Here is a 215,531-nt window from a genome sequence, read left to right on the forward strand (position 1 = left end):
GTTGGGAGCTGTGCTGGAGCACAGTGGATCTGGGGGCAAATGTTGGGTAGCCTGGCAAAGTGATGGCACAAGGCAGCTCTTGCCCACACCTTTACCCTATCTATACTAGGTGCATGGCACAGGGCAGTGTCAAGCAGACATGGTGCCACATTAGTCAAGCCTGGTGCCCATGACCATCTGTGAGTTGCTTTCAGAGGAAGCACTTTTGGAGGTGGTTTTATCTGTAGAGGGGATTGCAGAAGAGGTAAAACCAGGGAACACTTTGTTGCGTCACTGCTAGCTTAGCCTTATTTCATCTGCTTGGGGGGGCTGAAGGCACCCTAAGAGGAAAGTACTGTGCTTCTCCCAAAGTACTGGGTACTGCACTGTCAGGCACTGTAGGCAGCAAGAGCACGGATGTGGGTCCCAATTGCCACATACTGCAGTGGGAAAACAACAGGGCAAGGGCACCCCAGAGGTGGAAAGTGGCCCAGACATCTTATATTTTTGGTTTGGTTTCTTTTCCCTCAGAATAACTCCTAGAAATAAAAACAGCCCAGCACTCCAGCAGCTAGAGCCATGAATTCAATTCACTCAACTAAGCGGGTGTTCTGCTTGCCCTGCCAAGCACAATACCAACTTGCAAGATAATCTATACCTTGGCTGCAGAGATCTGAGCAAGAAAGTAGCTTTCTGTCAAGGCAGGCAGGGCACCGCACGTCAGGATCCCCAGGACAAAATGAATCTGCTCTTGGAACTGCAAGGAATAATCTCATTATTTATGTGGCTTTGGGAACATCTGGAAAAAAAAAAAAAAAAGATTAATTTAGGTTTCGATTTAGGTTTCGGCATCTATTACTCGCCTTTGCTCCAAATGGGCCTATGCCAGCATCACCAAGGACCAACTGCCAGATCACCTGGAACTGCAGGATTGTCATTTAACTGGAATTAACATTAGCTAAAAAAGTCTTGTCTTTGAATGGGACTCACTTAAAACACTCACTGCAGTTTGTGTCCTGCTTAGTTTATTGAGTGCCAGAAAGGGGCAGGATGACTGTCACAAAAGCCAGCTGTTTGAAAAGAGCCAGGGAATTGCCCTCTGGGATTTGACATGTCCTTCAGCCTCAGCCCTTGCATAGGAACTATACGGCTCTGCAGGTGAGCTTGCTGGACACAGCACCACAGAGGACGTTTTGCAGTGGCATGTTTGCTGTTCCAAAGAAGATAGTATTCCAGCACCGCATTTGTCAGTTAAATCTGTGTCAGAGCTTAAAGCACATCTCTCTCTTTTGGACGTGCTTGGGCTCAGCAGCACCAATGAGTATTGCAGCTACTTGCTTTTCTTGTATGAGCTGTAGTCAGTGGGAGGGTGTCTGTGTCATGGTTACATTATCCATGTGCTTTGGCTTTAGAAAGACTTTCCTTTTCCCCATTTACTGCTATTTTCCTTTGAGTTAAAGGGGTGCGCATGGATTCCAGGGAACTTTACTGCATTGACTTTTACCTGTTGCTCTCAGGGTAGCATCCTGAGGAGCCCCTGCTAGCAGGAAACAACTAATCAGCTAACATACCCTCTCCTGGTCTGCATCTGGGCTGACGTAGTTGCTGAGGATATGGGTTGAGTGACATTCAGAGCATCAGCTAGAACGACCCCAAGTGGACAGTGCCACTTTGGACTGTCACAAGCTCTGATGGTCCCTCATGTCTAAGAAATGACTCAAAACTTGATGCCAAGTCATTTTTAGCAGGTTGTATTTTCACAGAATCACACAGAATCACAGAACAACTGAGGTTGGAAGGCACCTCTGGAGATCATTGACTCCAAGCCCTCTGCTCAAGCAGGGTCCTCTAGAGCACATTGCCCAGGATCTTATCCAGATGGCTTTGGAATATCTCCAAAGATGGAGACTCCGTAATCTCATCGGGCAACCTGTTCCAGTGCTCAGTCACCCTCACAGGAAAGAAGTTTTTCCTCACATTCAGATGGAACTTCCTGTGATTCAGTTTGTGCCTGTGGCCGCTTGTCCTAGTGCTGTGCCCCATCCTCTTGACATCTTCCCTTCAGATATTTATACATATTGACCAGATCCCCCCCTCAGTCTTCTCTGCTCCAAGCTGAACAGTCTCAGTGCCAGTCCCCTCATCATCTTAGTAGCTCTTTGCTGCACTCACTCCAGTAGCTCCAAGTCTCTCTTGCACTGGGGAGCCCAGAACTGCACACACTACTCCAGATAGGAGTGGTGGCCTCACCAGGGCTGAGTAGAGGGGAAGGATCACCTCCTTCCACCTGCTGACAAAGCTCTTCCTAATGCAGCCCTGAGGGCCTTCTGTTGTCACAAGGGCACATTCCTGGCCCATGTTCAACCAGCTGTCCACCAGGAGGACCTCCAGGTTCTTCTCTGCAGGGCTGCTCTCCAGCTAGCTGGTCAGCCCCCCAGCCTGTACTGGTGCATGGCGTTATTTCTCCCTATGTGCAGCACTCTGCATTTCCCTTTTGTTGAACTTCCGGAGGTTCCTCTCTGCCCATGTCTCCAGCCTGTCCAGGCCCCTCTGAACGGCACCACAACCATCTCGTGTATCAGCCACGTCTCCCAATTCTGTGACATCTGCAACCTTGCTGAGGGTGCATTTGCTCCCATCATCCAGGTCATTGATGAAGATATTAAACAGCACTGGACCCTGGATGGACTCCAAGTGACCACTAGGGACTAACCTCCAGCTGGACTTTGTGCCACTCTGAGCCTAGCAGTTCAGCCAGTTATCAGTTCACCTCACTGACCACTTATCTAGCCTGCACTTCATCAGCTCGTCTGGGAGGATGTTATGGGAGACAGTGTCAAAAGCCTTAGTAAAATTGAGATAAACAACATTGACTACTCTCCTCTCATCCGCTAAGCCAGCCATCTCATTGTAGAAGGCTATCAGGTTGGTTGGGAATGATTTCCCCTTTGTAAATCCTTGCTGACTACTTCCAGTCACCTTCCAGTCCTTCACATGTCTGGAAGCAGTATCCAGGATTAGTTGCTTCATCACCTTCTGAGGGATCGAGGTGAGGCTGACTGCCCTGTAGTTCCCTGGATCCTCCTTCTTGCCCTTCTTGATGATAGACATGACATTTGCTCTCTTCCAGTCCTCAGGAACCTCTTCTGATCACCATGACACTTTAAAGATAATCAAGAGTGGTTTTGCAATGGCATCAGCCAGCTCCCTCAGCACTCACAGGTGCATCCCATCCTGGCCTGTTGACATATGTCCAGTTGGTTTCAGTGTTCCCTAACCTGATCCTCCTCCACCCAGATTAAGTCTGAGGTAAAGGCATTCAGTACCTCTGCCTTTTCAGTGTCCTTTGTCACCAAGTCCCTGCCTTGTTTTGCAGCAGACCCACATTTTCCCAGCCTTTCTTTTGTTGCTTATGTATTTATAGAAGCCTTTTTTGTTTCACTTTCCTGTTTCACTGCAGGGCATTCACCATTACACTTCAGAACCACGTAGGATGTAAAAATTAAGACCCATCCCAATGTACAACCCACAGGCCACTTCCAGGAAGGAACAGTACACCACATCGATGTATGCTATATAGTATAAATTCGTACATCTCACTACTGGTGAGATTCATACATCTCACTACTAACGCAGTGGCTGTTTTGGAAGAGCAGAGCAGAGCAAAGCAGGCTGTAGGCAGAGACAGTTTTGTCTAAGTTTTGATGGGCAGGGATCAAACTTACCAATACATTTTCTAGAAGCTCCCTATTGGGAGCTAACTGGCACATTTACCATCTTCCATTCCTCCTGTATTGAAGCTAATTTGAGCAGTAAGTTATACTCCACTTGACTGCTAGTTTGGCAAGTCCAAGTTCCTTTACAAGCACCAGAGTAACATATAATTCCCGTAACTTGCTATTTATGAAGCTGTCCTATAACTTTCCTAGTGACACTCTAATTTGAAACAGTATTAACTCCCCTCCCAGCACGTGAAAAGCTTTGGTCTTTCAGCTTGTTGAGTCTTCCACTGTGCAGACCACTGCAGTAATTTCAGTCTGGTCTTTTGCTATGGCCTTATCTTCCTCAAGTGCTCCTTTTCCAATCACTTTAATGGTCTCAGGAACTCTAGCATGTTTCCTGGTCTGACAGGCCTGGAAATTTCAGTACAGGTTAAAAGACGTGTACAGAGCCACAGGCGGGCATGGTTAAGGTTTTAGGGTTGCAGCTAAGGGCAACATGCCAAAGATCCTGTGTAACTGGGGTGCAGAGTGCTGGTGGCAAGGCCCAGCAGGATGCAGGCAGCAAAGGAGAAGGGGGCCGCAGCCCTCCAGTTCCCACAGGGCTACAACAGGGCCCGCCAGCTCGGCCCAGGCAGGCCCACGCGGGCCGCCCACAACTCCACACAGTGAGATCATGCCACAACACCGCCCAGCTGTCTACCAACCCGGACCGGTCGAGCACCACCGGGGGGAACCGCCGCAGGGGAACAGCCCGCAGCGAGTCCGAGTCCAGCGCAGCCTCCTGCCACCCCACCTAACAGCCCGCCCTCAGCGGCGCGTGACGGACGGACGCACGCACGCACGCACGCACGCACGCACGCACGCAGTGCTCGCGCGCGGCGGGGTGACGCTGCGGCCACGGCCCCGCGTTTGAAGTTGGCGCGCGATTCGCGCCCTTTTCTCCCCTCCCACTCGCCCTCCCAGCCTGCCCCGCGCGGCCGCTTCCCCGCGAGGCCGACCCGCCTCCCCCTCCCACCCCTCCCCGCTCCGGCCGGCGGCCGCGGCAGCCGCGCTGGCGCAGGCGCACTCCCTCCGCCCGCCGCCATTTTGTGTCCGAAGCGACTGTGGAGCGATTAAACCGCGAGCTGGTGCTGGGCGCTAGCAGCGGCCGCGGCGGGGCGTGCGGGGCGCGGCGGCTCCGCGGGGCCCGGGGCGGCGCGGGGCGGCGGCGGGGCCCGGCGGCCGGAGCGAGCTCGGCGGGGTGCGGGCGCAGGTAAGCGGTGGCGGGGGGTTTGCAGTCGCTTTCTCCGGCCTCTAGGTGTCACGATGGGGCTCCGGTTCGGCTGGGGCCCCGCAGCGGCCGCCGCCGGGGAAGCAGGGGGCTTTGTCTCCCTCTATCGTCCCCAGCGCGGCCGGCGCCTGCCTGCCACCGCCGCCATTCCCCACAGCGCGGCGCTGGGCTGCGGCCTGCCCGGGCCTCCCTTCCCGCCGCCCCCGCCCGGGCAGGCCGCCGCCGAGCCGCCGGCTCCGACTCCATTTTCTTTCCTTTGTCTCCTCCACCGAGCCACCGGGGCTAATTACCGCCCCCTCCCCGCCACGCGAGCCGCCGGCACCCCCCCCCCTTCCCTTCCCTTCCCTTCCTTTCCCCTCCCCCGCCTTCCCCGCCCCGCCGAGCCGGGCCTGGCCCGTTCCCCACCCGCCCGAGCGCGGCCGCTTCCCCTCCCGCCTTCCCCGCGCGAACCTCTGCGGGGCTCGGCCTGGCGGTCTCCGCCCGGTGCCTGTGGCCTCGCTCGATGTCCGGCCGGCGCCTGGCCGCAGGGTGGACGCGGTGGTGGCGGCTGCGTGTCCCGCTCCTGCCGGCCGCCGCCTTGCTGCGCTGGCGTGTGCTGCGGAGTGAGAGGCGCTGCGAGGCGCAGAGCGGGACTCGAGCTCCCTCTGCAAGGCAGGCTGAGCAGCGCCATGCAGCACCGGGACGCGGGCACGGCTGGGGGGCGCCCGCTCTCGCCGCGCTGCCCCGCCGCCGCCCTCCCGTCGCTCCCGGCGAGCGAGTGACCCGCCGTAGGGCCGTCGTGTCGTGTCCCCCCCCCCACCCCCCCCAGCGCGGCTCCCGCGCCTCGGCCCCGGGGCGCCCGTGGGGCTTCAGCCCGCCCCAGCGGGGTCCTCACGTTGCCCCAGGGGAACGGCAGGCGTGGGGCTTGGCCGGGACCAGCAGCACGCGGTGGCGAGGTGCACCTGGGCTACTGCCGGCCTCGCATCAAGTTTTTCACTCGCTTAAACTTGGCCCGAGCTACAGGCCTGCAAAGATGCGTTTCTGAGCCGTTTCCCCTCCGGAGTTTGCTTTTTGCTTGCGTGCCTTTTTAAGGAACTGCATTTGTGGAGATGAAGACCTAATGCTCACTGCTAAATACGTTTTCATTGCATATCTTAACACGGGCTTGTTCGGGGCTGGTGGGGGGAGCTAGCACACAACCTAACTCTTTTTGTGATGCAAAGGAGTGGATCACACGTTTTGTGTACAAACCATTTGCTTTTTGCAACAAATTTAAATTTCTTTGATGAATATATTCATACAGTGTCTGATTTACCCTTAGCTCTGCTAAATCACTTTGATACAAGGTTTTGCCATATTGTATGCATCTTTTTCTATTTAATGTAATCCTTCCTTAGGACTTGCTTGCTGGTGAAAACCAGCTGGCTTTCCTGTTTGTGACTTCCTCTTTTTCCCCAGTCTTTTTCGTGCATGGCTGTTCTCATGCCATGGTTATCATATTCTGGTAATAAACTCCAGAGATGTTACTAAAAATATCTCAGATACTGTATGTACCACTTCCAATATATGTATGTTTTGTTTCAGTGCAGGAACTGTAAACATTTTCTCGAATTCTGCAATTTATTCTGCTTGTGCAGAGCCTGTTCAACTCGCGGAAGTACTTTGGGTGTACAAAATAGCTCCAAATTGTGTTCAAGCTGAAGTTCTTATTTAAAACATCCCTAACCTTTTACTTACCTACAGAAGGAATCATTAGGAGTGAAGAAAGGAACAATTTGAGCAGAAGGGCAAAACAGTGCTTTTTCTGAAAGGTGATTCAGATTTTTTTTTTTTACTTTTGCTTTGCTTTTTTTTTCTGGATATATAGAACTAACACAATTTTATTATACCCTGTACTTTAAAGATACCTGAGAAAGGTTGTTAGGATGCACGGAATGGTTTCATTAACACTTGCAGAACTTTGTGGGATGTTTTTGAGGAATAATATCTGAGTAAAAGGCACAGAAAGCAAGTTCCTCACCCTCAAGTGACCCTTCAACAGAATTGGACAAAACTAACTGTAGTATTTCAGAGAGAGCCTGGACAGTTGTCATTGCAGTGTGAAGTTCACTGGCAACTCATGCCTACAGTGTTTCTGAGGGAAAGGGTTATTTCAAGAACTGCTTTTAGTAGTAGCAGGCTGTGTCTTGAATGTGAACTGTGGCTAACTTGTGTGTATGGTTACCGGTTTCTGTGGCCGCAGCTTAATATCTGCCTGGTGGTACCGTTACAGTTTTCTTGGAAATGCCAGAAGCTGACCCATTTTGTTTTTGTATTTATTTTGTATTTGCCTAAAATATAGTTGTAGATGGTTTTTCTTCTGTATAGAGTCTATGCCAGAACTTAACTTTACTTTCTTCTCTTTAGTACTTCATATCCAAGAACTCCTGCTTGTCGAGTAAGAATTTTTTGAAGTCTGGAAGTCTGGTTGAACGTTGTTAAGTTTATCTGCTCTTTGACCAGAGCCAGAATACTCCTTGCCCTTAAGCTTCGTGCTTAGGCAGGTCATTCGTCAGTTGTAACAGCAAGCTTTCTTGAGCTCTGATTTTCTTTTTTCTTTTTTCTTTTTTTTTTTTTTGGTAGTGCTTCCTACTCTGTCTGAACAGTTTTCTGTACACTAGCTATTTCAGATAATTTTGTAAGTGTGTGTATTGTTTCTACAGGCTTACTTTCCAGAAAGATCTACTGATAGTTCAGACTGCAGGCTGTTCTCTGTGTTTTAATCCGTGCACATCCTATATATAGCATCTTTTGACATTTCATCAGGTTGATCTTGTGAAGAAAATCTGGTTCGTGTGTGTCAGGAACCCCAATGTAGATGACCTGCTGCTGCTTGCCATCATTTTCCTGTGTTCATTTCCTCTGAACATATAACGCTGAAAAGTTGGACTGATCCCTTTTGGACCATACATGCTGGTACACCCTAGCTAGAAAAAGCTGCTGCTGTTCACAACTGTGGTGGGTGGAATTGGGAGTCAGAGCAAACAGGACAAGACCTAGACCTACACAGAGAATTATGTAAAAGGTTTTGTTTGATTTTGTTGTTGTTTATGTAGGTTTCTGGGTGTCTTATTTAAGGTGTTTTTTTTTTTCCTAAAAATATGTGTCCGTAGATCCCCTCTGGCTCTAGAAAGAACCTTTTCTGACTCCCCTCTTTCAGTTGCAGGCAGGCATGTAGATGCTTTAGCCTAAAGGGTCTACACAACATCCATTTTGTAAGCCTACCTTATAACTATTTGAGGCCTAGAAATGCTTTTGAGTGACTTATAAGCAAGGTGAAAACTATAAGTAAAAAAATAGAAGCTGTAATTTGTTCAGGGAGAGAACAAGTAAGACCAAAGTTGTTGTTGTTGCAGGGGCATAGGACATCACAAATAGGCATCTCAAAGTGAGCCCTTTCCCCTTCTGTAAAGGAATGAAAAACAAATACCTTGCCTGCTGCCACAGTTCCCATCTGTGTGCTACTGTGCAAATTCTTCCCTGTGGCCTTGGATCTGGCACCTTGGATCTGGAGCCTGCTGACAAGTGAGAACACAGGTATATATTTTGTAGCTGGCTACAACTGGGGATTGGCTATAGTTAAGAGACAGGATGTTGGGTATGATGCAGTCTCCAGCCTTTAAGGGAAGGACATCTCACTGGCATCTCAGAAGTCAAATTTGCAGAGGATAAAGAAGTCAGAGTTGCAGAGGGTAAAACTCTCTTTGATGCCATCCCACTGTGAAGTTCAGGATTTCTTTCTTCCACCTATTAATGTAAAGGTTCCGCAAATACAATCAAAACTCCTTTTCCTGGCAACTCCTCCTATTAGCTCCTCTCCATCAGAGAGGGAATATTTGAGAGAGTAGTAGAGCTTTAGATCATAATGCTGCTCTTCCAATGGTTGTATGTGTTTTAGGAATATGTTTAATAAAGAACAGCCGCCACTGCTATCTGCACACATGAATTCACACACTGACTGAATTGCTGCTTAGTCTTCAGCTTCCACAGTGGAGCTAAAAGAAACTAAAGCTTTGACTTGGTGGTTATTTTGTTTGTATTAACTTACTGAACTGTACTGACTTGTTTGCTTAACTTTAAAGCTCTGTTCATCCATTTGGCTCTAGTTCAGATGCCCTGTTCAGCCTTTTTGAACTAAACCTTGAAAGTTCAATGAAGTTTCAAACTGTCCTGCTCCACAGTGCTACATGATCCTGGAGAGACACATAGAACCATGAAATTCCTTTTTTTTGTTTATTCAAAGATTATATTTAGTGTTCATAAATGTTTTGGAATGTTGCCTTGTTTTTCAGACTTCTTGCTGTAGAGAGAAACTTTTTCCCGTACTTTGACTGTAACTGTAAATGTTGCTTTTTTGTACTGAAGGAATTTTGAATTTCATTTGAAAAACTATTATGTTTCTTCTCCCACTTCTCTCCCATAATCCATTACTTTTCAGAAATTAAATGTGACACTTATTCTAGACAGATATTTAATATGGAAAACTAAATAGCTGCTCAGCTGATTGATTTCAGTATTCTTGGATTAACAAAACAAAACTCCAAAAGAAGAGTAGAAGACCCACAAGTTAGGATAAGGATTTTTATTTTTCAGGTTGTGTTAATATTCAAGTAATTATACGCAGAAACAACTAAGTTTCAGTGTCTAACACAAAGCAAAGTTGATGTTTCCTTCATTTTATATTATAAAAGCTTGGAAACTGCCAAGTTTTGGAATGTTTTTCCAGTAGGGTCCTTAACTGAGTGGAAATACAGAAATAATAAAATGGCTGTTCTTGAACAGTGCAGTAAACCTGTGTCACATCAACGAGACCTGTAATAGAATGGATTCCTGAAGAGTTGTTCTGTTCTTTCCCTACAGATGAACACGTGATTTAGAAGTTGTGCTCCATAGGTTTTTACAATCACACTTCTTTAAGTTATATTTTTATGAACCCTTCAGTTTCGGCCATCCTAATTCTCACTGTCAAACAACTTAGGATTTCAGCGTGCTGTGTGCTGTATGTTGTTAATATTAAAGGGTCAGGTGTTTTTAGAAGCACAAGAGGTGCTGCGATCAGGTAGGATATCCTGACTGGGTAATGCAGTCAAAGGCTGCTGTACTGGTAGCAGTTCAACCCGCTGTTGCGGGGGGTTTTTCCTTGCAGCCTGTAGTGCAGGTAGTATGCCCAGATACCTGTTGTTTTGTCTGTCAGCTATCTGCATTTGCTTCTTACAACATAACCTTGTTTCTCTGCCATAAAAACACACTCGTGAAGTTTATAACTCTGCTCAAATGTAGAGGCAGAGTAGAGAGACTGTGAACTGAGTTCTGTTTATACAGAAAATCTTATTTTACCTCTTTTCTTTTTTTCCCTAGAATCTAAAAATTTATGTTGACCTCCCTGAACTTGTCAAATTCCAGCAAAACTGGACCCAAAACACATGGTATTTGGAGCATGAAATATACCTTTGTCTGTATTAATATAAATCATCCTTAGAAGCTTGTATGTCTCTCAAACATCAACAGGTAACCATCCATAAACTAGAGCAGGAAAAAGTAGCCTTTTCCAATTATATAAATAATGTTGTTTACCTTAATTGGATATTATATTAATCCTTACTCCCTCTGCAGTTATTTAGAAGTAGGCTGTAGTACTGAAAGCCTCTGAAATTCCTGTTTCTGTAAAAAGTACTCCTTCATTTACATTGGGAAGGAGGGGAGATGTTTGTCTTGGCTATTTTTTTTTCTTTTTTTTCTTTTTCCCACTTCTTACACTGGAACATCCCTAGCCATGGTGAAGGAAGAAATAGTGTATATTTAATAGGAATATACTTTGGAATGCTAGAGAAATTCTAGGAAATGGGAGAAGTGCTGTTGTATCAATATTAAAGAGCTGGGTGAACATGGCAATCTGTAATGTAGTGCTGTGCAGAGAGAAAGACACCTAAGCTACCTTGGGTATTTGGCTAGCACTATATGGATGTGTGCTGAATGGATGCACATGTAGTTTAGGTTGATACCAGCTCTCCTATTATGCTTAGTATAGGATTTAGTTAACAAGAACAGAATAGTGTATAATTAATCCTACTCCGTGTGGCTTTAAGGAAGCTAGATCTGGTTAACTTTATATTGAAGACTTTATCAAACTCAAATTATAAAGAGAGATACTTTTACAGCAATAAAAATTAGTGCACAAAATCAGCAAACGCCATCCAGTTGATTGATGGTTTGTGAATAGTCCATGAAAGTACAACACTGAGTTTCCAGGGGTGTTAAGCAAAAACTAGTACTTGCTTGTCCTAATTTGTTTTCGTTAGTGATTTGTTAGTGCAAAATCTTTATTGCTTTAAAACTTCTGGATGATAAAATTGTGGTTAATGGAATGGGAAATAAGGCAGCTATCATGATTGTGAGGTAAACTACATCAGCTCAAAATGTGTGTTAAGGCTGCCAAATGTAAAGCTCTACACCTGGGAACAAGGAACAAGTAAATCATGGTAAATGGTATCCTAGAAGGCAGTGACTGAAAAGCATTATGGTGTCAAAGTGGATAAACAGTTTAAACCTGAGTTTCCAAGGTGATGCTGTGATAAAGAAGCTAATGTGATTTTCAGACTCATTAATGGAATGAGATAGCGTTCTTACCTCTGTGGTATGGGGTGAAGTCATTACCAAAATTCTGTGCAAGTTCTGGTGTCAGCACTTAAAAGGGTGGGGAGGCAAAGAGAGAAATACTGGCAGCAAGATGGAATAACCTCCAAAACGATCAAAGAGCTAGACCTGATGCCATGCATTGAGCAATGCAATGTTAAGTTTGCTATGCAGTTTAGCAGCAAAACTGAGGGGTGATTTGATGAGCATCCTTTGGTATCTCCTTGGCAAGTTAATACTGGATATTAGAGCGGTTTTAATTTTGGTGACAGACACAACAAGAATTTATAGCCAAACAAATTTAAGACCTCAGTTTTTCCACGGTGAAGGTGATTAGCCATTGGAACATGATATGAAGAGCAGTGGTGGATTTTTCCATTTCTTAATATCTTTGAATCAAGAGTGTGGAAACATTTCTGAAAAATTACTTCAGGCAATTGGGAGGTACTGGACTTCTTATGCTTTGTATACATTTTCAGAGCTATAATTCACAAGAGGTCAGACTAGGTGATCCAATGGAGGGTGATCATGCTAAAGGAAAAAAAAAAAACAGGGAGGAGCTCCTCATGTCCTTCTACCACCTCCCATCATTTTTTGGGCAGAGAGAGGTTTAGGACTTTTCATTGGAAATCTAGAAGAAGATCAAGCCAGTCAAATCTCGTGAAAGTAAGGAAGTAAGCAGCTACTGATATGTGCTAGAGATGTATCAAAATAGCGTTCCATATGTTCGGTCCAAGCTTGTGACTGTAAAATCTTTAGTTTGGTCTATAGTATTAGTGAGCTATCAGCAAGATAAACGTTACTTTGCTGTCAGGGCACACTGCTGGCTCACATCCAGCTTGCTGTCTACCAATAACCCTGGGGCCTTGTCAGCAGAGCTGCTCTCTGGCCAGTCAGTCTCAAGGCTGTATCATTGAAGGGGTGGTTCTCCCCAGGTTGTATTGTTGTAAATGCTCAGAGAAGGTGAAGGAAGGTGGGTTTTTTTTTTTTTTTTTTATTCAATGTACTTCAGAAAATGCAGCTTTGTTAAAATCTCTGTCCTGATTTTTGTATTAAAGTGCATATTCAGTAGAATATTGAATTAATCAAGAATGAAACTAGGGAGAGTAAATCTATGAAATAAAGAACAAACAACATTTATTAATTTCAGGTTGTGATAATGTATCGTGCTTAGAGGTCTGACTGGGTGTTTGACACTTCTGAGCTTTCCAGAACGTTACAGTGAAACTAACAGCCTGACAGTGAACTAAGCAGCTCTAGGTGGAGATTGCTGAAATCTGAAAGTACTTTTCAAGTATTGCATATGTCAAAAAGATGGGAAGAGGAGAGCCTAAACTTAAGACTTGTCTCAGCTGCAGAGATAACTTCATTGTAACCCAAATGCTCTTGTGTTGAAAGAACTCAACTCAAAAGTGTCTTTGAGTTTGGCAATTCTAGTTTCCCTGGCTGTTTGTAAGAGGGCTATTAAGGTAGCTCTGTTGCTCCTACTTGTGTTCTTTGGAAAAAATTTAGTCTGTGTTCAGCCTGACTGCTATTTTACAGTGTAGTTCCTAGCACTCATACCAGGCCAGCTTTTTAGATAGATATAGTGAATTCTGTGGTGAACCTGTAGCCCATAGGAGGAAGAAATGGAGAAATAAACCACAATTGATGGAAAACCACTTTTTGCAAGAGATTGTGGAGCTATAGACGGTCCAGAGAGACTAAGGGGAATAGGCAGATATATCCTCTCTAACATCCCATGACCGTGGATGCTGGGATGAGGGCAGTAGACCGCAGACCTGACTAGGCCTGATTGCTCTCCCTATGTAGCGTTTCCTACTCCTGCTGTCGGAGACAGACTATTGGACTGTATGGACTGCTAGTCCAGCCTTTTAGAGCATTTTCTTGTTCTTGTTGGAGAATGGATTTTGCAACCTATTGATAAAGGCTATGGAATAAATTTACAGCTCTTGCTTTATCAGGAATAATACTGAAGCATTTGGGGAAGTAAAAGTCCTGGTTTCCATGGTAAATTGGTTGACTTACTTTGGGACTGTTGTGACCCCCACCTCCTTCCACTGCTGACACTGAGCAGGGTCAAAAACAAATGGTGCAAGTGGGGAGTGGAAATACAGCAACTCTGAGTTTGTGGTTGAATCCTTTGTGGAGCCATCCCTCAAATTATTTTGGAGAAGATAGAGATTCTCTGAAAAGGTAGTTATACTGCAAATGCTGTATATATTTGAATATTTGCATGTGTTTTGACTTAGTCAAATTCACTGCTGTATTTCAAATATATTTAAAATCTTCAAATGAATTCAGTTCTTCCATTGTTCAGTTTGTAATTTTTACTTTCTTGAAAGAAACATCTTTGTTCTCTGGATGATGTTAGGTCCAATAAAAAGGGCCCTGGACTGGACCCTGTAAGTGATTTGTACTGCCATGGAGCCTTCGGTGATTTGGGGCAAATTACTTAACCTGTTTTTCTAGTTTCCCTATCTTGTTGTGTTCAGTTTGCAAAGCTGACTTCTTGTAACCACCTCTAACATCCAGGGATTTAAAATGAAAACAGGAAATGCTACTGTATTAAAATGGCCACTCTTTTGCATTCTGTACTGAAGTGTGATAATTCTGCACTTTGAAACAGTAGCTTTCAACTTCTTTTTGCTAAATTATTTGTAGTGGAGGTACAAATGTGAATATGAACTTTAGATTTACCCTCCCTATTTATTATGCGAGAACCTATTAGAGTCACTCAAGGAGTTTTCTGATTACAGGTTGTAAAAGGATCAGTTTTTTGAAGGTTGTAGTTTGAGTCTAAGTTTATCAGATCATTAAAACATTCTTTTTGGAGGATGAAAGAAGTTAGTGTTATTCAACGTTATAACTTACTGCCCTTATTGATCTCTGAAGAGAGATCTCAGTACTGCCCCAGGAAGCCATAATACTCAAAAGATACTCCTTGATTATTTGATCCTTCGCTACCTTCCATGTTAATGTTCTCCCCTCCTTCTTGCTCAGGAATGACTAATATTGACTTCTTTCTGCTCTGTTAGCTCTTTGAGCTACTAGAGCGTATATGAGCCCAGAGTAGTTTATTCTCGGCTGCCTTTTGTGTGTGTGGAAATAATTGTTTGTCCTCTTGAAGCAGTTGTGTTCTCTGCCTGCTCTACCAGTGTTTTGACCTATGTGAAAGAGAATTTGGCAGCTTCTGTGGAGGTGTGATGGAGCAAATATTCTGATGGCTGACTTGCCTGAGATGACGTTTGTAATGTTTTTGGATGCACCTGTCCCGAGTGGCTCATGCAAGCAAATCCTTGCAGAACATGTTTTCTTCTCCAACTCCCCTGGATTAAAAGAAGGGAGATAGCCTTGAATGTTTATCCTGCTGTGATATTAGTGAGATTCTCCTTCGTTAGAGGTACTTGATCCTGTGAAGTTGTTGGTCGGCATGATGTGTTACCGTTTGTTCTTGTCCCAGAGCTGCTTCTCCAAACAGGCTGCCTCTTGCTGACAGCTAAGGGGTCTTTTCAGCCACCCGCTGGCATTCAAGATGTAAGCTCTTGATGTGATTCTGGAGAAAAGAGCACACCTTAGTCCTTGGTTCTCCAAAGACAGATTTTTCTTTTTAATAATGTGGAATTACTGGTCATAGTCATTGGTTTTCTCCATGTCTAAACAAAGTGAGGTCACTAGTCAGTATTGCTTCTGCCTCTTCTATCTTAACTTCATATAGGAGCTCTTGTCTGATGCTGGTCTTTGGACAGCCCTTCTTTGACTTCATATCACACATGTTTTTGTATCTCATAAACAGTGATGTACTAAGCCTCTGCTCTTGTAATGCTGCTCTCTCACATTAAATGCCAGAAGGCTTATATTCATCTCTCTGAAAGTGTAGGTCACTAGGTAAATTGCCAAGGGTGACTGTCCTTATATACATTAACAACACACAGTAAAGAACTGATCATTGTTTGAGATCTTGCAAAAGTATTCCAGGTCCTCTAGAACTTGCTTGGGAGTAAGAAATCCCTCTGCCCCAAGAGCTTTGTAGGTATAATTGTATAAATGAAATCTGTTGCTCTGTGTTTGAATGTTAAGTATATCCTTAATTTTTTGTAAAGTCTCATGCCAGAGATCATAACATAATTTGGGTTGGGAGGGTCCTCTTGCGGTATTTTGGTTTCAGCCCCCAGTTCAAAGCAGGGCCAACTTTGAAATTGGATAAGGTTTTTAGGGTTGTATGTAGCAGCCTCTTTTTTTTTTTTTTTTTTTTTAAAACATCTGCAAGGTTGGAGTTCCTGCTCTAAGCAACCTGTTCCAATGTTTGACCACTCTCATTGTGGAAAAGTGTTTTTCCTAGTATCGAATCAGAATTTTCCTTGATGTAACTAGCCTGTTGCATCTTTTCCTTTCACTGTGTGTCTCCAAGAGTTTGGTTTCATCTTCTCCGTACCCTCTCTTTAGCTAGCTGAAGGCAGTAGTAAGAAATTCCCCTCAGCCTTCTCAAAGCTAACTATGCCAATTCACAACAAGTGCTCTAGCCCCCGTCATCTTGGTGGCCCTCTACTGGGCTCTGTCCAGTGTGTGTCAATGTCTGTCTTGTACTAAGGAACTCCAAAGTGGGCATGTGGAGCAATTTTATTTCCAACCTAGTGCTGTTTCATTCAGGCTTATCATACACGTGAAAAATCTGAATGGGAAAACTAAATTTAATGGGAGGTATTTTATGGGGAAAAAATCCTGGTTGCTGTAATGGAAGTAGGCTTACCTTTCAAATAAAGAAGAGTAAGAATGAGGTTCGCCCCCCCCCCCCCCCTCCTTGGATAGTACTATGGAGTAGGTGAAAGCAGGTATGACTTGCCCTTCTGAAACGTGTACCTTAATCTGAGGACCAAAGTTTCCCAGAAGTATAGCATATTAGTAATTTGAGGTTCTGAGAGTGGTGTCTGAGCTGCTTAGAGCAAACAATTCTCTTCAGAATTCCAGTGATGCATTTCCTTAAGGAGAATCGATACCTTGTGGAGAGAGAAGGATGATTGTGCTTTGCATCTACCATACAGTCAAAATGTGCAAACGTCCCTGTAAAATGCTGTTCCACGTTTGCGATATCTACAGTGTAGAAAATAACTACAATTACTATTGTTCAGTTATTCTTTTCTCCTACTTAAGAGGCTATGGTGGATACACCATTTATTCAAAATGGAGATCTCCCCACTGTTAAGTCATTTGCCAAGCTGAAGGTTTGGTTTTGAAAAAACTGAAGAAAAGATTTTTTTAATTGAATTTCAAGAAAAACAAAATTTAGGATGAAAGAATAACAATAGATGTAAGGATGCTTATATTGAATTAAATGTGTCCTATTTAAGAGTCCTGGCAATAAACCCAATGATGAAAATTTTAAGACAACACAGTTTATATAGGAGTTGGCAGCTTTTTCTCAAGTGTCTTCTGAATGTAGAAGTTGCTCACTATGAGCCTTTCCTGTGTTAATTTTCAAGTTTTTAAGTTTTAGGAAGTAGTCTTTTGCTGGGGTAAGGCTCAGGAATAAAAACTCAGCTAGTAATAGTAACTATTTTATATGCCTGTCACTGTGTGCAGGCTCTCATGAGCGCAGGACCTGGCAAGGATGCACTTCTTCATAGCATTTATACTGTGCCGATAGCAGTTGAGCTCCCTATGTATCCTCCAAGTGTCCCCTTTCCTGGTTGCTGAATGCATATAGCACATGTGATTTTATTGCATATATGTAGACTACAGAGAGATCAATTCCAAAAAATTTTTTTAATCCTATTACTTCACTAGTGCTCAGCATCCACAGCTCTACCAAGTTTGACATCTTTGCTGAACGATTAAATCTTTGCTGCTCTTTGAACAATTAAAAATAGATTTGTCGATGAAAAATTGCTGTCAGAACCAAGACTTAAGCACTTTGTAGTAAATAAAATTAAATAAATAAATGACAGAAGAACCAGGGAAAAAGTAGTATCTAAATTGAAAGGGCATAGAACCAGTATGAAATTCAACACTGTTTGGCCAGCTTTGCTGAGTGGAGCAAGAATACGTGCCTCGCTCCAGAATTAATCCTGTGGAGTTGCTTACTGTTCTCAGGATTTTTGGCATGTATGCACACTGAGGCCTGAGCAGGATTAATGATGAGAAATAATGGGCTGTTTTGTAAATAATTTAGTTCTGTAAATCTGCATATTTTAAGTCTTTGGTTGCTTACAGTAATGAAGTTAACTTAGCAATTCTTCAGTTAGCTGAGGTGGTTCCTCCTCACGGTAACAAAGTTAGAAGTGTGTTAGAGATGACTTTGTTACTTCATTGATAGTGTTATTACTTGCTACCTTGGCAGTATGTGACAGGTTGTACTTGCTCTAATTTACACTCCTTTGACAATAAAAATTGCTTCTTTATTGTGATTTGGTATTTCCCAGCATAGGAGGGAAATAGGCATAACCAGTTCTAAAAAGTCACGTTGCAGCCTTAATTTGACATTAAACATACAGAATTTCAGGTTCCGAGAACTATATGTGCTGAAGAGTCTGAGAAAAAAGTAGAGAGGAGTTTGTAACACCTGAGTTCACTCTTCCTGGTAAAAATCATGAAAGCGGATTTAAAATACTCATACAAGTTTTGGTTTTGTTTAAGGCTTATTTGATAAGTGAAGGAGCCCTCAAGCAATTACCATGCTACTCATCATAGAGCTGTAGAACTAGGCACTTTCGATTAAACGTTCAAACGTGTTTTTTCCCCCCTCTTTCCTTTCTTTTTGTATATAGTTTTACTAGTACTACTAACCTGTTTTGTTCCAGAGTGTGTGTTCTGACATCAAGAGCTGTATGAAGAATAGCCAGAATGAAGAGAACAAATCAGTCCAGGCAGAAGTGCAGAAGCTTCAGGAACGCAAATGTAAATTAAGGGGTTTCAAAGTGTGGTAAGCATTCCATGCTGAGGCAGTAGTTTCACAGACACTTAAGGCTAGCCCTGTGCTGGAAGAAGCTGTCCTGTCTTGCCGCTCCTTTGGCTGGCCTGAGCAGCCACACTGGAGAACTGGTCTGGATGGAAATAAGTATCTTTTGGCTGGGTGAGTTCTGGTCTGAATTAGTTTCCTGCAGTCTTAGACATGATTGTGCCAACATGAAAAATAGTTGGAGGGATGCAGGTGGGAACAAACGAGCAGTGCAAAGGCAGAGGATGGTTTCTTTGCCAGACTTAGGCTTTACTTTCAAACACACTGAACTAACTGCTGGTAGAAAGGCTTCCCCCCCCCCCCCCCAAGATGAGTGTCTTTGTGTAACTTTTGCTTCATAGATTTTGATGGTTGATTGTAATGGCACTCCTGCGGCTTGGTTGTAGAAGAATATTTGGAACATGAGTCCAAATGGATATGTGCATAAAATGGATTATACTACCTAAAACTGCAGCATGAGTGCTACTGTTCAGGATTGATGTGGGTTTGATTTTGTTTATTTCAGTTCCAGGGTTTATTAATTCAGATGAACTTCCCTAAGGTCTATGACTCAAGAGCAAGCATGACTTGCTTTAGGCTTGAGGAGTTTCTACCTTGTCCACCACCCTCCTCCCATAGGTGTTTCCAAAACTATCCTGGAATTTCCTGCCCCCGTTGCAAGGGCGGCAAACTCTATCTTTACAGTTGACATCCTGACATTAAGCCAACTGACACTGACTTTGGTTTCCCTTACCGCATCAATTTGTGGAGCGATTAGTAGTTACTGCATGAGCAGCTATGCTGTTCATACAGGAGCAGGAACCATGCTACCATCCCAGGGGTTAACGCTTCCTGCCCTGTGATTTGAAGCCTGAAATCCCTTGGAAAGGCAAAGTATCACTACTTAATAAGTGTCTATGTAAAGGTAAAAGGAATAGCTTTTCCCCAGCAGTTTATACTAGGGTATTTGTTCATCTAGATGAAGCCTTAGAGGAAAAAATTCCACATACTTTTACCCTGTTACAGAGTTTACAGAATGCCATGAAACTTGCTGCACTGACCTTTTTCCAAGTGTGGTAATATCTGGTGCCATTTTGACATCATGCATCAGTTGGCCAATGAATCCTACTATATCAGATTTATTTTGAAGATAGGGATGTTTTTATTTGCTTTTAAGTGTGCTAATGTTCTAAATGTAAGTCTGAGTTAACGTGCAAGGAAGAATGAGCACAAATTCTTGTTCATAAAACTATTAACCTTTTTCGAAATCTGTCTGCAATATTAGGCTTTGCCTCTTGCGGCAATGGCTTTCACAGGCCACATTTCCAGTGGTGGTCTGTGAGCTTCCTCCATCTCTCTTATATTATGGAGTACTATAAGAGGAAGGCTTTGAGCAAGTTTATGGTCTAGCTTTGACTATTAATCATCTGAAAATGAATTCTTCTCTGCCTGCTACTTTTAAAATTTAACGTGTAAAATATAGAAGGCTTTTAAAGTCCCATATTTGTCTTTCAGAAATGAACTGTAGGGTTAGGAAAACATTCTTAATACATTAAAAAGGGGAAAAAATCCTAGAAATAGGTGATATGGGAATGTTTAGCTCACATTTCCCCATTTTCATTGGAGAAGTGTGCGTATGACTGAAGAACTAATTTGGTCTAAGGAGACTGCAGTATCAGTTGTTGAAAGAAATAGAGTTTTCATGCTTATTCAGTTCCTCCTTAATTTCTCCTTCCTTCTCTGTCTACTTAACATTCTTATGTAACTTAGTTGTACATTTTTTTTATACGTCTTTTACATAACAGCTCAGATCTCTAAATCTTCAGGAAAAACAAGGAAAACTTAGTATTTCTGAAGCTAAAATATATTGAACTTCCAGAAATAAAAAATGCTGAAATGCTTCCATCAGACTGCTTTCTTTAAGGCTTGCCATTTGAAGTTAGGAGTTACAGCCCAAGGGACTTGAAAGTGTGAGATTTGTTATCAGTAACTGCAGCAGTTTTTAACAACACAGATCTCAAGCGATTCACCTTAATTGTATTATGTTTTCATGTCCATTACATGCTACTGCTTATTACAGCAGAATTACCCGTACCTTTTCTGGAAGGTCTGTGATTCTGGGGTCTCTTGCCACTGCTGGTTGAAAGGAATAAAAAAAGGCTTGTTCTACAAACTGCTGAGGAAAGACATGGAGTTAAAATTCCTCTGTCTTGCTTGTAGACCCAATATATACTCTAATTTCATGTCTTGCAAAGCCTTTCCTCTGTGTTCTTGGTCCAAATGAGCAGGTCAACTTTTTCTAAGTAATTGCAAAAAATAACTGGTTTGTGCTACTCTCTGACTGAAAAATGGGTATCAGTGTTGGCTGAAGTTTCTCATCACTTTATCTCATGAGGCATGGTGAATTCAATGTTTGAAAGAGAACTGGCAAGATCCCTGGGCAGGGGCAGCAGCTAGAGAGATTTTGTGTGTTAACGATCGTTTGGAGATGTCTTCTTGCAAAGTATAGGCATTTGAAGTGTCATTGGGATGCACTGGAATTCTGCTTCAACACCAAGGCAGTTGTGGGTAAGGAATGCCTTGAAGCCCGGGAGATGAATTGACTGTGTTCTTGGGGAGTTCATAATGAAGGGGAAGGGGTAAATAGATTTGGACGTGGTTCTGACCAGATTAATTTTGATAACACCTGGCCCAAAATGTAAGCATAAGTAACAGGTAACCTTGTTTCTCAATTAAAGACTAACTGAATAGCACAGTGTGTGTTTCTGATTACAATTAAGTTACATCTGTCTTAAACAGGAAGGTGACCACAGACGGGTGGGTACTGTGACCGAAAGGGTTGCATGATGCTTGAGTGAAATTGATTTCACTGAAGTGTGTCCTCTGTAGATGGTAGGATGGGACAATCTGGAGGATGGGACAATCTGAGGGGGCTCCAGCCCCCTCATCATCTCAATGTAGTCACTCAACTTTTTTGCAAAAAAGATGTGGATATCACTTTTTATTCTCTGAGTCCATCTGAGATGGAAAAGTATTTCTCAAATTAATTTCCTGTAAGATAGCACTTCCTGTATAGGGGATTGGTTCTGGGCGAATTACTTGCTCTTAAGTGGATTGGCAGCAACAGAACAGAGGGTGACTTATCTGGTGGCTGAGTTGCCTTTGTGTGAAATAGCAGTGCATAGATGGCTACTTTTAACTTCCATATGCTGCTCTCCCATTAGATGTTAGCTCTGGACGAGTCCCTGGAAGACAGATTTGGTTTGACGAGGCAGTGTGCAGATACAGAGAGACCAAGCAGCGCTGCATCTTCCATTAATGCAGCTGTGCGAAGTATATACTACCTTCATAAGCTAATAACATGCAGTTGCAGGATGAAACAAGTCAAATCAAAACACTAATGGTACTATCAGTTTCTCGATACCTGCTGATTAGCGTTAAGTATATATTTTTGAATAGTTACATGTTAACTATTTACCTACTTAAGTAACTGTCAGCTAAATAGTCGAATGTTGATTGATTTAAAACTGAGAGGGTTTAAATGTTTGCCCTAGCTTGATCCACTTAGCTCTTGAAATCTTTTAATAGTCAGTGAATTAATGAGACTGCCTTTAGAGTGTGCGTGTATATAAAGCTATGATAGATGTGCTTGTCAAGCAGTATATTTGATTTTATGTGTGTGTGTGTGTGCGCGTGCGTGGTTTCAGTGCCAGTGTTGTAAGTGAAGGAGAAAGCAAGAAACAAGTAACAAGAAAGCAGCTGGAGAAGGGAGATGGGAGTAGCAGTCCTAACCAGTGGATATGGAATTGAATCCCAGAATGGTTGAGGTTGGAAGGGACCTCTGGAGATCATCTAGTCCAACTCCCCTGCTCAAGCAGGGTCCTTTACAGAGCACGTTGCCCAGGATCACATCCAGGCAGGTTTTGAATATCTCCAGGGAAGGAGACTCCACTACCTCCCTGGGCAGCCTGTTCCAGTGCTCTGTCACCCTCACAGTGAAGAAGTTTTTCCTCATGCTCAGATGGAACTTCCTGTGGTTCAGTTTCTGCCCGCTGCCTCTTGTCCTGTCGCTGGGCACCACGGAGAAGAGTGTGGCCCCATCCTCTTGACATCCCCCCACCCCCTTCAGATACTTGTACATATTGATGAGTCCCCTCTCAGTCTTCTCTTCTGCAGGCTCCACAGGCCCAGCTCTCGCAGCCTTTCCTTATAGGAGAGATGCGCCAGTCCCCTCCTCATCTTTGTAGCCCTCCGCTGGACTCTCTCCAGTAGTGCCATGTCTCTCTTGTCCTGGGGAGAACAGAACTGGGCACAGTATTCCAGCTGAGGCCTCCCCAGGGCTGAGGAGAGGGGCAGGATCACCTCCCTCCACCTGCTGGCAACGCTCTGTCTAACGCACCCCAGGATACCCTGGGCCTTCTTGGCCACAAGGCCACACTCCTGGCTCATGGTTAACTTGTTGTCCACCAGGACTCCCAGGTCCTTCTCGGCAGAGCTGCTTTCCAGCAGGTCAACCCCCAGCCTGTCCTGGTGCATGGGGTTCTTCCTGCCTAGGTGCAGGACCCTGCGCTTGCCTTTGTTGGACTTCCAGAGGTTCCTCTCCACCCAATTCTCCAGCCTGTCCAGGTCCCTCTGAATGGCAGCACAGCCTTCTGGTGTGTCAGCCACTCCTCCCGGTTTAGTATCATCAGCAAACTTGCTGACAGTGCACTCTGTGCCTTATTCCAGGCCATTGATGGATACATTGAGCAAGACTGGATGCAGTACTGACCCCTAGGGGGAACACTGCTAGCTACAGGCCTCCAACTAGACTCTGCGCCACTGACGACAACCCTCTGAGCTCTGCCATCCAGCCAGTTCTCAATCCACCTCACCGTCCACTCATCCAACCCACACTTCCTGAGCTTACCTAGGAGGATGTGATGGCAGACAGTGTCAAAAGCCTTGCTGAAGTCCAGGGAGACAACATCCGCTGCTCTCCCCTCATCTCCCCAGCCAGTCATTCCATCAGAGAAGGCTATCTGATTGGTCAAGCATGATTTCCCTTTGGTGAATCCGTGCTGACTACTCCTGATCACCTTCTTGTCCTCCACATGCTTAGTGATGACCTCCAGGAGGAGCTGTTCCATCACCTTTCCAAGGATGGAGGTGAGGCTGACAGGCCTGTAGTTTCCTGGCTCCTCTTTCTTGCCCTTTTGGAAGACTGGCTTTCTTCCAGTCCTCAGGCACCTCTCCTGTTCTCCAGGACCTATCAAAGAGGATGGAGAGTGGCCTAGCGATAACATCCGCCAGCTCCCTCAGCCCTCGTGGGTGCATCCCATCGGGGCCCATGGTTCTGTGGATGTCAGGTTTGCCCGAATGATCTCTAACCCGCTCCTCCTCGCCTAAGGGAGAGTCTTCCCTTCTCCAGACTTTCTGTCTTTCCTCCCGGGTCTGGAATTCCTGAGGGCTGGCCTTAGCAGTGAAGACTGAAGCAAAGGCAGCATTCAGCAACTCTGCCTTCTCTGTATCCTTCGTCACCAGGGCACCCACCCCATTCAGCAGCGGGCCCAGCATTTTCCCTAGTCTTCCTTTTGCTAGTGATGTATCTGAAGAACCCCTTCTTCTTGTCCTTGACATCCCCTGCCAGATTTAATTCCAAATGGGCCTTAGCCTTCCTTGTCACATCCCTGCACACTCTGACAATGTCCCTATAGTCCTCCCAAGTGGCCTGTCCCCTTCTCCACATTCTGTAGACTTCCTTCTTCTGTTGGTGTTTTGCCCGGAGCTCCTTGCTCATCCATGGAGGTCTCCTGCCCACTTTGCTGGACTTCTTCCTCAGAGGGATGCACCCGTCTTGAGCCTGGAGGAAGTGATACTTGAATATTAACCAGCTCTCTCGGACCTCCCCCTTCCTTCAAGGGCCCTACCCCATGAGATTCCTCCAAGCAGGTCCCTGAAGAGGCCCAAGTTAGCTCTCCTGAAGACCAGGGTTGCGATCCTACTTACTGCCCTGCTTCCTCCTCGCAGGATCCTGAACTCCACCGTTTCATGGTCACTGCAGCCAAGGCTGCCCCCAACCTTCACTCTCCAACCAGACCTTCTTTGTTTGTTAGTACAAGGTCTAGCAGCTCACCTCTCCTCGTTGGCACCTCCACCACCTGGGTCAAGAAGTTATCCACAATGCTCTGCAGGAACCTCTTTGACTGTGTCTAGCTGTGCTCTCTTCCCAGCAGAATGCAGTAGGCATTCTACAAGCAAAAGCTTCAAGTTTCCAATGTGAAACAATTACCTTTTAAAAAAAAAAAAAAAAAGACTTGTTTTTTCTTTTAAAAAAAAAAAAAAAAGGCATCTTAGCTTCTAGTTGCCTGTTACTACAGTACAGTCTTAGAGCTTTTGCAGCATATTCAGACTCTGGATTTCTCAGGTTGCAGGATAGGCTTCATCACTCAGGGAGACTGCAGCTGGACAGTACTCCCTTTTCTGTATACAGCCTTACCTTGCGAAGCGTTTGATTTTGATTGTGACAGCTATCTTTTGTTGATACTCATATATTGACAAATACTGCTCTACAAATACGAATACCCTACAAATAACAGGCTAGTTATGGTCACATTGCAAATGTTGATGCTTTCTTTAAGACTTCTCTCTTAAGTTGGCCTTATGAGTGCTCTTTTTTTGGACATGTCTTTGCAAAAAAAGACTGCAGAAATGTGTTTCTGCTTTTTAAGTGTCTGGTAACAAACAGTTGAAGCCTACAGTCACTAGGCCTTACGTTGTACCAGGATATTCTACTGAATGTTATTCTCATGTAATATTTTGTTTGAAATTTTGTCCGTTATAGTAAGAAAATACCATTAGTTGGAAGAAATTTTATTAATTTGCTTTTCTAGTTTGATATATCTCAAGTTGTGTGATGCTTTTTGCTTAAAGCTTTGTGAGCTGTCAAGCAGGGCAGGCCTACCTTAAAAGAAAAAAGAAGAAAAAGTTGGTTCCATTTTTCTCCGTTTTCATGAGTTGAACACAGTGCTTCTAAGTATTTGTACAGCTTATGTTTATAATTGGATGCGTGAGAAACTCCACCCTTGTTAATTTATTTCTGTGAGCAACATGGACAAGATTCTACTATCAAATTTCAGTCTTTACATGTACAATCCAAGTTCTGGATAAGTTCTCAGTGTTTGGTTTTATGCACATCCTGTTCAGATCGAGCTGAGCCACTCAGGTTGAGTGTAGTACCATGCAGATGTGGCAGAACTACTTCTACATCCGTCCTGCATTGAAAAGTTTTATAGCCATGTTTGTGAAGTGCTGAGCCCAAGCTAACAAGCTTTGCTTAGATGTGTGTGGCCTTGTACACGGCTCTTCAGGTGTCTTGTATACCGCTTTCCCAATTGTATGAGGATTTCTTGGTTCTAGTGTAGCACTACGTGGAGAAAAAGAATTTTTGCGTCTCTAAGTTGACAGAGTGCAACTTTGAGAAAATGTTGTGCAGACATCAAGTTTGTATTTTAGATTTGCTGTCCGCTTAAAGATACTACTGATATGTTCCAGATACTAAGACCTATTGTAGTGACCAGTGGTTGATAAAAGCACAGTTAACGTCAGCTTAAACATCTTAATGTAAGAGTGGCACTAGAAAGGCCTAAACTTAACACTTTTTTTGTGTTCTACAAATTTGCTTTAAAAAAAGTTATGTTCATGTCTTGCTCATCTCTTGTTATCAGGAAAGCCCTGTTGAAGCAAATGCAAAGGCTTCCTTCCTATTTAACTGTTTTATCTTTGACTATGCTTAGTGGGAGTTTTTCAGAAGATAGAGGAGAGCCATGGAGACTTCGTGGTGGGAAAGGAGAGTGGCCAAGTACTCCTACAGTTATTTTGCCTCTGTTAATGTCTTTAAATAGTTACAAAGATATGTTTATTGACTAAAGGCATAAATAAGAGTGGGAAAAAAATCCTAGGTTTGACCATAAACCCCTTTGGATACAGACACTTAAAAATAATTTTTTTTCTTGTTTTAGATAGCAGAAATATGATGTAACTGTGGGATATTGGGTGTAGTTTTTGCTTACTGTTTATGCTTTCAAAAGTTTACAGGATATATAGGAGAAGCTCACTAAATCATATTTTGTTAACTTATGGTTTTGTTCTGCTTTTTAAGTGTGGTCATTCTTGAGCTATATTACTGGTACCTAAGGTACAGTAACGGATAGGAAGAGAACTGAGGATAAAAGCCAGAAATGATAAGAAAAATACATTTGCTAGTGTTTGTTCCTTTTATTTCCCCGTAGTGGACTCATTTGTAGCATATTACACATGTTCTCTGAACTATTTGAAACATTATTTCTTCCCCAGAACTTGGGGGTGGGGAGCAAACAGTATTTTTAGGAGAGTGAATGTGTAAAAAGTTGAAGAAAATCAATTTCTATTAAAATTAGTAGAAATGGAAAAACTTTAGGAAGTTGCAGGATCCTGTCCCAATGAACTGGTATTTTCTAGTAACTCTTTCAGTAAGTACCAAACTTTCATCCAAAATGCCCTTTGTGAAAAAGGAGAACTCATTTGAAAATAAATCTCAATCTCACACTCGCTGTCCAGCAAACACTTGAATAAACGAAACGATTGAAAAGTGAAACTGGACAGGCGATGCAAAGCTCACCACAGCGAAGACCTCAGAGACAGGGTCTCTCCAGACAGTTGGATAGGAGAGGTCTCCTACGTTTTGCCTAGCTCCCTCTTCTCTCTTAAATTTAGTGGTAATCCTTCCCTCTACCTTCCCCAAACTGGAGAAGTTTTTAAATTTTAAAATTCACCCCTTCTTGAAAACAAATCTTGGCAACTTCCAACTGATATTATTTCTGTGCAATTCTGTATTTTGCAGTATATAACCTGCAATAAATATATATATATCACCTGCAGTAGTTCATAGTTTTCTTTAAAATACTGTGGTATTTTGTATTGTATAGTATATACAATATTGTATACTGTTTTTTCTTAAGGCTATTTTTCCCTGACAGTAACAGCCTTGCTTAGAAACAGTCGTTTTCAGACTAATTTATTTTAACTGAAGGTAATAGACCATATTTTACAGCACGGAATTGGCAGAAGTAAGTGTTCAATTGTGTGCTGAATTTTGAAGTATGAGAGGTACAAGGTAACAGTGAGGTGAGGGGGTGGCAAGAAGAGATCTTCCCGGCTGTGCTGTTGCAGTGCATGTGGCTCACCGCTGGAGGACAGCCGTGCTTTGTGGTTCCCTGCCTGCCCTGTTAGGCATGCTGCTTCAGGGTCCGGCTTTTGCAGAAGATGCTGTAGGTAGTCAGGTAACTTTAGTGTCCCTATGGTAAGAGAAGGAGCTAGGGGAAAAGAAAAAAAAAAAAAAAAACCCCAAAAACCCAGGAGTCTTGTAACCATTTGGTAAAGAAACTAAGAAGAGTTCTTCCACTTGTATTTACTGTTCTTCCCACTGTAAGGTGCTTTTGAGCAGTATATTGCTTGCATACATTTACCTGATCTTAGCGCAAGTCTCTGTTCCTATGCTGGCTAACCTTCTTGACCCCATAAGCCGCATGCCAGATATAAGAGTTTCCTAGTGTGCAAGTCTGAGAGATGGTGCCTTCCTACCACTCCACTGGGTGACCTGGTTCTGCAGTGTAGCAGAGCACCCTGGCAAATCTTGCCTGTTGGCCTGCTTAGCAGGCTTGTTATCGTGGTTGATGTTGACAACTAAGGTGAAGGCCCTTATGAGAGCACCACCTGAACTGTTTGGAGCTGTGTGTAATTGAATCAAGGTTGCTAATCGTTTCCCTGTCCCATTACAGGGCACAAAAATGAGATGGTGTTAGCCCTGCAGTTGGATTCTTACCATTCTTTTTCCTGTGTCTTAAATTTTTGTTGTTTGATTTCTAGTCATTTACCGTGCTGTTATATTTTGTTTACATCTGTCCTTTCTTTCCTTACTCATAGGCTTCTGGTCACCTAAAAAGGCTTCTCCTTCTCTTTCCCTACAAATATTTTAAGATAATCGAAAGACAATTTGCTCTGTTTCACAGTTGCTGCAGGATAAAGGCCAAAGCTCCATTCTGATCGCCTGCTGGCTAGTATAAAGTACTCGCATCATCTTGTGTTCTTCAGCTGTTTGTCCATATGGATTTGCTGTGACTTGAAAAGCTGATGGGTGTTAAGAAAAAGGAGAAGCAGGATCCCTACAGGGAGTGCACGTGAAGCCATATGTCAGTATTTCTGGGTATCTGGTGCCCCCTGGAGACCGCTGCTGCCCACAAGAAACATAGCGAATATCAAGGCTACACGTTAGTAAATGACCCTAATCTGAGCAGACTGAAGAAAGATAAGAACACATCTTCTTCTCACGGAAGAAGTGCAGGATACTAGACAATGCCAAACAGTAAAAGCAAGTGCTCTCTAAAATAGTAATAATTAAATGTCTTGTATTTCTTAAAGCTAGTAAAGACTGATAGCTATGTTTCATGCTTATGTATATATGCCCATGTATTTCAAAAATGAATATGTAAGGCTACGCTGAGACACCCGATATTAGTATGATATGAGATGCATTGAGTTTAAAAGATAGCTTGGAGAGGTTCTGTTGGTTAGTCTGAGAGGTCAGTAGATATAACAAGAAAATGTAGAAGTCTCCTATCAAACCTGGAATTGGAATTAGAATTTTATGACAAGCTTCATAAGGAGGGGGGTGGGTGGGTGTGGTTTTTTTGAACACCTTGATACTTTGTTTCAGTGATGAAATTGGCCTGAGTACCTTCTCAGCACTTAGATGAGAGATATAAGAATTGTATCACAATGCAGGAAATTATTTGACCTGATTCTGGTATCTGCTTTCATTTTTCCTAATGTAAACCAGCTGTACCAGAGGTAGATTTATGAACTACTCTTTCACTCTGATTTAAATATGATTTTCATTTAGGAAAAGATAGCTTCCAAATGATGATTTCTCTAAGTGTATTTTGGGATTTTTTTGTATGCATGTGGGGTTGTTTTTTGTTTGGGGGTGTCTTTGGGGGGTGGGTGTTCTGGGGGGTTTTGAAACAATCATCATGCAAAATCAGAACACAGGGGTTTCATATTTTCATCCTGAGTGCAGAGAAGAATGCTGGATTGTTGAGGCAGGGGAGATTAATCAAAAAGGAGATATACTTTTATATAAAAATTTTGAGAGTTATAATTAAGGCCTAGCTGCTAAAATGCTGAGCTTTAAAATTATTGCATGCTGCTGACTGTGTGGCTAGATTTAACCCAGTTTTCATGAGAAATCACTAGAGTCCAGCAGCTCTGAGTCCAGATCGTTTAAGTTGAAATAATATTCTAACTGAGCTTTGCTTGCATGCTGGGGCTCATTCGACCCGAAGAGGGCACTGTGCTCAAGTTCATCCTGTGCTCTGCCTTCAGAGGCAAGGCAGTGCCCATAAATGGGAACAGGAATGAACCACAGAATACTCACAAGAAATATACTTATGTCCTTTTTTTGTCTTATCTTTACACAACGATGCCAACCAAGTGTTGTTCAGAGAAATCTAAACATAGAAGTAGTAGTAGTTGTTTGGAGCTGTAGTTTGACATGAAACAAGTGAGAACTTAATTTAGAGTAACTGAAGACTTGAATTCTTTCTTTGCATTCTCAAAACTTTTCTTCAGGGGACAAAAAATCACAGTTGTCAGACTAAGCTGTGTGATGGTTCTTTTTTTTTTTTTTTTTTTTTTTTTTTTGAAGTCCAGATCTATATTGTGCTCCCTAAAATTGGCTTTTTTGCATGTAACATTACCGTATTTTTGTGTCATTAAAAATTATAGCCCAGGACTGCGACTGCCTCAGATATTGCTACGCTATGTAAAATAAATAAATAAGCTGAATAAGGAATAATGCTGCCATATCTTTTGCCTTAGGGATTTGCAGTCTTTGAGAAATAGGAACATGCATATCCCTTAATCTCTCCTCCTTGCTTTTCTTCCTTTCCAAGAAACTAGCACAGCTGTTGTCTCACTCCAGGCAGGAGTCTGTGATTGCTTTGGTTTACAGTGACAGTATGCTAGCAGAGACTAATGCTTACAGTTCTTGATTTATTTTCTTGAATATGGCTGCAATAGCTTGCTGCTGTTGAGCTGGTGGTTTTCAGTTAGGGCACTTGCCCCTTTGTGGGGTTTGTGCCATTGTTAAATTACATTGGGTGATGTGCATCATTCCCTCTTTTGTTTTTTACAGCAGGAAGGTGAAATGGAAGGCGAGGCAGTTGAAGCTATTGTGGAAGAATCGGAAACTTTTATTAAGGGAAAAGAGAGAAAAACCTATCAAAGACGCCGTGAAGGTGGGCAGGAGGATGATGCTTGTCATATACCACCAAACCAAGCAGATGGGGGTGAAGTAGTTCAGGATGTCAACAGTGGTGTGCAGATGGTGATGATGGAACAGCTAGATCCGACACTTCTTCAAATGAAGACTGAAGTAATGGAAGGTGCAGTGCCCCAAGAAACAGAGGCCACGGTGGATGACACACAGATCATAACGCTTCAGGTTGTTAATATGGAAGAGCAGCCTATAAATCTTGGTGAGCTTCAGCTAGTCCAAGTACCTGTTCCAGTGACTGTACCTGTTGCTACCACTTCTGTGGAAGAACTTCAGGGAGCATATGAAAATGAGGTTTCCAAAGGAGGCCTGCAAGAGGGAGAGCCCATGATCTGTCACACCCTTCCTTTACCAGAAGGCTTCCAGGTAGTAAAAGTAGGTGCAAATGGTGAGGTGGAGACACTGGAACAAGGTGAACTTCAGCCACAAGAAGATCCTAATTGGCAAAAAGATCCAGACTATCAGCCACCAGCCAAAAAAACAAAGAAAAACAAAAAGAGTAAGCTCCGCTACACTGAGGAAGGCAAAGATGTGGATGTCTCTGTGTATGACTTTGAAGAGGAGCAGCAGGAAGGTTTGTTGTCTGAGGTCAATGCAGAAAAGGTAGTGGGCAACATGAAGCCACCTAAACCAACAAAAATTAAAAAGAAAGGTAAGTCTGTTAGGGGATTTCTAAATTGCACCTGTTAGGGGATTTCTAAATTGCACCTGTTATGACTGCACCTTGCAATATGGTTGAAGTGACTGAGTAGATGCAAATGGGAGTAAAGCAGTCATGCCCAGTGTCTCTTACTCTTTTATATAAGAGCTCTTAGCTCTATTGTTTTCTGGGCAAACCTGCTCTCCTGCATATAGGCTTACAAAGGAGCTCGTTCTTGAGCGATGCTGTCATATTAGTATTCCTATATCACTGCAGTTGAAAAGATTCTGCTTTTTGCTGTAATGCATATTCAAGAGAATATTGTATAGATAAGCTTTACATCAGGAACCAACTATATAATTAGCTTTGTGGGAGGTTTTCCCTAGCCAGGTACTGGGTAGAGTGGATGGCACAAAATCCAGCAGTCTGTTTGACTTTTGCTTTTTGGAAACTTTAAAAAGGGTTTCTTAATTTACAGTTTTGAGTAGAGTGGAGCAAGAACACTAATTGCTGGCATACTAATGAAAATTCAAGAGAAGCTAATCATTGCCTGTATTCCTAATAGGAAATACAGTTGGATTTAATGGTACAAACTGAGTTCCTTGTAGTGGTTAAACCTCCAGGAATTTTTCTTTTTCCCTCCTGACCTCTAATGTAATGTGGTAGACCATGGTGCTGCCAAGAATAAATGTGACTTCCTTCATGGTTAGGTGTAAAGAAGACATTCCAGTGCGAACTGTGCAGTTACACTTGTCCACGTCGTTCTAACTTGGACCGCCACATGAAAAGCCACACTGATGAAAGACCTCATAAGTGCCATCTCTGTGGCAGGGCTTTTCGGACAGTCACGTTACTGAGGAACCACCTCAACACTCACACAGGTACTCTTGCTGTTACGTACGTTCCTTTAGTAGAATCTGCTCTGTCCTTAAAATAAAGGCAGATTGGGTCTAGGCTGAATCTGTCCAGTTCCTCTTATGGGATGAGTTAAAATGTAGGAAACTATGCAGTGCTGCTCTTTCTCATGTGAGAGCAGTTTTTCACCTGTCTGTGTTAGGTGCAAAGCTCGTTCTGTACATAGATATAAAACTGACCCTGGCTGGGATTGATCTGAAATTACTTGAAGCTCTAGAAAATGTTCTATTTGTCTTGGGTGTTGGTAGGGCCCTCAGTTTGCTGTGTTCTGAGCTTTGTGCCGCTATTGCTCCATGTGGAAAAGTAAGGTGAGGCTGGAGCTAAACAGAAAAGAGTTAAAAAAACAAAACAAAAACCAAACAGAAAAACCCACCACAGAGAATAGATTATAAACTGCGCAAGTGAAATGTTTAGGAATGATAGCACATTTCTAGTATTCCTTACTCGGGTCAAGTTTCTGTTATAAAACTTGAGCTAGGAGAAGTTTGGGAACTGTAATCAAATTTAAACAACTTTCTTGTGACTCTTCTGCCAAAAAAAAAAAAAAAATGTAATTCATATCCTTAGCTTTCTTTTCATACCCCTACTTTATCTAACTGAGTAGTTTGAAATTTACAAATAACCAAGTGATAAGAAAAGAAGGGAGTTTGTTTCCTCACTGAAGGGATGTTAAGTCTCTAGCAATATCTTCAGTCCACTGGTTATTTATACAAAAGCTATGACTCTTGTGTACCATTTGCTGCTGTAATCTAATCTTTCAGAACACAAAGGGAATTTTGCTAATTCATTTTAAAAAAAATAAAAAAAATTTTTTAATCACTAAATCTGAATGTCACCGTCTTCCTGTTTTGCTGTAAATAATTAGGTACTCGCCCTCACAAGTGCCCAGACTGCGACATGGCCTTTGTGACCAGTGGAGAGTTGGTTCGGCATCGCCGTTACAAACACACCCATGAGAAACCATTCAAATGTTCAATGTGTGATTATGCTAGTGTGGAGGTATGATAGTTAATTGTTACAGTACCAAATACTTGCTTAAGTGCTTCAGGACTTATTCACCATCTCTTATAAATTTTGTTCTTAGGCATTTCCTCCTTGACCATTTTTAAAAAAGGTTCTGAATGAAAAGGTTATAAATTAGCTCTGTTCTTGGAAGCAAGTGATGGGGTTTCCTCAGTTAATGAGAAACCAGTTTGAGGGCACTTGTGCACAGAGGCCCTAGATGATTTCCATCTCCTCTTTGGAGACAATAGTTGTTTTCATCACTTTTAAAATCAGCAGTCCTTTAAGATGGAAAAGGAATTGAAAGAGGCAGCTATTTGCGGAGTAGGATGTGCTTTTAGACTAGAGGTGTTCTCCAGTTTTAAAATGCGCACTTTACATCTTATATATCTGCTGATAAAGTGACTGTTGCCAAAATTAATGACATTTTTTCCTTCAAATTAGTGAAAAACACAACTTTGCTAATTCTAAAGGATTATCTAATATGCTCGAGTAAATTAACCTTGCTTGAATGTGCTCCCCTATTCCCTAAGCAGCCCTGTTGCTTATGCTGCAGGGCAGCTTTTAAAATTTAATAAAAATTACACTGTAAGATGGGGATAGGAAATCTGAGCAAGATGATGAGCAAGATGATTAAAAACTGGGACCTGTGCAGTGGAGGAAAGTGACAGTGGAGATGATGAATTGGGTGTTCAGTCTTGTTTGGGTGTTTTGGGGGGAGCGGTTTGTGGTTTAGGGGGTGCTTTTTGTTTTGGGATGTTTTTTCCTTTGCTGAGCTGTGATTGCAGTGCTGTAATTCCAGGCCTTGTGGTTTGAGTGCTGAATGCATTGTGTCACAGTGCATGAATCAGGAAAGAATAAGCAAGTTGGTCCTATATGAGCTGTTGCTGAGTTTTGTAGACAGAGGTTGGTGATTATGCAGCTTGCTCATAGTTAAGCAGAAAATGCCTTCCGTTCATGTCAGTGCTAATTCTTAAGCTGGGTTCATGCCTCCTAGGTAACAGCCAGAGAGTAAAGGGATTAAGTCACCCTGTTGACTGTAGGGCTATGGCTTTTTTGTTCCCTTTGGTGAGTTATTGTCTCCCTCAAAGTAACTGGAGAGGGCCCCAGGAAGCACCCTGTAGAAGAAATATGCTCTGCAGGAGGCACTGCCCCTCCTGCAGTGTTCCTTTGGTGCATGCTTTCCTGGAACAGTTTTTTCTGAGTATGTCTCCAGGATACTCTCAATGTTTAGGGTATCCTCTGACGTTGAGATGGTCAATATCAGTAAGGTGAGCGCAAGAGACAAAATCGGGCTGTGCTGAGTGTGGGAACAAGCATGAAGCAAGACTGGGAATAAGATTGAGATGTGGAGTTGAGTGGGAAGGAGGTATGAGCGGTTACATGCAGTGTAAGATTGGCGTTAAAAGGGGTTTGTTGTTTTTTATTTTATCTAGGTACCAAAACAAAATAGGTTGCCTTAATGAAATTCTTGACTGATTTCTTGTACTTTTGGAAATCTGACGCGTTCATCCTTGCTAACTCTAGTCTTGCTCTTGGCTTTCAGGTTAGCAAATTGAAACGCCACATTCGCTCTCACACTGGAGAGCGTCCGTTCCAGTGCAGCTTGTGCAGCTATGCCAGCAGGGATACTTACAAACTGAAGAGGCACATGAGGACCCACTCTGGTATTGATACTACCTCTTTAGTGTGCTGCGTGAACCAGTGTCTGAGTGTTGGGACTGTGCGTAATGATGCTAATGCCCTTAGTCAGCAAAATGCAGTCTTCAAGTTTAATAGAAAATCTTCATAAATTCTGTCAGTGAAGAGAATGCACAGTTTATCAGCATTAGTAAATTCATTCAATTGACAGTAGTGACTGCACTGAGAAATGGATTCTGATTTTTAATTTCACTGTGAGGTGACAAAATACAGATGCTTTTTTAGTAGGAAGATAAGAATTTTCTTCTTTGTCGTTGGTGTTCTACCTTCCACTGAAGGTTATAGCCGTTTTTAATTTCGTGCTTGAATGTAGTTGCAAAAGCGTCTGGATGCAGTTTGTGAAGATTCTCATTTTTTTTCTGTGATAGAAATAGGATTTTTTTCTAACATGGAACATTACTAAGTTCTAAGCTAAGCTAATGATGTTGCTAAAATATAATGACAGACATGTACTTGAATGTATGAGCATTCAAAATAAAATCTTAAACTGATGATGCTTGCAGGGTTCCAGCAGTCTGCATGTAGGTCTTGTATGCATTACTCATTGTAAGGACTAATAATTAACTCATTTGCTTAAGAGTGATTTTGTTTTGTCTCTGTGTTGTAGAAAGATATTTATGGGAAATAAAATTTCTAGAGAAAGAAACATTATTGAGCTGTTTGCTGCAAGTTTCTGGGAGGTGGTTTTATTCTGGGGCTTTTTGATTAGATTTCTTGTTAATAAAAGTACTCGTGCTACTTTTTTCCTTCCGTTACTGTAGGAGAGAAGCCATATGAATGTTACATCTGCCATGCTCGCTTCACTCAGAGCGGTACTATGAAGATGCATATTTTACAAAAGCATACGGAGAACGTGGCCAAATTTCACTGTCCTCACTGTGATACTGTTATAGCAAGAAAGAGTGACTTGGGTATGTATCTCAGCAGCTTGGTCGTTAGTGAAGTTAGTGCAGAAGATTGCACAAAACATACCTTCCCGGAATTAGAGTTCACGTTACCCAACAGCTGTCTTTTTTTCTTTAACTTAGTAATTGTGTAACTGCACAAAATGAAGCACAGGCTCAGATGTGTGGCTGGCAATACACACTTTTAGCTTACAGTAACTGCTGCATGCTATGAGAGTTTTCAGTTTCTTTTCATTATTTGAAAATGCAGCATGTTTTCCAAGCATACAAAGGCATGTTATTGTCATGCCTATAGATGCTAGGCATTTATTGAACTTAGACTAATATTTTAACTCTGTATGATTTAAGATGTGAGAAATCAGAAGGTCGTTTGGCTTGGCCTCCTACGTATTGGAGGCTATTAATTATCACCCAGATACATTTTCATCAAGCTAAAAGGCTTGAATTAGCCAAAACAATTTCATTTTTCAGGAAGTGGAGCTGTGTGCCACAGACAGAATAGGAGAGACTGAGTTGTCACAAAAGCCATGAGTCCTTGCAGTAGGAGAGTGTTGACCTGGTGAGCAGTACCCCATGATTCCAGCAGGCAAGCTCTCTTTTATGATATACAAGAAGGTGAAAAATAGTATCACTCCCAGAGCAACTGAAGATAGTATTTCTCGGTGAAGAAAAAGCTGAGATTTGCCATAACTTTGTCTGTAAGCAAAATATCAACCAAGTAATGGGAAGGCAGGGTCTCTTCCATAGAAGACAAATGTAAAGCACTACAATAAAGGACATTTTGAGAGGATGACAGTCAGTTGACACCACGTGTCTGCTGAAGCAAACAAGACCTGATCTACAACAGGAAGAAACTGAGATTAGCTGTGAAGAATTTTTTTCTTCTAATAATGATTGTTTAATCTACAGTAGGCTACCTTGTGCAGCTCATAGTCGGAGGTTTTTAGTGATTAAAACCTCTGCTAGGGATTAACTGTTAGTACCCCTGTTGCCTTCTAGTCCTGTCACTCTGACTTCTAATCCTGCAGAAAATCCTATTTCCCAATGTATTACCTGGTTTCTGGCTGTATTCAGGCAATTCAGAGTAGTCTTAAGTGTCTTGTGGACAGTGCTATATTTTACCTTGACTTTACTTTGTGTGTTGCGTAAGCTTTGCTAGCAAAAATGTGTGTCGTCCTATCTTCCAAGAGAATGCTTACAGATTACCTGAAGCAGTCCTGGTCACCGATGATCCATCTGCTATGTTTTTGAGATGGATTTTTGAAACTATCTGCACACTAACAGTCCAAGAAGCCTGCTGTATTTTGCAGATAATGAGTTTTTAATATAAGTTACATGGTATAACATCAAGTGCTTTATCAAATACAACCGTAGCTTTTGATTAGACCTTTCTGTCAAGAAATTATGCTGGTTGCTCTTAATTAGAAGCCTCTTAATTTTTTGATAGAACCTCAAATTAACAGTTCACTCTTCTCGCTTGAGCTCAAGAGTATACAGAGGGAAAGATGCTGAGAGATTGTATGCCAGGCTCTTTCATGCTTGGATAGCCATGGTGTGATTAAAGGCTCTACTTCTTGCACTCCTAGGTGTCCATTTGCGAAAGCAGCATTCCTACATTGAGCAGGGCAAGAAGTGCCGCTACTGTGACGCTGTGTTTCACGAGCGGTATGCCCTCATACAGCATCAAAAGTCTCACAAGAATGAGAAGCGCTTCAAGTGTGACCAATGTGATTATGCATGCAGGCAGGTAAGCTGGTGGGACTGGCACCCCTTAAGAGCATTAGGACAGGAGCTAGACGTGTAAGCTAAAAAAAATCGTATCTGTTAAGTTTGAACAGCTGTCAAAATCGGCGTTAGCTCCCTAATCCTTTTTAAGGGAATGGGAAAGTTCAGTGGCATTTGCTTCCTAATGCAGTGCTCCCCTGTAGAGAGTACCTTTTAAGGGAGATAAGTCACAACCTTGGCATGTTTGTTGACAAAAGGCTAAGAGTTCCATGTAGGATGGAAGCAGCTAGGACTGAACATGCCAACTATCAAGATGTTCTTGCGCTCAGGCAGGTACCATCTTCTCCTGGATGTTGCTCTTAGACTAAAGTGTTTGGCCTTGTCTTGGCAGTGAAAATAAGTTTTTTCTGTCTACATCTATGTCTACATCTGTGAGTTTTCAAGTTATTCTTCCTCTTTTGTTTGTCCCTACCAGGAGCGGCACATGATCATGCATAAACGGACCCATACTGGAGAAAAGCCTTACGCCTGCAGCCATTGTGATAAAACCTTTCGTCAAAAACAGCTCCTTGATATGCACTTCAAACGATACCACGATCCCAACTTTGTCCCTGCTGCATTTGTCTGTTCCAAGTGTGGTAAAACATTCACTCGCAGGGTAAAGGCATATACTGTTCTGAGGGATAGGGTTTGGGAGGCGAGGGCAGTGTTACCCAAAGGGAAAAGTGGCTGGGGCACAGGACACAACACTGACCTTTTTAAAGATAGCACTTGCTTCTTTCTGAAAGGCAGCTCTGGTACAACTCAGGAACGATACTAGCGTGTACTAGCAATGGCATCATGGGCAGCATGAAAACTCAAACTTTTTTGAGTAAAAGTTAGTGAAACAAGTCTACCCATATTTGTTAAATATTCTTCCTTTGCAAAGAGGAAAGAGACAAGCTGTCAGAAATGTCTGTGTAAATACAGAGCCAGAATATCTGATCTTGATTTCAATGCATGTTGGGTTTTTGGGTTTTTTTCCACCCTGAACAGAACACGATGGCCAGACATGCTGATAACTGTTCTGGCCCAGATGGTGGGGAAGGAGAGAATGGAGGAGAGACAAAGAAGGGCAAACGTGGCAGAAAGAGAAAGATGCGCTCTAAGAAAGAAGATTCCTCTGATAGTGGTAAGAAACAACTCGGTATATTCTGAGAGTTACAGGCTTGTGAGACACTGTTTCTTTCTTAGATGTTAGTTTGCAAGTTCTGCAGGTTTGTTCTGGTACCTGAAAGGCTTTTATCTACTTGGTAGGGAAAAAAATGATAGCATATGGCCCAGTGCATAGAGGACTGTACGTATTTGGGAGGGATGGCATGGATTCTGCTGTCCTGGGCCTCTTCCAAGACTGAGTAGTTGGAAACAATGCTTGCCTAGTCTGTGCAGTTGTCCGTCCTGCATGATCTTCTGCGTGCTAATGGAAAAAATACCAGATGATGTACTCTTAAAGTCACGTTGTCCCCTGTTTTGGCCTGTGAGCTGCTGAAGTAGACAGACTATTAGTTGATAAAAGTTGAGATCAGAGGCAAATGTGAAGAAGTTGTAAAAGGGTAGGACTTGAAAAATTCAATAAAGGAAAGAAATTTGGCTTTGAATGACCGCATACAGTAGCGCAGCACATAGATACATACCTCCGTGTACATAAGGGTATATGTGCTTACAGACATGAGGAAACATCTGGAAAACAGTAGTGTCCTGAGCTAATGTGTGGTCTCATGGCAATTAAATCACTCCTTTCGGCATAATCTAACTGAGGGGGATGAAAGCGCAGCATGTTCAGAATACTCGCAGGCTTTCTGGGATGTTGAACTGAATTTTCCAAGCCCAAAATACACCTATAAAATGGCAGTGTATGTTGAACCTTGGTATGTTTGACTGCCTTCTGTTTTCTCTCTTTATTTACATGTGAGATTTGAAGTTGAGGCATGGCATGTGTTATGACAGCCCGTATTTGTGGAATCCTAAAGACCCAACGGCCACCTTTTTGAGGGTATTTTTCCCTCAGTGGTAATCATTTTATCACACCCTGGTCAATAGTTGTGCAGTTACAGTACTGTTTGGGTATCCCTCCCAACTGGAAAGAATTAGAGTCATTATTGCAACTTCTAAGAAAATTAAATTTCTACAGTTCGTTCTTCCCCCTCAAATAAATGGAAGCATGCCTTCTGCAATGGCTCTCCTCTTTATGAGGAAAGTAAGCCTTTCTTCTGTGCAGTGAACATGCTTAGACGTTTTGGGGCAATCATTTTGCACTCCAAACAGGCTCATCCCCTTGACATCTTTGACAGCTTTTTGTTTGCTTTGGTTTTGCATGGAGTATTCTGGGCATGTTGATGGTGCGAACCCTGGTAATTTCAGAGATGTCCTGAAGTGTAAAACTTGAAGCCATTAGCTTAATAAGCCACGAAAAAAAATTGCAAAAAGTTGCAGCTTGCCGTGAGCACCATTGGACTGGAATCAGCTTTTAAGAGATGCAGTGAGTCGGAATGGAGGGGAGGTGCTGTCATAAATCATCTGGGGGTGGACAAGGCCTCAAAGTATTTGGCTGTACTACCTCAGAAGAGAGAGGTCTTGGGGAAGATGCTCTTGGTCACTGATTGGTGATCTGTGGTATGTTGGTGGTCCTAGAAAGCATGGCAAGTGGTCTGCAAAGCCTATGTTCAACTGTGATGCTTAAGAACTCCTCAGTTCCATGTGGCTTTGCTAATTTCAACTTGATGTTTTGGGGCCCTGGATACTAGTCCCAGGGTTTAGGAACTGCTATCTCAGTTGCTGATCTACTTTACAGAAAAAGGTAAGTGTGGTGCTGCTATTTCTTGAGGGCTAGGAGACTTGCTCTTGGATCACTCTTCACTTCTGGAGTGTTTCATAGAGATAGCGAAGTCACTGCCACCAGGTAAAAATCATGTTTTCTTTCCCTTTCTGAACAGCAATTTGTTCTCTTTAATGTGAGAATAGCAGACTGACAATCTGTGCCACCATCTTCTCAGCGCAGACCACATTCGCCTTCTCTCTCATCAGTCATCTAACTCCCTTCTGTTGAGGACTAAGTAGTAATGGTTCTTTGTAGGTGGATGTGTTTGTCCACCTGTTTAAACTAAAGACTTACATGATGCTCTTTTTGAGGTTTTTTGTTTGTTTTTCTTCTCTAGAGGAAAATGCTGAACCAGATTTGGATGATAATGAAGATGAAGAGGAGACAGCAGTAGAAATTGAGGCGGAACCAGAAGTCGAGCCAGAGGCTCCTGCACCACCTCCTAGTAAGAAACGAAGAGGAAGACCACCAGGCAAAGCTGCCACCCAACCAAAACAATCCCAGCGTAAGTCACTACTTGAAGTTTGTTACAATTTTGTTTGAGCTGCTTATTCCTTGGATTTGGCAGTTCTTATAAGAGAACTCCTCCCCTTAAGTGAGCTTATTTAAAAAAAATAAATAGCTGTACTTGTCTTTACTTCGCTATGATCTCACCTTCTGCCTGACGCTTGTTGCAAGCGTTTCCTGGTCATTAGGGAACATACGTGTTTCAGACCATGCAAAAAGGAGAGGACATGACTTGTTTTTTTTCTTTGATAACATTCTAGTTCGTAGGTGTGCAAACTTCTCATTTCTTTTTGCCCCAGTTACTGGGTGTCTGCTAATGCTCCACTTGCTGTTAGAGCAACTGTTACGAGAATCACCATAGTAATTTTTTTACCTAGTTGCTAGACTTTTACAGGTATGCCACGAGCAAACCTGCTTCAGGCCTGTATTTTGGGGAACAACATAAATGTAGAATAGTTGCAACTCCACAGAGGTTTCTCCTTACACGTAGAAATCGATAGCTATGCAAAGTCTTAAGTAAAATAATTCTAGAAACAGCAGGAAAGGCACGTTTGTTCCTTCAAGGGGTGAACGTTCCCCGTTGGCTTAGCTGTCTGATCGGTGCTCCAAGTACAGCCCATGTCCTTCCTAGGCTTACAGTCTGCAGAAGCGTTTTACACAGCATCACTGTGGACTCTCCTGAATTTGACTGAAGCTTTGCCATATATATATGGCACCCATATGTTGATTCAGTCTTGTTTGATTACTCTGCGAAAATTGTTTAAGGACTGTCTCATATATTCCTGTATGCCGTTTGATATTTTTACTGTTGCACATCTTCATACAGGAGCCAGGGAGGTAGGGGCATGATACTTGGATGAATGAGAGGCAGGTTGAGTTATTCTGCACTGAGGTGGGAATGTGTCCCCCTTGGGGGGCCCCCCTCACCTTTTTATGCAAAAGTCTAAGTATCTACTGAAAAGTCATCTGATGAGGTGCAGGCCAGCCCTGGAACAGGTAAAAAAGAACCTGTCACTTCCCTCCCCACTCCTACGCCCTTTCCTGTTTTCTGCCCTTCTAGCTGCAGCAATCATTCAGGTTGAAGACCAGAACACTGGTGAAATTGAAAATATTATAGTTGAAGTAAAGAAAGAACCTGATGCAGAAACAGTAGAGGAAGAGGAAGAAGCTCAGCCTGCTGTAGTGGAAGCTCCCAATGGAGACCTCACTCCTGAGATGATTCTCAGCATGATGGACCGGTGATGGAAGACGACCACGCTGGCTGACTGAACTGGCCTGGGCTGTGTTTAAGCGGCTCAAATCTACTTTTCCTTTTACCTTTTTTCTTGGCTTTGGGAAATGCATCATTTTAGACCATTTTACCAAACATACTGGGAAATAAAACTTCAAAATGATGTTAGAATGTGATTTAACTAGAACTTGCTGTTTTATGTTAGCATTTACAGGATCATGGAACATTAGGAAACGTTTTGGAGTCCTTGAGGGTTTCCTGTGAGATGCTTGATTAGTTTTGCTCTGAACTGCATTGTAAAGCTGCTCCAAGGACGGTGTTTACGTGCAACAAGTTTTAATATACAAAAGTGGAAGCCTTGACTAGAGTATGTGGTAAACCACTCCGGACTTGCCCTTCCAGTTCCCAGAGTCCTTGAGCCTTCTTCTCTTTCAGTAGTGTTTTTAACTGTAAATGCAGACTTGGGAGGGTTCTAGACTTTTAAAATGTTTTTGCTTTTCCCCACCGACTAGTTCCGGTTCTCCAAGTCAGCTGCACACGGTAGTTTTGGCATGCTCCAACTGGTTTCTGTCCTTAATATGCTTTGCTTTCTGCAAAGCATTTCTGTAATGGTCAAGCTTGTAAATAACTTTTTTTTACATTTTAATCTTTTTCCATTAATTAAGAGGTATGCAAAAATGCAGTTTAAATAAACCCCAGTATTTTAATTCCCTTCAAACTAAGAGACAAGAGAATTGATAGAGTGTAAATGTTGGAAAAGCTGTTGATAACCAATCACGTAGAGAGAGGTACCCAGACTACTTGCAGAACAACAGAAACCCACACGTGAAATCTGGTTTTGAAGCACACAGAACTGGCATTTGAAACATGTATAATTAACCTTCTTTTTGAGTTATAATTTCACGACTACATTTTCTTTGCTCTATCTTGTAGTTGTATTTTGTGTTTATGAATCCTATGTTAAGGCAGAAGTGGTGATTTATAAGTGGGTCACTGCAGCCCTCAAAACCTGGGCCAGGAAATATTAATAGGTCAGTAATTATACAATTTTGGATCTCTAATAAAGACAAAAAAGGAATAATGTGAAATACAAATGATGCCTGTATATGAAATGTCACATGTTAAAATATGTAAGCTTTTTATAGAGCCTCAGTCTTGCTGATTTCAAACAAATTTTTCTTCTATGTATCGCTTTTAAGAGAGCTATCAGTTTAGCTATCAGACCCTAGGTTGATGCATTTTTGTACTTAGCTGTACTGTGTGATATTTTTCATTATTTTAGGAAGCCAACATGGGAAAAAAACTGTTATAAAATATGTAATGGGGTTTGAAAGCTGGGAAGGAGAATATACTGCTGTACAGCTAATAAATAATAATGGATTAACATGTGTGCTCACTGGCTGCTTTCTTTGTATTTAATAACCGTTTGTCCTGGCAGTGATCTCCAGGCTGTAGTCTCTCCTCCTCCTAGAAAGATGCTTCAGGCCTGCCTACGTAAACAAGGAATATCTGTTTACAATGCGTTTGCGCGCCTCATGATGGGTGTTCCCCCTACCCTGTGCTGAATGCAATGTAGCTAACGGTGACATTAAATTATGGTGTGCTGCTTTTTGCCAGCCACAGGTGAATGTGTACACGTAATCAAATGTGGTTACTGTGGTCAAGCTAATACACTGCTAGTGTACAGTCTGACTTGCCTTGTAGCAGCTGCTTTGTGTACTGTGGGTCTAAGCTGCTTGCTCAGCTGGGGCTGAACAAAGGAACATGCCAGGGTGAGATAATAACAATGTGCTGGACTGGCCACTCGCTAATTTAAACAGCATTTACTGCTTGAGCCAGAAGTAGTGTGGGATTATCAGTTGCTTTTGTTCATGTTGTCTGTGACTTCAAAGATTCCTGCCAGTCATCTAAACAATGGGAATATTAGTTTCATTTCTCAGAATGAAATGGAAATAAAACTTAGACTTGCCATGGTGTATGTTCCTCTACATAGAATTAATTCTAAAAGTAGCTTAAAGAGCTGGCTGAGAGTGAGCAGTTGAATAACTGCAAGCTGTGTAAGTTCTGGATAGTACCTTTCGCACAACTGACTTCAGAATGAGAGTCACTACAAATGACATACTACTACTTCTTAAAAAGAAGTTATTTAAAAGCGCAAAAAGGAGTTAGTTGCTAGGCATAATTTTCAGTAGATGTTGGGTGACTAGGTGTCTCTGGTCCTATAAGATAGTCCTTTTTAAACTTGGAAAGAAAAGTTATCCAGAGGTTGGTGCATGAAATCTTGAGCAGGATGGAAGCTTGCTTCAGCAGGTGGGAAGTGTAAATGCAAGGCTTTTTTGGGAACGAGGAGCCAGATCTGGCTGCAGAGGAGGATAAATCTGAAGTGGATTCTCAGCTGGATAAGGAGCTTGTATCATCAGGAGCCCAAAGCGATGCTTCAGACGGAGGCAGTGCTCTGAAGAAAGCACCATTTGCATGAGCCTAGAGCAAGGGAGGCTGTGTAGTAAGCAGGGGAACTAAGCTGTCTTCAGGGCCTGTGCTTTTCTGCAATATGCTTCAGGACTGATGGAATAAAAAGATGTGCTGCTAACAGAGGTGCTGTTGCAGATGGCTGTGTCTCAGCCCCTTCCTGTCTGTGCCCAGACCAGGACTTGTGCTGTAGCTCCACCATGTGCCAGGCAGGTTGCAGTGAGTGTGCTATCTCTCCTCCTGTAAAGCTGATTGGAAAAGAGGAGTACCATAATCTCCTAAACCCTATGGTTTAACCCGCTACTGAAAAGGGGAGCATGAAAAACATTAGTGTTGCTTTGTTTTAACTTTGTGATGGTCACTAGTTAAAACAAAGCCCCAAGGAGGACTTGCGTTTGCTCTAGCAGAGGCCTGCCTTGCTCTGCACAAGCGCTGCTGTACAAGCTCCCACAAGCTTTTTGTGCTTGTTTTTTTGTGCTTGTTTGTGCTGCTGTTCCTAGGTGACACCAAAGCTCAAGGCATGTGTTGCCAGCTGCCCTGGAGTTCAGAGAAACTGGGGGAAATTGCTTGCTATATATGAATAGCTTGATGGCAGGCTGGAAGACAAGAGGCCAGATGTATCTGTCTAAAAAGTACAGGAATAACTGCTTCCAAATTGTCTTTTGTCTGCTGGCAGACTGTCATGTTTCTTGGCAGTTCCTGCCCTGCTACCTGCTAGTCACAGCCCACTGCAACAGCAGATGTGGGAAGATGAAGCTGATTTACCAGGGACCTCTGGCAACTCCTATTGTGCTTTTCTGAGGGAATGATTTCTAAGCAACATTACTTAACACAATAGATACGCATAGAATTCTTAAATTATCAGATCCACCCTATATGTATCGTAGGCTGCTTTGTGATTTTCCCTTGAAGCCCAAACAAGGGTTTAATAGGGATGGGAGCAGTCACACTGTGGCCATTTTCTTTTTTTCCTTGGACAGGTCTGTCACTGCTCTTTCACTTGATAGCTCAGTTGACCTGGTTTCTGCATGCTTGCTCAGTGAATAGTACTGTTTTGCAGCCTTTTTCTGGTGTGACTTGAGCTCAGGCTTCTGCCTTGGGCAAGTATCTCCATTTATGTTCCTCTCTCACAGGTTTCTGGTTTGCCCTTGATTGAGCCGCTCTGGAGAGATCCAGTGCGACTTTCAAACAAGCTCACGAAGATATGGGTCCAGGGTGGTGAGTGCCAGCATCTCCAAGTGGTGTGGCCAAGTCTGAAAGCAGGCAGCACATCTCTGCCGTAGGAAAGTACAAAAGCCCCACCACTGTTACCCTCACTGGAAAAGCTGTGTCCTGGACCATGTGTGAAAAGGCATGGCTAGCTTGCATCATTGTAGCACCCACCAGCCTGGCCATGCTGAATTAATAAGCTCTTCGGTGGATGGAGGTGTAGGATTAGTTCAAATGGTTTCCAGACTGCTGCCAGCATCTCTCCTTTAGTGCACTAACTGCAAAGACTGATGCAGAATGAGAGGAAAAAAGCCCTGCTGAGGAAGGGAGGTGGTGCAGCTGCAAAGAGTGCTGTTGCAGGTCTGTTTGCTCTTTCTCCTGGCATCCAGCTTTAACTGATTTGCCCGGCTGCCACCTCTGGTGCTCTGGGCTGCTCTCCTGAGGGCATGCTGAAGAATGGCATTAGCACTATTGGACAACATGGAGAGGGGCTGGTATTGTCTCTGAGTGATTCCTGCAACCTGCCAAAAGCACGTTTGACTTCCAGCACTTGAGAGCTTCCACAGGTTAGAGGTACTAATTCTTTTTATATTACTAACCAGGTACTAAGCCCACATCTTTAGCAGAGAGTATCAGACTGAGGTTTCGTTGGTACAAACCGTGGCTTTCCCTCTTTTGCCTCAATGGAGAAAAAAACTAATGACCTCTTCTACTCTTTTGTCTTCAGATCTTTGGAACAGTCTTCATGTAAGTGGTTCTCCAGATGAGAAGGCGGCAAGCGCAGATCAGAGGACAGTTCAGGGATGCAACTGTGGCAGAGCCCCTGAGAGCTAGAGGAGCAGGAGCCACCCTGGGTGGAGCAGTTAGCATTTTCAGAGCTGCCGGACTCCTGCAAGGCTTATGGAGGGTGGGCAGTGCCCCCTGTGGGCACAGTGAATCTAAGCTAGCATCAACACAACCAGGCATGTGGACATGCTGTCCTAAGCTATGCTGGTGGGAGCAAGGCAAGAGCTGCAGTAGATTTGCTGGTCTGAGTGTGTATTTAAGAACAGCCTCTGAAACTTCAGCCAGAGCTGTGCAAGCTCCAAGGGAGTCTTCAGCTGGAAGTCAGGCAAGTGTGGCAGAAAGCCAGCATGAATGAATAGGAAGAAAAAAGGAAGCATACAGATGGTAGAAGGGGTCTCACACTACCCAAGAGCAGACTTTGCCTGAGCATGCAAGGATGGAGTTGGGAAAGCCAAAGCTCAGCTGGAGCTGGACCTAGAGGATGTGAAGGGCAATAAGAAAGGCTTCATTATCAAGAAGGGTGTCTTCATCAGCAGCAACAGGAGGGGTGAGGAAAATGTGGATCCAATCCTTAATAGAGCAGAGGGATTGGTGACAAAGGACATGGCTGAGGTACTCAGTGCTGCTTTTGCCATGATTTTTATTGGTGAGGTCTGGCCTCAGACCTGCCAGGTCCCAAGCCTCATGGCAGTCTGAGGATTACATCTGAAGGTACTGAGAAAGGTGGCCTATGTCATCGCGAGGCCATGCTCTAAAATCTTGGGAAGGTTCCTGCTGACTAGAGGAAATAATATATTCCACCCATCTTCAAGAAGGGCACCAAGGAAGATCTAGGGAACTGCAGGCCAGTCAGATATACTTAAGTCCCTGGGAGCGAATCGTCCTGGAAGCTGTTTTTCAGGCACATCAGATGTTGACTGGGAATAGCCACCATGTCAGGGGCAAATCCTGCCTGACCAACTCCATTGCGTTCTCTGAGGACATGGCTGGCTGTGTGGACAAGGGGAGGACTGTGGATGCTGTTTGTCTTGACTTTAGCAAGGTCTTTGATACTGTCTTCCACAGACTCCTTATAGCCAAGGTGGAGACACACGCTCTGGAGGACTACAGGGTGGGTGGAAATTTGGCTGGACTACGAGGTTCAGAGCGCTCAGCAGTACAAAGTCCAACTAGTTATAAAAGGTGTTCCTCAGGGATCAATTGTAGGGCCAGTACTGTTTAACACCTTTCTTAATGACCTGGCTGATTGCCCAGTGCGTGCTCTCATCAAGTTTGTGCCTGGTACCATACCGAGGGGAGTGGCTGATATAGTGGAGGACAGCACTGTTGCTCAGAGGGACCTCGACAAGCCAGAGGATTGAGCTGACAGGAACCTCATGAAGTTAAGCAAAGGCAAACACAATGTACTCCCCTGGGAGGGAGCAGCCCATGCAGCAGACCAGGTTGACTTGACTGCCAGTGGAGCAAGGCTGCAGAAAAAGCACTGAGGGTGCTGAGAGACAAGCTGCTGGCCAGAAATCAGCAGGGTGCCCCTGCGCCAATGCACCAGGGCTGGCTTAGCAATAGTGCAGCCAGTGGGGCAAGGGGAGGGCTACTGCCCTCCATTTGGCTCTGGTGAGACCACAGCTGGACACTGACACTGTTTGGGCTCCCCAGTGCAGGACAGACAGTAACAGACTGGTATGAGTTCAGCAGAAGCCCCTGAGACCTGGGAAGGTCCTTGTACTCCAGAACGGCACTGGAAATGCCTAGCCCCGATACACTCCATATGCTCAGGAGGAAGAAAGAAGAGATGGGTTCCTCTGGGCATCCTGACAAGGGTGTGCTTGCACAACAGATGGGGAACACTTGGGCACATATTTTCCTCTGCCCTGCTCTTGGGGAAGATGTTCTGGTGCATTGATGCTCAACATGTCCTGGCACATGGGACTCAGTGTTTTGGAAGATAAGCCTGGGGATGGGGCTTGCCAGGAGCTCCTTTGTGCTTCTAAGCTTCAATAGGAGCCATCACCTAACGGGTGCAAGGGGACAGTTGCTCTTTCCATGTCCTGAATATCCTTGCTAAAGCCATGACAAAGCTGGGACCTCGTGCCCCTTCTGAGATGTTCAGAAACCAATAGCATGGTCTTCTGTAATCCTGGAAGAGCCATAGATCCAGAGACGGCTGTCCCTGGGGGAACTCTGCAAGCGCTGGGCAGTGAACATCCTGCCTCTTACTGGTGCTCATCTGCCTATTGACATGGCTCTCAATGCTCAGAGGAAGGCTGCTTCCACTGCTCTGCTCTTACCCCACAAGGAGGTGCCAGAGCTGAAGGTGGTCCCTGTCCTGAGCTATGCTCTCCATGGCTGCCTTCCCTGAGCTGGCAAGTCGAGGCCACTGCATATTGTGGTTGGGCTCTATGGAGACAGCAGCCTCTGCAGGGAGATCACTTCCTGCCTTACTTTTGCATTTAAGGAAGATTTGAAAATGCCATGTTTTCTGCTTGGCCCTGGCTACCAACAGTACTGTCACCCAGCCCTGTCAGGGATCAGCCCATCCTGGGCTATTCCATCCCTGGAAATGCTTCTTTGAGAGCCCTTGGTTGGCAGATTCCGGCTCAGGGCAGCCTGGAATTTGATGTTTATAATTATAATTTAGGAGGATGAGGCATCTGGTACCCTCCATTCCAGCTAGTTGTGGGTACTCAGGGGGCCTGCTGAGAGCAGCTCTTCTGGCTCCGTCAGCACATGCCCCTGAGACTCTGGTAGGGTTTGCTGAGCCAATGCTGAGAGGTTTTGGGTCTCATGGAGTTCTACAGCACTGCAAGAGTCACAGAACAGCCTTCTGCTGCATCCCAGACACCTCTGGCTTTTTACCCGGGCCAGAGTTTTTGCTGGGAGAGGAGAGCAGTCAGTGTACCTGCACTATGCTCACCCACATTGCTCCAGAGAGGCCAACCTGTCTCTGCCTCTCCTCCTTGCTTTAGGCCAGTGGTTGTGCCACAGTGGCACTCACTAAGGGGCACTTTGGCATGACACCCAGTGCCTTTCTGCTCACAAGCAGCCACATCTGCAGTGCCCTGTCATTGACACTGGAGCCCTTCAGCTGCCCAATGCAATGTTAAGGGCTTGGGGCAACCCCTTCATCCAGCGTCCTGCACAGGGACAGAGCTGTTCCCTTCATGCTTCCCAACCATCTTCGGGCACTGAGGCAGAAATGTGCACCCATAAACTGCCCTAGAGGGGTGCAGGGCAAGAATAATTCAGGAGCCTCAAAGCTTGAAGGCTGGAGCCAAGGAGAGAAGACACTATTCTCAGCAAGGAGGAGGTGGCTGCACACACCCTGCTTGCCTATGAGAAATGACAGCTTTATCCCATGTGGGAGAAGAAAGGCTGAAGGGGACACTCAGAAGCAAAGCATTCTCCTCCCAGGTGTATTTACGGCCTTGCTTGTGGCTGGGCCTGGCTGAGTGAGCCAGCGGGGGGCCTGGTAGCTTGGGCGCAGGTTTTAACGGGCCTGCGTGGGCTGCTGGCTCTGTCGCTTTCATTTCACTTCTCTTACTCGCTCGGTAAATCTTGCCTGACGGGGCAGGAAGAGGCACTGAGCACTGGAAGGGGGAGGAGGTGCTGAGGCAGCGGCACTGCCGGTTGGTAACCTCAGCACTTCCTCCAAGCAGGGTGCCTTTTGCTCCAAGTAGGGGCTGTGCTGAAGGATGCTGCCCTGATATCTCTGTGCCCTTTCCTGGGTGGTCACCGTGGTCCCAGCAATGGCTGTGTCTCCTGGAGGGATCCCTGCTGAGCTGCAAGGTAAGCATCATCCACCTCAATGCTTCTTGGGTGTCACATGGAACCTGCTGATCTGGGGCCTGCTCGGCTGCCCTCATGGCGGTACTGAGGGTGGTGGGTCTGCTCTTGGGTTCCTCATCAACCCCAGCCCAAGCGGATCTGAGCAGGGCCAAGAACACAGGGTCTGCTCTTGGCTGCAACACCTGCTCACTTGAGGATGCTGCTTAGACTGAAAGCGTCCCCTAAGAACAGTCTGGCTCCTCGGGGATGTGGTTTTCTGAGGCTTCCGCTGACCAGAAGGGTTTGCAGGTGCAGCATGATGCAATGGACAGCTGCGGGCTTGGGATCCCCACGCCAGCCGAGGGATCTCCAACACTTCCCAGGGGCAGCCTGACTGGCACCATGCTTGGCAGGGAGGCATGGCCTGCAGCCCTGCCATGGCTCTCAGGTAGCAGAGGGATGTGTGAAATTCCGTGGCTAGCTACTGCTGAGGCTTCAGGGAAGGTTCCCAGACTTCCAAGATCTCACTGAAAAACTAAATGACTGCAGGAGAACTAGGGGCCCTAGCTTCACCAGCCCCATTGTTGCTTGCAGTAGGGTGGGAAGGCTTACACTGTTGTCACAGACCCGATTCCCAGCTCTACCAAGTTGCATCTCCAGGGACACGGTGGCTTAGGCCACAGGACCTACATGCTCTGCTCTTGACTAAGGCAGCAGAGCCTCCAGGGGCATAAACCTGCATAGAAAATCCTCCCATATTGGACAGATGTGCAGAGAACAGGCTGGATAAAACCATTTGTGGTCTCAGGATGCAGAAAGCCAGATGAGAGTTTTGACAAGAAAACTCCTAGCACAAGAGGGATATGAGCTAACAAGTCCTCGCGGCCAGGAGAGGAGCTAACAGGGCTACCTGCCGCTTCAGCGATGGCCAGAGTGAGCAGTGTCATTGTGAAAATGACACTTAGTCTTCTTTGCAAGGAGACAGACAGTTGCAGTTCTAGTCACAACAGCTTGTTCTGAGCAAAAGGTCTGAATCATGAGAAAAAGAAGGGCAGCTAAGCAGAGAGGTGAAGCAAAGCTTGAGATGAGAGAAAGCAAACAGGAGTGGAGCTTGGGCTTGCCTACAACAACCATGGAAGTGACAGGATTGCAAACATGGGGAAGCTGGCACACATGACAAACAGTGCACATCATGGCCAAGACAATTTCCAAAAAAATGCAAAGGCATAATACATCCCTGGATGCATCATGGAGAGGTCAGGACTCAGCTGCGGCACTGAGGAGCTTGTGGTGGGAGAGCACATGTAGAACTCCCCACCAGCCCTGTGGCTAAGTGCAGGAAGGAAGGAAGAGAAACAGGGACTCAGCTGGAGCACAGTACCAGATCCCGATGAGCAAGGCTGTGCCAAAGCATGCGCAGTGTAATCCTAGCATGAGTAGGCAAATCCACATTATGTTGAAGTCAAATGCCAGGTATCCTAATAAAACCCTAAGTTGTGCTCCAGGAAAAGCCCTGAAGGATCCCACGTAAGGAGGCCAAGCAGCATGTCTGTGGAGGACAAACTGGTGGTGCTGAACGACTGTGCTTGGTCTCAGGTGTAGCCAAGGCTGAACATGCCAATGAGCTCCACGTATCACTGAGCTCTGCATGCCACCTGAGCAGCAAACCAGATTCAGACCAGGTTTGTGAGGAAGTGCATAGCTTGGATGAGAAGCTGTTAAGCGCCGACAGCTCAATCTGATGCAGCCTCCAGCTTTGCTGCACAATCACAGAGAGCAGGTGGTGTCATCAGTGTCTACCTTCAGATGTGGGTAGAGAAGGATTAATTCCTGGAGGTGAATGGGATGTGTGGCTAAATTGGTTCATGTCTGTTTGGGAGAGTGCAATACCAAAATCAACTACTTCCTTTCTGCAAGACCACAAAGTAAAGAGGGTCTCCATAAAGAGGGGCAAATGGTCAGTTTGGAATTCATTGCAAAGGACCTGTGCCTGGAGACAGGAGTGTTCCACTGGCCTTGCACATGGGATGCCACTGTGAGCACAGGATGGAGCTGGGGGGGAGTCAGAGCATGTAGCTTGTACCATGTGGAAGCGCCTGGCACTGGCACATCATGGGGGAAATCCATTCTTGGCTCAGATGTGATGAGGACCATGTGTATGACTCCAAATAGAGAAAGGCTGGCAGAGTGCTTTCTGCCTTCAATCTGAGACAACTTGATGTCCGATCACTGCTGCCTGGGGATGCCCACTCTTGGCAAGCAGGAGGTTTGTGTTGTGCAATAGGACTGCTGAGACCGCCACTGTGATGTAGGGGAGTTGGAACCATGCTCAGACCTTCTCCCCAGAGAGACATGCATGCCCAGATCCCATCCCCCTCCCCTGACCCCTAAGCGCTCCCTTTTGGTGTGGGAGTGGGGAACTCAGTCTGTGCTTGAGGCCACAGGGGGATCATCTTTGGGCATGCTGTGCCATGCACCTTCCTGGGCAGGAGGTCACAGGCACATGGTAAAGGAACAAGTCCAACCCCTAGCTTCAGCCAGATGATTTACACTGGACATCGATCTTTTCAGAGGGTATCGCTGCCTTCCTGGGGATGAAGGAGATCCTCCTGGTCAAGAGAGTCCAGCTGCAGGTGAAATCCAAGTACGACAATTACATCTTGGTACGTGCAGGGTCTGGCACTCCGTCCCTTTGCTGTTAGCCTGAGCCTGACGGGGTCCCAAACCCACAGTGTGCAGAGGGAGCAGTGCCCACCCCACTGAACTGTGCAATAGGATGGTAGGGACACACAGTAGGGATGGGGGGGGGGGGGTTAAACCCCACAGATAGGGCAAATGGCATCACCAGAGGCATGAAAGACCTTCAGGGCTGTCTGGGTCTTCCCTGTCTGCACAGGGCTTGCAGAGCAGCATACAGGGCCAGGCATATATCTACCTCTCCTCCCAGCATAGGGATGCTGTGCTCAGCCAGTGAGCCATCAGTCACACAACTGGAGGCCTTGCAGGGCAAGAACAGGATGGACCCTGCTGCAGGTTACAGACTGCATTATCTGAATTATCAACTAAGTTTTCCTGGCTCATGCTTTCCTCAGTTTCTCCAGGCAGCAGCTTAATGGCTTCAGTGGGGGGAGGGGGGGGCAGACTATTGACTTGGGGGTGGGAGGGCGCTGATCTGAACAGAATGGCAGCTCCTGTGTCACCCCAGTCCCTTGTCACCTGGTTTTCCCTGCCTAGGTGCTGACCTCCTGGCGAGCCTACATGCTGCTGGTGATGCTGCCAGTGAGGGTAAGTGCTGGGGGTTCCTCTGCTCTATGGCAGACCACTGCTGCCCCCAAGAGGACCTCCCTCACTGCCTTGGGGTGCCAGCACCAGCACAGGGCCAGGTGTCCTGTACGGTGGCCATAGGTAGCCTGGATCAGGGGGTCTGGAGAGCCCCGGGAGCAGGATTAGTCTGTGGGACTTGCTCCCAGGATGCAGCAGCATCAGGGGCTGCATGTGGCAAATGGGATAGGGTGGAACGGGCAGGAAAATGGGAGAGGGGGCTCGGATTGGGGCACTGACAGGCTGAAGCTGAGGACTCTGGCCAAGCGCCTGGGAAGCTGTGGCCGGGCACTGGCCTGGGTCATGGGGCAGAGCTTAGAGTCCGGCGCTTGGAGTCCAGCTTTGAAGCATCTCCATCAGCACCACAGCTGATCCAGGTCTTCTCTCCCACCAGGTGCACGGCAGTTTCAGCTTTCTGGAGGTGCGGGAGATCACAGTGCAAGAGCCCAGCCTGGTGAGTGGCACTCATTGGGAAAGCCTCCCTGGGCAATCCCCACGTGGGGCATGTCAGCACCTGGATTGCCAAGGCATGTTCCGCCCATCTCTCCCCATTGGAAACCCCAGCCTGGAGCCCCCCTGCAGGGTCTGAGGGGAGTCATTGCCCACTGTTTTACATTGTGGGTCACCATTGCTGAGCTTTGGGAGCTTCCTAGCATATTTATCCTTTTGCCACCTCTAAATAAATCCTCTTACGGCTTCACCTATGGTATCACCCTCCTGAGTCAGAAGTAAGGGGAGGCACTCAGGGGTGCTGAGGTGGGGGGATATTGGTGTCTGCACTCACTCTCCTCCAGCAGACCGGGGTGTGTACCCTGCAAAACCACTACTGAGAGCTGGAGGCAGCTTCCTTGGCATTTGGGTGACACCTCCTGCTCAGCAGGGGCAAGGTGATAAACTGCAACTGGCTTACCCAGGCAAAGCCAAATATAGCAGGAAGGTGTTCTAAACCCTATTAATCCTCTTAGCAGCAAGGTGTGCATGCATGGTAGACGTAGCAGTAGCAAACCATGAAGGAGAAGAATAGGGTGTCCCAAATCGGACATGTCAGCTGAAGCCAAGGCTGCAGTCCCGGTTAACCTCTTGTCTTGCTTTTGCTCATTAAAGCACCATCATCAATGATAGCCCTGACTTGTAAATAGGGCTTCTGCTGCTTGACATTAGAGAGAAAAACCTCTTAGGAGTAGTCTGCGTATTTGAGCTGCACTTTACTTTGAGAGCTCAAGCAGGAGTGCAGAGTTAAAGAGGAGCTAGGCAAGAGCAGAAGAGGAAGACATGAGCCCTCAGACAGCATAGCATCGGGAGCTAGAAATGCCTGGTATGGCCTGGAAACTTGCACACAGGCTATGGGGTATAGGGAGGAAAACTGAGGGGTGATCCAGGGTCTCACATATCCTGGGAGGGAGTGTCAGGAGGAGAGGTGCATCCTGAGCAAGTGTGCTGTGAAGGTGCAAGCAGGGCTGAGTGATGTCATGGACAGGACAGTGTCACCTGGGCACTTACAAGAAGCTGGAAAATCAGCTAACTTCAGACCATTGGCTTGTCTTTGAGATCATCTGACTGGTCACAGAGCCCTGAGGATATAAGACAACTCTAGTGGTTATTCACCTGCCAGTCTGAGCACTTGGCTAGAGTAGGCAGAGACTGGCCCCACTGTCACATAGGGAGCCCTGGCTCGGAAAAGAAGCTCCATCCTTTATGCTGCCCAAGCAGATAATTGTCATCCTCCTCCTACCTCTCAATCAGTGTGTAATTGAATTAGGGAATGTGTTGCCATGGGATTTGGTAGGAGCCAAAAGTTAAAAAAGCATCAAAAACCAATGAGACAAATTCAGGGATGAAACCTCCATCAAAGGCTCTTTAACACAGCAAGCTGGCTGTGGCTTACCTGGGGATGGGCAGATGCAGTGAGTCAGCTGCTCCTGTACTGTCGTACCTGTCCACCATCTGTACTGTTCCTGTCCACCACTTGTGCCCTAGAGATGGGACCCCAGGCATTTCTGCTCTGGAAACCCTGACATCTCCTCTGTTGCATCCAGGTTTTCCAGTTTTGCGGGAGTTCGCTGCAGGGGTGCAGGCAGAGAGGTTTGCTCTGCCAGGACAGCAAGGGGCAGAGCTGGTCTGGAGGCAGCTCTGAGGGTGGAAGGAGGTTTTGTTGTGGATGAGTGAGTTCAGGCACTGAAATCAATGCCAAACGGGGTCTATCATCTTGGTCCTCTCAATCCCTAAAGCTCTTGGCAAGAAAAGGGCAGACCACTAGTGATGTTACTGTGTCTCTGAAAGCAAATCACTGTGAGACCATGAGCTTTAAACTGGTGTCATCCTACAGTTATGGCTGGGGCTGCTGCAGGCAGAGGTTATTCTCACCCTGACGGATTGGGGCTGCTTTTGCATTACCTTATCTTTAATTCTGCGGGGGCAGGGGGAGGGGAGGAGGATGCTAATGCCTTATTCTGGCACATGACAATGTCTTTACTATGTTTCATCCTGAATTCCTGTTGCTCTCAGCCTCACCTCCTCTTACAGCACTCTGGCTAGAATTATAACTGCAGAAGTTGGATGCTTGCAGTAAGAGTGCAGCCCTTGCAGTGTTTGGCCAGTTGCTGTCAGTGTCATGTATGCAGGTTTGCTGTATGTTGCCAGTTTTCTCAGATATCTCCCATCCTTTGGCCTCTGCAGGTTGTCATAGAAACAGATACATCTTCTTATGCCTTCCGGCTTAAGTCATTTGATGATTTGGAGCAAGTTGTCATCCATGTCACCATGTCACTTAAGAAGGTCTTTCCAGACTCATCCCCAGGGTAAGGGTCCCCTAGTCCTCGGGGATTGTCATGTAAGAACTGGAGGGATCATGTCACCTTGGAGGAAACATCCTTTGCTCAGATAGAGCCAAAAAACAGGCTGGGTGTCCAGTAAGGCCTTTTACTAGGAAGAAACCATGCTGATGGAGGCCAAATGTTCCTTGTTCCCTGATCACATCAGGAGGAATATTTCTGGTCACTCTCTGGGCCTGGCATATGGGTCATAGCTAGGTGTATATTGGGATGGGGATTGTTTTCTTCCACCCTACTCCCTGGTCCTTTCCCCAGAACATTGCTCAAGAACTCCCCCCCTAACCTGTACGAGAGGATTCGGAGGATCATAGACTCCCTGGAGGAAATGTTGCAGAGCAACCAAGGGCCCTGCGGTAAGTGCCGTTCTCCCCGCATGCATACCAGACAGGGGCAGGAGTGTTGGAGCACCTCAGAGATCTGTTACAGCCCAATACCCACCAATGCTAGCCACACAGTCATCGCCAGTGGCCCCCCTATGTCTGGCGGTGCGGCAGCTCCTGCACCAGCTTATGTCTGTAGGAGCCCTGCTAGCAGGGTACGCTCTCCATCAGGGTGTCCCATCTCACAAAGCAGGAATGAAGTGCATAGTGTGTGAATGAGGAGCCCATTTGGCAGGCTGGAGGGGTTACAGCTTCCCAGAAAGGAGCATGACAGCTGTATGGCAAGGATGCACAATCACAGATGCATCTACCCTTGAGAGTGTGCAGCCATAGATGCTTCTGCATACCGAATGTGGTGTTGCTGCAGCACCAAGCACTACAGCACCAAGCCTGGATTCTAGCTGTTTGGAGTAGGAACATTCAAAGCTCCAGAGGTTTTAGTAGGAGAAAGGTTAGGCTAACATAAGCTGGATAGAGGGATGGTTACTAAAAAAACTTCTGCATGACCACAACACTGTCATTCCTCTGCTTTCACCATAGCAACACAACCTGCCTGGCATCTTATGTCTGAATTAGGGGCGTTGTTATAACATAGAAATTGGATCCCAGGTAGGTCCCTGGGGTTGTGGCACAGGTTTGGAGCTGAGCTGCCCATGGGCACAGTGGAAAAGCAGAATGTGCCCCAGCACCACAAATTAGGAAGAATGCAGGGACCCATAATAAGGAGGCCACAGTGATGTGCTGGGGAGGGCTGGCATTGGAGCTGTGATGTTTGCAGATGCAATACATTGGGGCCAGGCATAGAGCAGGCATATGGGAAAAGCAGCGCATGGTCCAGCAGTAAGAGCCATGTCCAGGCAGGCTGGCGTGGCCTGGCAATGGTTTCCAGGGCGGGCCAAGCTCCACCTCCGCCATCTAGGAGCTTAGCTTTACAATCCATGGCCATAACCACTGTGTTTGTATGGAAACAAAACCTCTCAATAAAAGCGTATAGAGAGAAAACAGGCAATATGGCGCTAGGATTTCCTGCATGGATCAGGTGAAGGGAGCAGAACTGTGTTAGCCCCCTGAATTGTGTAGTCCCTTTTGGGATGGCAGTAGACCAAGCAGGACACTGCAGCCCCTTTGAGGAGGGCAGGGAGAGCTCCTGCCTTCCCTTTTCTGCTTTCTGACCACCCCAAAGGTCTCCTCTGCGTCCCCTTGGGGAGGTCTGCTCACAGTGCCATCAATACTGCCTTCTCTTTGCAGGTGGGTTTTCAGAGACATATGCTGCTTTATGTGATTACAATGGCTTTACCTTCCGCGAGGAGATCCAGTGGGTAAGCTGGCCCACCCTGCAGAAAGGAGACAATCACAGCAGGTTGTTGGGAGGGCAGGGCAGCAGAATGCTGCCTGCACTCCGCACTCCAGCCGCACAGCCATCCCAGGAAGAAGAGGTGTCCTAGGTGCTGGGAGTATCTTGGGGGCCAGAGACATCCCAGGGCTGGGAAGCATCCTGGGGCTGGGAACTAAAGTTTTACACTGCTGGAGTGCTCCCTTCTCTTTAATGGGGTGGAATGAAGTGCAGAGGGGGATGAGATGCCTTGAACCAGGAAGTTTCACAGGCTGATGTAGAAGAAGAGCCCCTGGAAATCCATGGTCTTGCTGGGTGTGTCCAGTGGAGACGAGCTGATGACAGCACATCTGGCCATGCTAGGACACAGCCACAGCAGGATGGAATGACCCCCTCCTCCTGTGGGACACCAGCTGACTCAAACTCACATCTTTCCAGGCCCTCGTCCCCACCACAGAGCAGGTTCATTGGCTTCTCCTGGCCAATCCCTGTGAAAGGGGTCAGGGAGCCACCGCACCGTGGGGAAGAGTCGCACCAGTCTGGGACATGTGCTCTTGCTGCCTCTGGCCCTAGGGAGGTTTTGGGCTATGGATTTAGGCTTGAGGCTCCCAGCATATGGCTAGGCTCTTGGAGGCTGTGGGAAATGGGTTCCCAGGTGATGGTCCCCAAGAAATCAGCCTCTGGGCAAAACATAGATCCCATTGATGGCACAGCTTGCCAGGCATGCCAGCAGGTGCCGAAGCCCTTCCCTGGACCTGGCACTGAGCCCTGCCTGAGTGTCTTATCTGTCTGGCAGGATGTGGACAACATCTACCACAGCCAAGACTGCCGGGAGTTCAACCTCCTGGATTTCAGCCACCTGGAGAGCCGGTGAGTCATTCAGCCTCACCATGTGTGTCATGAAGGCAGGAGCCTGCCACTCCTCAAGCACCTTGGCCATGCTGCCCTGCACCCACCAGCACTTGTCCCCTTCCTTGCTATCTATGGCAGGAGCTGGTGTGTGGCATGATGCTTTTGTGTTCTCTTGTTGGAGGTTTTTATCTCTTCGTCTGCTCCAAGGGTGGTAGGTTTATGTCCTGCTGGCTGCAGGGAGAAGTTTCCCCAGAGAAATTTCCCAGTTAGAAGGGAAATCCCCTCTCAGAGCCACCTCTGTCCCTCACGGTGCCTGTCCCAAGAGGCCAGGAAAACTTTCCTATCCTTTTTTAACATTTAAATAACCCTGAGAATCAGTTAAGGAGATGAAAACTGAAGGCCATATCGGCCTTTCACAGCTTGTGTCAGTCAGGTGTTTCCTTATGCAAAGCAGCCGACTCTGCTAACAGTTGCAAAAATTTGCATTGCTCTGTCTCCTCTCTGGGTTGCAGCTGTGACAGTGCCCCAGACAGCTGTTACAGGGATTTAACCTTCCAATGGGGCTATGAGCTCAGGTTGTGCCTTACACTCAGGCTGCCCTGGCAGCTCTTCCCATCAGCAGGGGCCTCCAACCCCATCCATACCTAGACATATCTATGTCTAGATATATGTCTGTATCTAGAATGATATATCTAGATAGATCTAGACATATCCAGAGATGTGGCCTTAGAAAGGAGTGAAGGCTTAACTCCAGAAGAAAGTGGCTGGCCAGGCTCTCATCTGCCAGCTGGAAAATAGTAAATTGAAGGTCTGGGTTTTCTGTTTTGGGGAACAGAGAAGCTGTGCTAGGTCAACCTGAATGGGGACATTTTTGGATATTTCTTTGGACCAGAAAGTCAAAAAGAAACTTTGTATTCACTCAAGCACAACACGTGCTGTTCTTTAAACACAAGTGAGTTCAAAACAAAAATGGACATACTAACAGGGACATCCAAATTTTTGATTGATTTTCTTTTCCCTGGAGGGAACAATCTGGTAAAACTGAGCTCTATTTTTGAGGTGCTTTAAACTCACAGGCCTTCTCCAAAAATGCCTGGCCCTGACTGCTCAGTCCTGCTCTGGTGAATGCTGTGTTTGTGCACCTTGGGCTGTTTGTGGAGGTATGCCCTGGGGCAGTTTTGGCTGTGCATCCCAAAGCTGTTGTGGCTGTGCACCAGGAGGCAGTTATGTTTGTGTGCTTCAGGGTGACTGTGTTTCTGCACTCTGTGGTGGCTGTGACTGTGCATCCCAGGGTGGTTGTGACTGTGCACCATGAAGCAGTTGTGTTTCTGCACCACAGGGTGATTGGGGCCCAGTTGGCTGCTTTGCCAGGCAGCCACCCTCAGCCTGGACCCTGACTGCCTTGTTCTTGTCACCCTGCAGAGACATAGCACTGAGTGTTGCTGCCTTGTCCTTCAACCTGTGGTTCACGAAGCTCTACTGCAAGGACTTCAGACTGGTGAGTGCCCATCATGTGGCACAGAATGTGACACATGTGGCTCCAGTACTGGTGGAGCTGTGTCCCCTGCAGACGGCCTGACTTTCAAAAAGGCTTTCTTTATCTGCAGAACCTGGAGATTTCAGAGCAGCTCCTGTATATGCTCAGCAAATCAGTGACGCTGGAAGAGCTGGTGCTGGAAAACAGTGGGCTAAAATTGTAAGGAAATGTAATGCTTTTCTGAGGGTATTCTGTAACATTGATGCCTCCTGGGCAGCACTGGATAATTGCCTCTGGTCAGCCCAGGGAGCTTCCTCCAGCTATTTTGCTGATTATGTCCCCAAAGTGTTAAAACAGCAAAAGTGTTGGTTAAATTTGAATCTATAGGGTGAAATACTTGAGTGATGCCAACCTGCATCTAACATGACAAACTCCTGCCTTGAAAATCAGAGGCTGGAGGAGGGGGAATGCTCATCCCTCCCAGGTGCTGGAGCACTGTTTTTTCCTGGAGGCAGGGCTCACACCTTCATTAATGTGGCTGAGGGATCTAAGGATGTCAGAGCGGTTCACAGTTTAGGACTGTGGGGCTCCTTGGTAAGGTCACTGAAACATTAACCTGCATATTGGCCCTGCAGCCTGCCCTGCATGGGTAGAAGACCGCAGAGCTGCACTGTTGGGGCTGCCAGGAGGGTGCAGCACCCTGGCCAGCTCACTCATATGCCCGGGTTGGGTGTCCCTGCAACTGGGATGTTGATGCCACATAGCCTAGACAGTGCGAGAGCCCACTGAGGAGCAGCCCCCGCTCCACCTCCCCACAGCCTGGAGGCCAGCAGGCCTGCTGCAGCCTTGGCGAGACTCTGCTTTTGGATGAAGCCTGGCTCTGGCACTCTAGCAGGAGCCAGCACTGCATCCCCGCAAGGCTGCAGGGTAGGCGGCCATGTCTCTCAGTGGTGTCTGTACCTTTGTCAGACACACATCCCTTCTCTCTGCAGTGACTTTGCTCAGCGGATGGCCCAGGCACTCAGCAGACATCCTGACTCTGTGCTACACACCATCAATCTTGCTGGCAACCAGCTGGAAGACAGAGGTACTCTACAGCCCGCTGTGCCAGAATGCATTTAAGCTCATGTGAACTGTTTTTTTCCTCCTGCCCTGGGATTGCCCTTCATCTCTTTCCCCAACTCTGCATCCCATTGGCAGCTGGGAAAAGGCAGCTCCCTGCCTGGAAGTGCCTGCGGAAAGCAGCAACAGGAGTGGGCTGGCTCTGTTCTCAACCCCTAATCCCCTGTGCAGCCTGATGGCGAGTGTGGAGCAACTCATGGCCTCCTTCTGCAGCTCCTGGCCCTCGACCTTTCCAGCATTTGCAAGGCAGCCCAAGCCACTCACCAGTCTGGCTGTGCCTGCAGCAAGCAGCTCAGAGAGCTGCCTTGCTGCCCTGCACTGTGGGGACAATACTTGAGGGTGGTGCGGACACCTGTTTGCGCTCTCATGGCTGCTCAGGGCTTTCTACTCTTCCATTAGGGATAATTGCCTTCAGCCAGCACTTTGAGAAGAGGCCCAAGGGCCTGCAGAGCCTCAACTTGTCCAGGACATCACTCACTGCTAAAGGTACAGCCCTGAGACCACATCCTCCCTGTGGGTGCCAGCTGGGAGGCTGGGCACACCAACACCCTCCACAGCATTCACGGCTCAGAGGGGCCAGGCTGGCAGCAAAAAAAACTCCCAGAGGGGATAGCATAGGTGGGCTGGCGGCTGCATGCCTGTGACAAGCCATTTCAGAGGATGGCACACGCTGCCAGAAACAGCCTCACCACTGGCTGCAAACGAGATGTCTCCAAAATGATGTTGCAAGGCCTGGCTGGGCATGGCACACCTGGGTGTAGAGGGTGATGGTGGGGGGTGAGCAGAAATGGTCCCTCAGGGTTGCCATGGACAGGATGCATTCGAGGACATGATGTCCTGCTGTTCTGGACATAGGAAATCACCCCTTCCTCTGCTCTGTGGCTCTCCACAGTGCGGGGACAGGCTCTGTCCAAGATCTGTGGACATCTGTCTCTTTGGCCTCCCCTCAAGCAGGAATGAGCACATTATGCCAGGCCCTAGCAGCTAATGAAACCATCGGCTCTTCCCTCCGGCACTTGGACCTCTCCGGCAACCCCAGCACCTTGGCCATGGATGACACCAGTGTGAGTGCCGTGGGCTGAGAAGGGTCAATGCTGTGACAGTGTAGGACAGACTGTCACCTGCACACATGGGCGCGCACTCATTCCTCTGGTGGCCTTGCTGCTTGTATCAGAGGATTGGCAGGGCTGGCCTTGGTCCATTCAGGGGCTGAGACCCGCGTCATAGTTGCACAGGCACTCACAAGTGTCTCTTGCTCGAGGGCCTGAAACCAAGGTGCTCAGCATCCCCAGCTGCATTTGGGTGAGGATGCTTGGCACACCGGAAAGCCGTGGCCGTGACATTTCCCTGCCTACCTGAGAGCAACTGTGGTGCTCTGCTGGGGAGACACCTCCCTGTCCTCACATAAGGATCAGAGGTGACATCTTGAGCAAGGAGACAAGCCAGGGACCAAATGGCCTGTGCATGGGATGTGGGTCACTGTGTGATTCATCACCATCTTCGCTTCTCCTTCCTAATTAGAAGGAAGGAGGTTGGCCAAGTTGGAGGCTGGGATTCTTGGGGAGTGGGGATCCAGAGGGTACCCAGGGTGGATACCAGGGGTCCTGGGCAAGATGCTGAGCCCTCTCTCCCCACAGAGTTTGCAGAGCCTCCTCTGCCGGTGCAGCTCGCTCTCCCACCTCAGCCTGTCTGGCACTGACTGCTCTTTAGACACTGTGAGTATTCAAGCAGGGGGACTCCAGAGCCCAGACAGTGACCAATGACCAGCTCCAGAAACTGTTCTGCACCCCTACAGGTGTTCCTAGATCCCCCTACTTGCATCCTGTGCGGTATGGGGCTGCAGAGGCCCAGGGACAGGGGACTTGTGGGTGCAGAGGACTATGATGGCAGCCAGCTCAGCAATGCGCTGTTCTTCATCTCATGGCCTAGGTGGGCTGGGAGGCACCAGCGTCAGCAGGAGGGATAAGGGAGCTGGGAGCAATGGTGGTAGCCAGCAGCCCCAGCACGGGCTGACCCCCTGCCTTAGGGCCTCCCACAGTTTATCCCACACCATCATCACTGTCCCTTTTCTTATCTGGCTTGGGTCGGGGCTGCGTGAGGGGCTATGGTGCTGGCTGGGTCCTTCTTGACATTTCTCAACTTGTCCCCTCCTGCAGCTCTTTGGAGTACTGGCCCATGGATGCTGCACCAGCCTTGTCCATCTGGATCTCTCTAAAAATGTGTACTCACACAAGTAAGCCCAGTGGGTGAAAGGAAGGGAAGCTCAGCCATTGCTCAACATGGCCCAGCAGGCAGCGACTGCCTGGCATCTCCTGAGGCAGTGGGCAGCCAGTGCCAACTACAGGCATGCACAGAAGATGATGCCCTTTTGTGTTTTCCTTTCAGAAAGGTGAAAGATGTCTCTCCTGCCATCAAGCAATTTTTCAGCAAGGCCTGTGCCCTCAAGCATGTCTCACTGGCAGGTACCAAGCTGCCTCCAGACGCTGTAAGGTAAGTGGGAACAGCAGTTTGGCAAGAGGTCCAACCACATGGAGTCCAGCTCTAGGGCCTGAGCCACCCCTGTTATCCCAGGAGAGGCTCATCAGGGCAATGGAGAGGCTCTGGGTCTGCCAAGGGCAGCAGATTATGGCTGAGCTTTGTCCAGAGGCACCTGGCTTAGGGCTTTGCAGCTAGAGGGGGCTGGTGAGGATATTGGATGAGGGTGGCAAGAAACAGAGCTCTGCCTGCTGGGAAATTACCCTTTCCCTATCCCCCTGGTCCCACTCTGCAGCCCATGGAGGGTGCCCTGTGGCAGGCGGCTGGTGCCCACATTGCTCTTGCCAATGGCTCTGGTGACTTTTCCAGGGCTTTGCTGCAAGGACTGGCATACAACAGTTGCATCAGTGACCTGCACCTGGATCTTAGCAGCTGTGAGGTGAGGGAGTATCCTTTGCATGGTGAACACCCATGAGTGGCAGGGTGCTGGAGGCATAGGTTCAAGCCAGGGCACCATATTGCACCCCTAGAGGTGGGCATCTCTGAAGCAGAGAGGCCATGACAGAGGAGGCAAGGGCTCACTCCCACATGGGAAAGTCCATCCTCTGTCCACTGTGGGGCTGAGGTGACCTTCCTGATAGAATGGCTCCCATTTGCAGGGCTCTGTGCCTCCCCTTGTACTGACATGTTTCTGTTCATTCCAAGCTGAGATCAGCGGGGGCCCAAGTCATACAGGATCTCATCTCTGATGCTAATTCCATCAGTGACCTGGATTTGTCCGACAACGGTAAGTCATTTCTTCCCCACCTGGGAGTGCAGTCTCCTCCATCTATGGGCATGACTGCCTCAGGCTGTTCAGCAGAGGCTGACTCAGACCCAACATCTCTTGAGCTTGTAGGAGTCCCCCAGGGAGATGAAGCAGCTTTGGAGAGATGAGTAAGGTCACACCAGGTTGTCAGAGATACTCTAGGCACTCTTGCGCCATCACTAACCTGTTCCCCTTGCCTGACTGTGACTGCACAACTATACTGGGCTGAGTGCACCCACCTTGGGGTGCCCACCTGGTGTCCAGAGCTTTGGCTCAACGGAGCGCTCTGAAATCCCCCACCTTGAACTAAGGCTGTGCCTGCTGTGCTTGCCTGCCTCTTGACCACTCCCTAACACAAAAATAGACTGTGCTTATCAGCTGTGAAAGTACTTCATTAACAGCAGCCACAGCATTGCAGGCTGCGCACGCATCAAAGCAAAAAGTTTGGTGGACAAAGTACGAAAGGACAGCCAAATCATGCCAGTGTTTCACAAGGATGGGGGTACCCAGACACCTAGAGTGGATTCCTCCCAGACAAATTATCACTCCATTGGGCTTTTTGGTTTTCTACCCAAAAAACCAAACCTGCATGCCTTCCCCAAGACAGGAAAGCCTTACATGAGCTCTTCTCCTTGACAATGATCTCCATCCTGCTGTCCAGCAATCTAAATGTGCCAGACTCTTCCATCATCACATCCAATTCTAGCCAGCAATGGTGGCCCTCACCTCTCATATTCACAGCATTCTTCCACAGGCAGGGTTGGCCACTTGTAATTTCAGATGTGTTGGTATCAGCAACTTTGGCCCCATGTTAAAAATAAGTATGAGTGCTCATTTTCCATCTACCCACTGCAGTTTAATTCTGTACTTTATCAGGATCAGTGAGTTAAATGGCAAAATTTTGGGGGAAATGTGTTATTGGGGCTTCAAAAATGGCAATTGGGTTAGCTGGACACTTGGTGGAGCCAAGGCAGCGTTGGGCCTATGTGGTGCTGTGCTCTCTGCCAGACCTACAAAGAGTTGAGTGGGGTTTCTCCAGTGTTTCTTTAAGCGTTCTGGGAGATCAAGCATGTCTCAGCTCCATAGTTAACCTTGCCACATGGTTTGGGGGCATCTCACCAAATGTGGACATACATAAGTCCGTGGTCCCTGATGGGATACACTCACAAGTGCTGAGCAAGCTGGATAATGTCACTGCAAGGCCACTCTTAATCAGCTATGAAAGGTCATGGTGATCAGGAGAGGTATCTGAGGACTGGAAGATAGGAAATGTCATTCCAGTCTTCAAAAAGGGCCAGAAGGAGGAACCTAGGGAACTACAGGCCAGTCAGCCTCACCTCCAGCTAATCTTGAATGACATTTCCAAGCATGTGAAAGACAGGTGATCAGGAGTAGTCAGAATGGATTCGCAAAGGGGAAATCATGCTTAACCAGCCTGATCGCTTTCTGTGATGGAGTGACTGGCTGGGTAGATGAGGGGAGAGCAGTGGCTGTTGTCTACCTTGACTTCAGTAAAGCTTTTGACATTCTCTCCCATATATCCTCATAGGCAAGCTGATGAAGTGCAGGCTAGAGGAGCGGACAGTGAGGTGGATTGAGAACTGGCAGAACGGCAGAGCTCAGAGGGTTGTGGTCAGTGGTGCAGAGTCTAGTTGGAGGCCTGTAGCTAGTGGTGCTCCCCAGGGATCGATACTGGGGCCAATGTTGTTCAACTTATTCATCAATGACCTGGATGATGGGAGCAAATGCACCCTCAGCAAGGTTGCAGATGTCACAGAATTGGGAGATGTGGCTGATACACGAGATGGTTGTGGTGCCGTTCAGAGGGGCCTGGACAGGCTGGAGACATGGGCAGAGAGGAACCTCCGGAAGTTCAACAAAAGGGAAATGCAGAGTGCTGCACATAGGGAGAAATAACGCCATGCACCAGTACAGGCTGGGGGGCTGACCAGCTAGCTGGAGAGCAGCCCTGCAGAGAAGAACCTGGAGGTCCTCCTGGTGGACAGCTGGTTGAACATGGGCCAGGAATGTGCCCTTGTGACAACAGAAGGCCCTCAGGGCTGCATTAGGAAGAGCTTTGTCAGCAGGTGGAAGGAGGTGATCCTTCCCCTCTACTCAGCCCTGGTGAGGCCACCACTCCTATCTGGAGTAGTGTGTGCAGTTCTGGGCTCCCCAGTGCAAGAGAGACTTGGAGCTACTGGAGTGAGTGCAGCAAAGAGCTACTAAGATGATGAGGGGACTGGCACTGAGACTGTTCAGCTTGGAGCAGAGAAGACTGAGGGGGGGATCTGGTCAATATGTATAAATATCTGAAGGGAAGATGTCAAGAGGATGGGGCACAGCACTAGGACAAGCGGCCACAGGCACAAACTGAATCACAGGAAGTTCCATCTGAATGTGAGGAAAAACTTCTTTCCTGTGAGGGTGACTGAGCACTGGAACAGGTTGCCCGATGAGATTACGGAGTCTCCATCTTTGGAGATATTCCAAAGCCATCTGGATAAGATCCTGGGCAATGTGCTCTAGAGGACCCTGCTTGAGCAGAGGGCTTGGAGTCAATGATCTCCAGAGGTGCCTTCCAACCTTAACTGTTCTGTGAGTCTGTGGGGGCACTGACTGGGTTCGCAGCACCACAACTGCTTCACCTGGCACAGGGGATGAGTCTGGAGGTGATGCCCATGAAGGAACTGCAACTTCTGGGAGCCCAGATGTAGGGCAGGTACCCTGAGCTTTCCTTTAAGCATAGGGGGTAACCATGACCCAGGTTCTATGCCAGCACTGACCAGGGCTTATGTGTGCCTCAGTATCACTACGAGAGGGACAATCCTTCCCCATCTGTGCTGGGGAACTGGATGGACCTGGTCAAGCCTCAATCGAATAGAGTGTCTTCATCACAGGACATGGGATAACTTCTTTGGCCACAGTCCTCTCCTACCTTAGGATCTGTGTAATTCTCATTTTACATCTCTCTTGGTACAAACTTCTTCAGTTCACTTAATTCAAAGTAATCTAGCATTGCCTGCTCAGATCTTGAAGTTAGGCAAAATGCTTAAAAGCCCTGTAAGGGGTAAAACTCTTTCAATCCCTCCACAGGAGTTCTCTGCCCCTAGCTAATGCCATCCTGCTGCAGCCTCTGAAGTCACAGGGCTTCAGGAGAGCAATTCCACTTATTGCAAATATCAGTTCTGCCGCCTTTTTGATTCCACCTGAAAGTCCTTATAAAATCTTAAACTGGCCTTACAAAGATCTCATAGTAGATCATGCAATACATCTCTACAGCTGGATCACTCTAGGAAAGCTGGTGTGTTCTGCAGTCATTCAAAAACTTATGCAAAATCAGCTCATGGTTTCTCTGACTCATAAATGCTCCAAAAGCTTGCTGCCTTCCAAAAAAAAAAAATCTCTGGCCAAACTTTTCCAAAATGTAGTTGTATTTTGTCTTTACCCAAACAGCAACTCTGTGCTGGAGGGACAGTGAACATGTAAAAGCTGCACACAGTCCAGTTGTCCTGTGGCTAATACCTCAGCACTGCAGACTCTGTAGCATTCGCTTAGTAATAGTAGTCATTTACTCCCTTGTGCTCCAGTTAAAAGTTAGAAAAAGGCGTGGGGAAAGACATATGCCCCTAAAACATTGGCCATGGCCAGTGCAGTACCAGCTTTGCAAAGATCAAGCAGCTCTTCCAACGTTTTTGCGTACCACCCATTTCTCTGCTGTGTTGGAGGCTGCTGGCTGCATGGAGGATGATGATGCCAGGGAGAGTCCTCCCCTGGTCACAGCTTCATGACTTTGTGTGCAGAGGCAGTCATGGACAAATCTGTGGTAGTGGGCTGAAAGAAAACTCCTCTTAGGCTTTGCCTGGCAGATCTTGGGTGCCTCTTGCCCTGAGACAGTGGAGCAATGGGGTGAGAGGTCCCTGCCCAGGTCTATGTACAGCAGCAGGGCCGTAAGACATGCTCCAGCCCCTTGGGGCCCTGCTGACCTCCTCCGCAGGCTCTGGGGCTCACCAGAGTGTGAGCACAGAAGTGCTCTGTGTTTTGCTGTGGGAAGGACAAAACCTTTGCTTGCTAAATGTCGCTGGGGAAGCTACAGCCATGAGGATAGGGGTGCAGGCATGCACTGCAGTAAAGGTGTCTGGGTACCTCCTGAGGCAGGGCTTGGGGGGAAGGTAGGAGAAAGCAAGCACCTCTCGAGCCCTGTAAGTGCTCCCTGCAGCTCTGCACCGCAGTTCCAAATAGCTGGACTCTCAGAGAGGATGCTTGTTTGCTGGGTGGGACTTCTCACAGTCCCTGGCTCTACCTGCACCACTAGGGGCAGATGCGTAGGTCTTTGCCCTCCATGAGGGAGCCGTGAAGAGGAGGAAGAGGTTCAGGATCTGCCTGGGGTGCCCCTCTGCCATCCTGCTGTGGCAGCATGGCAGCTCTTTGGGTCATCCTTGGTGGGCCACACACAATCACCTTGGTCCAGCCTCTGTGGTCTGGATCGCTCAGAGCATCCCACTGGGTGTCTCATCACTGTGCTCATCTCTCACAGGTTTTGACTCTGATATGGTGACACTGGTGTTATCCATTGGCAGAAGCAAGTCCATTAGGCATGTCTCTTTGGGGAAAAACTTCAACATCAAATCCAAGTAAGTGCAACCCGTGGCACTTTGTCACCAGGCCAGGAGCTGCCCTAGCACTATGAACCCACCTCACTTCTTTCTCTCCATCTGAGCCCTGGGCTAGTCGGAAATGCCAGGGATTGCCTCATCTGCCCCCAGAGGCTGGCCTGCTTTATTGTACCAGGGACTTGTGGGGGGACTGTCATCTGCTCCTGACCCAGTCCTTGCTGGAGTGCAGGCATCACAGACACAGGTCACAGCCTTTTGAAATGTGGGTAGGAGGCAGGCAGGAGGCTGACAGGTGTCTAGTGGCTTCTGGCAAAGGCAGGAGGATTGAGCTTTGCCAGGTGTCCATGCTGCCCTGGGGGGAAGTGATGCTGAGATGCACGTGTAACTACCTGCCTCTCCTGCAGAGAAGGGCTGGTGGATGTCCTGCACCGCATTGTCCAGATCACCCAAGAAGATGACTGCGTAAGTACCTCCTGCTGTATCAGGGCCTTTACGTGCCCCAGCCATCCCATCTGTGCCCTGCCTCCCATCAACTGCCATGACTCCAGGGCTCTGCTCAGCCTCTGCTCCAGGGATGCTATCCAGCTTGATATGAAAGACACGTCTCTCCCTCCTTTTTCCTCTTCCAGACTCTCCAGTCCCTGTCAGTGGCTGAGTCACGCCTCAAGTTGGGAACCAACGTCCTGCTCAGTGCCTTGGGCAGTAACACTAGCCTCATTGCTCTGGACATCAGTGGCAATGCCATGGGAGACACTGGTGCCAAGATGCTAGCCAAGGCCCTGCAAATCAACACAAAGCTCAGGTAGCACTGGGGCCTATGCCCCTCTCTCCCTGTGGGCATCCTTCCCACATTGTGCCAGGCGATCTTGATATGACAGTCCTAGTCATGATGCTGATGCCAGTGAAGGAGGTCTATTGCAGTTCCTTGTGATCACAGATGCAACCCCGGACTCCCAGTGAGCAGTGGATGCTGTGACTGTATTTCGCTCTCATGCCAGGCAGTTGCTGGTGCTGACATCCGACATGCAAAGGGCAGGAGAGTAGTTAAATCTCTTCCCTTGCAGCTCCACACCAGCACTTACCAGCTCTTTTCCAAGCTCCCATGTAGCCTAGGATGCTGGAGCTGGAGCCTTACGGTCACTGCTCATCCATGCTTTGTCATTGGTGCCCTGGGCAGAGATGGTAGGGGGCTGTTTCCGGTTGCTAAAATGTCACTTTTTAAACCAAATTCTACTTGAAAAGGAAAGGCAGGGGTTTCTGCAGGGGACAGGGAGTGGGGAAAGGTCTCTCAGCTGGGGACATTCCTCTGTAGGACCTCTGCCCCTGCCAGCAGGGTGATGCCTGTCTGAGTAAGGCCATCCTGCCCTGCACTCTCTCCAGATGTCCAGGTACTTTGCAGCCCTCTGCAGAGGACAAATTTAGTTTTTGAATCATGAAGTTAAGATTTTTAGCCCCATTTCCCTGCCTGCTGGTGTGGGGGTCAGCTTGGCTGAGGTTCCCTGGCAGCCAGCAGGACAGGCACAGCTCAGCATGGCGCCATCAGTGCCTGGCAGCCAGGTGCCTGCCCTCCATGCCTGCTATCAGTCCCTGCCAGTCCAGGCTGGTGTCCCACTTGGTAAGCTGACATGGGCTGCTGTGTTGATTGGGAGGGGGCTCACTCTTGTCCTCTTTGCAGGACCGTGATTTGGGACAGGAACAACACAACTGGCTATGGACTCCTGGAGGTGGCTCAAGCCTTGGAGAGGTAGAGAAGGGGCAGCTTCCTGCCCCGCTACCACAATGCACAAGAGACTTCAGCATCAGGATATCACCGTCCCCAGGCCCTCTTCCCACCAAATGCAGCAAGTGCATCTCACACAGAGCCAAAGGGTTGGAAAGAGGGCCTGAGGGAGTTTCCACACAGCGGGAATTGCTACATTGCAGGCAACAAAGCAACCCACAACCCACTTGTTGACATCATCTTCATTAGTGATCTCTGTTGCTGCAGGGCCTCAGGGCTGGCTATGGCTCATATTTCTCCCTTCCAGCACTGTGCATCACTTAAAAGGATGGAGGGACAAGTTTTACAGCCAGAGGGAAAAGCGTTGCTCCTGAGCTCTGCTACCCACAAGGGCTGGGAGACTGCATCAGGAGTGCTGGGGCTCAGTATCCCAACCCAACAGCAAGTTTCATCACTCTGAACCATACCAAAGTCAGCCCGCAGTGAGCACTGTGTGATCTGCTCAGGTATAGGTTGCTTTTTGTGGGGATCCAGCACTCTGCTCCCTCCTACTCAAAAAAGATGGAAAAAAATTATTCGTCTACTGAGACTATGGGGGGGTCAGATACATGGCCATGCAGATGCACAGGAAGGCCACCACAGTATGGGCTCCAATGGTTTGAGCCAAGAGGGCTTCAGTCAGAGTGGCCAGAGAGTGCAGGCAGGTGGCTGCTGTGACCCTGTGGGGGTTTGCCCATCTGCTCCAGCTCAACCATCCCCACAAGCCCTGGAAGCTACATTGTGTCAACAGGGAAATGCTTTCCCCACACACACGTTTCGTGGTGGCGTTAAAACCATGAGACTGATGTGCCATGGTGTCTGCCACTGCAAGGTAGGAGATGCAATGTAGATGCTTGCCTGCAGCAAAGGGGCTGGCAGTGCCGCTATCCTGCTGCTCACCTGTGCCATTGCCTTGCAGGAATTACACCCTCAAGTCCATGCCCCTGCCAATGAATGATGTGGTGCAGGCATATCGGAGCAACCCTGAGAAAACAGAGGAGGCAGTGCACAAGGTGGGTCTAGGGGCTGGGGGAGCTGGCTTGGGGTGCCAAAGATGCCTAATCACAGGGCTATTTACACGCTGCAGATCCAGTCCTGCCTGACAAGGAACCAAATGCGGCGCACGCTGCCCACACAAACCTTCCGGCTGCAGCAGGGGATACTGACCACCTCTTCTGAACAGGTGAGTACATAAAATCACCATGTCCAGCTGCACAGCCAGTTGCTCTGCTCCAGCATGAATAATCTTGGCTAGTGCTGGACATCAAAGTAGGCCTCTGGCTTGCTCATGATGACTCTTGCAAGCAGCACAGATCCTTTTTCACTTTTCCTGAGCCCAGGACAGAGAGGGCCATGGAGAAGAGAGCAGGGCTGGGCAGGAGAGAATGGGGCTGAGATACCCAGAGAGCCATCCTGGCTTCATCCCTGTGCTTCATGCAAATTCAGTGCTGAGATATCTCACTGCTCATCCCCCCTGCACAGCATGCTGCCATCTTCATGTGCTCAACACATGCTTGCAAGCAAATCCCTGCTGTCCAGCATCCTTGGTCACTAGGCAGGGAAGCGCTTGCAGGGAGTCACCTGCCTGTGCTCCCACTGGCCAGTTGGGCAGCACCCGTGTATTCTTCTCCTGGAAATCACAGCAAGGACAGGAACTTGCAGCGCTGCTCAGGCATCAGTGCATGACAGCATCTTCTCTGTACTCCAGATGGTGAACGAAATCTGCCTCAGCGTGCAGAAGCATGTTGACATCCTGAGCTCCTGCCTGGGCAGGGAGGTGGAGGCCGACATCCTCTTTGCAGAGGAAGCCATCAGGAATGCCAACCTGTCTGTCAGTGTAAGTCTGCTGCACTCCAGGACAGATGGAGTCTCCTTTCTCTTGCCCTGCTTTCCTGTCACGGGGTAAAAACACTCAACTCATGAGGCTTAAATCCAAGATCAAAGCAGTTTATTGATTTATTAATTAACTGACAAACAGTGAATTTTCAAGATCAATAGCATCAGTGCAATAGATACATCACATTACTAAACACTTGCAAAATGTTAAAAAAATGGCTGAAAATTTCTGATCCCCCTTCTATAACAAATCCCAAAATGTTCTAATCTACACACACAGATGCACACAGTTGTGTGCACAAGCTCCTAGGAACTGTGGTTTACAAATCCACCCCCTTCTTCAGGAAGGAGGTTCCCCTGCTTGCACCACCCTCCTTTGGGAGTTGCGGATGGTCCAGCTTTGGGCGCACCCATGCTGCTCCCTACAATCTGCTGATAAAACCCCCCATGTGCCCCCAGAGTGTCCCTCCTTGGGGATCCCCATACCCTCAGCCCCACTGGCTGGATGCAACCTCCCACAGCATGGCAGGGAGAATGTTCCACCAGGTCACAGTGTTGGTGGGGCACCTCCTGGCAGTGTCAGACTCCATTGGACTGTTGCTGTTCCCACTTCTCTCTACCCATTACACGTTTTCCTCCTTCTTCTATGCTTCTTTTCAAGTTGCCACCTTTTTTTTTTCCCTCAAGTCTCTTGGCAACCACTTGGTTACCGCTTAATCCAGCTGATGGTCATCTTCTTCCTTAGTGTTCCTCACTTCCCATCTCATCAGCTGCTGTTGCCGGGGGGGGGGGGGGGGGGGGATGTGAATCCCACCACACACCCAAGTCCATGCCCCTATCTCAAACCTGGCACTACGCCCTTGCCCCTGTGTGGCAATTGTCTCTACATGAGCTGTTGAGGGCAAGAGCCATGATGCCTCCCTAGCCACACTGGGCTATCCTGAGAGATGCACTGCATCTTTTCATCCCAGTATGAGGGAAAATTTGCACAAACCTGTGAGCAGCTTGTGAGAGATTGGAGGTGCATGGGGCTGCTGGAGGCCAGAATGTCCTTGAGGCTGTACCAGAAAGGATTTTCACTGGGTGTTTTTAGAACAGAACTGCTTCAGCTACAGACTATCACAACAGCTTGCTTGCAAGGGGCTGGCACTGACTTTACAACCTACAGAAAGTGGGACCTACAGGGTGGGGGATGCTACTGCAGACAGGGAGAGGAGGGGCTCTCACCACTCACTGCCCTGTCTCCTGGTAGCACCTGGAGACTACACCGTAGTGGGGATGCTCTGCAGGGACCTGGTGCTGTTGTCCAAATCGCGGGGACCAACAGTTGTGCACTGTGAGCACGCATCCCAGCAACAGGGTGAGAAAGAGGCTGCTCGTCAGCTTCCTGGGTTAGGGAAGGGTTCTAGTGAGATTTAATTTAATAGGACAGTGCTGATGCTGTAGAGGTGCCAGAAGGGCTAGGAAAGGATAAGCAGTGAGAGAGCAGATGGGCTGGGTACAACAAGAGAAGGAGGCCCAATGGACTCTGAGGGCAGTGGGGTAGAGGAGTGCAGAGGGGCTGGGGAGCCTGACCCCAGCCCAGTGGGGCTGAAAGACCACTGGGTGCCCCTGACTGATGCAAGGAGTTCTTTGCTATGGGGCAGCCATGGACTAGGACTGTGCTTGCCATACATGGCTCAGCAGAGTAAAGATATGCTGCCATAGGATGAGCCACACTTTCTCTCCTCCCCTCGCAGATTTTGCCTCTATTGTATGAAGCAGGAAACACCCCATACCAGAATGGCAAGCTGCAGCATAATATGGAATGTCTCACGGAGGAAGCGTCACAGGCCTGTGGCCGGGAAATCCAGGTGGGTGCCTACTGGGAGCCGCTGCAGCAAGCAGGGAGCTGTCAGTGGCATGGGACACTTGTCAGCCTCAGCCCAAGATGTGATGAAGCCCCAGATGCAGGGACTGCCCTGACCAAGGGACGCCAGCTGCTCTGAGCCTAGCATACAGTGTGCTCCAGCAGTGCATATACTGCACCTCTTCCATCACCTCCATCACCCAGGTCCCCCCTTGTACATAACTTCTCCTGGGACAAATAGCAAAATATTTGAATGCTGATAAGAAAAGAGGCAGAAAATGTCCTCTTCCTTCCCCTAACTTCTGGGTCTGCCACAGGCGATCATGCAGGCAGTGCTGGACACAGTCCACAACCTGTGCCCGGCCATGCTACAGAAGAGAGGAGTCAGGGACCAGCTGGTCAATGCCATGTCAGAGCGGATATACCTCCAGGACCACCTCAACCTCAGTTCTGTCCTGGACCAGATGGTGACTGATGTCTTCAGCAAGCTGAAGTGAGTGACATGATTTTTTTTCCCTTTTTGCTCAGCTGCACATCTGAGGGTCTGCTGCACAGCTGGCTCTCTCCCACGGGGCAGCTCAAGGTCATAGCCACCCCATGTGGCTGTGCTGCCAGGAAGAGTGTGGAGCAGAGGGACCCAGCTGCTTCATTTTCCCAGCTTTGGCTTCACTTGCCACCTTGATCCAGCTCAGACCCACCGCCATGAGTCCCTGAGGAGATGGGAAGTCCTTGGGGTTGGGGGGGGAGGGGGGGTATGAGGGGTGATGTTCCTGCAGGCACATCCTCACTGCTGAGAAAGTGAAGCCCTAAGCATTGAAGGGGAGGTACTCAGCATCCTCTGTCCCTGCCAGGGCATGGCCAGTAGCTGCTCCGGGTCCTACTCCCTGTGTGGGAAGCAGGAATGGGTGCACATGTCTGGCCAGCAAAGTCACCTGGGCATGTCCTCCTGGACATGTCTCCAGTAGCATGACCATCCCCTGGCTGACCATCCAGTTCCCCAGTAGACCGCTGCAAAGAAGCTGTGCTCCAGGGTCACTTGTGCCCACTCAGCTCCTGGGGGAGCCAAGCCCAAGGCTTGGGGGGGCTGTGGCCACCCAGCTTGGTTTCTCCTTACCCACTTGACTCTCACTGAAAATGAAGACCCCTATGCTGGCCAACCTACTTGCTGGGCTGAGGCGGGACTGCATCATCCTGTGCTACCTCTGACATCCCTCTCTTCGGTCCCAGTGAAATCAAGCTGTCTGTCACAGCGGCTGTGGCTGACTGCATTGTGGATGCTGTGCTGGGAGACCTGACAGTTGCCCAGTGCAGGCTGGTGAGTGCTGGCAGGGCCAGCCCTTGTAGGTCATGATGGGGATGTGGGGTGGGTGTCTGAGTATTCTGGCATTGCCCAGGCACCGGCCAACATAGTGACTGCAGCTTTGCTGTCCAGAAAGCAGGACAATTTCCTCTCAGGCTGGTTTTCCTCCCAGGTAGTCCTCTCCCACGGCTGTCACAGCAGAATTAACTCTGTACAGCTCCTTACCACCTGTACCCACCAGAGTGAGGTCCAGGAGCTGCCCCACGGCAGGGAATGTTGGGGGGGCACCAGGAGGAAACTGGGCAGCAGCCGTCCGTGCACCAGGGCTCTCTGCACAAGGCAGAAGCAGGGCAGCTGCACCAGGGCACAGCCAGGGCTGGCAGCTGGCTAATCAGGCCTAAATCCGCTCACAAATCCCAGGCACAGGAAGGGAGTGGAGCAGCACAACGTACACGGGGCAGCCGAGCACACTTCGACCAAGGGAATGATTTAAGCGCTTCCTCATGATTTTAGGCAGAGAGCCTCTCCAAGCACGGGCTGGACCTCCCATCACTGCAGCTGGAGCCCATTGAAGATGATGCCGCCGTGCCAATGAGGGGCAGAAATCCTCTGGATATCACTGAGAAAGGCTTTGCTACGGAAGAGGTAGGGCTCGGCTCCCTGTCCGGCTGTGCTGCACTGGTGTCTGGGCTACCAGAGGGGTCAGTGACATCAGGAGCCATCAGGCCTGACAGCGGGCAGTAGCTGGAAGACCCAGGCCTGCCGCTACATGATACCCACATAAAAGGCCTTCTATCCGCCTTGCTGGCTGAAACTAGTTAGAGCGCTGTACTTAAGAGACCAGCCTCTCTGGGCTCTAGCAGGTCTGCACAGCATGCACAGCTCCCCCGGACACCTGTGCTAGCTTAAGGCCAGGTCAGCACTAAGGCAATTAGCCCACCGGTCCGTGCTGCCAGCCTGCTTGCTTAGAGCTTCCACCAGCTCTACCTATCCTGCCGGCACTCCCAACCATGGTAGTTGCGCTCCACTGTGCCCTGGTGCTGCTCCAGGGCCACATACAGGCCCTCCAATCAGCTTTTTGCCTCCAGATCTAGAATCTCACACATAGCACTGGGGAAATGGCTGGAAAACCCTCTAATTCAGCAGGGTTGGCACCTCAGATGGTTTAGTTAGGTGCTGGAGACGAACTAGACCAAGAAGAGGGGGGGGTGCACCCCTGGGGTTTTAGGGGTGTCAGAGGGTTTGCAACAGGCACAGGACCAAGGGTGGTTGGGTCCAGCTGCCACAGGGAAGGCAGGAGGACCCTGCTCACTGTGGCCAGCTTTCCAAAGAAAATGTAGCCAAAGCCTGGGCTGTGGGCAGCTCCCAGATAGTGCTCACCCGTGGTGGCATCTGTCTGCCTCCATCCTGTTGGTGGCCGGGCAGCGAGAGCATCACTGGATTTGTGAGCAGACTCTTTCCCCTCCTCTCCCTGCAGTACAAGATGGCTCTGCGGAGGAAGAACAAGCATTTCAGGAGCATTCGGCCCACGCCAACCATGAGAAGTAAGGCTGTCGCATAGCTGTCCCTGCTTCTGTGCCCTGGCTTGGTGTGCATCCATTATGGTCTGGAACAGTGAGCCACGTGTGCCATTTCCTTACTGTCAGGGTGCCACAATGGCAGGGGGCTCACAACTTTAATTCAGGGACCCATACTGTTCATTCGGGGGCCACTGCACAGGGCCTCTGCAACAGTGCTACAGACCCCGGGGAGCCAAGAGCAGACTTCCAGTGCCAGCAGGCCCAGCGTCGGGCACTCTGCTGACAGTGATGTGGGGAAGAACTGGCCTTTTGTTGCCCTGGGTGTTGAGCTGGATGGGATCCAAATATGCTGCTGCTTTAGGAGAGGATGGAAAGTTTGTGGATGACTCTGGAGGCTTCAAACCAGCATGTCTCTAGTAGGGACATCTCCCTGCACTGTGTTGGAGACCAGTCCTGGGGACTGAGCATTGCTGAGCTACCCAAAACATCCAGGGGCTGTGATTTAAGTCCTTGAGATCCCAAAAGGGCAGAGGAGGGTTTGCCTGATGATGCTCCTGGGGCTGCAGACAAAGGTTTGGCAGGGAGGCTGCCAAGAGAGAGCAGTGCTGAGTTGTCCCAGGCTTTTCTGTGGCCAGTTTTATCCCACAAAGCCCTGCGTGCATGGGCTGGCTGGAGACGATGGGAACAGGATCTGGGGAGGCCCGAGGAAAATGGCCAGCATTTTGGTGACTTTTCTTTTTCGAGACTTTGGCAGCGATGATCGTTTGGCAATGGGATCCCAGGCTTCAACAGAAGCAGAGCTCACACCATGCCTGAGTGCCTTACATCCAGATATCCCTGTGCCTGCCATGGATGCAGGGAATCCGTGACAGCCGCTAAGCCTGGCCATGTCCTCATCCCCCTGCCCAGGCTACGTGTAACCAAACAGCCTGAGAAGCCACCTGCCAGGCAGGTGCCAGCTCAGGTGATCCATGCAAGGTGGGAACAGTCCCAAACCAAATCCCTGGCTGCACACTGATTTGTCTTACCAAAATGCTGACGATTGCCCTCAGTCCTATGTGTTGGGGCTCTGCTGTGCTATGTGTGGTACAAAACCAAGCACATCTTCAGTAGCTCACAATCCTTCCTGCAAGCCGGGCCAGGGCTGGCAGAGCCCATGCTGCTCTCCCACTGCTTTGGTATAGGCCTGTGAGGGGTTTGATGTGCGTCTTTGGACCTGTCTGCAGGGAACAACTTGCATCACTCCCCCACAGTATCCCACATGCTCAGCCCTGCCAGCTGTGTGCAGAAACCTCCTGGGGACCTTGCTATGTTGTGAGAATAGCAGGAGCTGGCCCCAAATGAGCTGCAAGCTGTTGCCCAAGGCTGACGTGCAAGCTCTCCCCACCATTAGCAGCATTCGCATGAACCGTGGAGCAGCCGCCTGGCTCCACTCCCCTCCCCTTCGCATGGTGCAGCGAGCGCGCCGCGCAGCGCCACTAAACCTCCGCATCGCTGCAAGTGGGCTAAGGCTGCTGCGGTGGGGAGGTCTGCGCAGGGGCTCCGCCGGGGCTTAGCCAAGGCACCGGCCCGGGGCCCATTCACAGCCTGGGCTTCTCGCCCTCGCAGGTCTCTCGGAGCTGGAGTTGCAGGCAAGCAGGGACGCAAGCGGGCTCCAAACGCACCGGGCGCCGCTGTCACTCAGCCCTGCCGCGCCGAAGGCACGCCCTGCCTCCACAAAGGATGCTGAGCCTGCGAGCAGCTTGCTCCCTTGCACGCAGCCTGCATCCACCGAATCCCTTATGGACCTACCGACTGAAGGGGAGAAACTGGAGCATTGCACCAAAGCTAGGCCCAGGCCCAACCGCAGGCACAAGCAGCCTCCAAGCAAGCCGAATGTAAGACTTGTTTTGTTTTTCCAACTAAGCAGGTTGCGGGGTGGGGGGAGGGCTGGTTTGTGGTTCCCTCCCCCCCCAACAGGATGAATTATCTTAGTCAGCATTTATTGCAAGGCAGGAATATGAGACGTGCAGCGTGCAGCTGGTTTATGATACTGCACTCCAGCTGCTGCTGTGTGCACCTTCGAGGAGGGGGTTGCTGGGAGGATAGTTAGTGATTTTGGGAGGCCAGGGAAGTCTTTCCTTTTCTTCTTGATGAATTTGACATGCTGCAGAACTGTGGGATCTGAGATACAGGCAGGAAAAAAACACAGTTTGCTTGCAGAGGGCTGATCTGTTTGTGGATGTCTCCGTCTCCCTCTGTCCATCGGAGCTGAATTTTCTCCCAAGATACAAAAAGCCTTTTCCAGACCTACCTCAAAGCACCAGAGGCAAAATGTGAATGCAGCTATCGTGGCTCCTGGCAGAACTGTGCAAATCGCTGCTGTTAGTGGAGGACTGGCTCCACGGCTCTGCTGGCCTTGGCATGGCTGGATTTAACCCTAGAGCTTTCCCACACCTAAAATATGAATGTACAGGGAGTGATGCTCATAACTTGCTGGATGTGTTTACAGTGCCTCAGGCTGCTTTGGCAACAAAAAGTAACTTTTGGATGCAGCTGGACCAGACTCCACAGAGGAAACCAGGCCTGGGAGAGATGGGTGGTGCTGGGGCAGGGGCTGGAGAGGCCAATGCATGCTGTGGTGGGGTGCTTTGAAAAGGCTGGAAGCATTTTGGCTGCTATCTAAGCAGTCTCTGCTCCTTCACCCGCCATTGGAAGGGCCTGGAGGGGCAGTCTTCCCCATGCCCAAAGCAGGTTGTGAAGGGTAGGGGTGCTCTCGAGACCCAAACTGCCGGGGGCACTGTGTCAGGAGGCCCAGCTTGTCCCTCGTCTCCCTGCCACCACAACACAGCTGGGTCCTACCACCCACCGGAAGGCCCTGGCATGCATAGCCACTGTTATGCTCACCCTGGCTAGGCCCTGCAGTCAGAGCCCTGCTGCCTCAGGAGGAGAGGCAGCAAGGGCTATTTTACCCTGGCACAGGCTCGCAAGAGCTGGGCAGAGCCTCAGGGCATCACCTTGGCACACTCCTCTGCACCTGGGAGACTGCGTGCCAGCCAGCTCAAGAATCCCACCAGGGCATGGCACTGCTGCTGTTGTCAAAGGAGAAATGAGAGGCTGAGACAGGCCCCTGCCTGCCTGCTCCATCATGTGCTCTGGATAGGCACACTCTGCCAAATCGTGGCCGCGTGTTTGGTGAGGGCAGGCTTTGATGGATGCAATGTGACAGGTAAAGCAGATATTGTAGTGTTGGAATGGATCCTGAGAGGCATAAATCCAGCTGTAATGAAAAGTCATTATGGATTGAAATGCCACCTACAGAGAAGTGCCTTCCTCTTGTCAATTGGAAGCCACCGATCCTGTGCCCTGTGCCAGGTCTAGGTGGGTGCCACAGCTCTAGAGAAAGGCCTGGCCATGGCATGGAGTGTTTTGCTGCCTGGACTCAGAGTGAATGACCTTGGTCTGGACCACAGCAGTACTTCAAGTTGGATGGAGTTGGACTCAACATGGGAAAATCAGTGAGGATGAGCGCCAGGCTCTATGTGCAGATGTCAGGACATGAAATAAGCCCTGAGTGCCTGGCTGCGTGGCTCACGGGCAGGTGTAGACTGTGCAGGACACCCCATAGGGTGCTGCCTTGCCTCTTGTTCATGGGCTGTTGAGCATAGGCTCCACTGTGTGGGGGGCCTGCCAGACCTGGAAGTGCAGCACTTTGATGCCTGCAGTCAGCATCCATGGCTCCTATTCCATGGAAGAGTGGGTTACCCCATGACACACAGGAGAGGAGCCCATCTTCTCTCCCAAAGCCTGGCCACACCTTCTGAGGTGCCCTATGTCCTGGCCTTCACCCCTGCCTCCTGGTGGTGCGGCTGGACAGATGGGCCGACAGGTGGATGGATGCCACCTGCACTGCCCCGAGGGCTGACTGCAGAGCAGTTCCCTCCCAGGCCTGCAGCTGCCTGCTCCATCAGGAGCAGGGAGAGCGGGTGTCCATTCCTTGGTTCTCAAAGCAAGGAAATGTTCCTGCCAAAGTCTTCCTCTCCACATCGCCCAAGAGTGTGGGAGAGCAGGATCAGAGGTTTGACCCACTTGTAGGAGAGCATTTGCAAGAATTGGTTGTGACATGAGGCCAGGGCTGTCCTTGGTGATGCTCAGTGCCCACAAGGTGGGCAAAGGCAAGATTTACCACAGTATGTCCCAAGGAGGGTTGGAGACATACTATGGAGCCACATGGGTGTCATGCAACACAGGCACTTATGGGTAGAGAGACAGAGCATATGGGCACCAGACCTTTGTCACAGTGCTGAGCAGGAGCATGAGTGCCCAGCACCTGACAGTGTCCACAGCAGGGGGTCCTGGCATGATGTAGCTGAAGAGGACAATTCTGAGCCAAGCAGGCCACAGCAGGGGAATCACAGTGGCTGTTCAGGCAGGGTGAAGGGCTGGCAGGAAGCTGGGGAGATCTTGGGGGTCCTGACAAAACGGAGACGTGCCAAGTCATCAGGGGATCCTGGCTGGATCACAGTCTGATAACACCCTGATTTGGCTTTAAGGCTGGATGCTTGGAAGGCGTGCTAGCCCCTCCAGCCCAAAGGGTTTCCAGCCCTCTCCTGAGCTGGCACCCACAAGCCTCCTCCCGGCATAGCAGATAGCTCTGCATGCGCATGCAAATGGGACAGGACATTTTTGCCCACCTGTGTGGCCTCTGGAGGTGTGGGGAGGTGGCCGGCAGGGGAGATGTACCCACTGTTGCCTGCCCTGCTGCTCAGGCCTGGGCCCAGATGATGGCTGTGCTTGCTTGTAGGTGCAGCCTGTGGCCTGTGAGAACAGTGAGGACAGGAGCATCACCCGCGTGGATGAGGGCCTTGAGGACTTCTTCGCCAAGAGGCTCATCACAGAGGAGCTGCCGTAAGTGAAGAGGGGTGCCTGCAGCCCCCACAGCCACAGCAGTTCTGACCCAGCAGCTGGTACCCCCAGCAGGCTCCTGTCCCATGGTACACCATGTTTCTGCAGAGCACCACCACCTGCAACCCAGACCTGCCATGCAAACATTGCTGGCTCAAGGTCAGGGCAAAGTGCTAAAGGGATGCTTGAGAAAATAATACCACAGCCCCTCTCACCCCAGGCACCTGGCAGGGCAGATCTCTGGCTGCCCTCAGAGAGCATTTCCAAGGGCAAACTGGCAAGAGGACATCGTGAGGGCACTTATAGGGTGTGGGATGCTGGCAGGGCCCTGTTTCCACAAGCTTTGGCCAGGGGGAAGGGAGATGGGTGTTGTGGGAAGGGCTATGGGGGTCTGTCCCATAGCAGGGAGGGACTGGTCCACCAGGGTCTGGATGGAACGTGCTGTGGGAGCCTCCCTAGGTCCACACAGGGCTGAGGATGCTGGCTGAGCCCAGCATCTGGGGCTGGCACTGGGTCCCTGGGTCAAACAGCCCCTCGACAGCCCTGGCCTAACATTTCCCAATGCCTCATCTCTCCCTAGCCCCACAGCACTGGAGACCTGTCCTGGATCAACCCTTCTGGCATCCTCCAGCTCCCGCACCCTCAAGAAGAAAATTGGGAACTTTTTTGCATTCAAGAAGCCCAAGTCCAGTCGGGGCTCAAGGTGCGAGAAGGAGCCTGAGGGCAGCGTCACAGCCCCCAAAAGCAGACGGTCGGTGCTCAGTGACATTTTACGCCCCCCCAGCAAGGCAGGAGAGCCACTGAGCAAGTCTGAGGAGGGGGGCCTCGCTGCTGAGCCCCAGGCAGATCCCGAGCACAGCCAGACCCCTGACTCTGCCCGCAGGATCAGGCCCAAGTACTCGCGGGAGGGCAAGTCCCAGTCACTCATACTTCTGTCTGGGGAGGAGGAGGACACGCTCGGGGTCAGACACGACAAGGTAAGCACTGCCATGGCACCAACAAGCCACTCCAGCTGACTCTTGTCTCTGGCTTGGCCCCTGGGTGCTGCTGCTCCCGAGGACGCTGGCAGTGCCAGGGCTGCATACTGTCAGGGCCTGTGGCACAGAGCCATGGCACAGGGCTGCAGCCCACCCACGGCTGAGAAGGAGAAGAGAGCAGGCTGGACATAGCAGGGATGTGGGGATCCTTGAGCAATGACTGGGGAGCCCGACATTGACACAGATCCTGCTGGGTTGTGTCCTTGCCTCAGTAACCACAAGGCACATCTGAGGCTGAGGGACTGTGCACTCAGCAGGCAATCAGGTTGGTGCTGCTGGTCCCGTGAGGGGTGCTGCCTCCCACACCACACGTCCTGGCATGGCTGTGTCTTTCCTGCAGAAGAAGCACCTGGAGAAGAGTGAAGGGGAGCTGCCCAACTCCTTTGAGCAACGCGTGCACGTCATGCTCCACCGCATGGGTGTCACAAAGAGCCTGGCCGCTGAGGGCAAGAAGGAGCAGGTGGGATCGGCTCTTCTTTAGGGACACATCCTGCACCCAGGGAGGTGGAGATGGTGGCCCATGGGACAAGGTGACCCAGGCCCCAGCCTCACTCCCCTGGCTGGGTCAGACCTGATAGCATACAGGCCTGTACCACCACTGCCCGCAGCCTCTGTCCTGTGACCTAACCCTCTGCAAGGGGAACAGTGCATGCGCAGTGCAGGCTGTCTGGCCATCTGTACCTTCTTCACCAGCATGGACCCACCCCATGCACACGCAGCCCCTCAAGCCCTGCCAGCACACTCCTGGTCACAGGTCCATGTGCCCTGCCGCTGCCACCCCAGCTCCACCTCACCAGATTTCTTTTTCTTGCAGAACAAAGACAGTGAGATCAAGAAAGCCGGTTCAGACGGTGAGGTGCTGCGTCCTCCCCCATCCTTCCCTCAGCCCTGGCCCTGACCCAAGGGTAGCACAGCTGGGCATCCTTAGAACCCCTTGGGCTCCCAGATGCATGTCCCACAGCAGGGCCAGCCCCCATGTCCCACAGCACACAGCTAGCAGGAATTGGGCCAAGCATCACCAGTTCTACTCAGGGCTGCTTCACCCTGTGGTTTAATCACCTCGCTGGGTGCTGGCGGTGTGGGGGGTGACCTGCTCAGCTCACTGATGCTGACTGATGGCCTGTGCTTGCAGGGGACATTGTGGACAGCTCTGTGGACTCACCACCCCCCTCCCTGAAGGTGCGCATACACTCCATGTCCACAGGTAAGTCAGCTGTGGGCACAGTGGGAAGTGCACCGGTTCCCAGGGGTAGAGGACCGGCCGAGGGGGGAGTTAAGTCCTTCCCCACCATCAGCACACAGCAATGCTATATGGGCACCAGAGTCTGGGAGCCAACATGTGCCACGGCACCAGCCAGTGGGCACAGACACCTTGCTCAGGGTTCCACCACTGGGAGGGTGCCTTGCACCCATGGATGCCCAACACTGATCTGGTCATAGCAGAAGGAAATCCAGCCATTCTCCCTTGATCAGGGAGGGAGACATCAGCCCAAGCTGTCTGCCTTGCTGCTGGCCCTGGGCACCAAAGCTCACCCATGCCCTGTATCCCTTCGGTGGGTGCAGGCTGAGTCCCAGCACCTTCTTAAGCTGCCCAGCCTTCCTAAGAGTCAGACTTGGGGGAAAACCCTACATGTGGGATATCCATGGCTTTGACCTGCTTTTCCCACAGATACGTCCTTACGAAGCAGCATAGCCAACACGGTAGAGCCCAGCACAGGCCCGGCCACTACCAGGCCAGCCTGGAAAGCCCTGGGGAAGCAACCGAACGCAGAGCTGAAAGGGAAGAGCTCAGATCTGCCCCGGCACTCCCTTCCCATCCCCGAACAGAGCGGGCAGCCGGACCCAACAGGCCAGGAGGGTTGGAGCAGCAGCCTGCCGCAGCGCGGGAGGAGCACGCCGACAGCGCTGCTGCGGAGGGTCAGCCATTGTGGGGAGCCGGGCACCAGCACCACCCCACCAAGCCTGCCAGCACCCCCTGATGCTGAAGGTACAGGTGCACAAGCTACAGAAAGGGCCCTAAAGAGGGGCTAGCCCATTCGTGGTAAGGGCAGCCAGCACTGTTTGGGAACGGAGGCCAGCCAAGAATTGAGCCTTGAGCCATCCTCCCCTAGGGAGGAAAGGGGCTACAAAAGCTAAAAACACTGGTTCCCTTCTCTGCCCAGCCCCGATTTGCCCCTTAGGCTCTCACAGCTTGGGCACACAGGGCACAATGGCAGGGCTGCCGGGGAGGCTGAGGCATCGCAGGACATCCCTGCCGCAGGGACCGTCTCCCCAGCCAGCAGCTCCCCCCGGCTTTTCCAGACATTCGCCTGACGCCACGGCTGGCTGCGTTGAGTGGGACCAGCCGCAGAGCTGTCTCCATCCACGAGGACCAGCTCAGGGAACCAGACTGCCTGACGGAGCTGGAGAGTAAGTGGGGGCCAGAGCAAGAGCTCCAGGTGCTGGGGGACACAAGCACCCAGCCCTGAAGGGCACAGGCAGTGCAGCTGGGGTATGTCTCGGGGCAGGGCCTGTCTCGTCGCTCCTGTTCAATACAGTGCTCAGCAGCTGAGGATTGCTCAGCCAGATGGCCACAGCAAGTGACAAAGGCCTAGCAAAAGTCCTACTGCCCTGGCTCACAGTAGGATGGACAGAAAGACAACGGGAGTAAGGGGATTGCTTCACCCCGGCAGCACAAGCCCTTGCCCCCGGTGCAGCCCCAAGGGGTTGAACATGCATTGGGATGCAAGCGATACAACAGCAACGCAGTGCCTGCTCAGCCCCCCAGCATCTTCCCTGAACAAATGAACAGAGGGGGCGAAACCCACCAAAGTCCATCCATCACCTTTTCCCTTTCACACTGCTTCCTACAGCATGCTGGCGGAGACACATTCATTGTGGTCACATCCAGACCACTGCTCCTGTAATGCTAGTGCTCTCAGTTCCTCACCTATCCTCTCCTTGCTTCACCTTCAAGCTCAAGCCAGGCTGCCCCGACCACATAGCCATCTTATGTAATGCTCCGCCGTGTTTCGTTTCCTCCAGATTTAATGATCCCCCTTCGCCTGCGGCGCTCACCTGTGCTGAAACGGAGGAACAAACGCAACTCCCTTGCAGACCCAGAGGTGACCAGTGAGCCCGGCCCATCCTTGGACACCACGGGTAAGGCTGGGCGACAAGAGACTCAGCACTCCCCTGCCCCTTCCTAAAGCAAGCATGGTGAAAGCAATGGCCTGCTCCACACTAACACCAGTATTTGTGGCCTTTCCAGATGCTGTGATGCAGGACCGGCCCAGCACTGGGGACATCCCAGAGGAGCTGCAGCCTGGAGCAGAAGCAAAAGGGGATCAGCCACAAGCCACGGCACAGACTGTTGCCAACGCACAAGATCCAACCCTAGACCAAAGAAGTCCAGTGCCAGGCCAGGGGGAGCGAGCCCTGGGACAGTGAGCCCCTGCATGCTGCCGCACTGTTTCCAATAAAACCCTGCAAGCAAGCGCACAGCGACAGGGTGATTAGCAACACAGCTTGGGCACAGAGCACAGGGAAAGGGCCCAGAGCACCCCAGACCTGCTCCGCACCTCACTGCCATGCCAGGTTTGCACGGACACAGCCAAGGGGCCAGCCAGCCTCATCTTTTCCTCCAGCAGCTGTTACGAAGGCAACACAGCCACCTTTTGCTGCAGGGACAGTCTGTTTGGGGCCTCATCACAGAGGGGCTGGGGCTGCCAGCCAAGCTGAACCAAGGGCCAAGCCATGAGCAGTTCCCAGAAGGGCACGGACTTGCAGCTGCTTCTCCTGCCTGCTGCCTGGGGCAGAATGCAGCCTAAGCAGGGCAGTTTCCCCAGCAGTGGGCCAGGCTTCAGCCCATCCAAAGGGCAGATGAACGACACAGCAGGGACATGCCAAGCAGCATCACCTTCCCTGGATTGCCTCTGCTGACACACTCATGGGCTGTGGATGGTAACAGGGAAAGCTGACAATTTTAGAAATGGATCGGGGGGTAGAGTAGGCAGCAGAGGTGCACATAACCCAGCTGTGCAAATCAGGTGAGACACTGTTAACAGGGTTACTAGGGTCCTGTCATCAGGTGTACCAGCCTGCCAGCTCCCAGCCTACCTTCCACTCCTCAGCTCACAGGGGTTAACATTTTCTCCATCACCTCAAAATCCAGATATGTATCAGAATGAACAGGAACCATCGCATTTCAAAATGCAGCTCTATAGCCACTACTATGAGCGACCCAGCCTTTTGGAGCACACAGCTATGTCTGCCTCTCCATCCCTGCAGCTCTCCAGCTGTCACCAGCATTACCCCCAAAAGCATGTGGCTTTCTCCTGTGCCAACTGCGAGCAGATCACTCCATTCCACCTCTGGACCAAACGCATTACTTGCACTGATGTTTACGACAAAGAAGGAAGATGCTTGCTTCTCTCCCTCCCCTCCCCCCTTTTTTTTTTATACAAGAGCTGTGTGTTTAAAAAATATATGCTTTTTATTTTTAATTTCCACAGCATCACCCTGAAGGATATTTTGTAACAGCATGGGACCCTACCCAAACCAATGAATAAACTTCCAAACTACCACACTGACTTCAAAACAGGGATCAGGTTGCAGGGCCTCTAGGCTGCATCTCTGCTACCACTGTTGCCTATGCTACAGTGGGATTAGAACAAGTCCCCTTCCTGCTGGCCAGGCCAGGTCATTTGCACTAGGCTATGATGCCTCCACAAAGGAACAGTGTGCCAAGGAGGTGGAAAAAGGAGGCTAGCTCATACACAGGCTACGCACTGGGTCACTCACCAGAAGCATCCCCGCACAGCTCCCTTCCCCCTCTCAACGTGACAGTGCTAGCCTCTAACAGGTCATGTCCCCAGCTTCTCTGGAGCCAGGGTCTCTGAAGCCAGGCCAACACCATTCAGCTGTCCCCTTAGGGACACGGTCTCTGGTCATCTCCCCCCTCCCCCCACAACTGCTCTTCCCAATGCAGCTCTAAACAGAGTTTGTTCTGATGAACCAGTAAACAACTAAGATAAGAGGCCCCTCATAGCACGCTCAGGCTCCACAAGGTCTTGGCTCAGGACTCCACCTCCCTGTCCATGAGAATCCAGCAGGCCCACTTCAGCATTGCCTTCGAGATCCTGCAAAACCAAAATGCAAGCCAGGGTGAGAAGAGACCCAGGTGGCAACACTGTGCCAGAAAAGGGAGACTGGGGCCACATCAAGTTATCTGCCCAGGCACACTCCCTTAGCCCAGGAAGGGGCTACGGTGGGTCTCTGCTGAGCTATGAGGGCTAAGTCAGAGTTCAGGGCCCAGCAAAGATGTGGGGACCCAACTCAGGGGTCACCAAGGAGACTGCACCCTGGGATGCAAGTAGCAGCGTCCAGGTGCCACAGGACCAACAGCCCTAGGGCTAGCACAGCAATAGCTAGCTGTGCCTGGAGAACAGGCGCGGCCGGCTCCTCCCAGGGCTGGGATAAGACATGGCCGAACAAGACCATCATTGCACTGACCTGACAGATCTTATTCGCTCGCAGAGCTCGGGTGATGGGGCCTCATATCTGTACTGGACCGGCCTCTCTTTCACATACTGCAGAAGGGAAGGGAACAGTGAACCTGGGAGCCGCAGTTTGGCTTGCCTTCCCATGGGTGATCAGCCACAAAAGTGACACCACACCTCCACGCATCTCAAGATCTTGACAAGCAGAGAGAAAGTCAGTCAGGGGTCTCTGCCTCACTCAGTCCCTGCTCTTCCAATCTTACTTTACCTGGAGATGTGGCAGAGGATCCAAGTGAGTGCCGATTTCCACCCAGCTAGGGCACCTGCTCCCTCCCCAGCATGAGCATATCCTCGTCCAGCACCCCAATGCCACGGACCCTCCCTTTGACCCTGCACATAGTAGCTCCGCTATGCTTCTTTGGGAGACACGGAGGGCCGGCTCTGCGTGGCCACCCAGTCTCCATTGACGCCTGCTTTCAACTGCAAAACCCCACCAGAGCCAGCCACCGTTACACAGAGACAAGGAGAGGCCCTCCAGTAGATAAGCAGTGTGGGGGCACAGAAAGCCTCACTGGGGACCATGTGAGCCCCAAGAGATCCCACTAGCCACTTCATCTTTACCGGCTGCAGAGCTCCGCGCTGTTCTAGCCTGGAGTCCAGACCACTCGCCAAGGATGCTTGCTCATCCTCCCCCTTGGGAGGTTCCTCTCCATGCTGCAGCCTGGTCTCCTCTCTTCTGCTCTTCTTTGCTCCCTGGGTACTCACAAACTCCAGCTTCCTGCTCGTGTCTCTCTCGCTGCCCTGGGGGACACCACTGGAACGTTGCTTGTGCTGCAGTCCCCGGAGGGACCTACGCAGGTCAGGCAGCGCTTGGCTGTCTCTGACCAACAGCTTCCTCTTGGCACCCACAGACTTTCTGCTGCCACATGGGGCTTCTCCCCTCTGGGTCCTAGTATGAGCCAGGCCAACCTTTGTCATATCTGTAGGAAAAGCCGTGCCACTAGAGTCCGCCTGCTCTCTGTGAGGTGCCCCTTCAGTTAGGGATGCCAAGCGGCTACTGGGCAGGACAGGAAACGTTGGAGAGAGAGACAGCTGGTTGGCCGGAGAGCACCCCGATACTTGTGGGCTTTGAGCAGCAGAGGGGGCTCTGCAGGCTGGCTCTGCAGCTGACGTTGCCTGAGATGTGCCAGCCTCCACAGCGCTGGTATTGCCGTACGAGTGGAGCAGCGAGGGGGATGAAGTCTCCACTGGAGCGTCCTGCAGCAAGCTCTGGGGAGAGCCCTGGCTAGATGATTCCAGCAAGTCAGGGGTGTTGCTGTCGGCAGCCACGTTCAGCTGGGCCTCTGGCGCATGTGGAGAACTACGCTGAAAGGACTTCTCTGGTAAGAGAGAACACACTGTCACACCATGGTACCACAGGGGAGCACAACCTGTCCTAACATGTGAGACTGAGGAGGTGGGCATCAGAGCTGACATAAGGCAGGCACAGAGAATCTAACATTGGAGATCTAAGGCCATCATAGCACTATTTCCTGGCCAGAGGAAAGAAGTCCAGCATCAAAGAGGAGCTGTGTGTTCATCCAATGAGAGGAGGGGGGCTGTCTGTTCCTGGTGAGACACACTGCACCCCACACAGCAGAGGGACTCACCTTCTGAGGAAGTCAGAGTCAAGGACATTGGAGGAAGCCTGTCCCAGGGGTTGTCCAGAGATGCCTCTGAGCTCTGTGACAATGCTGCTGATTCCACAGCTGCAAAAACAAGTCAGGGAGCTCATTCCGGTGAGCTGCAGAGCCAAGAAACATGCTGTGCACTCCCAACCTTGCTGCCCACTTCCAACCTTGCAATGGCTACAGAGAACTGCGTACAGACAGAGAGATAGTGCTCGAGGGAGCTCAGAAACCCCTTTCCAGCCAAAACTGGGGTGCTGAAGCTTCCCACTGCCCTGGGCTGCCCATTCCCACCAATCTCACTTCAGCCAGGCTCCTTCTAAGACTTCAGCCAGCCTGGATCAGACCTTGCACTGTCCAGGGCAGCAGTTCCTCCCTTGGGCTCCTCCTGTGCATAGAACTCTTGCAGGTGCTTCTGCAGCAAAGCTTGCACACAACCAGAATGGGGTGACACAGGCCTACCCTGGGGCAGAACTATAGACAGCCAAAGCTGTGTCAGTCCAGAGCCCACGCTCTGACAGGTGACTCTGGCTCCACAATGGGATCAAAGGCCAAACATCGCAGGAATGAGCACTCCCCTTGGGCGACAGCAGTCAGGCCATTCCAGCCTCTCCACCAACAAGCAGCATGCTACCTCCTCTCCAAGCCACTTGGCATTTGCTGTAGGTGACTGCAGGAAAGTGCTCCCAGCACAGCAAATAGATGCTGCTCAGCAAGAAGACAGCAGGAACAGGCCTGCTGCCTGCCTGCTCAATGCACAGCTACAAGTCCTAGTCTCCCAGAGACCCTTCTCTGCCGGTACTTCCTCCTCTGCCCGGTGCAAGAAGAAAATGGGCTGAGTAACTTCAGAGAAAAATACTAAGAGCACAGAGGACTGGTGCTGCAGGTCCTGCTACTCACGGCTGACTTGGGATATGGCACTCTGGTCACCTGGCACCATCCTGTCATCACTGCTCTTCCCAGGAGTTATTTCACATGCATCTGCAATGACAGGGGCACTGCTAGTCACATCCCAGCACACTGCACTGCAAGAGCAAATGAAGCCCTCTCCCCATCCCAGAGAGGCCCAGGCAGCCAGGAGGAATTCCAGCACCTCAGAAGGAAAGGGACTAAGATGCCAAGAAAGGCAATGTGCCAAGCAGGCTCATGACCTACACATCCTGCAGAACAAACAAACCTCTCAGGATGCTTGCAACCTGAGGGCCTGCAGCTGCTAACATTTCAGCTTGTAGGCGTCCAAGTGTTGCGTTCAGTCCATAACCATGTTAAAGTCTCCTATTTCACATGCTTGGGCTCTGAACCGCTCACCTGCGACCTTTCAGGTGAAGCCCTAGCACTGACCTGCCTTGGAGGCATCGCCAACTGCCTCCTCTTCAGGAGGGATCACCAGGATGTTGGCTGGGACCAGGAAGACATCCTCGCTTGGCTGAAATGAGAAGCATTACTTGGCTTCTGCTGCATAGTCCCACTCTAGCAGCAGAAGCTCACCCAAAGCCGGCAGCTGAACATGCATCTCTCTCCCCAACAAACCTCCAGCTCTGCCCACTGCTCTTCCCCTTCCTTCTCCCACCTGCTCAGAGCAGCATACCTCCATGAGGTGGCACAGCCCTGTCTCAGACAGTCGCAGAGACAGCTCCAGGTCAGGCACGTTCAGAGCAGCCCAGACTGACCTCTTTCTTGCGCTCTGCCTCCCACTGGGTCACAAGAAGCTCAACCTTCTCTGCTGCAGGCAGCTCTTTGGGCATCTGTAAATCCAAGCATTCCTCAGCATTTTGCTTCAAAACCTCAAGCTGGTTCTGCCCTATTGCATCAATCAGCTGAGAGATGGATGGCTCTGGAGCAAGAAGAACACAACGTATGTCAGCATGAAAGACACCTTAATTCAGGCATGTGCCCTGAGCAGCCCCATTTGCAGATGCTTTTACTTTCCAGTGCATGACTCTCACATGCATTGAAACCCAGGGAAACACACAAAACTGAGCATTTCCTCTGCATCCAGGAACTATCTTCTCCTTTTTCTTCCCAGCCATGCAGCATCCTCGCACATTTTCCAGACACATTACAAGGATTATTCTGTTGCAAACGTACAGCCACTTCAGAAGGGCATGCAATAAGATGGGGAAAAAGGAACATCACTACTGCAGCAGAGACAACTCCACCAGAACCAGGGGATAAAAAGGGTGTGTTCAGAGCTCAAGACACACACAGTCAGCATCCTGAACAGGACAAGGGTCAGCGGGGAACCCAAGAAGCCCTTCAAACTGCAGGCCAAGAGCAGACCCTGCAGCAGAGCTCTGACAGAGGGGTTTCTCCAGTCTCTCATCATCTGGAGCAGCACTACAAGCATGGGTCTGCCTTAGGCTTAGCAATACTGCCTTTTGACACTGCTCTGAGCCTCTTTCTCTCCTTTCTCTTTTTTATACAGCCAGAGAGCAAAGCACCCCCTGAGGTAACTAACGTTCCCAGATGCTGGGACAGATGGGACTTAGCCTAGCTCCTGACAGGCAACAGACACACTGCTGCTCCTCACTATCCCGGTGACCGAGGGCAGATCCACCCTGGTCTTTGCAGCGAGAGCATGCTTGTGGCTTCTCAGAGAACCAGGGTTGGCCAGACTGGGTCAGGTAAGGCACCCTGTCCAACTCTGGGACCCTGTCACTCAACTCATCTGCGAAAGGGGCCACTCGGCAATGTCTGTGTTGCATTCGCCTAACAGGCCACGCTCAGAAGAGCCATGAGTCCTCCACTCTGTTCACTCCCAGAGAGCCACAGCGTTACATGCCCCCCCACAGCCCTTTACCTGAGCTGGGGCCGCTCTTCAGAGAGAGACTCCTCCTGCAATGATCAAAGAGGAGAGAAAGCCAGGTTAGGGCCAAGGCACATGCTGGCCAGCAGCCCTCCGCAGCTCTCAGTATGGAGCTTTACAGAAGGAGTACCCTGTCCTGGAAGCAGCAGCTTATTGAACTAGGATATTCCCCACTGGGGTCCAGATAAAGCCACCTGGTTCCTCTCAGCATCCCAGTATTATCTGTCAGGAAGCCTCATTCCTGGAGACAGGCCTATGGGGAGCCTTCCAGGTCTCCAGAGCTGGAAATCCTTGGGAGACGTGGGAGTGAAGAAGCTATGCAGGGTTTTGCTCAGCTGGACAGGCTGCCTCAAGCCAATAGGAATGAGCTCCCCACAGGAGATTCCTTCTAGCTCTCCCAGTTAAGAGGAGGACACTAGGGTTGGAGAGCCCTCTGTGTCAGCAAGATCTGATCCAGTGAAGTGCCTTGCTCTGCCCTTTCTACTCAGCTCTGTTGCATCCTGGGCCAGGGAGTCCCACAGATTAACCTGCAACTGCCATAATATGTTGCTGCCCTCCCTAGCCACGTACAGAGCCTACATGCATCTCATCAAGGATGGTGTCTGACATATTTCCCAGCAATCACCAGCCCTGTACTTACAGCCACAGCTCCTTTATCTTCTGTAGCACCGAGGGCTCCTGGTTCCTGGAATGACAGAGGGACCAGATACTGATCCAGCATTTCCTCCAGTGCACACACTCCTTCAAAGCTTGCCACACAGATAAACCCTCTTCCAAAGAGCTGAAGATCTCCACCACAAGCAGGTCATACTGGAGAGCTTCCAGCCTGGTACCGTCAGTGCACCCCATTGTGCTGAGGACTCCCAGCTTAAGCACTGTGGGTCAGTTGTTGCCAGCACAGCTCCAGAAAGAGCAAGGAGCCCCACAATCCAGAGTCCCTCAGCCCACACCTGGAGACATACCCATCTGACGACTCCAATCTCTGCCTTTCCATGGGCAGCACAATGAACCGCTGGGCAGTGAGAAAAAACTCGCAGTCCTCCTGCAGGGCAAACGGAGCCCATCAGGCACAGGTAAGTGGTTCCCCCCTGCCCTTCTTCAGCACTAGTGAGCACCCATGATCCCATCCAAGCACCACTAGCAACCTTCCAGCCTCAGTGAGGGACACCCACAAGAAATAGGTCATCCCCTCCCCTTCCAGAGGGGGTTTCGTATCCTCCAGAGTCAGTTCACAGCCCTTTCAGTGTCAAGGTGGTTTAATCTGCTACTTTGGCTCCCCAAAGACCCCAGGAGTAGAAAGTCTAAACACAGTAATCATGGTCACCAAGCAGCAGCAGCCCAGGGACGAGCACCCAGCTCCAAAAGGCAGCAGCAGACCCTCCAAAAGCCACCAGCCAGGCTGGGCCAGCCTGAGGCCAGAAGGGCACCCTGAAACTGTGCAAGGGGAGATCAGGGAGCTCTCTGCCATGAGCAAGTGGCACAGGCCTCCTCTGGGCACGGAGCTGGCAGCTGCAGAACAGCAAGAGGCAGCAGCAGGGTGGCCAGGTAGATGAGGCTTATGCTGTCCCCTCTACGTCCCCAGGAAAAGCTCATGCCACCCCCTGCCCTGTTATCCAGCACCCAGGACAAGCCTTTTTCACTGCCACAGACACTGCCAGGTGAAGACCAAAGGCCTGAGAGTGTGAAAGGGTTTCCAGCAGCATGAGAGGACCTAAGCCAACCCTCATTTGACTCTGGCCCCATTAGTGCCTCAAAGCATAAAAGCATGCAGGAAGCCAGGCAAGTTCAGGGAACAAGTCACCTTCACTCATCACAACAGGATAGAGCCTTACCAGTCTGGCCTCCTCCCGGAAACACACTGTGTACTTCTGCAAGACGATAATTCTGCAAATAAGGCTAGAAAGCCTGAGCTGCACATGGGAACTAGGAAAAGAGCAGAGCAGGATTGTCTTCGAGAGACAAAGAGAGGAGTCACCCAGACACAGTGCACAGCTCCCCTTTCAGCTACACCAACCACACAGGGGCGCACTGGAACATGTCTCAGAACAAGTGTCAGGGACTGAACATGGCACAATGCTGAGAGCTGCTTTTTATCCCTGGCACTGCCATCAGCAACCAGCCAGTCACTGCTGCCTGCTGGAAAGCAGGGAAGTTATGTCCAAATGAGGAAACTCAGGCAAGCTGCTAGCACTGAAGGAGCAGGTGGCTAAGTCTCTACCAGGCTTTGATACCTGTTTGTGCACCTCTAGACTTAGCCCCAAACACACAATATGGCATGTAGAAACAGCAGCAAGGCATCCACATTGCACTCCACAGCTAGCAAGAGCCAGAATCAGCCACTGCTCCAAGCAGTAATACCAGAGGCAAAACGCAAAATCCTGCAACAGGGGAAACGGCCAAGTAATGCACGTTTCCTAGTTCAGGACAGTATATCCCCTCTTGTCCCTGGGACCCTGGCTACTGCTTTTCCTCCTCCACCACCAAACAACCACCTTTTAGCAGAGAGCCATTTAATTGTGAGTATGGAAATATTATAGGCGTATCCAACGCATTTTCCTCCTCCTGTTTTTCCTACTGGGTCAATTTGTAAATTTTCCCTTTTCCTCCAAGCAAACATACAAACAATTCTTTTTATGAAAGGGTGACGAGGAAGAAACGTCCACCACAGACTAGGCAAGCAAAGCGTGCAGATATCCACTAAAATTGGCTAGCTTCTGCCTCTCTAAGTTAAAGCCTGCCAGACCACCATGGTTATTGCTCTAACTCCTTTCACAAAGGCCATAGGCTCTTTAGTCATTCTAACAATGTCTGCACGGCACCACAATTTCTGCCATCACACCCCTATGCATCCTAGTTGGCCATAACTGGAGTACTGCGCGCCAGTGTTCCTGCCTGCTTCTTCTAGCAGCAGCTGGCTCTTCCGCACAGACTTCCCTCTCTGCCACTGATTTAGCTTAACACAACCTGAAACAAGGAGAGCCAGGAGCCCCACTAGCAGGTGTGGTGAGTGGCTGTCCCAGCCACAGCCAAGTCAGGATGGAACCCACTTTTCTTCAGCCTGCAGAGCTTCTGATGTAATGACCACACGGATGTAGTAGGACCCATCCGAAACCTGCAGGACAGCATCTCGGAGCACGCCGGCTTGGCCTGGAGCACTTGGGTCACTCAAAACCTATCAAGAGATTGGGGAGAAAAGAACAACAAAGAAAAGTCTCATTCGCAGTGTTCCCAGTGAACAAAGAGAGCATACCATGCTTAGTCAGCAGCCTAGACTCTTAGAAGAGGAGGTCACCATTCACCATTAAGCCAGAGGGTAAAGCTCACTCAAAGGCCCAGGGGTCTTGTATGTGCCCATGCCTCCTGGCTGGATCAAGCAGATTCAGCACTGCAATGCAACTGGGGACACACACACCACATTTGTGGTAGCACTGCTGGGGAGAGCAATCAAAAATAAGGTGGAGAGAAGCCACAACAAAGCATTTTTTGTCCAAGCCACCTCCAGAAACAAAGGGAAAGTGGGTCTGGGTAGGCTTAGGATGCATGCCCTAATGAAGGGAGAGGGAGATACAGAACTGTACTAAATAGTAGAGTTATTAAAGCCGTTCTCTTCTCTTGAACAAAGTTCCTGGTGTACCAACCCTGAGCCTGTACTAAGCCAAGTTCACACTATGATAAAGCGACCCTTGGGGGAAACAGCAACCTGCCCTGCCAAGTCCTACATCTACGTGCTAAGCAGGCCAGGAGATGTGGGTCAGCCCTGGTCTGTCCTAATCCATGCTCCCAAATGGGAGTGGGGACTGTGCCAAGAAGTGGGGAACCACCTTCAGACAGGGTTGCAATCAGAACCTCAGCGTCTTCTCTCACTGTCATTTTTTCTCCCCACCTCATCTCTCCTTCTGTTTAAATAACAATTCTTTCTCTTTTTTCCTCCTGTTAGTAAGGAGCCATCTAAGCTGCCTCAAATACCTTTTTCCCCACAACAGACAGTAGAAGACTGACCTGAAAAAACAGCTGAAAACAATGGTTTCCACAGCAGGATGTCACTACAAGTTTCTCAGGTCTCACAGAGACCAATAACACAGAGCACTGGAACTGGGTCTCTCCAGTAAACAGGTCAAAAGTACAACCATGCACAAGATAGAAACTGCACATCCTACCCTTGCTGGCTCTTACATCCATTTTTGCACCCAATTGTCTCACAGCATCTTCATCCGACCATACCTCAAAAGGGACCATGAAGCATTCAAAGGCGCCAGTTAATAATTCAGTTATATATACAGTAATATAACTGAGTTATTCAGTTACATATTTTACACTTATGTAATTATCTTAATAATTAGCCCATAGCTAAGAATAATTCGGCCCACCTTCCTCCACAGTGCTTGCTCCGAGACAGAGAAGCTGCTAGTGGGTTGCAAAGAGACAAAGGAGCTAGAAGAGAGCATCACACCTCCAAACACTACGTGAAAGGAATCTGCAAGCACAGCAGCACTGTCTCAGCTCAGTTGTTTTTCTCCTTCTTCTTTTATGCCATCCATTGGGCAGATTCAGTCTGCACTGCACATTGCTAAAGCTTTCCAGGAGCTAAGCAGGAGCGGGTTTTATGACCTAGAGCCCCACACCCTGAATTACAAAGCAAGAGGATCACAGAATCACAGAATTGTTTAGGTTGGAAGGGACCTCTGGAGAGCATCTAGTCCAACCTCCCTGCTCAAGCAGGGTCACCTAGAGCATATTGCCCAGGATCACATCCAGACGGGTTTGGAATATCTCCAGCGAAGGAGACTCCACCACCTCTCTGGGCAACCTGTTCCAATGCTCTGTCACCCTCCCAGGGAAGAAGTTTTTCCTCAGGTTCAGATGGAACTTCCTGTGGTTCAGTTTGTGCCCATTGCCTCTTGTCCTGTTGCTGGGCACCACACGGAGAAGAGGCTGGCCTCATCCTCTTGACACTCCCCCTTCAGATACTTGTACACGTTGATGAGATCGCCTCTCAATCTTCTCTTCTCCAGGCTCAACAGGCCCAGCTCTTGCAGTCTTTCTTCATAGGAGAGGTGCTCCAGCCCTCTAATCATCTTGGTAGCCCTCCACTGGACTCTCTCCAGTAGTGCCATGTCTCTCTTGTCCTGGGGAGCCCAGAACTGGACACAGTACTCCAGGGGAGGCCTCCCCAGGGCTGAGGAGAGGGGCAGGATCACCTCCCTCCACCTGCTGGCAACGCTCTGTCTAACGCACCCCAGGATACCCTGGGCCTTCTTGGCCACAAGGGCACACTGCTGGCTCATGGTTAACTTGTCCACCAGGACTCCCAGGTCCTTCTCGGCAGAGCTGCTTTCCAGCAGGTCAACCCCCAGCCTGTACTGGTGCATGGGATTATTCCTGCCTAGGTGCAGGACCCTGCGCTTGCCTTTGTTGAACTTCATGAGGTTCCTCTCCGCCCAGCTCTCCAGCTTGTCCAGGTCCCTCTGAATGGCAGCACAGCCTTCTGGTGTGTCAGCCTCTCCCCCCAGTTTAGTATCATCAGCAAACTTGCTGAAGGTGCACTCTGTCCCTTCCTCCAGGTCATTGATGAATATATTGAACAAGACTGGACCCAGGACTGACCCCTGGGGGACACCACTAGCCACAGGCCTCCAACTTGACTCTGCGCCATTCACCACAACCCTCTGAGCTCGGCCATCCAGCCAGTTCTCAAGCCACCTCACTGTCCACTCGTCTCGCCCACACTTCCTGAGTTTACCTAGGAGGATGTGATGGGAGACAGATCTATCTGGGCTGATCTTTCAGATCTGACAGGGCTGATCTTTCAGAACAGCCAGCATGCATGAGAGGACTACCCATTTTGGTCCCAGCAGGCCCCAGGCTCACTGTCAGGCAGGAGAGAGACTGTGACTCCAGATACCCTCAAAACATCCTCTTCCTCAGCAGGTCCTGCTTCTGTCTTTTGCTACCCACTATCAGGCCCAATCATCCTAAATAATGTAGCAAAAGAAAAGATAGGACACAGAGAAGAGGAAGGCAGATTGCAAGCGGGAGGCTTGGAGGGAAGACAGGCTTTAGAGACTGCAAACCCTTTGCACAAGAGCATATCACACATACCAGAGGCACAAAAGCTAGCCAAAGCCATGACAGCTGGGCAAAGCACAGTTACTTCATCAAAAAAAAAAAAAAAAGAACAAAAAACAAAAAACACAGAGACTTCGAGAAGGAGGAGTTACCCATCCAGAACCACTGAAATGGGAATTGCTGAATATTTTCAGGAATTCAGATTTCAAATGCTGTTTGTGAAGTTTGGACAGTTCCCTTGGTACCTACCCGCAGGACCTGCCCTGCCAGGAGATTCTCATTGGTATCCAGCTGCTCGTAATTCACCAAGAGATTTGCAATCCAAGGCTGCAAGACGTAGACTTTAGAAGAAGACATGTCCTTGTTTTCATACACAAACCTGCAAAAGAAGAAACGAGGCACATCTGAACAGCAAGATACGGCGAGTCTCCAAGTCCAAGCAATAGTTTCACACCAAGCAATGACACAACCCTGGGAGCTGGCTCAAGTCCCCACTGACAGCAAAATGCACCCACTTCTCGGGGATGGCACCCCAAGCTGGGTCTGACTCATTAACCCTCGGGCCACTGGCACCAGTAGGAAGCCCTGCCCAGGAAGATGCATCACTGGAGGTACACAGATCCTATGGCATCCACACACGCTGCAGAAGAGCAACATCCTGTCTGGCAGAAAATGAGCTGCAGGACCTCAGCAGGAAGAGCTTTGTGCTAGCTGTATCAGACCTTCCGCAAGTCAACGACCAAGTTCAGAACGCTTTTTCTCCCCTTCAGGTAGGCTTTATTATCCTCCATCATCTCCTGCGCCCAGGACTCAACCATGACTCTTTCAGTCCCAGAGGGGAGAAGGGGTCTCTCTTCACTGTGCAGCTGTGCAACGGGAGCCAGCTGGACCCGGTCACTGCGCCAAAAGAGCACCTCTTGCCGCAGGGCGCCAGGGACAGGCTGGATTCCAGGTGACACCTCAGAGAAGAGCCTGCCTGGCCCAGAGCTCGCGGGGGTCCCGCTCCCAGGCGGGGACGTCGCCCGCGGCCGCTCGGCCGCTCTCAGGCGGGGGACGCCGCGGCCCAGCCCGGCGCGGGGACGGCCCCGAGCCCCGCCTGGCAGCAGGGCCGGGGCGCAGCTCGCACGGACGCGGCGAAGCACCGAGCGCTGCGGGGCCCGGCCGGGCCGGGCCGGGCCTTGAGGCCGACGGGGCGGGACGGGACGGGGCGGGACGGCACCCGCCGCCCGGGGCAGCCCCCCGCGGCCGCCCTTCCTTCCCCTTCCTCGGCCCCGGCCGCCGCCCCCTGCCCAGCCCCACCTGGGCTCCGGAGCCTGGCGGGCCGCCGAGGCGGCGCCCAGCCACTGCCGGCCGCCCTGCTCCTCCGCGCCGGGCGCCGCCATGGCCCTAACCCGGAGCAGCAAAAGGAGCGGCGGCGGCGACCGGGAAGCGGAAGCGGGGCCGGGCGGGCGGGGCGGAGCGGCCGCGAGGGTTGCGCGGCCTCGGCCGGGGGCGGCGCAGGTCCGGCAGCGCCTCCCGCCGTCCTGGGGGTTTCGGGCCGCCGCAGCCCCTGGGGGCTCCCGGCTTGGCCCTCGCAGGCTCCCTGCCCTCTAGCCCGCGGGCAGGTTTTTGGCAGGCCTGCAGGCTTGCTTGCTGTTTTGTTATTTTTCTTGTCGCTTGGCTTTCTGTCTTCAGTTCCCATGTGTTTCTTCTTCTCTGTCTGACAATTTGCACAACCTTATTTTGGTGTGAAGAGGCCACTTCCATTTGTCTCTCGTGGCTTTTTGGCTCTAATAGCACAAAACAATTACATGGTCTCCCTATGCTTTCATCCGCTGGAAAGTACATCCTGCCGGCACTGGCTTTTGCACAGTTCGCCTTCTTTTGGTGCATTAAATCCATTTATCTGCTCAAAACCTGCAGTCAGAAAGCAAAACCCTCCTGACTGGAAATGCTCAGGGTGAGACACGTGCTGAAGGGATGGCAAAACACTTTCCTCAGTGCAGGACTTTGCAAACCTTATTTAATGAAGCACTAAAAAAAAAGATGAGCTCCTTTTTTTGGCCTAGCACTGACCTTTGGCTATTCTTTCACAGCCAAAAGACAAACTTAAGAGTCCTTCATGGCACAGAAGGTTGGCAGGGGACTCACAAGATCTCCAGTCCAACCTCTTGCTCAGTGCAGGGTCAGCGCTGAATTCAGACCATGTAACTCAGGGCTTGGTCTGCTTGGCATCTTTTAATCCCTAACCTGGAGGCTGTACAGCATGCATGAGCAACCGGAGCAACCCCATTTGACATCTTCCATGTGAAATTAAGATTTGTCCTTTCCAGAGGCAAGAGAAGAAGAGATTATTGATACAAACTCCATTACCACACAGGCTTTTGTTTTCCAGGAGTCATTATTCTAAAACTAGAGGATGCAGAGTAGAAAACAGTGTTTGGTTAAAAAAAAAAAAATTACTGATATCTTTGCATAAGGTAACACTCACCTGAAGGATCAAATCTCTTGAACAGGACAATTAGTTACTGTCCAGATGGTGACAGAAGTATCCATTGCAAGGGTCTGTGCAGCAGCATCTCCAGCTGAATCAGGTGAGACTACCCATACTTAAAACCCATCTAGTCTTACATGAGCACTCCAGCACATGCACAATCTGCTGCTATCGATTATTTTAACTATGTACAAAACAACTCATAACTATCTTAACTATGTACAGAAGACTGTCCTTCCTGACCATTTCTATATCTCCAGGAACTGTTTCTACTATTACAAAGTATCTGCATAGTTTGGTCAGTTCTGCAGTGGGAACCACCTGGGTGGCCTCTGGGATGCCCAGATCCTCTCCCCAGGCTGTTAGTCTGCACATGAAGACATGCAGGTGGTGCCTATCTGTTGGGTTAGGCACAGCAGTATCTTCTAGGGGATCTTCAGGCCTGTCCTGAAGCTCCTGTAATAACTAGTCAAATGTTTTCTTCTGAGGGTGGCTGGAAGATCTGTCTGCCATCTCCACTCTAATTGGTCCATTGCCTCACAACTGCAGAAGTGAGCTGGGGAGTACCTGGACCACCATGGGAATGAGAGATTACAGTGTGCTGGCTGTGCACATGGACACAGCCCCAATGGCCAGCCACAGCACAAATATAGTTGTGGGGCAAACTTGAATTTCATCCTTCTATCACAATTATAACTTAAATTTCATAGTTCTTGTCTTAGCAGACCCTTAGGAAGGATTTTCTTCTGGGCAGCTATGGAGGGTTTCCAAGCAGTTCTGGAGGGTTTCTAGGTTTTCCAGCCTATTACGGTTGCTAAGGGCCACTTTCTTGTGCCAGCTGCTCTGTCCTGGCCTGTGGCCTTGATATTGCACAAGTTAAGGCCAGCAACTTGTGCTGCATAGGGTCAGAGAGCCCATCATCACCTCTTTGACCTCGAGCAAGGAGATGGACAGAGGTGGGAGGGTGGAGGTGGGAAGGCATATCTCCACACAGGAGCAGAGGTAGTTCTGGCCCCCAAAATAAGTTGCTCGGTTTTGGTGAACTGGAGAAGGGGAAGGTATGAAGGGATGGGAACAGCAGGGTGACACCAGCCCAGTGTCGGCAGTGTCACTGAGTTAACGCTTGCCATGATGTGTCTCCAGGAAGAGAGGCTGCTTTCCCGCTGACAGTCTGGCAGGGACAAGGGCAGAGGACAGCGTGGGTCAGAGGGGCCCATGCAAAGGGTTTAGTAGTGGGCACCAGCCATGCAAACTTCCAGCCCATGGCATTCCTGCCTGGGCAGGACACTCAGGTCCCTTTGCTTCACTCCTTGGCTTCAGAGAAAGTTGGATCCTGCACATGGACCATAGCCAAGAAACTGGAGAGAATTTCCTAGAACCAAGGGCTGATGCAAGCCCTCGCGAGAAAATATGAGATATTCTGAGTTGCAAAGGGCACCTGCACAGTTAATGTGATACCAGCACAGAGCAGCATGGCAGGGCTTCGTATCTGCTCCGCTCTGGTTACTGGAGCCAATCGGGGAATTGGCCTGGGCCTTGTCAGGCACCTCCTGCGGGTGTCAAACCCTCCCAAGTGGGTCTTTGCAGCCTGCCGGGACCCCAAGGGAGAGCGAGCACAGGTGAGGCTGGGACAGGCTGAGATGGAGCTGGCTTTGCTGGGGGACAGAAGCGCAGGCCAGCACAGGTGCCTGTCAGTGCAGCGTGTCAGGGCCAGCAGGGGATTTGTAAGGGCTCGGACGGAGAGCTGCAACCCTGCACCCCAGTTGCCAGGGCACAGGGCAGCCTGGCTGGCACAGCCGTGGGACGAGCTGTGCATGGGGTGTGCAGAGGGGCCAGGGCTCCTGGAGGACAGGCAGGGGGCTCTTAGCACAGCCTAGCACCTATCTCCTCAAGGGCTAGAGGCAAAGGGCTTGTGTCTGCAACAGGAGGGCAGGGAGTGAAGCAGTGGCACATGGTGTGTGCAGGAGGCACGGAGCCCCATCTGACTGGAGCAGGGTATCCAGGGTAGGGTGCTGGGCACGGGGCAGTGCAGGGGCAGAGCAGGAATGACAGTGGCTGTGCCTGGGAGAGGCTGAGAGCTGCCCTCTGTCCAGCCGTCCCTGACTCTCTGTGCCCATGTTGTCCCCTCTCTTGCAGGAGTTACAGCATTTGGCCTCCAAGTACCCCAACCTGGTCATCATGCCGCTTGGTAGGTGCTCCTGGCTGTGCCCTAGGGGTGAGGGTCCCTTGCCCAGGTTCCCCTCCTTGACCGGCACTGCCTTCTCCCGCACACCTCAGCAGCTCAGCATGAGGAGGGAGCCATGCTGACAGCCCCAGCATCTGGGGGGACACAGGCTCGCTGCTGTCACTCCTGCCCACGGCCTGTCTCCAGCCATGCTGGGACCCTGCCTCCCTGCCTGGCAGTGGCCCTGTGGCCCTGGGCTCCTCTCTCCTCTGGGACCATTTCCCCCAGTTGCCCTGATTCCTGCCCTAGCACTTCCCTGAGGCAGTGGGGATTCCTGTCCCCCGTTATCAATCGCGATGGGAGCCACAAAGGGGAAGCGGGCGCTTACCTCCCCCTGTGTTGGCTCTGCAGAAGTCACCAACCCCGCCAGCATCCAGGCAGCTGCAGCCAGAGTCGGGGAGCACCTGAAGGGCTCTGGGCTGAACCTCCTCATCAACAATGCTGCAATACTGTTGAACAGGACATTGGATACTGAGACGCTGGAGGGCATGTCTCAGATTTACACCACCAACACGATTGGGCCCCTGCTGGTGAGCCAGGTGAGGACCCCCACCTGTGGCACTGCAGCTCAGCTCCAGGGAACATCCCTTCCTCTCGGCCCCAGCTCCCCAAGCCGGGACATCCCAGGCGGGCTGAAGGGCAGGGCCTGGTCTCTGCTCTGGGGCCCAGCGGGATCTCGGCCTGGCAAAGGGCCTGGAATTGTCCAGTTCACATGGGGAGTGTACAGAGCCATGGGCCAGTGCCAAGGAGGAGGAACCTGGTGGTCTGAGGCCACGAGAGCAGGAATCTGCTCACTGACTTGGTGCTGACGTGGCGCACTGTGGAAGGAGCAGGTCCTCTCTCCTGAACCACATCTGCGTGGGCCCTTCTTTCCTCTCCTCACAGGCATTCCTGCCCTTGCTGAAGAAGGCTGCCCAGGGGAGCCCGGGTTCTGAGTTGAGCTGCAGCAAGGCAGCCATCATCAACATATCCAGCAATGGGGGCTCCATTGATTCGATCTATGGTTGGGATCTTCTGCAAGTTGTCTCGTACCGCTGCAGCAAGGTACTGCCACAGTGTGCTGGGCACAAGCTCTCCTGCGCTCCCTTACCCCTGCCTTGGGGTCTGCATGTGTTCCCTGCAGGAGGGGACCTTTTTCCTCCCCACCATGATCTCTACGGTGTCTCCCCACAGGCTGCTCTGAACATGCTCACCAAGTGCCAGTCCTTGGGGTACCGGGAGCATGGCATCCTCTGTGCTGCTCTCCACCCTGGCTGGGTGCAAACAGACATGGGATCCTCAGCCGGACACGCGGTAGGAGTTTCACTGGGGCAAGTCCATCAGGGCCCCTGTGCTGGTTTCCCAGGGGAGGCAGTTGTTACCCCGGGTCCTTCTTATCCCTCCTGACCTACCTACTGACAGGCAAGACCTCCTTGCCGGCTCCATCACTGCTGTGGGCAGCTCTCCCTACCCCAGGACCCTGCAGTGACTGCCAGCCTGGGGTGCCTGGTGTCCCCTATCACCTTAGTTCCCTGCTCAGTCCTTCTTCCTAAGGCTCTCTGCTTTCCATTTCCTGTTGAGCTGCTTCCTTCCTTTGGCCCAGTGCAGGGTAGGCCTTTGCCAGGCCCTAGGCTCACAGCTGTGTTCCTCCCTCTGTCCCTGCAGCCCCCAGTGACAGTGGATATGAGCGTACAGGGGATGCTGAATGTTCTCTCTACACTTTCTGAGAAGGACATCGGGACTTTCCTCGACTGGGAAGGGAAAGTAGTGTCCTGGTGAGACACCAGCCCAGCGTCGTGCTAGGATTCTGGCAGCAGGTCCCTTTGCTGCTGCACCGAGCTGTGCCCATGTCCTCAATAAACCTGTGTCCATAAACAGCAGCGCTGCTGGGTCTGCCTGTGACAGCAACGGACTGTGTGTGGGGTGTGAGCTCGTGGAGAGCAGGCCCCTTCCTGGCATGGACCCAGTCCTTATCCTTGCATGTAGCAGTGCCTGCAAGCCAGCTCTCCTGATTCAGGGCTGTACCTGGAGAACCCAAAAGTGACAGCCTATGGGTCCTATAGGAGCATAACTGGGCTCTGGAAACATCCCCTCCAGGAAGCAAAGGAGCCAGGGGCAGATGTCACGGGCTGGTGCCTGTCGCTGAGGAGGTCGGACGCCCCAGGGGCTATGGGACCCAAACAGTTGCTCAGGAAAGGCTGGTGAACACCTCTGGTTCACAGGGCTGGTGAACACCCTGAGCAGCTGTAGGGCTCGCTTTCCCCCAGCTAGCTGTGCTTGGGTGCCACGTACACACCACTCCGGCCTTAGATAGCTCAGTGGGGCTGGGGAGTCATGGGAACTCATGGGCCCTCTCCCCACGTGGGGCTGTAAAAGGGCTGTCCTACGGCGACCTTTCTCCCCTCTCCTGCATCCTCTCCCATGGGGCTGGACCCCCTAGGGAACTCTTGGTCTTAGGTGGGATGCGTGGTACTCACACAGCCAAGGGGCAGAGCATGGGGAGCTGGGCTCCGGGTTCAGTCAGATGCTGTCATCCCATCAGGGAGCTTGGGGTGGTGTGTCCTGTCCCTGCCTGGTCCCTCTGTGGATGCAGCTCTCTCAGGACGTGGAGGCTGCTAGCTGAGGCGAGGGCTGGGGAACAGCGCCCAGGGCATGGCCAGCTGGACAAGGCCTCTCCAAGGAGCCATGGCCTAGGTACAGTGGCACCCAGCCCCTGGGAGGGCAGGAAGGAGGCTCAGTGTGCGTGAGGCAGCCCGCTTTGGAGAGGAGCTGAGCGCATGCCCCAGGCATTGCTGGTGCCATACATGCCGAGAGAGGGGAAGGGCTCCTGGCATGTCCCTGGGTGGAGGGGGGCCCCAGCCAATTGGGCTGCAGATGTGTGGGGACATGACAGCTCAGCTGGGTCCTCACACTTCCCCTGGGGCCAGTGGGCCTGGCTCCACGGTGACAGCCCAGGGCCAGCTGGGCCTGGCCCCATGGTGATAGCACACAGTCAACATGGCCTGGCCCACGGTGAAAGCCCAGGGCTGACAAGGCCTGTCCCCATGGTGACAGCCCAGGGCCAACTGGGTCTGGCCCCACAGTGACAGCATGGGGCTGTGAGGGCCTTGCAACAGCCAGACCTCATGATGACAGCCCAGGTCCAGCTGGGGCCTGGCCCGCTCTCCTGCCTGCTGGCCCCATTGCTCTCCAGAGATGCCTGAGCAGAGAGACACTTCCAGCTGCCATTTCTGGCTCCCAGCCTCCACTAGGAGGGCAGCAAGAGGCACCCAGGTCCCAGATGGGCCAGGGAGGACTGAGGGGCCACGCACCTGCCCCAAAGAGTGCTGCAAAGGGCTGTGGGCAGCAAGCTGGCATGGGAGCATGGGCAAGTGAGGGGGTGGCTGGGTACAGGCCCCTTCACAGGTGTCACTGCAGGGACAGGGCCTGGAGCGAGGGGTGACAGAGGGGATGGCCTGCCCCATGGCTGGGAGGGCCACTGCAATGGGCCTTATGGTGGGGGCAGGCATCTGCTGCTGACAAACAGCAACCAGGATGGCAGAGCAGGAGCACACTGGCATTGGGTGCCTGCTCTCAGGCAGCCACTGAGGCAGACAGGAGCAAGGAGCTGGGTCATCACGGCCACGTGCCACCTGGCACAAGCCCTGTATTGGTAAGAGGCTGTGGATGCAGAGGCGGAGGACAGAGGTGTCAGCTCCCACCGTTTACAGAGGCAAGGGTACAGGGGCACTGCAAGACTCCACACATGGGGTGGGAAAAAAGGGAGAGAAAAGCTGACTCCCATGTCCTTCCTGTCTCCCTGGCAGCCCAGGGCCAGTAGAAGACGAGTGGCGGAGCGTGAGCGCTGCAGCAGATAGGTGAGCTGGCAAGAGGGAGGCTGGCAGAGACAGCGGACATGAGGCTCCGGTGCTACTGCAGCTCCTGGCTGGCAGTCTATCACCAGGGCACGCTGTTTCCTTCCCAGTCGAGGAAGGCGCCGGTGGTGTCCTGCGAGAGGCTGGCCAACACAGTTAGGATGCCCCGTACACTGTGCTCCACCGTCAGAGGGGCCTGCAGAAGGGGACAAGGGTCAACATCACTGCTGTGGACCAAGACTGACACAGAAAGCAGCAGGGTCTGACCAGACTGAAGGATGCATGCCTGGAGCACTGCTGCCCCATTTTCCCCTAGCTGCAGCAGGGCAGGTTGGTCATGGGAACCTTTTTCCAACCTTTCTTATCACTCTGCTAGGTGGGACAGAGGCTGGTTATCCATGCACCTGGCACACCACAGCTTGTTGCCTGCTTGCTGCTGGCTCTGCCCCAGGATATTGTCCTGGCAGCTCATGGCATCACACAACATCCTCTCTTGTGATACTCTTTCATCATGGCACTGCATCTGCTGCTGAAGAACAGCTACTGCCCTGTAATCCTGCCTGCAACTCTTTGGCCAAGGGCAGCATGGTATCTTCTCTGTCATGGTATCTTCTCTGTTATCAAACACTTCTATCAGGGTAGCATGTACACTGCAATAGCAGATACAGCATGGTACCTCATCTGTCATTGGACTTTCTACAGTGGCGGCATATCCATTACAATGGCATATTTGCCACAATTCCCCACGTCTCATAGCAGAGCTCTGCTGGAGGCTGCAAACCTCTTGCAATAGCACATCTTCCCTAGTGTTGCATCATCATGAATCTTGTCCCTTCAGCCAGCACACCTATCTTCCTGGCACATCCCCAGGCTATCCTGATGCTCTTCTCCTGAGATGTATCACAAATGGCATGTGTTCTGCAACTTCGCATCTGTCATGGTATGTGCAGGAGGCACACTTGGTATGGCCTTGGCAACAGCTGGAAGCTCTTGTGCTGGATGCCCTGAGATGATCCGACTGACCTTGGGTCTCTGGGTGCCCTTTGTCATTTTCCCCACTACCCTCCCCGCCATCCAGTGTTGGAAGGACTGCCATGGCCTGTGGTCTCCCTCCTTGCCCCAGCTGAGTGGCTCCAGACCCTCCGCCTCTGCATGCACAGAGATGCAGACTTCAGAGCCATCCCTAGGGCTTCAGGACCTAAGTGCCACTGCCCTCCCCAAGAGGTGGGGGCACGATGGCACATAGAGCAATGGGGGGACCCAGGCCTGCTGCCCCTTCCCTGCACGGCACAGTACCTTCTCTGTCCCCATGTCAGTCTTCACCCAGCCAGGATGGATCGCTGTGCACAAGATCCCCTTGTCTTTGAGTTCTGCAGCCATGCACCTTGTCATCATGTTCTGTGCAGCCTGGAAGAGGCATCGCCATGCCAGCACAACGCAGGGGAATGGGCAGGTGTTGGGGTGAACGTGGGCAGGAGCAAGGGGATTTGCTAGCCAGGAGGTGTGTGTGGCCAGGAAATGGGACTTTACCCTGCAGGAAAGCATTGGCACAGCCAGCCCAAAAGGCTCTGTCCCAGATGCTGCCAATCCCAGGGCTGACAGTCTCTGTGCTTTCACTGGGAGAGCAGACAGAGGCTGGATGTCCTGGGGCAGGTGTGTAGAGGGGTCCCATGGGCTCCCCTCCGTGGGCACTGTGCACAGGGCCAGCAGAGCAGCCCCTGCACAACCTCTGGCACCTCATCTTGTTGCTGGCATGGCACAGTACATGGGGGCCTCCTACGCCCTGAGGTGCAGTCCCAGGACATCCCCTGGCACCTCACCTTGCTGGCACGGTATGGGTACATGGGCGCCTCCAGCATCCCAAGGCACAGCCCGATGGAGCCCACTTTGGTGGACACGTTGATGATCGCGGCCCTGCTGCAGCTCAGCCCCTCCTTTCCCAGGCCCTTTGCCGCCTTCTCCAAGAGGGGCAGAAATTCCTGACACAAAGACACCGGTGCTCTGTTAATACACGACAAACCCTAAGTCTGAGGATTTCCCTGAAGGTCCCTGACCCAGACCACTGACGTGGAGATGGACAGACACCCTAGGCAGGAGGGCAGTGGATGGGGAGGACGCTCCAAGGATGGGCCAGGTCCCCTTGGCTCTGGCATTTCCCAGGAAAGGATACTGGCAGCACAGCCAGTCCAGGCTGGCAAACAGGAGCTCCAGCTGGGGAGGAGTGAAGCGTGGCTGCGGCTGGGGCTGGGCCGCGCTGCCTGTCAGCCTTCCTGCTCCTTAGGACGGGCAGAGGAGCCCTGCGGCCCACGATCTTGCTCCCCTTTGTTCTGGCTCAATCCAGAGAGTGAGGACCTTTCCTGCTGAGGGTCTTTCATTTTCTGAGGGTCTTGCATTCCACCTGGAAACAGCAATGGAAACAACCCCCCCTTGCCATGGAGAGCATATTCCCAGGCAGGAGAAACCCAAAAAGGCCACATATACCTTGGTGACCTGGAGAGGCCCGATCACATTGGTGGTGAACGCAGAGAGCATCTCCTGTGAATCCACGGACTGCAACGTGGCATGCGAGCTGACGCCTGCGTTGTTGATGAGCAGGTTCAGGCCCTGACCCTTCAGATGGGACTCCACAGCCTGCACCGCCCCTTGGATGCTGGGCAAGCTCACTGTGTCTGCCAGAGTGAAAAAGGATGTGGAGGAGAGCTCTGATAGCTTCCACAACTGTGGGAGCTGGGTACTGCCTGGCATCCTGCCCCGTTGTGGGGCAGCAGTCCCTACCTCCCCGCTGGTGTCACACTCCTCGTTGGCTGCCCAACATAACTCACTTCTTCCTACCTTCAATTTGGAGTACCAGAATAACCCTGAATACCCCATCACCCCCTTGCGTGCCCTCAGAAAAAATGGCTGTGGTTGGAATGGCTCTTTTTAAACAAGTATGATCCAAAAAGGAAGGACTGGTTTGAACAGATCAGGGTGCTAAACACATCAAAAGGAGCAGAGGCTTGTCCTCACTTATTGGTTTCACCCAGAAGCCTTGTCTTCACAGAATTAGCTGGATTAAAGTTTACAGTGCATCCCTTGGGAGGAATCCCTTGGGAGGATGCCTAGCTGAGTTTATCGGTATATCCTTACTGCTTGGATGCTTTAACAAGACATATTTTCACTTCAAGTGGGACGAATTTTTTACTGTAAAGCAACACATTTTTTATGAATGTTCATTCTTTCATATCCAACGTTTCAAACTGCTATCCAGCTCTTTTTTAATGACACAGGCGACTACTCTTAAGAGGAGCTTAACTACATTTGCTTTATATATTCAAGGAATTTACTACTGCACAGGGTTTATTTTACAGCAGATTCTTGGTCCTTACACATTGAGGCTGCCAGATTTATTTCTGCCACTAGAAACCAACCCCAGTTGGATGTACATATTTCAATGGTAGATATCATCTTTCAGAAAGTGATATAACTGTGCTCTAGAGTCCTTCTGTACTGCGCAGCAGCTATAGGGGCTGCTAATGTCTGATAGATAGATTCATTTTATCTTTGAATTACACGAAGATACAGATACAGATCTGGCTGACATCTTTTTTCCTTTCTAGCAATCTGTGCTTAAACTGATCTTCCACAACACAATTTCCCATAGTTTTGCAGCTGTTTCACTGGCAGTGAAGTAGTGTGTGCTCTTAAAATGCTTGGGAAATCCTTCATTTCTTGCTTTCCTTTTTTGTTTCACTGTTTTTGTTTCACATTGTTACCAGTAAGGATTTTGAGCTGGCAGGTAAGCAAAAAAGTGAGCACAAGTAATAAAAAATGTGGGGTATAATTCAGTATTTGTTTACAGACTCTGATCTGGACCTCCTCCATTTTGCAGATGCTCTAGCCCAGGGGTGTGGGGATAAACCTTTCCAAGGATCTAGGAACTACTGACTTTTCTGAAATCCTGGTAATGGGTGTAAGCAATTCCAGTTTCTTTTTCTTTGCTTACCTGCTTGGATCTCCTTGGAAAGCTGTTAGGCTTTAATTGGCATTTTTGGCTAAACCAATAGGTGCAGTATTTTTTAGGTTTGTGTTCAGCTTTTGCTTGTTAAAAACTGCATCACTTAACTGGTGGTTGCCCCATTGAACTGTCCATTGTTCATTTGCCTTGCAGATCTGCCTTGCAGATCTAAAAGGGGCCAGTTAGGCTAATATCAAACTTTTTATACTGTCTTTTTTGTATCAAAAGGATACCACCAAGCCCAAAAGACACAGGAATATTCATTTGTATGGGGATGTTAGTGTGCCTTTGCTCTCTGATCACAATTCACTGTGCACACATTTCTGCATACATTTTCACAAGTGTTTATTTGATGAGCCTGCTTTGGGAGGATTTAGGGAGCTTTTTTTGCAACATTTTGGCCCCCAAGTTGTGTTACTGGTCTCATGCTTTACACAAGATTGAGTTAACAAAGGCTGGAAAAGTTAAAGGCAACCTGCTGTTCCCCTGCTGGACTATTTTTTACACCAATGAACAGCAGGACAATCCTTTTTCCTGCTATTTTTAACGAGCCCAGTGGCTTTATGGTGGTAGGCAAAACTCAAGTCTTCCTTTAAAGCATTTGAGTGGCCTGGGACTTGTATCACCTTGCCTCATGCAGCACAGGACTTCATAAAGCTGTGATGAAAACAATTAGGGAGAATTTGATGAGGGAATTTGTTGTGGGCCTGACCTATGTGAATTAAGTACCCATAGGGCAGCACAGGTCTTTATAAGACTACTGTTGCTGTTGCCTTCTAAAATCAGTGGCTATTTCTCAACACCTGGCTGATTGTGAAATGTGAGCAAGGCTTTCCTTTATGCTAAGGCGCTTGGACCCAGCACGAGAGCGTGGGCACGCTGAGGTGCTGCTCAGCTTGGGAATGACTTTGCTAGAAGTCCAAATCCTTTCCCCAGCTGACTCATCCACACACCCAAAACACATTATCAGTGGCTTTGGAGAGTGCAGCCTGTCAGGCATGTAGCTTCACCTCAGGATTCAAGAAGGCACGTTTGACTGGGTACAGCACATTTCACAGTGTGCACTTTTGTGACCTTTTTTTGGATAATGAATTAACTGAGTTCCAGGCTTTGTCACTCCACCATACATGAGGGAACTTTCACCAGCTTTGGTAAATGATTAATTTCTTTGGACTAGCTGAGTCATTGCAACAAGGAGAAGTCATAGCATGCTTATTGGTAGTACTTTGAGACCCAAAGCAGTTGCATAGCAGAGCGCACACTTGCCTTCCCACGTGCCAGCAGTCTCGCGTGCTGGCTGGGCATGGGATGAGAGCCAAGTATGTGGGATGAGCTCATTTATTTTGCTACAATTTTTCATCAAAAATTTTCATTTTTGCTTACTTTGGGTCTTGGCTCTCTTTTGGAGTGTATGTGTTTTAGTAAAGGCTTCACTGGTCAGTGTATTCAGTGTATTCAGTGGTCAGCCCCTTGAGATGTCCCTTTTATGCCGGTTGTGCTTTGGAGAGCAGAGTAAGTTTGCTCTTCTCATCACATACTACCAGTTGGGGATCTCAGGTAATTTTAAAGATGCTATCACTAACTACAAAGAAGGCGCTCTAGTATTCTGAGAGAGAGATTCACTGCCTCTTTTTAGTAAAGATTGACTTCACGAATGTTTTCTTTGCTAAGAAATGCTAAACATTTACTTGAACTTTTCAGATGATTTTTAACAAATAAATAGGTAGGTAGAAACTGATATGGTATTTGCATTTCTTTGATTCAGTGTCCTTATTATTCATGCTAAGGAAATACTTTGGGAACGAGCTCTGGCTGGTTCATATTTCAGTTATTACAGTAGTGACAATTTCATTGTAAATGTTCCCTTAGCTACCTGTTTTTTAGGTTTGCTTTCGTTTTTTACCAACTCTTTTTAAAAACTCACACTCTGGGCAGATTTCGCTCTCTTAAGACAACACTGTCTGCCTCCGCAAGACTCATCTGCAGGAAACTACACTCCTCACTCCGGCACTCTCTGCATATTTAAAGCTCCACCCCGACTCCAACCTTCTCCAGACACCTTACATCCTTGCTCAGCACCCTGCGAGGTAAGTGCACATAAATACCCTATCTTTGAGCACATAAAGTGCTGCCCTGTCTTCTCTCCCTTTTCCACCCTAAGCCCTTGTGCTGTCCAGGTCTATTTGCTATCTTCTCCTGCTGCTCCCCACTGCTGCTGACAAAGGTCACCAAATCTAGCCAGCTTCCAAAGGGACAGGAAAACTCTCCAGTCTGGGCTGCAAACATCCCAAACCAGAGTGTGCCTCTGGGCCTGAGCATCAGCCTGCAATGCCAGCACCAACAGAGGGCCACATGCATCCTTTTAGCCTATTTCTTTTCCCTCTTTTTGCCCGTAGCAAAGGAAACAATGAACTTCCAAAAGAGGCCCCAAAACAATCCTTCTGCTTAGGAACCATCCAGTAAATTTGAATGCTGTGCCCTGCCTTGCTTTGGTTTGTGAACCTATGTGTCACAGCCCAAAAAGCCAGGCAGACTCAGGCACTGCATTCAGCGCTTTTGGGAACTGAGGTCGTACCTTTCCCATAAAACTCGCTTGCTCGAGCTGTTGGGACCCACCTCCACCTGTCTCTGAAGCTGGTTTGACTGCTTTCAGACTGAGGACAGGGCTACAGGGGGGGGGGGGGGGGGGGGGAGGGAGCAGTAGGCCCAGACATTCACGGATTCCTCCCTGCCTGGTAGGGTTGGAGCCGTCTGGCTGCCAGCATTAAGGCAGGGTGTCTAACAAAGCTGTCCCCAGGCCCCAAGGAAAGCAGAGGGCTAGAGACAGCGCCCAGTGCAGGGAGAAAGATTGCTCCATACCTAGCTGGACCAGTTTGATGCTGGGGTGCCGGGCAGCTAATTTTCTCAGGGCCTGGAAACAAAGTGGTGAAGTGCGGGTTAGACGTCGCTGGTGACTGACAGCACAGCCACGTCTCCCCTATGCAGGGCTGTGCATCCGTCCCGTCCCAGCCCTCAGGTCACCCCCAGCCAGCGCCTGGCCAGGGTGGATTTGCATGGGCCAGGGAAGGTTTTTGGAGCATTCCTAGCAGACAGGGCAGTGCAGTGTTGCCCCAGCTGGCAGTGCCAGGGATGGAGGAATTTTGTTGTCCAGCCGAGAGGCTGGCAGGAGAAAGGGCCCCCGCTGGACTCAGGCTCTCTTCTCTTCCCCAGCCACAGTGAGGTAACGACCAGCTGGGCAGGGAAGGGGTTTCCATTGGCAAGGCCAGGAGTGAGCACTAAGGACATGGGCGCCTTGTGGGCGCAGCCTGGCACTCCAGCCTCGTCACATGTAGCTGGGTCAAGCACAGCCATAATCATGAGGCTGGCCTGAGCCCTGACTGCTGGCCAGGGGGCTGGCAGCTCTGCGGAGACACTGTGGGACTGTCATGTGCGAATGACCCGGCTAGCCTGCTTCCGAGCTGGGAGCCAGACTCTGTAGAGAACTGGCAGGGCCATAGGGTCCGCGAATTCCCCCTCGTTCACCCTGCTCGGGGCCCTGCTCTCGCACTGACCTTCCCACTCAGTCCATCAGGATCACGGCAGGTGGCAAAGATGTGCTGGGGAGCCTGAGGGCTCGCGGCAAGCTGCCTCACCAGCTCCAGCCCGATGCCCCGGTTGGACCCCGTCACCAGAATGCTCTGAGCCAGCGCAGCCATCCTTCTGCGCGCTGGGTGGTGACAAACAAGCTGCACCCAGCAGAATTTCTGTCTGCTCTGCGCGAACAGGAGACTGGGAACAGCCCAGGGTGTGGCTCCAGGCTCCCATGGGGATGGTGACAGTGCTGGCAGCAGCCCTGGCCCCTCGCCTACCCCAGGCAGAGCTAGGGGCCCAGGTTGAGCCAGGAGCCCCCTCACCATGGTGAACACGGGGCCGCATGTCCCCTGCCTGGCAGCATTACCCAGTTTCCCAAGACTTGATTCCTCCCTAAAGCCCCAGCTCCCATAGTCCCTGTAATTATGGGAAAAGGGTCACCTCCATTCAGCAGTTGGAAGAATGCTTGAAACACAACCAGAAACCAGAAGAGACCTAAACAGGACGAAAATCTGGCTGGCATTTAGCATACAAGCTGGCAAGCTCAACTTGTACAAATGATCTCCCTCAGAGCTCCCTCAGAGCTCCCTCAGAGCTCCTCAGAGCCAGGAGAGGAGGCCCTCAGCTCTCGGCAGGCTCATCTTCCAGCTGTCAGGGCACCAAGCCTGCAGCCCTCACCCTTCTCCCTGCTGGAGGACAATGCAGGGAGGCTTTTCAGACCAACGTACCTCTGCTAAGCCAAGGCTCCTGCAGCCAAAACCAGCCCAGAGGCATGGATTTTGAGAAGAGAGAAGTGAGTAACATGCTGAAAGAAACAAGGAACTGCCATGTAAAAGTCTCAGCCGAACTGGCTGCGTTTAGCCCAGTATTTGGGACAACCGGAGCTTAAGATGAGGGAGGAAATAAGAGGAAAATAGCAGAGATAGGTCTGTGACATCTGGAGTGTCCAAGAGTGCATCTGCTGCCCAGCCTTGCTCGGCCTGTCAGAGGAGACAGAGCTGGCTATTTCTTGTGGATCTCAGTAGTTTCAGACCTGGCACTCACCAGAGAAATATTCTAGCTTCAGCCAGCAGCTGCTAAATGGTGGAGGGGCAGCAAAATTTGGGAAATGTGCTTTCAGCTGACACAGAAGCAATGTTTCTTTCCATTATGGTGGGTACACTATGGCCTCCATGAGAGAAGTAGGTGTGCTGGGTGTGGGTTTGGAAGAGTCGCTGGCATTAGACTCTGATCCACTGTAGAAGGCATTTATTGAGGGCGTAATCTCCCATGCAAGTGATTGCACTGTACAGACTTGCCTGTTCCTGCTGCTATCTGCAAAGCAGCACCCAAAGCGGAGTTCCCATTAAGAACCAACGAGACTGGAGTTTCCTCTTTTTCTTTCCAGGCTCCTTAGGAAGGAGAAAACAGATAGGAGGAAAAGAAGGCTGAAGGACCAGAGCTGGTGGGAATCGCTGCTGGCCAGCCAAGCGCAGAGCTGAAGAAGCCAAGCAGCAAGCAACCTTTGGAAATGGCCAACTGTTGGCCAAGGCCATGGCAACCAAGGCCAAACCAGACAGCAGTGCAGACATGCCAGGGCACAGATCCTGGCTCAGGAAACACAACTTGAGGGCAGAGAGGTTCCAAAAGGGGCCAGAAGGGACGCTGTGGAGAAGAAACGAGACAAATCCATCCAAGATCCTATTGAAGCACCCCACAACCATTCAGATCAGAGAGGACATCAGGAGGGCTCAAATCCAAGCCCCACTCAGAGCTGGCACAGCACTGACTTCAGACTAGGTTGCCCAGGGCTTGACGCAGTCAGGTCTCAAAAACCTCCAAGGAAAGAGATCCCACAGCCTCTCTGGCCCTTCTTTCAATGCCTGATGATCCTCACAGTGAATTTTTTCCTCTGTGTCAAACCTCTCCAGGCCTAGCTTATCAACACTGCCTCTGCCTCAGGCTGTGCACCTCCATTACCTGCAGCTCCCTGACCGCGTGAACTGAGCGTGATTGCTGAACAACCGCAGTGTGTCTTATTCATGAACTGGTCCCCGCAGTGTGTCTTATTCATGAACTGGTCCCCTCAGGCCGATGCGGAGGTTTTGCAACCACTTAGTCACATGCAGGGAGCCCTGCCGCGTTAACCCACAGAGGCAGTCAAGGAGGGCCTTGATCACTGCTGGCAGCCACCCAGTCCACTCTTCCTGGACCGGCTCTTTTTCTCCCTTATCCCCTTCGTGGCTCCAGCCTTTCTAGCAGCCTGTCGCCCTCCAGAGGCCAGGGGGCAACACCTCAGGCCTGCACATGACAGCGGGCCGGGGCTGGGCTCGCCAAGGCCTTGCCATAAGGCAGGATCACAGCGCCCACACAGAGGAAGGGCGGCGGCGGGCCAGGGGCCAGCGACCTCGGCCTCTGCGGTCCCTGCGGTCCCTGCCCACCGCCCCGTGACGGGCTGGGCAGCCCGCAGCCTCCTGCCTAGCGCCTACGGCCCGCAACGCTCCGCGGCAACGTCGTCACGCCTCAAATGGCGACGCCCCGCCCAGCTTCATGCCGGCCGCGTCACGTGGCCACACGTCCCGCCATTGCATCAGCCAGCGGGCGCCCCTCCTCTAGCTCGGGCAAGAGGAGGGGGCGGGGCTGCTTCTGAGCGGCGGCTCCGGCAGCCAATCGGGGAGGGGAGCACAGCGCTGTCGCCGGGGGCGGGGTGGCTGTTGCGGCGAGGCCGGTGGTGCAGAGCGAGGGGCCGCGGCGGCCGCGGAGGTAGAGCCGGGGGGCCGTGCCGGATGGGGGGGCTGGCGGCAGAGCGCTCCCGGCCTGGGCGGCCCTGCTGGGGCGTGAGCCGGACTCTCCGCGTGCTTGGGGGCCGCCGCAAGGCGTGCTGGGAGCCTGCCTCTGTCTGGGGCTCCCGGCCCGGCCATGGCGGCCGGCGGCTGCCGGGGCCCGGGCGCTGGGCCTGCTGACGGCGGTCTGCGGGACTTCAGCGGGGCTCTCGGCGGCTCTGGCGGTCGCCGGCGTTTGGGGCTTGCCCCCACGGCCAGCCTTTGCTGTCGCCGGGTCGAGACGACGTTCCCGGGAGGCGGGCGGTGGCGAGGGGGTGGATGGCGGCGGTGCCGCCGGTGCCGGCTCCTCAGCCAGAGCCCCTGGGGGAGGCTTTTCTTCCCGCTTCTCTCGGAGGCAGAGGACAGTCTTAAGTACCAGTTACAGCGTCCAGGAGCTGGTCATCTCCAAACTATCTCCTGTCACTGGTGTGGGTAACATAATGTGATTGCTCCTAGGGGAGATTTCCAGGCATCCCTATAGTTGACCCAGCTTCGAGTGAGGGAGTTGGAGAAGATGATCTCCAGAGGTCACTCCCAACTTCAGCCATTGTATGAGTCTGTGATTTATTCACCTTGAACGGTTTTAGGGCTTAGCAGTTCTCCCCAGAGACAGAGCGAGGCAGACACAGTCTCTGCCTAACAGTTCAGTATCCAGGTGAACTGGATATCTTCGAATACATGGTTTCAAAAAACAGGTAACTTGAGCTGGTACTGTAGAACTGGGAAGTTGGGGAGGTCGGTTTGGGATCAGCACCATTTGGGGCAGACTGATGGTTCACTGACTCCCCAGTTTAGAGCAGTTGTTAACATGGGGAAACCCTTTTAGGAGGTGAAGGCAGTGACCCTGATGTTACTGCTTGAGTTGACAACTTGATGTCTTCATGTAAGAGCCTTGTTAATTGCTGTCCCCTCAGATTGCACCAAGGCCTGGCTGCTTTCCCTTCCACTTGCTTTTGACAGCTGTGACTTACAGCTTTAAGATGGAAGCTACACTAACAGCTAGCCAGATCAGGCAACGATTTATTGACTTCTTCAAGGACAACAAGCACACGTATGTGCACTCTTCTTCTACAATCCCCCTGGATGACCCCACGCTGCTTTTTGCCAATGCTGGCATGAATCAGGTAGGCTCTCCACTCTGGTACTGCGGTTCTTATGAACATTGCCTCTAGCAGTTGAAATCTGTGAAGCTGTCTGCAGAGCTTTTGGAAAGCCCGCTCCTTTGTAATAAGCTCCTCCTGGATGTCTGAATTTACCAATAGTTTCTTAAGCTCTAGGTGGAGTCTAAAGCCTCTTGCAGCCTCTTGGATGGCAATGCATTTGCCTTTCTCCTCTTGGGTAACCCCTTTCCAGGTGTGATTGGCTCTGTAAACACTTCAATTTGCAGGGAATTCAATTCTCTCTCCACCTTTCGGTGGCTGGTCTCTGGGCCGAGCTTCCTCGCCCTGCTCTGATCTCACTTTAGTGAGGTTAAGATTTGGTCCTTTGTATCCTGAAGGCAGAGTTTTCAAACAAACTAGCAAACTCTTCTCTGGATTGTTGGAAAGTCATTGCTGTTTTCATAATCCTCTTTCTCGTCACAAAGAGGTGGCTGGGGCATCTGCTGGAGTCCCCTGCTCTGTTGCAAAGTTGGCAGAAACACTGGGAGAGGTTCCTGTGTCCATTGGGTTGACTGTGCAGCCATGGGAGCACTGCTGGTATCCCTTCCTTGACCCTTGGCACCACAGCTGGTGCTGCAAATAGTTGCATGAAGAATCCTAGCATGAAGAATCCTAGCACAAATGACTAATAACTTACTTCTTTGATGAGTGGTTGAGGCTGGGCTGCTGAAAGTGCTCCACAGGAAGTCAGCACAGTTTTCGCTGACTTTATTGCCAGCTGGGAATCGGACTACTTTCAGTCCCTATGGAAGTCCTGGGGCTTGGTATGCTCCAGGAACATGTGTATGTCCTGAGTTACAGACAGTTTTGCACCTTCTTCCGCAAGGGAGACAGCAGGCTTGGTGATTCTGAATGCTAGTTCACGTATGTCCAGGCTGGTGACATACCATGAGGTGGATGACGTTCACTGTCTTGCTGTTGCTTGCAACATTTGAAAATGAGCTTATGATGCTTTTCTTGGTTTAGATTTCTCTCCTCTTTCTCCTCACAGTTCAAACCCATCTTCCTCAATACTATTGACCCCTCACACCCGCTGGCTAAACTGAACAGAGCTACTAACACTCAGAAGTGCATCCGAGCTGGGGGCAAGCACAATGACCTGGATGATGTGGGAAAAGATGTCTACCACCACACCTTCTTCGAGATGTTGGGGTCCTGGTCCTTTGGGGATTATTTCAAGGTAAAATTGGCAGACCTGAATCTTTTGCACAAAGTTACATGTCTCCACGAACTCACCAGAGTGTTTGTCCTACAAATGTACCAAGAGGAAAAAAAAAACCTCGACTCAGAGTGGTTCCCAAGGCATGCTGGGCTCCTTTGGAATAAATGAGCTTAGAGGAAAAACCGCACCCTGCAGGATGTTTTGAGATTAATTTCTTATCGTTTACAAAGCTGTTTATGTTATTGCTGCTGGTTTGGAGTCTTCAGGTAGAGGTGTTAGTCACTGCCCTGGAGCCATGGGAAGCTGCGTCCGCTGTGACTATGATGGACCTCAAACAGGAGTGATCATAAGGGGATCACAGAGGGGATTGCTTCACAAAGGGAATGCTAAGAATACAGCATAGTAGCAGATTTCAAAGGGTTTTTTTAGGCAGAAAACCTGCTAGGGGCTAAGTTGGCTGCATCTGGAAAGCCACGTGCGTGTTCCTTGAGCCCTGTGCGCTGCATATATTAGTTTATGTATTTCTTACAACAAAAGTCTGTAAGTTCTTGGCTGTTTCCTTTGTAGAGAGCTGCTCTGGTCCATCTCCTGTCTGGTAGACCTGATAGCACAGGGAGGCCTCTGGAGAGACTTGGCTGAAATGTTGTGCAGAGGCTAGCTTCCTGATCTTCTGAATGGCCTTAAGTCAGGCGTGGAAGGTTTCTGCATGTTTGAGAGACTTTCTGGTTAGATTGCACTCACCTAGTGAGTACAGCAGCCAGTACTCTGCATAGGCAGGCATTGCATGTTGAGGAGAAGCTCTTTGCTTTCACTTGCTCACGTCATCTTTCCTTCTCTAGGAACTTGCTTGTAAGCTGGCACTGGACCTTCTCACCAAGGAGTTTGGCATCCCTGTTGAAAGACTCTATGTCACTTACTTTGGTGGAAATGAAGCTGCAGGACTGCAGCCAGACCTGGAGTGCAAGCAGATCTGGCTGGATTTGGGGTAAGGTCCTTCAAGCAAGGAAGCCGCATGTTTTGATGCGTCATAGGGAAGGTATCAGCTGGGCAGTGCTGGAGGCTTCTTCTGTGGCTTGAGGAGGCCATATGTCTCTGGGTCTACTCGTCCCCAGCTTTGGTGCGCTTCTGGGTGTTGGTAGCTCTGCCCGGTTTAGCCAGCAGGTGCAAGAGGTCAGTAGTATTGAGGAAGGTGGGTTTGAACTGAGAGGAAATCTAAACCAAGGAAAACATCTGGGACCTATGGTCATACACTCAAATTGCCAGCTTTATCTTGACAGGCATTTCCTCACGTCAGGAAATCTCTCATTTTTCACAACTTATTCAACCATCTGCCTTTGTTCAGAGAAGGGTGGCATGCCTTATGTGGCAGAGTACTTGTAACAGGAAGTTTTAGCAAAATTGGCATGTCACAAAAAATGTTTGCAGAGTGGTGGAGCTGCAAAGCCAAAGGGAAGCATTGGTATTATGTGGAAGAGGCTAAGGCCTGTGCCTTTGGTCTTGCGTTTCAAAATCTCTTGTATAAGCTTAAGATCGTAAGAAGTGCCCTGCTAGGTCAGACCAACAATCTATTCAGTCCAGAGTGCTGCCTCTGACAGCAGGAGGAGGAGATGCTGTTCAAAGCAAGCAGGCAGGCCTGGCTGTGATCTGCACTCTGTTCCCCTCCTTCTTCCCTTCCCCCCCCCCCCCCCCGAATCTGCTCTTATTGGATTAAGGATGTTAGAGGGATGCCCTTCTATTCCCTTTATCCTCTAGGGACGTGCTCCTCTAGAGTGTGTCTGATCCTGTTTTGAGCCTGTTGGATTTTTGTAACTCTCAATCATAGTGTACCCTCAGTCTTCTCCCCTCGAAACTGAAGAGTTTTACTGTTTCTAGCTTCTCTTTGTCAAGCAGATGTTCCACCCCTAGGTAGTTTTAGTTGCCCTCTGTTCTTTCTCTGCTTCCGCCTCACCCTTCTTGAGATGTGGAAACCAGAACTGTGCTTAGTAGTCCAGCTGTGGGTGCGCCAAAGTTATGTTGCTGTTATGGGCCCAGTGGCACAGATCTAGACTGTGGGGCCAAACCTGCCTAGCATGCATTACAGTTGGAGATCCACTTTTGTTCCTGATTGGGGCTTCACTGAAAAGTTCTGTAGGCCTCTGCCTCCACTGGAGGCAGATGCCGGGTGCTGGTGCTTGCCTGATCCTGCTCAGCAAGGAATCTGGGTAGTGGGATCCTGGGCGTTAGACTCTTGGACTGGTCTATCTCAGGACCCTGACAACTCTTCTGCCCATTCAGAGAACTGCTGAACTGAGATTTCTTTGATCTAGTCCTCAGTTTAGGGGATTCCTACCTTGCCATGAGTCTCTTGTTTAACAGGAGCTTCTCGTTACAGGCTGGCTGAGGGTAGGATTCTGCCCGGCAATATGAAGGATAACTTCTGGGAAATGGGAGACACGGGCCCCTGTGGCCCTTGCAGCGAGATCCACTACGACCGGATTGGGGACAGAGATGCCTCACACCTGGTCAATCAGGATGACCCCAATGTCCTGGAGATCTGGAACCTGGTGTTCATACAGTTCAACAGGTGGGTGAGACCTGCCTTTCCACGTGGCTCTGGTTTTGTATGGGAGGTTGCTCAGGCTGTGCAGTTAGTGACAGCTAGCACAAGACCACGTTTTTGACAGTTCTGCATGTTTTTCTTCTGAGGTGCTGAACGGGGAGTGCGTTTATCCGTGCTGCTCCTCGTTAGACATGAAGAGTCCCATTAACCACGAACGTTCTCTCCTGTCAGCCTTCACCACAACTTAGCAGCTTGGCTACTCTCTCAGCCTTCTAACCCAGGTGCCTCTTTACTGCTTTGCTGTTTGCTACAGCCTCATTCCTGTACCTACAAGCACCTTCAGCAATTTAGGAATTGTAGTAAGCTACTGAACTTTAGTATTGCGCTACTGGGAAGTGAGAGCAGTTGGGGCACTTGGAGACCGGGCTTGACGCTGTCCTTGACCTAGGGAGCACTCTTAGGAACCTTGCTCTTCATTCAGTCCTTCAGAGTCACCCTTCAGTGTCTCCGTATCTCCCATCAGGCTTTCGAGGCCAACAGGATTGGGATTACTAGCTGTTCCTTTTTGTCCAGGAGCCGTGCGCTTTGCGATGTTCTGTTCCCCATCCAACCTGAACAGAAGAGATTGGTCACACCTGACTTGGGGGACAAATAAGGAATGTTCCTCAGCTCACCAGTCAGGGATTAAGTAGGAAAGAGAAGCCCTCTTGCTCTGGATCTAGGTGGTTGTTGAAGATCTTGTTAATTATATTTTATCACAGTTCCCTTGTGTGTGATTTGTATATGTGCCCATCTCTTAAATCTTACGGAACAAAATCTCACAGAGATGAGAGGAGAGATGGACGTATCTCTGCAGTGCCTCCATCCATAATGGCTTGTCTTCCTTTTTGGGTTTTGGCAGGGAAGCTGATGGGAGTCTGAAACCTCTTCCCAAGAAGAGCATTGATACGGGGATGGGTCTGGAGAGGCTGGTTTCTGTGCTGCAGAACAAGATGTCCAACTACGACACTGACCTTTTCATTCCTTACTTTGAAGCCATCCAAAAGGTATGAACAGGGGTGCTGTCCTGATCATGCACTCCTTGGTCATCTCTGACAGTGGGAGATGCTCTGGCCAAGAGACATCCTTTTGCCATATGGTAGGTAGCACATGGTGCCACTGAGCACCGGATCCAGAGGCAGAATTTGTCCTTCAGAGTTCTACCTGGAACATAGTGTTGTGCTGATCTGCAGAAATCCTCTGCAGAGAGGTCTGTAGCGTAAACCATGAAATGTCACTTCCAGAACCAGCATACAATTGCTCTGTCTTCCTGGATGGGGAGAGGTGTTACCAGTGCCAGGAACTCTCTGCTTGCAAGTGCTGTGAGCCCTCTGTGCATGTGCAAACCTTTGTATTCCTATGGAAGTGTCAGAGCTTTCCAGCTGCAGATTGTACTGGAGAAAACACAGAGAGAAGAGCTCAGATACTTCCTGTCCCTCAGAGGGATCGTGGGCAGAGCTTTAGCGTTAGAGGGCCAGGATTCTCATATGTTAAAGCCACTGGCTAGGCAGAGCAAGTGTGTTCTTGCTGTTTTCCTGCTGAGTGTGGTTATGCTGGAAGCCTGACTGTGAGGACCTTGGTGCGAGGCTTGCACCATGTGCAGGCACTCCATTATGGCAGGGCCTTTCTCATGGGTAGAGATAGAGACAGCCCGGAAAAGGGAAGCTGGGACCCTCTCCCACGTAACAGAATTGGAAAGGCTTCTTGCCTGGGCAGGTTAACACCAGGCCAGGGTCTATGAGCCAATATGCCAAACATGTTTTCCCCTTTGGATCCGCATTCGCTCTGTCCCTCTCCCTAGCTCTGCTGACTTGGGCTCTTAATGCTGTGGTAAATTGACTCTACCTCCCTCTGGCCCTGGACATCCTTTGGCCCTGCGAATGCAGGCTCTGGCACCATGCAGAGCCCAGCAGCTTTCAGTCTTCCCTGGGTATGTCGGCTCACCTTCTTCCAAGAGGAGTGTGCCATCCCCCTGTGGCCCTGGGCAGGGGGATGAGCCTGGCCTGTAAGGGACTTCCCTGCAGTTCTGCCACGTTGCTGATCCTTGCTATGCCCTTTACCTTCTCTCTGCACAGGGCACTGGCGCCAGGCCATACAAGGGACAGGTCGGTGCTGATGATGCAGATGGTATAGATATGGCCTACCGTGTGCTGGCTGACCATGCACGGACCATCACGCTGGCCCTTTCTGATGGGGGCAGACCTGACAACACTGGCAGAGGGTAAGAAGGGAGCTGCCTTGGTGCTGCTGCTTCTGTTCTGTTCAGCACAGCTTTCCTGAGGGGAACGGGGTCTCAGGTGTCTTTGAAATGTCTTTGAAAACATCGCTGAAGCAGTAGATAGAAGAGTGTTTGCCGCAGTGTCTTTGACACTTTAAAAAACCCTGCAGCAAAGTCCCCCAAAAGATGAAGACACTTCATTCCGAGTGCTCTAGTGAGTACCAGTCCCACTATATCAAACCCCAGAAAGGATCATTATGGACAGGTAGGCACAAAACTCGGCTTGCAGTAATGCTGCTGTCAAAAAAGCAATGAAGTTTAGGCTGGGACACTGTGCAGTGGGCACCACTCGTAGGACTGATTCTAGGCACCCAGTGAGTCTGAGGAACGGGGCTGAGGCTGATCACTTCACCTCTGGCTTGCCGCTGGTGCAAGCAGTTATTTGAGAGGAAATGTGAAGAGAAGGGAAAGAACCCTGCGTTCTTGATCCTGGGAGGGCGTGCTGGTAGGTGGATGCTGATGGATCTGGTAGGAATGAATCAGAGGTGTAATGTTTGCGTGAGAGGCTGTGCTATCCCCTAGGTACGTGCTGAGACGGATTCTCCGACGGGCTGTGCGCTACTCCCATGAGAAGCTCAACGCCCCCAAGGGCTTCTTTGCTACACTGGTTGATGTTGTGGTGCAGTCGCTGGTAAGTTCCCTTCCCACTCCACTGTATTTGCTAGCGTGCACAGATCACCATGCTGAAGGACTAATCCTCTTGGATCTGCAGGGGGATGCCTTCCCTGAGCTGAAGAAGGACCCAGATATGGTAAAAGACATCATCAATGAAGAAGAGGATCAGTTCCTGAAAACGCTCAGCAGAGGACGTCGCATCCTGGACAGGAAGATCCAGAGCCTGGGAGACAGTAAAAGCATCCCTGGTAAGGCTGTGACTTCTCCTTTCCAGATGGTTGTTGTCTGGGACTGAGGCAGGGCTTAGCTGGGCTGGGAGCTGAGAGCTGGTGGAAGATGTGGAAGGAGAGAGCTGGAGTCAAAAGCCTGTTGCTCTGAGCAGGGCACCCCATTTTTCTCCCATCTGCGTTCACTTGCTCAAGTCTGCAACTGACCGGACGCAACATGTGATCTCTCTGCCTCTGAGACCTCTGGTGAAGAGCCTGTTAGGTGTTCTTGTTCACCAGAGACGTGTTTTCTACCCTGCCAACTACTGACTGCCATAGCACAGAGCCAGCTGGGTGGGACAGCCAGTGGAAGAGCAGGGAGAGGAGCGATGGCTCATGGAGCAGGTGTGCTGACTGCTCTGTTTTTTCTCTGCAGGTGACACTGCCTGGCTGCTGTATGACACCTATGGTTTTCCTGTGGATCTCACTGGGCTGATCGCAGAGGAGAAGGGCCTTGCTGTGGATATGGAGGGCTTTGAAGAAGAACGGAAAAATGCGCAGGTAGACAACAGCTCCAGGGGGAGCTGGTCTGAGAGGAGGCAAGGAGGCTTCCCCTCTAAGTTTGTGGTCACGAGTCTGCTGCTTTCTTATATGGTACACTCACACCCTGAGTGCCCTGTGCCCTATGGGAGAATCCAGAGCACAACGCGGGACTCACTATGGGACATGCTTTTTCTGCAGTTGTGCACTAACCTTATGAGGCCTGTGGCCCAGAGCTCAGCCTTCAGACAGAATTAGTAAGTCCTGGGAGCGCTTTTCCTCGTCCACATAGAAGTCCTGCTCCTGCCTATCTGAGGAGCAGAGTGTCCAGTCAGGCCTGTAGCTTGGGTGTGTCTCCTGACGCATGCATTGCAGCAACACAGAATGGCAGATGAGCAGGCCAAGTACTTGCCCTGCCTGTACTGGACTCAGACTTGCTTTGGCTACCAGCTTGCTTTGAAGCCAGAAGAGGTGGAAGCACTCCAGCTGCTGGTGTGTGTTTGTCCAAGCATAGCTCTGATCCAGGCAACCTTCAGGAATGAGAGAGTGAGAGGTGTGTGTCCAGGCAGGTGCGTGCAAGCCAGCACTGAAGTGGGTTTTCTCAAACTTTTGTGCTTGTCATTTGCAGCTTAAATCCCAAGGCAAGGGTGCTGGAGGGGAGGACCTCCTCATGCTGGACATTTATGCCATTGAAGAGCTAAGGGCCCGAGGGCTGGAGGTGACTGACGACTCACCAAAATACAGCTATGCTTCAGATCCAAGCGGTGTCTATGGTATGGGAAAACCTTCTCAGAACTATCCTTTGCTGCCAAACCTGTCCTCGCACATCTCACAGGCAGGAGCTGTTTTGTCAGGTCTTCCTGGCATGTACCTCAACAAGGGCCCCTCTGGGTTCGCCTTCCTTGGGTCACGGAGGTGGGAGAAGTGCACGCACGTGAATAGCATGTTTGTAATAAATTGAGCAGAGAAAGAGAAATGCAGACTGTTCAAGGGCTGCTCTAGGAACCATTTACATCAGTTGCTACTGACCTGATCAGAGAGACTTAAGGGGACTCCTCTTCCCTGCAAATTCTTGTCTCCACACTCTAGTGTCTGCATTTCCCAGCTGCCCCTTGCCAGCGCCACAGAACTTTGCAGATGCTCCTTGGTCTGTTAGAGAGTCCTTGGTGCACTTGCTGGTTTTGTCTCTTGCTGCTAATTCTTTGATTTGCTGGATAGCCAGGAAGCCCCAGGCTCTTAGCCATGTGTGCTGCTGGCCTACATTGCGGAAGTGTGGAAAGAAGTGTTGTTCCCTGCCTTGGACAGTACTGAATCAGATTCCCTGTTCCCCAGCTAAATGTTGCCCTAGTTCTTCCTCTTTGCCCCGTTATGTAAATAGCTGCCATGAGCTTGTGCAATAGCTGGGAGCCTTTGCTGTGAAGTTCTGCTTCTACAAGGTTTCTGCAAGGTTTTCCTATTCTGCTGATACTGCCTGTCCTCCTGGTGACAGATTTTGGGAGCCTCGTGGCCACAGTGAAAGCCATCCGCAGGGAGAAGAAGTTTGTGGAGGAAGTGTCCACTGGCCAGGAGTGTGGGATAATACTGGACTGCACTTGCTTCTACGCTGAGCAGGGTGGGCAGATCTATGACGAGGGCTACATGGTCAAGGACGACGCCGGCAGGGAGGATGTGAGTGGGCTTGAGAGCCTGTCACTAGGCTTGATCTGAGCTGGGGCCTGGGTGGGTGTGTGCAGAGAGGAAAGTGGCATCAAACAAGCTCTAGCAATTCCATGTCCATGGCAGGCATCGGACGTTGCACAGGTTTCCTTTTTGGGGGTGCAGCATGGCACAGGTGTGCTGGGGTTTGTTCCCCTGCTTCTTGGGAAGCTGCACTAAACTTTGTGCTGCGGTGTTAGGCTGTCACTAGGATGTCGGTGCCTGCAGTGGTGCTGCTGCTGGGATGGCTATGCGGCTATGCTGAATGATGGTGCTTTTCAGCCATGAGGTGGGGAGCTCATTCAGCTCTGCCATGTTCCATAACTGTGCCCCGCCTTGTCCTTCATTCAGTTCTCTGTTTTGCAGCCCTGCATGCTATGCCTGGGTGTGCTTAGCTTGCTCCTATCTCACACACCAGTCCAGCTCTCTCTCAGCTGAGGCTTTTCCAGTTGCAGTCAAGGCCTCTGGCTGGACTGTCACCCCCCTTGGCCTGTCTCACTGCTCACTGAGTGCGTTTCTCTCTTTGTACAGAAAACAGAGTTCACTGTGAAGAATGTGCAAGTTCGAGGGGGCTATGTGCTTCACATAGGAACTCTCTATGGGAGCTTGAAAGTAGGAGATCAGGTCCATCTATCTATTGATGAGGTGAGTTAAGACACGGTATAATAGATAGCTTCGTCTCTCATCCCTGAAAAGTTTTTTCTCTTTTTGTTCTGTTGGTGCTGCTCTGAGATGAGGGTCTGCTCTCCCTGCAGCACATGGTGCAGGCAAGCAGCATGGCTATTCCAGTTGAGCTGGGGTGGTGGCCCTCCTGCCTGGGATCTGGCTTCCTCCTTCTGCAAGGTGGATGACACCCCACTCGCTCAGAGCTACAGACACTGGTCCATAGCAGAATCATGTTTGGGGCACGCCTGGGAGCTGAGACATGTAGGCTACCCCACTGGGTGGGGGGTGACAGCTGAGAGAGTAGGTGGGCTGCCCTAGTCCAGACATTGCTCCAGCAGGCTCAGCCTGCTGCGGGGAGGGCTGGGTTGAGCCCAAGTCTGCAAAATGCGTTTCCCTTCCCTGAAGGGGCTCCTCTGGAGTAAGAGGGAAGGCTCCCATCTTGCAGTGCTTTTACCTGTTGAGGAGGGGAGATCAGTGTCTATGACCTGGTCTGTCCTTGGCCTCCCTCCAGACAGGCCCAGCAAGGGGACATCCAGGGAAATGCTGTGTGCAAATTGGATGAGGAATGTCATGCTTTCTTAAGCCAAGGCTCCAGGGCAGCAGCTGTGACAAGTTATTTCTAGCCACCTTGAGCTGGTTCAGGTTTCTCTTGAAGCTGTACAGAAAACTCCGCTTCCCCTGCTAGAGGCTCTGCAGTGCAAGGCCCCATTTAACAGTGGTTTCCTCCCTCAGACCAGGCGGAGGTCGGTCATGAGCAACCACACGGCCACCCACATCCTCAACTTTGCCCTGCGCTCAGTGCTGGGAGAGGCTGACCAGAGAGGGTCGCTGGTTGCGCCGGACAAGCTGCGGTTTGACTTCACGGCCAAGGGAGCCTTGTCTACCCAGGAGATCAAGAAAGTTGAAGGGATTGCCAACCAGATAATTGAGGAAGCGAAGGTGGGTATGGCTGTCAGGTTCAGAAGGGCCTTGTGGGCTGGGATGCTACTCAGTCAGTTCACTGCCCGAGTCCTAGGAAGGATCCTGTCCTTTTCCTGGCAGGCCCATGCCCAGGCTTGCCACAGCATCTGAATTAGCCTCAGTGGACAGCTGAGGCACTGGTTTTCAGAAGGAATCTGGTGTGAACCCCATTCGTTCAGTGCCTTCCCCTCCCTGTGACTGAACTGTGCAGTGTAACATGGATCTACATTTGTTGCAGTGTCATTCCCCACAATTTTTCAGGGCAAAGATAAGTTTCGTCTTGGTCACCGTTTTCCACTGATCCTTCCCACATGGACTGGCTCTCTGTGTTCAGTCTTTGTGTTTGGCTGGGTATGGATGTACATCAGGAAAAAAATGCCTTGGGTCAAGTTTTTGGATGATCTGGGATGCTGGAAGTTTGGCCCAGCCGGAGTCTGCTGAGCTGCTGATGCAGTACTGTGCATAGATCTGCATCACCTCAGAGGATTTGAGTGGTACCTTGCTCTATTTACTAGTTCTGAGGCCTCTCCAGGGCTGGAGCGATTCCTTGCCTGCTCTAGTGTCGTGTTAGCTATGAGAGCCAAGCAGAACTTGGCAGAGTAGTTTTGCAGGCCTGGCTGGCCTCACAGTGATGTGATCAGACCCACCGCGATGCGAGAGATTTGCTCGGCTCAGCCCAGCACCAGCCCTGTCTCGGCAAGGAACCCTGGAAGGAACCCTCCGCTCTGCTCAGGAGTTTGTGGTTAGAAACCACTGAATGTGGTATCAGGAAGTTTGAAGGTGGGGCACCTGTTATCAGTCTGGGATCCCTGCAGCTCAACAAACTGCACCTCCTGTGAGGCACGTAACTTTCCTTTCAGGACCTTTCAGGGGAAGCCAGGATTCCTTGGAAATGCAGGCCTTTGGTCACAGTTGGCAGGACCAGCTCTTATCTGCACCCCTTTCCTGTCCTCTGCAGACTGTGTACGCCAAGGACTGCATTCTCGCAGCAGCCAAAGCTATCCAAGGCTTGCGGGCTGTTTTTGATGAGACCTACCCCGATCCTGTCCGTGTGGTCTCAATCGGCATCCCTGTGGAGGAGCTGCTGGCTGACCCCTCTGGTCCCGCAGGCTCCATCACTTCTATTGAGTTCTGCGGAGGGACGTGAGTATCTGGAGAGGCAGCGGAAGGCAATGGGGTGGGTGAAAAGGAGTCCCTGTGGAACCTGAGCTCCTGAGGTCTGCTGTAACGTATGCTGGGTACAGAAGGGGCAGAGCTTGGAGGTGGTGATTATGAGCCTTTGCATTCCCAGTGCACTGTCCTGAGTAAAGCCATGTTTTAAATCAGCCCTTGCAGGCAGGGAAACTGCCTGTACGCTGTCCCTGCTCAAACGTATGGTCTCTGACAGCACTAGGAGCGTAGCCTTTGCCACTTTTTTTTTTTTTTTTTTTTAAGCTCTTACACTTTTGGTGACTGAGTTGAGTCCTGTCTCCACCCTTGCTGCCTCTCCTTGCAGGGTAGTTTTTTTGTTCCCATGCTGATCCCTGCTGAGATAAGAAGTGATTTTTAAGTCTCTCCTGTGTATTTGTGTCTGGGTTCTTTCCAAAGGCATTTGCAGAATTCTAGCCATGCTGGCCCCTTCGTGATTGTGTCAGAAGAAGCAATTGCTAAAGGCATCCGGAGGATAGTTGCAGTCAGTGGTGCCGAAGCTCGAAAGGTAAGGGATGATCCCCTGTGAAGTCCATGCACTGCAGGAAACCATTGGTGCGTGCACACCCATATGGTAACCCTGTGCCAAGGTTCCTTTCGATCAAATTTGACCAGTATTTCTACTGAGATAACTCAGTCACAGAAAAGGATGCTGCTGTCAGTGAATGCTATGCTGGAAGTCCCTGTCTGTGACAGCTGGAGGAGGGAGCTGGGGGAGCCTCAGCTGTAGCTGTCGTGTTAGTGTGGCGGAAGGGCATGGAGTAGGTCCCAGAGGTGGCTGCGGGGTAAGCTCATGTTGATTTTCAGGACGGGCTGCACATACAGAGTCCTCTGGGAGTCACATGTGTCAGAATTTATTCAGGCCCCTGGCACTGCACTCCCCATTGAGCGGGGAAATGGATAGGAGCCCCCATGCCTGGGGCTGCAGCATTCCTGATGCCTTCTTATAGCCAGAGCTCAGCTCAGTAACTCTCCCCGCAAAACATAACTTGAATTTTATTCTACTAGGCCCTCAGGAAAGTAGACAGCCTCAAGAAATTGCTGTCTGACTTGGACGCCAAAGTAAAGGTCCAGACAGCTCCCAACAAGGATGTACAGAAGGAGATTGCAGATCTCAGTGAGGTGAGGATGAGGGCACTAATCTACTTTCCTAGAGTGAGTGGGGTCCTTGATTGCCAGCAGTGGGTGATGTTAACAAGGCCCAAGTTCAGTTTCCTGCTCCTGTATCTCCCTGGATAGTGTCTGGAGTCACCTGGTCTCAATTATCCCCATGGGTGTAGTTGCCTGCGAACTGTAGTCTTGTCCTGTAGAGTACAAGCAAAGCAGAAGCGTTGCGTCCTGTGGATGCTGCAGCCAGCACCTCATTCCTGAAGTCATTGGGTATTGGGAGGGGTAGCTTACTGGGCTCTACCAGTCAAGGCGCTTGGGGCTCATGAGAGTGGTGCAGCAGCCCCTGCCTTGTGCTGTGGTCACCTAACCCTTTCCTGTTTTGCAGACACTGGCCACTGCCATTATTCCACAGTGGCAGAAAGATGAGCTGAGAGAGGCTGTTAAAGCACTGAAGAAGGTTATGGATGACTTGGACCGGGCAAGCAAAGCCAACATCCAGAAAAGAGTGAGCCCTATGCAGGAATCAAAGGCAGTTTGGGAGAACCTGTGGGGGCTCCCTTGGGAGCTTCCCTTTGGCCCAGCACAGAAGGGAGCTGAGTAATGGGGATGCCCTGCTCTCTCCTCAAGACCTGGTGGCTGCACTATGGCTCTTGCCTCCCTGGCATGGAGGTTGGCTCACCCTCTGCAACTGTGTTAAATGATGGGGGCGCTCTGTAGTAAAGAGCTTCCACTGCCCTTAGCACAGCTGCCTCTGCTGCTGGTCCCCAGCATGAAGGGCCTGCGGCACCTCCTGGGAGATGGGAGGCTCCTGCCCTCATGGTGGAGCCCCTGTGCCTGAGTGGCATGCGATATGGGGTTCTTTCTGAATCTCATTGGATTTTCCTGGAGGGGCCACCACTCACAGCAGTATTGCTACTTTGCAGATCAGACATGCACCTGCCAGCACATTTTGCTTTTGGCTCTGCAGTGTGGGGCTGCTCCAGGCTGGGCCATGGGTGTGTTGGGAGAACCTTGGGGGGCCTCTGTAGCTGCAGAGAGGTTTTACCCAGGTCTTCTTTGTGTCCGTATGCAATGTGCATGCTTCAGCTTCTGAATGCTGCTGTTCTCAGGTGCTGGAGAAGACAAAGCAAGTCATTGAGAGTCACCCTAACCAGCCACTGGTCATCATGGAAATGGAAAACGGAGCCTCAGCAAAGGTATGGGAAGGTCTGGTCTCTCCCCGACAACTCTGGTTGTGCTTAAGAAGTAGCTAGATAGTCCCTGTTCGCTTGAGAAGACAGTGCTGTGTTACAGAGCCAGCTTGCAACCTGCCAGCAGTGCTAGTGAAGAGGGGGAAGGACCACTGTGATGATCTCTACGTCCTACCTCCTGGGTTAACAAACATGTTGGAGGGGGTCTTGGCTATATGCTGAATCTCTAGACCTGGTGGAAGATGGGGAGCCATGCAGAAATTGCACTGGGTCCCAGATAAGAAGGATCTCAAAGGAGTCATGAAATGCAGGCTGCAAGAACTCTTAAAAGCAGGTCTGCTGATCCACAGAAGTTGTATTGCCTGTGACTCTTGCAAATCAGCTCTGGAAACACAGTGTCCTGGACTAAGTGTATGGATAGGACAATACTGCAGAGCTGTTCCCCAGCTCCTGGGCACTGCATCTGCTGCAGTAAGGTTCAAGTTCTTCTTTGGTCAGGGATGAAACTGCTCTGTCCCTCCTCCTCCTCCACACAGAAGTTAAGTTTCTTTCCTAGCAGTTGCTGTTGTGAATAAATGCTCTCTTGTGTGCGCTGCACTGCTTAGCCTAGCAAGTGACAGGTGGCGGGGGCCGATGTTGTTGTGATGTTGGAACCATCAAGTTTTAATGTCCCATTTAAATTTCTGCTTCAGCAGTCTCTGAGCTGATCCTGCTTATAGATTCCCACCCACTCTCTTTGGCTGTCCCCATCTCCATGGTGCCTGCGCTCCTGCTCACAGCTGTGTGGGAGTTGAAACTGTTGCTTTGTTTGCAGGGTTGTTGCCACAGAGGGTGCCAATGCGGCATTCTCCCTGGTGATGGGAATGCTCCACGGAGCGTGCGGCTGTGAGCCCATCTCTGGCAGATGGGTGAATCCTGGGGGATGGCAGTGCAGGCAGCCTAGGGGAGCAGCCATGTGTTTAGTAGCCAACTGCTGCAGCAACGCTTTGCTCACTAGAGAGCCTGCTCCAGGAGCTCTGTGCTGTACCGTGCTGTCCCCAAGAGCAAAGGATGACTGTCTTAGAAATAATAGGATGCCTGGCAGTCTCCCTAGTCTCTCCAGTGTGGCTGCATTGTCCGATACCCCTGTAGCTTCTTCACGTTCCAGGCAAGTCCTCCTGACTTGTTGCTCTCCACAGAACAGCCGCCCCCTCCCTTGAATACAGCAGAGCATATTCCGCTCTGTCTGTTACACTTATAGCCAAACCACAGGTTCATTCACTTTGTGGGTGCAGAGCCATGAATTTTGCAAGTCTCCAGATAGCTGAACGTAGGGAAATAAAAGCATATCCTCAGTCCCCTCTCCCTGCAGCTGTGAGGGGGCACAGTCAGGTAGCTGTGTGCAGCTTTCAGCAGCTGCCTGCAGCCAGAAAAGCAGGTTGTCTCTGCCACGACTTCACCACAGCCAGGGACATGAAGAGGCCCTGTGCTTGGGAGAACGAGCGCCACAGGGTGCTGCTAGCTGTTTTAATACAAGTCCGGATTCCCTACTGGCTGGTGGGTTGTACTCTGGTCTCTGAAGAGACCTGCAGACCATCCTCGTCATGGCTGCATAGTGCTGTGTGGGGACTGGAACAGGGCTGTTTGCAAGCTAGGTGGAAGATGTGCTGACGTGACTGTTGTCCCACAGGCGCTGAATGAATCTCTGAAGCTCTTCAAGACTCAGTCCCCCCAGACTGCCACCATGCTTTTTGCTGTAGATAACGAAGCCGGCAGAATCACCTGCCTGTGTCAAGTACCCCAGGTAACACAGAGTGTGCGCATGTGTGTGTGTGTGTGCGTGTGTGTGTGCGTGCCTTTCTCTGAGCCTTGGGGTACCCACCAGCTGGAGGAGCGGCATCTAACATTGCAAGGCCAAAGATGCAGGTTTGCAGCAGCTGTGGTCTCTCGCCTTTGCATTATTATCATGCTGCAGGGTCAGAGGAGGGGTGAGGTATTGAATCTTTTTGGTAAGAAGCAGGAAGAGCCAGCATTCAGTGTGCTCATGCAAACACCGAGGCAGGATGTTTGCCACTGGACTGCTGGCATAGCTTCTCCCCACCCCTGGGAGCTGCAAAGGAAAGAGGTTTGTCCTATCCCACCGTGCTCTTAGCCTCTCTTCTGAGGTTTGAGCTCCTCTTTTTTTTCTTTTTCCCCCTCTGTGCAGGAGACAGTGAAGAAGGGCCTGAAGGCCAGTCAGTGGGTGCAGGAGGTGTCTGCGTTGATGGATGGTAAAGGCGGCGGTAAAGACGTCTCTGCACAGGCTACAGGCAAGAACGTTGGCTGCCTGGAGCAGGCTCTGAAACTGGCCACGGACTTTGCCAAGCTCCACTTGGGGGAGCTGAAGAACTGAAGGGCGCCGTGTGCTGGCCCTGGGGGAGCAGCCAGAGGCCAGCGTCTGCTGCTAGCCCGGGGGCGGCGGGGCCCAGCGAGAGCGGGTCGGGGTGCTCCGGCGGCCGCGCGGTAGGCGCGGGCGGGAGCGCGGCGCCTCTCGCCCTGCCCGGCGCGGGCAGTTTCAGCTGAGCAATGGCTGAGTACTAATAAAGGGCCCGTGCCCTGCGCGCCGCTGGCTCTCCTTGCGGGGCGGGCTGGCTCCTCCCTCCCTCCGCCCCTCCCTCCCTCCCTCCCTCCCTCGTTGCCTGCCTCGTTGCTGCGGACGGCCGGAGGATGCCGCTGGATCACCGCCGCCTGCGCGGCCCTGAGGAGTCGCAGCCGCCGGAGGTGTGGGCGGCGGCGGCCGCCGGGCCGGGGGGGGCGGCGGCGGCGGCGGACGAGGAGGAGGAGGAGGGGGGGCGGGACCCGTGCGCCTTGCGGCCGCTGTTCGCCCGCGCGGGGCTGCTGAGCCAGGCGGAGGGCTCGGCCTACGTGGAGCTGGGCTCCGGCACCAAGGTGCTGTGCGCCGCCTGGGGCCCGCGCGAGGCGGCGGCGGAGCCGGGCGGCGGCGGCGCGGCGGCAGCGGGGGGGCGGCTGGTGTGCGAGTTCCGGCGCGCGCCCTTCGCGGGCCGCGGGCCGCGGGCGGCGGCGGCGCGCGAGGCGGAGCGCGAGGCGGCGGCGGCGCTGCGCGAGGCGCTGGAGCCGGCGGTGCGGCTGGCGCGCTACCCCCGGGCGCGCCTGGCCGTCAGCGCGCTGCTGCTGCAGGACGGCGGCTCCGCCCTGGCCGCCGCCGTCAGCGCCGCCGCGCTGGCGCTCGCCGACGCCGGCGTGGAGATGTACGACCTGGCGGTGGGCTGCGCCCTGTGCCGGCCGCCCGGCGCCGCCGCCGGCTGGCTGCTGCAGCCCAGCGAGCCCGAGGAGCGCCGCGCTGCCGCCTGCCTCACCGTGGCCCTGCTGCCCTCCCTCAACCAGGTGTCGGGGCTGCTGGGCGGTGGGCAAGGCGGGCCCCCCGACAGCTGGGCCCAGGCCCTGCGCCTCGGCCTCGATGGCTGCCACCGCCTCTACCCCGTGCTGCGGCAGAGCCTCCTGCGCGCTGCCCGACGCCGGGCCACCCCATCGACTGCCTGAGCCTGCCTGAACTGCCCCCTGCACTGCTGGAGACCCCGAAGTCCAGCTGAGTGGCCCCTGTACTGCTGGAGCCCTCCGGATTTGTACCCGTGCACTGCCAGAGACCCCCAGAGCCTGCCCCAGCAGTCTCCTGCACTGCCAGCGACCTCTCTAGAGCAGCTCCCAAAACTGCCTGAGGCCACTGGAGCCCACCTGAGCAGCCGCCTACACTGCCGGAGACCTCCAGAGCCTTCCTGAGGAACCCCGTGCATCACTGGAGACCTCCCAGTCCCCAGGTCATGCCTGAGCAGCCCATCCATATTGCTCAAGCCCCCCCCCCCCCCCCGAGTGGCATCCATACCACCTGAGCCTCCTACATTTCTTCAGTGGCCCCCACACAGCCTGAGCCCCCCAAAGCAGCCCCTACCCTGCCTCAGCTGCCAGAGCCTGCCTGTGCCACCCTCTACACTGCTGGAGCCCACCTGGGCCACCCAAGGGACTGCCTACACTAGCAAGATCAGCTGCCTGAACCACTGGATTCCCCCAAGACCCCCCACCCCACCTGCTGGAGCCCCGCAGTTGGCCACTCACACCACTGGGGCCTACTGGAGTCTACCAGGCTGCCCCTAAGCTCATCAAGGCCCAGAGTCTGAAGGTGGCCCCAGTGCTGAGGATGAGACTGCTGTGTCCAGCCAGCCCACCACCAACACCCCACCACAACCATCCACAAAACGGCTCAAACAGCCCCTGGCAGGAACTGTGTACCAGTACGGCCTGTGTGTTGCTTGGACTTCACAGTGACTTGCCGGGACAGTGCTTCAGGGAGGTGGAGAGACATGGTTTGGTTTGGGTGGTTGGTTGGTTTTTACAATAAATCAGGCTTTTCTGGTGAGTCTTCTGCCTGCCTGGGTCTGCTAGCAGCAGTCAGCTGTTGACAGTTATGTTCGTTTGCCCTGGTGCCCTGCACTGCCAGCCCATGGCTACTTGTCCAGCCAACTGCCAGGCAGCAGGCTCAGCCTTTCACAGGGAGGGGGCTCCATGCACACTTAGCCATTCCTCTGTTGGCTCCTGGTTATGTACAAGTTTGCATTAGGAGTGGCAGCAGCAAACCTCACCCTGCGTCGTCTGCCTGTGGATGTATTTGGGATGGGGTTTCCCTGCCCTAAAGGGGAAAGGTGCAGGTGTCCAGCACAAGAGAGCATTAACTCAGTCCTCTCTGTGCTGATCTCTGTGGTGGTGGTGGTGAAGCCCTCCCAAGCGCTGTCCCTCTCCTTGAATAGGCAGTGCCTGGTCCCTCCATGACAGAAAAGCTGCTCTCGTGCTCCACCAAGGGCCCTGGCAATAAGGAGTACTGTCTAAGGGGAAGGTTGATGGATAACAGTCATGTAGACAGAGCCCAAGAGAAACCAGGCTGGTACCAGCCTGGGATTACAGGGGACAGCCACAGCCCAAGGTAGCCTGACACCATGCTTGGTCCTGGGGACGATAAATATTGCAGCTACTTTTAATCAGACTGTTTGTAGCCCAGGAGGGTGCCTCATTCCTCTTCCTTCTAAAACTGTGAAGCCACAGGAGCTCCTGCTGAGCTGCAGGGCCGCCACACTGCTCTTCTTGCTGTCAGTGCCTCCTTCCCGCAGGTCCGTGGGAGGCCTGGGCTTGACTGGAGAGCTGGTGGCGGAAGCCACACAAAGTGCAGTGTTCAGACACTCTTGCACCAGTTGCACAGCTAGGCCAGTCCATCCAAGGCTGCCACATTCCTGTCGCTGGCTGCACACCTGCAGAAAGTGTTAAGATTTCAGCTTTAACTAAATGCACTCAGGAGCTGCAATGGTACCTCTCACACCCTCCACCTGCCTGTGGATCCAGCTCAAGAAACCGTCACTTCCTTGAGCAGACCCCATTGCACACATGCATCCATAGAGGACGCCGAGAGGCCTGCTCTCATTAAACCTGTGGATTTAATGCCAGTTCTGCTACATGGCCACAGGGGGGAGGCAGCTAGCACATTTCAAAGGGAGGTCGTCTGTAAATCCTGCAGGGCTGACCTAGGCCTGTGTCCAGCAGCTGCCTGGCAAAGCCACTCCCTCATGGATATAAAAAATAAAGGTGCATTTCAGATGGTTAAAAAGTGCATCATACTCAAATAACCAGAGAAAAGAAATACAAATTTTATTTTTTTCTTTCTAACACAATACACTCTTTTACCAGGGCAAATTAGAAATACAGAACAATTTCCTACCAGCGAGAGAAGGACAACCTAGAAACGAAGGACACTGAAACAAGATACTACTCTGCAGAACACGAAGAATGAAGGGGACCGTGAGTTCCTTGGCTGAAGATGAGGCCTAAAGCACTCCCCTGCCACTGTCTACACAGCAGAAACGTGCCTGAGAGCAAGGCAAACACCTCCCATTATTGATGGCAAAGCTGCTCATAGGAGTCCTGGTGACTGCAAATGCTATCAAGTAGTGTGGCAGAGAACAGCCCACGAGTGACCAGCGAAGAAAACACATTTGTGAGTGCAGGTGACTGGCAGTGAGTGAGTTTGCACCACACTGCACTGGGCTGGTGGCATCTGGCTTCGGTGAGCTGCCAGGCCAAACAGGACAGGGTGCAAAGGCCCTTTCTGTGTGCAGCTCCTGATGGCTGGGTCTCTCCTAAGCAGTGAGGGGTATTTCTAACCTGTTGCCTCCCAGGAGAGACAAAGCTGCAGCTTTGCCCTGATTTAAGATCAGCTCTCTATTCCCTGCTCCATCAGACCCAAACTCCTCATCACCCTCCCCTCTCTCCCTCCACCAAGCCCATGGCACCATGTGGCAATCGGAGAACCGCTGTGCTTGTCGTGCTGCTCCGTTTGCCAGGGCACTGCTGTGCTGGTCACTTGGTCTACACTGCGGTCTTGTTGCTCTTTGGGAGGGCTGCCTGGCTTGGCTGCAGGCAGGGAGTGCACCCAGGCTCTGAGCCCTGGCCAGATGTACATGATGCCAATGACATGGGTGAAAACTGAAGCTTGCACCAACCTTCTGCATTTGTCTGCCAGTGTTGGAGCTGAGCTTAGCACGCCGGCCCTGCTCCCTGTCCTGAAACGCTCAGCCCTTGCTGTGAAAGCCCTCTGGAGCCATGTCAGGGTGGTACTCATCCCCACAGCCTCTGATGGCACAGCAGAGGGATGGCTGCACAGGGGCTGTTCTCTACATGATGCCATACAGCTCTGAGAGTCTTGGCCTGCTGTACTGGCACACGATGAACTTTTTGAGAGGCCACACAGTGCCATGGCTGGCACAAGTTCCCTGTGGGGGCTCAAAGCGTGCAGACAAGGGCTGTGGGGAGGGCAGGCTGGTGGGCATGCTTTCAGGGCAGAGGAGGTTGGCATGTGAACTGGGCAGCGCACAGAGAGGTCAGGACAGCGCCTGGCACAGGGAGAGCTAATGGTGCTGGGTCCTTCCTCTGCAATACAGAGCATGCTGCACCAGGCTCCAGGGCTTCCTTGCTCCCCTGGAAGCACAGTACAGGAAGAGGAAAGACTCTCGCACACAAGGCAACCTGGATTTCTACTCAACGCTCAGGTTCCTTTGGGACATGGTTCTTTTTGCTTCTACCCTCTGACCCCGCCTCCCTCCAGACACATTTATTTATCCCTAGTCTAAAAACAGGAGCGGGGGGGGGGGGGGGGGAAGCACAAACACAAAGGCTTCTCTCACCACAGCAGGCCGAAGTCTCGCAGGGGTGGGACATGGGGCTGCTGGCGACAGTGGCAGGGGATGCCCATGCTGGGCATGAGTGCTGAAAGTGGGTACCTCGCATCACATGTGGCACTAGCTGGAAGCCGCAAAAGAAATACGAACACAAGACAGGAACTGCTGGCCCACCAGGAAGGCCATGGTATCCCAGTCCATCTACTGACTCCCCTCGGGGTCCGATGTGTGATTTTTCATCTGCAAGGACAAACACACAACATAGCCTTTCCATGAGGTGCCCTCTGGCCCTGGCAGCAGGACCAGATGCATCACCCTGCCCAGCAGAGTGCCCAGCAGCACCACGGCCTGTGCATATGTGCCTGCTGTGCCTCAGAGCCAAGAGAGGGAGCCTGGGGACGCCCCTAACAGTCCCAGGGCCAAAGCAGTGTCAGGCTGTTCTGGTGCTGCATGGGGTGCAAGAACTGCAGAGCATCACTGTGCCTAGCTGACAGTCAGGCTGGGCTCTGCCAGCAGCACAATTGCAGCCAGAGGGGGCTCAGCAGTGAGATGCCCAGGGGACAGCCCCTGCTGCTCTGTGCCCTTGGGGGTGACGGGGGGCATAGGTGCCTGCACTCACATACAGGGGCAGAGCAGAGAGCTGCCCAAGGCAGCCCATCCTGGGGAAATGGATGGCTGTGCCACAGTACCCCAGAGACCAGTGGCACCCCTCAACTCATCAGCCCATTTCTGCCTCAGGTGGGTCGGGACAAGCCTGCCCATTCAGGCATGGCTGGCATGAGGCAGTCAGACAGCTAGGGGTATTTTTAGATGAAGGCCATGGCTCCAGTTTGCTAGGTTTAGCATGGGCTGACTCACACCAGCCTCCTCGTCACAGCTGGCCACAGGCCACCACTGTTCTCTGTGGCCACCCCTTCCACTCCTCATGACAGGGAGCCACCAGAAGTGTCCCAACAGAGCTGGGCAGCTCCCTAGCCTTAGCCTGGCCACAGCCCCTGCTTCCCCATCCCCATTCTGGCTGCAGTTTCCCTGCAAGCACTGAGAGAGGGAGATGTCCACTAGCCAGCCACAGATGGTTATCTCCCCTCCCACTATCACCAGCCTGCGGGTCGCACCAGGCTCCTGCACTGCTGGGGCAAAGGGAACTGAAGGTGCTGAGTCCAAAGGACACAGAGTAGATGCTGCCAACCCTGCAAATCATCACGGGAGCTGGGGTCCCACAGCCCCACAGGGCTGTATGATTAGATGGGAAAGTGCAGCCCCCCCCACTCAGCAGATGGCTTCCTCTGACTCAAAGCTCAAGGGAAGCACGTGTGAGAAGCAGTGGCAGGTGCTTGTTGCTGTGAACAGCTTTGATAAAGGACACTTCCACTCTGATGGGTTTTTTTGCACCTTGGGTTAACCCCTGCACTGCAGGAGTAAGACACTCATAGCTGCTGGCTGCACGGTGCACAGGTCTGGGGCAGGGGGTTGTCTGCTCATCTCCCCTGCCTGGCTCTCTTGGTCACCTTGGAATTTGGCAGGGGTGGGCTGCCACCAGCCTCCCATCCCAGTGGCATTTTGTGTGCAGGACCCGTTGCCATGGGGCAGGAGTTCCCCGTGGCCACGCTGGCTCAGGGCTCCGGAAAGGGGCCAGCTCTGTCTCCATGTTCCTGGGGCCTGGGCACACACACGTCCCAGCATGATCCAGTGCCACCGAGCACAGCCCCTGGGAGCCAGAGCTGTGTCCTGGACCAGGTGTGCTGGCAAGAGCCAGCCTGGGCTGAGCAGGAGGGGTCCCAGTAGCAGCCAGCATGGGGAGGGCTGGCCACAGGCCTGGTAAAGGGCCATAAACTGAACTGGCAGAAATTGCCGCCTTCCTTGGGCCTTTCCCAAAGGCACAGGTGGCTGTAGCCCTAACATGCTGTCTGGCCAGCTCAGGTGCCTTCAAACTCTGGGGAGGAGACAGCCATCCTGATGGGGCAGCTCTTCCACCATGGGCATACCCCAGCAGGACCCATACAGGCAGTGGCAGGGCCACAGTCAAGAAGTCCCTTCTCAGGGCTCCTCCAGCATCCAGGCACTGGTTACAGATGCCCATCAGCACAATGTGGCACCTTCTCCTACACCCTGTAGTGCAGGGTGGTGCGGTAGGTCAGCTCTGAATCCAGCTCCAAGCCCACCAAGCCCTCAAAACCCCAGGGCAGAGGTATCTGGCATCAAACAGAGATGAGTTTTGGTAAAGCAGATAGCTAGGGCCACACTGCACCCTGCCTCCCAGTGCAGCAGCTGGCCCTGGCCTTACCGTCTCCTCGGTGTCTGTGCTCTCCTCTGCACTGTCGATGTTGCGCAGGTCACTGTGCCCATCAGCTCCTGACCCCTCCTTCCCCTGGGGCTCCCGTGGCCCCTCTCCTGCTGGGGATGGCGACTCTGCACCAACCTCAACCCTTTTCTTCTCGCTTTCCTTGGACCCTGCAGGGACAGAGACTGCAGAAACTTGGGGTGCCCGAGCAGAACATTAGTCCTGTCCTCGCAGGGCAGGAGCTAAAGTCCCATCATGCCAAAAGACTTGTCAGCCCTGCCATCCCTGGGAAGGGGTGAGGCCCAGGGAATTTTCCAGCAGGCTCTGGAGGCCAAGCTCACTCCTTGCACGGAGGGATGGTGCCCACAGCTCAACCTCACACTGCCTGGCATCTCCTACTTGGGACTTAGTATGGTGTCCAGGCTTGCTTGTACCTGCAGGCTGGTCCTGCACGAGCTCTGTATGGATGCATGCATTTTGGAGCAAGCTGGGATTCTCCCCATCATGGTCAGGTATAACATGTATAACATCCCCTCACCTGAGAGACGGTCTCTCCGCTGGTCCATGCGGTCCAGGCTCTCCAGCAGACTGTCCACCTGTGCCTTGATCTGACTCAGCTCCCCTTTGATTGAGTGCAACTCTTCGGCCCGTACTGCAGGCAGCGTGGACAAAGGAGCTGTTAGGGTCCCACCTTGATCTGTAGCTTGCCCAGAGCCAGGGAAAAAGCAGAGCCAGGGGAATCCACAGTCCTGGGGCAGCACGCTCCAGAGCATCCTCCCCACCAGGCTCCTCCAGCCTTCCCAGGGCAGTCACATCCTTGGGCAATGGCAATAGGTTCAGGAGACAGCCCCCAGACAGGCAGCCAGCCCAGTATGGGCTGTTTCTCTGCTGGAGCAGGGGACTCATAGCTGCAAGGTTAGCACTGAGCGATTTGCTCAGGCACAGGCACTGCTGTCACACACCAAGAACACACAGCCCAGGCCTCTGTGGCTCACTGACTTCCAGAGGAACTGACAGTTGTGAGTCTGAGTTACTCTGTGTTTCTCCCCTCAGCACAACCCTGCCGCCATGAACAAACCCCTGACCTCTGTGATCACCAAGACACTTCCAGCACCCTCAAGAGCTTAATGGAGCCATGACCCCGCTCCTTCCCTTCTACCCACGCCACATAACACTTACGCTTTGTCCGTCCTGTCGTGGAGCTGGTGCTGTTCCTCGTCCCAGACTGGGGGCTTAGACTGCTTTTGCCTCCTGCCCCAACATGAGTTCGTCTGGCCTTGACAGGGATGCGGTTAATGAGGGGTGGGATCTTCTGGTACTCATATACCCTGCAAGGGCACAAAACCATATCAGTGTGAGCAGGGCCCCACAGGCACAGCAGCAGGTCCTGCCAGACAGGTGAGCATCTCTTGCTCTGTTCCTCCAGGCAAAGCAGAAGGGTGAGGGACTGTGCTGGGCAACGGAACACCTGCATTACAGGGGGTCACAGCCCCCTACCTTGGCCTTGCCTCTTGTTGGAGCAGGCCAACACACTGCTGCTGCCCCAGTAACACCATCCCCGAGGTGTACAGGCCCAGGAGGCTCGGGTACAGCTGCTCCTTTAAGAGGACAGCCCTGCTGAACCTCTCCCAGAAGCGGGGAACAGATGCCTGGAGCTGCCAGCCTGGGACACCCTGCTCACTGCTATCAGCCAGCAGAGTCGTGATCATGCACCAGTCCACATGCAATCAGCACATCCCAGGTCTGGAAGGCAACACTCACCGGTATGGGAAGTCATCCCTGTAGAGATCATAGTCCAGATCGCAGTTACTGCTGCAGAAGGCAAGAAGAGAGTCACTCACAGTGCAGTGACCACTGACGTGCCACGGCATGGTACAGCACTGCTGTGGGGACAGCCACACTGAGCAACAGGTGGGCACAGCAGGTCAGGGACACCCACCCATCACACACAACCTCCTCCTTTCCCTGGGGAGGAGGGGGTATCTATCTTAGACAGACACACAGGCTGCCCTGGACTGCAGGACAGCACTTGGGAAGATGGCTCTGTGCTGGCAGGGGTTTGCCCCAGAGCCAAGCAGGGTATTTGGGTGCCTGTGGTGGAAAGAGCCCCCTGTGCAGCATCAGCTGGAGCAAGCCTTGCTATCTGGAAATCTACATTTAGAGCTCTCCGATGTTAAATTTCACGGTCCCTGGCTCCATGCACACGCTGTCTGCTCACTCAGCTCCAAATTAAGAAGCGATCTGTCAGCAAATCACCTCCAATGCAGGAAGCGAACATGCTTGTAATAAATCATGTGCTGTGAACCAGGAGGGGACTGGGGGAAGAAAGATGCTGAAGCTCATTTTGCCATTTCAGCTCTTGCAGAGTTGGTCAGTGTTAGACTACACCTAACACAAGGTGAGACAAAGCTCTGCTTGGAGCATCACTGCGTAGCTGGGAGCGGGAAGCCTTCTCCAGCCACAGTGCCCGGAATGGGAGTTGAGGACAAGGTCCCCTAGGGCCAAGGATGTTGCTGCAGGCAGCAGGAGCAGCTGCACCTGCCCATGGAAGGAGCAGTGCTGGAGCTTGGTGATCTCTGGGAGAGCCTTAGGGAATGTCTGCTGGAGGGTTTAAAGAGCTTCCTTCGCTTTTCTGCCTGTGCCATTAAGCCGTAGCCATGCTTGCCCAGCCTGGGAGGCAGCTCCAAGCCAACCACGGGGCAGCCAGGGCACGGAGGGGCTGGTGATGCGTGGAGTGGCTGGCAGCACTTGGATCACCAGCTCTGCCCCACCGCCAGCCCCCTTCCAGCAGACAGCTCTGCCCAGGGATGCTCCATCCTGCTGTCCACCAGCAGTGACCAAAGAAGGTGCTTCAGTGAGGGGGAGAATTTCTGGAGAGCTGCTCTTCAGGTCAGTACAGCACAGATCATTCACCCCATTTCCACACTGCCCCGTGGCCAGCAGCCCCAGCACAACCCTGAGCAATGGAGACAGGCACAGAGGCACACTGCCCAGGCACCCCTAGGCCCTGCTGTCACTCTAGCTGCTGCCTTGCCTTTGGGTTTCAGAGAAAGGCTGAGGTTGCACCTCAGGCGCTTGCTGGCTCCTGCCAGGCAGACCAGCTCCTGGCATTGTGTCCAACATGCTGCTCTGCCCTGCCTATTAAATCCCACGCGTGGCATGGGAGCAGGCTGGGAGCCCCATCCTCACACTCCCGTGAAGGATGGCTGCGTATGATGATATCTCGCCTTCCCTCTCTCAGCAACATGGCCAGAGGGAAAAGCCATTCAAGGAGCCCAGCCAGAACTGGAAAGGCTCCAGGGGCCCCGCTGCTCCTGAGGACTGCAAAGCACCTACAACCTTGGAGGAGGCACCAGCCAAGCAGACATGCCAAGTGCTGGGGTTACAGCCTTGCAGGGCCAGACCTAGTCCTGCAGCTCTGGATTCAGGAGACCTGGGCTCATTCTGCTAAGCCACAGCATACCTCGGTGACCTCTGGCTTGTCATGCATTGCCACAGTGCCTCTGCTCTGACTGCAGGGCAGGGAGTCACCCTCCCTTTGACTTCGCCCTTACACGGCCAGGTTATGGGCTCTGCCACAGGCTGGACTGGAAAGGAAAAAGGCAGGTCCCAGTGCTCAGGGGTACCTTACCCATCAGGAGCAGCAGCAAGGTCCTTACTCCAGCCTGCTGGGCATAACCTCCCCCAATGCAGGGGAAAACTGCACCCCGCACTCCCCAGATTGCTTCCTCTAACACTAGTGGGAGCCCACAGGTGCTGGTGTGGCATTCGCGTGCCCCTGGCTGCCGGTGCTATTTCTGTGCCTGTGCCGCAGGCGCACAGCCCGGCTAGCTGGGATTCCTGGAAGGGGGAAGCAAACAGTCTAAAATAAACAGGAGAGGTCAGGACACCTGGCCAGCAAGCTGAAGGCTCTGCAAAGCCTCACATCCCAGGACCAAGCCAAGGGCAGACTGTCCCTGTCCCCCTCCCCAGTGGTGATTATAGGCTTCTTGCTGCTTGGCTTCACCCCTAGGCTAGACTGCCATCGCTTCTGTTCAGCATCACCAAGCCAGCTCTGCCCCCGACCCCGTCCCCTGCCTCCTGTCCCATCCAGTCCTCGAGCACCCACTCCCATGCTCCCCGCCATCTCCAGGTAGGGCAAGAGCAGCCCATGCACCCAGGCTCCCCAATCTGCCTTAGGGAAGGGAGCCTCCACTTGAGCTCTACCAACCCGCCATGGTACAGCACAGCTCTGTATCCAAAAACCCCTTCCTGTAACACCACCATCCACAGGGTGTGGCTGCCTGGCCCAGGTAGGGGTGAATGGTACATCCCAAGAGGAGGAGATGGAGCAGTGATCACTCTCTATCCTTCGCCTCGTGCTGTTCTCCGGCCACGCCAGCACAAAGGGCCAGCCCCACGGCTGCCTAGCATCTGGGCACAGCCCAGGCTATGGCCAGATGCTCTGCAACCAAGGACAGTTTGTTCCCCAGAAGACAGGGCTGGGAGCCCACCCTGAGTCCATCCCGCAACCCCCTCCAAGCTGGCTCTGGGGACAAAGCCGGCTCCAGGAACAAAGCTGGCTCTGGAGGTCATGCCATTTTTGAGGGGTTCAGGAATGATTCACATGGGGCACAGCCAGCACTAGTGCCAGCCCTCCTTTTAAGGCACAGCTGGCAGGGTGAATGGGTGCCAGGAACGGCCTGCTCCTATTGTTTGCACCTGGAGTTATTTTGAGAGCTTTTGTTCCAGCCTCACTATCTTCCAAGTTTCCATCAGTCTGATCTGCTGCTCCCATCTCATCGTTACAGGGAGAGTCAGTAGGCCTGGCAGCTGAACCAAGCAAACATCCATCAGTCTAGCCAGAGCATGGACATGCGCTCAATGCGATGCTCAGTCCAGAACAGAGCCGCTCTGCCTTGTCAGGGCACAGCACACATACTATACTGTATATACATACCCTCAGAGCTGCGATGCACATATGTTATTTCTACATGGGACGTCCTGCCAGAAGGTCAGCAGTGCTTGGTCAGACAACCTGACAGGCAAACCTCATGCTCACCATGTGCTACTGACACTCTGCAGTAAGGCCCAGCCAGTCCTGTCCTCAGAACTGGGCTTCGACACAGACAGGCCAGCAGCAGCATCTCCCAGCCTGAGAGCTAACAGCTGAAGGAGAAAGGAAGAAAGCACTAACAAATCTGCGGCAAGATCCCAGCTCATTAAAAAAACAGGTCTGGTGCTGCCTGGTTGTTCCACCCAGTAAAGCCCTAGAAGCCAAATCATTTTATTACACTTTTAAAAAAAAAGTCAAGACACCTCCCAATATGTCAATTTTGTAGGATCCAACCTGCTCTCCAGACCATAGAGCTCTTTGTAATCCCAGCATTGTGCTCCCTGGGCACGGGACAGCTTCTGTCTTTCCTCCCACAGCCTCCAGCTCTTCCAGCTGCTGCTCCCCAGGGCTGGGGCCATGGGGGAGAAGCACAGTTGGGGAAAGAGAAGAGAGCAGGCTGCTTGAGGATGGCTCAGACTCCCCCACCTGGCCCAGGCAGCTGCATCCCAGGCTCAGCCCACCCCAATGCTCAGCCACCACCTCAGCAGCACTGAGCATTACCATGGAGGGAAAACATGGGGATCCCGAGGCATAAGAGCAGCAGATGCCACAGGAGCATTGGTGGTTCAGTGGAAGGATTCTCACCTGCCATGTGGGAGGCCCCGGTTTGATTCCCGGCCAATGCAGCCTTGTTGTTTTGTCTCTCCTCCTCCCTCTTCCTAAACTCACTGTTTCGAAGCCTAGAAACGTTGGCTGCATTTTGCTCCGGCACAAAGAGAAGATGAGAAAGGGCTCCTGGGGCCTCAGAGCTGTGAGACCAAAGAGGTCCCGAGCCCAAGAGGCAAAGGAAAACCTGCAGAAAGGCAGAGATGCCCCCAACCCGCAGGAGGCAAAGGGACGCTAGGCCGCAGCAGCACATGGACTTGCAGCAGATCCCCAGCCCAAACCAGAGGTATACAACAAGCATTGCACTATGCTTTGCACTCTCCTGGCACTGACCCCCTCCCCAGGTTCCTCCATGCCCTGCAATGGCATGGGACCTTCCCCAAAATGAGAGGGCAGACAGGTACCTCCTCCATGGAGGAAGCAGTTCCTAGGCAGTAGGATGGAGGCAAACACATTCCATGAGAGGCATGGGTGCTAGTTGGAGGCTGCACGAATGGCTAGGGGAGGTGTTTCACAGGTCCAGCTCCCAGCCACGGATAGAGCGAGGACTTTCCTGGCTCGACTCCTTGCTCTTCAGAACAACTTGTGGGAACAGCGAAAACAGCAGCTGCCATGCTCCAGCAGGTACAACTGGGCCAGCGGGCCTCTGCAAACGCTGCATCCCTCCGCATGGAGGAGGGTCCGCAGTCCCACAGCTCTCTTGTGGCCTCAACTCTCCGCTCCAGCAGGGTGCCTCCTCCTGGTGCACGCCACACTGTCCCCACGACAACGGTCAGAGCAATTAGTTCAATCAGGGTGTTCGCAAAAGCTCTCCAACAAAATGGAGCACGGTGCTGGCTCCGGCCCCCTCCCCTGCACACACTGCTCACTGGCACAGCACCCAGCAAGACAACGCTCCCCACAGGCCAGGCTCCAGCCAACCCTGCTGGGCTCCTCACAGGCAGTCCCGTTGCCCTGTGTTGCTTAGAGATGAAGCAGGCACAGGAAGGGCTCCGAGAGGCTGCTCCCCACCCACTGCACACCCTGCACCCACCCTGAGGGGCCTGCGCCCCCCACAAGCTGCCAAGCCAGGGATGGTCAGACTGTCAGCCTGCCTCCACCGCAGCCAAGGGGAAGGAGAGCCCTTGGAAACATATCCAGTTTCCCAAGCTCAGGCCTCGTGAGCCAGGAGCTAAGAGGAGCCATGGCAGCATGCTCCAGGCTCTGCATCCTCCTGCCAACGGGCAGTGCAGGGAGCACTGTGCCAGAGTGAGCCTGCCCCAGCTTCTGCTCAAGCAGAAAGTACTCCCATGCCAAAGACAACAAAGCCACCATAGCTTTTGTCCTCCAGGAAGGACTCCGGTCTCCTTCCAATCCTGGTTAGGCTTCCAGCTGCCATAACACCCTGTGCGCTTGTGCTCCTCAGGCTGGCTACGCACTGCTTCCTTCAGTTCATTTTCAGCCTGCTAACAGATGGCTCCTGGGATACCCTCAGCTCAGTGTGGGAGGTTCATTGCAGACCAAAAGGCTCATGATCAGGAGGAAAGCTCTCACCTGAGATGGTCTCAGGACTGCCACTTGCCTTGGGACTGCTTGGCATTTGTTCTGTGCCAGCAGGACCCACAAAGGGACTGCAGCTGGGTCCCTGCAGAGCCAGGGAGCTGCAAGCGCAGAGAGATGAGATCTGCTTTTCTGGACCTATTGGCCACCTTCCCAATGTCTTCCCCCAGGCTGTTTTCTCAGGGGACAAACAGGCCTGCAATGTAATTTGAAGGCCAGGACCGAAAGCATAAGTCTACATTTATAACAGGTGTGGAGCTCTCCGGGACTTTCTCTTCATCCAGAGATGAAAGAGACCTTCCATATACCTTTGGATGGGAAGGGAGATACATTATATGTTGCCCACCTTAGTGGATCCCACCAGTAACAAACAACTAGGCCACACAAAGCACTGCAGGAGGTGAAGGGTTACAATAATATTTTTTACATAGCTGACAAAACATCTGAGCTATGTAACAGTGGGCCTTCTGCCACACCGAGAGCCCTGGTAATGTGTCCACGGGCTTGAAAATCAGCAAGGACTCCAGTCACTACCTCTCCACTGCCATGGTGGGAACATGAGGTGTTCCAAGAATCCCATAGGGATGGGGCAGAGGCATCCCACGAACCCAGATGAATGCCCAAGGATGGGCAGCCAGAAGAGTCTGAGAGGCAAGAGGTGAAGAGCAGGGAAAGGAAGAGGAGCACAACACCTCAAGCCTCCTGCAATGTGCTCAGCACCACTTGTGACAGTCCCCAGCCCAAGAAGGGCATCCTGGTACAGCCCTCCATCCCACATTACGGCACTCACTGGTACAGGGCGCTGCTGTGCTGCCTCTTCTGGCCCAGTCTGGCCCGGCTTGGCTTGGGTTCTCTGGCCATGTCCAAATCTGAGGGAAGAGAGAGCAGGGGAAATGAGTGGTAAAGAAAAAAGAGAATCCCAACAAGCTACCACACGCAGAAGGGTGTCAGACAGCAGCTTCCCAGGGGCACAACAAGGGCACTGGGGGCCCTTGGACACTCTCCTTTCACTGATGGAGGCTCCCAGCCCCTCTTTAAAGGCATCCAACTCTAAAGCATCAGCAGTAAGAGCCCAAGGCAACAGCAGGCATGGAACCCACAAGGTCGCCAGCCTTTGTGTAGCATGCATACTTTACATACATACACTTTACAAACATGGAGACAGTGTTTCCCAGAAGGTAGAGCACTTCACCAGAGCAGAGGAGACCTGGGCAGTCACTCCTGACTGCCCAGGACCGTGGTGAGAACACCAAGGCATTTCAGCACTCTGGGCCTCCATTTTCTGTCCTGAGTCTGGTTATCAAGGATCAGACTGAAGGTTTAAACATCTGCATTGCAACTTTCAGCTTTCTCTAAACTACAGTTGGCTTTCAGAAAAAGATAGCAACAGCTCAGGCAGACCCTGTATTGCCCCAACATACAAACCTGCTTTGACTGTCCCCTGCAGCAGCCCTGCCACACCCACCAGCCCAAGCACAGCTGAGGCCAAGGCCAGGCATATTCAGATTAGGGACACAAAAAGCACTTTTGATGATGAAAGTAATTAAGCACCAGAGCCACCTCCCATGGCTGTGGTGAATCCTCTTTCACTAGCACTTTGAACATCCAGCTTGTGTATTTTTGTAAGAGCTCTGTACCCAGCTAGACACAAGCGAACACTGCCCACTGTGAACGGGTGCTGGTGGGGTGGAAGCAGGAGAGAAGCTCAGCATCTGGGTCAGTTTCTGCTCCAGAAGCATTGCAGACTGCTGAAGAGATGTTTGCAAGTCTACATCATCAAAAAGTGTACTCTACAGCTGCCCCTGAATGGTGCCTGCTTTTGCAATAGCTGAACTGTCTCCCTGCCCTGCCATTGCCACCACGCTGCATGCTGCCACCCAGGCTCTCCAGCCCAGTCACCCCCTGGCCCCAGCACCTCCTGGGCAGACAGCATGGCCAGAAAGCTGCTGCAACACTGCCCCCACCAAGCCCCTCGGCCCCCTCCAATAGCGGACCCATAGCTTGCAGACACGCTGCTGTAGCGAGGGTCATGGTAGGCACAGGCCCCGGGGTCATGGTAGGCACAGGCCCCGGGTGAGGTGCCTGGAAGGAGGAGCAATGCATATCTAAAAGCAACCGACCGCTGAAGGAGCCTTGCTGTGCCACAGCACAGCCGACAGGGACACCAGTACAGAGGAAACGCACTACCCACTCTGTCAGGAAATGGGGAATTGTCCACCTGGCACCACCCTGGCTCAGAGAGATGTTTGGTATTAGGCCTCGTGGCTTTGGGATCATGTCTTCTTATTCCCTTCTAAAGCTCCTGGCTCTATCTCTGTCCTTAAGGACTCATCAGGAGGTTTTCCTGCCATCTTAGCATTGCCACCTTGCAGAGCACGGGGCTCACAATGAAAGGCTTTTAACCAGGAAGGCAGAAGTTTTCTCCCCCCAGAGCAAGGCAAAAGCAGGAGTTTCATGCAGCTGCAAGAGCACATCTGACCTGAAGCCTCTGCTGAAACTTGCAGCTCAGCAAGCTGGCTCACTGTACAGGGCTGCTCCTGGCCATCAGCGTGCTGCAAATACCCTGTGCCAGCGGGAAGCTCTTTGCCTCCCCAGGACCTGGCTGCTTGCATATGTAGCTGCACAGATGGGAAGGTTGAGAGCGCTGCCCCATGCATGGCTCTAACCAGCCTGGAAAATTGTACATTTCCCCTGCTGCAGCCCTGCCCAGAGCGCCAGCCCGTGTGGCCAGGGGACTGGGTAGTCTCCTCTAGGCTGCAGAAACCCAGAAAATAACGTAGGTATCAGGGAAGGGGCAAAAATGAGAGAAGGTGCAATTTTCATGTCCCTTTCAGGTTGCCAGACAGTTGGTAAGCGGACCCAGGCTCTAATTTGATATATCTCCAAGAAACATGTTCCTCCTGCTGCTCCCCTAAGACTTCTTCCACAGCCGCCTTCTTCACCTGGAGCTTTCCTTGCCCTGCACTGTCTCTGCTCAGCACCTCTTCCCTCTGCCTGCACAGCATCATCCAAACTGGTCCTGCCCATCTTCATTTCTGGGCTCTGCCCTTCAACCCCACGTCCCATACTGATCTGCAGAGCCCAGCCCACCTCCTCACCACACAATCTCTCCCAAGGTCCCTCCAGTTTGCCATGTGCAGCACAGCCCAGACATGTCCAGAATGACTGTACCACCCCAGAGGGATTTAACAAGGGCACCGCAGGACCCTTCACTCCGATACCAGGGCTGAGATGTCTCCAGACATGCACCTCACCAGCAGTTCCACTTCTTGGCTGCCGCACGCCCTGGCAGATCTCCTCTGCAATAGCCTTTTTTAGTACAGTTTCACTTGCTCCTTGACAATCTGCATCTGAATGGCAATGCCCACAAATCAGCAGATGCTTGTAAAAGATAAAGCCCATTGATCCCTCTGCCTGCCTTTCCCAGCTTGCCAGCTTTTTGGGAATCCTCTGCCCTGCAATTCCAGCTGTATTATTTCTGTCCTCCCACTTATAGGCAATTCCACATCTACTAATTTCTGGCAGATTCCACACGAATTACATTGAATTACATCTCCCTGGTGGGGCTGGCTGACAGGCTCTGCCCCTCATTCACATAATGCTCATCCTCTCCAGATGCCTCTCCTCCAAACTCCAGTGCTCTACTCCCAGCTCCAGAGATGACTTCTTCACCCTTTGTTTACGTTTTCACAGATAGTTATCGGGGCATGAAATGTCAAAAAAAACAGCTTGAATCTATTTCAAGAGTACAAGTTTGAGAGCCATTGCTGCAATTATTCACTAACATCTAGATATATTTAATTTTGCAATTTTTCCCCAAAAAACAATGTAAACTCTCCTGGCAGAGCCCTTCTCATTAAAACCGTTCTCCATATTACTCATGGCACATTTACTCTCCAAATGCTCACTGCTTTCTTCCCAATGGCTTTATTCAGGTTGGAGTTGGACTCATGAGGCAGTAAGTAATTACCAGAATCAGTTTTGCTTCCTCTTCTGGAGGATTAGAGCTACATTCACTTTCCCACACCATGACAGATAAGTTCAGGTCTAATAGGATGGGTGGAGGGGGGAGGGAAAGCATCCTGGAGCGCAGCACTGGCTGATCTCCAAAACTTCTTTTGGGCTGGGCTCCAAAACCTCTCTGACCCTTGGGATGGGAGCTGGTGGCAGAAATGTTGAGTTCTCTCTCTTTTACGCTCCCCCTTAACCTTCATAACTGTGATCAGCTCAAGTGGGAGCGGGAGACAGGAACTAATAGGGCTGCAGCCCCAATAGTGGGGGGTTGAGAATATCTTTGCTAGTCTGCCTCTGCGCCTTTCTTGGCCTAAAGGAAAGCCCCTTTCATCTATTACCACACCTGACCTCACCCAATTTCTCTCACAAGCACAGGGTACCAAGGATCATGCAACCTCAGGTCAAGTCTGATGGGCTCAGTTCCTTCTCTTCCCTGGTATCACCTCCAGGCACAGCTCAGCTGCCTGGTTACAGCAAAGAAAGCTAGATCCCCTGAGAAATGCCATTCCCACAGGTGACACTGGAGATGCCACTGCACTGGGCAACACAGAGCTGAAGCTTTTCAAGTCTTTTGACATCAAAATATATCGGCTCCTCTTGGCACAGCTCATTGGAGAGGTCCACACCTTCGCAGGCATGTAGGACCATGCCAGATAGGCATCCTGATGCCTATACCTGGAAATCCTCTCAGCCAGACCTTGGAGCTCATGCCATGCTTGTCATGGCCCTGTCTGCCCTCACCCCTTGATGGCTTTACTATGGGCAATGGAGTGATGCAGTGGGAAGGATTAGCATTAACCCTTCTCTACAGGCACATGGCTGCAAGGGCCAGGCATTGGCCCAGCACAACCCCACCAAGGTAGCCACCCCAGCCAGGTCTGGCAGAAATCATGGACACGGATAGGAGCATCTACCCAGGCACTCTGTGCCCCTGTGTGCAGGCAGGAGAAGCAGCTCTCCCCTCGCAGCTGGGCATCCCCTCCACTACAAAAGGGATCTGGGTCCTGCTGATTTCTTGCCAGTCCACTAGTTTTCCCCAATTTGCCTGTGGAAGAGAGAAACAAGCCCAGGGTTTGGCTCAGCAAACTAGGGCCAAACAGCATCCCTGGAGGCATGGCACTTGGACAGCTGGGACACCTATTCCTGTAGGATGCCAGATGCCAGTGATGGCTGTGTCTCTCTTGTGTTTTTGTAGCACATGAGAGAGCACAACCCAGAGCTGCTCAGAGGAGTCAGCCCATAGAAACCCATGCCAGGACTGGAGCTTTGCCCTACTTAGCAATAAGCCACAGAACAGAAAGACACCCTACCCTGCGGCCATGGCAGTCATCCCAGCTCCGACACAGGGCGAACCATGCCTGCTGCAGGGAAGATGTGGTAGCCGACATCTGGCTGACCAGCCATAGCCTCCACTGATTCCTTTCCAGGCTGGCTGGAAGCCATGAACCCTGCCGCTCCATGTGGCCTGCTCATTTCTCTCCTAGTGCAAGGCACAGCCTTGCTGCTAGTTGCACAAGGTGCTGCAGAAGAGGACTCCAACAGATGCCCCAGGATGCACTGGCACAGCCACACTTGCTGCACAAGGTAGATACAAAATGGAAGCATCAAGCACAACCTACCTGCACATCAAGTCAGAAAAGCTGCGTACCACGCTGCTACCTACAGACCTCCCTGCAGCACTCGTGATGCCCCCATTCTCCCCTGCACCTGGTCAAGGCTGTTATCATCTCTCCATCCAGGCTCACCACCAGAAGTAGGGAGCAAAAGACCATCTCCCCAGTGGCCATGCTTCCTGCAGGGCTGGGGAGGTAGGCCACATGGAGAACAGCACTGTCACAAACACATGCCATGGTGAGGACAGGCAACACCCTCTAGCCAGGGAAGCTCTGGTGCAGCAGATATAAGCACGGAGGATCTAGGTTTTAGACATGGCTTTACAGATAGGATCTAGCTGGTGCTCACACCTCCACAGCCTCTGAGTCCGGATTTTCAGGCTGTATGGGACCACTGCTGTCATTGCAACACTAGCACCCTCTTATAACAGCAGCTGGGTGCAACAGAGGCAACATGTCATAATCAAAGGGCATACCAAGGTCATCGCCAATGGCAGTCTTTACCTTGTGGGCCTCTCCCAGAGGAGGAGACAAACGGCAGCACATTCCTCTGAGAGGAGCAAAGGGCTGAGCTGCATGTTTGGTGCCACACTCCCCAGGTGTCCAAGCCTGTGTGGCCTCCCTGAGCACCTCACCTTGGCCTCCTAACAGGCCTAGGAGAGTCCTGGGTGCCCCTGAGCACATATATAAAGGAGACTCCAGAGCCACAGCAACCGGAACGTGCAGTGCTGCCTGGGATCAGACCTGGAGCCACAAGTACCCTGAAGTTCTGCTCATGGTTACCATGAGGCATCTGCCAGAGCTAGGTCCCTTGATCTCTGCAGAGAAGGGATTTTGAGCAAGATCTAAGCAGAATGAAAAGGCACTTATTTGCTTTCCAGGCTGTTACCTTGTCTGATAAACTTTGCAGGTTGGGTCTGATCTCTGCAGTGATATGAGGAAGGTGCTCTATTTACCCTGTAGCTCTGGCAGCAAGCACAATTGCCAGGTAAAGCTGATTCACGCAAGGTATCCCATTTTATTTGGGGACAGCCAGCATCCGCAGCAGACAGACTAGCTCACCAGCCAGGACCAGAGCGCACCTTTCACATTCCTCTGACTAGCTCACCAAGCCAGACCATCACAGCAACCATCTCATTTCTCCACCTGCACAACAGGGACAAGAGCATCCCAATGGGGACCAGAGCACCCAAGCCAGCGACTCCAGCACCCCACACACAACGTGTGTCCAAGCTGGAGCAGACCTTTGAAGTAAACAGTCCTATGTAGACACAGGTCTCCCAGAGATGCAGAGGTATGCTGCCCCCTAAGACTTGCTCCACCAATGCACTGCTCTTGCCTGCTTGTTCTTAGCATGCATTTGTCTAGCTCCCTTTTCCAGGCCCATTCGTTTCCATTCCAGCATGTTCCGATGGGATTGCCAAATCAGCTGTGCAAGCAGTAGCATGGCCACAGCTTCCTGCTAGCACGAAGAGGGTTTCAGCCCAGGCCGCAGCCTGCATTGGGCCACCTCTCCAGGGCAGAGATGCCATGTGGTGACCCATGATGCCAGCCCCCCAGGGCTGGGGAGGGCACACTGCAGCAGGGAGCTCTGAGCTGAGCTTTGCCCTGAAATCCCTTAATCTCCTCGTCACAGGTACCACCTTTCCAGACTTCCTCAGCTACCCCATTGCCCTCTTTTTGCTAGGACATCACCCTCCACATGCTGCAGGCATGGCTTACACTCATGGTTTCTAGCCTCCCAAAGCTAGCAGCTGGGACTGCTCAGGCCTGGGACTCTTCCCATGTGGTGGGCCCAGCCTTCTTCTGAGGCAAGACCATGAGCATGGCCCATTATGCCAGCCCACCAGCTGGCACAGCAGCATCCAAGCATTGCCAGCAGGCCTCCAAGCCCCCCCAGCTTCCCCACGATCCCCCCTCTGGGGCAGCCCCTCGCATCCTGCCTCCTGGCACCGACAGCAGATTGTGCAGCCTCACATGGAGCCGCATGCACGTGGTGCGGTGTAAGCCAGCAGGTGGCTGAACAGCACAGCACTGGCATGATGGCTCCACTCCCCACGGCAGCCGGTGAGCCCAGCCCCAGCCAGACATCCTGCTGCAGGCCACGTGTGCCCACCCGGCCCTCACAGAGCAGGGGGACTGTCCTGCTGGGGCAGGGACACCAGGGCCACCAGTAATGCACCAGGCCTCCCTTCCCTACATGGTGGTGGTGGTGGGGTACAGGGCACCTGTCCCAGGTGGGGCATCCCTCTACTGGGAGGGCATCCCTGTCCTGGCAGGGGGCATCCTAGAAATCGGGGGGGGGGAAGGGTGAACTGGTACTGGGGGGACATACCAGCACTGGGAGGGCATCTCTGTCCTGGAGGGCACTTGTACTGAGGAGAGCATCGCTGTCCTGGGGGGACTGGTAGTGAGGAGGACATCCTGGTAGCAGGAGGGCATCCCTGTCCGGGGAGGAGGGGAAGGGGGGAGGATCATATCCGTACTGGGAAGGCTTCCCTGCCCTGAGGAGCGCTGGCACTGGGGAGGGCATCCTCGTCCGGGGGTGGGGGGGGGAGGGAAAGAACAGGTACTGGGGGGACATCCCAGTAGTGGGAGGGGAGCAGTACTGAGGAGGGCATCCCTCCCTGTCCGGGAAAGGGGGAGGGGGGGCTTTACTGGGAGGGGAGCACCCGTTTACCGGGGGGCACACCTGTACCAGAAGGGTCACCCCTATGGGGGGCACCCCTGTCCCGGGGAGGGCATCCCGGTCCCCAGGGGGGGCACCTACCTGAGGGGGGCCCGGTCCGGGGGGGGCACCTGTCCCCGCAGGGGGCACCTGCCCCCGGGGCAGCAAAGCGGGCGGCGGCTGGCAGACCGGGACCGGGACCGGTATCGGGGCCGGGGCCGAGCGGGGCGCGGGCAGCCGCCGGCCCGCAGCGAACAAAGGCCGGCCGCGGCGGTACTCACATCTCCAGCACGCGTCCTCGCTACCGAAGAGAGTCATGCCCCCGCGGAACCCACCGGCGCCGAGGCACCCCCACCAGCACCCCACCGGCACCGAGGCGGCCCAACGGCTCCGGGCTGAGCGCGCCGCCACCAGGCCCTACCACCGGCGGGCGGGGGGGGGGGGCGCGGGCGGCACCATCGCGGCGCGCCGCGGGGGGAGCATCCGACCCCCGCCCCTCGCCGCGCGCGGGCGCCGGGCGGCAGGGGGCGCGCGCGGGCGGGCGGCAGGGGGCGCGCCCCGCCCCTCCCCCTCCCTCGCGCCCGCCCGCGCCCCCGCCCCTCGCGGTGGCCGTTGGCGGGGGCGGAGGGCTCCCCTCGCACCGGCCGCGGGCGGCCGCCGCCGCCTGGCATCGAGCGAGCCGGGTGGAGACGGCCCCGCTCCTGCTGCCGCCGCTGCCCTGTGCTGGGCGCGTGTGCCTTTCACTGAAGGGAAAAGAAGGGCGGAACGGCTGTGGGCAGGGGGAGCCGCAGGGGGAGGGCTGCGGTGGGGAGAGAAGGTCCGTTGGGGAGCCTGTGTGGCCTGCAGACCTTCTGCCCCAACCAGGACTCCAGCCGTCTGTCCCACCTTCCTGCCCCGTCCTCCAGCTTCGGCCCCAGTCCACAAACCAAGTACCCGAACCCGCCGTCCTTGTCGTCTCCCCTGGTTTCAAGCTCTCTCATACCCAGCGGGGACAGGAGGCACGTGGATGTTGCTGATGGGATTTGTGGACTAGGAGCCCTTCTCATAGCCCGCTCCAGACATTTCTGCTCTAGCACTTCCCCCCCACCCCGCCTGCCCAAAGCACAAGTCACTCTTGCTACACCTTGGCTCACAGCTCTAAAAGCCACCAACCTCTGTCATCTCAGCTCCCTTTGTCCACCACCCTCAGAAGGCAGCCTTTGTTCAGCTGCCTCCTGGGCTGGTGCTCCTCTCCTGTGAGCTTGCTGCCTGCAGTGTTACACTGGTTTGTGCCAAGGGTGCCTGCAGCTCTCTGCCCTTGTGTTGTAAGCTGCCTGGAGCAGGGGCCGGAGGAGTTCTGTGTTGTGGCCCTACAGCACCGTGCACCAGGGCTCCAGCGTGTGAGAGGGCTCCTGGGCATGATGGCACTGGCTAGATAAGCAGGAAGATGTGCTGAGCTGGAACCTCACCTCGGCAGCTCCGCTTCTTCCCACTCAGGAGCAAAACCATCTCTGCTGCGTGCTGCTTGTTTGCCTGCTCCAGCTGGTCCCCAAGCCTGCGGCCCATAGCTGAGTGAGGCCTGCGTGGGGTGTAGCTCGCTGAAGCACCGGCCGTGTCCTGTCCAGGTTACCAGGGCTCGAGGGTGTCAGGATGATTAGCACACTTGCCTGCTTCATGTTTTGGGGGAGGGTATGTTCACAGTTTCCCAGCTGAATATGCTGAGCCTTTGGACTTTACATTCAAGCAGCATCCATTCAAACTGTGCCCCTGTAAGCACTCCAAAGTGCTGCAATTATTTTTGCAAATACCTCAGGAGCAGAACTAATACTGCCAGGCATTTGTCAACACTCACAATACCCAACTGGCTATTTACATTTATATGCAGAAAACCAAAGCAGGGCTGCAAAACCAGTAGCTGAATGCTTCACTCCTTGCCTTTCGTTTGCCAAAACGCCTGGTACCATGAACATTTTGCCTCTGAGACATTTGCTGCCATTTCTTCAACAATTTTCCTTAGCTAAAGTTCCCAGTCTATAGCGTCCCTGAAGTGACTGTCTGTGCTGGAGTCTTTTCTTTCTTTTTGGAGACACTTCAGCCGCCCTGCTCAGCTCTTTTCTCCTATCGCCTCCAAACTGTTGGACTTTTCCTCCTTCACGGATGCCTCTGTTGTGTCCCTGATTTGTCTAGCTCAACATAAATACTTCTCGCCAGTCATCCAAGGCCTTGGAAATGATCCAAAGACTTGCCTATTAAGATGCAGTTTGGGCTTTCAGTCTATGAATCTGTGGCAATTGCACAAACAATCCTTACACAAACACCATGGCTGGATAGATTTTAATTTTAACCCAAACTGTATATTGGTATGTGCTACTTGGAAGTGAGGAGGCTAATCAAGAGAGATGAAATGATAGCTACTGGTGTTAACAGTATGCTTTCTATGGAATAAGTGCTTTGCTTTCAGTCCCAGCCCGCGCTTGGTGCTGGAATGCATGTTAGGCTCCAATCTGGCTGTTACAGTTCCACTATTGCTCCAGGCCTTGGGCTATTTCACCAGCTGGTGAAGGGAAACAAAACCTGTAGGTTCTCAAACCCTTTGCACATGACTTGTGTTATCATCTACCACCCAGAGTCAAATCAAAGCAGCCAGCAATCCCCAGAGCCTTCTCTTGTCCCAGGCAGCTGCAGAGGCTTTAAGTTTTAACCCCCATCCACAGTAAGTAGCACTGGCTCTTATAATCTCTTATGTGAGATTATAAACTCCTTGGGGAAACCTTCATTTCAATGCACTCTGCTGGAGCAGCCAGCTAAAGAACAGAGACTTGCACATCTCTGATTTTTGCAGGTCTTAGCTTTTCTAGCTCGACACTCTGCCATTCTCCACTTATTCTTGCTGCCCCCTTCCCCCAGGCGTATCCCCTGTCTCCCCAGCTTGGTAGCCCATTTGCTGAGCATGTCTGGAGAAAAAAAGACCATTCCTGGCTGCTGTCACCCAAGGGAGAGAGGTGTTTAGGCCTGTTCATGGTCCGGGCCTGCTCCCTGCATGCTCACCCACTGGTCTGTCCAATGCCCTGGCATGCCCCTGGCTCTGGGTATGACCAGCCATTCCCATCTCAGTGGCAAGCCTGGGCCACTCGCCTGGATTCCCACCACAGCTTGCTAAATCCAGCCTGGTGTGAACTGCTCAGGGGCCCACATGCTCTGCTGGGGAGAGGGTCGCTTCCTCCACCTCACCACCCTTCCTGCCCAGCTGCCCCAGGCCTGTTGCATCCAGCCCCAGCCATGTCCAGCCAGGAGCATGGGACTGCAGTGGGCTCCAAGCGTGCGTGGACATGCCGTCTTGTGTGCATGTACTTGTGCAAGCATGGCTGTGAGCAGCGTGCTTGATGGGCGAACACATCCATTGCAGTGTCTGTGTGCCTTTCTCACATTCTCTGCATACAGGAAAACAAGCAGGCTGAACTCAATGAGACACAAAGACATAGAATTGAAAAGGAAGAGGCAGAAGAAATTAAAAGTTACTGGAGCTTTGGAAGCAGGCAGGGGAGGGGATGGATGGGAGCTGACTCATCCATCTTCATCAGCTGCAATGTGGATGATTGCAGAGATGATTGCTGGTTGCCCTTGGGCTGGGTCCTGGCAGGGTGGGGATGCAATGGGGTGACTGTGTTGCCAGGGCACCAGCAGTGTCCCTGGTTTTGAAGAGGGAACCAGGAGCAGACAGTCACAAGAGCAGGGTGCTGGAAGCAGAGCAGAACACCAGCCCAGACACTAGTGGGCACTGGGATAGTGGTCCACGGCATGTTGCAGGTTGGCAGTGTGCTGGCAGAGTACAGCCATACAGACATATGGGAGGGGTGTGCTGGATAGCATGGTAATGCCTGGGAGAGCATGATGGAGCAGCCCAAGGTGCTGGTAATATAGCAACAAGCCAGGCTGCTGGTGTCTAGAAACACCGAGCTGGCAATGCTGCTCAAACAGGGTGCTCTGAGCTAAGCGCTGGCCAGGTAGTGACAGAGTGCAGAGTCCTTCTCTACCAGCTACTACTGCGTGCCATGTTCTCAAAATGCTGTGAGCTTGCCAATAATTGGGCCCTGCAGACACCTAGGAGGGATGTGCTGCCCATGATAGAGCATGGGGAAACTGAGGCAGGCGTGAAAAGGCTCCCCACAGCACAGGGAGGAGCAGAGGCTAGGCAAGGTGGGGAGAAGATGCTATGTGTGCAGGGCAACGTGGCTGGTCACACCTTGTCCCTGTACTCTGGAATGACTGGGGATGTCACCCACATGCACGTGCCTCGGTTTCCCCAACAGAAAGTGGAGACGCTTCCCTGTGGGGTCAGTGCTTCCAACCTTTGAGGTGGACCCTACTGAATTCACATTCCCTGCTCCCTATCCTGCTCTGCTGAGGGAGGCTCCCAGGTGGGTCCTGCAGGGTTCCAGCCTGGGGACAAGTGCAGTGAGTCCTCCCCATAGCACTGCCCTCATCTCACCCTGGAGGCACCTCGAGCTACATAGCAGGATGGTCCGTGGGTCCCAAGTCCCACAGCAGGCTCCATGCAGATGTCATTCTCTGCCTGTGAGAGCCACCGTGCACTTTCAGGCTGAGCTGGACAGATAGACAGTCCTTCTAGGACAGGGAGCCTTGAGGTGCCTCTCTGTTCCCTGCACTGAATCAGTCTGGACTGGATACTGGGCAGAGTCCCCTGGCTAAGAGACATGTCAGGTCTTCACTACAGAGCAGCTGGAAGAACCCAGAGATCCTCCCTTTGCACTCCTCAGCCATCCCAGGACCCTGCGAGTGCCACATGCTGTTCCGGGGCTGTTCTGGCCCTGAAGCCAGCTATGTTCCTGCTCTGAGCAATGTCCCACTCTGTGAGAAAGGACTCGGGAGCCAACTGTTGAGCAGGGACCTTTCAAGGCCTTGCTTTCTGTGTTTGCTGAGACCCCGCCATCATAGAGCCCACTTGGCTTTGCAGCTGAACCACTGGCACTGGGATTCTCCTGGCACGACTACTTCCCCAGCCGATCATGTACTAATGCTGCCAATGCCCAGCAGTTGTCCTCTGGGAGACATCCCATTCACTTCCCTGTGGCTGCTCATTCCTACATCCTTTGTGCTCACTGAAACTGTGCTCTGAAACACAGCTTCTTCCTGGCTTCTCCTTGAACGTTCTTATCAGGGCTAGGAGCTGTTACTCCAGCCCATTCCCTCCCCTGCTTGGCTGGAGATGCCAAGCGATTAAACCAGGTGACATCTAGCACCACTGAGATATCAAAGGGATGTCACCCTGGGAGAAGGAGAAAGGGGACATTTCTGGCCCCCCCAGGATCCCCATCCTCTGCAGCTCCCTCCTCAACATATGGTCCAGTCCCATCACACCAACTTGGGATGATCCTGCTACTGTTCCTCCTCCCGCAGCTCTGAGGGCCCCATGTAGAGAGAGGCAGGGGTACTGGACATGACCAGCCTCCTGGACAACCAGGGCCACTGCACCCCGCTGTCCCTAAGGGCCCCCCTAGGTGGGGGACTCCCACAGTCATAGACACCCATTGTCATTGGGGGCACAATCCTGCACCTATACACTGCATGCCATGGCCTGGGGCCTTCCTGGGTCTGAGGCTAGGGCTGGGGCTGGAAGCAGCAACTCTCAGCTGACATTACCCCTCCAAAACATCTGTGGGGCGCTGGGGACATGAACTGAGCCATGAGCCAGGCTGGTCCCTGCTCCTCACTGCAGTGTGAGCATGGCAGGGCACATGCTATTTATCATAAACCGACTGCACGCTCCCATTCTCCCTATCTGGGGACCACAGAGCTTCTCAAGGACCGATTTCTCCAACACTCTACTTCCAGGGGGTATAAATGGTCCCAGCATTTTCCCATGCAGTGCTCCACCCACACACACAGGCACACAAATACCCACAGAGATGGCCAGCCCTGCCAAGGCTCTGCAGGTGGATGGAGCTGGAGGTACCACCCAGTGCAGCTGGAATTCAGGCCATGGCAGAGAGAGTCAGATAGGCCTGGGGTGAGAAAAGAGGCAAGTGGGACTTCCAAAGGGAGATAGGGTCTTTATTACTAACGCAGCACATGATGAGGAATTGCAGTGCCAGGCCAGCTGGTTCCCACCCTGGTCAGGGGAATGGCTGCATCTTGCCTGCAGGGTGCTCCAAGTCCAGCCATTGTCTTGAGTCAGGCCAAGGCCTGTGACATCCAGCTGCCCTGCTCAGCCTCTCACTGCAACAGGGCTGCTGTCTGGACACGATCGGACTGCCAATTTAGGGTGTGGGTGCAGGTGGACCTGGCTGTTGCAGGCTCCAGGCTGGGAGTCTCCCTGCCATGGGGCTTGTCAGAGTGTGATGGTGACAGAGGATGGTGCGAGGCAGAAGAGGATGCTGTTTCTGGGATGCTGGTGTAGAGCATGCTCCCTTCTCAGTAGATCCCAGTGCTATGCCTGCCCCTCACCCCTTGCCCCTTACACCAGAGAGCCCAGCTGAGCTGGGCTGAGGGTCCCTCCCCAGCTGAGGGACCTCAGCCCTGGAGGTATCTGCGTGGGCCAGGCAGGGAGCAGCCACAGGGTCCTTTTGAGCCATGGTCAGGGTTTGGCACTACAGCCAGCACTGGCCAAGGCACAGGGCTGCCCACTCAGGGGTCCTGCTGCCACAGGGAGATGTGATCCTGGGCTGCAAAGCGAAATGGAGAGTTAGTGCTCCTCACGCCACGGAGACCTGAGGGGTCTCAGCATAACTGGCTGAGGGGGACAGTCCCAGCAGAGCTGGAGGCTGGCACCTCCAGGGCTCTGCACCTAGATGAAAATGCTCTGGCTCACCCAAACTGCCTACCCCTTCCTTGTGGGGGAAGGAGACGGGCACAGCACGAGGGGCAGCAAGGGCTACCAGGCCACTCACCGAACTGGCAGATGTACCGGTTTCGAGTCTTGCAGCGCTGGTCATTCCAGTTGAAAGCAGCTGATGCCTGCATCTCCACACAGTTCCCAAACCTGCAGCCCCAAGCAGGTGAGGGTGGTAAGGCAGGAGAGGCCCAGGAAAACATCAAGGATGGGAGCCATGGGCTCCAAGTGAGACACAGCCTCAGCAGAGACACTGCACAGTGCTAGACCTGCTCTGTCTCTGGTGGGAGCTAGAAGGGCAGGATCTGGCCAGGGCCATGGCCAGGCACTTACCCCTGGTTGTCTGGCTGTCCAAAAGCAAAGCTGGTGAAGGAGGATGGCTCGCCTGTGTCCCAGCGGAATGAGGCCTTGGATGTTTTGTAGGTGAGACCTGCAGGAGAAAGAGCCGGGATGGCAGAGCCTCCAGCACCTGGGATATGCAGCAGCTCTGTGCCTCTGCACCTGCCCCGGTGAACCCTCCACCAGACTATCCGCACAGCACTGACGTGGCACTGCAGGCAGCTGCACCGGCTTGGGAAGACAGCCCTGACGCCCAAGTACATCCAGGCACCTGCAGGGATGCTGCTTGGCCCAGGGGAGCTGGACTCAGCTCCTCTCTCCCCTGTGCCCCTTCAGAGGGTAGCGCCATGGCCTAGGTAACTCACCGATCCAGAAATTACGGGTCTCAAAATCTGTGTCTGTCACCCTGTTGCTGGTTTCCAGACGGCTGAGGTAGAAGGCCAGGATGTCCTGGACTTTCTGATTTCTGATCTGGGCCAACATTGCCCCTTTCTCCTGGAAGGAAGCAAGCGAGTCGGCCAGAAGAAGTTGGCTCAGATCTGTGCTAAGCAGCCATGAGAGGCGCTACCTGCTACTCTGCTTCCTAAAGCATGGAGTGGGTCATGCCAGCTACTGGAGCAAACGGGCCTGTGCAGGAGGACCCGTGCTGGGTTGGTGCTCAGACAGCTTGGGGGCATACCTCCCCACTGTTATAGGGATGGAACCCATGTCCCCTCTTTCACCTCCAGGCAAATGACCATCAGGGCACCTGGACCAAGCCATTGGAGGCTACAAACCCCAGGTGACACCTTTCAGCTGCAGAGATCCACAGAACCAAGGGGGTGGAGCTGCCTGAAGCTTTAAGAGCAGATCTCAGTTTTGCCACTAGTTTTGATGGAAGCATCCAAAGTGTTAGGTCCGTGTTAGGGGAGATGTTTATGCTCCACGTGTGTCAGTGAGCAGAAATGTTCTCATTTTAGTGAAAATAGCCCAAGCTCAAAACTGACACACTTTGTAACTGGGCAAGACCTTTTGCTTAGCTGGGAACAAGGCTTTTCTGGTTTGCTGAGAAGACCTTTTGCTTAGCTGGGAACAAGGCTTTTCTGGTTTGCTGAGATTTACTCAAAGGCTTCAGGTCATTTTGTCCAAGACTTGGCCGTTTACAGGGCTCTGACTGTCGTGACAGCTACCATAGGGCCCTTCTCACAGCTGCTTGCAGAGACACTAACCCAGCAGTTGGTAAAACATGTCAGATGTCAGGGATTCTTACAAAACTGAGAACAAAGCAGAGAACTTCATGTATAAACACCAGACTCATCCTGGCTGGAGGTGTTAGCCTGCCATCAGCCAGACTTCCTCTGATGCCGGGGGTACGAGGCTCATGCTGCGACTCAGGGCTCCTCTCCTGCCCTGGTCTGCCTGGCATTGGAGCCCTGCGCCCATTGGCATCCTCATCATGTTGTATCACTACAGAAACTGGTTGGTTCATTCCTCATTCCCCACTGATCTCCTTGCCTAACTGTTGCAGTTGCTCAGAGGCCCCAGAGCGGGCCAGAGCCCACCCTGCTCTGATGAGGGTCAGAATCAGCTTAATAAAAATCAGCTTGGTAAAAGGGTGGCTATAAAGGGCCCATCAGTCCCTCTGTGCAAGGATGAGGGTGCAGGTCACCCGTGGCTCTCAACCTTGGTAGCAGGCACAGAGGGGAACGCAAGAGACACCCATGTGCGGCTGCCCCATAGTATCACAAAACTTCACAGACCTGGTCATATCATCGTCACCTACTGGAATCGGAGGCTTTAAGGAGGATGCAGGGAATGGGCTGACCTCAGGGCACTTCATCCTGACACCTGTGGGGCACCTTAAACTGGGTGCTTGCACCATAACCACTGTGCCTGGCTCCCTGCACGCTGCCCAGCACGTCCCTGGGCACTGGGCTACCCCCATGGCTTGGAGGGAGGCACGGACACAATCTGGGAAGTACTCTGGCAGTGCCAGCATCATTATCTCTTATAATTGCCAAGGCAGATCCTGCCGCCCTGCCAGCAAAGGACGGTAGCCAGGAAATCCCAGCCAGGACCATATCCTATCCTCACATGGCAGTCACCCCCAGACTTTGAAGCTGTCCTGGTGGGTAGGATCTCTGTGGCACAAAGCTGGGGGCTCACCTGGCACTTTATTTTGGCTCCATAGTATGTGTCGGCCTCAGGGGACACCATGAAGCAGTTGCCATCTATCCTCACGTCGCAGGCGTGGAAGGGGAACTGAATCTTCGCTGCAGATACAGGCAGGTGCAGATGGGTCCCTGCCCGCCCTGGTGCCCTGTGTGCCAAGCAGGGCCCACCAGTCCCAAGCATACCCAGTTTAGCCCTGTTGAGCCCAGCGCCCGGGGTCCCTGCATGGAGATCCTTGCCGTGACCCCAAACTGGCTGGCCTCAGCAGTACAGGCCAGCCCAGACTCACTTCCGCACTCAGCACCACTGTAGCCAATGTCACAGAGGCAGGAACACTCCTCCTTCCTGAACTTCCCATGGAGGCACTGCACACTGCACTTCACTGCAAAAAAGACAGCATTAGCTCTGGCCCAGCCTGCGGCAGGGCCAGCCTGGCTCGGAAACCCTCATCTGCCCCAGCACACAACACTGCAGGTCACGGCGTCTCTACAACGCACCACATGACGTACTGACTGCGCACTGCACACACATGTATTGCACTACCATGTACACAAGTGCACCGAACTGACCACGTGCACTGCAGTGACTGCATACTGAACCGGTGGCTTACACTGCACCGACCCCACACACACACTGAACAAACCATGCACACTGCACTGACCGCACACGTATGTACTGCACTGACAAACCATGCAGTTCACCAAACACGCTACACTGCAATGACCATGTACATGCCTGTACTACCCTGACCACACATACACATACACTAACACCAACCACACACACGTACACTGCATTGACCACAAACACATGCAGTGCAGCAACCAAGCACATGCATGTACATGTCAGTACGCACATGCAGAACATGCATGCGCTACTCCGGCCCCACACGCATGCACTGCACAGACCACACACATGCCTGCACTGTGCTGATGGTGTCCTGCTCATCCTTGTCTACCACGCCCTTGCCTGAGGAGGAGAGGCAAGGGCAGGCAGGCATTGTACGGCGTGCCTGCCCCTCTCACCTTGGCAGTACCTGCCCGTGTATCCTGGGGGGCATGTGCACTGGCAGCTGCTCATGTTGAGGTACCCGCTGTTCCTGCAGGTCATGCGACATGGGTTCCTGGGCACCTCTGGGCAGAGAGAGAGCACATACACACGCGCAACTGTCAGGGGCCAGCTTTGTGCCTGAGGCTGGGGTATGTGTGGTGCCCCAGCACAGCACTGGCCATGGGGGCTCTGGGGACTCACCGCAGAGCCCGCCACCGTGGTCCCAGGATTTGAAGCAGCCAGAGAGCCCAGCAGTGCAGAGTGAGCACCAGGCCCCTTTCTTGTAGGGGACAATGGTCTTCCCGTTCATCTCCCAGTTGCCCCTGCCAAGAGACATAGAGGGTGGCCATGTGGTGTGGCCCTGCCACGCGTGGTGGGGCTCTGGGGTCACCCACGTGGGCAGCAGGGCCACAGCAAGGGGCAGCAAGGCAGAGCCAACCAGAGCCCACCACGCGGCAGCTGGCCATGGCTCCGCCCACACACTCAAGCCCCACCCACTACCGCACAAGCCTTGCCCACACCTCCCAGCCCCACCCACTGCTTCCACAGGGCCCCACCCACACACCCAGCCTCGCCTCTTCATAGGCTATGGGCCTCCCCCGCCACCACAGTGTGGGTGACTCCGCCCACATGTCCTAGCCCCACCCCCTCCCGAGGCGGTTTACTCAGCCCCGCCCACTCCGCGGCCCAGCCCCCACTCCCATAGAGGCCCCACCCACACCACCTGGCCCCGCCCACTCCCCCACTCTGCCCAGCCACGCCCACTCCCTGCAGAGGCCCCGCCCAGGCGCTCAGCCTGGCCCGCGCCCGGGTCACAGCGCCGGCCACTCGCAGCCAGGGCCCCCCGGTAGCTGTGCCCCCTTACCCGGGTGAGTAGGCACAGGCGAAGGCCTCGCTGTGGCCCTGGTGCCCGGCACACGTGTGCTTGCCACAGCCCAGCTGCCCCGACGTGGCCCAAACCAGCTGCAAGAGAGCCAGCGCTGTCATCCCGCTGTCTCCCTGCAGTCCCCTGCCGTGCCCCCCCCACCTCTGCCACGGCCCCACCTGGGTGTAATGGCTGCAGGTGGCATTCTCGGCACAGCGCGCCGCCTGGTAGTCATAGTGGCGCCCCTCGGCGAACCAGCGCTGCAGCACGTCACCGAAGCCACCGGTGCCCACCGGCAGCAGGGCCTCGCTCCAGCCCACATGAGGGGCTTGCTGTGGGGCAGGGCCTACCAGGCAGCTGGCCGCGCGCACCGTTGCCAGCTGCGCCAGCTCCTCGCTCCAGTCCTGCCAGGAAAGAGGCCAGTGCCTGTGAGCCCACAGCCTGCCCCGTGGCACAGCCCAGACCCGCTCCCTGCATGGCCACCCCAGGACGTGCCAGGCCTGCTGTGTCTCGATCCTCCCATGGGCCTCATGCTCGCTGCTCAGGGGCTCTTTGTGCCTCCAATCCGGGTTCAGTCCCCACCTCCCCAAGGTGGCAACCCTGGGTGGGGAATGGCCAGCCAAGCTGGGCATGGTTTCTCTATGTCCTAGCAAAATAGCTGAGCTGCTCGGCAAGCTGCGGCTGAGCTGTTCACCTCTTTGCCCTGGTGCTGTACTGCGCTGTGAATGGCTGTGTGGGGTCCCTAGGGCAGCCCCGCTGTGCCCCGCCGGGCTTGCTTGAGGGAGCCAGCAGAAGCAGTGGGCCCAAGCCTAGCTCATTGGGGTGTGAGTGCTGGGGATACGAGGGACATCAGTCTAGGATGTTACAGGAGCATCAGTGGACATCGGGGATCTCTGCAGCGATGGGTCACTGGGGGACCAACCAAGGGATGTCAAGCAACCATCAGGGGCAAGTGGGGGACATCAGAGGATCATCAGGGAACACTGGGGACCATGCAGGGGTTGCCAGGGGACTAGCCCCGCCTTCCGTGTGCGTGAGGACTGGCAGCATTTGCGGCATGCCCTCTGCAGCTGGATCTGTGCCAGGCCGCACCGGACCTTGCTCCCCAGGGCCCCACACTAGCCATGAGAGGGGGCATGGGGGAGGGGCTCTTATGCTTCATTAGCTTGCTAATTAACTGCTATTTGCTGCTGACAGGCAGATGGGGCACACCCAGGGCAGTGCTGGCTCTGGTAGGGGTCAGGTAACCAGGATGCTCACCAGCCTCTGCATGTTGGCAGCAGGTGGCTGCACTTTGCTCCTCAGCTTGTTGTGCAGGGAGAGCACCAGGAAGGTCTCCTTCATACTGAGAGCTGAGAGGGCGAGGGAGAGCAGGGGGTCAGGGCTGGGGGCTGAGTGGGGCCCTGGGGGGCCCCTGCTACGGGCAGCCCCACAGCCCCAGCCAGGCACAATGGGCCCCCAGCCGTCAACCAGCAGCCAGGGATATGGGAAGGCACCCGGGTCTCCATGGAGACCAGAGGGGAGAAAAGAAAGTGCTTTTAGGCAGGGAGCACAGAGGGGGCAGGAGCCGGGGTGGGAGAGGGGGGCTGGCCTGCTGGGGCCCCACGCCTTGCAGGGGTAGGCTGAGACCAGGAATGCACCCGGCTCCCAGATGGCATTGGGGTCAGGTGCGCTGGGGGCTGCCGGTACCCGCTGCCTCCATCCCACCTCTATTGGCCCTCTGCTAACTGAGGCTCCAACCCCACTGGGCTGGCCTCGTTGCCAACCCTGAGCCCCCACCACCAGCCCAGACCCCTGTCAACTATTCCTGGGACCCCATCACCAGCCCCAGGCCCCCGTTGTCAGCCCAGACCCCTGCCATTGCCAGCCCCAAGCCCCCATAGCCAACTCTAGCGCCCACCACCATCCCTGGGCCTCATCACCAGCCCAGCCCCAGGTTCCATCGCCAGCCTGGGCCCCCATCACCATCTCCAACCCTCCTTGCCAGCCCCAGGTCCCATCACTGGCCCCAGGCCCCCACTGCCAGCACAGATCCCCTGCCCACCTGGGAAGGACCCGGCCTGGCCCCAGTGCAGGCAGCCAGGGATGTGATGCAGGGCTGGGGGACATTTACCCTGTCCTCATGGAGATCGTGCTCAGGAGCCAGCCGGGGGCCTCCCTGAGGTGCCCTGCTCCACCCCAGAGCCAAACATCCTTCAGCCACTGGCAGCAGACCGCCCCCCAGCCCTCTGCCAGTTACCTTGGTGCCCCAGAGCCAGCGGGGACAGCTTCTCCAGCGGGTTGGGTCCTGTCTCACCCACCCTCCAGGCCAGAAGGCTGCAGGCCAGCAGCACCAGGAGTCGGCGGGCTGAGACTCTGCCGTCCTTCATGCAGGTGGCTGGGGGGGCCAGGGCCCCTTGACTCTGTTCAGCTGAGAGAGAGGATTTGAGAGAGACAAGCTTTCCACCAGCCCTGAAGCACTGGCTTTGGGACGAGTGAGGCCACACACTTGTGTGTGTGTGCATGAGAGAGAGAGAGAGAGAGTGTGTGTGTGTGTGTGTGTGTCTGTGTGTGTGTGTCTGGTTCCAAGATCTGATCCTATTCAAAACTTCAGACAGGCACTAGCTGGTCAGCTTGAACAAAAGGTTGACGGGTGAGTAATAGCTCTGTCAAAACAGTCGCTCAGTGGTGCGAACAGGGGAGACGGCTCCTGCGGGGCCCCGCGCCAAGGCTCTGCATTGCTGCCCCACAGTGCTGCTCCACCAGCAAGTGCTCCTGGGGCGGATCCATCGGGGGGTCTCAGCCCCCTGGGTACAGCACAGCCCCGGTCTGGTCGCCTCCCTGCTCTGCCCTGGCCCTGGCACTGTAAGCGAGGTGAGGACAAGAGCAGGTATCCCAAGCCGTGCCCACTCCAGGACCAGTCGCTTGGGTTTCAGAGCCTGGATTCCAGAGAAAGGACGCAGCGAACAGGAGCGGCTTGTTCCCTGGGCCCTGCTGCCTGCTCTCATCCCATCCCATGAATTAAACATGTCGGGGAGGGGATACATACCACTAGGGAAGGAGCAGCAGGCACAAAGCCAAATGCCTGCTCTGGGGAGCTGGGCAGCCTGGTTACAGGGTGGGAGGCCTGTGAGGGCTGGGGAGCTGGCAGCAGGAGAGATGCCAAGCCGGGGGCCATGTCTCGGGGGGCCCTTGGGATCAGGCACAGGCCCCAGAGCCCCCTGTGCTCAGGGGGCTCAGCCCTGCCCTCACAGCTCTGCCCCAGGCTTGGAGCACCCATGCCAGGCACTTGGGGGTGCTCCCTGGGCACAGGGGAAATGTGTGAGGCTCGGCACACTGAGCCCCAAAAGCAGATGAAGGGTTAACATGCCTCATTCAGTGTTGGGCACAGCCCTCAGCCAGCACTGTGCATATGAAGCTCAGCCTTGGCATGGCCCCACTGGCTGCTTCACCCATTTCAGAGCATGGGGGAGAGCTGACCCTCCCCGTGAGCTGGGCCTGGAGGAGAAAGGTGGTTTCAGGGCATTATGGCCCACCTTGTTGGAGGGGAAGGAGCTGGAGGAGCCTAGCATGTGCAGGGCTGCTGCCCTTGTTCCCTGGGGGAGATGACAACAGCGAGAAGCCCCTGTAACAGCAGAAAACCCTGATGCTGGGGACAGAGCGTGCAGGAGGGACAGGCTGGTCAGGCCTGGCTGAGTGGTGTCAGAGTAGGACGGCAACATTGCCAGGGACGGCCTGGCAGCACAGCAGGGATTGGGACCCCAACCCCAACCTGCAGACAGAGCTGCCTTCCGATGCATCCCACCCTGCTGCCAGCAATCAGCTCTCGGACCCAGGATAGGAGCATGTGTGCAGGGAGAGTGAGTGGGAGCAAGTATCCCTTGCCACCCTTGGGTATCTGCCAGCAGTGATGAGATTCGTAAGGCCCTCTCCCCTATGGAGAGCCATGGTGGAATTTTCATGCAGGTGCCAGGACAGATTTATGCCCATCATAATTTGGAGGCACCCAGAGAACAGCCCCCTTTCCCTGGGGGGATGCTGCGAGGCACAGCAGGGTGTGTGGCAGGCCCTGGGGATGTGAGCTACAGGGTGGCACAACCACCACCTCTCCAGGAAAAGCTTCCCTGGAGGGTGGCTCAGCTGAGAGCTGGGCTGCTGAAAGTGGCCATCTCTGGTCACACTGCCTGGGAGGAGAATGGCTGTCATGGGAGTCTAGTCTGCTCCAGTTCTCAACCAATTTCTAGTCCTTCCACCTCCTGCTCCCAGAAACTCCTCAACCCCAGGAGATAAATGACCTGGAAAGTCTTGATGCTTTCATAGAAACACAGCTAGTGTTACTAGCAACACTACAAAATTGGCTCAGAAATGATGGCATACAGACATCCCCTGTTCTTCTGAGCTTTTGAAGGGTCATGATTTTTCTGACCTTCCCCATTCCCAAGAGGATTTGACATCTCCCCTAGCAATGAAAGGCAAGATAAGTGCATACAGGTGTGTGTGTGTGTGTGTGTGTGTGTGTGTGTGTGTGTGTGTGTGTGTGTACACGCTAGTGCTTTCAAAACCAAATTATAGAGTGTTATGAGTCAGTGCAGAACTGGTGGCAGAACCAGCATGGCAAAGAGCTCCTGCTGCTTGGAAAATCTCTGTCTAGATCTTAAGTTACAAACACTACTGGATGGATGCCAGGTCCTATGCACCCAAGTGTGGGTGCTGAAGTGCTGGCGCTGCAGTGGGCAGAAAGGAGAAGGCCCTCTCTTTGCAGGCCCCCAGCAGCTGGCTGGGGGGCCTCAGCAAGCACTCCCAAGCACAGCCAGCATTGCTCTGCACAGCGAGCGCCAGAGCGTGCGGCAGCCTGGGTTTCGGGCGGCTCCGCCAGGGCAGGCTGCCGGGCAGCTGCGGGAGGCCTGCTTTGGTCCCTGCCGGCCCAGAGGGCATCACTGGCTGCGGGGACACTGGCTCTCCATCCCTCCGGGCTCTCCAGGCATTCCCTGCTGTTCTGACCCCTGAGGCAGGGGCTCACACAAAGCACTGAGCTGGGCCTCCGCAGAGACCCTAGAGCGGGGCCAGCCAGTGCGTGTGGGGAGAATGATACCCCCCAGCCCCCTTCAGGGGTGCGAGTGCAGATTCGGCGCCCTCCCCAGCCCTGCGGGCCCCGTGCCGGCTGCCCTCGCCCTCCCCAGCCTTGGGCCCCGGTGGCGGGCGGCCCTCGCACGCGCCGGAGGCCTCGCCGCAGGCAGCGCGGCCCGGCGGCGGCCCCACGGCCCGGCCCGAGGCGGCCGCCAGCGTCCACACTCGCGCCGCCCCGGCCGCAGCGCGCCGAGCACTGTTTGGAGCCTGCGCCACGCCGTAGTCACAGCCGTTGCCATGGCGACGGGCCCAGCGGCCGGAGCCCGCGGAGGCGCCCGGGAGCTGCCGCGCCGGCCCGAGCGGGGGCCGCCGCCCGCCTTCCGCCGGGCATGAGGCGGGCGCGGGGCCGCGCGGAGCCGCCTCTGCGGGGAGAAGGTGAGGAGCGGGCGGTGGCGGAGCCGCGGGCAGGGCCCGGCCCTCCGCAGCGCGCCTCTCCGGGGCCCCGCTCGCCCTGCCCCCGCGTCCGCAGGGGCGCATGGCTGCTCGTCCCGCTGCCTCCGCCGGCCCTTCCCCGGCGCCGGGGCAGGGCCTTCCCCAGGCCGCCTGCCTGCGCCGCCGGCCCCGGCCGGGCCTGCGCGCGGCGCGCGTGGGCGGCGTGTCGCCTTACCGCTTGCCGCATGCCCTTCCCGGGGACTGCTCCTTGGTGGTCGGCGTGCGCCCCGCGCTGAGCAGCAGTCGGGGACTGCAAATCCAGAGCTGTAACCTGATAAAGCTCAGTTTCTCAGCTAAGCCACCCCTGTTAGCCATCAGCGTCAGATGGGCTACCTCTCCTCCGTCCGTGGTGGTGTCGCATCAGTTCAGAAGTAAGCCCCAGTCATGACTTTGAACGCTCGTTTTTATATGCAGTATTTTCCACAGCCATGCAGGAAGGAATGCAAGACACAGCCTTGAGAGCACATACCCATCGCTTAGTGGTTAGGGCACTCAGCTGGCAAGGGGAGATCCTGTATTCTAGAGTCACATACAGAGTTCATATAGAGTCACATAGAGTTCACATATCTTTATTTTTCATCAGTATCATGAGAGAAACTACAGAGCAACCCTTGGAGTTACAAGGGAAAGCTGAGAGGAACTGCCTATTTTACTGCTTTGAAACTGGGCGACGTATTACGCACTGCTTTCGTCTGAGTTTCTTGAAGGTTTTTGTTACAAAACAAACACTTCTGTGGGATGCTTGTAATCTTAAGAATAGTTTAGCTAGGAAGTAGCTTACGGTAGCTTTAGTGACAGAACACTGCGAAAAAAATCCTGTCCATATAATCGTACAAAAAATTATGACATTAAATGACATAACATTAAAAGCCATCTGGTATTACAAAATGGTCATGCAACAAAACAAGAATTCCAGATTCTGTGTGGGCCCAGAAGCAATAAATATGTGCAAACAAGTTTTCAAAAACCTAAGGAGAAAAATATCAAATTGTTTTATTAATAATGACTTCTCATTACTGATGAGACAATTGCCATATACCAATCTGAACTATGAATGTAAGCAGATACTGCTAATTTCTTCAAAGACTGGAGTTTGGGTTTTTTTTTCAAACTGCTTGTCTGTAAAACTGTGCTGCACAGTAAAACTGTGCTGATGAGCATAAAAGATACCCTTTTATAGTCTTACCCTCTACTTCTCTATCAGTCAACCACCAAAAAGATATTCCAGTCCTTTGCCTGTGACTGATACACGATAATCGGTGTATCAAGATCTGAATCATTCTGCTTGTCCATTTAGCACATTGACACATTTGCTGTCTTCCTTACCTTTGGAATTTTCCTGGTACAGGAAACTTTATCAAAAATACCATGAGTGAACTAGAGACCTCCTCCTCCTTTTCTTTCAGTGCACTGGTACACAAGTTAATCAGACTAGTTGAAGTGTTCTTTAACATCCTCTATAGTTACTAATAAAACATTTAGTTACTAATGAAGGATAAGAAAGTGACTGTAGTAGTCAGTATGGATTGATGAAGGGGAAATTGCATTTAACCAACCTGATAGCCTGATAGGATGAGGGGAGAGCAGTCAATGTTGTTTCTCTGGACTTTAGTAATGCTTTTGACGCTGTCTCCCATAACATCCTCACAGACAAGCTGATGAAGTATGGGATAGGTAGGTGGTCAGCGAGGTGGACTGATAACTGGCTGAACTGCTGGGCTCAGAGGGTTGTGATCAGCAGCACCAAGTCCGTCTGGAGGCCAGTCACTAGTGGTGTCCCCCAAGAGTTGATCTTGGGGCCCGTTTAACATCTTCATTAATGACCTGGATGATGGGAGCAAATGCACCCTCAGCAAGGTTGCAGGCCATACAAAACTGGGAGGAGTGGCTGATACACCAGATGGTTGTGGTGCTATTCAGAGGAACCCCGACAGACAGGAGAAACGGGCAGAGGGGACCCTCCTGAAGCTCAGCAAAGGGAAGTGCAAAGTCCTGTGCCTAGGGTAGAAGAACCGCATGCACGAATACAGGCTGGGGGCTGACCAGCTGGGGAGCAGCTTCTCCTTTGCAGAGAAGGAGCCGGGGAGTCCTGGTGCACATGAAGTTGAACTTGGGCCAGCAATGCAGCCTCATGGCAAAGAAAGACGGCCAATGGTATCCCGGGCTGCATTAGGAAGAACATTGCCAGCAGGTCGAGGGAGGTGATCCTTCCCCTCTGCTCAGCGCTGGTGAGGCCGCAGTTGGAGCGATGGCCAATTCTCCTCGCAGGACCAGAAAGGCATGGATTTACTGGAGTGAGTCCAGCAAAGGGCCACAAAGATGATTAAGGGACTGAAGTGTCTCTCATCTGAGGAGAGGCTGATAGAGCTGGGACTGTTTAGTGTGGAGAAGAGGAGGTTCGGGGAGATCTTATCAATGTGTGTAAATGTCTGGTGAGAGGCTATAAAGAGGACGGGGCCAGACTCTTCTCCGTGGTGCCCAGTGACAGGACAAGAGGCAATGGGCACAAACTGGCACGCAGGGAATTCCACTTGAACACAAGAAAACGCCTTTTCACTGTGAGGATGGTTGAACACTGGACCAGGTTGCCCAGAGAGGTTGTGGAGTCTCCAGCCTTGGAGATATGATGGTCTCCATCCTCCATCAAAGCCCAATTGGACATGGTCCTAGGCAACGTGCTCCTGGTGACCCTGCTTGAGCTTGGGATGTTGGACTAGATGATCTCCAAAGTTCCCTTCCAACCCCAACTGTTTTGTAATTTTGTAAACTGTGAATCTGTGAGCATGGTGCAGAGATACCTCAGGTTAGCCCAGGTCCAACAAGGCTTCTCATTGCCAGTTTTGCAGTGCCATCGCTGATCTGCTCCCTGTATTGTACTCCTTAGTTGCACCTGAGCTGTACCTGAGTTTTCCATGAAGCAGAGCATCCCAGCTCTCTATTGTCCCAGAGAATGGAGAACAGAGTGCATTTCTCTCCCAAGGCAGATTTTCTTAAAAGCTCATCCTGGCTCAGTTGCAAGCCAGGACATAATCCAACACGTACTGAAAAAGGAGAAATAGCTTCTGAGCTTGTAGCTGTTGTGCAATCAGGAATCATAATCATCAAGAACTTTTCAGGTTATGTTTCGTAACTCATCTTCGCAGTTAAATCTTGCTCTCTCATGCCAAGAGTCCAGACATTGTAGGACAGCTGAATAATCTAGCTGCTTCCTGCCTGGATGTTCTGTATATATAGCTTTCTGTTTTGTTCTGCTAGAGGCAATTTGCTTTATAGTTGTGTTGTGGAGTAATTCCTGCTTCTTTTCCCCTTTATGTCATTAAATTATCAGTTCACTTTTTTTCAGTTTCTAGTGTTTCCACTTCCTTTGCTGCTGACAAAGGAGTCTTTGTTTTCTCGGATGTTGTATAGTGCTAAGGTTGCAATTCCAGACCATGTGCTCCAGTGAGGCCACTCGCTTTCACTACAGTTCTCTTCTGTTCAGTAGCTAAAAGGAAAATATGGCCCATGTGAGACAGGTGAAAGCGTTGGCTCTGCCATCATCCATAACAACTTTCTGAAATGAACAAATGAACACATCCCCAAAACAGATCATACTCGATCTCCGGACTGCCACCAAAATATCCCCTTTGCTCTTTTTACTTGCCTTAGGTCTAGATCTGTTAAAAGTCTGGCAAAACCTACAAGTTTCCCTTAACTGAAGATCTGTGATATTGTTGTTTCATGCAGATGGCAGCACTTGCTTTTAGAGGGCATAATTGTTTTCCCCTTTTGTTACTATAGATTGCAGATCCCCTTTGCAGAGAAAAATCTCTTGTCAGATGCAGTGTCTTGATTTCTCTAACTTTCAGTTCAGCTGCTGGGAGCGTGCATCCAGGAACAGGGCTCAGTCACAATATTTCTGTATCACATGCCTTTGTGTTCTCCTTTTTTGATTTCTGTAGATGAACATCTGCAATAAACCTCCTAATAAGACAGCTCCAGAGAATTTGGGTGAAGGTATTCCTGAGGTCCAGGCCCAACGCGCTCGAAGGAATGGCTGGAGCTGGCCTCCACATCCCTTCCAGATTATCGCCTGGTTGTTGTACTTCTTCTTTGCGCTGGTTGGCTTTGGAATTCTGGTTCCTCTTCTGCCCCTTCACTGGCTGCCCGCTGGCTATATTGTATCCTTTGATCCAGAAGAGCACCTGAACTATAATAAAGTATCAATGAGAATTAAAAAAAAAAAAATCGTTAGGTAGCATAGAAAGCATAGGAGAAAGCAGTCAAGCCAGAATTTTTTCTGAACTATAACCATAATCTTGATCTTCTGCAGTCTGTTAAAAACACTTATTTTGAGATCCTCTTTGTCCATCAACTTTAGGCAGATTACTAACTCGATTCTACTTCTCTCCTTCATCACTCCCTATTAGAGTTACTGTCTTTGCCTCCAAAGCTCTTACACTGTCTCCTCCTGCCTACGTATCTCCTTTTCCTAATATTATTCTTCTGTATAAACTTCTACTACAATTGTGCTGCACGGTTTGAGAGCAGTCATCCTGAAAAAAAAAAAGCCTCCTTGAAACATCCTTGCTGTGATGGGCAGCCACACTTTGCTGTGCTGATTGAATGAGTTTTGAAAGGTAGCTTTGTATGCTTGTGATGGTAGGTAAGCTTCTCACAGAGGCCTCTTCCTGTCCTCTGTAGAAAGATTATGAACAAAAGACAAGGTGGTGCATTGTGAACATCAGAGAAGAGGTCTATCATGAGAAAATCTTAAGCAGCAGTATAATATGCATGTAACAGAAGTATCATTACTCTAAATACGAGCAGTATCAGAAGATAATAGAACTAGGTGCTGATACTATCAAGGCATCTTGTCTTGTGTGCTGCCCAGCAAAGCCTAACTCGACCCAGCCCGTTTGTGTTTTCTGCCTCCTGTCCTCTATCCACCTCCCTAAGGCCGCGTGCTCTTTTTGCTCCTGTGGCCAAGGAGAGGGACTAGCTTGTGCTACTCTTCCCACTGTCCAGTTACACTGGTCCCATTCCCCACTAAGGCTCTGGGGTGGAGGAGAACTGCTGCATGTGCAGGGTTTAGAGTTGTGTGAGTCTCCAGAAGGGGCTGTGCCAGAGTATGGGATCCTGTACTGGGAAGAAATCCTGGTAGTCTCAGTGCCACCTTGTACTGTGAACTTCCTCAAAGCCAGGCCCTAACTCCTGGAGGATTAGATTGTCTAGGGAATGGCAAACGAGAAGAGGGAGGGGGTGAATCCTGAGATTTGAATTCAGTACTAACGAAGCTGGTAAAGGGTTAGAGTGCATGAGCAACTGTTTGCTTTTGTCATCTCTCCGATAACATCTTTCCTGGTGAAAATAAAACTGGCTAAGTGGATCAGTGAGAGTCAAGCTGTAAAGTCTGACTTTGCTTATGAAATGTCATATAAAGCCAAGAGAAATTTGTCCATGTATATTTTTGATGTGCATAACGCACACATTTTTGATGTACAGAGGACTTCCTTGTTGTCAAAGGCCAAATTAGAATGAAATTAAAGAGTCCCATTAGTGCTTGTTGTTTTTACTAGGTTCATCTCTGGCAATTCCTATGAAGATAATTCCAGATATGTCAGTCTTACTGTATCAAAAACCAAGGGGAAAATTTAACATTGTTCTGTAACTGGAAACAAGAAAAATCTGTGGTAACAGCCTATTTTGCTTTTCATAATTGCAGCTTCCTTAGCAGAACCAGATAACCAAGAAATGTTGAAGACAGAATCCCGGGGAAAGTTCTAAATATGTGTTACTTGGATATGCGCTTCTATAATTGGTACATTTGATTTAAGTATGTCCATATAGCCTTTGATACATTTGGGATACTTTTTGTATTGCTTTATCATTGGTTTAGTTACATTTGCATGACTTACACATAATAACATCATTAGCTAACAATGATCTTAAATCTATCCTACCAAATATCTTTGTGTTGTCATGGTTCAAACTTCTTAAGTAGGTCTGCAGAATATCTTCATACCTCAATCTAAACACAGTCTAATTCAACAGATTAGTGTTTCCCAAAGCTTTACTATCAGTTAATAAAGCACTAATGTTTCTTTTTTGTCAAAGGTGAATCCCTTCCCATTCTATTACTTCGTTAAAGCTCCAGTCAGCTAGGCCTCAAAGACTTCATTTTTTTCCCTAGTTACACTGCTGCAATTTCCATAAACGGTAGCATGGTCAATGGTGTACATAACTGAATGTATAACAAATAAGTTGGAAGATTAATTTTTGGGTGCATGTTTATTAAATTACGTATATATATTGAGAAGCAAACTCCAGAGCACTGTAGTATGCCAGACATGTAAGGCTACTGTTTTTTATTCTTTTCAAATATTGGCAGCTCAGATGTGTGGTCAAAAGTACTCCTCAAGTTTTTTTTCCTCTGACTTGTTACTGCAGTTAGAAATAAGAATCCAAATAGGTAATCTCAGAGGAAGAATTACAGGTCTTAGATACCATCTTTCATTAAATTGTGTAGAATTCTACTTTATTAGCTTTTACTGGGGATTCCGACTAAGGAAAAGGAAGCAAGATGATCAGTAGCATTTCCTTGATATGACTTTTTTTTCTTTTTTGGAAGTTTAATCTTGTGAGGGGGCATGTGCATGGCCTTAACTGGCTGTTCCTTTCCAAGGATTCTGTGTGGACTAAGAGATGAGGACCTGTGCCAACAGTCTGCTCACAGGGTCAGATTCTGGTAAGCAAAGGTAAGTTTTAAAAACTCCTGTAGTAGGAAGTACATTTCTGTGAGGCAGAGAAGTGCATAATAAGGAGGGTTGTTCCTGTAGATTTAGTTATGTTTACCCAGACAGTATTTACTGCAGAGAGACAATACTGGTGAAGCTCAGATGAATGTGCTGTAATCAGTTATATAGTAATTTCTAATGAAAAACCATTACTTCTCATCTATGTGAGCTTTGTATATTAAGAATAAATATATAGACATTAAATGGCTCATACAATCCTTAACTGTGTACTTCAGTGTCCAGGAGTGTGTTTTATCTACCATTTAGTTGTTCATCTTACTGCAGTCTCCATTGATCCTGCGGATACCAATGTGCGCAAAAAAAACTATCTGGGGCCTCTGGCCACCTTCAATCGTAATCAGCATGAACATGTCATTGAAAATCGTCATTGCCATGTCTGTGATGTAGATGTGTAAGTATCTTCTCTTTTCCTCTGTTAATCTCTCTTCATCACCATTAGATATAAGATTGAACTTGAGTCCCTGAAGTTCTTAACTCTGAAGTGACATTTAAAGTTCACCCTGTGACAGTCAGTTGGGTAGGTGTCCATTGTCAAATGTGGACATGGTTCTGTGTGACTGTTTTTAATCACTCTTATGTTGTGTAGAGAGGACTGTACTGAGTGGTTCTGTGTTCTTTGGATGTTGTTGTTTGATCTGAGAACAGGATGCAACTTCTGTGTGTGTGTGTTTGGATTTGACTAGACACTAATTTAAAAGCTGGAAAAGTTTGCAGGGAAGATGAAGCTTTGCAGAATTGCTAAAGGACTTCAAAGAATAAGAAATGGATGATCTCCAAATTGGAAAATACACAGTGTATAGAAAAGGCAAGTTTTGCAGTGTTTGTGATTGTGGTCCGAGAACAGCCAATAGCTTTGGGTGTTTACGCATTCCTAATGTAATGGGTTTTCTCAGTATTGCCAGGATCTCTACTGCTGTACCCCTCTGTATTTGTCTCACTGGAAAGTTGTGGTAGCAGGTGGGTGACGCCACTCTAATACCACCCTTTCTTTGACAGGAGTGCCAAGTCAAAGCACTGCGGAACTTGCAACAAGTGTGTGTGTGGCTTTGATCACCACTGCAAATGGCTCAACAACTGTGTGGGGAAGAGGAATTACTGGTAAGGGTCTGTCGTCATGACAGGAACACAACCCTGCACAAATAATATCCCCTTTCTCCTCCCAGGACTCTCCTGCCTCTCAGTTTAGTCTGTACTCTGTCACAGAAAACAACTTTTCTTTCAGATCCCAGCTGAATAAAATCAGTCGTGAGGAAACTAGATGGAGATACAAGCATGACTAGGACATTCAAATAAAGGGAGTGATAAACCTCCTACACTTAGAATTTTGTAGTCGAACATCCACTAGTAAAATCATTTGGTATAATCAATTATTTGGTATTAGCAAAAACTGATGAGATGTTAATGGGGTGTCCTTAATGCTTCTGAAGCATGATCATACTGTTGTCCCTGTCTTAGAAACAACTTGAATCCAGATTGCCTCTCCTGTGAGACTTGCCACATAGCAGGAGTTAAAGCAGCATATAGGCAACTCTGATCTGTCCTGGGTCTAAGGTAAAGAATCAGGAAGCTATCACTGATGACTGCTGCTCAGCTTATTTTCCTGCACTAGAACCATAAGGAAAGCAAGGAATTGTTACTGCTGGGTGGCATGTCGCACTGCTATGAGATTTTGTGCTGGGAGGTCTTTGTCTATCCTAGAAATACTGGACTTGACTACAATTGCTTTCAGGGGTCACAATTTAGAGTCCCAGGATGACAAATCAGAAATAAGATTGTTATCCAGTATCTATAACGAGTGTAAGAAAGTGCCACAGTAATTTGACATAGCTGTCTATATCTTTGTCTCTTTACTATTAGAGTTTGAGATTTTGAATGTGTATGTGTGGTATTATCGAAACACTAGATTTGTATTTTGCACTGAAGTCACTCACACTTATCACCTTTTTGGCAGGCTCTTTTTGAATAGCGTGCTGTCTGCCATTCTGGGCCTTGGCCTTCTGCTGCTCATAGCTTTCTACGTCTTTGTGGAGTTCTTCATTAACCCCATGATGCTTCGCTCCGACCAGCACTTTGAAGGTACTACCAGAGCTTCAGCTGAGCATCTTCTGAATAAGTCAGCATATCTTGAGGGCCAGCTGTATATGGGATTGGATTCTGTGGGCTGATCCACTGAGGTGGAACTCTCTTCCCTTACTCCTTCAATGTTATATTTCTGCAGGAATATCTCTGCTTAGCTGGACTGTTTCCTTCCAGAGCCTACCAACTGCTCTTCCAATGGGCCTTGCATATGCCAGGTTTTATAGGTCTCAAGGGCATAACTTTGGGTCTACTGCTATTTTTGAGTTAACAGTATTTCCGGGCGTAAAGTTTAGTTAGAGATGTTTAATACCTAGACAATCTACTTGCCTCCTACTCTTGTTTTCATACCTTTACCATAGTATGTTTTCCCCTTTAGTTCCCTGGCTTGCCTTCTCCTTTGATTTAAGTACTCATTCTCTAACTGCACTGGCTTTCTTTCCTCATCTGACACAACTTTGTGCCTTGCTACCTCACTTCCTAACTCTTGATATTTTGGAGTTTTCATTGCAGTGTTATGTTTTTCTTTTACAGTTCTAAAGAACCACACAGACGTCTGGTTTGTGTTTCTTCCTGCAGCTCCTGTTGAGACTCAGGCACCTGCCATTTTGGTCTCAGCTGGGGTTTTTATTCTTCTGAGCCTAATGACCGTGTTCCTGCTAGGCCACCTCTTGACCTTTCACATCTATCTTAGTAGGTATTATGTTCCTGTCATCTGCATCCCATTTCATTCTCTTGTAGCTTCTACTCATTCTGTGTTCATTGTGTGTTCACCCATATCAAAAATATCACAGAATATACACACAAATATGTCACATACATGTGATGTCACAGGAATATGTTACAAATATAGACACATTGTGCAAGAGTGTCATTGAGGAGGTAGAAATTTTGGATTTAGCATTATGCTTTTGGTTTTCCTCAGAGGTCCTGTCTTACCGCAGTTTGTAGAAGTCACATTACATGCTATTTTTGAATTTCTGTAGCTTACACAAATTTCTCTTTCACCAAGTACAGTTCAGAATCCAGTAAGGAGAAAGTACTCTACAAATGCTTGATTTGGGATGAATCTCTTTCCTCCTGTCTGTAAGACCTCAGATAAATGTTCTTATTGTTTCCAAAATTCAAATTAACCCTGTAGATTTCAGTAGAATCGTTTTTTTTGCATCCCAGAGCATGCATTTGGCCTAAGTTTACCGAGTCTCCTGTCAGCCTGATCTTTATCTGGGGATAATCACATATCTGTCTGCCTAAAGGCCCATCTAGAGGCCTTTTGTATCTTTCAAAAGGGTGGAATGAAGCCAGTGAAAAACTTTTTCCCACCTTAGTCAGATTTCCCAGGAACAATTTAAGGTTATTATATCAGGAAGTTCTAATGAAGCCAGCACAGCTTCATAGAGATTACCAGCCATCAGCACCATTTCTTTCATTCAGGACTGAATCACAGTAAAAATTAGAGTCCTGATAAACTTGGAGTTCCCATGCTGAACAATATTGATAGCCGTTTCCTGAACAAGTTGGATTAAGACTGGACAATTGCTAGTAAGTCCTTAAGATTAAGGGAGGGCATCTTGCCTGTAAGACTAGATGAAGGAAATAAATAAAATTTCCTAACAGGATTTTTCTTGCTAATATAATAGTGTGGGACTTTATATAAAAAATACATGCAATTGTATATAGTCTACAGGATGCTTATCGGGATCACATTTATCTGGGTTGCAGATAAATTCCAGCTGGCTCTGTTTAAAGTCCTCTTGGTGCAGTAGGACTTACTAGCTCAGGTACTGCGTGATGTGAGCAAGGTGCACACGCACATTCTTAGCAACACTGTATAATCAGTTTGGCTCTTCTGTGGTTTGTGCTTATCCCAGACTACTAAGATCAGCTACGTTCTACTGACCCACAGTCCCCCACAACTGCAGTACCAGGCAGGCTTAGCAGTGCATGTGCAAGATGCGGCCCAAGTTAGGCCTGTGCGTTCATGTACCTAAACTATTCCATCTTGGAACTCAAAGCATAAGGGAGGCCGAGTGAGACGAACCAGTTAATTACAGCTCAGTTCCAGCGATGGCAGATTCAGATTGGCTGATAGGGACTTTTGTGACTTTTTTCACTGTACTTCGATTATATGAGAGATCCTATTTCTCCTTTACCTTAGGTAAGTGTGGACAGTATAGGTTTGATTTTCTAATAGGGGTCCTATCCCAGATAAAGATCTCATTATAGAATTTGTACTATATTCACACAAAATGATTCATGGAGTTCAGAGGAAGAAGTAATCAGAAGGGATTTTGGTTAGATCTCCCATTTGTTGCTCCATCCAAAAGGGAAATTTATATTTGGAAGTGCAGATGGGCATCAAAAACCCTTTTTTCAGTCATCATCTAAAATGAAGCCAGTGCTACTTGGCTGCCTTACATGAGTTATGACGAGAAAAGATCTTACACTTGAAATTGTCACTGGTGCCAGAACTAGAGAAGAAGGTACATGATGGAAGAGGAATGAGAATGCAAGTTACAGACTATCCTTGGATGGATTTTTATGTTGTCAGCTCACAGCGATTACTGGTGCCACCACAAACTAGGTCAGCGCAAACCACTGAAGTTCCAGAAGCAAAATAGTTACACTTGTGAAGTGTAGCATTTGATGGATGAGGGCTCTTCGGTTGACATTCATGTTGCAGTCAACGGAGTCACTGACAGTTGTTTTCCTTTTAGAATTTCTTGGAGCATAATTAAATTTGGTCACGCTGTCTGTGATTTCGCTTGCTTTGTATAATTGAAAGTTGACTATGCTAGGTTAATGATGACAGTTGGAGATTTCAAAGGTCAGTCTAGCACTGTAGAAAGACTAAAAGCATAACAATGCTGGGGCCACTCCAGGAAAACTTCCTTTCGATGGCAGCGAAAGGATTATCCAGTTTAGTAGTGAGCTGTACCCTGTTTTTGTGTGCAACGTCCACAAGAGGGTGCTCCCTCCTTGGAATAAGGACATGCTTTCTCTTGCACAACCGTAATGTGTAGGTGTTATCCCAGTTTTCCCTTTTTTTTCTGTCCTGTTTTTGTTTTTGTTTTGGGGTGATCTTTTTTCCTCTTTCAAAATAATTTTTGAGCCAAATTAAGTTTTCTTTTGGACCCAATTTTAAATATTTATGACTTGCATAGAAACAAAATTTAATTATTGTTAATGTTTATTACATTAAAGTCTACTACTCCATTGAAACTGGTTCCAGCTGTGATCAATGTTGTGCAGTGTGTATGTCCTTGCTTAAAAGGAGTGATGCTGCCATACTGAGGCCAAAGTTTTGTGTTATGTAAGACCCAAGTATTACCATTACAGCTGGGATTCAGATGGACAAAGCATGTCTATTTTAAAGAAAGAAAAATTATATATTCATCTTATTTCACACTTTTAATTTTCAGTAGTTTCTTCTGAATGTTTCCAAGCAGGCAGTGTTGAAATGAACTGTCTAGCCTTTTTGGGGACTAGTGGTACAGGTTAAATTAAAACATAATTATAGTTTATAAGCATTTATTTCAGGAAGCTGATTTTCATATTTAAATTACAGGAAGAAAATAGCACCTCTGTGAGTGGAATTGCCCTTAAGTTTCACATAAAAAATAACTTAGAAAGGTACAGCTATTAGAGTTTTAGAATCTTGCTTTGTTACGAACACAGAAAAATTTTCAGAAGTGGTCTACTTTTTTAATTGCTCCCTGCGATCACTCAAAAGGAAGTAGGTTGTTCTCAAAATAGTAGCTCCAGGTGTGCTAAATTACCAGTCTTGACTGAGATTCAATTCAGTCAGTGATCATGGCACTTCAGAAGTTTGGAGGAAGGGGGTTTCAGGGAGCAGGGAGGTTTGGTACTCAGAGGCCAAAAAAACCCAAAAACATTTAGTAGGGAGTATAGGAAAGAATATGTGGTTCTTCATAAGCTATGATTATATGTTGCAGATTATATGTTGCAGTGTTATCTAGCCAGATAAATGCAGTATTTTTTAACTAAATAACTCCTTAAAATATTTTAAAAGTTGCACTGGTAAGTACTCAGAAACCAAAGAATTCTAAAGTGAAGATGATATATAGCCCTTTATTTATGAAGCAATATTCTATTTCTCAAATAAAGCATACAGAAACAATTCTAAGAGCATTTACTAGCACCCTGCACTGCCCCTGTAAAGTGCAATCCCTAATCACTTAGCTACAAACTCACGCTCCTTTTTATGCTCTATCTTCCTGCCGAAATGGTTCTTGAATTCTTTTTTACTCATGAAAAGAAGGTTATTGCTCTAACAGGAGGGCACCTTCTTCTCTCTTCTCCCCCACTTCCCTGCAAAGTAGTCCTGTGCATGGTTTTGAGAGGTAAGGTATTACAGATTTGAATGTTTTCAAGCAGAGCAAGGATTTTAGTCTGGTTCTCTTTATCCTAGGCATCTGCTTTAACTACTATGCTACTGTATTAAGGAAGAATGACTACCAGGCTGCACATTAAAAAAAGTGCAGCAGCTGGTTTTGTATTTTTTGCTCTAAAAATACTTACCATATCAGGTTCATTAGGGGAGGAATCCTCATAATGGAGTTCCAGATCCTCATAATGTTTTAGGTCTCATGAAGAACCAAGCTGCTCAGAAATGTCAATATAGACATACTTTTGGTCATGCATGGAAGCAGATGTGGTTTTTTTGGGGGGGAGGACTTTAAGAGTATAAACTCAGTCACATGTAAACTTTGGATGTCTCTAGGATTTGGCAGCAGCAGTCAAGCATTTGATGCTCATTGTTTTGAACATAGATGTCTCTATCTTCTTTATGGGACAAAGTAACCTGTTGGAGCTTTTTGATTTTCCCCAGCCTGGAAGATTACAGTTAGTTTCCAAGACTGCAGTTAGCATTAGATATCTTTTGACAACTCTCTGAGCTTTCTGTACAATTCAAATCTTTAACATACTGGATCTAAATAATGGGTTTGCATCTCTCTGGAATATGCTGAATAAATTGCTATAGCATAGAAGAATATACCAAATAGATGAGACTTTAGAAGAATAGTGTGACTATGAAGAAGTGTACAAGTACAAAGGTATTTTTGTCTTAGAGTATCTGACTCTTCATGTTTATAGTTACTATTTAATTGCATATGTTATTTGAATCGTTCTCGAGAAGTAAATGTAATTGGAGGGTGGCATTTCACGCACTGATATCTCCCTTCCTTTTTTCCCAGTGTGGAACAAATTGACTACGTATGAGTACATTCTGCAGCAGCGTCCACAACAAGAGGTGAAAGAGGTAGATGGACAACTGGAATCTTGTCCCTCCCAAGTGAGACCCAGTCAGGTACTTGTTGTTTTTTCAATCAGTTTCTCAAAAAACAGCCTCACTTATCTGCTGTATCTAGTTTGCTTCAGTTCTGCATGCTCCAAATTTTAGAGGCAGTTGCTAGGGATAAGACTTTTGAGGTACTTTGGTGGAGTTTAGTAGAATGTGAGAGAGTCTAAGCCTGTAGCCTGAAGAACAGTTTAGGCATAAGCAAGCACTACTTTCAAAAGAATCAGTCCCACCCACTCTCTTGTCTCAGCCACTTGTTTTGGTCTCTGCACTATCTGTTCCCTTCTGCCAGTGCAGCTGTTTGTTACAGTCACACAGTCAACAGGGTGGGGGATTCTCATCTGGATAAGGTTATACTTTAAAAAAAGATAGTTGAGCTAGTGTATAACTGAGCTAGTTCCCTCCTGTTTGGTTCACCAAGCAGTCACGTAAATGTTTGTGTCACCATGAGAGTACGTGACTGAAGAGTCGAAAGGGTCCTGTTACTGGGGAGGACACGATCATCTGTTTTGGTGGAAGTGTCACATTTTGCTGGCTTGTGCAAGTGGTCTCATGTCTAAGAGCAAGACACGTCCTAAGACTGGAGAAATTGGGGTTAATCATTGAGCAGCTGATATCAAATTGTTTTGCCATCTTGAAAAAGGAAAGGACACAAATTCTGTTCAGAAAGGACCTAGATAGCTTTGCTTTATTTGAATTGAGCTCTACAAAAGTGATAAGTATCTGTCTGATTATTATGATGTTGATCTGTATCTCTGTAAAAGAGGTCTACAAGCTTTTTAGTGCTACCATACTGTGCAGTGGCATATATGCTATTCATTCAGATATTTGATGTAACTTACTTTGCTGGAAGGCAGCTCCGTCCTTGGGGATTCTCAAAATTTGACTGTTTTAATTGTACTGCTTTGAATGGGAGATTGGCCTAGGGACTTCCAGAAGTTCTTTCCAGTCTAAATTATTCTGTGATTCTGTGATCCCTTGTAACTCCATCTAGTTCCGTAGTTACCTATTATACAAGTGATTTTATATTTCATAAGAAATTCATTTCTCTCCTGTATGTAGACATACATTTTTCCTGATTTAGAATTTATCATTATCTCTGGACTCATTAGTGGTTTTTCCCTATCAGAGGAAAGTGGAAAATGAGTGAATTCCCTTTTTGTGTAGTATGGAGACCTCAGCTTTTCATATGCATTTTTTTGCTGGCTTGGAAAAGTTGAACTTTCAGTTTGAACAGAGGTTTCCATAACAACAAAGATGTTTGGCACTTTGTCTCCTAGAGCTTTGCTTACCATCAAAATGAAAAATAAAGCTTTAGGTCAAATCATTTTCTTGTTACTGAATTTTGACTGATACTGAAAATATACCTGAACAAAGGTGGACTCTGTACTTATGTATATTTGAGATGGGACCGTTCAGTGATGTTCTCCTGTGTGCACCAGTGCTTGTGTAGATCTATGTGAATATGGTGAATTTGAAGCAGCAAGCCTAGAAGAAGCAGGGTGAAAAGGAGTTCTTTATTTCAGGACTACAGTTCCTTGGGGAACAATAAAAACTAGAAGATGCCCAGTAATGTTGTTAAGAAAAATGTTAACCCACCAGATTTTTCTTGTTTCTGACATAGCAACCAGAGATAAACACAAACAAATAGATTGGAGTAGGAGTACACCAAGTGACTTGCCTTTTATGAACTAAGTTCTGTTGACTACAGCCTTTTTTAGCTCGAGCATAAAAATCCTTTGTAATTGATCCAAGATGTTGCAAGCAGAAAATGGAAATCATGCTGTTCCCACCTTTTTCTTAACTATTCATTCATTTTAGGGAATAAGAAGAAGCATGTGTTTCCCCTTCAATACATATATTTGAGTCTCATTCAAGCCTGAGTGTTGGTTTTGGCTTCAGTTTTACACGTTTGTCTGTTAAGTCTTCAGCCACATTCAGATTAAAGGATTCTTATGTACACATAAAGATCCTTCTCAGAACATGCACAAAGTAAAAGTACTAAGTGATTCAGAGATCACAAAAATGCAGAAAAGTTGGACATATAGTCTTTGGCTCTGTAATGATAGCCAAAGCAGCACGTGTAAGTAAAAGTTTTTCTGCAGATAGTTACACAACAATCCAAAGAAATATGAACTAAACCAAAAACTATGCTTTAATGCATAGCTGCATTCACACCAGGGAGCTGACTTTCAGAGTGAAAACCTGTTGGGATGTGATTTTTTTTCACACTCCTAAGCTGAGATGTAAAAAATTTGTCATAGAGACCAGTCTAAAGCCACAGTTTTCCTGTGCCATGCATATCAGTATTATGACAGCATTCATTATATGGCAGACTAACATAGATACAGAAGACAAATTCAGCTTGTAGAAAAAGCTCTACTTTTAACTAGTGCACAGTTTTATAAGAAATGGTATAATCCCTATCACAAGGGTGGCAATTTTCACTAAGTTTCAAAGGTTTAGCACTCTTAAGTGTTGTTATCATTAGTGGTATATGGAAGCATCAGTACAGTAGAAGACAGGTGAGGGTTGAATGGTGTGGGATAGAAGGTGAGGTTTACCTCCTATAGACTAGTACTATGATATTTTCTTTTTCATGATTTGAGGAGTTGTTGAGTATTACCAAGTGAGAAGTAGGAAGTTTTTTATTTCCTGGATACAACTCTTCAGGAAGAATCCACTGTGAAGAGACATTTCTGTTTTGTTAGTGAAACATCATACATATGTTAAACGGATAGGCATTTTAATATATTTTGAAAAATAAAAAGGCATTCACTATGAGTTATTTATCTGTTCTCTTGAAATAATATCCAAATTTACTGAAAGTTGCATGAATAGTTAAGAAAAAGATCTAGAAATAATACTATGAAGATAACCCTGAAAATAACACAGAACCAAATATATGACTGAGACCTTTACAGGTAACTCTGGAACATAATGCCTGAGCAACCAACTTCCCTCACTATTTGAATAAGCATAAAAAAATATGTCCACCAAAGTAGAGCCTGTTTTGAACTAAATTTATGGGTTGGTTAGTCAGCAGTTGTATATTTTTGTAGTTATTTTTGTCTCTAGAAAGACATTGCCATATAGACCCTAATTTTGGGACATACAATGAGGGGTGCTGATAGGATGGTATCCTAAAGAGTATATCATTGCATTACTCTACCATAGGCTAGAAATTCTGATTAATAGCTATCTTTGCAATAATATTTACTTTATGATACTGTTTCTTTATATTCTGGATATCCTCACCATAAAGGTTGGGTTTCTTGGTCATTATATTGTTGTTGATTTACTTTGGACACTAATTAAGGTTGATGAGATTTGATTTTAAACGCTAAACAGATTTTACTCTGCATCCTTCACATTTTCAGTGTTGTTTCTGTCTTCTAATGTCTGGTCAAATTCAGTCTAGTCTTTATTCTCAGCCTCAACACTCGCAGCAGACTCTGTTTCCCTGGGCCAAAAATCACATTTTTCCAGTCGATTCTGCCTCTCCTCCAACTTGACAGTGTTTTAGGGTATTTTTCTTTCTGTCACTGAAATGGATGATGAGAAGGACAGCTGCTGTGGGCAGGGAGCTGAATTTGACCACAAGTTGTAATCGTAGAGCTTGGGAAGAAAGGCAGACACAGCTGGTATTTGCCTTTAGAAGGGAGAGAGATGGAGCATGGCCAGGAATTGTAAGGTGGCAATGAACTTGGGCAAACAAATGAGTGGTCTGTTTGCTGTAAGAGCAAGACCTGAACCCTAAAAGCACAATCTGTAAGGGTAGCTTCATCTTGCTGTTGCAGTTGAAGGAGACTGGACATGCTGCTGAGGGCTACATGGGAGCTGAGGAGGACTGGGGCTGGGCACAGTAGCTGTCTAAGTGTAGCTTTTCTAATACTGAGAGAATATTCTATTTTCTACTGATCAAGTCTATTTCCATTTATTTCTGCTAGATAGCCCTTGTGGTTTACTTTCTTTTATGTGGCTGCTTTGGCCATGCATATTTTACAAGGCTGAAATGGACAAAATGGATTTTAAAAAGCCCTTTTATTCCCTGCTTGGAAAGAGTTGTTCATGAAGCTCTCAAGATGTATCATTTATTAATCTCCTTTGAACTGCCAGGCCTGCAGTCCTGCTTGTAGACACTGAGTCCTGATTGTTTTCAGTAACTGTGCACTGTAATGGTCACAGTCCTACGAGGATGTCTCCCGCTGCAGCTCATTTCAGGCACAGTGTAGTTTCCTCTGAAAAGACCTAGATCTCTCCCACTATATAATTGCAAGGATACAAGATTGCATCTGGTCTCCTTCATTTGTGATGCCACATGCATGAGACTTGAATGTAAGCGCTAAGAATTTGGTCTCCAAGGAGCTTAGACAAACATTTACGCACATTTGATTTTCAGTCAGTGATGAGCAATGACCTGACCTGAGTTGCAAGCTACATTTGAAGTGCATGTAGTAAATTCATGAGGATTGTTAATCCTGCTCGCAGGAAAACCCTACTTATAATAGTGAACCCAAAATAGCATACTTCCCAAACCTGAAACCTTGGAAAGTTTATATGCTTAAAACTACTAAACCATTTCTCTTCAAATTTGATGTGAGTACTTACAAACTAGTTGCAAATTGCTTTTCACAGAATCACAGAACGGTTGAGATTGGAAGGGACCTCTGGAGATCATCTAGTCCAACCCCCCTGCTCAAGCAGGGTCCTCTAGAGCATATTGCCCAGGATCACGTCCAGACAGGTTTTGAATATCTCCAGGGAAGGAGACTCCACAACCTCTCTGGGCAACCTGGTCCAGTGCTCAGTCACCCTCACAGTCAAGAAGTTTTTCCTCATGTTCAGATGGAACTTCCTGTGTTGCAGTTTATGCCCATTGCCTCTTGTCCTGTTGCTGGGCACCACGGAGAAGAGTCTGGCCCCATCCTCTTGACACTCTCCCTTCAGATACTTGTACACATTGATGAGATCGCCTCTCAGGCTTCTCTTCTGCAGGCTCCACAGGCCCAGCTCTCGCAGCCTTTCTTCACAGGAGAGATGCTCCAGTCCCCTCCTCATCTTTGTAGCCCTCCGCTAGACTCTCTCCAGTAGTGCCATGTCTCTCTTGTAGTGGGGAGCCCAGAACTGGACACAGTACTCCAGAGGTGGCCTCACCAAGGCTGAGTACAGGGGGAGGATCACCACTAAAGCATGAACATGTTACAAATATTAACAAACCTGGAGTCTTTCCAGTTTGGAAACTCTCTTATCAACAATTAAATGAGTAACGTGACTCCAGACGTTCATGCCAAGATTTTCAAAAGTAGCTAGTAATTTTGGAAATTTCTCTTCTGGCATGTAAAGAAGACCAGCCAAAGTTGATCAGACCAGACTGTGCTGCTTCTGACACTGGTCAAGTGTGAAGGCTAAGAAAAAGAGTACAGGAACAGAATATACGTACGGGCCCCATAACACTCTCCCAGCATTTGGGAATAGTGTCTAGGGGCTTCTGGAACACACAGCTTCTAATGGCTTTGTCCATGCAAGTTTTTCCCACAGTCTTTCCTAATTTCTTCTTGAGTCGGTATAACATTTAGCATCTGCAGGATCCTGTGGCAATGAGCGCTACGTTTAGTTACATACTGGGTCAGAAAATGCAATCTTCTCTCTGTTTGTTTTGAACATACTTCCTGATTGTTTTATTTGATGATACCTAAATATTGTAGAGAGAGACAGTAAACAGTTGTTCCCTATTTGCTTTCTTCATACCACTCCTACCTGCCCTGAGGCTTTTCCTCTCCTGGCTGAAAAGCTCTGGCCCATTAGCCGTTTCTTGTACAGAAACTGTTCCTTACTTTCAATGGCCATGTCAGTCTTCTCTAAACCTTTATCCAGTTCTTCAGTGGGAGAAGAGACGAACTGTACAGAGTATTCAGTGTCCATGCTGCCTATGAATTTATTCAGTGGCATGAAGCTATCTTCTGTTTGTGCTTTTATGTCTTTTCTTCTCATTCCTATCATCTGAAATGATTTCTTGGCTGCAGCTGACCGTGAACTCCATGAATTCTTTTCTAGTTCAGACTATTGCTTTTTATATGAAGTTTAGACTGCTTTTCCTATGTACATTACTTTATATCTAGCAATATTGATTTTCATCTGCCATTTTATCACCCCATAATTCAATAAAACAAGAATCTTCTGCAACTCTTTGCAGTTGCCTTTCATTTTTATTGCCTTACATAAGGGAGTATCAGCAACAGACTTCATCTCACTGTTCTACCCTTTTGTACATTGTTTATGAATCTGTTGAACTGCAGAGGCCCTGGGTCCCTCAGGAACCTGTTTGTGTGATGTCCAACTTTGACTTCATTTTCTCAAGTTTGCTGATCAGGCTCTTCTAAAGAATAGGTCTCCCTGAGTTTGTTTAAGCTTAATAGCTAAAATTGCCAATTGCAATTAAAGTCTTCCCCATCTTTACCACAAAAAGTTTTTACCAACATATTTTTACCAAAAAAATCTGCCTCAAAATCTATCCTTGTCTTTATAGTCTGTGCACTAAATGTTTACAGGAAATTTTTTTGCTAATTATTCAAGTTTAAGAGCAGCTAGGAAAAGTATAGTGAACCAGCACACCTGTGTCAATGATCACTTGAGCATGCTGAGCTTCATAAACTGCATCACTTGGTACTCTGACCGTCTTAAGAGTATACTGCTTTTGAGGGAGAATGGAATCCCTTTTCTATAATGTAGACTCTGAGATTTAGGAGGCTTACTTATTAAGCCTTCTTATGTATATACAAAGGTTTGTAATTTTAAAATTCAGGACGGCATTACTTTGAATTCATCTGTACCTAAATAGAACAAGTAAGATGGAGCATTTTTGTCTGAAAAAATAGCATGATGTTATTAGCCATACAAGATTCACATAAGAAACAGAAATTACTTACCTTTTTTCCTATACATTGTGTGCTTTCTTTTTGTCACCTCAATTTTAAATGAAAAAGATTTTTGCACTTAATTCCTGTTATTGAAGTGTATGGCTAATGAAGCCTTTAAGTGATATTTTAAGTGTAGTCCCAAGAAATGTTAGGCTGGTCTCCATAACTCTCTTCTGATGTGATTGTAAGTTGAGTCACATGAAATACTGGCTGGACTGAATGAAATGAATCATGGATCTCCAATTCTCTCAGTCTTGTTTTTCCATCTTACTTAAGCAGAAGTTTCCTCTGCTGAGTTTCAGCTGTGCTCACTATAAGTGCAGAAAATCCTTGGCGTGTGACTGAGGAAGGGGGAAGAAAACATCTCTGTAGTGCGATTCTGTCTCCTCCACTGTGTGTCCATACTGTTCTGAAAATGTTAATTCTTCTTTTTTTTAGGAAGCAGACTTTTTTTCAGGTAAACCTGGCTATACAGACCTTGATATTCAAGTACAGGACTCTCCGGCTGTAACTTCAGGAAAAAAGTGAGTAAAGTTATAGATAAGAGGCTCCCAGCAGCGTGTATGCTGAATAGAAAGTTATCACCAAAGTCACTGATGGCCCCTGAGCCAGAAATACTTAGGAGAGTAAGGAGCTCCAATGTTTTGACCAAGGTGTGCTGAAGTCTCTGAGTTTCAGGAGAGTAAATGCTTGCAGAAGTGCTTGCCTCCCCTCCGTATCTTTCATAGAAAACTCTGCTTGGACTGTTTTGTATTAAAATTACTCTTGAGGCTGCCTCAAATAGAGCTGGGAGCTGCATTTAAACTTATAAAAAAGTTTCTACAGTGCAACTTAAAAGCGAGATGGTAGGCTTTGTCATAGATGCACCCTTGAGTCTGCTTTGTGAGCAAAAAGGGAAATGTGAAAGCCTGTTAAGTTTGGGATTAAGCTTAGAGAGCTTTTGGGTAGGAAGTGACAGTGAATGATTATCTGAGCTTGCCTTGGAATTAAACAGAAAGCCCAGCTATTGCAGTTTTGAGAGCTTCTTGTACATACCTGGTCATCTGAGTGGCCTCTACAAGGCATGTCTATGGAAGTGTAGCATTTGCATAAGTTCAGCTGAAATTTACCCTAAACCTTCACTTTTTTGCTGCTATGCCTCAGTTCAGCAGTTGGTCATATGACCTGCTCAACACAATGTCCTAGCATACTTTTGCATCAGAAAATCTGACCTTAAACTGTTTCCATTCTCCCTAGATTTTTTCTTGAATAGATTATTTTTGACCCCTTTCCTGTTTCCCTGGAAAAAGTCTACTACAGAAAACACTCTGTTAGAAGCCCTTTTTTCATCTGGGGAAAGAAATCAGTCTTAAAAACATCTTCAGATTGAGTTCATGATGGTTTTGCATTTATACCCCTACATCTGTATATCTCTTCTCAAGCCATAAGGTTTTTCTATCAAAATCAATAGTTTCAACTGCATGTGGAAGCCAGATTACATCACAGAGTATTAATATTATAATATGCTGCTAAGAGCCACGGCTTGACAAAAAAATGGTGTCTTCTGTTATCAGCTTAAATTTCTGGGTGGATTTGTGCAATTTATTTGTGCAATAACTGTAATGAGCTCATTACAGTTTTAGGGAATCAAGAGACAAGAACCACAGCAACATTTACAGCAGATGAACTGCTTTTCTTTAGGAAAGCACTCATGGTAAAAAAGCATCCCTGTCTGTCTCTTAATTAAGCCTTGCCTATTAACTCCTGTCCCTGGGGAGGGGAGAGGAAACCCTTCGGAGTCTGTGCGCAGTTATGCAGGAACAGTTACACTGCAGTCGTGCTTGGAATGCTGTGCAAAGCAAGAGATGCTTCAGTCAGCCTGACTGAAGCTAGGTATGTGCAAAGAGAATTAAAGTCATTAAAGTTAAGCAGTGTTTAGAGAAGCATCTCGTATGTCTGCCATGTATTTTAGCTTTCCAAAGCTCTATGTCCACAATGATGAAGCAGATCTTGGGCAGAGCTCCTCTCCTGACCTCCAATCTCTTCAGCCTGCAATCCCTTCTCAGGTAAGTGGGAGACTTGCTGCCTTCCATAGCTTCTAATGCTGCCAATTCATGGAGCTGCATGGGTGCACACTCACTTTAGTGCAGTCTGTTTGGGCTAACCTCCTTCATACACATGCCCTTTCTGTCCTCAGCATGTGTGTGCAGATATGGCTATCCCAGGCAGTCACTGCATCCAAGAGAGACTCTCCTGTCTTAGCTCACACATATCATCAGATGTATTGTGTGGCTCCTTCATAAGCTCACAGCTTAGCTGTAATACATGCAGCCTGTACAATATCTTCATGTTCCAATGCAGTCAATGAGTGTATCAATACTACCTCATTGACATAACAAGCTGTACGTTTCTGTAGAGCAAAACTGAACAGTTTATACGTTCAAATTTGGAGGTTAGATCATCTGTCCAGGGAAAGACTATGAGTGGATACAAAGCTCTAGTATATGAAGCAGCTGTCCAGGGTCAAGTTTTCTGCTTTCCTGGGGTTCATGTCCAGATTTTGTTCCCCCCTTCCTTGATCAAATGGCAGGTAGTGGTGCTCTCTCCCTTCCCTTCCAGGCGTATTAATCAAAGTCTTGTCATCTAAATGGTAAAAAAAAATATTTTTCAACTATACTTGTATTTTGGACAAGAGTTGTTTCTCTCTTGGTATGCCCTGTGCTATGTGACTTTTAGTCCCCTTTTCTAGTTTGACTAGAGTCTGGGGCCACGCTCTTCTCCGTGGTGCCCAGTGACAGGACAAGAGGCAATGGGCACATGCTGAAACACAGGCAGTTCCGTCTGAACATGAGGAAAAACTTCTTGACTGTGAGGGTGACAGAGGAACAGGTTGCCCAGAGAGGTTGTAGAGGCTCCTTCACTGGAGATATTCAAAACCCGCCTGGACACGATCTTGGGCAGTATGCTCTAGAGGACCCTGCTTGAGCAGGGGGGTTGGACTAGATGATCTCCAGAGGTCCCTTCCAATCTCAACCATTCTGTAATTCTGTGGGTCTTAAACTACAAAATACTCTTGGTCTTTGGTCATACCTAATGCTTATTTTTAAAAATAGGAGGAGTTAAAAAGAGATAGCAGTTAAAAAACCTGAGTGCCTCTTCTCTGGGCTAATTAAATGACTTCTCCTCTCATGGACTTCTTGCTTTCACAGCAACAAAGAAAAAGAAGAAAGAAGAAGATGCATAAAGCTCCTTCCTCAGCAACGGATAGCAGATCTAAAACACACACTAGACCTTGGCCCTCTTTCCCAGATCCCCAGTCAGGTGAGAATGCACCAGTCAGCTCCTCTGTTCTATAACTGTTCCAGTTAGCTGAAATTTGAAGGAATAAATAGAAAGAAGTTTCTAAAAAGCAGAGAGAAGAAAGACGTGAAGAACAAACTCTTGTTGGGATACCAAAGAAATAGCATGGACTTCACTTTGGAAGCATATGTGTTGTAAAGAGCTAATGGGGTGTGTGATGCCAGCTTCTCTATGCTCTTTATCAAGGATTACAGCTTTGAAAGAGGTGGGAAAGAAACAAGAGCTGCCACCAGAAACTGGAGCTAGAGTGAACAGAGTAGTACGCAAGGAAGAAGGGACAGAGCAGCCACAGGAGAACTAACTGACAGGAAGGAAATGAAGGGAGAGCAAATGAAGGGAGAGACCAGAGAGCGATAGAGCATATACAGAGAGGGCACAAGAAAAGGGAAAGGAAATGAAAAGCAAAGCAAGAGAGCATGAGGAACTTGTAAAGAGCAGAACACCTGTGAATCTAAAATCAATTGAAATGGTTATTTCTTGGAACTCTTAGTCCTAGAATAGCTGAGGAAAAGGGCTGTTCTTACTCTTGACAGTTTGACTGAGATATTACTGTAGCATCACAATTGAACAATAGTGATGCTTGTTCCTTATTTCTGGGGAGGAAGTTGTGGTAAAAACTATTGTGGGGAGATCTGGCTTTACCAAGGATCACTTTCATTTGTAAAGGAAAAATTAGTCAGAAGAGCAAGAGGAAAAACTAAATCTTCAAAAACAGTATAAGGCTACTTAAGCAACTGTATCGAAACACAGAAGGCAGGGGTTTCCTGAATCAGTAAAAAGAAGGAAGCAAAATGCTAAACCAATATGGTTCTATAGCCAGGAGTTGGGTAAAAATGAGGGAAATACAACCCTGGAAAAATTAGGAGAAATGAATATAAGATTCAGGAGGTAAAATATAAGATGAAAATTAAAATAGACCTTGAAGAACTCAAGAACAAATAGCCAAGTCCTAATCCAGAACAAGTTTGAGTATTTTTATGAAAGAAAACACTCATAATTATGGTAGCCAAAATTTTAAATAGAAAAGGCAGGAGATCTATTTGCTTCTTGACCTTTGCTTGAATTGCGAGAAGGAAACTCCATGGAGCAGGTTATGCCGTAAACTGTTATTTTCCCTAATATTGCTGTAACCTTGAGCATGCAGCAGTTCATCTGTGCAAATGGATCGATAGCCAGGTCAGCTGTGTGGACTGCCTTTCTGGTTGCTGGCAGACAGAAGCAAAGAATGTCATGAAAACCCAGCACTGACAGGAAGCTAACTTGCCTAACAAAGGAAAACGAGTGGGTACACTGTTGAATGCAGAATTCTGTACCTTTTCATATCTAATTTTGCATAAATATGTATGATTTCCTTTAACACTACTGGATCAGCCAAATCAAAATTCCTGGGCTTGTTGATGTCTGTGTGGGGCTGAGGGAAGGCTCTCCCTCTTCTGATGCTTTCTTTTCCATTTCTTTTCATCTTCAGAGTTCCTGGCCACAGCTGCTGCCACCTTATCTTCCCACAGCCGTCGCCTCTTAGTGCCACCTTTCCCTGTGAGAACTGCTTTGCCTCCCAGCAATGTCAGCCCCATCCAAGCAGCGGGACCCCCCGCTGACTATCACTCAGAGTCTGCTGAGTCCATGGATGAGATTCCTGTGGCTCAGACCCGCCTTGGGAGCACAGCCTTTCATAGACCTTCCAAGAATAGGTCAAGCAGTTCTCAACACTCTCCCTTGTCCACAGGCCATCCCAGAGGTGACAGGGAGAAGAGTCTATATTCTGGGCACAAGGTAAAAACGAAAAGCTGGCAGCAAGACAGCAGCATGGAACAAGACCTGGAACTTGTTTCTAAGATCCCCACTGTGTTTGTAAGTAAGAGCAGTGGAGAGCCTCATGTCTCTCAGCCCCAGCCTAGTGAGAGTACATCTGAGCCGCACCACAGAAAATGCACCACCAAGCTGTACATGGGCAGACAAAATCCATGCTTAAAGGACATAAGGACAAACACCACAGCAGCCTAGTAATCAGCTTTCCAAAGCCATAACCTTGTGGGAAAGAGGTTCTCATTCTACTTGTATGTTGCTGTTCAAAGATCTTGACTCCAGTGACTCATCTTATTCCCTGGCATCAGCAGAGTCCCTTTACTTGATGCTGTCCCCCTTCCAGCAGAGTCAGCTGAGAGACAGGAAAACTCTGCTGCATCATTTTGTCTGGCTGCTGCCTGCTCCTAAGCCAGGAGTGCCCCGAGCCCAATTCTACTCTCCTTGTCCGGGGGAACAGACTCCCCTGATAGGGATGTGCCCAGGGCTGTCACTGGTGAACGACTGCAGTGTAAGTACTCTGTAGAGTGCTGAGGGACTGATCCCTAAACTGTGTGCTTACCATCACGCTGCAGCGTAACATTTGTTGCTGCCTGACTAAAGGCAACAGGCATGAGCATGGCAAACCTGAGGTGGGTACCTTGACCTGTTACTAGATGGAGCTAAGAAAAGTGCTTTCCCAAGTAAAAGGCTACACCCTCCTGGCCCTCTAGAAACAAATAGTGCAGTAAAATTTGTAGAGAACATGCGGGGAAAAACAAGGCTACATCTCTGCTGTTCCACGGCACCCATAAAATCAAATTTCCCATCTGCCTACACTCAGTCAGTCTTTGGATCATGCTGGGGGGGCCTGAGCGGATGATCAGGGAGTAATGTCAGAATTTCCCTGTCCCTATGCCACTTTCCACTGTGCACCCTCAAGCCCCTTTGCCAAATCCACCAGCATGACCTCTGTAAAGCAGTGTAGTTTGTACATGACTACACCTTCCCACCAGCCTGCTGTGCCCCACAGTGCAACCTCCTTATCAGAAAATGCAGGATGAGGCAGGTCTTGTAATCTTTCCATTTCCTGGGCTACCAAATCAGCAACAAGCTCACAGTCAAGCTTAGAGTCTCTATATTGGCAAAAAAATCCTGCACGAGGCACTGGGGCACATAGCCAGCGCCTAGAATCACAGCATTCTGTCCTCATGGTGACAAGCAGCACTACAGAGCCTATACTTTCCCTGTCCTCTTGGCTTCCACAGGCAGCATGCCCTGCTCCAGATTGCTGGCTGAGCCCTGAGGCCAGGGCTGTCAGGAAACCAAGATCTGCCTAGCAACCAGCTACATCAGAGCCCAGGATACTAGCTAATTACACATCTTGATGGGCCTTGCCACCAGCCTGTATGTACCTGACACAATTTGTCATTTGGCAGCTACTTCTGTGTAGCCCGTGCCTCCCTGGCATGGCTATCACCCTGACCAGCAACGACTGGCTTTGCCAGTTGCACCATTTCTGAATAAGCCCCAGTGCTGCACACAGCTAGTGTGTGTGAACACCTAGATGCACCAGCAGAGAAGAGCCAACAGAAAAAGTTTTAATTACCCTACTAAATGTTTTCCATGATGCATGGACACAACTGACAGTCTACCGGTCTACCCCTTCCTCCATACTATCATGCCTGCAAGTAGGGAAGAACAAGACAAAGCGTGGTCCTAAATGGCTCATGCTAAGCTGTTCCACCCCTTGCCTAGGCATGGAGTAGCTCAATCTGTGAGCATCCATCAGAAAAGGTTCAGAGCAGGCCAGGACATCTGGGGAAAACTGCCCTCTGGGAACAGTCAGCATAAGACTGGCAGGCTTAACCCCCCAGCTCTGATGTGTCCGCTCCTCAGCCCTGTCATTGCCCATTATCCCACTGCTTACCCTGGCTTTTGCACTGCTCAGAATTCTGTGCAAAGTCCACTTCCCCTGGAGCTCCCAACTACTTGGCTGTATCCTTTCACAGCAGGATGGCATTTTGGCTAGCATTATTTTGGCATAGCATGGGCTTTTGCCCCAGACAGAGTTTCTTCTGGAGAGTTCACTTCAGCAGAGAGGTGCAAGGGCATCTGCCTTATGCTGAAAACCTCTGCACACTCTGGAAACCATGCCAGGAATTGGGTCGGCTCCCTTGGGAAGCCCCCCAGCACTATCACATGACCAGTACCATGAACCTGTGAATGCTCATGTAGTGGTCATTTCAGCCCTTGCCTTCAAGGGGAAGGCAAAATGCTGCAGCTGCTCCTGAAAACACATGGTTCTTGCAGAACTGAAACTGCGGTAAAGGAGTTCTCTTGCACAGGTGGTGCAATGTGCATGTGCATGTCACCAACAGCTTGTAGGTGCCATGTGTATGGCACCTAACACATTAGGTGCCATTTCCTCTCTTAGGCTCAGAATTAGCACACCAGGAAGTTGGCAGGAGGAGGTTTTGTCCCCAAGGGCAGTATTATTGGATCCCAGTCCTGCTGTCCCAGGCTCTTGGGCTCACTTGACCCTAGGGCTGTTGTACTGAAGAGATAGAGACTGAGTTTTCCAGCTAAGTGTCTCCATGGATTAGGGAATGACAAAGTCTGGAGAGCTGTCCTGAGCCTTGAGAGGAGCTTGGAAATCTGTTTCCTCTGCCTGGGAAGGGTGGAGATCAGAGGGCTAGGCTGATACATAGGTGTAGACTGCAGAATAGGTGTGGAATATGTATCTGAGAAAAGAAGCCAGTGGACGAGCCATGGTCCAGCTCCAAAGCCAATTTCCTAGTCCCAAGCTAGTCTAGGGACCACCTAGTAGGAGGCAGAAGACCAGAGACAAGCCTTCAAGCTATTGGGCTTGGAACTACAACTTTTCCATTGGGGTCTCCCTTTCAGGAGTGTGTTGAGCTCTGTTTTTTAGCGCAAAGGCAGGCAGCCTTGAAATCTGATTTGGGAGAGCAGAAGAAAGTTTGTTCTTTATGGGAGCTCAGTACTGTTAGGTCAAATCACACCAACACATGGCCAAGGATAATGAAGGAGCTTTTGGGCTGAGCATAGACCACGGGTACAGGACATTTTTAGTCTGTCACATTTTTTCTCAGGGCCCAGGGAAACCTGGCTTGGTGTCTAGGAAGGAACTATGCCATATTCCAGTTTGGAGTGGGAGACTGTTTGCTCTGTAAGGGGCCTTTGAAAGTATCTAGATGATCAAAGGCTTGGTGGCAGGTCATTGGTGTTCTTTGAGGCCTCAGCCCTAGCTTCTGTCAGAAAGGAGCTAAAGGGGATGTATCTTGAAAGACAGTAGCTTTCTCAGCTCTTTCGAGAGAAAGGATGATTAATGCTTAACACTTGTCTTCACCTCCTGACTCAACAGCCTTTAGCCCCCAAGTTCCTTCCTCTCCCCTCCTCCATAGTCAAGTGCTATCCTCTGCTTTGTTCTCCTGGACTATGCTTTGCATGGGAGCTGGTGAATTTTAATGATACTAGGTGCATAGGTATTCCAGAAGAAGACACCCAGACTTTGTATCGGACATCACTGAGATGATGGGGAAGCCAGTCGCGTATGTTGACATGCCCTAGTCTGGCATTTGAGGATGAAGAGAAACTCTGCTCTGCTTGGCATGTGCAAAAAGGGTAAAGTCTGTGGGGAAGGATCTGGCCTCATTGACTTTTGGCCAAGGATGGTCAACAAGCAGTGTGGAGGGGTGGTATCACAGAGGTTCAGCCCCTGGTCAGACTCTGCCCTCTTTTGCCCCTTCCTTTGCCATGAGATGCTGGTAGGTGGTGGTGCAAGACAAGTAGTATGGCTTGTGGAAAGCCACGTGATGTAGGCGTTGCGTGTGGCACAAACAAGGCAAGTGTTAGAATGACTTTGCTGGACCTGAAGAGTTTATGGGGTAGAAGTGATACCCAAGAATTTCCTATTGTTGAACAGTGCAGATGTGACTAAGTGCCCTCAAGGCCAACTGTGTGGCCCATAGACAGGACCCTCCAGGCCAAGCACTCCCAAGGTGGTGCTTGGGAACTATCTATCTGACAAGGCAGTATAGATACAATCCCTGATCCCAGATTTCTTTAAAGGGCTTTCTTACCTTTCTTCTCTGTTGCCTGATTTTTAACTCCTGAAGGAGCTGGAATGAGGAGCTTTGATTTTTCATTGAATTGTATGAACCATTGGTCAGCAAAAATGAAGTCTCCTGTAGCTGTTGAAGTCATCATGTTTAAATTTCTAGGAGGGGATGCCAGTAGTCACATTCAGATTGCAGCTTCCCTTGCTAACGTAGCCATTGGTACCAGCTGGCAGTGTGAGCCTTTGGAAACACTGGTGTGTGTGGGAGAAATGCTTGTGGATCAGCACACATTGCACTACTTATCTGCAGGCACCAGGACATCTTCCCACTACTGGATCCCAGTTAGACAACATGCTTCCTGTTGTTTCTCCTCTTGTCTGTGATCATCCAAGAGAACTACATGCTAATGCTGGGCTCAGGATGTTCAAAGGCCAGCAGTCCCTCCACCCAGAAAGCATTGGTAATATCTCTCCAGCAGGTGTCCCTGAGCAGATCTCATGTGTTTTCTTATCCTTTGTCCATGCAGAAGCAGTCCTAAAGTCCTGCATGGAGTTCTTTATTAGCTCTGTTCACAATAAAATTTTCTATGGCCTTTGCTAAATAGTTTCTTCCTTTTTTTTGCAGTAGTTCATTTATCTGCCCGGTTGATGGCTGCTAGGGTGTTTTGGGCAAGTGAAGCTCTTCCTACATCTCTGATGTCTCAACTGAACTTTGCATCTTAACCAGTGTGTAGGTGACAGTGGTCCCTTCTTTGTAGGGCTCTGTGGACATTGGAGAGGGCTGCCTTCCCTGAAGAGTAGGGAATCAGCCACCTTTGCCATAAGGCACGTAACTTCAGCCTGGTTTCTGCGCTGTGGCAGGATAAGAACCACAGGGAGGAGGCTATTCACTGTGCATCATGCAGCAGGAAGGTTGCTGTGTCCTTTGGGGGTGAGTGGAACTGGAATCCTGGCCTGAAGACGTCTCTAAGATATTCAGGGAAAGGTCTGAGATGTCCCAGGGTGGCAGCTTATGAGTACAGTTTGAAAGGGAGCGCATGTCCTGCACTGCTAGCAGTGACATGACTCTCTCCAGGGGCATGGGGCTCACCCTCAGGTTCAGCGTTTAGTTTCCTTCCTCCTTCCACCTTGTATTCAGCTGCCACAAGGAATCTTTCAGATTGAGAATGCACTTTAAGCCCCAGCTTCTCCTACTACGCACGCAGACACGTACCTGAGAAGGATCTCTTCCCCCAGAGTCACCGAGCCATTGCAGAGCCCTTTGTGCTGCTAGGCTGTACAGGTTCTGCAGACTTCCCCACAAAGAGAGGGAGCTCATGCATGTCATTGGAGGCCAAGGAGATGTCCAAAGGATGTGCTGGGGGCCATGACCTAGGAGTTTTGCTGGGTAGTGAGGACATCCTTCTTCTGCCTTCATCTGTGACATGAAACCTCCCTGCTAGCTTTCTCCACTACATTGAATGCTGGAGAGGACAATAAATAAAGGCTGAAAAATATTTAATGCCTTGTCTGTGGATTATGACAGTCTGGTGCTAAGCAAGGAGCTGGGCCACAGCAGGATGGGCTCCTGGGACTTCTTGTTTTGTGTACGGACTCTGATCTGCTGAGTGTCACAGGCAGCAGGCAGGATCCTGTGTGCAGAGTGCAGTTTGATTTTGGCTGGGTTTTATGTTTTGTTTTTCCACCATCACATTAAAAGAGGAATGTTGAAGATGTATATTGGGGACCTAGAATGAAAATGATGAGATTTGGGGTGGTCCTGGGCTCCTGGGAGAACTGGTCTCTGCCTCAGAACAGTTCCCAACAAGGATGAACCTTCACAAGTGCCATTCAACATCTCAGCTATGAGAGCTGCTTCATGTGGGGAGGCACGTGGCAGGTGCTACCCTTCAATATCCATGTGCCCATAGGACCCTGGCTCTGGGTGCTGTGTGTGGTATCCCACTGAGTCTTGGAAGTTTTCTATGGCAGGCAGCTGGACTCTTCCAGCATGATCACAACAGAGGCAGGCACTGCCTGGGCTCTCTCCTTTGCCATGGGCTAGCCTGGTTCCTGTCCTTCTGGGACCCTAATACTGATGCCCTGCAGGTTAAGGTGAGAAGGCATTCCTGCTTCCCCTGCAACATGTATAGCCGTCGCACTAGTAAGGAAGCTCCACAGCAGACCTGTGGCACCAACTGAAGGGAAAGAGTTGTATCACTCCAGTGCTATCAACTGAATACCACTGCAGAGGCCAGCATGTGATTGAAGCAGTCCTGACTAGCACACCAGAGCACTGCCATGACTGCTAGCTAAGTCCTTGCTACAGCCCAAGATCAGCAGGATGCAAGGTAGTATGACAGCAGAAATCCTAGTGCCTTCACCCCCACCCCGCCCCAGCTCTGCAGGAACATTGAGGCTTGGCATCTCTGAGCACCTTCTCCAGCAATAGATAAAGCAATTTTGGCAGGGTCTACAGCCAGAACATTAACTCTTCCATCAGCAAAAGGCAGCACCTTGACTGGCTGTTTCCACCAAGAGACAATGCATTTTTTTAACAAGAATGAGCAATGCATTTTCAGAGTGGTGACAGCTTTCTGGAGCGCTCTCCAATGCTAGGTTATAAATTATGGTCCCTGTCCACTTGCCAACTGCTCTGCCAGGCCTTACAATGTGTTCCTTTGTGTGCTGTCAGCCTATGCAGGGGACACACTTCCTGCTTGGTTTCATCTTTGGACACAGCTTAGTTTCTTAGTTTTCTCTCTGAAGTCAGGGTGTCCTTCCCTTGGGAAATGTCTTTGATTGCTGCATTGACCATGTGCTTTTTGATGAATAAGTTTCCGAGTTCTGCTTTTGACACATCCTGAGAGCGTCTGAAGGGCCTGCCTTCAGTAGTGGGAGGACTCCCTTTACCCTGTGTCTAAAGCAGGGGAGAAAGAAGCTCCAGCCCTACTACATGACAGTGCTTCCCCAGGTCTCTGCAGCGTGCTGTGCATTGTGGCCAAGACCCCTAGCCCAAGCAACGGATCCCCTTGGCTCTGCATACCTCTGGCTATGGCACACTCTGCGCACATGTGTGCACGCGCACACACACACGCACACACACACACACACACACACACACAGTGCACAGCCTAGTTCACACTGCTCATCAGACACAGCTAAGCCACATTAATACCTCCTGGCCATGCTGTTGCCAGGGTTACCATATACATATTGCACAACCTCTGAAACACTTCTCTCTGTTTTGTAGCAACTTGCACTATAGAAGCAGTGTTCCCATATAACCTCATTCCACCCCAGACACAGCAGAGCCAGCAACTCATTCCTGCACTCCCTGATGAAACAAGATAACCCTGCCAAAACTGTGGTGCCCAGTCCCAGGGGAGGTGAGGGCAAAGAGGATGGAGGGTGAGTACAGAAGTAACTCCTGCCTTGCAGTTCTCTGCTCTGCATGCCCAAAGGATCCTGGAGCTGCCACAGTGCTCCAGGACTCTGAGGGAATATGGAAATACAGGTGACCCTAAACCTGTTCATGGGGAGCTAGGCGTGGTCCTAGCATTGGCAAGCCTGGCATCCAAAGCCGCTTTGCCTCAATGTGTCTCAAAGAGAAACAGGAGCTAAATAGCTCATTAAGTAGGCGCCTGGGGCAAGAGACAGCCTGGAAAGATCATGACCTTTTCTGGAAATCACAAAAAGGGAAAGGTCTCAGGGGGCCTAAGCATGGAACCACATCGATGCTCCTCCTCTACCCATGCCAAAGGAGCTGTGTAACATCCTCCTTGGCTCTTGCCTATGCCACAGGCTCTGGACCAAGTCACAGCCTCCTCCTGGGCTTCCTTTTCCGGGCTGCATGAGGAGCAGCAGGAGCCAGCCAAGGACCCGACTGCTGCAGCCAGTTCAGCATGCTCCCGTCTCAACAGGGGTGTCACAGTGACAACAAATGCACAACAAACTCAGGCCCATAGAAACCGAAACCTGACCTGTTCAACTCAACCCCATGGGAGGGTGGTGGGGCACCTTGCCAGCCCTGGCCCGCTGCCCCTTTCCTGCAGAGCCCTCACTGGGACGCTCCAGATTTGCTGCCTCCCTGCTCTTTAGGCTTTGCAGCCCCCAAGGACTGGCGCAGAGGTTGCTGTGCAAGTGCCTGCAGAAGAGCTGCTGCTGTCCCCAGCCACCGCTTGGTTCCCCTCTGCTGCCAGCTTTGTGAATCTGGGCTATTGCACTGCCTGATGCTGTGAAGTCCTGCCAGAGCTTCTGCTGTCCTGCTGCTCCCGCTGGCGTTACCTGGGCTCCTTTTTGGAGCTGTCAAGAACAACTCCAAAGGCAGGCAGTCAAAGACACCCATTTTGGTGCAAAGGCTCACCCCTGCCAGTGCCAAAGGCAGTCCATCTGCAGAGGGGGGACCCTCCAGCTAACACAAGACAGGCTAAGGACAGTGCTGTCCCTTAAGCAATATGTACCACCTGCCTCCTACGTGGCTGCCTAGATCATTGTTCTCTCCTTAAAGCACAGAGTAGGCGAGTAGCTCTTCCCCAACCCTAAGGGCTGGCCACTTTCTATGAGATGGGAAGACAGGCCTAAGTTCTTTCCAGCCTGGGTAGAGGCTACTTTAAATTTCTACCTCACTGACTGCCACGCTGACCTCTGAGGTTCTGCACTTTGGGACCTGCTTTTATATGTTATGAAGAGCTGGAAGAGAAGAGTTTGCATGTTCAGGACAAATTCCTATGTGGGCCAATGCCACCTCCCCTAGTTGTGCCGTGTGCAGGGTCCAGGCTCTCTGGGCATGTCTGACCTCTGCCAGGACAAGCTGGCCAGAGGAGGAACACCCTTAGGTGATGCTGCAGGGACTCTGACATCAGCCAGACGTGTACTGTTTAGAAGCACTCTGGGTGCCTCCAGCATCCAGTGGCAACTGTGTGGGACAGTGCCACCAGTCTGCATTTTGGGTTCTCAGTAGCCCAAGTCCCATGGAAGGAAGGAAGGACACTTGTGTGTCTGGTCCCACTAGTGTGAACCTGTGTTGGGGAGACACAGGCAAGCAGCAATACTGCTCAGGCAAAATCCTAACTCACCCTGACGGAGTGGCTAGTGTTACAGGCTTTGTGGTAGCTCCCAGAAAGCTTCATTCTTTCTCTTGTGCTGTTCACCTGTGGGAGAAACCTCTGAATCCCTGCGTCTCGAACCCTTCAGCCACCCAGCATGGGTATATGCCACATGGAGTGCTCTCCACTACTTTCCATCCTAGTGCCCAGACCAGGCACTGGTGGTGGAGAAGGGGCCTTTCCTCCAGCTCCTGCAAGCCACAGATGATGGGTGGGAACAATTTCTGCTCCCAAGCCAGAGAGGTCTCCTAGGGGCCAGATGCAGCCAAGAGACTGCTGTTTCATTTAAATGAAGTCTGGCTGAGTAGGAGATGCTGGGTGCTGGGATGCAAACAGAAGCCTAGGCAGGCCAAGGAGAGACCTGAGGAGCGAGCTCTGTGCTGATGGAGTCCCAGAACTAGACATCACTGTAGGAATTTTCCTGCACTGGCAGAGTGACTGTGGCCAGTGGAAAGTAGGGGCTCCACTCCCAGTTGCTGCCAGTGCAATGCTGGCCAGTCTGGCACTGGCACCCTGGGTGCTAGAGCTGTGGGCTGCCATGCATAGTGAGCTCCCACCACTCCAAAGGCTTGCAGATCCCTAGAGCTTACAGATAACTTGTGCACAGAGGGTTTCCCAGCGTCCATAGCACAGGACATAGTGAAAGTTAATATTCTGCCTTTCTGCTGTTGCTTGCTTATAGAAAGTGATTTTCCTCCACCCTCCTGCAAGAAACCAAGGCCACTAACTCCTACTGATGCTGGCTGGTTCAGAAGACACCATGGTATGGAAGCACTCTACCACCCTGGTGGAGATCAGAGTTTTGCATAAACGCCAGTCATACTCCCAGGGCCTGTAGCTTCACATCCTGTATTTGCTCAGTCAGGGATTGCCACCATGTTTGAGACATGAGCAGCATCAGCCAGAAGCTCTGAGAATCTTGCCTACATAGCCCAAACCTGGTGCATTTCCTCCTAGAAGGGGCATTTCAGAGCCCAGAAGGAAGCTGTGCTTGTTGGCTGTGCCCCATACTGCTTCCATTTGCACCTGTAACCTGAGATGCTCTGTGCTGTTGCTCTGGTACATCTCCTTGTTCTTATCTCTTGCTGTGTGTGTTCTGTCCCATCCCCCTTCCCACAATGTCACAAGGACCAGCTTTTTGAGGCTGGTTTCGACTGTGTTGGGTAGGCGCAGTGTGCTTGGCTGGAAGAGGTTGCTTTCTAGGGTAGGACAGATCAGGGCTTGGAAAACTGGTGGGAGAGAATTCAAACTGAGGTCCTGACTCTAAGAGCATGTGAGCAGAAAAAGACAGAATCTGAGCCCAAAGGAGATTTGAAAAAGGAGTGCTAACCAACCCCAAAAAGGAGCACCCAGGTAAAGCTGGCCAGAGCGGCTGTCTAGCAAGAGTTCCTGCAGGACCTTGCAGCACTGAGCAGCTGGAGGGTCAGGAGAAGCACCTCCTTCAAAGCTGCAAGAGGGAGGCAGGCAAATGCAGATCCTTTGCAGCCCCCCCCCCCCCGATCTACCACCATCCCAGCCCCTGATCCCAGCCAAAGGCCCTCTGAAACCTGCTTTTGGGAATGGTTATGATATTCCTGGGGAAGGGTTTGCACCCGTTTCCCTCTTGGGCAGCCAGGGCTGAGAGCAGCCCAGTACAACAGCTGGGATTCATCGAGATGATGGCAGAGATAAATTTAAGTTGTGACTGCTTGATTTCATCATAGAATGTAGCCTAACTTCCCAGTCTTCTCCTTGAAGTTAGGATCACCTTCCTTTGGGAAATGTATTCGCTTATGACATTGATCTAGTGTTTTTTGGTTAGTCTGTTCCTGAGTTCTGCTTTTGACACAACTGGAAAACATTGGAAGGGTATGAATTGAATGGGGAGTCCTTTTATCCCATTTCTAAAGCAGCAGACAAGAAAGGTCCAGTCCTACTAGATGATGGTGTTTTCCCCCTGCTCTGTGCAGTGTGCTGTGCATCATGGCCAGAACCCTATCTATGGGGATGGGGGACAGAACAGGCCACAAACCTAAAGCCAGCTCACTGACTATGCGATGCTATGTTACTCCTAAGCCTTTAGCGTCCACAATCATAGCTCATGCTGTGTGGACACAGCATTTTTTGAGCCACTTGCAGCCTAACTTTGGAGTAAATGCATTGCTATTATTCCCTTAGTCTCCAGGTAGAAAACAAACAACATCAACTACAACAAAAAGGAAAAGAAAAAGAAAACCTCCTTGTAGGTGCTGATCTGCATTTTTAAACATGTAAAAGTTTTTCAACAGCTGCTCAAAGCTGTCTGCATGGGAGTCTGCAGAGGTGTCTTGATACTGAACTGCATCTTTAGGTGGTTACTAAATACTCCCAGGAATCTGGTATCCATCCTGTCCACAGTCTGAGCCTGGGAGTGCTGGTGCTGGCTGGACACTCTGAATCACACGGGTTATTAGATCATCTGCGGCGAGTGTCTCGGGACCCATGTGAAGGTGGTCCTCCCACTGCCTGCAGTGGGGCCACCTCCAGACATGGAAAGGAGCATTCAGTTCATTTAGAAAATGAATCTGTTAGGCCTGTAAATTAGGACTGTTTGGGACAGGATGATTTGGACATACTGCCTGTGGCAGCCCCAGAGGTGCTGGAGTAGTGACTGGTGAGGGCAGAGCCACACACACTGCCTGTCTGCAGTAGTGCAGTGAAAGGGCTGGGACTCAGCTGCTGTGCACTGCATTAGACTTTGCCCATTGGTGTGAGTGAAATCTCACAGTGATAAGGACAGCATAACTGAGATCTCAGTGCCTCAAGTATGCCTGAAAAAATTGGCCTGGGCAGACTGTTACCCCAGTCCTGACCCTCTGTCCCAATCCTGCCCATGCCTGACTGTCCCCTCCAGGATGTCCTTGCTTCCTGGTAATGGTGAGTTCCCATCTTGCCTCTGGCTGATTTGGGAAACAGTAGCTTCTGTGATGTGGGGTCATAAGGCCGGTTGGGGGGCAAACCCCCATAAGTCATTAGCATGGGGTCTCTCCCGGACTTGCGGGGTCCTTCATGGTGAGCTGGTGTGGCCATGTGGAGTTACCTAAAGTGACCAGCTGCTGTGGCATTGCCTGTGTCCTCCAATACCAGCCTTGGTACCCACCTCCACAGGGGAAGGGAAAGATTGTGATCCCAAATCACAGGCTTACAGAGTTGGTTGGGAGGTCAGCTCTGGAGGTATCTGGTCCAAAAGAGATCCAACTGCTCCAACAGGCCAGTTTGAGCAGGTTGCTCAGGGCCCTGTCCAGACGAGTGTTCAATACCTCCAAGGACAGAGACCTCACAGGCTCTCTGGGGCTCTGTTTGGCCACTCTCATCATGAAAAGGTTTTCTTAATTGGAAATTAATTTTCCTAATTGAAAATCTAATTGAAATTTCAAGTTTGTCTCTGTTGCCTCTTGGCCTGTCACTGTGCACCTTCAAAAAGGGTCTGGCTCTGTCTTCCCTGCACCCTCCCATTAGGTATCTGCAGTCAGTGATAGGATCCTGCTTTGCCTTGTCTCTCCCAGGCTGATCAAATCCCGCTCCCTCAGCATTTCCTCATCTGTCCTGTGCTCCAGCCCTGGCCATCTCAGGTGCCTCTGCTGCACTTGTGCCAGTCTCTCATTGTCCTGTTCTGGGGGGGCCCAAACTGGACCCAGTGTCCATATGTCTCAGTGGTGCCAAATAGAGGGGTAGGCTCCCTCACCTCACCTAGCCATCTGTGCTTTCAGTAGCACAGCACCAGGTGCAGCTGGCTGCTTTGGTGCCGGGGCACCCTGCTGACTCTTGGCCAGCTTGTTGTCCCCCAGCACTCCCAGGGCTTTTTCTGCAGCCCTGCTGGCCTGGCAGCTGCCCCAGCCTGGCCTGCTCCGTGGGCTGCTCCCTCCCAGGGGAGGATGGTTGCATTTGCCTTGCTTGAACTCCATGAAGTTCATTAATCTGTTCTCCAGGGCTGGTTCATGGTACCTGGCAGAGCAGCTGGATGCCCCCAGCCCCTCCACATGTGCTGTGCCAGTATCCCTGAAGGGGTGCTGAGAAACTTCTGTGGTGCCTACACGGTTTCCAT

At 50.6% G+C, this 215,531-nt stretch overlaps 10 protein-coding genes and 1 long non-coding RNA gene across 40 annotated transcripts; 7 read left to right on the forward strand and 4 right to left on the reverse strand.

Moving 5' to 3' along the window:
• The first annotated feature begins 4,877 nt into the window (after window positions 1–4,877).
• CTCF (CCCTC-binding factor) lies at window positions 4,878–43,775 on the forward strand. 9 transcript variants are annotated; one of them, XM_009686815.2, is made up of 14 exons: window positions 6,033–6,761; window positions 7,756–7,905; window positions 8,346–8,526; window positions 10,348–10,497; window positions 30,771–31,560; window positions 32,259–32,429; window positions 33,329–33,462; window positions 35,012–35,132; window positions 35,928–36,077; window positions 37,658–37,818; window positions 38,272–38,454; window positions 38,832–38,967; window positions 40,991–41,158; window positions 42,221–43,775. In XM_009686815.2, exons 4-14 carry the CDS (start codon window positions 10,477–10,479, stop codon window positions 42,400–42,402), a joined length of 2,217 nt encoding a protein of 738 aa, XP_009685110.1. In that variant the 5' UTR covers window positions 6,033–6,761; window positions 7,756–7,905; window positions 8,346–8,526; window positions 10,348–10,476; the 3' UTR covers window positions 42,403–43,775. The 9 variants fall into 9 exon arrangements, with proteins under 9 accessions (XP_068811445.1, XP_068811444.1, XP_068811447.1 ...); XM_009686814.2 differs by having other exon boundaries at window positions 6,034–6,761; window positions 30,768–31,560; XM_068955341.1 differs by lacking the exon at window positions 7,756–7,905 and having other exon boundaries at window positions 6,034–6,761; window positions 30,768–31,560.
• Window positions 43,776–50,445: 6,670 nt separating this feature from the next.
• Window positions 50,446–88,505, forward strand: CARMIL2 (capping protein regulator and myosin 1 linker 2). 6 transcript variants are annotated; one of them, XM_068955559.1, is made up of 41 exons: window positions 50,446–50,641; window positions 53,192–53,283; window positions 53,855–53,905; window positions 54,336–54,395; window positions 56,618–56,739; window positions 57,028–57,125; window positions 58,401–58,471; window positions 59,282–59,355; window positions 60,760–60,835; window positions 60,945–61,033; window positions 61,807–61,901; window positions 62,336–62,422; window positions 62,891–63,000; window positions 63,574–63,651; window positions 64,093–64,169; window positions 64,322–64,426; window positions 64,781–64,850; window positions 65,117–65,198; window positions 69,754–69,850; window positions 70,237–70,294; window positions 70,462–70,634; window positions 71,508–71,576; window positions 72,511–72,604; window positions 72,679–72,774; window positions 73,300–73,428; window positions 75,167–75,280; window positions 75,594–75,769; window positions 76,504–76,591; window positions 77,090–77,221; window positions 78,054–78,120; window positions 79,705–79,973; window positions 82,880–82,983; window positions 83,561–83,683; window positions 83,765–83,957; window positions 84,358–84,477; window positions 84,832–84,868; window positions 85,150–85,221; window positions 85,687–86,004; window positions 86,319–86,426; window positions 87,042–87,158; window positions 87,268–88,505. In XM_068955559.1, exons 1-41 carry the CDS (start codon window positions 50,602–50,604, stop codon window positions 87,444–87,446), a joined length of 4,410 nt encoding a protein of 1,469 aa, XP_068811660.1. In that variant the 5' UTR covers window positions 50,446–50,601; the 3' UTR covers window positions 87,447–88,505. The 6 variants fall into 6 exon arrangements, with proteins under 6 accessions (XP_068811660.1, XP_068811663.1, XP_068811665.1 ...); XM_068955564.1 differs by having other exon boundaries at window positions 50,447–50,641; window positions 83,864–83,957; XM_068955558.1 differs by having other exon boundaries at window positions 50,447–50,641; window positions 83,561–83,957.
• On the reverse strand, window positions 88,473–105,162 carry ACD (ACD shelterin complex subunit and telomerase recruitment factor). Of its 2 annotated transcripts, none has more exons than XM_068955566.1 (14): window positions 105,062–105,162; window positions 100,286–100,415; window positions 97,018–97,142; window positions 95,803–95,893; window positions 94,933–95,012; window positions 94,611–94,655; window positions 93,965–93,999; window positions 92,835–92,998; window positions 92,506–92,590; window positions 92,065–92,145; window positions 91,147–91,245; window positions 90,119–90,876; window positions 89,511–89,587; window positions 88,473–89,137 (listed from the first exon to the last, which is right to left on the reverse strand). In XM_068955566.1, exons 2-14 carry the CDS (start codon window positions 100,391–100,393, stop codon window positions 89,074–89,076), a joined length of 1,812 nt encoding a protein of 603 aa, XP_068811667.1. In that variant the 5' UTR covers window positions 100,394–100,415; window positions 105,062–105,162; the 3' UTR covers window positions 88,473–89,073. The 2 variants fall into 2 exon arrangements, with proteins under 2 accessions (XP_068811667.1, XP_068811666.1); XM_068955565.1 differs by lacking the exon at window positions 105,062–105,162 and adding an exon at window positions 101,336–101,472.
• Window positions 103,949–106,592, forward strand: LOC104154133 (C-signal). Its single transcript, XM_068955567.1, has 6 exons — window positions 103,949–104,128; window positions 104,646–104,697; window positions 105,085–105,272; window positions 105,619–105,777; window positions 105,907–106,026; window positions 106,378–106,592. Exons 1-6 carry the CDS (start codon window positions 103,982–103,984, stop codon window positions 106,489–106,491), a joined length of 780 nt encoding a protein of 259 aa, XP_068811668.1. The 5' UTR covers window positions 103,949–103,981; the 3' UTR covers window positions 106,492–106,592.
• An 87-nt stretch (window positions 106,593–106,679) lies between these two features.
• Window positions 106,680–116,946, reverse strand: LOC104154134 (uncharacterized). The gene is made up of 7 exons (XM_068955568.1): window positions 116,115–116,946; window positions 115,423–115,474; window positions 113,707–113,709; window positions 111,048–111,235; window positions 110,387–110,545; window positions 109,863–109,973; window positions 106,680–108,762 (listed from the first exon to the last, which is right to left on the reverse strand). Exons 1-7 carry the CDS (start codon window positions 116,457–116,459, stop codon window positions 108,649–108,651), a joined length of 972 nt encoding a protein of 323 aa, XP_068811669.1. The 5' UTR covers window positions 116,460–116,946; the 3' UTR covers window positions 106,680–108,648.
• Window positions 114,504–117,618, forward strand: LOC104154135 (uncharacterized). Its single transcript, XR_696387.2, has 2 exons — window positions 114,504–114,650; window positions 117,521–117,618. It is a non-coding gene; the product is annotated as an uncharacterized lncRNA (long non-coding RNA).
• Window positions 117,619–118,833: 1,215 nt separating this feature from the next.
• AARS1 (alanyl-tRNA synthetase 1) lies at window positions 118,834–136,861 on the forward strand. Of its 2 annotated transcripts, none has more exons than XM_068955502.1 (21): window positions 118,834–118,875; window positions 119,849–120,058; window positions 121,086–121,274; window positions 122,096–122,241; window positions 123,628–123,819; window positions 124,697–124,841; window positions 125,910–126,055; window positions 126,635–126,743; window positions 126,825–126,975; window positions 127,370–127,494; window positions 128,102–128,246; window positions 128,963–129,141; window positions 129,700–129,813; window positions 130,567–130,773; window positions 131,753–131,937; window positions 132,382–132,490; window positions 132,991–133,104; window positions 133,478–133,597; window positions 134,202–134,288; window positions 135,952–136,065; window positions 136,468–136,861. In XM_068955502.1, the coding sequence occupies exons 2-21, from the start codon at window positions 119,915–119,917 to the stop codon at window positions 136,651–136,653; spliced, it is 2,907 nt and encodes a 968-aa protein (XP_068811603.1). In that variant the 5' UTR covers window positions 118,834–118,875; window positions 119,849–119,914; the 3' UTR covers window positions 136,654–136,861. The 2 variants fall into 2 exon arrangements, with proteins under 2 accessions (XP_068811603.1, XP_009688682.1); XM_009690387.2 differs by lacking the exon at window positions 118,834–118,875 and adding an exon at window positions 119,210–119,362.
• Window positions 136,862–136,967: 106 nt separating this feature from the next.
• On the forward strand, window positions 136,968–137,801 carry EXOSC6 (exosome component 6). Its single transcript, XM_068956371.1, has one exon. The coding sequence runs from the start codon at window positions 136,968–136,970 to the stop codon at window positions 137,799–137,801; it is 834 nt and encodes a 277-aa protein (XP_068812472.1).
• Window positions 137,802–139,252: 1,451 nt separating this feature from the next.
• On the reverse strand, window positions 139,253–159,803 carry LOC104154130 (RNA-binding Raly-like protein). 8 transcript variants are annotated; one of them, XR_011143171.1, is made up of 8 exons: window positions 159,573–159,770; window positions 151,787–151,865; window positions 145,518–145,568; window positions 144,936–145,084; window positions 144,295–144,408; window positions 143,760–143,926; window positions 141,482–141,715; window positions 139,253–139,555 (listed from the first exon to the last, which is right to left on the reverse strand). XR_011143171.1 is itself a non-coding variant. In XM_068955505.1 (7 exons), exons 1-7 carry the CDS (start codon window positions 159,607–159,609, stop codon window positions 141,677–141,679), a joined length of 648 nt encoding a protein of 215 aa, XP_068811606.1. In that variant the 5' UTR covers window positions 159,610–159,803; the 3' UTR covers window positions 139,927–141,676. The 8 variants fall into 8 exon arrangements, 5 of the variants coding, with proteins under 5 accessions (XP_068811606.1, XP_068811608.1, XP_068811607.1 ...); XR_011143172.1 differs by having other exon boundaries at window positions 139,259–139,555; window positions 145,518–145,565; window positions 159,573–159,721; XR_011143170.1 differs by lacking the exon at window positions 159,573–159,770 and adding an exon at window positions 158,959–159,061 and having other exon boundaries at window positions 139,259–139,555.
• Window positions 159,804–165,323: 5,520 nt separating this feature from the next.
• LOC104154137 (C-type lectin domain family 18 member C) lies at window positions 165,324–176,590 on the reverse strand. Of its 3 annotated transcripts, XM_068955898.1 has the most exons (13): window positions 176,239–176,397; window positions 172,765–172,935; window positions 171,786–171,877; window positions 170,705–170,929; window positions 170,526–170,623; window positions 169,862–169,983; window positions 169,636–169,743; window positions 168,900–168,992; window positions 168,605–168,711; window positions 166,825–166,954; window positions 166,454–166,550; window positions 166,179–166,270; window positions 165,324–165,953 (listed from the first exon to the last, which is right to left on the reverse strand). In XM_068955898.1, exons 2-13 carry the CDS (start codon window positions 172,892–172,894, stop codon window positions 165,916–165,918), a joined length of 1,332 nt encoding a protein of 443 aa, XP_068811999.1. In that variant the 5' UTR covers window positions 172,895–172,935; window positions 176,239–176,397; the 3' UTR covers window positions 165,324–165,915. The 3 variants fall into 3 exon arrangements, with proteins under 3 accessions (XP_068811999.1, XP_068812000.1, XP_068811998.1); XM_068955899.1 differs by lacking the exon at window positions 170,705–170,929 and having other exon boundaries at window positions 176,239–176,590; XM_068955897.1 differs by lacking the exon at window positions 176,239–176,397 and having other exon boundaries at window positions 172,765–173,275.
• Window positions 175,889–207,863, forward strand: ZDHHC1 (zinc finger DHHC-type containing 1). Of its 6 annotated transcripts, none has more exons than XM_068955893.1 (11): window positions 175,889–176,006; window positions 180,005–180,223; window positions 183,076–183,251; window positions 183,857–183,958; window positions 184,812–184,936; window positions 185,471–185,629; window positions 190,156–190,268; window positions 197,618–197,703; window positions 199,131–199,224; window positions 200,368–200,479; window positions 201,987–207,863. In XM_068955893.1, exons 2-11 carry the CDS (start codon window positions 180,005–180,007, stop codon window positions 202,520–202,522), a joined length of 1,722 nt encoding a protein of 573 aa, XP_068811994.1. In that variant the 5' UTR covers window positions 175,889–176,006; the 3' UTR covers window positions 202,523–207,863. The 6 variants fall into 6 exon arrangements, with proteins under 6 accessions (XP_068811994.1, XP_068811995.1, XP_068811996.1 ...); XM_068955894.1 differs by having other exon boundaries at window positions 185,516–185,629; XM_009690375.2 differs by lacking the exon at window positions 175,889–176,006 and adding an exon at window positions 176,346–176,434.
• Window positions 207,864–215,531: the final 7,668 nt, after the last annotated feature.

The sequence above is a fragment of the Struthio camelus genome, chromosome 10 (genome assembly GCF_040807025.1).
Source record: "Struthio camelus isolate bStrCam1 chromosome 10, bStrCam1.hap1, whole genome shotgun sequence".
In the NCBI taxonomy this organism is placed as follows: Eukaryota; Metazoa; Chordata; class Aves; order Struthioniformes; family Struthionidae; genus Struthio; species Struthio camelus.

What these genes read in the sequence shown, in the direction of transcription:
- EXOSC6 (XM_068956371.1), top strand. Translation starts at nt 136,968, where the DNA reads ATGCCGCTGGATCACCGCCGCCTGCGCGGCCCTGAGGAGTCGCAGCCG.
- LOC104154133 (XM_068955567.1), top strand. Translation starts at nt 103,982, where the DNA reads ATGGCAGGGCTTCGTATCTGCTCCGCTCTGGTTACTGGAGCCAATCGG. An exon ending in CCTGGTCATCATGCCGCTTG is followed by an intron (nt 104,698 to 105,084) that starts GTAGGTGCTCCT and finishes TTGGCTCTGCAG; the next exon opens with AAGTCACCAACCCCGCCAGC. An exon ending in GATCCTCAGCCGGACACGCG is followed by an intron (nt 106,027 to 106,377) that starts GTAGGAGTTTCA and finishes CTGTCCCTGCAG; the next exon opens with CCCCCAGTGACAGTGGATAT.
- CTCF (XM_068955340.1), top strand. Translation starts at nt 18,463, where the DNA reads ATGAAGAGAACAAATCAGTCCAGGCAGAAGTGCAGAAGCTTCAGGAAC. An exon ending in GAAGCTTCAGGAACGCAAAT is followed by an intron (nt 18,517 to 30,767) that starts GTAAATTAAGGG and finishes TGTTTTTTACAG; the next exon opens with CAGGAAGGTGAAATGGAAGG. An exon ending in GCACATGAGGACCCACTCTG is followed by an intron (nt 35,133 to 35,927) that starts GTATTGATACTA and finishes CCGTTACTGTAG; the next exon opens with GAGAGAAGCCATATGAATGT.
- ACD (XM_068955565.1), bottom strand. Translation starts at nt 101,418, where the DNA reads ATGGCGGCGCCCGGCGCGGAGGAGCAGGGCGGCCGGCAGTGGCTGGGC. An exon ending in AGATTGGAGTCGTCAGATGG is followed by an intron (nt 94,656 to 94,932) that starts GTATGTCTCCAG and finishes CTGTCATTCCAG; the next exon opens with GAACCAGGAGCCCTCGGTGC. An exon ending in GACTCTGACTTCCTCAGAAG is followed by an intron (nt 90,877 to 91,146) that starts GTGAGTCCCTCT and finishes CTCTCTTACCAG; the next exon opens with AGAAGTCCTTTCAGCGTAGT.
- LOC104154134 (XM_068955568.1), bottom strand. Translation starts at nt 116,459, where the DNA reads ATGGTGAGGGGGCTCCTGGCTCAACCTGGGCCCCTAGCTCTGCCTGGG. An exon ending in CTGATGGACTGAGTGGGAAG is followed by an intron (nt 115,475 to 116,114) that starts GTCAGTGCGAGA and finishes CTTTGTTTCCAG; the next exon opens with GCCCTGAGAAAATTAGCTGC. An exon ending in CTGACATGGGGACAGAGAAG is followed by an intron (nt 108,763 to 109,862) that starts GTACTGTGCCGT and finishes CCCCTTCTGCAG; the next exon opens with GCCCCTCTGACGGTGGAGCA.
- LOC104154137 (XM_068955897.1), bottom strand. Translation starts at nt 173,029, where the DNA reads ATGCACACACACACAAGTGTGTGGCCTCACTCGTCCCAAAGCCAGTGC. An exon ending in GCTGGCTCTGGGGCACCAAG is followed by an intron (nt 171,878 to 172,764) that starts GTAACTGGCAGA and finishes TCGCCCTCTCAG; the next exon opens with CTCTCAGTATGAAGGAGACC. An exon ending in CTGCCAACATGCAGAGGCTG is followed by an intron (nt 170,930 to 171,785) that starts GTGAGCATCCTG and finishes CTTTCCTGGCAG; the next exon opens with GACTGGAGCGAGGAGCTGGC.
- ZDHHC1 (XM_068955893.1), top strand. Translation starts at nt 180,005, where the DNA reads ATGAACATCTGCAATAAACCTCCTAATAAGACAGCTCCAGAGAATTTG. An exon ending in CATGTCTGTGATGTAGATGT is followed by an intron (nt 183,252 to 183,856) that starts GTAAGTATCTTC and finishes TTTCTTTGACAG; the next exon opens with GAGTGCCAAGTCAAAGCACT. An exon ending in GTGGGGAAGAGGAATTACTG is followed by an intron (nt 183,959 to 184,811) that starts GTAAGGGTCTGT and finishes CCTTTTTGGCAG; the next exon opens with GCTCTTTTTGAATAGCGTGC.
- AARS1 (XM_068955502.1), top strand. Translation starts at nt 119,915, where the DNA reads ATGGAAGCTACACTAACAGCTAGCCAGATCAGGCAACGATTTATTGAC. An exon ending in GTGTTCATACAGTTCAACAG is followed by an intron (nt 123,820 to 124,696) that starts GTGGGTGAGACC and finishes GGGTTTTGGCAG; the next exon opens with GGAAGCTGATGGGAGTCTGA. An exon ending in CCTGACAACACTGGCAGAGG is followed by an intron (nt 126,056 to 126,634) that starts GTAAGAAGGGAG and finishes GCTATCCCCTAG; the next exon opens with GTACGTGCTGAGACGGATTC.
- LOC104154130 (XM_009690386.2), bottom strand. Translation starts at nt 159,046, where the DNA reads ATGTCCTCCTCACTACCAGTCCCCCCAGGACAGCGATGCTCTCCTCAG. An exon ending in CACAGCAGCGCCCTGTACCA is followed by an intron (nt 145,569 to 151,786) that starts GTGAGTGCCGTA and finishes TGCCTTCTGCAG; the next exon opens with CAGTAACTGCGATCTGGACT. An exon ending in CACGACAGGACGGACAAAGC is followed by an intron (nt 144,409 to 144,935) that starts GTAAGTGTTATG and finishes CGCTGCCTGCAG; the next exon opens with TACGGGCCGAAGAGTTGCAC.
- CARMIL2 (XM_068955558.1), top strand. Translation starts at nt 50,602, where the DNA reads ATGGCTGTGTCTCCTGGAGGGATCCCTGCTGAGCTGCAAG. An exon ending in CCTGTGGCCGGGAAATCCAG is followed by an intron (nt 75,281 to 75,593) that starts GTGGGTGCCTAC and finishes GGTCTGCCACAG; the next exon opens with GCGATCATGCAGGCAGTGCT. An exon ending in CAGTTGCCCAGTGCAGGCTG is followed by an intron (nt 76,592 to 77,089) that starts GTGAGTGCTGGC and finishes TCATGATTTTAG; the next exon opens with GCAGAGAGCCTCTCCAAGCA.